This window comes from Mirounga leonina, unplaced genomic scaffold (assembly GCF_011800145.1).
Source record: "Mirounga leonina isolate KUSES-001 unplaced genomic scaffold, KU_Mleo_1.0 Mir_92, whole genome shotgun sequence".
Taxonomy (NCBI): Eukaryota; Metazoa; Chordata; class Mammalia; order Carnivora; family Phocidae; genus Mirounga; species Mirounga leonina.
The window spans coordinates 12,245,544-12,532,564 of record NW_023270852.1 but is presented as its reverse complement, the minus strand read 5'-3'; the positions used below and the strand labels follow the sequence as shown (position 1 = coordinate 12,532,564).

At 44.0% G+C, this 287,021-nt stretch overlaps 10 protein-coding genes and 1 pseudogene across 40 annotated transcripts in view; 5 read left to right on the top strand and 6 right to left on the bottom strand.

The window, feature by feature from the left end:
* RNF121 (ring finger protein 121) overlaps positions 1-35,618 on the bottom strand; it is an 82,269-nt gene extending 46,651 nt beyond the window's left edge. For 2 of the 3 annotated variants that reach the window (XM_034994995.1, XM_034994994.1), the window contains exons 1-3: positions 35,523-35,618; positions 5,499-5,536; positions 2,469-2,610 (exon numbers count right to left, since the gene is read on the bottom strand). In XM_034994995.1, coding sequence (XP_034850886.1) covers positions 2,469-2,610; positions 5,499-5,536; positions 35,523-35,585 — 243 coding nt within the window. In that variant the 5' untranslated portion in view covers positions 35,586-35,618. Of the gene's footprint in view, positions 1-2,468; positions 2,611-5,498; positions 5,537-8,953; positions 9,134-35,522 lie in introns of all 3 variants that reach the window. The other variant, XM_034994996.1, reaches the window with a different exon arrangement.
* Positions 12,058-13,728, bottom strand: LOC118003901 (annotated as a pseudogene).
* Positions 35,619-36,032: 414 nt separating the features above from the next.
* LOC118004075 (short transient receptor potential channel 2) lies at positions 36,033-76,003 on the top strand. The gene is given in 26 exon segments (XM_034995221.1): positions 36,033-36,295; positions 40,089-40,264; positions 42,466-42,607; positions 43,409-43,564; positions 45,606-45,784; positions 49,557-49,639; positions 49,876-50,034; positions 52,333-52,419; positions 54,175-54,302; positions 54,979-55,087; positions 56,009-56,029; positions 56,031-56,052; positions 58,098-58,817; positions 60,626-60,734; positions 60,737-60,837; positions 61,907-62,071; positions 63,086-63,260; positions 65,884-66,084; positions 66,170-66,332; positions 67,274-67,366; positions 70,859-71,051; positions 71,596-71,708; positions 71,822-71,900; positions 74,617-74,746; positions 75,613-75,774; positions 75,777-76,003. Coding segments are annotated over 25 exon segments (3,762 nt in total). The 5' UTR covers positions 36,033-36,295; positions 40,089-40,219.
* A 98-nt stretch (positions 76,004-76,101) lies between these two features.
* ART5 (ADP-ribosyltransferase 5) lies at positions 76,102-80,241 on the bottom strand. 2 transcript variants are annotated; one of them, XM_034995041.1, is made up of 5 exons: positions 79,854-80,241; positions 79,453-79,666; positions 77,760-78,489; positions 77,135-77,167; positions 76,102-77,046 (listed from the first exon to the last, which is right to left on the bottom strand). In XM_034995041.1, exons 2-5 carry the CDS (start codon positions 79,507-79,509, stop codon positions 76,943-76,945), a joined length of 924 nt encoding a protein of 307 aa, XP_034850932.1. In that variant the 5' UTR covers positions 79,510-79,666; positions 79,854-80,241; the 3' UTR covers positions 76,102-76,942. The 2 variants fall into 2 exon arrangements, with proteins under 2 accessions (XP_034850932.1, XP_034850931.1); XM_034995040.1 differs by having other exon boundaries at positions 76,102-77,049; positions 79,854-80,240.
* A 1,470-nt stretch (positions 80,242-81,711) lies between these two features.
* Positions 81,712-92,572, top strand: ART1 (ADP-ribosyltransferase 1). Of its 8 annotated transcripts, none has more exons than XM_034995037.1 (7): positions 81,712-81,792; positions 83,133-83,162; positions 84,067-84,126; positions 87,297-87,417; positions 87,666-88,446; positions 89,503-89,544; positions 91,092-92,572. In XM_034995037.1, the coding sequence occupies exons 4-7, from the start codon at positions 87,352-87,354 to the stop codon at positions 91,169-91,171; spliced, it is 969 nt and encodes a 322-aa protein (XP_034850928.1). In that variant the 5' UTR covers positions 81,712-81,792; positions 83,133-83,162; positions 84,067-84,126; positions 87,297-87,351; the 3' UTR covers positions 91,172-92,572. The 8 variants fall into 8 exon arrangements, with proteins under 8 accessions (XP_034850928.1, XP_034850922.1, XP_034850923.1 ...); XM_034995031.1 differs by having other exon boundaries at positions 87,642-88,446; XM_034995033.1 differs by lacking the exon at positions 84,067-84,126 and having other exon boundaries at positions 81,778-81,792; positions 87,642-88,446.
* Positions 92,488-97,923, bottom strand: CHRNA10 (cholinergic receptor nicotinic alpha 10 subunit). The gene is made up of 4 exons (XM_034995039.1): positions 95,569-97,923; positions 95,022-95,176; positions 93,764-94,296; positions 92,488-93,040 (listed from the first exon to the last, which is right to left on the bottom strand). The coding sequence occupies exons 1-4, from the start codon at positions 96,136-96,138 to the stop codon at positions 92,583-92,585; spliced, it is 1,716 nt and encodes a 571-aa protein (XP_034850930.1). The 5' UTR covers positions 96,139-97,923; the 3' UTR covers positions 92,488-92,582.
* A 7,684-nt stretch (positions 97,924-105,607) lies between these two features.
* NUP98 (nucleoporin 98 and 96 precursor) lies at positions 105,608-225,805 on the bottom strand. 5 transcript variants are annotated; one of them, XM_034995418.1, is made up of 33 exons: positions 225,592-225,805; positions 209,694-209,797; positions 208,036-208,137; positions 207,751-207,927; positions 204,689-204,828; positions 202,535-202,642; positions 200,459-200,639; positions 198,839-199,002; positions 195,027-195,164; positions 193,458-193,596; positions 186,325-186,417; positions 179,885-180,025; positions 174,007-174,140; positions 170,585-170,772; positions 159,883-159,999; positions 158,005-158,303; positions 154,380-154,493; positions 153,404-153,542; positions 146,494-146,671; positions 145,299-145,463; positions 138,717-138,899; positions 137,871-138,027; positions 135,840-136,269; positions 133,962-134,191; positions 132,107-132,373; positions 126,982-127,139; positions 125,913-126,056; positions 124,319-124,461; positions 119,255-119,476; positions 115,820-116,061; positions 111,480-111,634; positions 107,100-107,211; positions 105,608-106,970 (listed from the first exon to the last, which is right to left on the bottom strand). In XM_034995418.1, exons 2-33 carry the CDS (start codon positions 209,767-209,769, stop codon positions 106,753-106,755), a joined length of 5,454 nt encoding a protein of 1,817 aa, XP_034851309.1. In that variant the 5' UTR covers positions 209,770-209,797; positions 225,592-225,805; the 3' UTR covers positions 105,608-106,752. The 5 variants fall into 5 exon arrangements, with proteins under 5 accessions (XP_034851309.1, XP_034851310.1, XP_034851313.1 ...); XM_034995419.1 differs by lacking the exon at positions 225,592-225,805 and adding an exon at positions 212,869-213,402; XM_034995420.1 differs by having other exon boundaries at positions 106,546-106,970; positions 193,509-193,596.
* On the top strand, positions 215,848-216,442 carry LOC118004200 (40S ribosomal protein S10-like). Its single transcript, XM_034995423.1, has one exon. The coding sequence runs from the start codon at positions 215,896-215,898 to the stop codon at positions 216,385-216,387; it is 492 nt and encodes a 163-aa protein (XP_034851314.1). The 5' UTR covers positions 215,848-215,895; the 3' UTR covers positions 216,388-216,442.
* Positions 225,806-226,107: 302 nt separating the features above from the next.
* PGAP2 (post-GPI attachment to proteins 2) lies at positions 226,108-246,243 on the top strand. Of its 14 annotated transcripts, none has more exons than XM_034994938.1 (9): positions 226,108-226,195; positions 232,970-232,990; positions 235,849-236,023; positions 237,414-237,492; positions 240,021-240,095; positions 243,761-244,013; positions 244,155-244,261; positions 244,912-245,020; positions 245,230-246,243. In XM_034994938.1, exons 3-9 carry the CDS (start codon positions 235,890-235,892, stop codon positions 245,358-245,360), a joined length of 888 nt encoding a protein of 295 aa, XP_034850829.1. In that variant the 5' UTR covers positions 226,108-226,195; positions 232,970-232,990; positions 235,849-235,889; the 3' UTR covers positions 245,361-246,243. The 14 variants fall into 14 exon arrangements, with proteins under 14 accessions (XP_034850829.1, XP_034850824.1, XP_034850821.1 ...); XM_034994928.1 differs by having other exon boundaries at positions 226,134-226,195; positions 237,438-237,492; XM_034994927.1 differs by having other exon boundaries at positions 226,134-226,195; positions 244,155-244,249.
* Positions 246,244-246,873: 630 nt separating this feature from the next.
* On the bottom strand, positions 246,874-257,724 carry RHOG (ras homolog family member G). Its single transcript, XM_034994940.1, has 2 exons — positions 257,654-257,724; positions 246,874-248,113 (listed from the first exon to the last, which is right to left on the bottom strand). Exon 2 carries the CDS (start codon positions 248,042-248,044, stop codon positions 247,469-247,471), a length of 576 nt encoding a protein of 191 aa, XP_034850831.1. The 5' UTR covers positions 248,045-248,113; positions 257,654-257,724; the 3' UTR covers positions 246,874-247,468.
* Positions 257,725-266,653: 8,929 nt separating this feature from the next.
* Positions 266,654-287,021, top strand: part of STIM1 (stromal interaction molecule 1) — a 186,763-nt gene continuing 166,395 nt past the window's right edge. The window contains exon 1 of one of the 4 annotated variants that reach the window (XM_034995408.1): positions 266,654-267,425. In XM_034995408.1, the coding sequence (XP_034851299.1) occupies positions 267,287-267,425 (139 nt within the window). In that variant the 5' untranslated portion in view covers positions 266,654-267,286. The remainder of the gene's footprint in view (positions 267,426-287,021) is intronic. The other 3 variants (XM_034995409.1, XM_034995410.1, XM_034995411.1) reach the window with 3 other exon arrangements.

Sequence of the window (287,021 nt, the reverse complement as noted above, 5' to 3'; positions counted from 1 at the left end):
ATTTCCTATTAAGGATTAGCTAAGGAATGACATTATCAGTGGTTTTCTAACACTGATGACTCCTATATATGTTCCTGAGAAGCAGAGGAGTCAGGGTTATCCAACCCTCTATTAATCAGAGGGGCCTCTTAATTATTTTCCATACTGGGTTTTTCCTGAAGATATTATTTGAAGAAAGGATTCCACAGTTTTTTTAAAAAGTACTTATTGAAAACCACTATAGTACATACATGAATCCTCACTTCCTATAGATAAAGGTTTTTAAAAATCTTTGCAGATTAGCTAACATTATATAATTAAGATTATCTCTAAATACCAGCACAGAAATGCCAATGGGGCTCTCATTCTACACTTGGTATATGGGTGGTCTTATTTTTCCAGGCTCAATTCAATCATCTTGGTAATTCCCATTCTATAGAGTACACATTATAATCACACACTGACAAACAAGTGACTTATCTCAGATAACAGGGCAAAGCATGACCAGGGTCCAGACGTGAAGCCCCATCTCAGATGGCTTAGCCTGTTGGATGGTCTCCAGTTCAAAAAGTCTTGGTGTCATGTGGTCCTTCAGTGCAATGTGACCTGAAGGTACAGATGTCTCTATTTGTGGTGCATGCCAACACTTGAGCTGGCTATAAGCCAGTAATGTTCGGAACTTCTGTCTGCTCAAGGGCAAAGATTATCCTCTCTTCCTTCTATGCTCTAGGTTATCCCTTGTTCCCTTCATGGAAAACCTTTTCCAGGAGCAACATATGGTACAACAGAAATTATGAAATATGAAACAGAACACTTGGGTTCAAATCCTGGCTCTATCTATTAGTATTCCCTTCATGCCTCAACTCTCTGGGCCTCAGTTTGTTCACGGTACTTACCTCATGGGCTATTAGAAGGATTAAATGAGATAGTGCAGCAGTTCACATCATGTGGGCTACAGACCCCTGGGCATGTCTGACCATATCACCAGAGGTCTGAAAAAGCATATACTAGAGAAAAAGAACTATTCAGAGATTAAGATTAAAAACCCTGGAGTAAAACTGTCTGGGTTCAAATAATGGTTTTATCACTGGAGCAAATTACTTAGTCTTTTCTCTCTCAGTTCTCACTTGTAATTGGAGAAAACATTACCTTACTGAATTATTACAAGGATTAGCTGAGTCCACACTTGTGAAGTACTTACAACAGTGGCTGGCATAGTGAGAATTCAATAAATGTTAGCTATTGTTACTACTATATATGCACTTGTATATTCTATGCAAAGTATTATCACGTAGGTGTTTGCCAAGTTGATGTTAAAAAAGGGTTGTTACCCTTGTAAAGGTTAAAAACTTCTATGGTAACAGTCGTAAAAAAAATCCAGTACACTGCACCTGTCATGTCCTAATCCAGAGTGGTTGAATCTATGATTTCAATCTTCTCAAACTTATTGAGATTTGTTTTGTGGCCTAACACATGTTCTCTCCTGGAGAACGGTCCATGTGCACTTGAGAATGTATTCTGCTGTTGTTGGGTAGTGTGTGCCCTGTGTGTCTGTTAGGTCTAACTGGTTTATAATGCTGTTCAAGTCCTCTATTAACTACTGATATTCTATCTGGTTGCTCTATTCGTTAGTGAAAGTCAGGTACTGAACTCTGCAACCTATTGTAGAACTGTCTATCCCTCTTCAATTCTATCAGTTTCTGCTTCACATATATTGGGGCTCCTTTGTTAGTTATGTTTATAATTGTAGTATCTTCTTATTGGTTTAAACCTTTTATCAATATATAATATCCTTTGTCTCTTGTAAATTTTTTTGATTTAAAGTCTATTGGTCTGATATTTAATAGCCACCCCAGCTCTCTTTTGATTATCATGTACATGGAATATCTTTCTCCATCCTTTTACTTTTATTCTCTGTGTCTTTGTATCTAAAGTGAGTCTCTCATGGTTTGTTTGGTTTTTTTAACCAATCTGCCAATCTCTCCTTTTAATAGAAGAATTTAACCCATTTAAAGTAATTACCAATAAGGAAAGATTTACTTCTGCCATTCAGCTATATGTTTTCTGTATGTTTTATATGTTTTGTTCCTCATTTCCTCTATCATTGTCTTTTTTTTTTTTTTTTTTAATTAATCTAAATCCTACCTGTAAAATTCACTTAAGAGGCTTGGTCTTCCCAACAAGGCGACCACCTCTCCCTTTACTTGAATAGTTCCTGATGAGCATCTCCTTCATGGATCTGTCCCAAAATGTTTAAAAGGGAAGACCTGGCCATGAAAGTAGTCTCAGGTTCTATCCCTATTTTCACCATCTGAATCACTTGCCTCTTAAATGCATACCCACCATACACTATTCACCATTCTTACATAACGTTTACTATCATTGTCTATTCCCTGCCTGTATGCAGCCTGAGGTAGGCTGGACCCTAGAATACTTAGGAAGGGTCTTTTGACAACTGTCAGAAAAAGAAGTGAGAGGCAGTGGCTTACATTGTAGGAGCGGGGGTGCCTCTGTTTCCACTGCACCAGGAGCAGCTGGGCCACCACCAAAGTAGCGATGAGGATGAGGACCATTTCAGCGTGCATGGCTTCATGGCCGCGGTGCTTGGCATGCATGCGTGCGTGCTCAACCCTGAAAGTCAAACAGATGAGGTGAGGCAGATCAGGGAAGGTGTGCTGGTAAAAGGGCAGTGCTTTCCAGGGATATTCCACCAGTCTTTAGCTCAGAACACATTCTTGGGCTTTGCATCTGCAGGGTACTATACAAATTAGGGGCTAGAAAAACACACACCCTAGAGAATGGGCATTTTGGGATAGAACAGGGGCTCTACGGGCCTCAGTCAGAAGCTCAGCTATTGGAAATAAAGGTGGGTTGTTTGCTGCCCACCCCCAAGAGCAAAAGCAGCTGACACCTTTCCTGTGGGAAAGAGGACCCAGGAGAAGCCTGTTGTCACTGCCCATTTCAGTCCTATTTCAACCTGTCACTGGAAGGAGAAAGTAACCCAGAGAGAAGGATATAGCCATAAAATCTCATACTCTTAGTCAATGATATTTATAACACCAATAAAGAGTACTATTGCAGATGTGTACTAATTCCAGGGTTAAAGTCTTGCTTTATTTGTCCTATCCTCTCTGTCAGGACCAGGGATCCTAGTCTAAGACTAGCTAAAGCCTGAAAAATCTGGACTGCTTCAACTTTGTACGAATCCAACAGTGTCCTCACCATCAGCATCCACAGGTAAATAGCCTCCTCAAGAGCTTAAGGAAGAGTGCAACTGGAAACTCTTATTTAATCTAAGGCTGGCATTCTCTGGTCCAGAAGACTGGCAACAAGTGATTCCCTTGGCCAACACCTTCCTTTAAGAATAGAGTCAGAGTCAGCCAACAGAGAAATGAGGAAGGAGTTAGAAAAATAAATACAAATACAGCCTGTAGTCAGGAGCTTTTATGCCAATTCTCCATACCTGAGGCTATTAGGGAGAGAGGGAAAGGACAACATAAATGGTATCTTCATAGAGTTCCCAAGGGCAATGACAGACTATTCAAGAAGAACCCAATGGGATGAATTATAGACAGACAAACGATAAAGCAAATACAGTGAAAAGTTAACTGTAGAATCTAGGTGGTGGGCCTAAAGGTGTTTATTGTATAATCTTTCAACTTTTCTGAGATTTTTCACAATAAAATGTTAGGGAGGAAATATGGTAGGGGCAGTGGGCAGCTAAATGTCAGCAGCCAGCCACAGCACCTCAGGGTTCATCTTACATCAACTCATTCAGGGTGGGAGATTCTGACAAAAAAATAGTACGGGTGGGAGTCAGAAACTTAGGTTCAGACATCCATGTGGACTTGGCCAAGAAAATTCACATCTCTACATCACAATTTCTTCATCTGTCCAAGGAGTCCATATCTTTGCTGCTTCCCTCATAGGGTTGTTGTGAGGATAAGCTAAACTAAAAGGGCAAAGGACACTTTAAAAACCTAAGTACTGTGGGGAGTTATAAAGATAACAGATAAATTTCTTATTCTCAGACAGTATATGACTAAATGGATGTACACAACAAAAATACCAAATATGGAGAAAAGACCAGAGAACAACAACTCTGGTTCAGGTTCCCACGCAATGCAAACATTATCTTTACAATCTTTGTTTGAATACTTCCACTGGCTGAGAACATATGCCTCTTAAAGTAATTCGAGGACCATCTATCTGGCACATTGTAGGTACTCACATGTGCTAATAAAGGAATAAAACTCCAATACTTTAAGGGCAGGAGCTCACTACCTCTCAATATACCACGATTATTAAAAATGTCTGATGAGACAAAATCCATCTTTCTATAGCTTCAATCCACTGGACCTAATTTTATACTCTGGAACAACAAAGGACATAATCATTCTTCTTTCCCAATGCTGCTCTTTCAAAGATTTATATGATCTTATTTAAAAAACCAAAACAAAAACAATCCTCTTCCTACCACCACTTTTCTATGCCCTTTTACGCTAACAGTTCTAGATCTTTTAAATGCTATTCATATTACATAATGTGAAAACCATTAATCCTGGTTGCCTTCTTCTAGATGTTATCTAACTGAAGATCTTCTTAATATGCAGTGTTTACAACAAAATTAGCGTGGACTCAGTGAAGCATGGTGCAATTCATCTCCCTAAAGCAGACAGTATATTTCTATGAACATCTTCCAAATTTTGGAATGTTTTGGTAGCTGAGGTATACAACTGGTGCATATTAAGTTTAAAGCTTTCTAAAATCTTGCTGGGTTTGTCATGTAAGTTGGTATCTTTGTCGTTCTCTATTTTAATAATCTAAATGAAAGGGTTTTTTTGTATTATTAATCAAATTTACATAGTTGATTCCAGCTCACTGGTCAGCTACCTTGTGGGGCAAACACTCTGAAGGCTCTTTGATGAGTAATCATGATAATAAGGTATTTGTTGACTGTTGACTCACTCTGGTTACAAAGCAAGTTAGTGGCAGAGTTGAGATCAGAAGACACTATTCCCATTTTTCAGCCAGATCTCTCTGCTCTGTTTCATGGATAATGATGATGTTAATGATGATAGTCACCTGCAAAGCAGGTAACACTTACTGGAAGCTTACCACATGCCAGGCATTGTTCTAAGAATTTCACATATATTAATAGTCCTCACAACAACTCTATCAGGTGTAGGTACTGTTGCAACCTTCATTGTGCAAACTGAGGAAACTAAGGTAGTAAGAAATCAAGTTAACTTGCCTAAGATAGCATAGCTAGGAAATGGCAGAACTAGTAGTATTTAAACCCAGATAAATAGTTTGGTGCAATTACCTATTTACTCCCCAGGACTGAAGGAGCTACTCAGGAGTAACCCAAGTACTGGAGAAGATCACAAATGACCTCTCCTACTAGTCAAGAGTAATGGCTTCCCCACAGACAAGGAAGCAAAAGGGTAGATATACAACTCTATTAGTAGGATTAATTTACAGTTCCCAGCCTGAGGGGCCCACACTGTCACACTTACCTCCACTGCTCCTCTGGGGAGAGGTCTGACATATCAACCTATAGAAAAACAACACCAAAAAAATCCATTACTGTCTTAGAACTGTGCCTGCCCAAATAAGGTACTCATACATTCATCATTATCTTCAAGGAATTATGAGAAGCTTCAAGTGTCACAATCTTTATGAAGCCTTCCCCAATACTCTACTTCCCACTGATCTCTCCCTTCTCTAACCACTTACTTTTTTTTTTTAAGATTTTTTTTTTTTAATTTATTTGACAGAGAGAGGCACAGCGAGAGAGGGAACACAAGCAGGGGGAGTGGGAGAGGGAGAAGCAGGCTTCCCGCCGAGCAGGGAGCCCGATGTGGGACTCGATCCCAGGACCCCGGGATCATGACCTGAGCCGAAGGCAGACGCTTAACGACTGAGCCACCCAGGCGCCCTCTAACCACTTACTTTATCTCATGTCTATGACTGACAGTATATTGCATGTCTATGCTAGGCAATGAGGACAGGAGAGTAAACCTAGCTCCTAAGATGCTCACAGCCTAGTCAAGAAGTCACACATATATACAGAAAATTTCTTGACTATATGCTGAGGACTAGCTATGGAAGAATAAAGAAATGGCTTCTGATCCAATTTGCAGTGTTATAGACTGGCAAAGACCTCCTGGAGAAGACGTGAAATATCATCCAGATGAAGAAATGGGAGAAATACGTTCCAGGCAAAGGGACTAACTAACGTGAAGATGAAGGAATAAAGTTGCGTAGCATACAAATAAATGAGTATGGCTAGGGCAAAAAGTATGAATTAGGATTAGTGGGAGATGAAGCTAGATAAAATATTCTGTCATATGCCATCTGACTCTAACTGGCCCCATGGCAGCAGGCAGCACATCATTAGACTAGGGAGAATTAAGCTTTAGTCCCTGCTCTGCTATTAACTAGCAGTATGACCTTCCAACTTCAAAGTTCTGGTTCTATTTGTTAGTTCTTGTCCTTTAGAGCAGGGTTTCTCAACCTTGGCACTATGGATATTTTGGGACTGGATAATTCTTTGGTGAGGTAGGGAGCATTCCGTACATTGTAGGATGTTTTAGCAGCATCCCTGGCCTCTAGCCACTAGATGGCACAGAAGCAACAATGTTTACAGACATTGTAAAATGTCCCCCGTGGGATGAAAATTGCCTCCAGCTGAAAACCACTGCTCAAGAATAATACTAAACTCTTTGAGTTCATGACTCAAGTCTTCTACTTCCTTACAGCCATACAAAAGCATAACCAAGTGTCAGTACATAAGTCAAAAACATTGCATTCATACATTCTTACACTGACCTGAGCTGAAAACGTTTCTTGATATAGAGGAGAGAGACAAGGCCTCAAAGGACTCATTCAACAAATATTCCTTTAGTACTTATGAGGTTCAAGGCCCAATTTCTCACTGTTCCTATGATAACTTCAGAAAAGTACTTTACAAAGAATGTTTGAAATAAAATGGGCAGGACTCTCCTACTGAGTCAAATCAGCACGTATTTACCAGGCATCCTTTATGTGTGTGTACTGTGTATTCCCATCACTATTTAGGGAGGGCTTTCTGATTTGTACATGTCCCAGCTAAGTTTAAAAAAAAAAAAAAAACTCAAGGCTTTGCCAGGGTAATGAAGTCAACCACCTCCTCCCTTTTCCTACTTCACACAATGCCTCACAGAATGTATTCAGGTGTCAGGTCTTCATTTCCCTAGAATAACAGAGGTCCCATAATATCCCAGGACAAGTAGATATAAGAAATGGAAATGCCCATTTGGGTGGTACCTGAGCAGAAAATTAAGGACCACATTTCTATTTTTTAAAGATTTATTTGAGAGAGAGAGAGAAAGAAAGAGCATGCAAGCAGGGGAGAGGCAAAGAGAGAGGGAGACAAGCAGACTCCCCACTGAGCACGGTGCCCCGATGTGGGGCTTGATCCCAGAACCCCAAGATCATGACCTGAGCCAAAAGCAGACTCTTAACCGACTGAGCTACCCAGGCGCCCCGGACCACACTTCTAAATAAACAGTCCAATACAGGTTTCCTGCTACCTATCAAAACTCTTTTCCTTTTTTCCAACTTGGACCTGTGTCTTGCCAAGCCAGTCTGTTCACTGTCTCAAAACATATGGGACTCATTCCTATCTCTGGGCCTTTGCATATTCTTCCTTCTGCTTGCAATGTTTCCCTCTCTTTTATCCATCCAAATCCAACTTGTCCTTTGAGAGCCCAGCTGCAATTTCACCTTCCCTCAAGAAGCCTGCCCTGATTCCCTAGCTTAGTGAATATGGCCCTCTGCTTTTCTCAAGCACGGATTTTTCTCCTTACTCAAAGGGTGGCACAAAGACTAGTATCAGCATTGTCTGGGTGCTTGTTAGAAATGCAGAATCTCAGGCATCACTCCAGACCCACTGAATCAGAATCCTACTTTTAATAAGGTCTCCAGATGATTCATATGCATATTAAATCTATGAAGCACTGTTCCATACCAGTCATTCATAGTCTTATCTTAAATGTGATTTCCAAGTGATGTAACTGCTTTTTTTAAAAGATTTTATTTATTTATTTATTTGACAGAGAGAGAGAGAGTGTGTATAAGCAGTGAGAGGGGCAGGCAGAGGGAAAGGAAGAAGCAAGCTCCCCGCTGAGCAGGAGGCCGGATGCAGGGCTCAATCCCAGGACCCTGGGATCATGACCTAAGCCTAAAGCAGACGCTTGACTGAGTGAGCCACTCAGGTGCCCCGATGTAACTGCTTCTTAAGGCCAGAACCAGGACTAAGGAAGGTGGAGGTAAGCCAAGGGACCTAGGGCTCAAAATTTAAGGAGGCACTCATTGTCAGGTACTGACCCTCCATGCGCATGACCTTGAAAGTGAGTGCCTTGTTTGCTTCACCCTAGTCCTGGCCTGCTTATGTCTACCTTGCTTCCATCCCATAAACCTGGAAGATCCCACAGAGCCAAGGAGAATACACTGCTTTGTGTCTTTCAAGGAGAATAGAACAGAGCTGAGCATATACTAAGCACTCAGTGAGTACTAGGGGAATTGAACAGAATTCTCTCCAATACGATAATAAGTGTGCTGACAAACCAGCACCCCACCTGGAGATGCTTAAATGGGAGTATAAATAAACACATGAAAAATACTTAGTAGGTATCCGGGAAAGAAGTATTCATTTGATACCAGGAGGCACTCAGAAACTCATGTTTGTCAAAACAAAAAGAAACAACACAACTACATCTCCAAAGAAGCAAGACGACTCCACTGAAGGGTAAACTAAGGAAGATCCAAAGAACTGGGCCAGCCATGGGGTGTCTCTCCATGATGGTGGTCAAGCATGTTACTACCTATACCTTAGGCTCTCCGTCTAGAAAATAGAGAATAAGACTTCTGACTTCATTGTGGGGCTGTGAGGGTAAGAACATTCAAGGTGACCAAGTGATTTCCTTACCTTTCCTCCTGGGAGAGTGGAAGCACTTTATAAAGTATCAGGAGAGGCTGTGGAACCGAATGTTGATGAAGCACAGGACACTACTGCTTCCAGAGCCTCAGGGAAAATACCTCAGAAGGGCAAGCACTAAGGCTGAGACTAGACCTGGGCTTAGAGGACTGTTCAGCACTTCATGGAATACTATGAATGCAAAGAGTAGAGACATGATTTGGCTTTAGTAGTTGCCTCCTGAACCAAACAATTCTTTAAACTACATCCATATTGGTCTTCTAGCACAAGTGGAAAAACAGGGAAAGCTGTAAACCATAGCTATAATTAACCCGTACCATCTGGAAATACATCTTTATTTGCTCCCTCATTAATGAGTTTATTCATCTGGGTCCAAGCAGTAAGTCAGTCTGATTGTGCCCTGTCCAGAGCTCAGGTAGCTAATTGAGGAGGCTCTCCAGGCATGGTTACTGACTGATGGGTTCACATCCAACTCCCAAGACCCACACATAGAATGTTTTCTTGCCAACCAATCCCTCCCCTCCTAGAAGCTCACAAAGCCCTTAGTAGTATCAATCTACCTAAGTCCAGATTTGAAAGAAGTTAAATCAAAAATGTCAAGCAGAGAGCAAGAGAAAATTTCATAAAAACAGAAAATGCTCAGGTGCAAGATTCAGGGACCCACCCCTGTAACCCAACAGGCCTCTTGTACCCCACAAATATTGGATACTCTGTGGTCTGAGTTTTTACACAGGCTGGTTACTTTGTCCATTAAGCCCCTCTCTTCCACCAAACTACATTATGCCTTCCTACAAAATGCTGGCCAAATCCTCCTGGCTCGAAGGCTCTTCAGACTGACCCCATTCACTGAAGAAACAAACATCCTTTACTGCCTTCCTAAGCATGGGCCAGAGCCCAGTAGCATCAGCACCCTGAGAGCTTATTAAGAAACAGAGAATCTCAGACTCTACCCCAGACCTCCTGAATCAGAATTTACACTAAATAAGATAGACAGGTAATCCATATGCCCTTTAAAAGTTTGAGAAGCCCTGCTACTGCACACCAGCACTCACATTCACAACTTGTCCTACAATCATACACTTCTATGCACCTGATTCTTTTAATGACAGCTGTACTGAGATCTAATTCACATACCATAAAATCCACCCATTTAAAGTGTACTATTCAGTGCTTTTTAGTATATCGAGTTGTGCCACCACCACCACTTCTAAGTTTAGAACATTTTACCACCCCAAAAAGAAACCACATACCAGTTAGCAGTCCCTCTCCATCCTCCCCCCAGCCTAAGAAACCACTAATTTACTTTCTGTTGCTATCTACAGACTGCCTAGTCTAGATGTTTCATATAAATGGGATCATACAACATGTGGTCTTTTGTAATTGGCTTCTTTCACTTAGCATAACGTTTTCAATGTTCATCAGGTTGTAGCACGTATTGTGGTTCATTCCTTTCTTCACTGTATGGACATACCACATTATAGCTATCCACTCATCAGTCATTGGACATTTGAGTTGTTTATACTTTTTAACTATTACAAATAATGCTGTTATGAACATTTATCTACAAGTCTTTGTGTAGACAGGTTTTCATTTCTCAAGTATATATACCTAGGAGTGAAATTGTTGGGTCATATGGTAACTCTATGTTTAACCTTTTAAGGAACTGCCAAATTGTTTTCCACAGCAGCTGCACCATTTTACATTCCCACCAGCACTGCATCAAAGTTCCAGCTTCTCCACATCCTCAACAACACTTGTTACTCTCTTCTTGATAAAAGCATCCAAGCGGGCGGGAAATGGTATCGCAACATATTTTCAATTTTGCATTTCCCTGAAGGACAGTAATGCTGAGCACCTTTTCATAGGCTTATTGGCCATTTATATATTTTCTCTGGAGAAAAGTTTATTCAGATCCTTTGTCCATTTTTTAAAAATAGACTATTTTAGATCAGTTTTAGGCTCACAGCAAAACTGAATGGAAAATACAGAGATTACCCATATGTTCCCTGCACCCAAATATGCAGAGCCTCCCCCATTATCAACATCCCCCACCAGAGTAGTACATTTGTTCCAACTGATGAACCTACCCTGACACATCATTTCACCCAAAGTTCATAGTTTACCTTAAAGTTCATTATTGATGTTATATAGCCTACTGGTTTGGGCAAATGTATAATGTATACAGAGATGTATGCAACACTCAAGTATCATACAGAGTAGCTTCACTGTCCTAAAAATCCTCTGTGCTCTGCTTATTTATCCCTCTATCCCCCCAACCCCTATCAAACACTTATCTTTTTACTGTCTCTATGGTTTTGACTTCTCTAGAATGTCATATAGTTAAAATCAGATGTAGCCTCTTTACACTGGCTTCTTTGACTTAGTAATATGCATTTAAGATTCCTCTATGTCGGGCGCCTGGGTGGCTCAGTTGGTTAAGCAACTGCCTTCGGTTCAAGTCATGATCCTGGAGTCCCGGGATCGAGTTCCGCATCGGGCTCCCTGCTCAGCAGGGAGTCTGCTTCTCCCTCTGACCCTCCACCCTCTCATGCACTCTCTCTATGATTCTCTCTCATTCTCTCTCTCTCAATAAATAAATAAAAATCTTAAAAAAAAAAAGATTCCTCTATGTCTTTTCATGGTTTAATCACTCATTTCTTCTTAGTGAATAATATTCACAAAGATATTCCATTGTCTGGATGTACCACAGTTTATTTATCCACTCACCTACTGAAGGACATCTTGATTACTTCCAACATTTGGCAACTGTGAATAAAGCTGCTATAAACATCTGTGTGCAGGTCTCTGTGTGGACATAGATTTTCAACTCTTATGGGGAAATGCTAGAGAGCACAATTACTGGATTGTATGGTAATAGTGTGTTTAGTAAATTACTATTAGTAATTTGTGTCCTCTTTTTTTCTTAGTTAGCCTGGCTACAGACCTACCAGTTTTATCAATCTTTCAAAGGATCAGATTTTGATTTTGATTTTCTTTACTGATTTCTTACTTTTAATTCATTGATTTCTGCTGTTTTTCATTATTTCTTTTCTTCTGCTTAATCAGGTTTTAATTTGCTCTTTTTCTTTCCAAAGGTGGATCCTTAGGTGATTGATTTTATTTTATTTTCTTATTTTTTTCATGTCGTGGACTTGCTTCTTTAATTGGAGATGAACTCAGCAGCCAATGGCAAGGATCCACACTCTAACAAAAGAGCCAAATACAGAATGGTGGTCCTCTCAAAGAAACCAGTAACTTGCATTTGATTTATCCAGCTTGGCTCATTCCCAAATGTTTAAGATTTGGATTCCTAAAGTCTTCTTCAGCATTTAACTACTTCTCTGTGGGTGGAAGCAGCTGGGACTGTTTGTCCACACATAAACTGATCCTTGTCATAAATCACTTTTATAATGAGAAAGCAGCTAGGACACGCTGCCATGTCTTCCTCATTCTCCTAATCTTCCTTGGTGATGCACAAGCTATCCCCACACGGGAAGGGGTATAAATGTCTCCAAGTCTTCATCATATTGGAAGTCCTCAATCTCCACCTCATCATGAAACACAGCCATCGTCACTGGGGCCAGGTGAGGTCTGCCACCTCCACTTACCAACACTGCCCTGGGACAGTCTAACTTGGCAGGCTCAGGCCCCAGCCCCGGTGATTGATTTTAGATCTTTCGTCTCTTCCCTCTAAGCATGGTTTTTGCTGCATCCCACAAATTTTGGTAAGTTGTATTTCCACTTTCATTTAGTTCAAATGTATTTAAATTTCTCTTGAGATTTCTTCTTTGATCCATATTTAGAAGTATGTTGCTTGATCTTCAAGTATTTATGGATTTTCTAGCTGTCATTCTGTTACTGATTTCTAGCTGAATTCCATTATGCTCTGACAGGGGACAATGTATGATTCCTATTCTTTTAAATTTGTTGTGTTTTATGGCCCACTTTGTGGTCTATCTTGGTGAATGTTCCATGTAAACTTGAGAATGTCTCTATTCTGCTGTTGTCAGATGAAGCAGTCTATAGATGTCCATTATATCCAGTTGATTGACGGTGTTACTGAATTCAGTTATGTCTTTACTGACTTTCTGCCTGCTGAATCTGTTCATTTCTGACACAGGAATGTTGAACTCTCCAACTAGAAAAGTGGATTTGTCTATTTCTCTTTGCAATTCTATCAGTTTTTGCCTCACATATTTTGACACCCTTGTGTTAGGCACATACATATTACAGATTGTTATGTCTTCTTGAAGGCCTGACTCTTTCATTACTACATAATGCCCCCCTTGATCCCTAATAACTTTCCTTCTCTAAAATCTGCTCTTTCTGGGATGCATGGGTGGCTCAGTTTGTTAAGCACTCAACTCTTCATTTTGACTCAGGTAATGATCATGAGATCGAGCCCTGCATCAGGCTGCACACTCAGTGGGGAGTCTGCTTAAGATTTTCTCCCTCTCCCTTTGCCCCTCCTGCTCCCCCACCCGCTCGCATGCTCGTGCTCTCTCTAAAATAAATAAATAAATCTTTGAAGTCTGCTCTTTCTGAAATATAGCTAGTCTTGCTTTCTTTTGATTAATATTAGTATGGTATATCTTTCTCCATTCATTTACTTCTAATTTATATGTGTCCTTTTACTTAAAATGAGTTTCTTATTTTTTATCCACTCTGACCATCTTTTAATTGGTGCATTTAGACCACTGATGTTCAAAGTAACTACTGATATAGTTGGATTAATATCCACTATATCTGTTAATATTTTGTTTGTTGTCCTTGTTCTTGGCTCCTGTTTTTTTCTTCCAAGCTTTTGTGATTTTTTTTTTTTTTTTTAAAGTAGGCTCCATGCCCAGGGTGGAGTCCAACATGGGGCTTGAACTCACAACCCTGAGATCAAGACCTGAGCTGAAATCAAGAGTTGGAAGCTCAACCGACAGCCACCCAGACACCCCCAAGCTTTTGTGATTTTAATTGAGAATTTTATATATTATATTTTCTCCCCTTTCTCAGCCTATCACTTATATTTCTGTTTTTATTTGTTTTAGTGGTTGCCCTAGAGTTTGCAGTATACATTTACAACTAATTAAGTCCACTTTTTTTTTTTTTAAAGATTTTATTTATTTATTCATGAGAGACAGAGAGAGAGAGAGAGAGGCAGAGGGAGAAGCAGGCTCCCAAGGAGCAGGGAGCCCGATGCGGGACTCGATCCCAGGACACTGGGATCATGACCTGAGCCGAAGGCAGACGCTTAACCATCTGAGCCACCCAGGCGCCCTAATTAAGTCCACTTTCAAATAATACTATACCACTTCATGGGTAATGTAAGTACCTTATAACAAAATAATCCTAATTCCTCCCTCCCACCCTTTGTTTCATTGCTGTCATTCATTTAACTTTTTCATAAGCATATCTATACATGCACACACATACATAGACACATAAATGCATACATAATCAAATGCAGTGTTGTATAATTATTCTGAAAAAACTGCTATGCTAGATCAATTAAAAGTAAAAAAAAAAGGAGCATCTACAAAAATACTATAGCTTACATTATATTCAATGGTGAAAGACAAAATACTTTTCCATTAAGATCAGAAACAATGTCAGCATGTCTACCCTCACCACTACTATTCAACATGACACTGAAGTTTTTAGCCAGCACGATAAGGCAATAAAAGGAGATAAAAGGCACACAAATTGGAAAGAAATAAAACTGCCCCTATTTGCAGATGACATGATGTCCTATGTAGAAAATCCCAAAATCTACAAAAAGAAAAAAATCCTAGAATAAGAGAGTTCAGCAATATGGGAGAATACAATATAAACACACTCAAAAAATACACTTCTATATATTAGCAATGAACACATGAAAACTGAAATTAATACAAAATTTACAATCATTCATAAAAAAATAAGTAAAATAAATATTTCTATTCTATCTTCACTTATTCCTTTTCTGATACTTCCTTCCTTTATGTAAATCTGAGCTTCTGACCTCTATCATTTTCCTTCTCTCTAAAGAACTTCTTTTAACATTCCTCGCAAGGCAGGTCTACTGGGAACAAATTCTCTCATTTTTGCTTGTCTTTACTTCTCCTTCTCTCTTGAAGGGTAAAGAATTCTAGGCTGGTGGAGTTTTTTCTCAACTTTTTTTTTTTTTTTAAAGAGAGACAGCATGAGCAGGCATGGTGGGGGCGACAGAGGGAGAGAGAGAATCTTAAGCAAGCACCGTGCCTAGCACGGAGCCTAACATGGGGCTCAACCTCACGAGCCTGAGATCATCACTTGAGCTGAAATCAAGAGTCAGACACTTTGACTGAGTCACTCAGGCGCCCCTTTTCTCAACACTTTAAACATTTCATTCTACCTCTTCTTGATTGCATGGTTTCTGAGGAAAACTTGGATATAATTCTTATCTTTGCTTCTCTGTAGGTAAGGTGGTTTTTCCTCTGGTTTCCTTCAGGATTTTCTATTTTTGATTTTCTAGTTTGAAAAATGATATGTCTAGGTGTAGTTTTTTTGGCATGGAAGGTTTGTGTTTCATTGTTGTTGTTTTGGCATTTATCTTGCTTGGTATTTTCTGAGCTTCCTGGATCTGTTGTTTGCTGTCTGACATTAATTTGGGCAATTCTCAGTCATTATTGTTTCAAATATTTCTTCTGTTTCTCTCTCTTTTCTTCTTCTGGTATTCCCATGATGTGAATGTCTTAAGTCTGTTTGGGCTGCTGTTACAAAATGCAATAGATTGGGTGTGGCTTATAAACAACAAATATTTATTTCTCACATTTCTGGAGGGTGGGACGTCCAGGATGATGGCACCAGATTTTGTGTCTGGTAAGGGCTTCTGGGTTCATAGATGGCCATCTTTTTGCCATGTCCTCAAATGGTAGAAGGGGCTAGGGAGCTCTGTGGGGCCTCTTTTATAAGGGCACAAATCCCAATTATGAGGGCTCTGCCCTTATGACCTAATCACCTCCCAAAAGCTCCACCATCTTACACCATCACATTAGGAATTAAAATTTCAACCTATGAATTTGGGGGGAACACAAATATTCAGACTATAGCAATGTATATCACAACTTTTGTAGTTGTCCCATGGTTCTTAGATATTGTTTTTTCTAATGTCTTTTCTCTTTACTTTTCACTTTTATAGGTTCCTACTGAGATACCCTCAAGCTCAGAGATTCTTTCCTCAGCCATGTCCAATCTACTGATAAGCCCATCAAAGGCATTTTTCATTTCTGCTACAGTGTTTTTGATCTCTAGTGTTTCTTAGAATTTCCATCTCTCTTGTTCTTGCATGCTGTCTACTTTATCCATTAGAGCTACAAGCATATTAATCATAGTTGTTTCAAATTCCTGGTCTAATAATTCCAACATCCCTGCCATATATGAGTCTAATTCTGATGCTTGGTTTTTCTTTTCAAACTGTGCTTTTGGGGCATCTGGGTGGCTCAGTCAGTTAAGTGTCCAACTCTTGATCTCAGCTCTGGTCTTGATCCCAGGGTCGTGTGAGTTCAAGCCCCACAATGGGCTCCATGCTGGGCAGGGAGCCTACTTAAAAAAACAAAAAACTATGCTTTTTGTCTTTTGGTATGTCTTATAATTTTTTCTTGATAGCTGGGCAGGATACGCCCAGTAAAAGGCACTGCTATAAATAGGCCTTTACTAATGTGGTATAGTAAGGTGTGGAGGGAGGGGAAACATCCTATAGTCCAATGACTGAATTTCAGTCTTTTAGTGAGCCTATGCCTCTGGAGTATGAACTTCACAAGTGCTTCTCAGTTCTTCACTCACCCCTCTTAGGTGGGAGAGGATGGCTTGAGTGGGCTGGAGTTTGGCATTTCCCTTCTCCTACATGGAAGCCCAGAGCTGGCTAGAGTTGGGTATTTCCCTTCCCCTGGGTCAGTTAGCCTCTGGCTAACTAGTTTCTCCTGATGGCAGACCTTGTTAACAACAGAATGCTCTGCATAGTTCCTTTGTCCCCCGCCAGAAGCATGAGGGGATTTTTCTCAACACTCAGTTTAAGAACCTAATGGATATCCAGGAGGTAGAATTCACAAAATGGCGGGGGGGGGGGGGGGGGCCCTCAATGACTTGAGTCTCCCTGGAGCTTTTAACTCAGAGTTGTCCAAAGTGAGCCTCCAGCAATTCATCAACAATTACAGCCCAGGTTTCCCTACTCCAGGACTGGTTCCCACAGACGTCTGCCTCTGTAAGTTGTGATTCTCTGTATTCAACTATTGGTCTCTCCAATTTTCCAGGCAGCAGTTTGCCCTTATAAACTCACTTCTCTTACAAGAGAGAAGAGATTATTGATTTTATCAATAAGAATTATTGATTTTTCAGTTTGTTCGGCTTTTTACTTGTTGTTAGGACAAAGTGGTGACTTCCAAGCTTCTTACATGCCGTATCAGAAACTTTTGTCCATTTTTTAATGGCATTATTTACATTTTTATTGTTGAGTCATAGAAGTTCTGATATATGACTTGCAAATATTTTCTCCCATTCTGTGGGTTCTCTTTACTTTCTTGATGGTGTCCTTTCCAACACAAAGTTTTTCATTTTGGTAAGTCCAACTTATTTATTTTTTTCTTTAGTTCCTTGTGCTTTTGGTGTCATATCTAAGAAACGATAATGATTTGGCCATGATTTAGGACTATGTTTTCTTCTAAAAATTTTATAGTTTTAGTTATTATATTTAGGTCATTGGTCCATTCTGAGTTAATTTTTGTATATGGTATGAGGTAGGGATCAACTTCATTCTTTTGCATGTGGCTAACTAGTTGTCTCAGCCTCATTTGTTAAGAAGACCATTTATTCCCCATGTGCACCTGATTCTTCACACTGGCTCTTCTCTAAGATGGTACAATACCCTTGTTTCCCACATCATTTTCTCAAGTATCCTCACAGCTCTATAAACTTTGCTGACAGAACATCAGAAAAGACCAAGAGATAGTTGGAGAACTGTATATAATACCATAAATAAGTACATAAACAAGAAAACAAATAAATAAGGCCTCAAAGCTATCTGTGAAGTTTGATATATTTATTCATTTACTCAATTCTCATGTAAGGTACTCCTGTTCTAAATGTGCAGGTCCGGGGCTAGGTATGGGGATGCACAGATGAACAGACTTATTTCTTGCCCTTGAGAAGACAGATAAAAAATAAAATAATTCAAAAGTATGAATTTACTCAGCCCAGGGAGCACAAGTGTTTCCACTCTACAAAAGGCACAGATGAGATATAAAGGAAAGAAATGACTCGTTGAAGAGCACAGTTGCAAAGAGTGATGGGGAAAGGGTCACAGAACTTACAGGAGATATCAAAGACAGTGTTTAGGGCCTCAAATGACCAAATCAATGACCAGTCACAAAGTCCTCCTAGAGTCACAGTATGATTTTCATGAGGCCCAGGTACTTCTGCCTTTGTGTGCCCCTTTCTCCATTAAAAAAAAAAACCATACATACGTATATATTTTTAAATATAGTGCTCACTACTGGAGCAATACAGAGATGATTCTGTGCAAGGATGACATGCAAAAATATATTTTACAACTGCATTGCTATAAAGATGTATAATCCAAGCTGGACTGTATTCACTTTTTTCTTCTTAAAGGAAACTAAGACACTTTTGTGGGTTCCTGGGCACCTGTCTACTATGCCTAATGGATAAGTCAGCCCTAGGTTCTGCTGTCTCCCCACAGCTATGGAGCAAGTGTTCTCTCCCCAGCTGCCAAGTTACTTCGCTCTACTGCTTCTAAAAGTCTCTTCTCTCCTGGGCCTATCTGATCAAGCAGCATGAGGTTTAAGTTCACACTAAATTTCACTGCCTAAATCCACAATAAAAAGTAGCCTCACTCTAATCATATGAGCACTATAAAGTCATCAGAAAATCACTTGACAATAATGTGTATTCTGTGTTCAGGATAGGTTTAGATACATTCATGAATAACCACACACCCCCCCCAAAAAAGAAACAGACATATCATTGACCTGCAAACACCAAAGGCATGGGAAGCATGTACCTAGCATCTTGAAAGTACCCAATAAATATGTTTGTTCATTCAATCATAAGACAAGCATAAAACAAAGTCTATTCCCTTATAAAACTTAACTTCTAATAAGAAGACAGATAATAAACATTTAAATAAACATATATTTATACATATGAAATAAATTCTGGCAGTGTTACGAAGGAAAATAAAACATGATAAGAGAAGAAAGTGAAAAGGGAGACTATTTTGTTGCTACACTGTAGATACTCGTTTCCCCAAAAGGTTTCCAACAACATGAGAACCATGCTGGGTGAGACAGCCAGTAAAACTTACCCCATGTGGTATGTCTTAGTTCCTTGGGTTTTATCTCATTCCCACTTTTCACCCCAAGAAATGGCTTTAGGGCAACGACTACCTTTCTCAGCAAAGAGAAGAGCAGTTGAAGAGAAGAGCAGATGAGAAGAGCTAGTAATCCAGCATAGCTATTTAACTGCTCTATGTCAATAAACAGAGAACTTCCTCTATGCCTCAATTTCCCCATATATAAAATGACGGGGTTGGCTTAGGTGATTTTTGAGGTCCTTTAAAGCTAAAATGCTGTAATAATTCACACCAAATCTGTCTAACTCCCGAGCTTTGGAGTCAGCTGTAATACTCTGGCTTTCCGAACTACCACAGTTTCCTTAGTTACCACAGAACTAAAAACAAAATGCCTTCAGTGTGGTAAGGTGTGATTTAACAGGATGCTACCAAATTAAATCAATGAAACTTTACTACATGAGTACAATAGGCATGCATCAGAAATATCCATCAGGCAGGGGATGGCCTCTTGTCCTGGCTTCAAGTGCCTGCTAACTGCAAAGGGCCCTAAACTCTGGAACCCCATCCACCAGGGCAAACTGGCATTTCAGAGGTCCCAGGTGATCCTTCCAAGTTAGAGACTGATCAATCATGCAGCTAGAGACTTCATTCTTTCATAAAAATTAGAGATGAATAAACCCAACCTTTGCCCTTGAGGTATTCACAGTTGGTGGGGGGCAGGGGAGGGGAGGAGACAGGACACAACAGACTATTAACCATAATACAGTATGACCAGGATAACCACTGACATTTTAACAAAATGCTACGTAAGCACAGAGAAAGGAGAGATTAGCTATCTCCTGGACCTGGTAGGAATACAGCACACGAGGCTGGCTTCCTCCTCTATCCTGTGGGGACAGATGCTCTGGTCCGCTGGGTGATTAGGATAACAAGTACAAAGGTTCACAGGCTCTCCATATTTGTAGCTCTCCATTCTCCTTTCATTCACATTCTTCTTCAACCCCATAGCCTTGCCAACAATTCAAGGCCAATAAATCAAAGTGCAACCACTTCACTTTTAAAAAGGACCTCATGAATCAGCTGGGAATCACGCAGACGTTGAATCTGCTTAGGCAAACTTTAAGGCCTGATACGACAGCACACTTCGAGCAGGGAAGTGAAAGGAGATGCTGGCGGACACAACAGCTGTGGCTGCTGTCTGCCTGTCACCCCCACCTCTCTACCATCACCAGAAAGCCAGGCCAGCTGAGTTGGGAAGGCAAGCTCATCCTCTAGGTCAGTTGAGGGGGGAAGCTTTCTAATGTAAATTTTCAAATATATTAAAAGTAGAAGGAATAGTTTAATGACCTCTCTCCCATTCAACAATTATCAAATTTAGGGGCACCTACCATTCTTTGGTTCTTCAATTCCTTTCCCATCAAATTCCTACTTCTCAGATTAGCTTCCTCCCCACCTGGCCCTCCTCTCTCACCTTTTCCTACATGCCCTCCAACCTCCCATGTACTCTATACCTTTCTACCCATTCTTTTAGGACCCAATCCAGATGCCACCTCTTCCAGAAACCCTTCCAGAGCAAAACTATCCTTTCTATGAACTCCTAAAGCCTTCATAGTCTGTACTGTTCATCTGCTCATCATATCTACCCACCTATGGAATCTCCCTTGAATTTTTCATTGCCACACCTCAGACTTTATCCCTTGTTCTCTCCTAGACTATTGCAATGACCTCCAAGTGATCTCCCTGAATCTAATCTTGCCAGAACAGATTCACATATAAAAGCAGCCACAGTGATTTTTCTCAGATACAAAACTGACCCCACCAGCCCTCTACTTAGACAGACTGATAACTTTCTATTGCCTTCGGATTAAAGCCCGAACTTCTTTGTATGACACACAAGGTACTTCATAATCTGGTCCAACCAGCTACTTATCTCACCACTCTCCACCAAATACTCCAGCCACACTGAACCACCTACCATTCTAACATGCTCTTCCCTTTTATCACTCAGTGCTTTGGCCAGTGCCATCTTCTCTCCCTAGAATTCTTTCCTCACCTTCACTGTCTAGTTCATCTCTATTCACTCTTGAAGATGTAGCTCAAATATCACCTCCTCCATGAGACATTCTCCACTGTTATTCATTCACACATCCATTCAACAACTGTTAGATGAACATACGCTAAGTTTTAGACTGGGGATACAATGATAAATAACAGCTCTCACTCTCAAGATGCTTAGAGTGTATTAGATCTCCTCAGGTGGAGTGATTCCTATCCTCTTCTGAAGAGATTTGCAATTTATATATATCTCCAAGGTCATATTTACTAGTTTTTATACTTGTTTCTAAGTCTATTTCCATAACTAGACTCTAAGCATCTTGAGGTCAACGATATTTTTTTTTTTTAAGATTTTATTTGACAGTGAGAGATACAGTGAGAGAGGGAACACAAGCAGGGGGAGTGGGGAGAGGAAGAAGCAGGCTTCCCAAGGAGCAGGGAGCCCAATGTGGGGCGGGATCATGACCTGAGCCGAAGGCAGACGCTTAACGACTGAGCCACCCAGGCGCCCCGGTATTTTCTTTTTTTAAAAGCTTTGTTGAGGCAACCCCTTCAGGTCCCCTCCCTCCTTGGGAGCTTTGTACTATCACTTTTGCTATCGCTCAATAAACCTTACTTTGCTGCCCATCAAAAAAAAAAAAAAAAGCTTTGTTGAGGTACAGCATCCATTTTAGGTGGACAATTGAATGTTCATATATTTACAGGTTGTGCAACCATCTTATTTTATGAATCATTTCCATCACTTTAAAAACAAACCTCATGCTCATCTGCCAACTCCCCATTCACACTCCCAGACCTAATCAACCACTAATCTACTTTATATCTCTACAGATTTGCCTTGTCTGGACCTTTCATATAAATGAAATCATACAAAATGCAATTTTTGACTGGCTTCTTTCAGACAACATGTTTTTTTTTTTAAGATTTTATTTATTTATTTGAGAGAGGGAATGAGAGAGAGAGAGCGAGCATGAGAGGGGGGAGGGTCAGAGTGAGAAGCAGACTCCCTGCTGAGCAGGGAGCCCGATGCGGGACTCGATCCCGGGACTCCAGGATCATGACCTGAGCCGAAGGCAGTCGCCCAACCAACTGAGCCACCCAGGCACCCCAGACAACATGTTTTTTCAAGGATCATCCATGTTCTAGCATATATCAGTAGTTCACTCCTTTTTCTTGCCAAATAATATTCCACTGTGTGGATATATGTTTTATTTATCCATTTATTAGTTGATAGACATTTGTATTGTTTCTACTTTGGGGCTATTATGAATATTGCTATGAACATCTGTATATAAGCTTTTCTGTGGACACATGTTTTTATTTCTCGAGTTTATGTCTCAGGAGTGGAATTACTGGGTCATCTGGTATCTCTCTGCTTAACCTTTTGAGGAACCACCAAATCATTTCCCACATCAGCTGCATCGCTTTGCATTCCCACTAGCAGCATTCCAATTTCTCCACCTCCTTGGCAACGCTTGTTATTATGTCCTTGTTATTATAGTATCAGAGTGGGTATCTCATTATGGTTTTGATTTGCATTTCTCTGATAGCTAATGATGTTTAACATCTTTTCATACACTTACTGGCCATTTGCATATTTTCTTGGGAGAAAAGTCAATTCAGATCGTTTGTCCAGTTTTTATTGGGTTATTTATCTTCTATTGCCTTGTAAGTTTTTTATATATTCTGAATCCAAGTTCCTCATCAGATAGATGATTTGCAAATATCTTCTCCCATTTAGCAATCTTACTGGATGTGAAGTGGGTCTGAGGATCATTTGAATCTTATTCTGAATCTTATTCACCTTTGTATTTCATTCAAAGAACTAGCCTGGGGGTGCCTGGGTGGCTCAGTCAGTTGAGCGGTTGAGCATGTGACTCTTGACTTCGGCTCAGGTCATGATCTCAGAGTCGTGGGACTGAGCCTCACATCAGGCTCTGTGCTCTGCAAAGAGTCTGCTTGGGATTCTCCCTCTCCCTCTGCCCCCACCCCCCATCCGTACGTGCATTCTCTCTCTCAAATAAATAAAATCTTAAAAAAAAAAAAAAAAAAAAGAACTAGCCTATAATCTGGTACACTGTATATATTCAATAAATGTTAGATGGGGGCGCCTGGGTGGCTCAGTTGGTTAAGCGACTGCCTTCGGCTCAGGTCATGATCCTGGAGTCCCTGGATCGAGTCCCTGGATCGAGTCCCGCATCGGGCTCCCTGCTCGGCGGGGAGTCTGCTTCTCCCTCTGGCCCTCCTCCCTCTCATGTGCTCTCTCTCATTCTCTCTCTCTCAAATAAATAAATAAAATCTTTAAAAAAAAATAAAAAATAAAAAATAAATGTTAGATGGATGTTACTTAATGTTAACAGCTTTGACAACAAGGAATGGGCCTTACTCATTCAGCATCCCCCTCATAATTCACACCTAGCACTGCACACAAAGCACATGCTTTGGAAATACACAGAGACTGAGTAATTCTCCCTTGAACAAACAGTGGAAATGATGTCAAATAGAATGGCCAAACAGAATTTTTCACATTTCCTCTTTTCCCCCCGAAAACTTCTACCCTGGTCCCTCCTGTTTCAATACCTGGTACCGTCAACCATGGTGCTGCCAATTAGTCAAGTTAAAGCAAAACAAATCCCAAAAACCTCAAAGTCAAGCTTGATTTTTTCTCTTATACCTGATATCCAATCCACCAGCACGTCCTGTAGGCTCTACTTAAAACAAATTCTAAATTTATCCACCTTTCCCCATCATCTCTGCTATTCCACCTCCAATGCTATCATCTCTCACCTGAACTACTGCAGGTCTCCTAAGTACTCTCCTTGAATGCCCCTCTACAATTCATTCTCCTCAAAGCAGCCAGAAAGATCTTTTTTTTTTTTTTTTAAACGAAAACCAGCAGTGAACGTGGGTGGCTCAGTTGGTTAAGTGCCTTTGGCTCAGGTCAGGATCTCAGGGTCTTGAGATGCAGCCCCACCTCAGGCTCTGTTTGGGTTTCTCTTCCTCTCCCTTTCTCTGCTCCTCCCCCCATTTAATAGGGCGCTCTATGGTAAATAAATCTTTAAAAAAAATGCAAACCAGCTCATCTCACTCCCGTCTTTCAAACCATCCAAAATCTTTTCCCTGTACTCTCAATAAAATTCAACATGTTTAGCAGCATCTATGAGGCCTTACGGTTTCCGACTCTGCCAAACTCCCTGACCTCATTGGTACTTTTTTTCCTTGATTTGGACTATGATTCAGACACACTGGCTTTCACTTTGGCCCCACGACATGCCTAACTCATCCCACTGATTTGTACTTCTCCCTCCACTTGACATACGTTTGCTTCCAAATCTTCAAATTGCTAGGTCTTCTTCATTTGGGTGTTGGTTCAAATATCACTTCATAAGCTTTTCATAACCTCTCCTAGTTGTTCTCTATCACATCACCCTACTTTCCTCAGCAGACTTGTCACCATTTGGAGTTCTCTTTTTGTTATCTGCATGCCCCCATTAGAAAGTAAACTTCACAAGAGCGAGGACCTTGGTTGTCTTGTTCATTGCAGAATTACTGGGACCTAGAAAAATGCCTGTCATATTGAAGGCACAAATATTTGAAGAAGGAAAGATTGAATGAACAATGCAGATGACATATTTAATAAATGCTTGATGAATGTGTGAGTGAATGAATTAGGGAGGGGAATGGAAAGCACAAAAAAAATAAGTGGAAGCATTGCTATTTAATATTTTTATAGGTGCTCACTTTTCTCCACCTTCACTGCCTTTGCTTTTGCTCAGATCCTCATTATCTCTTAGCTACTGAAGTACTCCCAACTAATTTCTTCTTTCCCCAACCTGATCCCTCCAAAAATAACTTCTACATTTCTATCAGACTTGATTATTCTGAGACATAGATCTGAACATGTTACAAGCCCAAGCTTCTCAGCATGTTCTTATAAAGGCCTCTCCAACCTTATAGCTCACTGTTATCCCCCTACATTTAGCCTATATTTCAGTTATACAGAAATACTTTCAGTTCCCAGAATATTCCATGTTGTTTAATGCCTGCAAGCCTTTGCTTATCTTTTTTTTTTTTAAAGATTTTATTTTATTTATTTGACAGCGAGAGAGGGAACACAAGCAGGGGGAGTGGGAGAGGGAGAAGCAGGCCTCCCGCCAAGAAGGGAGCCCGATGTGGGGCTCGATCCCAGGACCCTGGGATCATGACCTGAGCCGAAGGCAGACGCTTAACGACTGAGCCACCCAGGCGCCCCAAGCCTTTGCTTATCTTTTCAATTTGCTGGACCATTCTTCCCTACCTCACAGACTCCACCTATTGAACTCAAATTTAATTCTTAAGAACAAACTCAAGCATCTTCTCTGTTAAGTCTTTAATGATTCCCCTAAGCAGAGTTAATCACTCCCTCCTTTGGGTCACCACAGTATATAACACCCACTTACACTATACACAATTATCTGTTTCCATGTCTGTCTTCCCCTACATGACTATCACCCCCCTGAGAGTAGGAGCCAGGTCTTCATCTTTGTTTCCTCTGCATAGTATTTGGCATATATAAGCATATATAATTGATGACCGAAGGAATGAATAGGCCTATCTTAACTCCTCAGCCTGGCATTCAAAATCAACCTTATGTTGGCCCCAATCTATTTTTCTAGATCTAGCACTTAGTCCTCACCTACTTGATGATCTCCAAATACATCCTTCTTTTTCACATTTACTTAGAGGCCTTTATTCCTGAAGTTCTCTCTCGAGTGACATTTAAATCATCCATTAAGGTCCAGCTCAGAAGGCTCCCTCTCCATGAAGTTTTCCCTAACATATCAATGAGAAGGGATTTACTTCCCCAATAGTACTTTGTTTTTTCTACTGATAAGGTAATTGGTACCTCCTAATTTTTTTTTTAAGATTTTATTTATTTGACAGAGAGAGACACAACGAGAGAGGGAACACAAGCAGGGGGAGTGGGAGAGGGAGAAGCTGGCTTCCCGCTGAGCAGGGAGCCCAATGTGGGATTCGATCCCAGGACCCCAGGACCCCAGGACCATGACCTGAACCAAAGGCAGATGCCTAATGACTGAGCCACCCAGGCACCCCTAGGACCTATTATTTTATAATTATAGCCACTATCTTTCCAACTGGATGGACTACATGTCCTATTTTCTAACAGAACTGTAAGCTCCTTGAAAGCCAGAAACATGATCTAGCATCTTTTCTCTCAACCCAAGTGCCTAACACAGCACTTTGCATGAAGCAGTTATCAACAAATGTCTTAGTAGTGAAGAACAGTATGCTTAAGGATTAGAGATTCCATGCCTCCATTCTTTCAAATATGTGATTTCACTTACCTCGGTATAAACTGGCCTCCTATTCATATGGTAAACTTTCACCCCTCCTTCAATATGATCAGCCCAATGCCATATCCTCTCTTAAGTCTTCCCTAACTCTCCCAAATACACATTAACACACTCCATCCATGTACCTGTGGTACCTTGTATATAACTCTACTCATTATACTATATTGTCATTATCACTTGATGGGTTTCTCCCCCACTAGACCATGAATTCTTTTGGAGCAGAGTTAGTCTCATTATCCATTTATGAATTCCCAAGACCAAATAGAGTATCTGGCATAATTAAATGCTCAATAAAGATGTGGTGAACTTTGAAAATAGTGAGTCCATGTAATAGAGTACACCAGCAATAGAGATCATGGAGTCCTATAGCCAAGTTCAAATCCTACCTCCACTTACAATCTAGGCAATCTTGCATAAATTAAAATTACTTAGCTGTGTCTCCATTTTTCTCATCTAGAAAATGAACATATTAATAGCATTATAATAGAATTAAAAGAGCTAATGCCATGTAAAATGCTTACTATAGTGCCTGGTACACAGTATGTACTAAAAAAGTTAGCTATTGTTATCGTTAGAACAGAAGAAAAGACTGTTTTGCAGGGTGCTAATTGACAGACTCAAGAAGAGGTTAGGCTCAATCCCATGGGCAATGCAGAATAGAATGTCACTGGAGTCCTCTTAAGTAACAGACATATTAAGTTATTGAGAACACCCTACTGGGAAAGGGGAAGGAGAATAGAGGGAACACAAACCTTGGCAGGCTTATGCTTATGCTCTCTGCCTCGTTCCCTGCTTCCTCCTTCCCCACTGTTTCTCCCTAGTTGTCCAGGGCCAAAAGCCCCATGGCCATACCTCAGCATTCCCTTAGGAAAGCTACACTTTAGAGAGAACTAATGAGTTTATGTTTACCTACAGATTTTCCTCTGAGGAGCAAAAAGATAACCTCAAGAAGGGAAAACACAAAGAAATAAAGTGGAGATAAGGCAGGACACCAGATGGATTATCTTGGGTTGGCTTTCAGGGCGTAGGCTTTCAGGACAAACAGCCCCATGTGGATTGAGCCTACACACCCCAGAGGCATCCTGTGGCAGTGCCTGTGCTTGCATGTGCTTCCATGGTTCAAAGAGGCAAAGAAGCAAGATCTAGGAAAAGGAACGACTACTAAAAAGCTGACGCTACAGAAATAAGAATTCTAGCCGAATCTGAAGAATACTGCAACAGAAGTATTCAAAGAGGGAATAAGCTGACCACAGAAAAAAAGCTCCCTACCATTAGAGGGATTTAAATATAGACTGGGGGGCGCCTAGGTGGCTCAGTTGGTTAAGCGACTGCCTTCAGCTCAGGTCATGATCCTGGAGTCCCTGGATCGAGTCCCGCATCGGGCTCCCTGCTCAGCAGGGAGTCTGCTTCGTCCTCTGACCCTATCCCCTCTCATGTGTTCTCTCTCTCTCATTCTCTCTCTCTCAAATAAATAAATAAAATCTTTAAAATAAATAAATAAATAAATAAATAAAGACTGGGAATGATCACTTGCTGGGGACGTTCGACATGGGTGATGGACTAGATTTAAGATTCAAGTGCAATAAACATTTGAATATCTACTCTATGCTCGCCACTGTGAGAGATGAGGTGCTAGGAACACAGAGATGAAAAATGATATGGTTGTCCCCTCCAGGAGTTCACTGCCTAATCGAGGAGACGAACAATATAACATGGTAAGTGCTGGCAGAAATCTACATAGGGTACTATGGGGCAGAGAGTAAGTCCTCTGATTCTGTGCCTATGACTCACTGGTAAGGAGCAATATGCCATTAATTACAAATGGAAATGCTTCGTAAGCAGTTTAAAAGCAAATGTTATCAGGTGCTATTGTGTTACTTCAAGAACAGACAGTTAAGCATGTCAGTTAACCTTTGCTATTGAGTCAATACTTCCCTCATCCTGAACAGTACCCACACCTATGAGCATTCTCATTTGTATCTCTTTTTTTTTTTTTTTTTTTTTAAGCAGGCTCTAGGCCCAGCATGGAGCCCAACATGGGGCTTGAACTCATAACCCTGAGATCAAGACCTGAGCTGAGATCAAGAGTCAGATGCTTAACTGACTGAGCCACCCAGGCGCCCCTCTCATTTATGCAATAAATATATTGATGTCTGCTATGTGCCAAGCACTGCATAACCTCTGAGGAATGTACAAAGAAAGACAGTCCCTGCATTCAAGGAGTTAGGACATTCCTCTTCATCTTTTCCTCCTCTTTCTCCTATCCCCCTTTATTGACCAGATGATACCTTAAATTCCTTCTGGAAGCAGATGAGTTATTAAGATACAAGCTTAATCAAAACATGACTTGCAGGGCGCCTGGGTGGCTCAGTTGGTTGGGCGACTGCCTTCGGCTCAGGTCATGATCCTGGAGTCCCTGGATCGAGTCCCGCATCGGGCTCCCTGCTCGGCAGGGAGTCTGCTTCTCCCTCTGACCTTCCCCCCTCTCATGCTCTCTCTATCTCATTGTCTCTCAAATGAATAAATAAAATCTTTAAAAAAAAAAAAAAAACATGACTTGCAAAAAGCAAGAGTGAGCTGGGGATAGGAGGTGTTATGGGAAACCAAATGGGAAACACTGTCTTCAGACAGGGTATCTGCCAAAGTATGAGACACTGCATTAAAAAGTCAAAGGTTATATGTAGGCCTTTTCATCTACAACTTCCCTATCACCATTTTCTTCTTCTCTCAACTTAATATTATTAGCAAAGATTATTAACAATAATTATACATTCATTCATTAAATCATTCACTAGTATTTACCTGATAGAAATAGTACCTGAGTACCTGACAGGAACTGTAGGAAACACAGACAGGGTAAAATACTGGGATCCAGGACTTGCAAAGCTGCAAAAGATCTCTAAAACATCATCTAAGTCCAAACCTATCATTCATTTCACAGATGGAGAAGTGAGGTACAGAGAGGCTGAAACCTTTCATGAATTCACATCTTCGTGCATTTATTGAATCATACTCTGCCAGGCACCAGGAATATAAGGATGGTTAGGGCTTTCAAGGAGAACCTAATCTCATGGGAGACAGACAAATGCACAACCCCAGTCAAATTACCTCTGTAAATGAAGTCACATACATACACAGACATGTCCAGTGTAGGACAATATTAGAAGTACACAGTACTCACACTGCCCAGAGTGGTTAAGAGCAAAGGTGCTGGCGTCGTCTTGGATTTGAACCCCAGCTCTGTCACTTACCCGGCTGTATAACACTGGGCAAGTCACTTAAATTCTCTATACCTCAGTTTCCACATCTTTAGAATGGGGATAACCACAATAGTACCTACTATAAGGTTTTCGTATTAAATTAGATAATGCATATAAAACACTTGGCACAGGACCTGGAACAGACTAAGTACTCTATCTTATTTCACCTTCAGCACTCACCTGCTGAGCCCTGGTCTCAGAATCCTCCTCAACACAGCCTTCTAAGCATCTATTATCATTTGGCTGTCTCCGAGATAAAACAAATCTGCTACTCCTAGTCTAGAACCTAAGTGTATTGTTTACTATTCTGTTTTTTTCCCCACTACACTATGCTATTACTCATTTTACATGCCTTAAAAATAATCCAAAGAAAAATGGCCAGATATTCAAACCTCAATCGCTCAATAAGACCGTGGCTTTGGCCAAAAATCTCTAGAAAAGAAAACCCCTGGAAACAAGGAACATTTATCAAACGTCTATAGGGAGAGACCCACAGGAAGAAAAACAAAAACAAAACAAAGCAAAGCAGTGATTACTACTTTGAGGAAGCAAGGGATTTCCACAGCCTCTCTGTTAGGGGTTTACCAGTCTAGCGGGGAAGAGGAGATAGGACATGAACTGCAACTTTCTCCTCGATGTACCCACCACATCTACTGCCTAGCACAGCACCTGTGACATGTTTTTGTACTTATTTATCAGTCCTTCTCTTGTCGTGCTAGTCCATAAACTCCATGAAGGCAATTATCACACCTTCTCCCTCCTGGTATCCTCAAGCATAGCACAGTGCCTGGCACAAAGAAGGTGCTTCAGAAAAGGTTGATGAATTATAAATGAACACAGAGAAAACCATCAAAGGCAGGGAAAGAAGACATCAGTGTAGATCAGAATAGTTCTAGAAGTCAAGACAGCCTTGGGCTAAAACCTTAAGTACAGGTATATTTAGAAACACACAGAGGGAAAGGATAGGCATTCTAGGCAGACAGGACATCACCAACAAAGACCTGGCAGTAACCAGAAACATGGTGCACAGTATGTTAGAACCAGAAAGAGTTTTAAACATGACTTAGTCCAATAGTTCAATTCTCATGGGGATGTTGTAAACATTCAATTAAAAAAAACTATGTACTACTAAGCAGAGGAGCTGGCATATCACAAACATTCACTAACTGGTAGCTAGTATTACTATTACTCAAAAATAATAATTGTCAAACACTTAGTAGGAACCTGTTGTATGCAAGGCAGCATGCTGAGGGAAGGAACTACAACAATAAGCAAGACAGATCTGGACTCTCTCATTTAGCTAAGAGTCTAGTGGGGAAGACAGACAAAATAATCCTTGGTAGGCCTGGGCTAGGAGAAGTATGGAGGGTGCGGGGGCTGAAGGAACAAAGAGTAGGGTCACCCAATCAGCGGGCAGTAAGAAAGAACTCCCTGATTATCAAAGTGTGTCTTGAGACACCCGAGGGGTTCTGAGTCCCCTCAAGGACCCCAAGGCTTCAACGCGAGATTTTGCTTGAATAAAAGGTATTGTGGCTAAATAAAGGTTTAAAAACCACCAATCTAGTTCAATCTCGTCTTTTAACAATAAAACAGGGCCCAGATGAGGTAAATTACACACTTGAGACAACAAATACTTCAAGTTAGTTGTAGACTGGGATACTTGCTTTGAACTTGAGCCGGAAACTACTCACTGATCTGCATGATATCACATCATTCTGGCAGATGAACAAGCACTGGGGGTAGACGCATCCAGAATTCACAGGCACTGGCCAGGCAGGCTGGCTGGCCCTGATTGGATGTTGACATGCTTTTTCTACCCTAGCTCCCAAGCCAGCTCTCTGTGCCAAAATGATGCCTCCAATTCCTCTCTGAGGTTGGCCAGCCTCACCTTCCAGGAGGAACTCACTGGCTCCAGGAGTAAGTCTGCTTCTGGGCCACCTATCTCGTAACCATGCTTTATCCTACTAACATCCTCCAGCACCACGTGGTTTGGCAAGTTGAGAACAAGAACTGAGTTTAACCAGTTATCACAGCCTGTTTAATACCTAGCCTGAGCTGGATAGACCCATCTCTCATCTCCCTAAATACCATTAAACTAATCACTCTTCCCATGGTGGGGGAGAAGGGGAGGGGTCCAGCAGAATCAAATTATCAGTAAATTAAAGGACCCGTATAGAAAAACCAATATTCCTTTGGTTAATCCTTACTTTTACACCTCTCGGGAATGAAATGCTACTTCGTGTTTTGGAGATGAAACTTCTGTATATAAAGAAAGGGGTAGTTGACTTGTTTAGATAAGTCTGCAGTTTAGGTCTTCAAACTGAGGGGAAACAAATACTTTGGAATCTGGAAAAAAAAAATGGGTTTAAATCTTATGATACCACTTAGTAGTTGCAAGATCCTTGGCATTCTCATAATACTCTGAACCTCAACTTTCTTGATCATAAATAGGGAAAACTAATGAAACTACTGTCACAAATCGGAGACTCAAAATAATACTCTTTGGAATCTCAGTCACTTATGAAATGTACTGTATCAACTTTCACATGATATCATAAGACCATACAGTTTTAAATTACCTATCCCCAGAGCATAAAGAATGGAGAAATGGAACCAAGGTGCTCTGTACAGCACGGGCTAAGCTCAGGATAGCACAGGCAGACCTGGGTTCAAATCTGCACCTCCCAGCTCACCAACTGTGGAATCCTAGGAAAGTTACACCAATCTCTTTAGCCTCAGTCTCCTCATGTATAAAATGCAATTAATACCACCTAACTCACAGATAATGTAAGTAAAGGACTTTAAACAGAGGCTGGTTTATGGTAAGGACTCAATAAACAGTAACTTTTTCCACCAGTAGCTCATTTCCTAAACCCTCTTTTCCATACACCTCTGCAACACCAGAGAAACACTTAGCAAAGCCTAAATTACCTCAATTACTAGAGAAACAAATAATGAAAAGACAAAAGAGGAAAGAAATGAATGAACTGCTGGCTGCTATTCCAGACAACTCATCATACTAATGGCATCTGATATTGGAAAACACAGGTACAATATCCTGAAGAACAAAACCACAGCATGTACAATCGTCCCAAAGAAGTGGCACAGAGCACAACTGCGGCTTAGTTAGGCTATCCATTATCATTATCTGGTCCCCACAGTAGTCTCTCTACCAAACAGAAAGGGCCACAGGGAGACAACTGTGACACCACATGCAAGTCACTACTTCTTTGTAAACCGAACCTTTATTTTTTCAGCTCAAAACCCATCTCTAACACAAAGATTTTACTGACTCCCCCTAGCAGACTCAACTGCTTGCCCCATTGAATTTTTTACACACTTCCATTATAACAATTATCTAGCACTAGAGAGCTATTTGCATGTCTCTTCCCTACACTCCAAGTTGGTAAAGATCCTGTCTTACCTTTGAATTGCCAGTGCATAACACACAGTAGAACTCCATAATTACAAATTATAAGGATGGATTTCACCTTTTTGTTCAGTAGTTAAGGCTGCTAAGAAACAGCTGGGTAGACTTTAGTATTACATAAACTAAGGTCTGCCAGACCAGACCTCCGGGTTTTTGTTTGTTTGTTTAGGGGAAGGGAGCTTGAAGGGATAACTGGCTGTTCCTACTTCTCAGAGTTATTTCCTTAAACACACAAAAGATACAACCAGTCCATATAGAATTTCCAGGCCACAGATTATATTCTTTCTCAGTAAATAAAACAAGTAACAGAAGCTTCTGGGACAGATGCTAGTGGGTTACATATAAAGCTGACCTCTAGGCATGACACTCTAAGTCTATAATATACTCATAATAAGTATATTATACAACTAGAAGCTCTTAAGTTCTTAAAACATAAGGAAAGAAAAGCTAAGAAGCAAAAATCAAAAACGTCTTACAATCAAAACTTTAAGTTTTCTTCTCTGCTAATACTTTTGCTCTTTATCTCAATGAACCCTGATACATGTAACTGAAATTAGCCTCCCTCAAAGGAGAGCTCATGACTAACAAACCATATGTAATAACTTCAATACTAAATTTACTTTTTCCAGGGCGCTTTCAAATATATCTCACTGAACCACAGCCAACTGTAATCATAGAAACTTAAAGCTGGAAGGGGCCTTGGAGGTCATTTCCACAATCACCCCATGTCACCAACCGAGTGGTATCCAAACACCTCTAGTGGTTGGAAGGTATGGGTCTAAAATGCTTCTTTAAAAATCTCCCCCTGCTCTAACCACCTGTCGGTTACTCAGTCTCCTGCCACCTTAATGATCCCAATCAGGTAAACCAAATCCACCAAGTCATCCCACCACCAAGCAACAGTCTTGACTTCTCAAGTCCACTTCTACTCCCTTTTCTCTGAGCCTCTCCCCGGTCTTCCCCACTCATCCACAAAAAACACAGCCAGGGCCTCTAAGATTCTGATCACTCAGAGATACCCTTGGTTCCATTCCTGACAATCAATCCCCTTCCTCTATATGGTCTATATGCTGTCCTGTGCAAGGCCACAAGCACCCCTTGTTCTGAATGTACCTTTGGCCTCCAGAATCATCTCCCTTTCCTTTCTCACCCTCTCTTTACTTCTCAGAGCTGTCCCTTCATTCCTTTCAAACTCAATGTCTCTTTCCTCCTAGTGATTCAAGGACCACTGGTAATTGAATACATCCCTTGTTAAATGCCTATTAAACAGGTAAAGGGGACATACATCCTCAAGGAACTCACTCTCAAAGAACTCATACGTTTAGAAGGAGCCAGAAATAGAGAATCATTTACCCCATAAGACTCAGTTCCTTTGGGAACCCTTCCCTAGCCCAAACTAAATTGGTCCCCTCTTTTCAGTGCCATCATTATACCTCTGATGCAGTGACTAGTCTTCCTTGTGTGTCTCCCACCACTAGGCTGTGGGCTCTTCAGTGGGAGGGCCCCTATGTCCCTAGCACTTAGCCCAGGACTCAGCACAAAGATGATATGTAATATTTGTTAAATGAGTGAACGGATGAATTCCGGTATATAATCATTCATTCATCCACTCAGTGCCCAAAATTTTACTGAGTACACATTATGTACAAAGTCCTAGAGTGTAAGTATAAATAAAATAGTTCTTACATAAAAATAACGCTATAATAGTAGTAGATTAGCACTCTTCCCCGGTCCGCGTCCCCAACCCCCACCCCAAACCTAGCCTCCCCTCTCCCACAGCGAAAGCCCGGCCTTTCCTTACAGAAGTCCACGCCCCTCCAACTCAAGCTACCTCTCAGCCCTTCAGTCCTACCCTAGGACCCCCAGCTAATAATCTCAGATCTTAACGCCCCCATCCTCTCTGGCTTCTCTCCCTATCTTCCATCTCCACCCTTGAGGTTACTGCAAGTCTTCTACCCCCATGTCCACCTCCGAGTCCCCGAGTCCAGGGTACCTCTGATTTCCCTCTCCGCGCACCCGCCCCCCAGTTCGCTCCTTCCCTCAGGGTCCCGCCTCCCCAAGGACCCTACTTCTGATACCTCTCCTCCCCTCCCTTCAGTTTCAGGCTGAGCCTCTCCCCTCCTTTACTCTGAACTCTTCTTACCTCATCTAGCTCCCGTTCCCCGCCGGCACCTCCTCCAACCTCCACCTCCACCACTGCCGCCATCTTCACAACTCTCCCCCTCCCCCGTCCCCGCGCGAGCCAGCTGCTTCCGCCGCTCAAGTGCTCCTAACCAATCGGCGGCTCGAGCTCCAGCAGGGGGGCGGGGCATCAAGACAGGCGGAGCTCCGAGAGAGACTAAGAGACCATCTACCTGCTACTCCTTAAAGGTCAGGGAGGGCCGGTTTCCATGCACTTCCAAGCTTCGGTGGAGGAGGGTTCTTGGAGAATGAGAAAGTAGACTTGTATTATTTTTAGTGAAAATATTTCACCAATTTTCCCCTTTGGACAGCCAAAGAGAAGAGTCTCTAAACCGTCAACTTTCGCGACGCTCCCTCACTCTGAGCTGCAAGGAGTGAAGCGTGGAGGCTGAGGACTACATTCCCCAGAATGCATTGACTCTGACCCGGAAGTTTAAGTTCCGCGCTCTGGACAGATTTGTAGTGAGTGTAAATTTGCATAAAATATACATTTAAAAATAGACATAAAACATACATAGATACACACGAATGTATTTTGCTGATTATAGCACATGTCTTCTTGCCTCGATGGGAGTCATCTTTCAGAAACAGTGGCTTCTTGAGGCCACAGAACAAATTCCCGGACTTGGGGAAGCGTAGAATCGTGCTCCGGGTCAGAAGGCGGAGGTCAGAGGGCAGAATTGGCGGGAGAATGGGTTTGTGGTCCACGAGCTGAGGCAGCGGTGGCTCTTCGAGGTCCGTTGTCCCGGGTGAGGGGCTTTGGGGGGTTGTTGATGGGGAGGGGAGCTGCCGAGAATGGGTGGCGGTCAAGGAATGCACAGAACAGAGCGTTCCGGGGCGCGGGGGAAGTGGCTGCGCCGCTTAGCCTCCTGAAGCTGAGAGAAGAGCCTTGCGGGACCTCCGCGGCCCCCAAACTGCTTCTTGCGCTCTCACGCCTTAGGGTTGCTTTACAATCTCGGTACTCTCTCCTACCCGACATCGTGCGTCCTCAGCTCCTATCTTTACCCCCACCCATACACCTTATTCTCTGTGCCGCACCCCAACTTAAAGCTTCCTAACTCATTTCCAATCCCTCGTTACCTGTATATCCGGACCCAACACCTTACAAACCTATGGCCCCTGCGCACTTACCCCCTGGGCGTCCCAGCTGGATCTGTGGGGTGAATAGTGCTAGGATGACCAGTGGACTCACAATAGAGTACATGTCAACTTTATTTTAGGACCAACAGGAAGTTACAGGGTAATATTTACACCATCTACAGGCATCTTATTTACTTAAAATGGGAATTATTTTTATTATGCAAAAGAATGCAGAGAATATTATAAATACCTTATAACCCAACCACCCCACATTGACTGTTGACATCATGATCTATTTGTGTCCTCATTTTTTAAAAAGATAAAGTAATACGGATAAAGGTTGAACTTATTTGTGTCTTCTTCTCTCAGACCCATTACTCTTAAATCTTTCCCAGACACAACTATTACCACAATTAACTGGGTATTCTCCCAGTCCATTGAGAAAAATTCTGGGTAGTCACAATGTAATTGTATTATTTCATTTTGTTTTTTGATGAAAATAAGTGCTACTTTCTATATCATTCTGTAACTTTTTCACTATATTTTTTGAGGACTGTCCATGTTTATGTATATTTACATCTAATCCATTTCTTTTAACTCTTAGGTAGTGTTCCATTATATAATATATATAGTATTTTACTATTCCATTTATCCATTCTTCAACTAATGGACATTAGAATTTTATGTTTTTTGCTATTAGAAATACTGTATGTGTCTGTACACATATAAGTCCCTCTAGAGCTGGACTGTTCAAATAAGTTAACTACAAGCCACACATATGTGGCTATTCTTGAAATGTAGCTAGTCAGAATTAAGATGGGCTGGAAGTGTTTATGAGAGGGCCAATCCTTTACATTGTAGACTTTTTAATTTTTTAATTTTTTCTGGTCTTAGAGGAAAAGTATACGCAATTTCCTTATTACCAGGAAGTATGAGGATTTTTGGTCATTCGGGTCTTATGTGAATTGTATTTCTATCTTATTTCCAGTTTTCTATTGGACTGTTTGGCTTTTTTTTACTGATTTGTAATACTTAAAAATATATATTCTGAATACTATCCAAGTTTTTATGTGTTGCAGATACCTTCTTCCAGTCAGTCATTTTTATTTTAACTTTGTTTTTGTTACCTTAAAGTATTTTTCATGTTTCCATCTTTGATCCATTTGAGTATAATTTTTTAAATATGTTATGAGATAGGGATCTACTTTTATTTTTCTTCACAAGTGGGCCAATTTTTTGAACACCACGTATTCCTTCATCTTTTTTTGACAGACTCATGCTTCTGTTCTATCTTACAATCAAAAGACGGTAAATTCCCATTTATTTGAGTCTGTTTCTGGAATCTGTTTGATCTGTCTTTTTAGAATTGTTATAGCAATTTGTGGCCCTTTATTGGTTGATGAGTTTGTCATGTTTGCCAGAAACTTCTGCAGAAATCTGATTGGAATTATACTGACTTAATAAACTACTCTTTTCAATGGCTCTTTATGCCTGCTGTGTTTCAGCACCTCCCATAGGTAGTGCCAAAAGTGGGAGATGATGAGCATAACAAAAATTCACATCCTCAAAGTGCTCACTACTTATTGGGGAGACACACAGAGTAAACATGCCATTGGCAAAAAAAAGAACGACAGTATATACAAGCGCAAGGAGGTTGGAAACTTAATCTTGGAGAACTGCAAGCAATTTGATAGACTATGATCTTCATGAAAATGATTGTATATATCTTATTCATCGTTGTGTATCCAGTACCAGTACGGGGCCTGGTACCTACTAGACACCCCCAAAATATTAACTAAATAAAATATCCAAGATTGACAGCTTCAGGGTCTCCAAGCCTAGAGTATAGTTTGGGACTGGCCAAGTCAGTCATCTGTATGTTAGTGATGAGAAATGGTGGAGTTTTCACATCAGATCACAAATGGGATACTGGGAGTTTCTCCAAAACGGAGACCATATCATTTATTTTTATAAATCCAATGTATCTCTGTATGCAGAGAGTAGGAAAAATTGCTAAAGTTCAGTGAGTTCCTATTGTGGGAATAATCAACTCTAATTAATCTGAAGGCCTGGAGAGGTGACTCAGGATTCATCTTGCATTCTTCTCTCCTCGAAGCCATGGCACCATATTGAATGTGACCTGTGAGGAGTGCTTGACCTTTGGATGACCTTTACTAACTGTTACCACTGTCATAGCAGTCTGCCCCACTATGAGCACTCTGTGACTGCTAGCCCATTGGAGCTCAATTTTTATGGTCATTCATTCAGCAGACATTTGCTAATCTGTTTCTCCCTCTTACATTGAGGATACAGAATTGAATTAGACATGAAGCCTGTCTTCCAAGAGCCTACAGTTGGTCAAGGAACATAGACATATACCCAGATAATTGTAACACAGAATCAAGAGGATGGAGCTATCACTTGAGCTGGTTGAGGTGGAAGTGATAGTTTGAGCATCAAAGATGCATTCGATTTGACAAGTGCAAAAGGGAAAGAGCATTCCAACCAGAGGTGATGGCATGAAGAAAGGCTTGGAGATGGGGGGAGGGGGGAATTGGGGGTTGAGGGAGCGGGGAAAGAGGCAAGAAGACCAAACATTATGGCCAAGAATTTTTCAGGGGTCATGGACTCATTCTCAGGGGCCAGATGGGTAACGAACATGGGTAAAAAAGGGCAGGGTATAAATATTTGGAGAGAGATCCTACCTAAAGGCATTCAGACAACTTTAAAACACCTCTAGCCAAGGAATTGTTGAAGCTAGGTGATGGATGGGTAAGAAGAGTCCATTATACTAACATGTTTTAAAGTGTTCCATAAAAAGTTTGGCAAAAGACAAAGTACAAATATCCATAATGAACTTTAATATAAAATAAAACAGTGAGAGGTAAAACACATCCTCTGATGAAAGGAATAGGAGCAGATGAAGCAGAAAATGTAGAGCTCTACATTGTAGATGCTTTGAGGGGCCAAGCTGCATTAATATTTATCAAGTACCTACCATGTAAAAAGGGATTTGAATACATCAAACCATTGAAGATTCCTAATAGGGGAGTAACAATGAAAAACAAGTTTAAGAAGATTGATTTTAAAGGGAAGACAAAAATTGATAGACCTGTATATATAGTTGAACATTCGTTGCATCTTTGCTATGTGCTAGGTTCTAAGGGTATAAAGGTGAATGATTGAAGGCATAATTCATGCCCTTGGGAGCTTACCTACATATAAACAAAACATTACCATGCTAACATATTTTGTACTTGCCGCTCTGTTGCCCTGTGGTTGCATTCCAGTCATTTCACATTTATTGGACTCACCCCCTGGTCCAGATCTGTTCCCTGCCCACTGCCCCCACAAGCCCATCATGGGCACCAGAAACAGTCTGACTGCTGCCAAAATTACCAGAGAACCAGCCATGGCTAGTTTGTTTTTCTTTTGTTTTCTTCTTCAGGAGTAACATGAGGGTTCTTTCTCTTCTGGAACTGACGAGACCAAAACATAGGTAGTGCCAAAAGTGGTGACAGAAGAAATCCTGGGAGAAAGTATTTTTGCCTTGTACTTGGGACAACTGCTGGGCCCACCATGGCTCCTGTAAAGATTAGCCACGTGGTATCATTTTCCTCTCAGGTACGTTAATTAGCAGGCATGATTTTTTTTCTTGGTGACTGAGAGGAGTGACAAAAATAGGAGACTTGGCTGCACTTTCAGGAAACTCCCAGTTTAATAGAAGAGACATATCCCTTTGGGGATCCAAAGTCAAAGGAGGACACACAGCTCTTGCCCTCAGGTTATTCCCAGAGCAATGCAGGATGCATAAAAGTAGTATTTCCAGGAATTAAAGGTAAAGAAGAAAACAACCTCAGGATTCCATCCTTAGTTTGAAGGGAACTATCAAAACCATAGGCCCAAAGTCTGTACCAGGGTCCCTAGAAGGGCAATTTAGTTACTCTGTCATTGAGGGCAGACCAGGACACTCAAGGTCATCCCTGACGTGTGAGAATATCACCTCCACCATCAAAGGTGATCTCAGGGACGCCTGGGTGGCTCAGTCGGTTAAGCATCTGCCATCAGCTCAGGTCACAATCCCAGGGTCCTGGGATCGAGTCCCGTATCAGGCTCCCTACTCACCAGGGAGCCTGCTTCTCCCTCTGCCTGCTACTCCCCCTGCTTGTGCGTGCATGCTCTCTCTTTCTCTTTTGCTCTCTCTCTCTTCCCTCATAAATAAATAAATAAATAAATAAATAAATAAATAAATAAATAAAATCTTTAAAAAAAATAAAGTGACTCAGCCTCCTCCCTAAAAGTTCACTTTTCAGGAAATCCCAATTATCCCAATTAGGTCTAGATGCCGGGCCCTGGGCCCAGGATTGATCCGGTGTGGTGATTCTTAGGAACTTCCTCTCCTGTCATTTCTATCCATTTATCCTTTCTTCCCACTCCTCCCCTTCTGTTACCCTAGTCTTTCTCAAAGAGTACCTTGGCATTTTGGGTGGGATAAGTCTGCATTTATAGCAGGGTCATTTGCCTGATGGGATATTTAGCATCCATGGACTCCAGACCCTAATGACAGTGATGCTTCCTGGTCATTATGACAGTCAAAGACCTCCCCACTCATTTGGGAAGACCCTTAAGAGAGCTAGGAACTACTATATCAACTCCTAAGTGAAATAAAAATTACACATATCCTTCTTACCTACATAGTCAGCCTAAATGGTTTTCTTCATATACTGAGCCCTATAGAGATCATTACTGATCACCTAATAATGAGGTTTTCAAACGGTACTCTGTGGGCACCCACTTCTGGAAATTGAAGGCAGGGGGTCATATATGTCTCTAGGCCCCCAACTTGTTTTTTAACCAGAGCTCTGTTTTTATTTGTTGAAAATACACACACAGGGCGCCTGGGTGGCTCAGTTGGTTGAGCGACTGCCTTCTGCTCAGGTCATGATCCTGGAGTCCCGGGATGGAGTCCCGCATCGGGCTCCCTGCTCAGCAGGGGGTCTGCTTCTCCCTCTGCCCTCTGCCCTCTCGTGCTCTCTGTCTCTCATTCTCTCTCTCTCAAATAAATAAATAAAATCTTTAAAAAAAAAAAAAAGAAAAGAAAATACACACACACATTAGTATAAGATCTCAGTTAAGAGGATGGATTTTATTGCTAAAACAAAATTGAAAACCAGGAACATAGTCTCCCTCCCCTTTACTTATAGATGAAGAAATTTAGATCCAGAGAAAGTAGTTTGCTCAGGGCCTTTCCACAAAAAAAAAAAAAAAATCTAACTTTGGATTTGAACTGAGAATGTCTCTTGGTACCGCTATTGTTGCCTTTGAACAAATCACTTTATTTCTAACCATCAGTTGTAAACTTAGAATAAAAATCCTTGCCTTTCTTTTCTCATAGGGTTACTTTGAAGGTAAATAGATGTCTGTGAAAACACCTTATAAATGAAAGGAAATAGTCTAGTGTGGTGGTTAAGAGCTCAGAATTCAGAGACCTAGGTGTTCTGACTTTGGTTGGTTATTTAGCTTTTGTAGCCTTGAAACTAGGCTTCAGTTTATTGATCAGTTAACAAATTAAGAAGCAATAATGTTAGGTAAACTAAAGAGTAAACTAAAGTGTTAAGAGGATGAAATGAGGTAGTTTGGTAAATGAAGGAGAGGTAAGCGGTCTGTAGATCCCCTGGCACATGATAACTCCCATCTAGTGCTCTTTCTATCATGTTAAAATTCCTGGAAAGGTTTGGGAATGTAGGGAGCCCTCCTTCCTGGGCATCCTCTTTAGCTTTCAACTCAGTGAGGGTCCTGATGTTCTCCTTCTCTTTCTGACTTAGGATCCTAAGTATCCTGTGGAGAACTTGCTGAACCCACACAGTCAGAGGGGACCTTGGCTCAGCTGCCCTCAGGACAAGAGTGGGCAACTGAAAGTAGAACTCCAGCTGGAGAGGGCAGTGCCCATTGGCTACATTGACGTGGGTGAGTGAGTTCTCGGAGCTCCGGGAACCTCTGCGGGAGACACAGGAGTAACATTGCCTTCCAGATGCTCCACCAAAGTGGAGCTTTGGAACTGGATGCTCTCAGTTTGGTCTAGCTGAGCACCTTTCATGGAGTAAACCCTTCCTGGTGTGAAGGTGAGGTGTGGCCCTTGCCCTTGGGAGAGGTGTATGGTGTTGGCAGACTGAGGGTTCTGTTCACATAAAATGAAATGGGGATAGCATTCCCTGAATTAGGCAATGTACCTGCCCTGCTTTGATCTGAGCAGTCTGGGTGAAGCCTTAGGACACTGACATAATTATAAATGCCAACAAATAGAACCTGTATACACCTCTAAATATCATTGTCAAGAGCATGTTGGGGGATGAGCTCTGCACACTAATCTGGGAAGGCTCCATAGGAATTTATGGGTTGAGAAGGTTGGCCTTAGAATTCTCTGGAGTAGAGAACTGACAAAGACCATTGGTCTCAGCTCTGTCAGGATGGAGAGATGTCAGGCTCCGTACCAGGGGTTAACAGAGACAGAGATTAGCACTGCCTGCCAGAGCCAGAGGACAGAGAAACAGCAAGTCTACCGAGTCAGGGATGAACCTTCATCTTGTCATTCTGTGGACTAAGGTCTCATCCACTTCAGTTGCTGGCTCAGTGTGTTCCTTGACCTTTCCGGGCCTCCAACTAGCTCTAGAAGGGAAGAATGTCCTCTTCCCACCCAATTCCTTGTGCGCAGTTAGGGCAGCATCTTCCCATCACCCTTAAATTCTTCTCTCAACCTTTTGTCCCCAGGTAACTGTGGCTCTGCTTTCCTGCAGATTGATGTGGGCCGTTCTTCCTGGTCCCTGGACAGACCTTTTGTCACCCTGCTCCCTGCAACCATGCTAATGTCCCCAGCTGACTCAAAGCAAGGGAAAAATCGCTCAGGCGTCCGCATGTTTAAAGATGGTAAGGAGGGACGCTTGGGTGGCTCAGTCGGTTAAGCATCTGCCTTCAGCTCAGGTCATAATCCCAGGGTCCTGGGATCGAGCCCCAGGTCGGGCTCCACATTCAGTCTGCTTCTCCCTCTCCTTCTGCTCCCCCTGCTCATGCTCGCTCACTCTCTCTCTCAAATAAATTAATAAAATCTTTAAAAGTAAAGATGGTAAGGGAGGCAAAAGCAGAAATGGGAGAGAGACTGAGTGAGAGAGATTATGAGAAAGAGATACAGTGATGCAGAGCTAGATAACCCACTATAGAGGGCCATGGAGCTGGGCTGGTAGGTGGGCTTGTGGGAGGGGCCTATGCAGGGGCTCGGTTACATCTGTGGGACATGGGGTAGATAGTGAGTGAACAGCTGTGTGGTAGGTTTGTGTATGAGTTTTCTGTGGTGGGAATAGGTGATAGCCGGGAATATCTACGAGCTATGATTCATATTGACACATGACGTGATTTGGTGGAGGCTGATGTAGAACTCTTCTTTGTGAGTAGTGTTTTTATTTGTATAAATGGACTTTAGTGTGAGTACACTAGTCCCCCCTCCCCCGCACCTCATCCATGGTTTCGCTTTCCACGGTTTCGGTTACCTACCATCAACCACAGCCCAGAAGCAGATGATGCTCCTTCTGACGTAGTGTCAGAAGGTCAAGTAGTAGCCTAACTGTCACAGTGCCTTCCTGCATCAGTCACCTCATGTCATCTCACCACGTAGGCATTTTATCATCTCACATCATCGCAAGAAAAAGGGAAGGTAGGGGCGCCTGGGTGGCTCAGTCGGTTAAGCGACTGCCTTCGGCTCAGGTCATGATCCCGGAGTCCTGGGATCGAGTCCCGCATCGGGCTCCCGGCTCGGCGGGGAGCCTGCTTCTCCCTCTGACCCTCCCCCCCTCATGCTGTTTCTCTCTCGCTCGCTCTCTAATAAATAAATAAATAAAATCTTAAAAAAAAAAAAAAAGAAAAAGGGAAGGTAGAGTACAGTAAGATATTTTGAGAGAGAGAGACCACATTCACATAACTTTTATTAAAGTACATTGTTATAATTGCTCTATTTTATTATTAGTCATTGTTGTTAATCTCTTCCTGTGCCTAATTTATAAATTCAACTTTATCATAGGTATGTATGTATAGGAAAAAAACAGTATATACAGGGTTTGGTTACTCTGTGGTTTCAGGCATCCACTGGAGGTCTTGGAACATGTGCCCCGCAGATAAGGATGGACCATTGTATAAGTGTTAGTATAGAATAATGTTTATGTAAGTGATGGAAAGCTATATAATGGATATAATGAGGCAGTATCCAGTGTTTCCTGAGCTCCAGTCTATGCAGATCTCTGTGTTCACGAGGCACTGCAGAAGAAACATGAGACCTGATTCCTGGTCTCTGGGGATTTACAGTCTAGTAAGGATTTGTCCCTGTTGACACAGAGGTGTTTGTAATATGAAGGAAGAGTGATATGGGAGGGTCACAGGAGGTGCAGGAGATGAGGTACTACCAGATAGTGCTGGGAATTAAAGGTGAGAAGGGTTTGCAGTATTGGTATGTCATACTGGGAGTGACTTTGAAGGCCATGGAGTGCTGTGGGGAGGCTGGGCTCTCATGGTCCTGGAGGGGTAGATGCAGCTCAGCTAACTCACCGGGTAAGGGGTCAGCTCAGACCCCAACACTGCAGGTACCTCCTATCAAAATGAGACATTGAGAAGGTCCCTGGAGAGGTGTAGAATGAGGATGTGCTCATGCTGGGCACAGTGTGGAACCCTGACAGAAGAGCAAATGTGGGAAGGCGAAGCACTGGGTCTGAGTGCACCTTGACTGGCCTGCTTGGGACTGCCAGACGCCGAGCACCAAGGCCTAAGGGGCCAGTTACTGATGACCTCCATTCTTCCTTTTGTTGGAGTTTACCCTATACAGTCCCGTCTTTTCTTTCCTCTCCTCAGTATTGACCTTCTCTTCCTTTCTCCCCTTCGTTTATGCATTTCCTTTCCCTTTCATTTTCTTTCTTTTTCCCTTGAGATGATTTCCTGGTGCCAGCCTCAGGTGAGTCATGGGATCGACTTCGCCTGACCTGCTCCCAACCCTTCACACGTCAGCAGTCTTTTGGCCTGGCCTTCCTCCGGGTGTGTTCCTCCCTGGACTCCTTAGATGACCCTGTGGGGGGTCCCTTGGCCCCCGAGAGCTCTAGGCTGAGCCAGGTATGTACAATGGTGGAACAAGGACTTCATATTTTCCCACCTTTTTTTCAGTTTCTGGTTAGAAAGCTGGTGCTTGATTGAGGGATAGACACACACACACACTCAAATAAAAGCATAAATGGGCCTGCTACACTTCCTTACAAGTAAGAGGGAACGCCCCTCCTCCCCTCTCACCCGTGGGCGAGTCAAGGGAGCGAGGCTTCAGTACAGTGTACCCAAAGCTATTGGACCACTCGTTCTTTAGCATGAATGAAGTCTCTTTTGGATCCAAACTTAATTTCATAGTTTAGGTGTAGGTTCCTGTGGGCTCTAGCTTTCATCAGACTTTTCCTTCTGGCACCTGCCAGACTCAGGGCTCACTTACTGTCTCTCTGTGGGTCTCTGTCGCCTGACCCACCTGCCAGGAGAGCCAGTTAGAATCTTAGATACGTGCTCTGCGATTTCATCTGTTTTCCTGCTTTCTTTCCCTGGACAGCACACTCATACTGCTAAGACAAGGTAGATAGGTAGCTGGTCAGTTTACCTCCCCTCTTCTCAGCCAGTTTTCTAGTTATTTTTTCCTCCTAAGCCTATTCAGACTCCTGCTTTCTCGTCCCTGGTGTCTTCATTTAACTTTCCAGTACCCTCCATCATAATTCCCTCCAAACAAGTACAAAGACAGAATCACACAAAGCTAGAGTCATAGAATTCTAGAGGTGAAAAAATACATGGAGTTCATCAAGCCCCATTCTGCACCTCTTCTACATCTCAGCTAGGGAAACTTCCATAGTCAAATTCACACAGTGAATCAGAGCAGAGGAGGGACTAGAAATCCGAGTCTCCTATCATCATACCACAGCGCTTCCTATGCACACGATGCGTCTTTAGAAGCTCCAAACATCTGACCTAACCAAAAGTTCAGCCCCAGGAGTGAATGTCACAGGTGTCATTCCTGTCACGGTTACTGAGAAAAACAAGAGACTGGGCATTGGGAAGAGAAAAGGGAGGAGGAGGAGGAGATGCTTCTGTCATACAGCCTCAGGAGAGACCCAGAGAACTGAGACAAAGTAAAGCCTGGTCTGAGATTTCCTCCTTCACAGGAAAAGCTCAAAACCAGTGGAAGCAGTTTGGGTACTCTGCCGAATTCGGCTCTGCAGCGGCCTGGGGCTCAGTGAGTGGCGCAGTAAAATGCAAGCTCTGCGAGATTAGGGACCTGTCTGTCTTGTTCCACACGGATTCCTGGCAGCTAGCACAGAGCGCAGAACAAAGTAGGCTTCTAGATAACTCACCGCTCAGGGGCAAGTTGTAGATAGGAACACCATAAAATTTACCATCCAAACCCAGAGACACTTGGAGCGCAAAAAAAAAAAAAGGGGCTGTGAATTTTATCAAGACAACAGTATTGTCCCAGGCAAACCAGGAGATGTGGTCTCCCCAACTATGGGCTAAATAAGGGCTTCTTAGAGCCTTTTCCGTGTGGGTCATCTCAGTTACTCTGAACCTTTAAGACCCTGGTGGGATGGAAGAGGGAGTCAGCAGCTCCAGAGCCATAATGTCAGAAGGGCGTTGAACATCAGCAGCAGAGTGAAACATACTGCACACATCTCAGTGGAAACCACAGGGAAAGAGATCCTGAAACGTTTCTACAAGAGAGGGTTGGTACATGGAAACAGATAGCTAGCATTCAGTTTTGTAATTTAAGATGTCTAAAATTCCATAGGCTTTTTTCCTCCTGTGTTGTAGTAATGGTATATTGTGGTGATAGCAGAACACAAGGGCTTTTAGGCCTGTGAAATAGGGTATTTCGTGGCACTGGTTTTCCAGTTAGGAAACAGAAGCACAGAGAAGTTTAGTGAGATGCCCCAGGTCACGTGGCTAAGGAGGTCTTGGAGTGGATTTGAACTCAGGCCTCCTGACTCCACTTAACCTGTGCTCGGGAGCCCAGTTCCTAATCTCACTTAGAGTTAAAGTTAAATAAACCATCTCTCCACACCCATCAGTTGTCCTTTCTAGTAGCATTCGATCTAAAATTTATGAGACAAGGTAAAGAAAAAATAAACACCCTGGAAAATTAAAATATTTCAAAATTACTGCTAGGTCCAAGATGAGACTGTGATGGCACTTATAAAATATTAAACAGTGAATGTGATTACTTAAATAAATAAAAACAAGCTGTGAATATGAATAAAAATACTACTTCTCATACTTGCAGAATGAGGTCAAGGTCATGCTTTACAAGAAAGATGTTTACTTTTTTTTTTTTAAGAAAGATGTTTACTTTTATTATTTTTTTTTTATTTGAGAGAGAGAGAATGAGAGACAGAGAGCATGAGAGGGAGGAGGGTCAGAGGGAGAAGCAGACCCCCTGCTGAGCGGGGAGCCCGATGTGGGACTCAATCCCGGGACTCCAGGATCATGACCTGAGCCGAAGGCAGTCACTTAACCAACTGAGCCACCCAGGCGTCCCGAAAGATGTTTACTTTTAAAAGAACCTGTGATAGGGGTGCCTGGGTGGCTCAGTTAGTTAAGCGTTGGACTCCTGATTTCAGCTCAGGTCTTGATCTCAAGGTCATGAGCTCAAGCCCCACACTGGGCTCCACGCTAGGCATGGAGCCTACTTAAAAAATTTAAAAAGAATCTGATAGAAGAATCAGAGCTGCAGATTAAAGACAAAATTTTTTAGTTCTTTTAAATCCAAGGGAAAAAAGTAAATTTGGAAAAATAAAAAAGGAAATAGGTACAGATGAATTGACACAGATAAATTGAATTTTGACAAGATAGAAACTGTGGCACATACCACATAAAGAAAAGCTATTTAGAAATGATCTATTGTGTGATTATCACATGTAGACATTTCTGAAGTTAGAAGTAGAGAGATTTATAAAATTCCTGTAATAGTTATATATAGTGGCTAGGCTAATACTTATGGTATCTATGTACGCATACGTACATACACATCTCTTTCTATCAGTGGCTAAAATTGGTAGGTTTGTAGTTGCAGGTGAACAAAATAGTTCACAGAAGAAATCATACTGGAAATTAGACAATATTATTAAATAATATTTCGAGGGCGCCTGGGTGGCTCAGTTGGTTAAGCAACTGCCTTCGGCTCAGGTCATGATCCTGGAGTCCCGGGATCGAGTCCCGCATCGGGCTCCCTGCTCGGCAGGGAGTCTGCTTCTCCCTCTGACCCTCCCCCCTCTCATGCTCTCTCTCTCAAATAAATAAAATCTTAAAAAAATAATAATAATAATAATAATATTTCGAAGAGAAAAATGATGAGAATGTCCCCAAATAGTTCAAAATAGAACTATTTTTAAATATAGAGAAACATGGGTATACTTAGTTTCTCTCACTTAGGTATATAAAGAGAGATAAGTGATTTGAGTTTTGTACCTACACGAATCAATTTTATATACGCACAGATTGAAACCACACACACACACACACACAACCACACACATATATATGCTTTCCAAAAGTTTGCTCGTGATTATCAGTCTCATGGCCCCATTTTTCCCGACAGCATATATTCTTTGATCTTTCAGGATCATGACAAAACCCTTAGCATTGGGAAACTAAGTATACAAAATTACTGAATCTCTGAATCTCGTATCTTACAGCTGGGAGAGAGTGTGCCCACAAGCAAAGGTACCACATAAAGTTATAGCAAATATCCATACGTACTCTCATTGAGGCGAAGCCCTCAGGTTTGGGACTATCCCTGGTACTAGGTGGCAGTGCCCCCTGGTGGTGGATATCTGTAGTTCATATTTCTCCATTTTCTTCTCAGGGCTCTGATGCTCCGGAGTCTGGTCCCAGACCCTGGCTGGCTAATCCTTCCATTCGGAGGACATTCTTCCCAGATCCCCAAACGTACGTAGCTACCAGAATGGAGGTCTCTTGTCCACTTTTCAGTTCTTTCTCCTGAAAAAAGAAAGGCTACCAAGTCACTCACAGGCACTCACTGCCTGGTTTCCCCCCACTTAACCACATCTCTCGATCTAACCCTATCTGTAGATCAGACTTTCTTGGTTAGATGCCACTGAGCAGGGTGAGCAGAATGGAGTCTCTGTTCTGAATGAAACCGAGTGCTGTCTGTCTCCCTGCAGGAGCACCAAGGAAGTTTCAGAGCTTAAGAATATCCTAAAACAGCTCCAGCCAGGGGCTTTGGGCCGTTCAGCCCACATGGTACTTTCGGCTGCCCGGAGGGTGCCCCCCACGAGCATGGCAAGCACAAAAACCAGCCATGAGGAACCAGGTCCTAGTCAGCCAGCCCGTGCAGGTGAGTCCCCATCACCTACCTGTGGCTCCTCACTCTCCCTAGCACCATGCTTTCTCCCTGAATCCACCGTTTTGCTATACAAGGAAGCCTCGCTAATGGGACTTCATGTGGGAGAAAAGGCAATTGTCAGTGTCTTGTTACCAGAAGAGAAATCCAATATTGTATAGTAGTAATTGAAAGAACACTGGCCTAGAAATCAGGAATCCTTATCTCTTTGGGCCTCAATTCCCTTATCTTCAAAGTGAAGGAATTAAACCACATAGCATATAGGCCTCTCCCAGTATTAATGTTTTGTGATCACTTCAGTAGGACAGTTAAGTCAGGGTGGTGGTGTATGGAGCTTATTGGAGAAATAAAGTAATGGAATAGCATGGTTTTATCACAGAGGAAGAAAGGATTAAACAAGTTGGAGCTCCTTCTTTGCACCAGACATGGCTAAGGCACTTTTACTAACTTAACTGTTTAATGCTCATAACAAACTTATGAAGTAGATCCTGTTACTGTTACATTTTACAAAAGAATCTGAGGTTCAGAAAAGTTAAATATTCTGAGTCACACAGCTAATAAATGTGTGTGCCACTAATAAGTGCCACTAATAAGTGGCAAATCCAGGATTTGAACCCCGGGGTTCTTGGTTTTAACTGGTCTAGACAGCAAAAGAGAGAACACGTAGAGTTCTCATTGAAAACCTTTGGTTTCACTCATTGCTTCATTGGGAAAATTTTTAAAAAGAAACAGTTTATCTGTCATTTTAAAGAACTGAACAAATTACCGAAATAATAAGTATGTTATCTCATTGCAGAAATAGGGTACATTGCTCATCTATGTTTGCATAAACAAATTTCTCCAAAACTTGGTAACTTACAACAATATTTATGATTTCACAGTTTCTCATAGTTGGGAATCTGGGCCTGGCTTAACAGCATTCTTAAGGCTCCAGATCTGACACAAAGCTACAGTCATTGCAAGGCTCCACTGGAAATGATCTGCTCCCCAGCTCACTCCCATGGTTGTTGGTAGGAATCAGTTCCTCATGGGCTGTTGGATTGAGGCTTCCCTCACTTTCTTCGCCCTGAGAGCCTCTCCCTGGAGCATGTCATAATGTGGAAGCTTGCTTCATCAGAGTGAGCAAGCGAGAGAGCGAGAGAGAGTGCTAGCAAGAAAGAAGTCCATCTGGGGCGCCTGGCTGGCTCAGTCAGAAGAGCATGAAGCTCTTAATCTCGGGGTTTTGAGTTCGAGCCCCATGCTGGGCATAGAGATTACTAAAAAATAAATATATAAGCTTAAAAAGAAAAGTAAAAAGAAAGAAGTCAGTCTCTTATAACCTAATCACAGGAGTGGCACCCCATCACTTTTGCTGTATTCTATCCATTCAACACAAGTCATTAGATTCTGCCTAAATTCAGTGGGAGTCATGAATACCAGGAGGCAGGAATCAGTAGGATTCATTTCAGGGCGCCTGGGTGGCTCAGTTGGTTAAGCGACTGCCTTCGGCTCAGGTCATGATCCTGGAGTCCCGGGATCGAGTCCCGCATCGGGCTCCCTGCTCGGCAGGGAGTCTGCTTCTCCCTCTCCCGCTCCCCCCTCTTGTGCTCTTTCTCTCTCTCACTCTCTCTCTCAAATAAATAAATAAAATCTTTAAAAAAAAAAAATAGGATTCATTTCAGAAGCTGTCTACCACATGAGGAAGGATGTAGTTTATAATTTTAAGAGACAGAAAATGGGAAAGAACTAACCTTTTGGGGACACCCAATCAGCTGGGCACTGGAGCTGTGAAAGCACCTTCAGAAATATTAAATACTATATAAAGTGTTTTGGAAGTTCTGAATAGCTAGACAAATGGTTGTTGCTGGGTTTTGTTGCCACTCATTTGATAGATATTTATTGAACATCTCTATGTGCAAGGCTCCGTGCTAGGTGTCAAGGATACCACAGTAAATAAAAGAGCAGTGCTCCTACCCTAACAGAGAGACTTCTCCATGTCATACAAGTAAGTCTAAAACTTCAGACTGTGATAAGTACTTCAGAAGCAAAGCATAGGGATGCCCGGTGGCTCAGTCAGTTAAGTGTCTGCCTTCGGCTCAGGTCATGATCCCAGGGTCCTGGGATCGAGCCCCTCATCAGGCTCCCTGCTCAGTGAGGAGCCTGCTTCTCCCTCTCCCTCTGCCCCTTTCCCCCTGCTTGTGCTCTCTCTCCTTCTCTCAAATAAATAAAGTCTTAAAAGAAAAAAAAGAAAGAACATCATATGTGAAGGCCTTTTTGTTAATGCGCTAGATGTAATGAGTGTTTCTAACACAGAGCTCACACCAGAGGAGCAGAACTCAGAGAATGATGTGAGCAGGACAAAGAGACGGAAAGTGCAAGCCCGCCGGTGAGTAGGTCAGCCTGAAAGATCCATATCACCTCCCCAAACCTTATTGCCCTTCTGTGCACCTGTCCTTCCCCAACCTGTGTCTTAGTCGAGTCAGAGAGTACCCTCGTGTCTGCATCTTGATCTCAGGGTCTGGACCTAGAGGGTAAGTAGAGAAAAGATGTCCTTGTCCACATGTTGCCGGTTAGGCAAAGAGGGAGCTCTGTAGGGAATTAGAACCTGGAGATGAGTACACTGTATCTCATGGACTTCATTAAAACTGAAATCTTTTTCTGTTTTAGGGAACACTGTCAAGACAATAAAAAGAACACACAGATTATGTGAGAAAATATTTGCATATCATATTCAATAAGGGACTTGTTTCTAGAATACATAGAGAATGCTTACAACTCAACAATAAAAAGATAACCTAATTCTTAATGGACAAAAGACTGAATAGACTTTTCTCCAGAGAAGATATACAAATGGCCAATAAGCACATGAAAGGAATGCCTAATATCATTAGCCATCGGAGAAGAGCACATCAAAACCACAGTGATTACACCCAGTAGGATAGCTGTAATCAAAAAGACAGTAGCAGGGGCACCTGCCTGGCTCAGTCGGGAGAGCAGGCAACTCTTGATCTCAGGGTCATGAGTTCGAGCCCCTGTGGGGTATAGAGCTTACTTTAAAAATAAATTTAAAAAAAAAAGACAATAACAAATGTTGGCAAAGATGTGGAGAAATTGGAACTCTCATACACCGCTGGTGAAAATGTAAAATGGTGCAGTCACCCTAATAAACAGTCTGACAGTTCTTCAAAAAGCTAAACATAGAGTTACCATATGACCCGACAATTCCATTTCTAAAAATAGACCCCAAAGAACTGATAACAGGGGTGCCTGGGTGGCTCAGTCAGTTCAGTGTCTGCCTTCGGCTCAGGTCATGATCTCAAGATCTGGGATCGAGCCCCACATGGGGCTCCCTGCTCAGCAGGGAGCCTGCTTCTCCCTCTCCCTCTGCCTCTCCCCCAAGCACTTGTGCTTCTCTCTCTCTGTCTCAGTTAAATAAATAAGTAAATAAAATCTTTAAAAAAAAGAACTGATAACTGATAGCCAAAAAGTGGAAACAGCCCAAATGTCCATCAACTGATGATCAGATAAACAAGATGTGGTATATTCATACCATAGAATATTGTTCAACCATGAAAAAAGAATGAAGCACTGATGTAAGCTACAATATGGATGAACCTTGAAACATGCTAAGTGACAGAAGTTAGTCAGAAAAGACCACACAGTATATGATTGCATGTATATGAAATGTCCAGAATAGACCAGTCCACAGAGACAGAAAGTACATTAGTGGTTGTCAGGGTCTGAGGCGGAGAGGAGTTAGGGGTAGTGACTACTAATGGGTTTAGGGTTTCCTTTCGGGGTGATAAAAATGTTCTGGAATTAGATAGTCATACACAACCTTGTGAATATCCTAAAACTGTTGAATAGTTACTTTAATAGGATGAATTTTATCATATGTGCATTTTATCTCAATAAAAGAATAATTTTAAAAACCTGAAAGCAATAACAGAACTTCTGTTCTCAGATGTTCAAGGCTAAATGACTTCCCTCAGGTTGGATACATCAAGTGGGAAAACCAGGACTCCAACCACGGCTTCTGGCTCCACATCAATGAGTCCACACTCTTTTATCCTAACTCGAGGCTCCTTCAGCCCTTGTAGCCTCTTACTAATAGCTGGTCTTTAACTACTCTTTCTCACAGGCCTTTATCCAGCTCGAACTCGCGGCCCAACCAGAGGGGGATGGCAAAGGCAGGGCAGAGAGAACACCACCGACCCCAGGCCCAAAGCAGTGGGGTCCAGGACAGTTCACTGTGCCCCATTTGTGCAGGTGAGCTGCTGGGGCCCAGGGCTTATTGTGGGACTACCAGGCATCACTTGCGGGAGGACTAGGAGACCTGGGAACGCTGCCAGGGAATATTCGAGCTTGGACTCCCAGTCTTCTCCGCAGTTACATACAAGTCTGTTTGGAACACATGCTTACATTGTGTTGGCCAAGCTGAGGAAGGGACACGGGCCCTGTCCCCAGGGGAAATATGAAACAAAGCAATAGGAAATACTATCAGAGAGGGCCTAGCATTTCCTTCCCAACTGTTTCCTCCATGTCCCAATTCTCTAAGTCCCTATTCAAATGATACTTATTTGCCAGGTCTTCTCTGATCTTCTCAGCTCATCTTTCCGAGCCGAGCCCCTGCACTGTTCTCAGATTCCCTTGCACTTGGCACTTCTCACTTCTGCTTTGTATCACAGTTGCCTGTGGCCATAGCTCATCTTTACCCCTGAACTCTACAGTCCAGAAGGACGGGCCTCAGTTTCCGCCCCTCGGCTCCGGACACAGTGAAAGGCCTACAGTAAACCCTTGATAAATGTTTGGCGCATTCACGACCGGACAGTGTCAGGCGTAGAATATCCAGCCAGAGTAAATTTCCCGCAAAAACAGCCACACTGGGGTGGCATCGTGCCTGGGAGCGCGCCCAACTTTGCTAACCTCCTTCTCTCCCCCTTAGGCTCCTTCAGCACTGAGGTTCTTCCCCGGCACGCGGCCACCTGCGGAGAGATCTCCCCACCTCGGCAAGCCTCTCCCTCCTCATCACCATCTTCATCACAGTCCGTACTGTGGGTGTCCTCCCCGGAAAGCTCACCACCCACATCCTGGGTCCAGTGCCCTCTCTGCCAGTTGTACTTCTCAGCAGGAGAAGTAGAAGAACATGCCAGCATGTGTGGGGAGGTCCCGCAGACATGAGCCCTGAGGTGCCATGGTTTTGGCCCCGTGCCCTCTGTGACTAAAACTGGGGAGTGGGTCTTGCGACAGCTAAGAGCTGATAAGGCCCAGCTGCCTTCCTCCTTTCTTTCCACTCATTCCCTTAGGACTCTGCCTGAGGGCACCTCTGGGCCCAGCCTGCTCTCCACTCCCGGTTGTCAAGGCTTCTGTCACCATGGCCCCCACTTCCCCCAAGACAGCTCCATCCTTTTCCCCTTTAGAACTTCTTGGGTAGAACTGGTGATTTCTCTAGGGCTTTGGGACATAATCCAGAATGTCTTCCTTTCAGTGAGTGATGCGCATCCTCATGCCCATTTTCCTAAAAGGAAAACTGAGACCAAATGAAACAAAAGCACTGCCTGGCAGATAAGATCTTGTGATATACTGGGAAGTTGAGAGTGATTTTTGAGCACGAGACTAACTTCCAACATCCCATGACCTTAACTCCCAGTATCCTTTGTGGGTTCCCTCCCTAGGTACGATCAGGTAACGGTGTTACTGTGTGACTTGAAGCAAGTTCTTCATCCTGGACCCAGAATTAACCCTCAGTAACAGAAAACCGCCGTCCTCCTGCTTGCAGAGCTATTCTAGGGATCAGATGGGTTGATGACTAAGGAATGGGTCTAGGCTCGGCTGTGGAACCTTGGGCAAATCCCAGTCCCCATCTGTACAATGTGACAGTTGGACCAGAGGGTCTCTAAGGTCCCCTCCACCTGTGATATTCTCAATTCTATTCCCACCTTTCTTGAGCAACTATGTCCTCTCCCCTTTCCCAGAAGTTTCCACTGTGTGGTACTTACCAGTTCCTCTGGTCTCCAGGGTACAGGGCAGAGGGGGAGCAGCTGGTCCTGGCAAAGGGAGGGCCCAGGGCGGGGTTTTGAACTCAAGGGTAGGAAAGAGGAAGCGGCACAGTCAGGGGAGCAGACAGAGCAGGAATTAAGTCCTTTGGTCCCTACCAGCATAGGCGGGTGCAGCCATGGACCTCCTCACGGTAAGAGGCCTGCTCTCCTACTTTCCCTCATCCTGCTCCCATTTCTGGCCATAATTAAAACAATAGATTGAGCCACAGGGGCAGAGAGGACATTCCAGTCACCGTGCAGGTGATGGATATTGCCATGTTGGTGGAGGAGAGCCCCTGGAGCCCCAAGCCTGGGCCCAGAGAGAAGAGCAGTGAGGGGGGCTAGGCCCGGTACAAGAGAGTGACGAGGCAGCACTGAGAGAGAAATGCTACCCAAAGTAGGAGAGGACAAAGCCAGGAAAGGTTGGTGGGAGGAGCATTAGGATCTGCTAGGAGTCCTGGACAGAGCTAAGGGACTGTGAGAAAGCCCAGGTCAAAGACCCTCTGCGTGGACCTGTCCTTCGGAGGCTCTGGGACTCTCAGAGGGATGGGCAGCTGGGAGAGGAAATCAACAAAATGGGAGCTGGGTCCTGGGCAGATCCTGTGTTAGACTCCCCGTGCAGCCCATCCACCTGCTTTAACCCACCCCTTCTCAGAGTACCTATGTTGGCCCACTGTGTGTGGGTTCCTGTTGAGGGTGGCAGCTGTGCTGAGGAAGGGGGACCCTGGCAGGACCCAGTCCTGGCCCTTCCTCACCTAAGAATCTACACAATAAAATGGTGACGAAGGAAATGTTTGTAATCTTCAGTGCTGCTGGCTTTTAAGATGAAGGAGGTGGCCGTAAACTAAGGAATGCAAGGAACATAGCTCTAGAAGCTGGATTGGATTCTCCCTTAGAGCCACCCTGTCCTGCCAACACCTTGACTTTTTAGCCCAATGATACAGATTTCTGAATTCTAACCTCTAGAACTGTAAAAATAAATTTGTAGAGTTTTTGTACAGCCAACTTTTTTTAAAAGAAAAGGATGCTTTTTGGGCGCCTGGGTGGCTCAGTTGGTTAAGCGACTGCCTTCGGCTCAGGTCATGATCCTGGAGTCCCTGGATCGAGTCCCGCATCGGGCTCCCTGCTCGATGGGGAGTCTGCTTCTCCCTCTGACCCTCCTCCCTCTCATGCTCTCTGTCTCTCATTCTCTCTGTCTCAAATAAATAAATAAAATCTTTAAAAAAAAGAAAAGGATGCTTTTTTTCAACCAAGACCAATTCTCTAAATATCAGTATTTCAATAAAAGGGGTATTTGTTAACAACAAATCTATACAAGAAACTATTATTATGGTATGAAAGGGTGTTTCCAAAATGATTGATTCCTAGAAAATGTGGAAATGAAATTTATCCCCTATACAGACATAATCTTTTGGGGAACATTCATATTTTCATTATGTAAGATGATTACATTAGATAAACCATAATATACTAGAGTATAGCATGTATATTTGATATAGAAATTAATTTCAGAGTAATACATAGATAAAGGTGGTAGCATTCTTATTTTCCTTAAAAGAAAAAAAATGGAATCATTTATTTGTTTACATTATTATATCCCACATTTTGGGTGTTTTGAATGAGTAAAGATTCCAGAAGTCCAAAACTAGTAACAATAATTCCTATTTGAGTTGAGAAGTAGCATAAAGGGGAGTTAAGAACACCAGCTCCTCAGCCAGACTGCTGGGTCCCCATCTCATCTGAGTGGCTTAGCATATCTGTACCTCAGTTTCCTCTCCTGCTGAAGGGGGCGTGATCGCTCCTACCTCACAGGGTTATTGTAAAGAGTGAGTTGCTGTATTTGGGAAGTGCTCAGAAAAGAAGCATATATAAGCACTACATTAAGTGTACTTCGAAAACGACATTGTTAGTATGCTTTTGGGCGAAAGCAAACTCGTATGGTGTCTGGGCCGAGGGCTTAAAGGTGGAAGGGTGAGGGAGGCCCCACAGCAAAGGAGGTCCTTTGCTCTCTCCGTCCTTCATCCAGCCACAGCCCACCTGGACGGAGATCGCGAACAAGAAGCTGAGGTTCCCACCTCCACTCCTGGCCGCCATCCAGGAGGGGCACCTGGGCCTAGTGCAGCAGCTGCTGGAGTCGGGGGTCGAGGCGTCGGGCAGTGGGCCAGGCGGGCCCCTGAGGAACGTGGAGGAGGCCGAGGACCGCTGCTGGAGGGAAGCTCTCAATCTGGCCATCCGGCTGGGCCACGAAGCCATCACTGATGTGCTGTTGGCCAATGTCAAGTTTGACGTCTGGCAGATCCACGAGGCCCTGCTGGTGGCGGTGGACACAAACCAGCCGGCCGCAGTGCGGCGCCTGCTGGCCCGGCTGGAACGGGAGAAGGGCCGCAAAGTGGACACGAGGTCTTTCTCACTGGCCTTCTTTGACTCGTCGATCGATGGCTCGCGCTTTGCCCCTGGCGTCACTCCGCTCACCCTGGCCTGCCAGAAGGACTTGTATGAGATCGCCCAGCTGCTCATGGCCCAGGGCCACACCATCGCCCGCCCCCACCTGGTCTCCTGCGCCTGCCTCGAGTGCAGCAACGCCCGCCGCTAGGACCTGCTGAAGTTCTCCCTGTCCCGCATCAACACCTACCGCGGCATGGCCAGCAGGGCCCACCTGTCGCTGGCCAGTGAGGACGCTATGCTGGTCGCCTTCCAGCTCAGCCGGGAGCTCAGGCGTCTTGCGCGCAAGGAGCCTGAGTTTAAGGTCGGAGTCTCATACTTCCCCCCCTGCCTGTGGTCACCCATATCTGTCCTTTCACATGGGCAGGGGTGGGCCTGGGGCGGGGGTCCTGGGGCGTGGAAAACAACAGAAAGATGATGAGGCCTTGTTCTGTTCTCAGTAACCCTCCATTTTGTTGTTGTTTTAAGATTTTATCCATTTATTTGAGACAGAGAGAGAGAGCACAAGCGGGGAGGAGGGGCAGAGGGAGAGGGAGAAGCAGGCTCCCTGCTGAGCAGGGAGCCCGATTCGGGGCTGGATCCCAGAACCCCGAGATCATGACCTGTGTACCCCTCCATTTTCATGGGTAGTTACAGAATCCCACCCTGAAGGGAGAATCTCATTCTAATGGCAGAGAGCCATCACTCTAGGGGCACCTAGTTTTATGGGGGCAGCACAGACCCCATGCTAGGGATACCCTTGGTCTAAGGGAGGAGGGAGGACACAGATAGAAAAGCAGCGAGAGAGAGATGACATTCAGTGGAACCCGTCCTTTCTGAATACCTCCTGTGAGGTCCCACATTGAGCATTGTGTGTTGGGGCCCCAAGCTTGTGATCCCAAGCAGGGAAGGGCAGAGTGAGGTGGACAAGCCACTCCTAGGATGCTCAGCTTCCCTTTGTGCCTCTATGGAGAATGCTACATGGCTTCTAAAACCCAGAAAAGAGAGGTCGGGGGCTACAGCTATTGTGCTCAGGACAGACTCCTTTGAAGAAGCAGAATTAATCTTGGCTGCACAGCCAGGCGGTTTAAAGTGAAGAGGAGTCGGGAGGATATTTGCAGTAGGGGTGCAGTGTAAGCAAAGGCTGTTGGGTAGAAAAACTCGACATGGCGATGAGTGCGGGGGCCCATGCAGGACAGAGAACGTGTGAAGGGGAGGTGGGGAGGCCCAGTGGCAGGGACTTGTCAGGAGCCTTGATTACCACCAGCCCCATTCCGTCCCTCACTCATCCACCAACATCCCCTCTGTGCCAGGCAGACTTGGTCCCCATGCTCAAGATCACCATTAGGCAGGGACACAGACAAGGCTATTGAAACAGAGGCCGAAGGCAGGACGCGGTCCATGCCAGGTGAGCCGGGGAAAGAGCATGCTGCTTCACCAGAGTTGTGGAAGACTCAGAGCTCCCACTTCACAAGTAGCAGGAAAGAGGGGTCCTTCCGAAGGACTCTCCCTCCGTGCTCGCAGCAGCCCCACAGAAGGAGGCAGCAGAGATTCTCCAGGCCTGGCAAGGGGAAGCCCCGTGCCCCATGCGACACCACCTGAGGGACCTTGCTGGGCTCGGGCCTCACCTCCTGGAATTCTTGCCTGGATTCTCCCTGGGATTGGGGCCCTGAGTAAAATCAAGGCCAGGCTGGGTAAGTGGAGGCAAGAACTGTCCTACCCGTGTCTGCTGCTAAAACTGACAGCTTCTCAGGTAAGGTAGGCGCTCAAAAAAAAAAAAAACGAACGAAATGAACCCACAAGAGGCACGCAGAGCAGGACGAGAAGTGGGCCGGGAAACGGACTGGAGGGGGGAGGTACAAAGATGGCAGCGGGGTTTGGGCTGTAATGACCTAGGGATGAGGTAGACGGAGCACCAGAAAAGCAAAGCTGACACAAGAGGCACCTCAGAGCAAGGAGGAGAGCTTTGGGGTGGCAGAGGACAAAGGAACAGACGACTCAGGGTGACACCACATGTGGGGAAGTGAGGGCCCGCAGCAGGACAGAGGGGGCCCAGGCCCGCTGCTGGGAAGGTGGGGCTGACTTAACGGGGCTGGGGCCTCAGGGTGGCCACACACACCGGCTCCCCTGCAGCCCGAGTACATTGCTCTGGAGGCGCTGAGCCAGGACTACGGCTTTGAACTGCTGGACATGTGCCAGAACCAGAGCGAGGTCACTGCGGTGCTCAATGACCAGCGCGAGGATGCGAGACTGAACCCGAGGCTGAGGGCCTAGGCCAGGCCTTTGAGGAAGGCATCCCCAACCTGGCGAGGCTGCAACTGACCGTCAACTACAACCAGAAGCGGGTCAGCTGGGCCCTACCTACCTCCCCCACCCCTGCCCCGATCCCCGCCCAGGCAAGGCTGGGTATGCCCTGGTGCAGCCCAAATAAGTCCTCTCCCTGCCTTCCAAGACTCTAATCCCAAGCACTCTTCCATCTAGGCCCTTGGCCCTCTGGGTCTCCTCACCTCCCTTCTTAACCTTTAGTCTAAGCCCCTAACCTCTCCCCAACCCTTGGAAGTCCCATGACCCACCAGGACCCTACCTTCAGCCCAGACATCTGGGTTTTACTCAGCTCTGTCTCTGGCCTATGCAGTAAGTTTGGTCCAGTCTTCTGTTGTTAGACTTCAGTATCTCTCTCTATTCAGCAAGATTAGCTCTCTGAGGGCTTAGATATAAAGTGATTCCATTATTCCCCACCTCATTAGATGCCTGTCTCTGTAAGCTAAAGACATGCTCCTTTTCTAGCCTCCCCACCCTTTACTCCTCCCTCTCACCCACTCTCAGATATCCTGTCCCACCAGGAGCTAAACCAAAAACCTTCCTTCATAACAGCTTCCCTGGCCCTGCCCTCCAAGACACCACCCTATTTTCCCTGCTCCTCCCCTCCTCAGGACTGGTGCCCCACATCTCTAACAAGACAGGGCCCCTGAGGGTTCTGGGCCTTGGGTACCTAGTTCCACCCATCACTGCCTTAAGTTCAAGAATGTGGGATCTGGAGGTGCCTGGCTGGCTCAGCCAGTAGAACATTGGACTCTTGATCTCTGGGTTGTGAGTTTGAGTCCCATGTTGGGTACAGAGATTACTTAGAAAAAAGAAAAAAATGTGGGATCCGGAGAGTGCAGAAAAATCTTTGAGTTCAGCTTCTCTTTCATAGACTAGGAAACCAAGACCCAAAGAGGGGTGGGGTCTGGGGTCTGCCCAAGGTCACACGGCAAATGAGTTGCCTTTCTTCTGAGCTAGGTGGCCTGAGAAGAAAAGAAATATGACTCAATCTTTGTGGCAGGGAAGGAAGGACTACGTACCCAGCTGGCTCCCTCCCTCTCTTCCCTGCCTGGTAACCACCCACTCTGCTCATGCGCCCTCTCTGCTTAGTTTGTAGCACACCCCACCTGCCAGCAAGTCCTGTCCTCCATCTGGTGTGGGAACCTGGCTGGCTGGCGTGGAAGCACCACCATCTGGAAGCTCTTTGTCGCCTTCCTCATCTTCCTCACCACGCCCTTCCTCTGCCTTGGCTACTGACTGGCACCCAAGTCCCGGGTACTGGGAATAAAGTTAATGATAACTGCCATTTATTGAGCGCTTGGCGAATATGCTCTTTGAGTCACCTGAAGTGGCCCTGGGAAGTCGGTCTGACGCTGATTTATAGAGGAGGCACGGAGAACAGAAGTGCTCTTTTTGTCCGGGGTACACAGGAACAGCACAGCCAGGATTTAAACTGAGGTCTCTCAGCCTCCAAAGCCTAATCTTCATATACAAGCCCATACTCTCCTAAAGAGACTCCCGCCCCAGCCTACAGGTTCTTTGAGAGCCTTTACGGACTCAGATGTTTTTATTCCTTCATCTCAACAAGTATCTCCTTGAAACCCTGCTGTGAGCCGGGCATTATGCCTGGCCCTAGGGATTTAATGAAGAGCAAGTGATGTCAGCCAGATGAGGACCAGGGAAAGCCGTCCTCCAGAGAGCAGGAGCAGGGTATTGGAAGGTCCAGGGGAGGGAGAACATAAAGGATTAGTGAAACTGAAAGAATGTCTGTGTTGCTAAAGCATAAGTAGAAATAGCAAGTGGTGGGAAGCAGGCAGGGGCCAGATCTAGCAGAGCCTTATAAGCAGTGATGGAAGCCAGTGTAGGATTTTAATCAAGGGAGTGATCCCATTAGTTGTGTATTTTAGAAAGTTCTCTCTACTAGAGGCATGAGGATTGAGGGGATGGGGCAGGAGTTAGGAAGATGGGGACACAGGAGGACAAGAAGGAAGAAGTTTGGGATAGAAGATGATGAATTTATTTTTTAACTTGGTTGAGCTTGAACTCAAGGAGGCTGTGGGACCTCCAAGGGGAAGTTCCTTCACTTCTATGATCCTCAGTTTCTTAGCTGAGAAAACGGAGAATAGTAATACTCATACAGTTGTGAAGGAAATAGATATGAAATGTAGTACATTCTCAATAAATGCCTGAATACGTGCATGTGTGAAAGGAGGAGTCTGGAAGTTCTCCCAGGAAGGGGGGAGATGTGAACGGTCTCTGAGAACCACGCTTTCCCTCCTTGCCCCCAAGCTGGGCCGCCTACTGAAGATCCCAGTGCTGAAGTTCTTGCTGCACTTGGCCTCCTATCTGTGGTTCCTCATCTTCCTGCTGGGCGAGTCCCTGGCCATGGAGACACAGCTGAGTACCTTCCGAGGCTGCAGCCAGAGCATCTGGGAGACTTCCCTACACATGGTTTGGGTCACAGGTACATGTGTGGGGCCTTTTTTTTTTTTTTTTTTGTAGCTGTTCCCTTGGTGGGCTGCCTCGCTGTTCTTCAAAATAAGTATTCCAATGAGGGGGCCCTCTCCCTGTGGATGTGCCCTGAACATATAACCAAACCCCCCTGGGCTCTCCCACACCAAAGGACCTTTTCCGTTCACCCCTAGTTAGGGGATCTATCCCTGTGATAACACTCTGGACCTCCCTATCCTCTCACAAATAAGACACGGGTCCATAGTGTCAGGTGGGAAGTCACCCTGGTTGTCATGGTAGCCTACCAGTACACCATCAGGCAATCTGGTCCCAAAAGTCATGGAACAGAATGGCTCATGGACCAAATTGAGATGCCTAATTCATACAGTTTATTAAATCCCTAAATGGTATGCTTAGGATGGTGTGGTTAGGGGGAGCAGAGTTGAGGTCCAAGCAGGGGCTACAACAGCGAGAGGTTGCCTGGCCCCAACACTTCATCTATGGGAGAGACGTGGGGGCAAATACGTTTGGCCACAGCTGAAGCTTGCTAATCATCCTGATGGGCAGCTCTGTGTTTCCTTTGCAATCCTTGTGCAGAGGACACAGAGGGCCAGAATGGGTATTACCAGTGGGTAGCTGACTTAAAAGCTGGTGAGTCCTAAGAGCTTCTTCTGCCGCATGTATATTCAGTATATCGTGAATATTTAGAGTCTACCCATCCCTTTCTATGTATGTTCACACACATATGCTCTACTCATTTTATTTGTTCAATATGTCACCCAAATAACTAACTTATCTATGCTCAGTGTATAAGTTTCATTCATTCCATTAGTTTTCTTCTAGAGCAGAATCAAGTATTCTTAAACAATTCAGCAAAGGCAATTACGAGAATCCCCAGAGCCTTACCTAGCCTCTGGCGGGTCAGCTCGGCGGGCTGGGCTGTTGGCCGCTTCCTCAGCTGTCCTCCCCTCATTCTGCTCTAGCTTAGTTAGCAAATCTCCCCAAGCTACCACCACCAAATCCACTGCTCCACCTTGTACCAAGGCCTTGATGACCAAAAGGAAACCTGGCCAAGAAACTCTGGGGAAGAAAACAAGAGCAGTCCAAGAGGAAAAGTTTCCCATCCAATGATTTACTAAACATGATGGACCTATGCTAAGTGGAAATAAAGCCAATTCTGTTCCTGCCCATGGGGGAAGAAACGTCTTAAGAAACCAAACTCTGCATTTCTTCATGCACGAAGTGCTTGTTGCTACCCTACTGTGAGTGAAGCCAGGATCGATTAAATTTGGTTCCATCCACCCATGCAACATCTACCCCAGGCTCCCGAGATAGTCTCCCAGCCCCGGCCCCTGCCCACACAGCCCTGTCACCTGGCCGGCTCTCCCCGCCCCTCCTTCCAAACTCAGCTTAAAGGTCACTTTCTTTGAGAAGCTTTCCCTGGCCCCCAAATCAGGGTGAGGATCCGTTTCTAACCACTCCCGTAACAGCCTCTCTATTCCTCTGCTGCTCAATCTGAGCATTTACCACACTGGATTGTAACCACTAGGTTACTTGTCTGTCTCCCTCGCTGGCATCCTGGGAGGCCAGGGGCTGTATTTGTCTTATTCACCACCGAGCCCCACTGGCACATGGTAGCAGCTTAATGAATGTTGGTTTAATAGTGACTCCTAGGCCTTGCGCTGTGCACTGTGGACAAGGAGATGAATCAGACACAGTCCCTGCCCTTAAGGGCTGCAAAGTTCAGGGGAAGTGAGGGGAGGCAGACCCAGGAAGAGATATCCCGCAGTGCCCCGTGGTTGATGGCATCACAGAGATCTAAAAGAAGCTGTGAGAGCCGAGTGCAAGGGGCAACTCACCCCACCTGCTTAGAGAAGGCTTCGCAGAGGAGGTAGTATTTGACCTGGGCCATAAAGGTGAGCCCAGCTTCAAACCGGTGTGGAAGGGCCTTCTAGGCAGACGGAAACAGCACACACTTGTATCTAGGGAATGGAGAAGGGTACAATACAGCAGGATTACCTGGCTAATAGGGTCCAGCTCCCATAACCACCCCCATCCCCAGGTCTGGCTCTCAGAGCAGGCAGATAATCTGGAGCCCCTTCAAATCAATATTCTCGAAATATTTGTCCAGTATTTGTTCGGTGGAAGGCAGGGAGAAACAGATTTAAATCATTCCCTCCCAGCCCCAGCCTCTCCCAGGTATAGTTTATACATATCAGCTGCCTGGGGTCATCGATGCAGGCCACACCATAGATGAGTCTGCATCAGCCAGGAAGCTTTTATTTGTTTGTTTGTTTGAGAGAGAGCACAGGAGCGAGGTGGGGAGGGGCAGAGGGAGAGGGAGAGAGACGATTTTAAGCAGGCTCCACACCCAGCACAGAGCCTGTCACGGGGCTCCATCTCACGACCCTGAGACCATGACCTGAGCCGAAATCAAGAGTCCGAGGCTCAACCCACTGAGCCACTGAGGCGCCCCAGGAGTGTTTTTTATTTTCACGGAGGATCATTTTGTCCTTACGTAGATTGCATGTTTATGTTTTATCAACTCTGTCCCCGTGATAGTTTAGCTCTCTGCCCCCGCCGTGGGTAGGTGCCCCCACACCATAACCTAGCTCTCCCCCTACCACCTCCTTCAGGCTTCCTGTGGTTTGAGTGCAAGGAGGTGTGGATCGAGGGCCTGCGCAGTTACGTCCTGGACTGGTGGAACTTCCTGGACATGGTCATCCTGTCCCTGTACCTGGCGGCCTTCGCACTGTGCCTCCTTCTGGCCGGACTTGCCCACGCGCACTGCCAGGATGCCCCGGATGGCGCTGCCTGCCACTATTTCACCGCGGCTGGTGAGTGCCCCCCGACTCAGCTTGAATCCCCCGATCCCTTCTGTCCCCTGGCTCTCAGCCTCAGCCCCCATTCCACCCCGCACAGAGCGAAGTGAGTGGCACACCGAGGACCCCCAGTTCTTGGCAGAGGTGCTTTTTGCTGTCACCAGCATGCTCAGCTTCACCCGTCTGGCCTACATTCTGCTGGCCCATGAGTCACTGGGCACTCTGCAGATTTCCATTGGCAAGATGATTGACGACATGATCCGGTGCACACTATCCCTGCTCAGAGCATCCTCCCCTGTCATAGACTCCACTGGATCTCCTTGTAAAATTCCCTAGCCCTCTGCCACCCAGCTCCCCCTCCCCCACCCCACCCCTGTTGTAGCCTAACCCATGCTCACCTCTGGCTCTAACTCTGCTGATGGTAAATCCTGTGCAATCGGACTCAAGGTTCACTCATCCTTGAACCACATCTCAGCATTTCAGTCCCTGCCTGGGAGACTGGCCCATCCCCAGATTTGATTGCTTCAATTCAATACCCTTCATTCTCAAGGAAGAGCTCCTGCTTTGGCACCATTTTAATTTATTTTTTTAAGATTTATTCATTTATTTTAGAGAGAGCGTGTGCATATGAGTGGGGGTAGGGGGGGAGGTAGGCAGAGGGAGAGGGAGAGAGGGAGAGAATCCTTAGGCAGACTCCCTGCTGAGCACAGAACCCGAGGAGCTCAATCCCAGGACCCTGAGATCATGACCTGAGCCGAAATCAGGAGCCAGATTCTCAACCAACTGAGCCACCTAGGTGCCCCTGGCACCATTTTAAATGACTTCTCCTTTCCCATCCCTACTTTCTCTATTCTTTTTTTTTTTTTTTTAAGATTTTATTTATTTATTTGACAGAGAGAAACACAGCGAGAGAGGGAACACAAGCAGGGGGAGTGGGAGAGGGAGAAGCAGGCTTCCCGCGGAGCAGGGAGCCCGATGCGGGGCTCGATCCCAGGACCCCGGGATCATGACCCGAGCCGAAGGCAGACGCTTACCGACTGAGCCACCCAGGCGCCCCGACTTTCTCTATTCTTCATAGTCCAAACGGAATACTTGTCAAGAGATACTGAGCTTGGGAGGGCATCGCCCGATCCCTCTTCCCAGAACCTGACTTCTCCCAAGGTGAAGACTTTCTCTGACCCCTCCTCTTCCCCTCCCTTGCCAGGTTCATGTTCATCCTCATGATCATCCTGACCGCCTTCCTTTGTGGTCTCAACAGCATCTATGTGCCCTACCAGGAGACAGAGCGGCTGGGCAAGTATGCTGGGGCAGAAGCAAGATGGGCAGGTGGGAGTCTGGGACGGAGAAGCCTGGAGCTTAGTGATCACCTCTGCCTTCCCCTCCTTCCTCATCTATTCACTCATAATTAATCTCTTGTTTGGGCAATAATTAATTCACTCTCTCACTGATTCACACTTATTCATTTGTTTGTTAACTCATTCATTTACTCACTTTCTTCCCAAACTTATTATTTTGAAAACTGTCAATCCTATGAAACAGTTAAAAGCACAGTGGACACCCATAATCCCTTTACCTAGCTCCATCAATTGATGATATTTTGTCACATTTTGCTCCATCTATTGTTCTCCTTACTCTTTTTTTTTTCCCTCGAAACATTTAAAAGTAAGTTGCAAACATCATGACATTTCATCCCTAAATATTTCAGGAGATTTCCTAAGAGCATAACCAAAAAACCATTATCACACTCAAAAAATTAATTTATTTTGGGGCGCCTGGGTGGTTCAGTTGGTTAAGTTTCAGTCGGTTAAGTGTCTGCCTTCACCTCAGGTCATGATCTCAGGGTCCTGGGATCAAGCCCCATGTCAGGCTCCCTGATCAGCTGGGGGCCTGCTTCTCCCTCTCCCCCTGCCCCTCCCCCGCTCATGTGCTCGCACGTGCTTTCTTTCTCTCTCTCTCTCAAATAAATAAAATCTTAAATTTATTTATTTATTTTTCTTTCTTTCTTTCTTTTTAAAGTAGGCTCTACATCCCACGTGATTCTTTCTCCCAGGGTCATGAGTTCAAACCCCACATTGGGCATAGAGCTTACTTTCAAAAAAAATTTAAAAATAAACAAATAATTTGATATTGATCCCAAATTATTATTTACTGTACAGTTCTTACTCAGATTTTCCCAGTTGCGCCCCCATATCCCCCTGCCAGGAAAAAGTCTTTCTAGCTTTTTAAAAATCTGAAATCCGATCTGGAGCCATGTGTTACATTTTGTTGTCATTACCTCTTTAGTCTCCTTTAATCTGCAACATACCCTCTACCTTTTCTTTGTCTTTCATGACAAATGAACTTTTTTTAAGAACAGATCAAGGTATATTGTAGCAAGTGTTCCATAGTTGGGATTTATCAGACTAGTTCCTGTGGTAAGATTCAAGTTAAGCAATTTTGACAGAATACAACCTAGTTGATGATGTGGGTTTTCCACTGCATCACATCAGGAGACAGAAGATGTCAGTGTAGCTAGGCCTACTGGCCTAGCAAACCTCTTCACTGCAAAGTTACTAAGGATGCTCTTTTAGCAACGGAAAGATATGTGGAGACCGTGTGACTAACCTGTTCCCTCGCAACTTTGACTGTGGCTTTAGCATCCCTAGATGAATCTTGGTGATCTTCTACTGCTGTTCTTTCTACATTTATTTGTGGCGTCCTTCTATAAAGAAGTGCTCTCTTCTTTTCTGAAAGTCACTAAGGACACAAAGACTTTTTTTTAAGAATTCATTACAGTTCATTATTCTTTTTGATGCTCAGTTCTTCCCAAATATGGCCAATTATTCTTGTATTTGTTTATTCACTCACTCACTGTCCATTCGTTCATTTGCCCACATTTTATGCCCATTCACTTTGTCATTCAGTTGTGGTGGGCTTTTTGTTATTGTTGTTGAGTTCACACCCATTTACTGACGCCTTCTTCATAGTAAGTCCTGTCCCCAGCACTGAAAGCAGAGACAGAGGCAGTGAACCAGACCCAGTCTCATGACGAAGATAACCAGTGTGCACAAATAAGCTCAATCTGGGGCACTAAGTGCTGTGAGGAAGGAGGGCTTATGTTGAGGATCCCCAGAGGGGAAAGCCCCTTCCTCTGCCTTGGGTAATCAGGAAAGATTTCATAGAAAAGGGAGTATCTGGACTCCACCTCTAAGGATTATGGGCTTCAGAGAAGGTGCAGGGCATCCTGGGCAGAAAGGGAAAAGCTGGGGCGTCTGGTTGAAGAATTGCAAGATGTCTTCCACGGTTGGCATGTGGAGGCAATCCTGAGAGAGAGGAAGCTGGAGAGGGTAGAGCCCCAGGTCACAGAGCTCATGAATGTCCTCCTGAGAAGCTTGGGCTTTCTCAGGCCGGCCAGGTTGCTCCCGGTGGCCTTTCAAGCAATGATTCCATTATAAATTCTTCATGAGTGCAATTATGGGATGGTTTTATTGATGATGCCGAAGGAGCCACGCTAGGGCCTGTGGATATTGGTCAAGGCTTTGTCATTGGTTCCAGTGTAAATGGAGGCTTTATTCAGACCAGTTCTCTTACTAAGAACCTTTGTTCACATCCCACGTTCAGGATGCTAGCTTAAAGGAACTGACCTTGCACAGTTTCAACTATGAATCTTAACACCAGGGGCAGCAACCATTCATGCCAGTCTGCTTCGTGGGTCCTGGTGCCACCGGTCACTGCACGGTGGCACAGACAGCATGAGCCCTCCCATGCTGTTTATTCATGGGTGACACCTAATTCAGTCAAAGACATTTCTGCTAACCGTCTCAGGGAGGTTGCATGGTAGGCATCTGGACTGAGAGCAATTAGGAACGTTTAAAGTTTGACAAGCAGAAGTACAATACCTCCGATCAGCTATTAGAAAGAACACCTTGGATGCCACATGGAGGATGGAATAACAAGAGACTGAAGCCGAGACCAGCCACAGGGGCGGTTGCAGTAATCAAGGCCTGAACTGGCACTGAGATGGACGGAGTAAGACAGATTCACAAATTAATGCAAGAGGAGGGAGAATGTAGTCGGGTCTGTGAGGGACTAAAAGATATGCACATTCCACTGGGGGTAGAGAAGGGAGTTCAGAGGGGCTTCCTGGAAGAGGCGGCACTGGAGTTGCCACTGCTGTGGTCCAAATCACCATCCCATCTCACCCAGACCATGACAAGTTTCTTTTCTTTGTTCCTTTGTTTCTTTTCTTTCTTTCTTTTCTTTCTTCTCTTTTTCTTCCTTCCTTCCTTCCTTCCTTCTTTCTTTCTTTCTTTCTTTTTCTTTCTTTCTTCTTTTTTACAGAGAAAGAGACAGCATGCACAAGCTGGGGGAGGGTGCAGAGAGAGAGGGAGAGAGAGAATCCCAAGCAGGCTCCATGCTCAGCGCAGAGCCCCGCACAGGGCTTGATCCCACAACTCCGAGATCATGACCTGAGCTGAAATCAAGAGTCAGACGCCCAACTGCCTGAGCCACCCAGGCACCCCAACCATGACAAGTTTCTTAACTGGTCTTCATGCCCCCACTCCCTCAAGGCTACCATCCTTAGCACCTTTGGCTCTACTATATGCTCAGTAAATATTGGTTTACTGAAAAAATGAGTGTGAGCTCAGAAATAACAAGAGTCAGTACGGGCCAGGATGGTCCAAAGGGCTTCATGGAATCAGAACGCCCTTGGCTGAGTCCTGGAGGGTGAGGAGGAGCGTGTCTGGGTGGCACTCAGGCTCTCCTCCCGCCCCTCACATCCTATCCTTTGCTCGGCCCTGCACGCCAGTTTCAACGAGACATTCCAATTTCTGTTCTAGACCATGTTTGGCATGGAGGAGCACAGCGTCATAGACATGCCTCAGTTTCTGGTGCCTGAATTCGTGGGCCGGGCCCTCTACGGCATCTTTACCATCGTCATGGTCATTGTGCTGCTCAACATGCTCATTGCCATGATAACCAACTCCTTCCAGAAGACTGAGGTGAGCCGGGGCCAGCTGAGGCCAGGGAGAAGAAGGGACCCAGGGATGGAGAGGAAAAGAATGCAAGAAGTCGAAACACTTGGGTTCCCACTCGGCCTCCGCTCTTGTTTTGTGGTTTGGGGCAAGGGTTCCTTTCCAGGCCTCATTTTCTTCATCTTCAAAATGAGGTCTTAGTAATGGCTACTCGTTTCTCCAGACCCAAGTCTGGTGCTCTTTCTCCTTCTTGGTTGGGAGGAAGGGTGCATTGTGGAAAAGTAGATGGGAACACGAGAAGGGACAGGGAAGATGGAGGGGCTAGGGTTTGTGGCTGGAGAAGAGCCTGGGCAGGAATTGGATGTCAGAGGATGAAAGACAATGGGGAGGAAGAGAGGGAACGGGGAGCCAGGCAGGAGAATGTGGTGATAGATGGGAATGGGGAGAAGACAGCGGTGGGCACACTGCAGAAGAAGAGGCGTGGAGACCGGGGGAGCTGGGGGCAGATGGGGCGGGCAGGAGGGCTGAGTATCAGAGTGGCCCTTGCAGAGCCCCTGCCTCCTGGCCGCAGGATGACACAGATGTGGAGGTCCGATCGCTCCACGCTCACCTGTCCTACTTCCGGGAGCGCCTGACGCTGCCTGTGCCCTTCAACATCCTGCCCTCCCCCTGCTACCTGCTCAGGTGATACCCTCAGAGCTCTCACTCCCTGCCTCCCAAGCACCCAGCTGCCCCCGCCCAGTTCCCTAGACCCCTCCCCTGCCTAACCGCTTTCCAGCCCCCTCCGAATCCCTCAGGAGAATTTTCCGCTTCATCTGCTGTTGCTGTTCCTGCTGCCAAACCAAGAAGCCAGACTATCGGCCAGTCCCTACCTACGTGAGTATGTCCTCTGCTTGTCGTTGGGCTTTGTCACGCCGGGCCTCCAACTGTATTGTCTACACCGCCTGTTTGTCTGCACACCCTTTGTCTTTCTGGTACATTCCCCACAAAGCTATTTCCCACATCCTCCTCTCGCACCTGGCTGCCCTTCCCTGTTCCTGGCTCTGGATGTTTCCTAGATTTCCAACCGTGGGTCACCCGGCTTAAACAGAAATCCATACCGCCCTGCTCCCAAGCCACGGGCACCCTATTTGGCTCAGACCTGTCCTGCAGCCTTACGTAGCCGCTCCAGCCCCCGCTGAGCCATAGAAGCATCAGGAAACCCCTACTCCCCCAAGCAATCCTTTTCAGTATTATTTTTTAAAGCTTTTTTTAAGATTTTTATTTATTTATTTGAGAGAAAGAGAGAGCACAGTGGGGAGGAGAGGGAGAAGCTGGTTTCCCGCTGAGCAGGGAGCCCAATGTGGGCTCGATCCCAGGACCCCAGGATCATGACCTGAGCCGAAGGCAGACGCTTAACTGACTGAGCCACCCAGGTGCCCCTCAGTATTATATTTTTATCACTATTATTACACAAATTTTTTATACAATAAAAAAGAAAAATAAAATAAATTTTATAAATTTTTTTATAAAAAAAAAAAAAAGCTCCAGACTTCAGACAAACTTCTTTGCCCTAAACTGAGCCAAGAAAGAGTTGAACATTAAAAAAAAAAAAAAAATTAAGAAACCAAGGGAAAATGCCCCACAAACTGGGAAATTAAACAGCTGATAGAGGCCTAAGAGAGGAGGCCGAGCCTCTAAAGGGCTGGCTCCCTTATCTCTCGCTATCTGTTCCCTGACCCAGGCTTGGAGTGGGAGCCCCAGCCTATTTCAGACCAGCGTTAAGGCCAGGTCCATAGGGGGTCCTATCTGTTCCCTTTAAAATATGTTACCTGAGGATCTCTCTAAGCCAGGGACTCCGGGCCAGCTCTTTGGGGGCCATAGGCCAACTCTGGAGCTCTGAGGTCCCTGGATCCCCTGATTGGTCCATAGTTTGTTCAACAAACACTTACCAACACCTCTACTGGAAATAAAGATCTGCAGAACGGTGGTCCCTCTGGGTGCTGCCAGTCTAGCGTAGCAGAAGGAAACGGACGGTAATTGCCCAGGACAAGCCCACAGTAGAGAGAAGCACAGCGCGCTCCTGGAGCACAGAGGACAGGCCCCGGATCCAGACTCAGGAACCAGGGAGCTTCCCAGAGCCCTTGAGAGCAGAACAGAACCCTGAAGGGTAAACAGGAGGTTGGTGGGCAGATAGTGGAGAGGGGAGTTCTCGGCACAGGAAACTGCATGTGCTCAGCATGGGGAAAACAGAACGCTTACCAGACACTAAAACGCCCGGGATTCCCCCCACTCCCTGGCTCTGGGCGATCCCACGTGGACACCTCCTTCACCCTAATGGACCTCTGCCTCCAAATTCTGGAATTACCACCCTTTTCCCCCAGTCACTTCCTGTTCCTGTCCAGGCTGCCGGATGCCTATGTGCAGACCGTCTGTCAGGGCTGCTCTACCCTAGGATGAGACTCCGCTTCTTCAACTGAGGTTGTGCCCAATTCTCGGGGCCTGTGCCCAGTCCTGGATGGGCAGAGCCACTGTGTCCAGCCGGATCCCCCCACACTAGCTGGCTGGGATCTTGCCCACTGGAGTCCCACCCTTCTCCCAGCTGCCCCCACCTCGCTAGTGTCTTCTGATCCAATTAGATGTCCCTTCCCCCCTGTCCTGCATCCTCAGGAAACGGCCTCCCTAAGTTCTTATTCCTTATTTTATACAAGGAAAATGCTTTATATACTCTGTAGCTGTAAAAGGCCTATCATTCTCTCTCATACTTCTGCCTGCCCCAGCTTGGTCAATCCCATCTTTCCCCTGAGAATATTTAATAAAATGCTTTGCTTTTTTTTTTATGAGTAAATATGCTAACTATAAAATATTTAGAGAGAAGATAAAACTAGATAAAAATAATTCTTTCCTAAGCATTTAGAGAGCCCCTACTCTCTGCCAGGGAAGTATTGACCTGAGACGTAGGCATTACTACCACTTCTGTCTTCAATTTGGAGACCCTCAGGCCTGAAGAAATTGAATAACTTGCCTGAGGCGCAGAGCTGCTAAGTGACTGAGCTGGGATTTGGGCCAAAGCTTCTCAGTCTAGCCCTTTGCCTGCTACACCTCTGTACTCTCTCCACTGTCTGCCCCATCCGTATGTCCTGCTTGCCCTCTTGGTACTGTTGCGGGGCCTATACCTGGACCCCAAACCAATCATTCCAATTCACATGATGATTTCCATGCAGATGCCTCCCCACATCCCCTACTTTCCCCCTCTGCAGCGTTTGAAGGTCAGGCTTAACCTGGACTAACTCAAGAAAACCAAGGTACGGTTGGTGGCAGGAGAGAGAACTCAACTGTGCCTGACTCAACATTTTTGTCTCTGCCCCCCACCCCCCTCTGCACCACCCTCCACCCCTCACCCGCCCACCCCAGCTCTCTTCCACTCAGCCTTTGCTCAGCTTCGGCCTCCTTCTGCCTTCCAGGACTGCACCAGGGTCTAGCTATGTGGCCTCCAGGACAGAAACGTCTGCAGACTTGGCCTCCATCCTTTATCATCTGGGAGAGGACACAATGATTACAGAATGGCCGGGGTGGGTAGAGTCTCTCTCACCCTCTGGTCTTCCCATCCCAGGCCAATCCCGGGACAGGGGCAGGGCCTGGGGAAGGAGAGAACGGATCCTACCGCCTCCGAGTCATCAAGGCCCTGGTACAGCGCTACATAGAGACAGCCCAGCGGGAGTTTGAGGAGACCAGGCAGAAAGGTTAGTGGCTCACCCCCAAGCCTTCCCCGTTGCATTGTGGGAATAAATACCAAACACCAGGCTTGCACCCTGCAGTGTGGCCTTCCTCCTCAATGACTCTGAGCCATTCAGATATTTATTCCACTCATTTCATTCAATCCTTCATCCCTGTGTTCGTTGACTCATTCACTCTCTTACCCATTGGCTCACTCACTTAACTCATTTTTCGTTCATTCACTCAGTCTCTAATTCACTCATTCAATCAACATTCATCACCACGTCCCCTTTGTTCCAGCCTTATCTTTGAGAGAGGGGGAATGTGTAGAGCAGAGACACGGGGCGGGGAGGGGGAAGCTTTCTGTCTGGTGAGACAGAGAAACCATCTTTGTAGGCAGATAGGGCTTAGTTAGGAGAGAACCAAATTGCAATGGGAGCCCAAGGGAGATAGAGAACCTATTATTTTGAGACGCTGGTGGAAAGGTAGAAGGATAGAGGACCAGAAATTGGAGAAAGCAGAGGTGTAATTCAAACTGGGCCCTGAGGATGGGTAGACGGGAACAGGGCTGACAAGGGCAGAGACCAAATCTCTACCCACTAAAAACTTGCCCATCCCTGTGACTCCTGATCCCTTCTCTGGCCCACAAAACTTTCCTTCTTTCTACCTTCTAAACCCATGACCATCTGAGTCCCATTCAGATTTATCTGCCCCAGACTCTGCCTGCTCCTGACCCCCAGCCTGTGAACCAGTCTCTCACTGTCTCCAGTTCTACTCCCTCAGGACCCATAGGCATGATGTCCCCTGGGGTTCTGTTGTGAGGGGAGAAGTGGTTCAGGGCAGGCTCATCTTCTGAGAGACCTCCCCATCAACAACTTCCCCCAAACCCCAGACCTGGGCAACAGACTGACGGAGCTGACCAAGACTGTGTCTCGCCTACAAAGCGAGGTGGCTGGTGTGCGGAGGACTCTGGCAGAGGGAGGGACACCCCGAACACCCGAAGGTGCCCGCATCCTCAGTCGCTATATCACCCGAGTGCATAACAGCTTCCAGAATCTGGGCCCCCCATCCCTGAAACCCCAGAGCTGACAGTGCCAGGGATTGTGGGGACCCAGATACCTTCAGAAACTGGGCTTAAGGATGCTGGAGGGTCTAGGACTCCAGCTTCTGGAGAGTCTGGCCCTTCCTCCCCAGCTCACGTGTTAGTGCACAGGGAGCAAGAATCAGAGACAGCAGGGGACTTGCCCCAGGAGAAAGATTTGGGGATCAAGGGGGGGTCCTGATGCAGTGGGAGGGTCCCTTCTTCTGTTGCTAGGTAGAGCCACCTAGATGGGTGAGGGTAAGTGTCATTTAGAAGACTCTGCTGCTTTACTTGCCTCAATAAAGTTTCTGTTCTGGATGTCAGATGCCTCCAGAGTGTGTAAGAACCTCTGTCTCTTCAGGTTTCGAGATTTCCCTCCCCTCACCCTTGAAATGGACTCTTGTGGGAGCAGGACAGAGAGAAATGTCTTGCTGTGGGGTCCCAGGTGTCTGGGGCTTAGGCTCCTACTTTGAGTTCTTTCAAATCTTTCAAGGAAAGAGTTCTGGACTGGGAAGAAGGGAGCCTGGTTTCAATACTAACTCTTTGACCTTGAGCAAGTTGCTTCCTTCCTTGTCTTTGCATTCCTCATCTGACAAATGGGCCAGTGAATCCATCTGTCCCCCTTCCTTCCTTCTTTCCTTCCTTCCTTCCTTCCTTCAGGGAGGTTGTGAGGAATCTCTGGCTGTTAAAGCTCCTGGGTTTGCAAGTTCTGGTTTATGACAGGGGTCTGCACAGGGGACCATGTCTAGGAGTGATCAAGAAGTCATCCTTTTAGTCCCTCAGTCTTTGAGTCTCACAAGGCCAGAGCAGGGTAGATGGTCTAGTCTCATGGAATAAACCAGTCAGGAAATGTGATGTCACCACACTGCAATACTGTTTAATTGAGTGGCCATCATAGTACCACCCTTGCTTGTCCCGGGGAATCCCTACCACATAGCAGCACTCCCTCCATCCTGCCAGGGCCTCAGATCCCCCCACATCCTGGTTGGGAGGGGAGATGGCTGGGTAGGTCCCCATCCCTGGGGAAATGGCTGCTAGGGCTGGGTCCGAAACCACATTCTCGCTTTGAGGCCATTCGAAGCCCCCTTCTTCAATGGAAGATCATGAGTTCCTAGGACTCCTAGTGGCAGACAGTGGGCTTTCAGGGCCCAGCTCCTGAGAGCTGGAAGCCCCCAGGGGCAAAGAGCAGGGTCTTCCAGGAAAGCAGAGAGAAGTCCCCCTTGGGGGTAGAATCTGGCTGCCCTCCTGCTGGAGAGAGAAGAGAAGAAGGCGAGGGGTCAGCAGGGCTGGGGGGCGTTGAAGCAGCTGAGGGAGGGGGCAGCGGGCTACTCACCTTGTACAGACACACAGCCGCGTCTCTTCTCCCCTGCAACAGACGGCACGGTGAGCCTTCCGCGTGGATAGGTCCTCACACCCCAAGCTTCCCTTCCCACCAGGCCCTGGTGTGGGCCATTCCCCTTCTCAATCCAACTTCCCTTCTAAACGCTGACTTCTGGCTTTCTTTCCTCTTCCTGCCCCTGGGAAATCTCCCCAGATTGCTGATCCATCACCGCTCCCGGCCTGGCCCCTGCTGCTCCTCCATCTGTCCCTGCCTCAGCACTTAGGAACACCATATACACGGCCTGTCAACCCCATTAAGCCCAGGGCCTCCTGAGATCTGAAGCAGCACCCCTGTCACTTTCCTCTGCTTATCAACCTCAACCAGGTTCTTGTGGTCAATTAGACTGTACAGCGGATAGAACATTTTGAGAGCATTCACAGAATCACTTGAGAATGTTCATAGATCCAGAAAACACTTCTAAGACCTTCTAAAAGCTGGCTGAACCTGTCACATAGAACAGCAACTCCAGCTGACTTCTAGCCCTCAACTCCCCCATGAACCAAGCCGGTGTCCCGAAGGGGCGTCCTAGCTTATTTCCCCCACCCTGCCGGTCCTGCTTCCCTCATGCATGGCTCACCACCCAGATAGGCGCAGTTAAAGTGGCTGCAGGTCTGATTATAGCTCCAGAGAGTCACCAGGCTCTGGGCTCCATCCTGGGAGAACCTGGTGACCAAGAAGACTTCATGGGGGGGGATCAGCACCTCACGCTCCTCAGGAAAGACAGACAAGGCCTGGATAGGGGCCCCGAAGCAAGTCCTTAGAGAGAAGAAGGTGACATTCCCAAATCTGCGGGCCACTGCCTCATCCAGGGAGCTGGAAGCAAACTGGCCCAAGCGGACAGAGTCCCCCAGTCTCTTGGGTTCAAAGTGGAGGGTGCCCACGCCTCGGAACACCACCTCTCCAGGTCCCTTGCTGCAGCCCCCACTGCCCTGCAGCAGCTGCAGGGCCCGGGTGAGGTAGAAATGCAGGGCCTTGAAGGGGAAGTGCTTCATGTAGAACTCCTGGGAGCTGCCACCGGTCCGCACCGCCTGGTTCAGCTCCCAGTACAAAGTGTTAGATGAGTTGGTGTAGACCATGACGGCGATTCCGTGCTGCGCTTTGAAGCCAGGGGGCAGGGGGAGCCCTCGGTGCTTGTGCTCCCAGGCCTCCCGGGCTGCCTCCCAGGACTCCCGCAGCAGGGCGTGGCGGGCCATCTCCTCCTTCAGCAGAGGGACCGCCTTCTCTTCCATCTCCTCGGCACAGCCCACATAAGCATCGTCGAAGGTGTCTGGAGCCAGGCCCAGGGGCAGGATGGGAACAGCCTGAGCCTACAAATGTAGGAAAGAGAGGAGCCGCATAGGAAAGGGGAGACGTTCAGAGCACTGGACAGGGCCCTGGTGGCAGATCAGTCCAGAAACATCAGTATCTCGTTTCTAGGAGCAACTATCTAGTGTATGCAACTTGGCAAGAGCTCAAGGGCTTAAATAGCACAGCACTGGAGACAGACGTGGGTTCAAATTGTGACTTCCCTGCCTACTAGCTGTGGGATCTTGGGCTAGTCTCTTAACTTTTCTGAGTTTCAGGTTCTCCACGTATAAACTGAGGATACTTCCAACCTCACAGGGATATTGTGAGGACAGCATATAGATCTTCACTTCCGTACAGTGTGAAGGGGTCATTTTGTCATTAGAGAAGTTCTGCACCTGGTAGGAAATGGCGCTAGATGACTTCCAAGCGCTGTTCTGGCTCTAAGACTCAGGATACAGGTGATATACAAATATACAGCCAATGTCTGATGACCTGACCCAGTCCCCATCCTTAGATTCTCTTCCCCCTTCATGCCAGCACACCAAGACATTGTAATCTCTGAGACTCCTGAGTCCTCTCCTGCTTTAGAAGCCCATATTCCAAAACATGCGGTGGGGGGGGGGGGGGGGGGGGGGGGAGGTCAAGCCCTGGTCTGGGAGGGGTTGCAGGAGGGCAGCACACAGGTGGCCCAAGCCAGTTTGCCTGGGCTGAGCCTGCGGGGGCAGACAGGACGTGGGGAGGAACGATATGAAGGAAGATCCTAAGAGGACCAGTGTATGGAGGTGGAGGTTCTGGGAGAGATAGTAAGAACCTGGGGCTCCCTCTAGGGATGGAGGTTCCTGAGAAGAAGAGGATTAAGAGGACTGGGATCCTAGAGAAGAGTACGTGGGGAAGATTTTTGAGGAGTCAGCCTCCCAGTCCACCTCTTCCGGGTCTGCCCCTGACCTGTTCCCTTTGTAGCAGTAGTAGGTTCTCCCAGTTACCTGCCAGAGGGCATGGAGGCCGAGGTAGCTGAGAGCCATCAGCAAAGCCGCCAGCATCCTTCCTGGGGGCGACTCAAGGGTGGGCGAGGTCCAGATGAAGAGGGCAGCACTAGCGATGGGCTGGGAGACAAAGACCAGGGTCCCTTCCTCTCGGGTGTGAAGGGTCTCGTCCAGGATCCGGCCCAAGCGGGTGTGGGCGGGGCCAAGGGCGGGCCTAAGGGAGTGGGCGGGGCCTTAGATTTCATTGTGTACCCCGCACAACCCCAGGGCTCCGCTCCCCAGATTCCCACTAGCCCCCATGCTCCGCGTCTTCTGCTCGGGGGCTTTCTTGCGATGGTAAAGGCGGAGCCATCATTTGGCTCCGCCCGGAGAGGGGAGGGGGCGGAGAGCCAGGGACCCACCTGGAAGTTTCAGGGACGACGGCGGGAAGGAACACTGACCGCTCGGGCCGGCGGGGGGCTTAAGTCCCGGCGGGTGCTGCGCTGTCCCGGGACTCTAGCCGATCAACAAAGTCCCGCGGCTAACTATAGCCCCCGCGGCGGTAACCCGACACCTCTCTTCTGCAACAACGGACACGGGGTGGGGAAGCGGGAGTGGCGCGGGAAGGGGCCGAGGGGCGTACCTCCCCTTCCCTAGGATTGCGAGTTCTTTCTCCAGAATTCGCTTTGGCTCCGAACGAGACCAGGGTTGGGGGGAGGGACTTGTGAGACTTGGCCTCTCCCTCCGGTGGGCCCCGACGGGGCGGACCCCCAGCTCTCAGACCACTAGACCCGGGAGGCCCACGAGAGTCCCGCCCACCAAGAACTCTCTGCTGGTGCACTCGCTGATTTGCATGCAATTTGCATATGGCCCACGCATTGGGGCACGCGTGATCCAGCATCTGAGTGCACCCACCCGCCCCCTTCCCTTCAGTAGGGTTGGACCAGCTCTCTGTCTCCCATCCTCAGGGGCAAGCCCGTCTCCCTCCACAGCCCCTCTCTCTCTGGACCTCTTAGACCCAGGTGACCCCATGTTTATAAACACTAGCTTTCCCCCTCCCCTGCTGTGGGCCTGTCTATAAATAACCTGGCTCTGAGTTTTGGATGCCCAATCAGAAGTAATGGGAGAAGGGACCAGTTGAGAAATCAGTAAGCAGCTCTGGGGACAGCTTTCTGGCAGCCTGAGCCCTGGGGGTTGGAGGGTTACTTCCAAAGTGGTCAGGGGAGTTGGGGGTCCCAAATGTCAGGATTTAAGAGATGCTTCCTGCTGCTTGCTGGAGCTGAGGTGGGCATAGAAGGTTAGACTTACCTCAGGGCCTCCATCCTGGTTTGGCTCATTCATTTAGCCCCATCCCCATTGCCCCATTCCCGCAGGCTGCCAGCCCAAATAAAGAATTTCCTTCTTCTAGAATCCTGCTTTCTCCAAAAATCCTTCCTACAGACCAAAAAAGACAAACTGTGTGCCTGGGCTTGGAGAAATGTGGGGAGGGAGATGGGACAAGTGTCATCCCAAAAAACCAGAGCACTTATCAGGCAAACACAGCCTCTATACAAGTACTCTAGTCCCCTTCCAATGAGATGGACCATCCCGAAGCTCACCTAGATTAGAAAATCCATTTCTCTACTGTTTACCATTACTGTGAAAAACCACATCTTGCCTGTTTATCCTGACTGCCTCTCACCCTGGAGGACCCTGAGCACCTGCAGTTGTTGGAACAGAAGATAGGGTCTGGGAGAGCCAGGCCTGCTAAAACAAGTCCCCGGTACCAGATCCACTGGGATCAGGGCTTTGTCCTCTCCTCACATGGAAGTGCTTCTCCCATCCCCAAATGTGGAACTCCAAGAAAGTCCCCAAGAGATGGAGTCAAATTTCGTCACTGAGCCGGGGAGCCCTGAGTGAGGCAGAAAATCCTCCAAGATCACAGAGCAAATCAGGGCTGGCCAGACCCAGCCTCCTGAATCTGGGAAAATTTCTCCTTGCACGTTAGGTGAGTCTCCATGCTCAAATAAAAGGAACACAAAGTAAAAAGATACTGAGGACAGGGGTGCTGTGCACAGGACCAAACCCAGTGCGGAGACAGTTGTTCTAGCCTGGATCCTCGATGCCTCAGCCCACCTTCTCTCTGGCCTCAGAGGTTCCCTTCTTTATGGGAGGTACACTGGCCCAGGGCAGACTGGGCAGAGGCTAGTGTTCCCAAGCCTTCAGGAGACATCCAGAAATAGATGGGGGAGTGTCACATTTCTGAGCAGCTGTGTGGGTACAAGGGGTGGGGGACTGACAGTATAAAGGAGAAACCTGCCTTCCCCCTCCCCCGGTGGCCATCACTGGAGACCGACACCAGCTTCCCTGGAGAAGGCCTAGGTAAGGGGCACACCACCCTCCTCCTGGGTACAGGGCAGGGAAAGACTTTTTTTTAAGGGGAAATTTGGGGTACTGATGGTGGAGTTCTAGGAGTCGTTAGGAACAGCTTCAGGGCACCTTTTGTCTTAGTCTGTTCAGGCTGCTATGAAATACCACAGACAGTTAACTTATAAACAACAGACATTTATTTCTCATAGTTCTGGAGGCTGAAAATCTGAGATCGGGGTGCCAGCATGGTCAGGTGAAGGCCTTCTTTCTGGCTCATAGCGGACACCTTCTCACTACGTCCTCACATGGTGGAAGGGGCTAGGGAGCTCTGCAGGGTCTCTTTTACGAGAACAGTAATCCCAGGGCCCTCATGAACTAATTATATCCTAAAGGCCCCACCTTCTAAAGCCATCACAGCAGACATTAGGATTTCAACATATGAACTTTGGAGGGACATAAACATTCAGACCATAGCACCTCTGATGGAGAGGTTCAGGATACCTGGAGGGTTTGGGGACATTGGGAAATTGGGGGGTTCCTGGGGAAGAGATCTGGAGTCACATCCCCAGAAGGGAATGTTCCGTGAGGGTCTGGATGAGGAGAAACTGACAAGTGCCCTGAGCAGGATGAGAGGAAAAACAGAAGAGCAGGTAAGATATAAGGGGTTGCCCAGTGCCTCCATTTCCTCGCCTCCCATAACCACACCATCACTCTGGCCCCACCCCATCCCCCCCAACACTGCTCACCAAAGTCATCAATCTACCTGCTCTTGCAGTGGTCTACACTGTTAGCTGCACCCAGAAAGCTCTCAGACTCAGCAGACATTCCAGGAGGCCTCATCTGTGCCTGGCTTGTGCTGAGCTCTGGGGACACAGCATGGGTCATGCCTGGTCCCTGCCCTCAAGGAACTCACAGGACAGCAGGGGAGCCAGACACATAAGGGCAGCACAGTATGATTAGGACAGTGACCGAGGAAAGCACAGGGTGACTGAAGATCACAGAGAAGTCGGAGGGCTCCCTGGAGAAGGTGACCCCTGAGCTAAGTCTTGAAAAGTGGATAGCAGGATGGCAATGTGTGCAGGGCCACAGGGAGGGAAGAATGGAGCCTGCAGCTTTGTTCTGTTCTGTAGAAGCCACACACGGTGCGGGGGGGAACGGCAGGGCACAAGGCTGAAGATGTTGTGGAGGGCTAGGTCACAGAGCACCTCAAATGCCAGCATGAGGAGGGCTCTGTCCTGAGGGCGTAGAGGGAAATTGTATTTTGCTGGGTTTTTTTCCTTGTAGATGTGTTCTCATCTCTTCCCTCATAATTTTCATCTCTGCATTTTTACTCTGTATGTTATTTCTTCCAGTCAGGTTTGGCACAGAGGGTTCTTAAGCAGGTAAGCAACCTGAGCAGTTGTGCTTGAGAAACACTGGTCTCCCTGCTCTGTGGAGGGTGGATCAGCAGGGGTGACAGTGGAGATCAAGGGAGAGGCAGGGGCAGATTGAGCCATGGAAGGGACGGGGAAATGGAAGGAGCTTCTAGGATGGACCCATATTGTGATTAACATTTAGCTGGCAACTAATTTAGTGTTTGATGAATGATCAAATGTGTTTGATGAAGTGACCATCTTGGGTGACTTGGTGAATAATGGGGATAGATATTACATGAGACTCGTCTGATGGCAAGTTAACAGGAATCACCACAAGCTAGATGAAGCCTAAAGAGGAATTATCACAAGGATACTGGGGTACTTCATGGGACCCAAGTGAAGAGCTTCTAGAAACCCAAGGTGTCTTGGTCCACCGGTGCTTTGGCTTCAAGCAGCTTTCTTTGCTGCTCAGTCCTCTTTTTCCTCTCTCCCTGGGGATCTCATGTCTTTTCTGACTTCAACACACATATCACTCAAATGTCTCATCTTATTGTCCATTCTTTTATCTCTTGGACATTTGCCCCTTAAGAGTCCACACGTGCCAAACTGAACTCACTGTTTCCCCTCCAAAGATGATGGTTCATTCATTTTTTATTGAGCACCTACCATGTGCTGGGATGGGCAAGATGAGCTTTTGAAGTCCACTCTGCTCCTCCTCTGTGTTGGCAACCTAGAGCATGGAAGCCTGCATGTCATCCTTGGTTTTTCCCTCTGACACATCTCCTATATCCCATCAGACACCAAGTCTAGTAAATTACACCTAGTAATTCTGGGTCCATCCTCACGGCCAGTATCTTAGGCCACATGCGTCAATGTCCTCAGTCTGATTTCTCAAGCCCCCAGTCTCTCTCTCACTGCCTTGTCTTTGCAGGACAGAGATGGGGAAAGAAACAAAGGCCAGAGAGAGGCAGCAAGAGCCAGAGTCGGCCTAGTGAGTTTCTGCTGAATCACCATTTTGCTACGTTCCACAATCTCAGTGGCATGCAAAGATTTATTCTCACGCTCATGAGTCCTCAAGTTGGCTACCGAGTGGCTGAAGTGGGTTTGATCAGGGTCCTCTGCTTCAGGCTGCCAGTCTGCTGGCTGGGCTCAGGTCTGCTCCTTATGTGGGTCATTCTGGGGTCCAGGCTAAAGGGACAGTTCTGGGCCACATTCTGACGGTATGTGATCCAAAAAGACCCTCTCTCGGTTTAGATCCCCCCCAAAGCAGATCCAGAGACAAGGACTTGGGTGTAGTGAGCTTATTTGTAAGTTAATCCCAGAAAGTACAAGTGAAAGAGTGGCAAAGTGGGATGGAGAAGAGAGGAAAGCCCCCCCGCCCAAAAAGTGTGTTAATGAACACACTGTGACCACTGTGGTCAACTGGGGCTTAGTCCTCTGGCACCCTCGGTAGCAAAGAGAATCTACCACCCCTCCTTGGTTAAGGGTTGTCCCTGGGAACATTAAATCCCCTGCACTTTGGGGCTGCTCTGAGCAAGCTTACAGGGTGATGGAGAAAGCCCTGGACACAAAAATAATATAGAGCACTAGAGGTAGGAAGCTCGGCATGAGGTGAGGTGTCAGCATGTACCAGAACTCTCCACTGCACCTGTGTGTGGATGTGTGTGTGTGGGGGGGGGGGTGCTGAACCATCAACATTTACCTCCAAGAACCAGAGGGGATTATGAAGCAGGGATGCTTAACCTGAGATGGGGGCAGAGACATAAGCACTGGAAATTCATGTAATACTGTGTGAGGGTACGTGTATCCATTTTCAGCTTTCATCAGATTCCCAAAGATAAAGAACCACTGACTGTCTTGCCATTTTAAAAGGAGGAAAACAGGAATACCTGTGAATCTGCTTATATGTGCATAGCCTATCTTTAGAAAGACACACAGAAGATGGGAATGTTGGTTGCCTCTGGAGAGATGGGGTGAGGAATTAGTGAGAGAAAGGTGTTTCACTGTGTGCCTTTTGGACTATTTAAATTTTGAACAATGAAAATGTATTACCTTTAGAAAATTAAAACTTTAAAACAGTAAAAATTAAAGTTAAGATTGATCTTATTAGTGAGCAGAGATGTGAATTAAAAAGTAGATACCAGGGGCGCCTGGGTGGGTCAGTTGGTTAAGCGTCTGCCTTCAACTCAGGTCATGATCCCAGGGTCCTGGGATCGAGCCCCGCATCGGGCTCCCTGCTTGGCGGGGAGCCTGCTTCTCCCTCACCCTCTGCCTGCCACTCTGCCTACTTGTGATCCCTCTCTCTGTCAAATAAATAAATAAAATCTTAAAAAAAAAAAGTAGATACCATCTGTGGCCACCAGTTAAGTGAAAGTTCAAAAGAGATCATGGTAACCAGCACTAGCAAAGATGTAGAGGAAAGGGCACTTCTTCGTTGTTGTGGACAGGCAGACCAGTGCCTCTGGCAATTTGGCAGTGCCAAATAAACAATTCTTATCCTTTAAACATCAAATAACTTCTTGATATCTTTTCTATAAAAATATGTGCACAAGGGGCACCTGGGTGGCTCAGTCGTTAAGCATCTGCCTTCGGCTCAGGTCATGATCCCAGGGTCCCGGGATCGAGCCTCACATCGGGCTCCCTGCTTGGCGGGGAGCCTGCTTCTCCCTCTGCCTCTGCCTCTCTCTCTCTGACCCTCCTGAATAAATAAATAAAACATTAAAAAAAATATGCACACAAGTAGGCAAAGATTTCTACACAGGGATGTTCACTGAAGTACTATGTGTAATGTCAAAAATGTCAAAAAATTAGGGAAAAAATCTATGTCCATCAATAAGAAAATGGTTGAACAAATTATGGTTTAACTACATTACGAAATTCCATGCTGCCATTATAATGAATAGGTAGATATGTATATATGATGTAGAAGGAAGTCCCTGATATAGTGTTTCCTGGAGAAAAGCTTACAGGATATGTATGTGAAAGCATGTTCCTTTTTCTTTTTGGAAAAAAAAAAAAAAAAGACAAACCAGCCTGTGTACAGAAAACGATGTGTGTCTGCATATTTAAGTATTAAATTATTTGCACATGCATCAAAAATGGTCCTACAGGACACTACGATCACGGTAACAGCAGGCACAGGTACGAGTGAGAGATGACATGGAGAGAGAGAGAAAACCGGGGCTTGGACTCATTCATACTTTTTTCTTTTCACTACAAGCGGGCATTACTTTGTAAAGAAAGAAACAAAGCAGCGGCAGGACTGATTTAGAAACCGCTGGGACTCTGCCTTCTTGGAGCCTCACTCCCCACCCCATCCTCTTCCCATCTCCCAGACCCCCTCCCTCACCCCTTGGGGGTCTACACCTGTCCCTGCCCTGGAAGCAGTTGAGAGCCTAGGGGAGGAGGGTTCAGTGTGCAGCAGGACTGCGGGGCGGGGCGGGGTGCGGGGAGAGGGTGGCTGGATCCTGTCCCTGGAGTACTGCCATGGCCCCACCAGCTGGCCAGTCCTGGACCTGTTCCAGCCTCACATCCCCCATGGGGTGAAGCCCAGACCTCTTACCGTGGCCGTCAAGACCTTTCACGACGGGGCCCAGTCTTTCCAACATTCCCTCACTGCAAGCTCTGCCACGCTGGACAAAATGTCTTTCACTTTTTACATCCAATACCTTTGCTCTTCTCATTTCTGCTGCCCTGGATGTCTTCTCCACCCCAAGTCCCTCTCCTATCCTAGTTTCCACTGATTGAAACCTTCTTCTCCTATTCTTCCTGTAAGACCCTGTTCAGATAACACCTCCTCCAGGAAGTCTTCCGTGTTCCCTCCAGCAAGAAGGGTCCTCTCTTTCTCTTCCGAGCCTTTGTTTCTTTCCCTTTTTTTAGGATTATTAGTTTATTTGATAGAGAGAGAGAGCACGAGCAGCGGGGTGAGGAGCAGAGGGAGAAGCAGGCTCCCTGCTAAGCAGGGAGCCCGATGCGGGGCTCGATCCCAGGACCCCGGGATCACGACCTGAGCCAAAGGCAGACGCTTGACTAACCGAGCCACCCAGGGGCCCTGAGCCTTCATTTCTATGTTGTGACTCTGTGCCGAGCACTGGGAGTGACACAAACTAGGTGTCTGTTAATGTTTATTAAACTGTACAGATTAACATTCCCATTTTCTAGATGAAGAAACTGAGACCCAAAGAGAGACAGTAACTTGTCCAGGGCTGCCGCGAACATGCAGACGCCCGCCGTGCTCTCTCTGCTGCTTGTGTGCACGGGCCTCATGGAAGCACTACCGCAGGTACGGGGCTCCCCACTGGGCCCAGGCCCGCAGGGAGCTGCACTGTTGGCTTGCTCGGAAGTCTGGGAGGAGGGGCCGCGGGAGGAGAGAAGGACTGATATTTCCGGTGGGGCTCGCCCGGCCTGGGGGACAGCCCCTGACCCGGTCTCTGAGAGCGCGGCTACTTTGGCGCCTTCAGTGTCCTTCTCCATAGGCTCCCATTCTCCTGAGGCTCATCCTCTCAGGCCTCACTGCTCCGCCTCCGCCAGGCCCAGGGCCACCCCGTCACTCGACGAGACCTCTTCTCTCAAGAACTGCCCCTGGACATGGCCCCGGCCTCCTTCGATGACCAGTATGCTGGCTGTGCAGCCGCCATGATGGCCGCTCTCCCAGACCTCAACGAAACCGAGTTCCAGGCCAACAAGGTGTACGCTGATGGCTGGGCGCTGGCGAGCAGCCGGTGGCAGGACCGCCAGGCCTGGGGACCAGAGTGGGGCCCCAGGCCTACCCGGCTGCCCCCGCCGCCCCCTGGCTTCCGCGATGAGCACGGCGTGGCCCTCCTGGCCTACACCGCCAACAGCCCCCTGCACAAGCAGTTCAACGCCGCCGTGCGCGAGGCGGGCCGCTCCAGAGCCCACTACCTCCACCACTTCTCCTTCAAGACACTCCATTTCCTGCTGACCGAGGCCCTACAGCTGCTGGGCAGGGGCCAGAATTCTCCCCAGTGCCGCCAGGTGTTCCGAGGGGTGCACGGCCTGCGCTTCCGGCCGGCGGGGCCCGGGGCCACTATCAGGCTGGGGGGGTTTGCCTCCGCGTCCCTGCAGAATGTTGCAGCCCAGCAGTTTGGGGAGGACACCTTCTTTGGCATCTGGACTTGCCTTGGGGCACCTATCAAGGGCTACTCCTTCTTCCCTGGGGAGGAGGAGGTGCTGATCCCCCCCTTCGAGACCTTCCAGGTGATCAATGCCAGCAGACCCGCCCAGGGCCCTGCCCGCATCTACCTCCGGGCCCTGGGCAAGCGTAGCACGTACAACTGCGAGTACATTAAAGGTAGGTAGGGCGCACGCTGGGTAGCACCTGTGCTCAAGACGGGCTCCCCCTTGGTCTCAGGGGACGCGTACATCAATATCACAATCAAATGAACAGTGAGGGGAACCCAGTCCTGTCCCTCTGCCCCTCCACCCTGTGCATCTAAGGGGAGACAACCTTCTGAGGGAGTATGCCACTTGTCCTTGGAGGTACCTAAGCCGGAGCTGGCCACCTGCCTGCTGGGAGGCTGCAGAGGGTTTCCTGACTGAGGCAGGTGGCCATTTGAGGGCCAAACAGGCTCTTCTTCCAGCTGGAAGCTGGAAGGCAATTAATTTCTGGCCACAGCGCTGACACCCAGACCATTGCTGCCAGGTATGAGTAAGAGGCCCAAACTCAGTTTCCAGGAGGGGCACGTGTATTTGACTGAATGGAAACCCTGTGCTGTCATGTGGACCGGGTGGGGGTGCAGGTGGGGTGCTGAGACAGCAGTTGGGTGCCATGCCCCATAGTCCTAGCTCAGACTGTCTATCCCCCAGGACCAGCCAGAGGTGGAATCATGAGGACAGGCCCAGGTTCTTTATCTCTGAAGGGGCCGCAGGTCCTGGCTGAGTGAGGCCCACTTTGCATAATTAGAGGCAGGTTGTTGGCTGGAGCTGTGGACCACATCTAAAATGGGAGAAGGTCCAGTGCAGCTTCCATTTCCACCTTGGTCAGCATCGTGGGTGTGCATGAGTTGACAGAAGGTGAGGAAGACATGCAAAGTACATGAACCAGTACCTCCTTGCCTGGGACAAGGTGTGGGAGAGGTGGTTACACTGGGAGGCAAAGTTATAGGCCAAGGAAGCAGGAGGAGCACCCAGAAGAGACCCTGGCTTTGAAGGCTGGCTCCCTTCTAGCTCTGCTGCTCACGGGTCAAGTCAAAGGCCGGCAAGGGAGGTCCCACCAGAAGGAAGCTGAGTTAGGGGAAAATGTACTAGCTTCTCTGAGAACAAGCTGGGATGGACCACAGGGTTCTGGGGTTCTTTCCTGTCCTGAGAGCTACTGAACCTTTGATTCTTTATTCTTTCTTCCCTACAGACAAGCAGTGCAAGTCTAGGCCTTGCCGCCTGGGTAACTCAGGTAAGAGCTGCAAGCTTCTATGGGGCTCAGCTCAAGGATGAGCAGGCTGCCCTGGGGTTGGACTCCTCTCCTGGATGCACATCTGTCTTGAAAGGAAAACAACCCCCTTTTCATCAAAACAAGTAAACCCTCTTAAGCAGACCCCTGTGGGGGTGGTGAACCTCTCTTAGAGGACATATATGTGTGTATGGGGCAGTGGTCATGCAAGCTGACACACCTGCCCCCCAGTCTGGTGCTGCCCCTTTCCCTCACAGGAGGCTACTGATTGGGCCCCAGAGAGATCCGGGCTGCACTGAGGGGATGGAGGGAAGGGCCACTCCCACAGTCCTCCCTGGGCCTTCTCCTTCAGCCGCAGGACCCACTGTCTCTATTACTGCCCCCAGGGCTCCCTTAGACCATCTTCCAAGGTCGAGGTCAGGCCCTGGGTGCTGGAGACCTGGACTCTCATCCAGGCTCTGCCCTAACTCTCTCTCTGACCAATCAATCCCTTTCTGGGCCTCAGTTTTCCTATCTGTATAATAAGCATATAGACTAGATGATCCCCAGGTCCCTTTCAGCTGTGATTCTTTTCTTCCCTTGAATACCTGCTGCACCCGGGCCTGCCTGGGCCTCACTTCCCCAGGTGGGAAGGGGCTTTTCCAGGGAAACCAACTGGAATAGGCCGGGAAACTACAGCCACTACTCCCCCTTGGGCCCCACCTCCCTCCTCCAGGGCTCTGTGAACAGTGGGCAGGAAGGAGCCCCAGCCTCCTCTTTGTCCCCACCATTCTCCATGACACAGTACCACTCAGAGTCCAGGCATCCTCACCACGACCCAGTGGTGTACGCACTGTCATTGCCCCTGTTCTACACATGAGGTTAACTAAGATCCAGAGAGGTGAAGCAACCAGCCCTACACGCACAGCTAGTAAGGGGTGGGGTCCAGACAGCCAAACTCTGAACCACCACACTACCTGGCCCCCACCTCTCCCCAGACACCATCTCATTTTATCCTTACTGTGTAATAAAATATTGGAAGGGGGAAGAACAGGGAGTATTGCCCTCATTATATAGTAAAGGGAGACCCAGAGACAGAAGTGACCTGCCCAAGGGGACAGAATCAGTCAGTGGCAGAGCCAGGGTCAGAATCCAGATCTCCAGCCTCCAACCAGCTTGAGTGCCGGTAATGTCATCTCAAGCACTGGACAAGGTTAGAATCCCCCCGCCCCCACCGCCCAGTCCACCAGTAATCAGGGGTTGGGCAGAGGGGCAAAGATGAGCGTCACTAGAACCCACTCACATGGCTTCCCCTTGTTCATCCCACCCAGCAATGGCTCATTTGTGTCAGTAGGAGGCAGGGGCACAGACCCTCCTAGGGACCTCTGCAAGGGGACCAAGGGCTCTTTCATCTGCCTGCCGTCCTCCCTGAATTCTTGCTCTCCATCTCTGGCTCCCACTGCACCTTGTGGGTCAGTGTTTCCAGCCCACTCTGCTCATTTCTCATCATGTTTCTTTGTGTACCTCATTTTGCCCCGAAACCTCTCTCTCTGCCTCTGTTTTTCCTACAGCCATCGGTCAAGGACCCCCTTCTGCAGTCTGGTCCCTCCTACTGCCGCTCTGGTTCCTTGTCGGGGGAACTTTTCCATAGAGTCCAGGCCTGCCATGATCCATCCAACGCTGAACAGCCCCACCTGCCCAATGTGCTGCCTCGACCTGACATGGGGATATCGGCCTCGCGTGTGTTTTAAGAGCAGCCAGGATCCATGGTGACTCCCTCTGCAGGAAACTCTGGGACTTTCTCTGGCAGCTGCCAGGTTTGCTGATGGAGAATTAAGGGAATCTGGGGACTGAGCCTTCCCCAAGGCTTTAAGAGTGAGTCACTGAATGGGGGTGGGGGTCTCTACAGCAGGCAACCACTCATTTGGAGATTGAAGATTAAACTAGTTTGGGAAAGATTGGGGAGGAAAGCACTTGGCCACGGTATTTGCTGATGTTGCTCAAATGGCTCACATGTGCACCTGGAAAGCTCCTTTTCACTCTTCCAGGAAGCCTTCTCGGACCTCTCCCAGCTGGCTGGGTTAGGGGCCCTGCCTCTTTGCTCCCACAGGTCCCTGGCTGCTTCCCTACACCACGTGTCAATGTTTGTCTTCCATGTCAGACTGTGAGCTTCCTGAGGGCAGGGACTGGGTCTAAAGCACAGATGTAGTGCCAGACAGCGTGGGAAGTCAGAAAGGAACAAACACCTTGTGAATGGCTCATCTCTGCATTGCCCCACCTTGGCCACTTTCAAGCTCTCTGAATGTCAGTGTGTGGGAATGATGTGGACTGACTCCAGCTCCAGAGGGCAGAGAGCAGGGACAGCATTAGGTCCTCTGCCAGGGTCTCAACTGAATGCTCAGTTGAATTCTTGTCAGCAAAGACATAATTTCCCCCCTGATTTATGCATCCTAAGGCTCCTGTCTCTAGAGAGACAAACCTGGATCCCCAACTTCCACTACCATAGGCCCCAAGGGACATTAAAGAGGTGCTAGGCACACACTTTCTTTATTATGACTTGGGGCTTTGGGGCCAAATCCTCATGTGGCCTCCTGTTCTGGAAATGAGAGAATGAATCCTTAATCCCCTTCCCTGAGTCCCTAGGCAGGGACAGGCACGATCAAGTCCCTAACACAACAGCCACCGAGGAAGGAAGAGAAGACAAGGAAACACGGTCGTTCTGTTTCTCCGGTAGCTTGCACTCTTGCCACCAAAATCTCTAACAAGCAGCATCAAAATTCAATTCAGTCCTTCCAGACTGCGTTTCGACCTTGGCCCTTCTCAGAATTCCTCTTCTGTAGGAATTAGGGGAGTGGCAAGCTCTGGATTTCCCTTAAAGTTTAAGGCATATAGACAAGTGATCCCTGTGGTTTGTGAAGTCAGCAGTGCTGATCCTGGAGAGAGGGCGTCCCCGGCTCTCAGGCACAGTGGGGAGAGACTGGGTGGCCTATCCGAGAGCCAACCACCACCTGGCCTTTCCATCCCAGTCTGGAGGGGCTGTGGCTGCACCAGACCCCTGAGACTCACAGGGCCCGCACCAGCACCAGGAGGCTCATGACCAGGGCCATGGAGAAGAAGATGCCCAGGAAGAAGCGATCCATGACACGGGCCAGCCGCTTCCAGTCCTCATGGCGGCGCTGGGCAGCCCGGTGGCTGTGAAAGGTGTTCGCGATGGTAGCTACGTGGCGCAGTAGGGCTTCCTGACGGCACAGACACCGTGGCTCGCGGCAAGGAACTGCCAGAGGGCGAGCACCTCCGTCAGGAGGCTGGGGACTGGGGGGTGACTCAAGTGGCCTAGACTGCCCACAGGGCTCCCCTCGTTCCCGCACGCACAAGCCCCTTGCCAGGTGTCCCAGCAGGAGGGCCCGAGCCCAGGATGGCACTGGTCGGGCACTGGGACCACAGTAGTGCAGGTTCATGATAAGGATGGTGAGCGCCGTGGAGAATGTGACCATGGTCATGGTGGCCATGTAGTACTTCCCTGCAAGAGAGAGAGTGAGCTGGGGCCCAAAACAAGAACTCAGGGAGCCTGAGCTTGCCCACCGCCTCAACACAAACAGGCACCAGCTCACCCGCCGTGAGGCTCTCAGGACCCTCCAAACCCAATGGATGGATCCAGGAAGGAGGTTAAGGGCCAAGATCTCCTCATCCCCTATTCTTACAAGTGAGTTCTCAGAAGCTACCTGCTTCCTAATTGTTCTCCTCACTGCTGGACGCTGCACTCCCCCACAGTCCGTGAAAAGTCACACTCTCAGATGGTACACGCACAATCTGGGGCAAGTTACTGATCCTTCTGGCACAACTGGGATAACAGAACCTACCTCACAGGTTTGTGGTGGTGCCTCTCTGAGTTAATAAAAAAATGTCAAGTGCTTAGGAGAGGGCCTGGCACACAGCCAGAACTCAAGGCGTTTTGCCTGTTATGACAGGTGAGGGGTGGGGTGTCCTTCCTGGAAGGGGCCTACTCCTCTCCCCTCAATCTCTGAATGAGGCATGCACCCAGGACGCGCCCGCCTCCCGCACGGAATCGGCGCTGCTCTGCTAGGCCGTCCAGCTCCCGCTCCCCCGCCGCGCCCCGGTGGAGGGTGGAGACCGGTGAGCAGCGGCCGGGGTGGGGGACAGTCTCCGGGCGGGGACGGCTCTCTCCGCACCCCCTCACTCTCCCCACCCCGCCACCGCCCAGCCCCGCGCCCTCGCGGCTCACCGATGAGTGGCACGCTCTCGGCCGGCGGCATGCTCTCGGCCAGCAGCAGCTGAAAGACGGTGAGCGCCAGCAGCACGGTGACGCCGAGCGACACCTTCTCGCCCGAGTCGGCGGGCAGGTGGAAGGCGAGCGGCGCGAGCAGCGAGATGAGCACGCAGGGCAGCAGCAGGTTGCACACGTAGGCGGCGGCGCGGCGGCGCAGCAGCAGCGTGAAGGTCACGTCGGGGTAGGGCTCGGAGCAGCAGCCGTAGGTGAGCACGCGCCGCCGCGCCGGCATGCCCAGCACGCGCCACTCCACGTTCTCCACGAAGTCGGCCAGGCTGGCGGCGGCGCCGCGCGGTCGCACGTCCAGCTGGTGCCCGCCGTGCGTCCACGAGCCGAACGTCAGGCCGCAGCGCTGCGCGTCGAACGGGAAGGCCGACACGTCCACGCGGCACGAGCTGCGCGTGATGGCCGGCGCGTCCCAGCGCACGGCGCCGTCGTGCCGCAGAACCACGTTGGTGCTGGCGGAGGCCGGCGGCTGTGCGTCCGCCCTGCGGGGCAGGCGGGGCGGGGCTCCCTGAGGCGGAGGCCGGGCGGACCCCTGCAGGGACCCTCTGACCCCAGGGGTCCTGTGGCTACCAGGGGCCGCGCAGAGGAGAGAGGGGGTGGCAGAGAGGGACCTTTGTGCCTTCAGAGGCTTAGAAGGGGTGGCGCCTGCTGGGCCCAAAGAGACAGATCTAGGCCAGGGCAGTGTGAAAACACAACTGTAAAAGTTGGCACCGGGGTGCTTAGTGTGATCTGCGAATCTCCTAGAGGGCCCCCGGGGAGAATATGCAGAGCCGTATGTTGTCTGGGAAACACAGAACTGGTTTAGGTCATAAAGGAATGCTCCAGAGGGTTAGGTCCTGGAGGAAGTTACCCTAGGCAGGCCCTCGGGGAGTCCTCAGAGACTTGGAGCCCGCCTGCAAGGGAGGAGTTTGCCATCGAGAGGCACTTGTGCCCCAGATCCCTCTCTGTGAGAGATACGGAACTGGCCCTGGACCACACAGTGGGTTCCCAGGAGGCATTCAGCCTGGGTTGGCTTGGGACAGGTTGAAGAGGGGGTGTCATGGAGGGGCTGTGAGCTCCTGGCAGCTTAGGAGCGTCTGGGGGAAAAGCTTCCAGGGCAGCGGGCTAACCAGGTTGGGTTGGGGGGTTGGGGAATCAGTGCATACCTAGAGCCCAGGGCAACCGTAGGGAGGGGCTCGGAGAAGGGAGGGGCCAAGGCAGGCCGTACTTGTTGTAGAGTACGATGTCCGGCCGCCACACGAGGCTGCTGGGGATGCGGATAGCATCCAGGCCACCATAGGCGTCGGGGTCCCATCGTAGGTAGGCATCTGTCCACTCCTGTCGGATCCACAGGTACAGGGTCAGCACCTGGTTCCGCTCATCCTAGTCGGGGGCAGGGAGTGGGCACAGATGTGGACGCATGTATATGCACACCCTTCCCTGTGTGTACACACTCACCTACAGAGCTCGAGACGGCACCCACAAACCCAGCTGGCTCACAGGCCAGTTCCTACCCCGGCCTGACCTTACTATGTGACTTTGGCAGTTTCTTTTCTTCTTTAGGCCTCAGTTTCCTTAGTAGTTACATGGGTGATAATCCCTGCTAGGCAGGAGCGTCAGTGTGCAAAGTGGTGGGCACACTGTGGGCACCCAGCAGTTAGTATCTGCTGTTATTGTTGTTAATATTAACATTTATAGAAATGCTTGGAGAATAATCCCAGTCTCTCATTACCCCCACCCCCACCCCGTTCCTCGACACTACCACCACAACACACCATGTCGATGATCTGGGACAATGTCACCTCCAGGGTCACGTTCAGAGCCTGGTCTGTGTCTGCCACAGGTCTCAGGGCATTTGTATAGTTGGTGAAGAGGTCATGGAAGAGCTTTCGAGCCAGCCTGCCCTCGGCTCCCAAGCACTCTGGGGGACCAGGAAGAAGGGTTGTCCGTCTGAGACCCTTGGCCAGGGGCCTCTGCTCACACCCTCCACCCGCGCAAGGCTGGGGCCCTGTCACCTGCTCTGCTATCTCACGGCCACCTGACTGGTCCTCCTGAGGTCTGCTCTGTCCATCTAGCTGTGGCTCTCGTTCCTCCCTGGACTGCCTCCGCGGAAGAGTGATGTGGAGGCCGAGGAGGGAATTGCTGCTGTCTTCTGGAGCAAGGCTGACAGATTTCTTCCCCACCCTTTCCCTTCCTAAGGACATGGGTTCTGCCTGCCCTACTGCAAATGTCAGAGGGGCCCAAACAGGGGACAAGAGTCCCGCCTCTCCCCCAGGTATTGTGAACCCCATTGCCACCAGCCCCTGCTGTCTCTCAAACCTGTTTCCACTTATCCAGCTGCACATCTATGGATTTCTTCAAAGCTTCTGATGCTCTGGGCCATTCCGTCCTGAAAACACTCTCTTCCCTAGGCTTCTGTGACACACCACATTGTCTTCAGCCCCTGACTCAAGTATTGTTCCCCAGAATCCTGTCATTGGCTTTTTTTTTTTGTAGCCCAGATTTTTCTCCTGAGCTCCAGACCCATAAATACAACAGTTCACTCCTGAATGTCCTATTGGCACCTTAAACTCTGTAGGTCCAAAATATGAACTCATTTCCTGCCCCCCTGAAACCTGTTTTTGGTTCTGTGTTCCCCCTCTCAGCAAAGCACCCATCCCCCCCACCGTGACCTCTGCCAGAAATCTGGGAATTATCCTTCCTTTCTGCCCCCTCCCCCTGCAACCCAACTGGTACCCAGGTCCTGTCAGCCATGCTGCTGGGCATCCTTTGAATGTCTAGTCGCCCCCGCAGCTTGAGTGGACCCAGCAGCAGCCTCCTCATGGCTCCTGCTGCGGGTGCAGCCTCTCTAAGCATCCCCCACATTTCTGAGATCAGGCCTTTAAACACTCAAGTCTGACCAGGCCGGTAGCTGCTTAAAACTATTCAGTGGCTCCTCATTGCCTGCTGGATAAAGTCCAAACTCAGCCTGGCATTCAACGTCCTTCATGATCTGCCCCACCCCTACCCCCTGGCTTTTCTATCACTGCTGTCACTCCAGGCAGGCAGGTCCCCTGTCATCCTCCTCAGCACCTCCATCCTCCGTGCTACCCAGATAGAGCGCTTGTGCCCAGAACAGTAGTAAAGAGAAATCGGATGTGGAGAGAGATTTGGGGGGAAGGGAACAGCCGCAGGGCCCAGAGAGACAGGGCTGGTTTACTGCACGTCACACCTGGAAGCGGTAAGAACAGAAACAGAAGGCCCAGGCTGGAGACAGAGAGACCGAGGCTGAGGCGGTGGCTCCTGGGTCCCATGGTCCTGCCACAGCAAGAGGTAGGGCAGGTCTCTGGGTGTGAGCCTCGGGACCGGACTGAGAGCAGCATCAGCCTTGCTGGCAAGGATGGTGTGGATGATACCTGGAAGTAAGAAGTAAGACTGAGATCTCTGCTGGGCCCTGCGGCCCTTCCAGTTCTCTGACCCTCCTATTTGTACCTGCCCTTGGATTTTAGTACTTGATCTTGGCATCTGCTCATTCTCCTCCGCTGGTCCTTGCCTCTTCTGGCCTCTGTCCCTGCCCTTGTCTCTATCCCCCTCCCCCCTTTCCTCTCACTCAGCCCCTCTGTCTCCATTTCCTTGTGTCGTTTCCTCTGGAACTCTTTCTTGCTCTTTGCCTCTTTGACTTGGGTCTTCCTTCCACTCTCTTCCTTTCTCCTTCTATTTCAGCCCCCTAACTTCCTTTCTCTGTCCCCCATACCTGGACTCCGGATGAGCCTGGCACATTCTCAGCAGGACAGGGGCAGGGACTCTCCATCAGCCCTGAGCCCTCTGAGGCACAGAGCTGCAGGCCCCTCCCCTTTGCCCTTTTCATTAGCTTATTTACAGGGTTGGGACACCTGTGCCCATGGGAACAGAGCAACTGAAGCTGACACCTCAGGTTACTGGGACCTGAATTATTCAAATTGTAATGCAGCACCCAGGCTCAGCTCAAGGCCAGCGTGGGGCGTTGGAGGGCAGAGATCCTGGGGTCAGGATCTGCAAAAGACTGGGTGTGAGGGTGTGAGGGGCCAGAGCCGTGGATGGTGTTTCCTCCTAGCTCTGCCACCATTGCTGGATTCTTTTTTTTTTTTTTTAAGATTTCATTTATTTATTTGTCAGAGAGAGAGGGCACAAGCAGGCTCCCAGCTGAGCAGGGAGCCCGATGCGGGACTCGATTCCAGGACCCTGGGATCGTGAGCAGAGCTGAAGGCAGACGCCTAACCGACTGAGCCACCCAGGTGTCCCCATTGCTGAATTCTTGAGGCTCCCTGTATTTTTTAAAAATTTAGTTAAATTCCGTTAATTAACATATAGCATATCATTAGTTTCAGAGGTAAAGTTCAGTGATTCATCAGTTGCATATAACACCCAGTGCTCATTACATCACGTGCCCTCCTTAATGCCCATCACCCAGTTACCCCATCCCCCCACCTGCTTTGAGGCTCCCTTTAGATTGTCACCTCTGCCTTCAGTGAGAGATGGAGCACATCTGTCCAGGCTAGGCACTTTGTGCCAAGCAAAGCACTCCTGTCCTGGTGGGAATGGGGATAAGCCTTAGCTGAGCTTGTGGCTCCAGGTGGCCCCACAGAGCGGGAGATGCAGCTCACATCCTCATCTCCAACTCCCTACAGCCATCCTGGTCTGAGTCTCAGTGTTCTCCCCACTGTTCTTTGTTCTGTGTTCTCCCTCTCAGCAAAGCACCCATCCCGCCCCCCCCTCCCCGCCGTGACCTCAGCCAGAAATCTGGGAATTATCCTTCCTTTCTGCCCTCTCCCCCTGCAACCCAACCAGTACCCAGGTCCTGTCAGCCATGCTGCTGGGCATCCTTTGAATGTCTCACCCATGCCCAAACACCATAGGTGACATTGGGTAGCAGGGAAAACACAGGCTTTACAGGCACTTTCAGCTCTGTCTTATGAGCTGTTTGACCTGGGCAAGATACTGAAACTCTCTGGGTTTGTTTTCTCACACAGGATAATGGAATTAACAGTCCTCACTTCAGAAGGTATAAAGATTAAAGGAGACAAGCAGTAACACAAGGCAAGTGCCTAGCATATTGCCTGATGCACAGTAGTCAACCAAAGGTATTTATACTATAATCCCAGTGAGTTAGTTCGAATATTCTATCTTCAGGAACACACACTTAGATTCACAAGCCCCCAGCCCCTGGCAACCACTATTCTAGTTTCTATCTCCATGATTTTGACTTAATAACTCATGTGAGTGGAATCATGTATTTGTCATTTTTTAAAAAGATTTTATTTATTAGAGAGAGAGAAAGTGTGTGAGCAAGAGAGAGAGCACAAGCAGGGGGAGGGGAAGAGGGAGAGGGAGAAGCAGACTCCCTGACGAGCAGGGAGCCCGATGTTGGACTCGATCCCAGGACCTTGGGATCATGACCTGAGCCAAAGGCCGACGCTTAACTAACTGAGCTACCCAGTCACCTCTAAATCACATATTTGTTTTTTTCAGGTCAGCTGATTTCACTTTGCATAATATCTTCAAGATTCATCCATTTGGGGGTGCCTGGGTGGCCAGTTGGTTAAGCGTCTGCCTTCAGCTCAGGTCATGATCCCAGGGTCCTAGGATTGAGCCCCACATCGGGCTCCCTGCTCCGTGGGAAGCCTGCTTCTCCCTCTCCCACTCCCCCTGCTTGTGTTCCCTCTCTAGCTGTCTCTCTGTCAAATAAATAAAATCTTAAAAAAAAAAGATTCATCCATTTTGTTACATGTCAGAACTTCCTTATTTTAAGGCTGTATATATTTTATTGGATGTATATACCACATTTTCCTTATCCATTCATTCCCTGAGGAATACTTAGGTTGCTTCCACATTTTAGCTAGTGTGAATAATGCTGCTCCGTATGGAAGTAGAAATATTTCTTCAAGACTTTGCTTCAGTTCTTTTGGATTATATACCCAGAAATGGAATGCAGCACCAGGTCATATGATAATTCTATTTTTTATATTTTGAGGAATTGCTATACTACTTTCTACAGTGACTATAATATTTTTTTCCCCCACCAACAGGGTACAAAGATTCCCATTTCTCCACATCCTTACCAGGAGCTGTTATTTTATTTTGTTTGTTTTTATACTAGCCATCCTAACGGGTATAAGGTGGTATGTCACTGTATTTGATTTACATTTCCATAATAACTAGTGGTTGAGCATCGTATCATGTGCTTATTGGCCATTTGTATGTCTTCTTTGGAGAAATGTCTATTCAAGTCCTTTGTCCATTTATTAAATTGGGTTTTGTTGTTGTGTTCTAGGAGTTCTCTCTGTATTCTGGATATTAATTCCTTATTGAGGTATATAATTTGCAGATGTTTTCTTCCATTCTATGGGTTGCTTTTTACTCAGTTGATTTATTTTTTTGGTGAACAAAATTTTAAATATTTTTTAAAGTCCAATTTGTCTATATATTATTTTTTTTGCCTGCACTTTGAAGTCATATCCAACAAATAATTGCCATATCCAATGTTGTGAAGCTTTTACCCTATGTTTTCTTCTAAGAGTTTTATAGTTTTAGTTCTTACGTTTAAGTCTTTGACCCATCCTTAATTTTTGTGAATGGTGTTTAGATAAAGGTTCAACTTCATTTCTTTGCATGTGGATATCCAGTTTTCCTAGCATCATTTGTTGAAAAGACTGTCTTTTCTCCCATTGAATGGTCTTGGCACCCTTATCAAAAATCATTTGACCATATATGTAAGGGTTTATTCCTGGGCTCTCTGTTCTAGTCCATTAGCCTATATGTCTGTTTTTATGCCCATACCACACTCTTTTGATTACTATGGCTTTGTAGTAAGCTTTAAAGTCAGGAAATGTGAGTCCTCCAGCTTTGTTCTTTCTCAAGACTGTTTTGGTAGGGTATGACTATAAAAGGATAGGAAGAGGGAGTTTTTTGGGTGACAGAACATTTTATTTTATTTTTTTAAAGATTTTATTTATTTATTTGAGACAGAGAGAATGAGAGACAGAGAGCATGAGAGGGAGGAGGGTCAGAGGGAGAAGCAGACTCCCTGCCAAGCAGGGAGCCCGATGCGGGACTCGATCCCAGGACTCCAGGATCATGACCTGAGCCGAAGGCAGTCGCTTAACCAACTGAGCCACCCAGGCGCCCCGACAGAACATTTTATATTATGACTATGGAGTGGTTATACAAATCTGTATGTGTTAAAATTAACAGAAATGCATACCAAAAGAAAAGTGAATTTTCCTATATAATAACATAAAATATAGAATTAAAATCAATTTAGTTGGTTCATAACTAATGTCATGCAGGTTTACTGTACCTGCCAAAGAAGAAAGATAAGACTTAAGAGTGAGTGGTTGGTATTTGGTGTGAGGGTGAAATATATATTCTTTTTTCCTGTACCATTTTCCTCAATAATTATTCAGTCTTTTGGGGGCACAAGAAATTACACTTAAAAATAATGTTTTGCAGGGGCACTGGCTGGATCATTTGGTAGAGCATGCAACTCTTGATCTCGGGGTCATAAGCCCCACGTTTGGGGTAGAGTTTACTTAAAAAAAAAGTTTTGCAGAATACCTCAAGGGCAAAATAAAGGCTAACTTCAAGAGTGCCTCAAAACAGCAAGGAAGTAGTGCACATACAGGAGACCCAAGAGTTAAACATGCTTTTTATCTGTTTAGCTTCAATTTGCAAAATAACACATTTGGGATTCATTTACATATGACACACAATTCAAATTCTTGGGGCACCTGGGTGGCTGAGTTGGTTAAGCGTCTGCTCAGGTCATGATCCCAGGTTCTGGGATTGAGCTCTGTGTTGGCGTTGGGCTCCTTGCTCAGCAGGGAGTTTGCTTCTCCCTCTCCCTCTGCCCCTCCCCCTCACTTGTGTGCTCTCTCTCAAATGCCAGTCAAGAGGGTTCTTGGTTTCACACGGGATAAAAATCAAATTTGAGCCAGCAGGTGGTGAAAGCAATTTATTAAAGATATATACATAGGGAGAGAGAGAGAGTATCTGGGAGACTTAGAAAGAAAAAGTAAATGAATTTCATCTTTGTTCAGGGCCTGGGGGTTTTATTGGGGATGGTGGTCTAGTGTATGTGTCCTCTCAGGCATTCAGGAACTGGTTAGAACAAAGACGAGGGCCCAGGTGTTATTGCTTGGAGCCAGGAGGTCTTGGTGTTGGGATGTCTGGCTCCCGTGGTGTGGAATGCACATGATAGCTTCCTCTGGTCATTCTCACCTGGTCCTTCCTTAGATGTTATTTATTCTAGAGAATCATTAACTCTCCGTCCCTTACAAGGAGGATATAGGCTATTTGCATTACAAAGCATGTGTAAAGTGCATTGGTGGTGCAGGTCCAGCAAGAATAGAAGCCAGAAAAGTAGCAAAAGAAAAAAACCCAGCTCTTTCTCTCCTGGGGTCCCTTCAGTTTCCCTGTCTCATTTCCGTAGTATAGTCTCTGACTAAAGACTGATGTGTAAATTGGTGTTTACCTGAAAAAAAAAAGCTAAAATATTTCTTATAACATATTTACTGTATTTTGGGGTGAAAATGTTATATTGAAAAAAAATCCAAAAGTTTGTGGGTAACTTTTAAGAAGCAGTGGGGGTGGTGGGGGTGGGAACACAAAGTAAAAAAAAATTAACTGCACAGTAACTATATGATTTAAGTCTCTATTTTGAAAATAATGAATCAACACATACAAAAAGACAAGGGATATACAATAATGAAATAATGACTCTTAGCCCTGATTATCATTAGGTGGAAGGTTGATGGGAAGTTATATAAAGGGTGAATAAGACTGACAACACCTAAATCAATAATCTTTTTTTTTTTTTTTTAGATTTTATTTATTTGACAGAGAGAGACACAGCGAGAGAGGGAACACAAGCAGGGGGAGTGGGAGAGGAAGAAGCAGGCTTCCCGCGGAGCTGGGAGCCCGATGCAGGGCTCGATCCCAGGACCTGGAATCATGACCTGAGCCGAAGGCAGATGCCCAACGACTGAGCCACCCACGCGCCCCCTGGTTCTCGAATCTAAAGGACAAATGACCCAGTTACTTTAACAAAGGGCATTAAAAAAAGGGGGGGGAAGAACATTGGTAATAGATTAAGATACTTGAGACTTAAAAAAAAAAAATCAAATGTAAAGTGTGGACCACGTTGAGATCCTAATTCAAACAATTCAACCATGGGGTGCCTGGGTGGCTCAGTTGTGTCTGACTCTTAATTTCAGCTCAGGCCATGATCTCAGGGTTGTTGGTTCGAGCCCGGCATTGGGCTCCACACTCAGCATGGAGTCTGCTTGAGATTTTCTCTCTCCCTCTGCCCTTCCACACCATGCTCATGCAGGTTCTCTCTCTCTCAAAAATAAATAAATCTCAAACAATTCAACCATAAAAATATAGTTTGAGACAAGTGGGGAAATTTGGAAATGCAGAGGGCATTAGTTGCTATCTAGGAATTATTGTTAATTTTGTTGGTAGGACAAGGGTGCTGTGACTGTGTTTAAAAAAATTTACCTGTTAGTGGGGTGGCCGGGTGGCTCAGTCGGTTAAGTCTCTGACCCTTGATTTCAGCTCAGGTCATGATCTCAGGGTCATCAGATTGAGCCCCACATCAGGCTCTGCCCTGGGTGTAGAGCCTGCTTAAGATTCTCCCTCTCCTTCTGCCCCTCCCCCCATTCACACATGCCGTCTCTAAAAAAAACAAACAAAAAAAATCACCTGTTAGAAATGCTTAGGTATTGATGAAATGATCTGCCTTAGAAATACCATTGTGGGGTGGGTAGAATAACAATGGAGGTAAAGATTAAGTAATATTGGAGGATTGTCACAAATGTTCATTGTGGATTCATTATACCATTTTACTTTTTCATAGGTGAAAATCCCTACAGTAAAAGGTTAAAAAAAACCCTTAGGAAAACATAAGAAATGAATGCAGAAATCAATACATTACAATACAGAACTCTGGTAAAATTGGGTCAATAAGAGGAAGAGCTGATTCTTTAAAACGGAACAAAAAATCTAGAGTAATTTTCTGTTAATACAAAGTAGCAACTGAGTCAAAGAGTAAAACATCTGAAAAGCGCAGCTACTCTGCAGGCCTTGGTTTGGCTAATCCAACATTTAATCTCCAAAATTTTCCTGACTTTGATTTTGGCATTACTCCAGCACTCTGCCAAGGAAATACACTTATTTTGGATGTTGTATGATTCTACAAGTCTGTTGAGTTTTGAGAAAATGGATTCCTGCTTTTAGATTATTTAGAAACTTAAAATTTTTTAATTTTTTTTTAGAGAAATACTATTTTTTTTAAAGATTTTATTTATTTGACAGAGAGAGCGAGAGAGGGAACACAAGCAGGGGGAGTGGGAGAGGGAGAAGCAGGCTCCCCACTGAGCAGGGAGCCCGACGTGGGGCTCGATCCCAATCTTTATCATTAACTTTGGTGGGTTTTTTTGTTTTTTTTTAAGATTTTATTTATTTGACAGAGACACAGTGAGAACGGGAACACAAGCAGGGGGAGAGGGAGAGGGAGAAGCAGGGCTTCCCGCAGAGCAGGGAGCCCGACGCGGGGCTCAATCCCAGGACCCTAGGATCATGACCTGAGCCAAAGGCAGAGGCTTAACGACTGAGCCACCCAGGCGCCCCTATCATTAACTTTGAACTGTAACTTGTCTCTGATGTAACACAGCTGCTATGATAAACATTTGACTTAGAGCCATATATATATATATGAAATACTAGTTTTAAGAGTAAATACTGCCCATATTCACAATTCTTAACACTTCTAAAGGCTAACCATTTCTATAGCACACTCTCTTTTCACAAAACACCTCTCACAAGGAAACCACAACAGGACTTCTTTGCCAGAAGCCCAGCAATGCTCTGTGACTCAGGTTCACAGTCAGTAATGGAGGGAGATTCCCAGGAGTTACCCTTGTCCTTGGGGTTCTAAATTAAAGGGAAGCCCCAGATCCACTCTGCTTTATCTCCAAATTCCTCCATGTCCCAGTATCTTTGGCCTAATCTTAACTGGAATTTGCTCACACCTTCAGTTTAACAGAAAAAAAAAAAAAAAAAAATCCAAATAGTACACATCAGACTTAATCATTCCCTCTGGAAAACAGCTGTGTTTAGCAGCAACATTCATGATCATCATCCCCTTTACACAATGGAAAATGAAATTAAGAGTGAAGTGTGACCCGAGATTTAAAAACAAACAAAACCCCCAGAATAAAGAGCCAGGCTTTGAATCCTAAGTATATTCCTAAGGGCAATGAGACTCTTCCCCTATCCCCCACTGGGAAGCCAAGCACATAAATATATGCTTATAAATGTATTTATATAAATATAAGCAGTCAGGGGCACCTGGGTGGCTCAGATGGTTAAGCGTTTGCCTCTGGCTCAGGTCATGATCCCAGGGTCCTGGGAATTGTGAATATGGGCAGTATTTACTCTTAAAACTAGTATTTCATATATATATATATATGGCTCTAAAACTCATCAGGCTCCCTGCTTAGCGAGGAATCTACTTCTCCCTCTCCCTCTGCTGCTCCCCCTTCCCCCTCCTCAAGCTCTCTCACTCTCTCAAATGAATGGATAAAATCTTTATATATGTATAAGTAGTCAGGATTAATTAATAGTCTCGACCCCCTCACCCTAAATTTGCCCTAATAAATTTAGCCTTTGACTGTTCTTTCTTTAACCCATGACCCATCTCCCTTTAGACTGCAAATCAACTGAGGCCACTGTAAAGATCCTTGGAGTAAGAAGGCTCAAAAAACACAAAGGGAAAGCCAAGAGCAGGAATGCTATAAACATTTTATTTTTTTAAGAAAGTAGCTTCAGAAAAAGAGGAAAATAATCTAGATCATTTATTTATATATATATATACTTTTTAATAAAAACCTTTACATAATCTTCATGCATAAAGACCCAGAGGTGGCCATGTTGTCCATGACAGCCCTAATACCAGCTGTCGCAGGCCTTTACCTGGGACTCCCCACAGCTGAGAGCAGTGTAGCAAAGGCCCTCCTCTTGCCCGTAAAGTCCAGCTCCTTGCCTGCCTCAGTAATGGTTCTATGTTCTGGGACTGGAGACAATGGGTAGGAAATGCTTTGGGCTAGAATAGGAAGGACAGGGAGGGCTACCCAACCTGCCATGTTTTATCCAAACTCTTCAGGCAAATCCAGACACGAAGCCTGGCAAGATGACTGAAAACCAGGGACCAAACTGAATTCTGGAGCTTCCCAGGGACATGGAGTCTGTGACCAAGAGTTCCTGCACATAGTAGGAAAGGTCTGATGTTCATGGAACATTCAAGGCAGGAAGAAACAAGCCTTGAAGATTCATCCCTCCATGGCAGGCACTCACTTCTACCCTATATGAGTCAGAAATGACTATGTTCTGCTTCCTAACTCAGTCCAACCCTCTTTTGACTCTAAACAGTGTTAACTCATAAACCTACTTAAGAGACAAATTCTCCTTCCTTCTGTGGATAGTTTATCTGTTAAGGAAGGACAGTCCTTGATCAACACATTTGTCCTAGTATAAAAGGGCTGAGGTAGGAGTAGGGTAGCAGGTTGGCACAGAGGGTCACAAGATCCAGAACAGCTGAGGGGGGGAAAGGATTCCCTGGTTCTCTGGAGGGAATTCTGCGAAAGGTATTTTATTGACCATGTTTTAGAAAGGCGAGGGGGGGGGGGCGGGGAGAAGAATGGTCTTAAAGATGGTAAAAAAGAGACTTGGCTCATTTTTTGGGTTCTAAAAGCCCTTAGTCTTTGTTCAGTATTAAGAAAAGCCCTGAACAAATGGAGGATGCTGCTTGGGGCAGCAGGAAAAGAGGATGGATTCCATAGCCAACCAAGAGAATGGCAAACAGTGCCAATCAACTCAATGCAGGGGATCTCTGTGTGGTGAGTGTGAATGAGCATGTGAGTGTGGCGGGAAGAACTTGGGGTTCACTGGCTCCCAACAGTCAATTCTCGCAGGTAGGACTGTGTGAGGCCGCGCAGTTCCTCCAAGGCATAGTCCTCAGGCATGGGGAGCTGGCCAACGTGGGGAGCCAAGAGGCCCAAAGGGACTCGCTGAGGGTCTGGTGTTGAGTCGGAGGTTGTTTCAGGGGCACGCTGAAGGCTCCATACCACCCGCAGCAGGTTGGCTGCACGTTTGGCCATGTCTGGAGAGAAAAAAAATGAAGTGGGCATCAAGGATGCGGGGTGGCAAGGGTGGGCATCGGGGCAGAGGTATAATAATTGTAAAGACAGGAAGCAAGCAGGCAGGAAGCAGGGAGAGTCTGGAGGCTTACCTGACTGGGCCAGGAGATCCTTGGCATTGTAACACTGCATCTGCTGTATGCGACTGCACAGTGAGATCACTTTGGCATGTAACTGCTCCAGCTCATAAACTGAGCAATCCACCTACAAAGGAGCAGAGAAACCAATTAGGTCAAGAAGAGCTCCCATCACCCCAATTCCATCCACAGAATGACTATGCAAAACTCTGAAACAACAGGAAAAAACCCAGGAGGCTGGCAGGCAGTGTCATGTCACCACTCTCCAGCCTAATCACTGAGGACAAAACACAACCTCAGCAGTAATCCACAAGAGGCAAGTAACACAGTATACAAAGCCTTGAACTGGGCAAGCTTTGAGACCAGCATATCTTAAGAGCTTGACCACTATCTTCAGTGTCATCCCCATTACATCCTTTTCCCTACCACATGGTAGCCAGAGTGAGGTTTCTAAAAAGCAAGTCTGTATTTTTTTTTTAAGTCTATTTTTTTCTTTTTTTTTTTTAAGATTTTATTTATTTATTTGAGACAGAGAGAATGAGAGAGAGAGAGAGCACATGAGAGGGGGGAGGGTCAGAGGGAGAAGCAGGCTCCCCGCCGAGCAGGGACCCAGATGTGGGACTCGATCCAGGGACTCCAGGATCATGACCTGAGCCGAAGGCAGTCACTTAACCAACTGAGCCACCCAGGCGCCCAAGTCTATTTTTTTAAGTAATCTCTACCCCCACCATGAGGCTTGAACTCACAACCCCAAGATCGAGTCACATGCTCTTCTGAGTCAGCCAGGAACCCTGTTTTATTCTTTACTTACATTTTGAATATTTTCAGCAGCATCTTATTCCTGTTTGTCTCACATATGACTCTTGGTTGGCCCCCCCTCTCAAACTCTTACATTAAACCACCCTACTTGCTAAGTGTCCTATCATCTCCTCCTTCTCTAAATGCTCACCCAACCCTTCCACGAAGCATCTCTCTCATTGAATCTACTTTTGGGGGGCTTTGCAGAATCTACCATTTAATGCCTCTGCAAGAATTTTTTCTTTAAAGATTTATTTATTTATTTATTTGAAGTGGGCGGGGGGTGCACAAGCAAGGGAAGCAGGAGGGGCAGAAGCAGGCTCCCCACTGAGTAGGGAGCCTGATCATGACCTGAGCCAAAGACAGATGCTTAATTGACTGAGACACCAAGGCACCCCAGCCTCTGCAAGTATTCTTTTATCCACAAGAATCAAGTCTTTAACTGGACTTTTAAAGGTGGTAAATACGATGAGGTCTTTGCTCTCAAGAAACTCATAAAAAATAAACTGTGAGAGATAAACCTTGAAGAATCACAAGCTATGCAGATCATTCAAGCAGGGTGATATGGCAGAAAAACTGGATGGTACTTCAGATTGGGAGATCAGAAAAGGCTTCCCTGGGGAGGGTCATATCCTCGTGGAGACCTGAACAACAAGGAGAGGGGCAAGCTTTCTAGGCAAAGAGAACAGCTAAAACTACAAGATGCAAATGCAAAGAAAACTTAGGTGGGTAAAATGCAGAGTTTAAAGAGGAGAAGAAAAAAAAAAAAAAAAGAGGAGAAGAGAAGAAGATAAAACTGGAGAAGTTTTATAGACTAGAGGATCATAACTGGAGGTCCTCAGTATTGGGAGTCTGTGACCTTGGACTGAGAAACGTAACATTTATTTTTACTAACTTTTTACTAAACATTAGCATTTACTTACTAATGTAGATGTCAAGCAATAACTGAGACTTTGTCATCAACAGACATCACGGCTATTTTCATATTACATTACAGTTGTTAGTGATTTTTAAATATAGTACTTCAAAATTAGAGTAGTTAGGAGATCCACTGCTAGGCTTGTTAAATTTAAGATGTTAAATAAACCACTTATTACCTTAAGTTCTTAATATTTTGATAACTGTATTTTAACATATTGGTTTCCTTTGTAATCCCATGAATTTAAATTTTATGCATTAAAACACATTAGACAGCCATCCATGAGCTTCACCAGACTGTCAAGGAGGTCCATAGCAAAAAAAGGTAAGAATTATTGATGCAGAGCTTTGTAAGACTTGCTAAGGAGCACTTTATTCTAAGTGAAATGAGAATCCACTGGAAGGTTTTAGACGAGAGTGAGATGATACGTCTTGTGTATTAGAAAAATAACTCTGGTTGCTGCATGGTGTCTACTATAGCAAGCCAGGTGAGAGATTCTGTGGCTTTACTACACCTACACGCTCCCCTCTCCACTCCAAACCACCTTATTCAAAGTTCCCTGGACAGTTGCCTGGGTGGCTTAGTCAATTGAGTGGCTGACTCCCGATTTAGGTTTAGGTCATGATCTCAGGGTTTTGGGACTGAGCCCCATGTCGGCATGGAGTCTGCTGGAGACTGTCTCTCTCCCTCTGCACCTCCCCCACTCATTCACGCTTTAAATAAATAAATAAATAAATAAATAAATAAATAAATAAATAAATAAATAAATAAATAAATAAATAAATAAAATGGACAAAATGAATGACTGAATATCTTACAAAACAAAAACCAAGTCCCCTGGAAGCACTATCATCTCTCTGATCTCTAGACTCATACTCATGCTATTCCCTCTGTTGAAATGTTCTGTCCCACCCATCCTCCTTTTTCATCCTTAGGGAGCTTAGGTGCCACTTCTAGAAAGTCTTATTGACTCCCTCAGACTGGGTTAGGTACTCCGTTTATGTGCTGCTACAAAACATTCTTTGCTTAATCCCTACACTTTCCATTCTACAGTAACTGCTGGCTTACCCATATATATATCTTCCTCACCAAAATTATTACTTTGGTAAGGGCAAAACATATACTGCTGCTTACCTTTATATCCCCCAAATCCACCAGTGCTTGGGACATAGTAAGTTCTCAAAAACTAGGTTATATAAATGTATTAATATTCAACTAGGAAAGAGTTTTCTTCAGTGATAATAGAGGTGATGCTCTTAATTTTTAAAAGTATAGCAAATAATATTAATTTATCCTAAAAGTGTAACAAATAATAAATTATGCATATTATATGCCCAGCGCTGTGTTAGTAGGGATTTTGATAAGGATAACAGATAACAATTACTAAGCACTTAATATATATAGTCTGCTAAAACACTTTAAGTATATTTTAATCGTTATGACAACTGTCAGATATCTACGATAATCTGTGCTCCACCTGCCCCCCCCACCCCCACTTTTCAGAGGAGACAAAGAGAGGCTAATTTATTTGCTTAAGGTCACATAGCTAGTGAGGGAGGGAACCATGAATTGAACCTAACCGTTTGGCTACAGAACTTGATTCTTACCCTCTATACTCTATTGCCTTTAATTTTAAAGATGATCTCCCCAAAAGGAGCTCATGATAACCTAAAGACAGATGTGGATAAGTAATTAATAAGAGTCAGTAAACAAATGTACCAAGTGCTTTGACAGTAAAAAAGAAAGTGCGATTAACATTTCTTAGGGAAAAGGAGAACAAAGTAGAGTTTACAGCAATGTAGATCTTAAAGGATGTGTGTGTGTGCTAAAGAGTGAAATAAAACAAGCTTTGCTGGAAACACCATGAGTAATTTAGTGTGATGAGAGCAGAGCAGGTTGGCAACTGGAATGCGGGTTAACACTATTAGAAGGCAGGAGTGACAGGTAAAAACCTCTATGTGGGCTTGAATTCTATGTTTGAGCGTCTGGTCTTTGTGCTATAAGCAATTGAGGCCTATCTTATGACTACTGAGACTGACCCCAATATATTTTGATGAAGATTAAAAAAAAACCTGTAATACTTGGAATGTTAAAACATGCCAAATGGGAAGCCTGGGTGGCTCAGTCGGTTAGGCGACTGCCTTCGGCTCAGGTCATGATCCCAGGGTCCTGGAATCGAGTCCCGCATCGGGCTCCCTGCTCTGCAGGGAGCCTGCTTCTCCCTCTCCCACTCCCCCTGCTTGTGTTCCCTCTCTCGCTGTGTCTCTCTCTGTCAAATAAATAAATAAAATCTTTAAAAAACAACAACAAAAAAAAATCCATGCCAAACGATGTGTGAAACAATTACTACCCTCACCAAATCTCTGACCTTACTCTCTCTCTCATCCCTGAGCCTTTCACTCAAAGGAGGGCTGGACAAGGGGAGGAGACTATAAGTGGACAAGCCGCAGGAATGTCTACTGTACATACTACTTGGTAATAAGCTCAAAAGTTTTTTTAAGTTTTGATATAGCTGTCATAGTGACTACAGCAAATTAGCCTCATCAAAACGTTCCTCCTGCACTGACAGTTCTCTGCCAATGAGTTTTTCAAGTGGTTGCTCAGACCTTCTGAGGTCTCTGTGGCTTTAAGGGCCAGGGAAAAGGAAAACCAAGTAGTAGTTTAAGGAATTCAGGTACCTGCTGTATCCGGTGAAGCATCTCAATGATCCGAATATAGTCCAAGTAAACAAGCCCAGATGTTTCCCAGTCCTGGATTAGGCTGCTGCGCTCTGGAGGTGCCAGGTCTTCCAAGAACCCCTTCAGGTAGTCATAGTTCTCATTAATGATGGCATCTGAAGAAACAAAATATTAAACACTCTGTCTACACAACTATATGATTCTCAAAAGTACAGAGAGAACATGGCAGAAATCTAAAACAGGAAGGAAGGGGAAATAATGTTGGGTCAGACTAGAGAATTACAAGTAGGTATCTTGAAATTCTCCAAAGAAAATGTGAAAAATTTCTTGCTTCAGTTCCCCAAACAGAGATTTCTGGTGGGTTTTTTTTTTCTGTTTTCTCTTTTTAAAATTTGAGACAGAATTGACCTATAATATTATGTTAATTTCAGGTACACAAAATAATGATTCAATACTTGTTTATATTGCAAATGATCACCACAATGTATAGTTAGTATCTGTTACCACAGAGAGTTACAGAATTCTTTTTCTTGCGATGAGAACTTTTAAGATTTACTCTATTAGCAACTTTCTGTTTTTTTAAAGATTTTATTTTTAAGCAATCTCTATATCCAGCATGGGGCTTGAACTCACAACCTGAGAACAAGAGTTGCATGCTTTTGTTACAATACATTATTAGTATGGTTAATGTATATTTGTATATACATACACATACACATGTATATATGTGTAACGTATATTTCATCCTCATGACTTAAATATTTCATAACTGGAAGCTTGTACCTTTTGACTCCCTTCACTCATTTTGCCAACCACCAATCTGTTTTCTGTATCTATAAGCCATTTTCTTTTTTAAAGATTCCACATACAAGTGAGATCATACAGTATTTGTCTTTCTCTGACTTATTTCACTTAGTGTAATGCCTTGAGGTCCATGCATATTGTTGCAAATGGTAAGATTTCATTCTTCTTTATGGCTGAGTAATATTCCATTGTATATATATACAATGTATATATACACACATGCACACACACCACATTTCCCTTATCCATTCATCTACTGATTTCATTTCCCTATCTTGGCTATTGTAAATAATGTTGCAATGAACATGGGGCTGCATATTTCTTTTCGAGTTGTGTTTTTGTTTTCTTTGGATAATTATGGAATAATTTGGATAATTATGGAATGGCTAGATCATATGGTAATTCTACTTTCAATTTTTTGAGGAACCTCCATGTTGTTTTCCATAGTGGCCACACCAATTTACATGCCCACCAACAGTGCACAAGGACTCCCTTTTCTCCACATCTTCACGAACCTTGTTATTTCTTATCTTTATGACAATAGCAATTCTAACAGGGATGAGGTGGTATCTCATTATGGCTTTGATTTGAATTTCTGATTAGTGATGTAGAGCATCATTTCATTGTAACTGCTGGCCATCTGTATATGTTTTCTTTAGAAAAATGTCCACTCAGGGGCGCCTGGGTGGCTTAGTTGTTGAGCGTCTGCCTTCGGCTCAGGTCATGATCCTAGGGTCCTGGGATCGAGCCCCATATCGGGCTCCCTGCTCCACGGGAAGCCTGCTTCTCCCTCTCCCACTCCCCCTGCTTGTGTTCCCTCTCTCGCTGTGTCTCTGTCAAATAAATAAATAAAATCTTAAAAAAAAAAAAAAGAAAAATGTCCACTCAGATCCTCTAATTTTTTAAAGATTTTTTTTTGTTATTTTTACGAGTTCTTTAAATATTTTGGAGGTTAACCCTTTATCAGATAAATGATTTACACTTTCTCCCATTCCTAGGTTGCCTTTTCATTTTGTTGATGGTTTCCTTTGAAGCTATGCAGAAACTTCTTTAAGTTTGATGTAGTCCCATTTATTTCTCCTTTTGTTGCCTTGGATTTTGGTGTCCCATCCAAAAAAAAAAAAAAATCATCACCAAGATGGGTGTCAAGGAGCTTACTGCCTATGCCTATGTTTTCTTCTAGTTTTATGCTTTTGGGTCTTACAGTTTAAGTCTTTTTTTTAGATTTTATTTATTTGACAGAGAGAGCACAAGCAAGGGGAGCGGCAGGCAGAGGGAGAAGGAGAAGCAGGCTCCCCACTGAGCAGGGTGCCCAATGCAGGGCTTGATCTCAGGACCCTGGAATCATGACCTAAGCCAAAGGCAGACACTCAACCGACTGAGCCACCCAGGTGCCCTGTAGTTTAAGCCTTTACCCATTTTTTTTTTTTAAGATTTTATTTATTTGACGAGAGACACAGCGAGAGAGGGAACACAAACAGGGGGAGTGGGAGAGGGAGAAGCAGGCTTCCTGTGGAGCAGGGAGCCCAAAGCGGGGCTTGATCCCAGGACCCTGGGATCATGACCTGCGCCGAAGGCAGACGCTTAATCACTGAGCTACTCAGATGCCCTAAGCCTTTACCCATTTTGAGTTAATTTTTGTACATGGAATTAGATAGTGGTCCGGCTTAATTCTTTTGCATGTGGCTGTCCAGTCTTCCCAACACCATTTATTGAAAAAACTGTATATTCTTGGTTCCTCTGTCATAAATTAATTGACCACATATGTGGGTTTATTTCAGGTCTCTCTATTCTATTCCAATGATCTATGTGTCTGTTTTCAGGCCTATACCATACTGTTTTAATTATGCTTTGTAATTGAGTTTGAAATCAGAGAATGTGATGTCTCCAGTTTTGTTCTTCTTTCTCAAGATCACTTTGGCTACTGGAGGTCTTTTGTGGTTCCACACAAATTTTAGTTATTTGCTCTAACTCTGTGAAAAATGCCATTGGAATTTTGACAGGAATTACAGTGAATCTGTAGACTGTTTTAGGTAGTAAGGACATTTTAGCAACATTAATTCTTCCAGATCACAAGCATGGGTATCTTTCCATTTCTTTGTGTCTTTATTTGATCAGTGCCATAGTTTTCAGGATACAGGTCTTTGACCTCCTTGGTTAAATTTATTCCTAAGTACTTTTATTCTTTTTGATGCAATTGAAAATGGGATTGCTTTCCTTTTAAATATTTTATTTTATTTGTGAGAGAGAGCGAGTGAGTGCACAAGTAGGGGGAATGGCAGGCAGAGGGAGAAGTAGGCTCCCCGCTAAGGAAGGAGCCCAATGCAGGACTTGATCCCAGGACCCTGGGACCATGACCTGAGCTGAAGGCAGATGCTTACCTGACTGAGCCACCCAGGTGTCCCTGGGATTGTTTTCTTAATTCCTCTTTCTCATAATTCATTATTAGTGTATAGGAATGCAACAGAAGTGGTAACAGTGGGAACCCTTCCTTGTCTTCTTCCTGATCTTAGAGGAAAAGCTAAAAGCTTTTCACCATTGAGCATGTTAGCTATGGGCTTGTCATATATGGACTTTATTATTGAGGTATGTTCCTTCTATACCAACTAGTTTTTATTACAAATGGATGTTGAATTTACCAAATGCTTTTTCTGCATCTATTGAGATGATCATATGATTTTTATCCTTCATTTTGTTAATGTGGTGTGTCACACTGATTGATTTGTAAATGTTAAACCATCCCTGTTATAAATCTCATTTGATCATGGTGTATAATCCTTTTAATGTATTGCTGAATTTGGTTTGCTAATAATTTGCTGAGAATTTCTGCATCTATCCCTGGTGAACCATCAGCTTCACCAGTGATATTGGTCTGTACTTTCCTTTTCTTATGGTATCCTTGTCTGGTTTTGATATCAGGGTAATGCTGGCCTTATAAAGTAAGTTTGGAAATGTTCTCCCCTCTATTTTTTGGAAGAGTTTGAGAAGGATTGGTATTAATTCTTTGAATGTTTGGTAGAATTCATTAGTGAAGCCATCTGGTCCTGGACTTTTACTTGTAGGGCGTTTTTTGATTACTGATTCAATCTGCTTTACTACTAATTGGTCTGTTCAGATTTTCTATTTCTTCCTGATTCAGTCTTGGAAGGCTATGTTTCTAGGAATTTATCCAATTCTTCTAGGTTGTCCAATTTGTTGGTATATAACTGTTCATAGTAGTCTCTAATGATCCTTTGTATTTCTATGGTATCAGTTACAATGTCTCCTTTTTCATTCTGGTAGATAAAATTCCCTAAACACACAAGGAGTTCAACATAATTCATGTATATCAATCATAACCTTGCAAATGGTAAAGTAAACAACCTGTCAACCCCTGCCCAAGTTTATTCTGCACAGAGAACTTTTGCAAAGTGTAATCTGATTCAAGACTGCAAAGTTCCAGAACATCATCTCTGGCCTGACTAATCATGGGGTTCTGGGGTTGGAAGAATTTGGGGTGATTCCAGGAGACACAGGCCCTAGTCTGAAGCACTCACCAGAAGCTAAGTGCTTGATGATGAATTTGTGGCAGCGGTTCCAGTGTCCAGCTTTAAATAAATAGAGGGCCTCCAAGTGCTTGTCAGATTCCATGTGTGCTCGAACTGCTTTGGCCTCATTAATCCACTCAGCAGGCACACAAAGCTTCTGGGTCAGGAAAGTCTCCTTAGCCCAAGATTCTGGGGTCTCTAATAGCTGGCAGTGCCGGGTAAGCAGCTCTCGAACCGCCTTCTCACGCATGCTGTAGGAAGAAAGACAATGCTGAATACATCCTATCCTCACTGATGGAGAAGGCTGCCTCAGCCAGGGCAGAGTGACCCCTGAGATAGTCTCTCAAACTGTAGGTCTTAACAATGAGTAAACCACTTCAAACTTCACTTAAAAAAAAAAAAAAAAAGCCATATCACCATTTATTTTTTAAATAAAATAGAAGTATCTAAGCACATTATAGTTTCATGATCAAAAAACAGTGAAAACTAATACTCTAGGGAAGATTGTCCAGTGCTAAGAAAAGGCTTTCCCTCTTTTTTATTTTATTCCTAGTAACTGGAGATCAAGGACTAGGATAGGAGAATCCTATTCTCCACAGAGTAGTTCTTTGTAGTTCATTTCCAACCTTCTCCCTTCCTCTTCTCCCATATGGTCAGTACAAGTAAATGAATTAGTTTTGAAAGGTAAGGTCTCTTCCAGGTCCTTGTTTGCTTTTTTCCCTTCAAAGCCATCAGCTTTCCTAATTCATTTTCTCTCTGCCTCTAGATTTAGGCTACCCTCTTTTTGGTCTCAAGGCCCCTTAAGGAGAGTCCTTTCCTACCTGGGCCAAAGGACCAGCCATTTATTTATTTTTCTTTTAAAAGATGTTATTTAGGACGCCTGGGTGGCTCAGTTGGTTAAGCGACTGCCTTCGGCTCAGGTCATGATCCTGGAGTCCTGGGATCGAGTCCCGCATCGGGCTCCCTGCTCAGCGGGGGGTCTGCTTCTCCCTCTGACCCTCTTCCCTCTCGTGCTGTCTCTCATTCTCTCTCTCTCAAATAAATAAATAACATCTTTTAAAAAAATAAAAGATGTTATTTATTTCAGAGGGCGAGAGAGTGGGAGAGAGCTGGGGGGGGGATGGGCAGAGGGAGAGGGAGAATCTCAAGCAGCACAGAGCCCAATGCGGGGTTTGACCCCACTACTCTGAGATCATGATCTGAGCCGAAATCAAGAGTCGGACGCTCAACAGACTCAGCCACTCAGGTGCCACAAAGGACCATAATTATTTTTTTGAGGGAGAGCAAGAGAACACAAACACGGAGATTGGGAGAGGGAGAGGGAGGAGCAGGCTCCCTGCTGAGCAGGCTCGATCCCACGACCCTCGGATCATGTTCCAACGACCCTGGGATCATGACCTGAGCTAAAGGCAGACGCTTAACTGACTGAGCCACCCAGGCGCTCCCCAAAGGACCAGATTTAAATATCAAATCAAAACTAGTTTCCTCGTCTTAGAATCTTTTCTGAACACCTTTTCAAGGATCTTCTCAAGGCTTTCCACGGACCCCCAATCTCAACTGCTTCATTTCTAAAATTCTTTATCAGGTGGCACCTGGCTGGGTCAGTCAGAAGAGCAGGGTCCTGAGTTTGAACCCCATGTTGAGTGTAGAGATAACATACATACATACATACATAAAAAAACAAAATAAATTGAAAAATTCATTTAAAAAAATCCTTTATCAGAAAATAGGCTTCCCTAGAGCCTACTCTTAAACCATCAGTTATCTTATAGCCAGCCTTTTACCATGTGAAATTCCCCATGAATTTAAATAAACTCAAAGGGAAGTATAAAGTCATTTTGCTTCCTGGTAAGGGAGAAGAGGAGAAATTCCTTAAACGGAAGGCTGTGCTAGATGCTTTATACTTTTACTCCCTTTAAAAAAAAATTTTTTTTTTTTTAAGATTTCATTGATTTTAGAGAGAGAGAGAAAGAGAGAGCTGCGAGAGGCGCAAAGTGGGAGGGAAAAGGTAGAGAATCTCAAGCAGACTGTGCTAAGCACAGAGACCCACATGGGGCTTGATCTCACGATCCTGAGATCATGACCTGAGCTGAAACCAAGAGTCGGATGCTTAACTTACTGAGCCACCCAGGAGCCCCTTAAAAATTTTTTATTAAGTAATCTCTGCCCAATGTGGGGCTCGAACTCACGACCCCAAGATCAAGAGTCACATACTCCACCAACTGAGCCAGCCAGGCACTCCTACTTTTCCTCCTTTAATCCCACAACCACCTTTGACTAGGTAGGCATTAATATTATGATTTTACTGATAAAAAGAAAGTATCTTTAACCAAAAATCAAAGTGAGTAAGCTTTACTCCAGGTCAAAGTGAGTACATGATGGATCTAGAATTAAGGGAGGTCTGACTACAAAACTCAACTTCTTTCCACACTATGTAACATGACAGAGAGTGCAGCATAATGATTAAGAGCACAGACTCTGGGTGTCTTGAGTTGGAAGACTGCCATTTACTAGCCATGTGACCTTGAGCAAAAATTACTTAATCTCTCTGTGTCTTAGGCTGCGCATCTATAAAACAGATTGTAAGAGCACTTATAGGTTCATTATGAGCATTGAGTTGATCAATTACAATTGAGTTGTAAAGTATTTACAACAGTATAAATATATGTAAAAATACTATACGACAAAGTACTACACAAATGTTTTTGTTATTAGTGTAATGCCATGCTACTACCATTAACAAAAAAGGAAGTCTCCAACTTTATCTCATTCACACCATGGAGAAAAGGCTCTTTTAGGATAGAGAGCGAAAACATTAGGCATCTAAGCAAGGATATACTGGTAAATACGATACTATCAAACTTGAGGGGTAGGTGTGGGTGGATGGCAAGGGAAAGCCAGAGAGGGAGAAAGCCAGCAGACAGAAAAAGCAGGGGTCCTCCTTGCCAACTCATTACATCACTCCCTCCACAGATCCACTGAGGCAGCTCAGCAAACATTGTTTCTGCGTAATTCCTAACCATGCAACATTCAAGTGAATCTGTTAATGTTGTTAATGCTAATTAACAGTGCATCTGTTAATGTTAATTAATGCTAAGTTAATGGGGTAGCCCCATGTGGACATACCCTTCCCTTTCCTGTTAATTATTTCCTGTTCCTGTCTAGGGTATTCCCTGATCACTGCAGAGATCGCTTCTCACTTCTTAGACTACTGAGAGGTCTTATAATAAATAGCATAATTTGGCACTTAAGGCAGTCTCACTTCCAACTTGTTCACATGAATAAAGAGATAGCTGCGAGTTGAACTGTCCTAAGGTTTATCACAAGGCTGGACCAAAAATACATTCTAGATGCTTACTTACTCAATTAAACCCTAGGAGACTGATGTCATTGGCACTGCCCTGTAGCACTAAATGTATAGTGGGTTGATAGCTTCTTACTCACCTTGAGTTGTCAATGTGCAAGAGGACAAAGATGGCCCACTCCCAGAGCCCCTCACTTTCCAGTTGGCCAGCATAACTGGTCTGTAGCACACCCTCACACTGTTCTGAGAGATGGGTATAGTTAAGAGCCCGCAGCACCTCCCACAAGTGCCAGCTTAGGCGATAGTCCAAAGGATCGGCTGTTATGCTTCGAGGCTCCAGCAGCTGGTTGAGATCATAATGTCTGCAAAGGAAAAAGTGCTGAGAGTTACCATATCAAGGCAGCAGACCACCTGCACTGGACAGGTCAACTGTTCTGGATATGGTTTAGAAGATAATAAAGGCAGGCACCCGAGAAAAGGGGCATTATAGACCACATGGTCTCCCTCTGAGACTGTGCTCTATCAGTCTACTTCTAGGTTCAGCCAGATTACAGATCCTACTAAATATGAAGGCACCTCCTCTTCTGTGGTTGTGTGATCTGATAGGTTTGCTGGTATTTGTTTGGCTTAGATATTTACCATCCTGGTGTACATGGAGTCTTCACAACTCTTAGTCTTCATTCCTTCACTTAACCATTTATTTATTTTTAAAATTTTATTTATTTGAAAGAGAGTGTATGAGAGCGCATGAGTTAGGGAGGAGTGAGGGGGAGGGAGAAGTAGACCTTTTGCTGAGTGCAGCCTTGATCCCAGGATCCCAGGACCCTGAGATCATGACCTGAGCCGAAGTTCAGATGGTTAGCCGACTGAACCACCCAGGTACCCCGATACTTTTCTTAACCATTAAAAACATGCAGTTATATTAGGATTTTCCAGACTGTTCTATTACATGAAGTTGTTGGAGTGCTAAGTCTCCTGTTTGTTTGAACAGCTTGTCTTCATGAAGGTTACTTCCTTCTATGGCTTGTAATCTCTACCGCTGATTTTGTCTACAGTGGGGATTATTCTCTATAGAAGGAAATTCAGGTGCCCAGCAAACGTCTGAAAAAATTCAGACTTTTGCTCTTTCTTCTGCTGGCATCCCAAAGATTTTAATGGTCCTGGACCAGTTTATGTGTAAAGTTCTTAGCTTGCAATTCCCTATTAAACTAAGATCTCACACCTGCAAGTTTTAAGGCTTAGATCACCATCCAATAACTTTACCTTTTTACCTAAGATCCCAGACATTTTATTTCCTAATACTTGCCCAAGTAATGAACAGAAGTTTTCTTGACCAGTGCTGTCAAACTGAACTTTGTGGGATGATGGAAATGTTCTATAACCTGCCCTGACCAATGATAGCCAATAGCCAGCCACATGTGGCTATTAGACACTTGAAATGTGACTATGAATGTGTAACTAAATTTAAAAGTTTACTTAAAATAGTCATATCTGAATAGCAGTTATTATGTTGGACAGTGCAGTTCTAGTCTATTTATTTGTATGGGACAGAGTGTGGACTTTATTTAAGGATTTAGTCACAGCAATTCTACCTTTCATGAGAACAAGGTTCACTATCTCCTTGTGGCTCCAGTTTCTCTATTACTGGCACTTTGAGATATTCCTTTCTTTTTCTGTTTTTTGACATTAAAAAAACCTGATATACAGTAAACAGAACATATTTAGAATGTACAATTTTCATTAAGTCTTAACATATGTACACACCTGTGAAATTACCACCAAGGTCAAGATAACAAACACACTCATCACATCCAAAAGTTTCCTTATGACTCTTTGTAATCCCCCTCTTCCTGCCCCTCCTTATACCCACTCTTCCCAGGCAACCACTGATCTGTTTTCTGGGATTAATCAGTTTGCATGTTCCAGAATTTTAGGTAAATTGGAATCATACAATATGTATGTTTCTGGGTACTTTTTTGTCTCACCTCTTTCAAAACCAAGTAAAATTATCTTGTGATTCACTCTGTTATCTTGTGTATCAACAGTTCATTCCCTTTTATTGCTGAGTAGCATTCCATTATATAGATATACCACAATTTGTTTATCTATTCACCTGTTGATAGAAATTTGGCTTGTTTCCAGTTTTGGATCATTACAAACAGCTGTTACAAACATTTGCATATAGATATATGTTTTCATTCTTTTGGGTAAATACCTAGGAGTGGCATGACTGGATCATATGCAGGCAGGTGTATGTCTAACTTTCTAAGCTGCCAAACTGTTTACGAAAGTGCCAATACCATTTTACATTTTTCACCACCAGTGTATGAGAATTCAAGTTGCTTCCACATCTATCACAACACTTGGTACAGGTTTTTTTTTTTAAAGTAGGTTCCATGCTGGGAGACTCTTGCACTCATGACCCTAAGACCTGAGGTGAGATCAAGAGTCGGAGGCTTAACTGACTGAGCCACACAGGCGCCCTAGGTCTTTTTAATTTCTAATCATATTCTAATAGGTGGACAGTGGTACCCCATGATGGTTTTAATTTGCATTTCCCTGTTGTCTATTGATGCTGAACACTTTTTCATGTGCTTGACATCTAGGTCTTCTTTGGTAAAGCAAATGTTTAAATATTTTGCCCATTTTTTTTTTTAAGATTTAATTTATTTATTTGACAGAGAGAGACACAGCGAGAGAGGGAACACAAGCAGGGGGAGTGGGAGAGGGAGAAGCAGGCTTCCCGCCGAGCAGGGAGCCCGATGCAGGGCTCGATTCCAGGACCTTGGGATCATGACCCGAGCCGAAGGCAGCCACTTAACCGACTAAGCCACCCAAGTGCCCCTAAATATTTTGCCCACTTTTAAAATTGGATTGTTTAATTATTATTGAGTTTTAAGAGTTCTTTAAATGTTCTGGGGACACCTGGGTGGCTCTGTCAGTTAAGCATCCAACTCTTGATTTCAGCTTAGGTCATGATCTCAGGGTTGAGAGATCGAGCCCCGTGTCAGGCTCCACGCTTAGCACGGAGTCTGCTTCTTCCTCTCCCACTCCACCTGCCTGCACACTCTCTCTCTCAAATAAATAAAATCTTTTTTTTTTTTTTTTTAAAAGGAGTTCTTTATATGTTCTGGATACAAGGTCTTTATCAGATATATGAATTGCAAGTATCTTCCCCCGATCTGTGGCTTGTCTTTTCATTCTCCTAACAGTTTTTCATGACCAATAGTTTTTAATTTTTCTGAAGTCCAGTGCACCAATTTTTTCTTCTACAGGTTATTTATTTGGTATCAAAAAAATCTTTGCCTAACTCACAGTTGCAAAGATCTTCCTGTTTGGTTTCTTCTGTTTGTTTTCTGGTTTAAGTTTGAAATTAGGTTTCTGATCCATCTTGAACTGGACAAATAATAGAGATAAGCAATAAAACTAAAAGCTGTAGGTAAAACAATCAAGAAAAAAAAGATACAGGACACACATTACCAATATCAAGGAGACAGACAGTTACAGATCATATAGATATTTAAAAAGGATAAGGAAAATGTTATGAATAACTTTATGCCAATAAATTTGATGACTTCAGGGAAACAAATTCCTTAGTAGAAGCAAATGATCAAAAGTGACTCAAGAATAAATAGAAAACCTCAACAGACTAGTAAAGAAATTGACTTTATAATTAAAAAACTTTAATTGAACTTAAAATGTAAAAGTTCTCATTTTCTTTATTAAGACATTGAAAAAAACAAGCCCTTATACTAGGATAATTGCAAAAACATATTTATAATAAAAAAAATATATATAATATAGATCCAGAATATATAAAGAATTATTGCAACACAAGACAACTCTATTAAAAAATAGGCAAAAAAGTATGAACAGTTTTGAAAGGAAGATATAGAAACCATGGTAAATAAGCACATGAAAAAAGGCTCAACATCATTAGTCATTAAGGAGTGCAAATTAAAGCACTACTTTATTTATTTTAAGATTTTATTTATTTGACAGAGAGAAACACAGCGAGAGAGGGAACACAAGCAGGGGGAGTGGGAGAGGGAGAAGCAGGCTTCCTTCCCTCAGAGCAGGGAGCCCGATGTGGGGCTCAATCCCAGGACCCTGGGATCATGACCTGAGCTGAAGGCAGACGCTTAACGACTGAGCCACCCAGGCGCCCTACTTTAGTTATTTATAGTTTACCACAATACAAAACTGTATTATCTGGGAGTGCCTGGGTGGCTCACTCGGTTGAGATCGAGGCCCCGTGTCCCTCTCCCTCTGCCCCCATCCCCGTCCCCCCCACCGCTTGTGCGCATTCTAATAAATAAAATCTTAAAACAAAAACTATATCATATTCTAACATAGTTACATACTTAATACTTAAAAGTATTTAAATGAGATAGGAGTGATTAGTTACGACTGGAAAAAATCCCTCAGTGTTTCTGATAATATGTGCAATAGTTCCGCTGAGATAGTTTTAATTAACTGATTATCTGTAATAATAGAATGGGTTCATATACTCCTGCAGGATAAATAAACCAGTTTCTTGTTTAACAACAACACACACACAATGAGATGCCACTATATGCCCATTAAAATGGCAAAATTTGAAAAACTGACAGTACCAAATTTTGAAGAGGATATGGAACACCTAGAGTTCTAGTGTGAATGTAAAATGATATGAACACTTTTGCACATAAATGTTCATGGCATCTTTATTCATAACTTTCCATCAATAAATGAAATTATGCAATAAAAAAACCTTCTAATACACATATTAATATGGATAAATCTCAAAACCATTATGTGAACGAAAGAAGCTAGGCACAAAATTTAACAGAATGATCCCAATAGAGCACAAAATTAATCTATAGTAACAAAAAGTCAGTTAGTTACTTATTTGGGGGTGGGGACTGATTGTAAAGGGGCATGAGGGAACTTCTGGGGGGTAATGTAATTGATATGTTGATGATGACAGTTACACTATATTATAATGCACACTTCCCTATTTGTAAATTGTATCTTATTAATCACTTTTTAGATTTCTAACCCTAGTTCCAATGTTCTTTGCATTCAACTACTATAAATTATACTTTGTTAATTTATACAAACTTACGGCAATTTGGCTTCACATTAAAGGGAAAAAACTCAGGAAAGGACTCCCTAGGGCTGATTAAGTCCTCAAGTGACTATCATGCATGGCTTTGACTTACCTATCACTGTAGAGTTTTAGAAGATGAAAGCAGACATCTTGAAGTGGTCTCTGTGAGTTTTCTTCCTCCTTTATCACACAGCCAGAGCCCTCCAGGTATGCAGGAAGTGGGGAGCAGGCATACCTGTCAGCCTCAGAGGAATTCTGAAGGGAAGAATTTGATAAAACAGTACACCACCTGCGAGTGTGTTTCACTAGATGTGATCATGTATCAGTGACTTAGACACATATATTAAGAATGATGACACCCTAATGGAATGTGTCAAGGATCTTAAGCTTATTTTGTGGTGACATGGCCCACCTGTCTTCAAGGACTATCAAAGACTTTGGATAGCTGTCATTAATCCTCATACCTTTCTTGTCACATTCTTTTTTATTTCTTGTCACAATTCTTATTACACTCAGTTTCTTTAGTGTTCTCTTTCTCCTGAGAATTCTGACAAGTGATATCAAAGAGAGTAACTGTGGACAGTAAGGAAAGAACTGAAGAAATGAGGGCTTTAAAAACATTAATAGTGGCGCCTGGGTGGCTCAGTTGGTTAAGCGTCCGACTCTTGGTTTTGGCTCGTTATGGTCTTAGGGTTGTGAAACTGAGGCGTGGAGCCTGCTTGGGATTCTCTCTATCCTTCTGACCCTCCCACTACCTCTCGTACTCTCTCTCTCCCTAAAGAAAATAATAAATTAAAAAACCCCACATTAATAATATTTTTAAAAAAGAGATCTTACTTGGGGCACCTGAGTGGCTCAGTCGGTTAAGCGTCTGCCTTCAGCTCAGGTCATGATCCCAGAGTCCTGGGATCAAGCCCCGCATTGGGCTCCCTGCTTAGTGGGGAGCCTGCTTCTCCCTCTCCCTCTGCCTGCCACTCCCCCTGCTTGTGCTCTCTCTGTCAAATAAATAAATAAAAATATTTTTAAAAAATAAAAATAAAAAAGATTTTATTTATTTATTAGAGAGAGAGAGGGAGAGTGTGAGTGTGAGGCAGGGGGAGCAGAGCGAGAGGGAGAAAGAATCTCAAGCAGACTTCTTGTTGAGTACAGAGCCTGATGCGTGGCTCGATCTCACGACCCTTAGACCATGACCTGAGCCGAAACCAAGAGTCAGATGCTCAACCAACTGAGCCACCCAGGCACCCCTCACATTAATGAATACTTTAATCTCAACACCGTCGAGGCATATGAAATATGATATTTAGAGGCAAAATTTTCAGGCCTGCTAATTTGGGGCTATTACCAAACTTGAGGTTGGGCTGTATCTCAGGGAATTCCCAAAAGGATAAAACAGCATTAGGAATAAAGAAAACCCCTCTCATTTGGGGGCAGGAAAACAGCTTTAAGAAGGTCAACTGTGGAAACATCATACTAAATAAAATAGAAGCAGACACTTGGAGAAGTTTAAGAGTAACCCTGTCCACAGGCAGGAGAAAAGTTTCCCATCAGATTTCCTTGGTCCATTTCAATTTTATGGTACTTCCAAAAAAAGCAGTCAGGAAAAAGTATTATGAAGTGTGCCTTGATGTTTTTTTCTCTGCAGTACTTTTCTGGCAAAAACAGAACTCCCCCCATGACTCTTGGTTGGCTCTACTGGATATAAATACCTGAAATGCTTCTTCATACATGCTGAGTGCCCTGGAAATGGAGGCTGTTGGTGGAAGCAAATACCAAAGATGAACAGCCAGGGCGCGTTTCCAATCCAAATATGAGCACACATTGATTTGCCTGTGCTCTGTGAGCTGCCATACCTGCAGGAGACAAAATCATCATCACAGCTATGTGTTATACATTCTCTTGTTACTGCCCAGATCTGCAAGTTACTCACTCATTCAAGTAACATTTTATTTCTTTTTTTAAAGTAATCTCTATGATGCCCAACATGGGCCTCAAACTCCCGATCTTCAAGATCAAGAGTTGCATGCTCTACCAAGTGAGCCAGCCAGGTGCCCCTATTCAAATAACATTTTAAATGAACTAGACTGGCAGTGTTAATGATCCAAATATAAAATACATAATTCCTTGGTGGCAGGTGAGAGGGCGGATTTAGACTATCGGTACTCTGAGAAGAGATGAGAACCAGAGAGTGAAGAGGAGGTCTTCTTACTGCCTACAGCTGCCATCTTATAAAACTTTAATTTGTGCATAAATTCTGACCAGCTATTTCATTTTTGGAAAGTGACATCAAGATGTCAATCAGGCGGGCAGCAAAAGAAAACTGGCTTAAAATAATTATGTTATATCACCCATAAAATGAACAGAAGTGGCTACTAAAAAGAGTGATGCTACACGACATGAAAAAATGTCCATATACAGTTAACTTGCAGAACTATTTATACTGATTTTATTGGAATATACACACATGTAAATATGCACACATATATGTTGATATAGACTTACAATATGTCTGGAAAGAGACTACAAATTATGTTGTTTACCACTAGGATAAGGGATACTGTGAATTTTAATGTTTTAATTTCTATATAGCCAGTTTTCTTTTACAATGTACATGTTGTACCTCTGTAATTTCAAAATACTTCCACTAAAATTTAAAAACAAGTTGTTTAGTTATGTGTCACAGTATACAATTTACAAAGATAGCTCTTTCCCTTTACCTCAAGCCATCTTGAATTTATCAGAAAATTTATGCAAGTTTATGAGAAAAGAGGAAAGTACCGGTTTTCCAGCCAATAAGGCAAAGATGCGCAATCTCTCATCCTGGATGAAACAGTTAGCCTGGAGCTGTTGCCAATCCACCAGCTGCATAGTAAGCAGCTCCCGGATTGACTGGCTACCCACCAGCTGGGATAAAAGAAGGGCAAGACGATGATCACCTACAAGAGAAACAGTTCCCTGGTGATCACGAGGATTAACAGACTTCGGGAAACACTTGGGGGTATTATCTTATTTCTTCTAGCCCTCAGGAGGGGGAACTTCACACTGTGATTACTTTCTGCAGTAGTGCCAAAATACTGACCAAGAACTTACCATTTTCTGCTTGGGAAGAAAATATTCAAAGTAGTTTAACCTAAATTACGCATAGACTGTATAGTGTACAGAGTTCAATGACAGATCTACTATTACTTCTGCGATCCTAGATAAGGTACTTCATCTGTAAAATGGAGCAAAGTATCATCTGATTCAAAGGTCTGTAGTGAAAACTGAGATCACATAATTGAAAACATGCCCATCTAGAATGGCACTGACAAATGGCAAACTGGAATGTAGACGAAACGTGCATGTGTGGTATAGAGGATCACTGACTTTCACTCTCACAGGTCTAATTGCAGTTTATGAATTTGTCAATTTTATCTAAGTTGTTGAATTTGATGACACAGAATTTCTTATAGTTGTCCCTTTTCTGTAGGGTTAGTAGTGATGTTCTTTCTTTCATGCTTGCTTTTTGGTAATTTGGGCCTTTCCTTTTTTTTTTTTCTTTTTCATAATCAGTGTAGTTAAGGGTTTGTAAACTTTCTTACTCTTTTCAAGAGTAAGAGGATTTTAAGTTTTTTTAAAACTTAAAAAAAGTTTTAATTTTTAAACTTAAAAAATTTTAAGTACCAAGGGCTGAGGCAATAAAAAGATTTTTATTAACCAGAATGTGAGGGGACAGAAATTGCAGTTTATGAAAACTTCCAGTTAAGTTGTAAGTTAAGAGAAAAATGCTTTGTTTCAGCCCTTACTACAAAGCCCTTACTACATCTAAAAGTCAATAGTCCTTCTCCTTTTTTGTATATGGGTCAATGCTTACATGTCTACATAAAGTACCATCCTGCCAAAACTGAGGCTCTCATCGCAAAAGTTTCCTCCACAAACTAGAGAGGCCTAGACGAAAGAAATGATGCATCAGGAGCACATCTGGAAATGTGCAGGATAAATGGTCTCTCTGTATACAGGTAATCAAAGCATGATTGGACTATGATTCATTCAGTTATGTAGCCCACTTGACCATGAGCTGCTAGTATTCTAGGTGAGTGATACTAAAAGGAAAAAAGAAAAGATTATTTCAGTGTATCCAGAGAACCAAAAGAGAGGATTTATTGGCCAAGATGTATAAATATCCTGGTCATTAGAGATGGTTGAGTTCAGAGCTTGATACAATACATTCATGAAGATCCTCTCTTTGCTTTGATTACACTGTCAACCAACCAACTGGCTTCTGCCAATCCTTGACTTTTCACAAAGACTTTCCCATTGATGAGGACATATACTGAACAAATGGCAGGATTCTAGGGTACTACCTCAAGTTAATTTTACTGTATGGTGCAAGGTAAGAATATAAATTAATCTTCTGCATATGAATATTCATAACTCAGCATTATCTGTTAAAAAGACTATCCTTTCCATATTTAAATTATCTTGGCACCTTTGTCCAAAATCAACTGACTATAAGTGGGAGGGTTTTATATTTGAAGTCTCATTTCTCTTCTATTTTTCTATGTTCACCCTGATGTCAGTACCACATTGTCCTGACTGCTGCAGCTTTCCAGAAGTTTTGAAATCAGACAAGTATTGAGTTCCCTGATTTTGTTCTTCTTTTCCAAAATTGTTTAGGTTTTTTACATTTCCAAATAAGGATCAGCCTATTAATTTCTGCAAAAATGCCTGTTGTAGGCATTTTGATAGAAAACGCACTGAAAGGGCGCTTGGGTGGCTCAGTCATTGGGTATCTGCCTTTGGCTTAGGTCATGATCCCACCGTCCTGGGATTGAGCCCCGCGTCGGGCTCCCTGGTCAGTGGGAAGCTTGCTTCTCCCTCTCCCACTCCCCCTGCTTGTGTTCCTGCTCTTGCTAACTCTGTCAAATAAATAAATAAAAAATCTTAAAAAAATAAAAACAAATGCACTGAATGTACAAATCAATTAACAACACGGAGGTTCCCAATCTATTAGTGGTTCTCAATCTGAGTGGTTTTTTTTTTTTTTTAATTTTTTTTTATTTATTCATGAGAGAGAGAGAGAGAGAGAGAGAGAGAGAGGCAGAGGGAGAAGCAGGCTCCCAAGGAGCAGGGAGCCCAATGCGGGACTCAATCATTTGGCAATGCCTAGAGGTATTTTTTTGGTTGTCACAACTGAAGGTAAAGGACTCTTATGGGCAGAGGGCAGGGATGCTATTAAATGCCCAGGACAGCCTTCACAACAAAAAATTACCAGCCAAAAATGACAATAGTGCTGAAACTGAGATGTACTCCATGAACGGGAAATGTGTTTCTTTGTTTATGTAGATCTTTATTTCCTCACTACTGTTTTATAGTTATAGTACAAGTCTCATTTTTGTTACATTTATTCGTAAGTATTTTATTCTTTCTGATGTTATTGTGAATGCAATTGTTTTTCTAATTTCATTTTTGGATTGTCTGTGCTAATACATAGAAACACAACTTAATTTTGTATACTAATCTTGAATCCTGAGAACTTGCTCAACTAGTTTATTTAGTCTCACTGCCTTTTCTGTGGATTCCTTAGGACTGTCGACATACAGAATCATGCCATTTTTGCTTCTTTTCCTTTCCTGATTACACTGGCTACAACATCCATTACAATGCTGTATAGAAACGGTGTTCCCAATCTTAGGGTGAAATCATTCAGTCTCAACATTATGACGTTAGCTGTAGGTTTTTTGTATATTTGCTTTGACACCAGGGTAATAATGTCATCATAGAACAAAATGGGAAGTGCTCCCTCTATTTTCTGAAAGAGTTGTAAAGGATTGGTATTACTTCTGTAAAAACAGTGTTGGTTACCAGTGAAGACATCTGGACCTTGGCTTTTCTGAGTGAAGATTTTTTAGTTACTAATTCAACCTCTTTACTTGTTACAGATCTATTTAGATTTTCTACTTTTTCTTGAGTTCGTTTTGGTAATTTATATTTTCCTAGGAATTTGTCAATTTTATCTAAGTTGTTGAATTTGATGACACACAATTTCTTATAGTAGTCCCTTTTCTGTAGGGTTAATAGTGATGTTCTTTCTTTAATGCTTGCTTTTTGGTAATTTGGGCCTTTCCTTTTTTTTTTTTTCTTTTTCATAATCAATGTAGTTAAGGGTTTGTAAACTTTCTTACTCTTTTCAAAGAATGAATGTTCGGTGCTACTGATTACTGTTTTTTTACACTATCATTTTCATTGATTTTTGTTCTAGTCTTTACTATTTCTTCTCTTCTACCTTTTGGTTTAGTTCTTATTTTACTAGTTTCTTAAGGCAGAAGCTTAGGTTATTGATTTGAGGTCTTTCTTCTTGTTGGTAGATATAAAGTAACACTGATAGTGTTCAAGTATTTTACATTCTTTAAATTTTTTTTAAAGATTTTTATTTATTTATTTGTCAGAGAGAGGACACACAAACTGGGGGAGCAGCAGAGGGAGAAGCAGACTCCCTGCTGAGCAAGGAGCCCGATGTGGGACTCGATCCCAGGACCCTGGGATCATGGCTAGAGCGGAAGGCAGAAGCTTAACCAACTGAGCCACCCAGGCGTCTCAAGTGTTTTACATTCTTGATATTGTTTAGTTGTTCTATCAATTATTAAAAGCGGAGATAGTGAAGCAAAAGTTTTTAGTAAGCTGAAAGGTAATGCCTTGCCAAAAGTTTAACCTTAAAGAAAAGAAAAAAGGGGGAGGGGGGAGGAAAAAGTAGAATTTGTGAACAAATAAATCTAAGGACCTGACTTTTGGCACTCCTTAAGATTTTCTTCTGCTATACATATATGTGTTGGTGAGCATAACTTTACCTCTTTAATGATTCATAATCTTTTTAACTTTATAAAAGGCCAATCCTAAAGACAAATTCTCACTGTACAAAAATATATGAAGATCACAAAAGGCTAAACATGTAGTGACCATGGAATGCAACTGTCCATGTAGAAAAGTTCTTGATTCTAGCCTTTCCTATGATTTGCTCCTTACAATCCAAACTGGCCAAGTCCTCCAAAAAATAAATCCAATTAATGGATCCAATTATTTGGTTTCAGATAAGTTAGTAACAAGGTTTGATCAGGGATCTTATTATACACAGATTATATTGGACTACGCCATCTTTTATTCTTATCAAGATTTGTGTCCGGACAGTTATTAAGTACTTGCTGAATGCCTCTCATTAGTGGAAGGGGAACTAAAAAAAGCACAAATATAAAATGGGAAGTCCTTAAAAAAAAAAAAAAAAGTAAATATCTCAACCCGGAAATTAAATTTACATAATGCAAAAAACCTATGTTTAAAAGGTTCAGAGTACTGCTTATAGTGGGAGGAAAAAAAGTCTAAATATCAAAAAAGGAATTCGCTAACATGGTACATTTGTAGATAAAAGAATACTGAAAAGCATTTGACTATAATATCTGTATTAGAGAACATGAAAAGAACACTACATATACATATATATGTAGCAGGGTACCATCTTTGAAAAGTTTACACGCATATGTTGCTTTGTGTACACAAATTTTAATATACCTTATATATTACAAAGTAAACAGTCCAGGTACAAGCTGTACATTGAAATGTATATAGTAAATACTAAAGGATTTATGTGATTTGGGTTTATTGCTTTTTGCTTATCTGTACCTTCTAGTTTTACTACAAATGCATATGTAGCATACAAAATTAAAATAATTTTAATTAAATAAACTTAATGCTTACGGTTCTAAAGAGAAAACTAGAAAACACAGTCCCTATTCTGGAGGAACCAGCAATCTTCCTGGGAAGTTTATACTTACTTCAGGTTAGAAGACAAAGGCAAATCTATAGTTAAGGGGTAGGGACCACTGGTGAGTAGGATGTAGATAAAGGTGCAGAGAAGGACCATATGCCCTACCTGACTGCTGGGCCAGAGAGCAGGCTTCACTGATCCTCTTGCCCGTGAGGTAGCTGAAGACAGCCTCCACGGGCCTGTCTTTTCTGGTTAAGGAGACTTCCTCCTCAATTTGAAGTGCAGCAGTTTGGGATAGCCAGCGAGAAAAAGTTCTTCTTCGCTCCAGAATCTGAATGTATTCACTAGGCTCATCCAGCTGGCTGTCAGGCTCCTTCAGGTGGCCCCATAAGGCTTCACATAATGTCCATGTTAGGCTCCAGTGCTTCACAACTAAAGAAGGGACAGGAAAACAATGCTATGACATGAAGTCAAAGTACCTACAAAGAGGACATCATTCTAACTGTGCATTAAAATACATAAATTAATAAATACCCCAAACAACCACTCAAGCTGATTTCCCTTACTCTGTCTCCAGCTCACTCTGCTGTGTCTTACAAGTTCCAGAGGTGTGTAGTATAACTGCTTATTCATTCCATATTCCTGTGGTACTTATGTAACAAATGTTAGCCCTATGCTCCTTTAAACAGGTTCTTATAGCTGCATTATGGCTAATATAATCTCAAATGACAGAGAAAAGTCTTCCAATTTGATTAAATTCTGTTTGCAAAATGCTTTAAGAAATATTAAGTGCTCTAAAAACTTGTGAGGGAGTCTTCTCTCCTGTAGTAGGCATGGCCTAACATTTAATGAGCCTAAATGACACTGCTGAAAGCACTTAAGAGTAAAGCCAACTCTAAACTACACGAGGTAACTATACAGGAGTTACCATCTTCATTTTACAGATGAGGAAACTGAAGTACAGAGCATTAAGTAACTTGCTCAAAGTTACAGGCAACATGTAGCAGAGCCAAGATTTGAAACCAAGTAATCTGAGTCCTACTCTACGTTCTTAACTACTATTCATATTGCTCCTCAGGAAGGAAAACAAAATGGAAGCACTGCTTACCACTAAGCCAAATACAAGTATACATTGGGAAGATGACACACATGCTTGAAAAGAAGATTAGACAACTGAAGCAAACACAAAGAAATGAATATATACAATTCTCAAAATGTGTGGCATGGAACAGTTTAAAAGAGTGGCCATTCTTTGGGCGCCTGGGTGGCTCAATTGGTTAGGCGACTGCCTTTGGCTCAGGTCATGATCCTGGAGTCCCTGGATCGAGTCCCACATCGGGCTCCCTGCTCAGCAGGAGTCTCCTTCTCCCTCTGACCCTCCCCCCTCTCATGTGCTCTCTCTCTCTCAAATAAATAAATAAAATATTAAAAAAAAATAATAATAATGATAAAATAAAATAAAAGAGTGGCCATTCTTCAATAATGGTGAAATATTATGAAAGGTAAAATATAATTTTTCTACGATTTGAAATAGTAAATTCCCAAATTAGAAAAGCCCTTTATCAAAGTATTGGTTTAGAAAACCATGGTCACAATGGTAATAGAAAGGTAATGGAGAGGTTAGGAAGGGAAGTTATGAACATTAAATTGTTGGGAAAACCAAGTGGTACTTAAGCTGGACATGGAAGAATGGGTAGGATTTAGAAAAGCAAGAAGGAATGGCTTTTTCTCCCTATGTTCTCTGGGTGGAAGAAGGAATGCAATTTCAAAAATCCAAGGAATTTGGCTATAGTTCCTATAAACAAGGACTTGTATGTTAAAAGCCATACGAGTAATTGCAAAAATGTTATCATTTCTCCTTCCTTGAGATTTTGCTCATTCCAACTCAACTGCAGAAAAGTGTGAGCTCAGGCATCTGCTCACTACATTGGCTTAAAGAAACTTGTCCTCCTATGAACACATGCTTCTATGGCAGTTCCTGAAACATCAAAGGTTAGAATAGAAAACAGTCCATACTCACTTTGTGCTTCCAGAAAGTGTCCTGATGCTTTCTTAACCCAATTTGCATAGTCATGAATGACAGCAACTCCTGGATTAGGGACAATGAGAGGACACAGCTCATCCACATGGACAGTGCTATGTTTTAATTTGAGCTCCAGAGGTATCTGGTATAATTGCAGGTCTTCATCTGGCTTCTTTTGTCTCAAACTGAGTTTTTCCAAATGAACTTTGAATGGAGACTCAGTAAGGCTACAAGGGCAAATGACAAACAAGACAGAAAATGAAGATAAGACAGATGCTAGAATTTTCCTACAAACCTTCGTTTCTTTTTATGGTTACAAAGGGAATGACAAACATTTCCCTGTTTTTACAGAAATTGTTTCTTTTTTTTTTTTTTTTAAAGATTTTATTTATTTATTTGAGCCAGAGAGAATGAGAGAGAGAGAGAGAGCACATGAGAGGGGGGAGGGTCAGAGGCAGAAGCAGGCTCCCTGCCGAGCAGGGAGCCCGATGCGGGACTCGATCCAGGGACTCCAGGATCATGACCTGAGCCGAAGGCAGTTGCTTAACCAACTGAGCCACCCAGGCGCCCCAGAAATTGTGTTTCTTAATGTCAAACTATAATCAACTTATTTGCTATATAATAAGTAAACAAATTACCTGGCCCACGCATTCAGAATCCAAAGGCTTCTTAAAGCCAGGTTATAACAAGCATGCGAATCAATACAATTCGACTTGGAACTGGCTTCAACACGTATCTAGATACTATGAAATCCAAGGGCCAAAAGCCACTGTGGGATACTGATTTCTCAAATTACACTTAGTAAGGTATCAAAGTCATGAGGCTAAGCTCATAAATACTGTAGAACTGACTCTAAATTAAGACGAGTATATAATCAATCTGGCCTTGATTTGATTTTAACAACTTTCAAAATATGATGTCATGCATAAACTAGGTTTAGGATCAACATTACTAATTGTGAGGTTCAAGAGATGCTGTTGTTTTGTATTTCTTCAAAATCAACTTTAAAAACTAAGCATAACAGGTAATCACAGTCATTTAATCTGTAATAAAGATAGCACAATGTGTTATACAAAGTAAATAGGAAAATGTTATATATTTTGCACAAAAAAAACTGTATGCATACTAATAACTACCAGGAACTATACATATATCATCTGCCTGAGATATACATATATACACACACACATGCACACTCATACATATACACATATACAAAGTATATAGAACTGTAAGCACACACATATAAATGTTAACGGTGGGGATTATGTAGTAATATGTAACATAATACAGTTACCAGATGTCATCTTTTTCTTTTTTTTTAAAGTAAGCTCTACACCCAATGTGGGGCCTGAACTCACAAAGCTAAGATCAAGCATATGCTCTACTGACTGAGCCAGCCAGGAGCCCCTATCAGATGTCATCTTACTTCCAAATATTTTATGCATGGATTATACACAATTTATACATTCACCTTACAAGGCCCAAAATACAGGAAATGTGCTTATTTGAGAATATACCTTATATATGAAAAAAACATAAATATCTAAGTGAGAAAATAGGAAAAAAAGACTAATGTAATAAAAAGGATGAAAAAAAAAAAACCCATCAGCTTTGAGTCTGTTACATTTCCAAATAAAGTTTAACCATTAAGTATTATATACTCTTCACACCTTGATGATACAAATGGAGTTATCTTATTAATCAGTTTAGTTTTTAATTATACAAAGATCTTCTGCTGTCTAAAGTTGTACTAAAAACATTTCTAGAAAGATCACAAAGCAGGGCCTTGACTTTGGGTCTCCTGACAATGAAAAGGTTTTTCTTACCTACCAAGTTGTCTTTCTCAAAAAGCATAAGGAAATTGTGACTCACGATTTAACAGCTACTGGATTAGGCAGGAATCCATATTCCATAGAATCGGCAATCTGATGATTTTCCAGTTCATGAGAGCCACTCAGCTGTTCTCCACTATTAGCAAGAGTCCAGTTGGGGCCCCAACCAACTCGAAATGAGCGTCCCATAAATAGGGCCATGTCCATCAAGAGTTTCCCCTTGCCATAGGTGACAGACTTTTCAAGAGGGACTAGGCCTGGTTGTCTGCGTGTACCCACAGTTTTCAACTGAACTTCAGGGGCTGGGCTGGGCACTGTAAACACAGAGGTCAGGGGTGGAGGGACAGACCAAGGAGATGTGGATGGGATAGTCATCAAAGATGCTGCTCTGGGAGTACGACATTCTTGTACAGAGGCACTTGGTGAAAGAAAAGTTCCACTAGTAAACTTTGATTGTAGTAACCCACCAACTGAAATAGGGGAAAAAAAGACTATTAGAAAATACAGTCTCTATTGCTTCTTGAACAACAATAATCAGTGAGGCTGAAATTAGAGTTTTACCAAACCAATTAAATCAGATATAGATGCCAAGAAGCAAGTCAGAGTCTGTGGAATATTCTTTCAACCAGGAAATCAAGGCAGGAATTTTAGTGATGATGATGCCAACAACAATATTAACATTAATAACAAACACTGCCACTACTGTTTTAAAAAATTATTAAGCTCTTAACTGTGATTCTGTATAAGCCATTTGTATACACTGTTTCATTTCACCCTTCAATAACTTCAGATGAACAACACTTTTACCCTCATTTTATAGGTGGGAAAAGTGGGCTCAGAAAAGTGTTCAGTACAAATCCACAAAGCTACTAAGTGGCAGGATTGAGAGATAAGCCCAGGGAAGTCTGACACCAATGTTCATGCCCTTATCAGAATGCTAAATGTAACCATTTCTTAGTCCACAGAAAAAACTTAGTAAGATCAAAATTCAAATTGCTACCACTCTAATGATCAATGCTAGACTCAATGAAACAAAAACCCACTGTGGCATCTTGCACCCTTCAGAAAGACAGTTCTTATTACTATTGCCTGTTTTCTAATTCTGTTTAAAACAAGGAGTCAGTTACTGAAGTATGAGATTTTCATGTAGTGCTCATTATGGAAAAGGTTGTAGTGAATGTTTAATTGATGGTTTATTAGTTAAAATATATATATTTTAAAGATTTTATTTATTTATTTATTTGAGAGAGAGAGAGAGAAACAGCATGAGAGGGGATAGGGTCAGAGGGAGAAGCAGGCTCCCCGCCGAGCCCGGAGCCTGATGCGGGACTCGATCCCAGGAATCTGGGATCATGACCTGAGCCGAAGGCAGTCGCTTAACCAACTGAGCCACCCAGGCGCCCTAGTTAAAATATTTTTTAAAAGGAAGTTAATAAGGGCACCTGAAAGAATTGAAAACGAAACACTTAGTTTTTAAGGCAACATAAACAAATCTCTTCCTGATAGTTCCTCTGGCTTTGTTTTGAGATTTGTTAACATCAATACTCTATCCCTAATCCCACACAGTTACAAGCCCACAAGAAAAAAGGGAAAGCTTTAAAATCAAATATTACTTCCCTAAGAATTTGAGGAGGTTTAGGAAAAGGCAGAAATCTGACAAGTTCTGTGCGTTTTAAGAAGCAACATTTGCCCCCAGAAGGCTATAAAATAAGGATAGCATGAGGATTGCACAAAAAGAGTACAGTGCAGGACAACTCGCTCATTCCTCTAAGGTGTGATAAAAATTAGAAAATCTGAGCTTACTATCTAATCCATTTACAAGCAAATAAAAACATAACCTGAACAAAACACAAATGCTTTGTTCTCCATACAACTTCTGCATCTGCACCAATAAAGCTGACTGTGGTTTTTAAAAACTGGCCCACCTAACATATTTATAAGAGTACATTTCCTCTTGGCATCCTTATGTCATATGCCTTTAGGGGGATATTCGCTAGAGAAGTTGACTCATCTTAAAAGGCGAAAAGCAGGACTTAACAGCTTTCTCATAAAATAGCATCAGTTACAGTACCTAAAGAACGGGATTTTGATGAGTGGGATGCTGAAATGGGGAGTCTGGGAGAACAGATTTCTTGAGAAGTATCTGCTTTAGAAGGAAGATGATTGAAGCGTTGATCCAGAACCATATCTACATCTTCTTCATCAGCAAGCAATGATGCTTTCATGATCTAAAAAGGCAATATCTACAGAATGAATGTGCTCCCCCAAATCCAAAGGCCATAAAAGAAAAATGCAGTTTCCAATAACCAATAAATCGCTTTGTCTGAAGGCTGTGTCCAGAGCTAGTATAATATCTGTGTGGCTGACTCTATTACACTGCATGTGCCCGAAGGGTAGAAATTATAGAATACTCTTTAGACGAGTCTCGCCAAAACGTGGCACACAGCAACTGCTCACCTGTTTGCTGAATGATTAACTCCAAATAATAAGACAAAGGCTCAACTTATGACATGCCAAAAGGCATAGGTAGGGGGAAGTTGAGACAGAGTTTAAAGAAACCTGTATCTACTAGGCTATTAAAAAACTTTTATGGAGCACTTTTCTAGAGCCTCAAAACCACCCTATGAAGGAAACAAAGTATATTTTATAGAGAAAAATCTGCTCACAGATGTTAAACGACTTTCCTAAAGTCACACAGTAATAGTTATAAAACCAGGATTAGAATCCAGGTCTAATGAATCTCAATATAGCCTTCCCCTTCCCTCCCAGAATATGGGCCATATTCTTGTTTTTTTCCTCACCCCAATGACCACTCAATGCTCTTCAGTGAATAATCAAGGAAGAAGCCCAAGGTTATGAAAGGGAGATAAAGATTAGTTTGGCTTCCTATTATAGTAAGGGTGGGTTAGGACTTCACCTGTAAGACATGTGGATTAATTCCCAGTGAAGATGCAATGTGTGTTGAGGCAGACACAGGTTCCTGATCCTCAGGCACGCTCTCTTCTAACATGGAATCCAAAACTGGCTCCTGGGTGATATCTACCATGTCACTGTCCAGTTCCACAACCCTCCCTAACTGCTCCACCTCTGGACTCTGGCTCTGTAGATAGCAGAAAGATCAGGGAAGCAGCATTAAATTACACCAAATAGACACAGAGCTTTTAGACCATAGTTTTCAGAATATGATACAGCAATACTAGATTCTGCCAATTCTATGAGGTAGCATATTTGTTAAAAAGGGTTTAACAATAATTACCCCAAATACCCCCTATATGTAATTGGGGTCCAAATACAGATTCATGAAATCACCCTTTGGTAGTATCTTAAGGTCTGGTGTCTGGAACCTAAGCCCCATACTGAACAAATGGTGGTCTTCAGACAAAGATAATGCCTTACCTGATTTAACTAGCAAATATAATTTCCTGATATACACAGCGTGACCCTGTCCCCTCACACTGTCTTGTAGCCAGAAGCCATTGGGAAAAGAGAATAAAAGGTACAAATACCAAAGTCTCCAGTAACTTTGCATTTCTTTTAAACAAAAACAATTAGAAATAAATTTCCAGATAACAATTTGGGGCCTGGAATTTATCTTTTGGGTGACTGAATCCTAAAGGCTAGCTGGGCTCTACATGTGCAGTATCATGTAAGATATGAGGAATGTCTAATTTCGAAAAGGAAAAACAAAGTAATACTAGAGACAAAAAAATTTTTTTTTTTTAAAATAAGCTCCACACCCAACATGGGGCTTGAACTCATGACCCTGAGATCAAGAGTTGCAGGCTTTACTGATTGAGCCAAACAGGTGTTCCCTAGGAACAATTTTAATCTAGGAATAATTCCTTTATGTTCAAGTGCCAAGAGTTGGCTTTACATTTTTTTTTTTCAAGATTTTATTTATTTATTTGACAGAGAGAGAGATAGCGAGTGAGGGAACACAAGCAGGGGGAGCGGGAGAGGGAGAAGCAGGCTTCCTGCAGAGCAGGGAGCCCGATGCGGGGCTCGATCCCAGGACCCTGGGATCACGACCTGAGCCAGGACCCTGGGATCACGACCTGAGCCGAAGGCAGACGCTTAACGACTGAGCCACCCAGGTGCCCCTGGCTTTACATTTATTAAGCAGTTTTCAAGATATACCCATGCGTAACAGTTTATGATTTGAAAAGGTAATATTATGATACCTCATAATAAAGTTATGAGGTATCATCAACCTGAAGCACACTGTAAAGTAACTGGTTCATTACAAATTCATTAAGTATGTCCTAAACTTGCATATTACCTGGTAAAATGCTAAAAAGTGGCTAAACTAATTTATGAAACATTCTCAAAATCAGAAAGTTTTACTTATTTTTCTTATCATGGTATCATCTGTAGATTATTAATCTTCCAAAGTTTGGGGCTTATCTTCCTAAGTGGCCTATTTCATGCTGACCCTCAAATGGATGCTATTATGTAACAGGTAGTTTTAAAAATAATTTCATGATTACTTTGGGCGAAGAAACATCCATTAGTGTAACTTTTCCAACTTTATTTTTAATGGTATATTAGCTATTATTCCCTTGCATTCCTTTAACAAATATTCTTACTAAAAGATACCATTTAGTAAGATATTAATACTCCTCCCATTTGTAAATATAGAAAAATTGAGCTGTTGGATACATAATAAATTGCCCCTTAAGACAAGAAAAATCCCCAAGGACAACTGCAACAAAACTGAAGGCCAAATAATGGTGAAAGGCAAACATGATACTATTTTTTACCTATTGAAGAGGCTACCCTTATGCTCTCTAATTCTGGAAAAAAATAAAATAATAAGTAGCTGTGGTCACAATGCTCCCATTTTAATTACAAGAATTACGGGAACACTAACTCCAAAAGTTCCCTCATAAGTTAGTTTTTAACCAATTCACTTCTAGGAAAAGTTATTAAACTGCTCCATATCCTCTGTGTCAACCTATCAGTTTGGATACCCTCCCTCTGTTGGGCTCCTATAACACCCTGTCTAAACCTGTTTTTTAAGATTCATCATGATATATTGTGATTTCTTGCATATGCAGTATGTATATGTCCCACCACATTGTCAAGGCTTGAAAACATTATAACCTACTATTCTCTGTATCTACCACCAAGCACATTGTTAAAGTTAACATTCATCAGACATTTTCTTCATCAATTCTATTGCCTAGTGTAGTGCCTGGCACACACACAAGAGGGCAATTAATATGAAAGAACAAGGAGTGAGGATGGGTGAAAGGAAAGGAAAAAAGGGGAGGATGGTTTCAACTTACACTACTCAACAAAGAAATAACAGCAGCAAGAGATGTTCACTTAGAACATTTAGATGAAATCCTCCCATTTTGCCTTAAACAACTCAAGTACAGACCCAGTGGACTCAGCATATTTTTAAGAAGGGTGCTAGGTAGGGATCAAGGTTTTATTCGCTCTACCCTCATGCACAGACTTTAAAGTTATGAGGTCTCATGTAATAAGTGGATAAGGGGGAAGTGAATGACTATGAAACTATGAGGAGCTGGTAGGCTCCTAAGATCCCCATTAGTGAATTTTGTTAAAGTATATCTAAGCAATTGCAATAAACTCCCCCAAAAGATGTCTGTGTACTTATTTTCAGAGAAATCTTGGGAGATCAGGTGCTCCTTCAAAGCCAGTCCTGGAAAGAAAAATAGACTAACAATAACAATAATAATATTAATAGAAAGATGGCTCAGAAGGAATGGAGGAAGTTTAAAAAAAAAAAAGGAAACCCTTGGGAAATCTATGGAAAAGTAAGGCAAATACTCAGAAAAACAGCTAAACAGAATATCCCTTTCATATACTATGATCTCTTGAAAGTAGATCTTATTTGGGCGCCTGGGTGGCTCAGTTGGTTGAGGGACTGCCTTCGGCTCGGGTCATGATCCTGGAGTCCCTGGATAGAGTCCCGCATTGGGCTTCCTGCTCAGCGGGGAGTCTGCTTCTCCCTCTGACCCTCCCCCCTTTCATGCTCTATCTCATTCTCTCTCAAATAAATAAAATCTTAAAAAAAAAAAAGTAGATCTTATTTATGTTTAAAACCAGCACAGTACATTACAAATCCTAAGTACATATATAATATCTGTAAAATGACTATCTCTTCATATATAGGAGGGTGAGGTTTCATGAGTGAAACCTTCAATGATTTTAGAAACCTTCACTTTCCATCTCAAGAGAATCTTCCTCATACAAACAAAGCTGCCAATACCCTAAAGATGAAGCATCTCTTAATCTAGTACATAAAGTAATTCAAGTAGGTAAAGTAAATCATGACACCTTTATTCAACAAAGGGTGAGCAACCAATCCACGGTCAAACAGGTATTTAAATAATTCATACTGTTATTCCCTCTAAAATAATTTAATCCAGTATAACTATTACTGTTGTCTGCTTCCAAAGTAACTTGTTTTCTAACTATAAAGAATGTTTTATATTCATTGGGCTAGAAAATTAGCCCTGTCAACATTACTGTGTTCTCCGGAGAAAGTTCATCTCAGGGTTTCAAGGACCCATCAAAGTAAGTGTGTATGTTTCTACACATACATTCAGGGATATTACAAGAAGTATAGGACATTGCAACATTAATATCTGAAGCAAAAAGGCCTATAGTATACATTTTATATATATGTAATATATTTTAATTACATAAAAATACAAACTATATATTCAACATATATATAGACTTACTGAATAATCTTAGATGGCTACTGTTTTTACTTTTATTTATTTAAAGATTTTTTTTTATTTATTTGACAGAGAGAGCAAAACAGCAAGAGAGGGAACACAAGCAGGGGGAGTGGGAGAGGGAGAAGCAGGCTTCCCGCGGAGGAGGGAGCCCGATGCGGGGCTCGATCCCAGGACCCTGGGATCATGACCTGAGCCGAAGGCAGACGCTTAATGACTGAGCCACCCAGGCGCCCCTAAATCCTAACCACTTTTTTCCTTTAAAAAAAATCTCTAACTCATTTGAATGTACTCACCTAGTGATGATAAGTTTCTGAGCAAGCCAACTAGTCTGTCTCAGTGATACTGAACACAAGTTACAGTTCACTAAGAGGTGGAGGTAAAAAGCTATAGAAAGGTCTCTCTGCCTGAATGCCATCTGAGGTCTTTCAAGTGGTTCTGAAGCCTGGCTGGGTATTTCAATCACCCGGGCGAAAGCATTTAAAATATAAATATGCCTGAGCCCGATGCTGTATCTATGGAATCAAAGGTCACCATAGTAGTGTTGCAGTCAGCTGAAAACTGGATCTCAGATCAGCATTTTGGAAATAATGTTCTAACTACCAAATGTTTCTGCAACTGCCCTGATTCACTGGTGTGATGAAGGTTTTTCTGCCAACATTTTCTCTAACTTAAACGGCATAGAAGAGATTATGTGAAGATTTAGTTACATTAATGTTTTCTGTTTTCTTAGATTTACCTCTTTAGGGGCAAATCAAATCTTAAGAACAAACTACAGAGGGAATGAAGATATTACATAAAAGGCAATGTGATAAAGCACCGTTAAACAAAAATACAAATCTTCCTAATACCTAAAAAACTCTCAACTCTCAACTCTGAGAACCTGAGATTGTGCACAGGAAAAAAAAAATGCTAGAGCAGACTGAAGGAACACCGTGTTCCAAAATCAAGCTCCCCAGGGGGCCAGGTGACAATGTGAAGATAGTCATCTTGACACTAAGATGAAAAGACTGCTGTCTGTTCCTAGTTCATTCTGATGGCTCAAGTATTTTCCTCATGCCAAGTAAAATGTAGGTCTTTGGTGCTAATAACTAAAACTATGCAACCATTAGCATTTCCTACCTGTCTCACTCAGGTCACTGGGCAATATGAAGGAAGAGTCCTTCATTACTGTTCTAATATGTTAGGCTAATACCTAAACAACTAACCCATTTCTCCCATTTCTGCTTTCCCCAGCCAAAGACCACCCGCTTCTTAAATCAAAGGATGTATCTGAAAAAGATCCCACTCACTGTATTCTCTTTGCCCATTTTGATCCTTACCACATCTCTTCTTCCTAAAACCTGGTTCTTCTGAAATTTTCTGGTGCTCTTCAAAAAGTTTTTTAAAGTTCTCACCTACTCAAGTGTCATCACAGAAATGTATAGTTATCCCTTACTATCTGTATTCTGGAAATTAAATAGCCTAAAAAAAATCACTGATTGTCAAGACATATTACATAAATTTGCTCTATCCACAGATGAAGCTTTTCTTTCACAGCTGCATCTTTAGGATCTAACAATTACTTTTATTAGCAAAAATGAAGGCTATCTGACTCTTATCCCAGGAAATACACATAATATAAAGATCAAAAAACATTTGTAGAGAAAGGGATTATACAAAGTATATGATTCAGGAAAAAAAAAAAAACATGGAAAACCAAATCCATTTACAGCATTTCTTTAGTTTAGATTTCTTAGGGGTTTTGTGCTATAAAGATTATGAACATAGAAGTCAATGTATATCCCAGTTCCCACTTTTATCATGCCCTCCCTCACCTTGTACGCGCAAATATGAACATACATACACAACAATCTCCAGAAAATGCCTCCCAAGAAATTATTTAATAAATCATAAAAATCGCACATTTCAGCAGCCATTAAGAATTGTAGCACAAAAAATTCCAAAGGTCCTGCTTTTAGCAGCTGAGAGGTAGAGGATGCTTTACAAAGAAATTCGGTGTTAAGTTCTCTTCTTTGAGGGAGTATGGCAGCAAAGAAAAAAACTTTTTGTAACTTGATTGAATATAAACAACATCCAAAGGAAAGTAAAACTCTTTGAGTTCGCAAAGAAACTACCTGATATTTAAATTGCAAACCTTTCCCTACATGGACAAAAGGTTTATACTGGCTTAACAATACTGAAAGAGTATGACACAAGTAATTGCAATAAACAATACAGCCCCTCTTTCCCCACACCAAATAATTCATTTATATTCTAAGACCTGATCTATTTTCAGAAAGATTATGTATTGTTAAAATACAAATATCAAGAGGTTACCTGAAGTATAAGCAAACAACTTGAGAAAATGGGAGTTAAAAAGCCCTTGCAGAAAGCTAACTGAACTTTTAAAAAACCACGGAGGTAAAGAACAAGATTAAACTGCACATCAGGTAGTCAAGGAAAATAAGATTTACTTTGTATCAACCCACACAAACAAAATGCTATCTTAAGTTGATCACTGAGCAGAGAATTCAGCAAGTCCAAATGAAAGAGAGGGAGGTGTTTAAGAATGACAATCTGTAGAAGGAATGATCCAAACAGCATGAGAATTCTTTAAATCTCTCAATTTAAGAACAGATGCCAGGACCACCTCATGCCCTCCCTGGTACTTGTCTCAACGTGATTGCCAATACATTTGTACTCTTCAAAGTTCCAGGGGTCATAAACAGCTTTGTACTAGCTGAATGACTTCCTTTCAACTTCTGTATCATGGATTCCATTCAAATTCACTGTCCTGTCTCTACCTGGGGTGGAGGTGCTGGCTTGCCATTAAGAGCCATCTGGAATGGGGTGGCCTGGCCTGCAGGAGGCAAAGGGGCAGTCTTCAACTTCTTTGTACTAGTTTTAGATGGCCGTTCCTCCTCCTCTTCATCAGAATCCTGAAGGCCATACTTAGAAAAATGGGAGACCTAAGGAAAAGAAGAATACAACAAAATCAATTTTTTTTTAAGATTTTATTTTTAAGTAAACTCTACACCCAATGTGGGCCTCAAACTTACAACCCTGAGATCAAGAGTTGCATGCTCTACCAACTGAGCCAGCCAGGCATCCCAGATCCAACAAAATCAATTTTAACACTTATATTCCTAAAAGCTTCCATAATACTTGCCCTTGCAATCATGCAGAATTAGCTTTAAAAAAAAAAGAGAACTATCAAAATATTTAAGGCAGAATGATACGTCATCTATCACATGTAATTTACTGCTACCCTTAGATTTGATGTTTCGTACAAGTTGCTTATATACAAATACTAACTTATTAATATAGGAAACCAAATCTAGAAAAGTCATTACTATTTTCACATCTATATCCTGCCTAGTTTTTCGCTATTAACTTGTGTCGGGCCTTCAACTAGTTAAATAATCCAAGTGGCTTAGAAGAGAAAGAAACCATTAGGTTAAACTATCAAGGAAGGAAGTCAACATCTTCATCCCCAGAAATCTTTAAATGAATGACAACTGAGGAAGAGTTAATATCAAGAGACAAATTCTGCCTCATGCCTCTAATGATGCCACACATTGAAAAAACACTCCTTAGAAGTGTATCTAAATGCTCATAGGATGAGGTAGAGGATGTGAATCATGAGCATAAAGTTTTTAATAGCGTATTATTGTTCTGGGGTGGCTCAGTCAGTTAAGTGGCTGCCTTCAGCTCAGGTCATGATCCCAGGGTCCTGGGATCAAGCCCCACATGGGGCTCCTTGCTCCACAGGGAACCTGCTTCTCCCTCTCCCTCTGCTGTTCCCCCTGCTGTGTGCTGTCATATAAATAAATAAAATCTTAAAAAAAAAAAAAAATCTGGAGCAAATCATGATGCATCTCTGTATCTGTTTCCTAATTTGTAAAAAAAAAAAAAAAAAAATTTAAGAGAGGACCACTTATAACACATTTTGTCACTCTAACCACAATTTTTAAGAACTAGGTTAAGTGACTATTATACCTTAAACACCCAAGAACCCGTTTCAGGACGGTACTCTTTGAATTGAGCTCCCTGTTTCCTTGAAACTGCTTCCAATCTGCCCTCATAGTTGATATCAGCAAGTCGATCTGGGCTCTTTATTAAACAACGAGATGTTTTATCTGTTGGCCAAACTCCATCCAGTGTAACTTCAGCCTTCCTGCAATGTACAACCACATAAAGTATAAATGTTCCATATTTAAGACCAGACACCCAAGTAGCATCTATATAAATAGCAAATAAAGGTACCTGTGTTACTTTGGAATTTGCAGATATTTCATAAACTTGACTCTTGCTTCCCAGGGTAGATAAGCTCAAAAGCAAGGAATTACCCCCACCATCAACTAGCTCAATATCTGGTTCAAGAGTCAAACTCCATTCATTTTGAACTACCATACCACATCAATTATTTCCAATGAAATTTTAGTTAACACTTACACTATGCAGCCTTGACGAAATCCAGTCCTAATAGTCAAATACTAAAACCTAAGTCTTAGTGAAGGTCTTAAAGCGCTACTGTACTTAAAAACATTAATAAAGCAGCAACTACCACTGATTAATAACAAATGCTTGCAGAATGAGACATCAGGAACACCATAATATTAACCATTAAGTAAAAGTAATGAGTGTGAAGATGACTATAACAGCAGTAATGTACACCTTCTAATATCAATATGTGAGATCAAGGACGGTAATCTATTCATTCTATATGCCTTGCACCTAGTAGAGTGATTAGCACTTAGTAATAGATGACTTTTTTCCTAACTTTTATTTATTTATTTTTAAGATTTTATTTATTTATTTGAGAGAGTGAGAATGAGAGAGAGAGAGAGCACATGGGAGGGGGGAGGGTCAAGGGAGCAGCAGACTCCCTGCTGAGCAGGGAGCCCGATGTGGGACTCGATCCTGGGACTCCAGGATCATGACCTGAGCCGAAGGCAGTCACTTAGCCAACTGAGCCACCCAGGCGCCCCCCTAACTTTTATTTATTAAGTAATCTCTATCCCCAATGTGGGGCTTGAACTAATGATCCCAAGATCAAGAGTCACATGATCCACCAACTGAGTCAGCCAGGTGCCCCTAGGTCACTTTTAAAAAAAAGACTGACTATAATTAAAACACAACGTTTAACAGTGACTTTTTTTTTTTTTAAGATTTTATTTATTTGTGAGAAAGTGAGAGAGCATGAGCAGAGGGGGAGGGGCAGAGGGAAAGGGAGAAGCAGACTCCCATCCTGGGACCCTGGCACCATGACCTGAGCCGAAGGCAGATGCTTAACTGTCTGAGCCACCCAGGCGTCCCTAATAGTGACTTTTTTAAACATTATTTTTTTATTGTGATAAAAGGTATACCAGAAAACTTACCATCTTAACCACTTCTAACTATACCATTCAGTAGTGTTAAATATGTTCACACTGTTGTACAACCAACCTCCAAAACTTACTCATCTTTCCAAAATTAAAACTCTATACCCATTAAAAAAACAACTCCCCGGGCGCCTGGGTGGCTCAGTTGGTTAAGCAACTGCCTTCGGCTCAGGTCATGATCCTGGAGTCCCGGGATCGAGTCCCGCATCGGGCTCCCTGCTCAGCGGGGAGTCTGCTTCTCCCTCTGACCCTCCTCCCTCTCCTGCTCTCTGTCTCTCATTCTCTCTCTCTCAAATAAATAAAAACAAAAACAAAAACAAAAACAACTCCCCAACTTCCTGCCACTGGCAACCACTATTCTGTTTGTTTCTGTGAATCTGACTCTACAAAAGGCCTTAAATAAGTGGAATCATATAGTATTTGACTTTTTATGATTAGCTTATTTCACTTAGCATGTCCTCAAGGTTCACCCATGCTTTGCTAGTCAAGACTTCCTTTTTAAGGCTACATAATATTCCACTGCATATAAAAACATATTTTGTTTATCCATTCATCTGTCAATGGATAGATATCTGGGTTGCTTCTCCCTCTTGGCTATTATGAACAGTGGTGTGTACGTATTTCTTTGAGACCCTGCTTCCAATTCCTTTGGATATATACCCAGGATATATATCTATATATACAGATATCGATATATATCCCCTGCTTTCTATTCTTTTGGAATGATGGATCATTTTTAATTTCCTGAGGAATCACCATACTCTTTTCCATAGTAACTGCATCATTTTACATTCCCACCAACAATATATACAAAGGTTCCAATTTCCCCACAGTCTTGCAAAAACTTTTTTCCTTTTTGAAATTCAGTAACCATTCTAATGGGTGTGATAGCTCACTGTGGTTTTGATTTGCATTTCCCTAATTATTAGTGATGTTGAGTATCTTTTCTCTCTCTCTCTTTTTGAAGATTTACTTGAGAGAGAAAGAGAAAGAGAGAACGAGCACCAGCGAGGGGAGGGACAATGGGAGAGAGACTATCACAAGCAGACTTCCTGCTTAGTGCGGAGACAGCTGGGGGCTTGATCCCAGGGATCCTGATCATGACCTGAGCCAAAACAAAGAGTTGGCCACTTAAATGACTGAGCCACCCAGGTGCCACGATTGTCTTTTCATCTGCTTGTTGGCCATCTGCATATTATCTCTGGAGAAATGTGTACTGAAGTCCTTTGCCCATTTTTAATTGGGTTTTTTGTATTTTTGTTGTTGAGCTGCAGTTCTTCATTAACCCCATTATCAGAAATATGATTTGTAAATATTTTCTCCCATTCTGTAGGCTGGCTTTTCATTCTGTGTTCTTAGATGTCTTAGATTTTAACGTACTCTAATTTGTTCACTTTTACTACTGTTGCCTATGCTTTTAGTGCTGCATCCAGGAAATCCTCATCAAAATATAATGACATGGGAAAAAGAATGTCTCTTCAACAAATGGTGTTGGGAAAACTGCATAGCTACATGGAAAAGAATGAAACTGGACCACTTACACCATACACAAAAATAAATTCAGAATAAAGAACTAAATGTGAGAACTGAAACCATAAAAATCCTAGAAGAGAACACAGGCAGTAACTTCTTTGACATTAGCTGTAGCAACTTCTTTCTAGATATGTCTCCAGACACAAGAGAAACAAAATAAAAAATAAACTATTGGGACTACATCAAAATAAAAAGCTTCTCCACAACAAAGGAAACAATCAACAAAACTAAAGGCAACCTATGGAATGGGAGAAGGTATTTGCAAAAGTTCTATCTGATCAGGGGTTAGCATCCCGAAAATCTATAAAGAACTTACTAATACCCCCCAAAACAAATAATCCAGTTAGGGAATGGGCAGAAGACATGAATAGACATTTTTCCAGAGAAGACATACAAATGGCTAACAGACATGTGAAAAGATGCTCAACATCACTGATCATCAGGGAAATGCAAATCAAAACTACAATGAGGTATCACCTTATACCTGTCAGAATATGGCTAAAATCAACAACACAAGAAACAACAGGTATTGGCGAGGATGTGGAGAAAATGGAAACCTCATGCACTGTTGGTGGGAATGCAAACTGGTGCAGCCACTATGGAAAACAGCAGAGGTTTCTCAAAGTTAAAAACAGAACTACCCTATGATTCAGCAATCACAATACTAGGTATTTACCCAAAGAATACAAAAATACTAATTCAAAGGGATACATGGACCCCAATGTTTACAGCAGCATTATCTACAATAATCAAATTATGAAAACTGCCCAAGCATCCACTGATTGATGAATGGATAAAGATGATGTGGTGTACACACCCATACACTATGGATTATTACTCAGCCATAAAAAAGAATGAAATCGGGCGCCTGGGTGGCTCAGTCGTTAAGCGTCTGCCTTCGGCTCAGGTCATGATCCCGGGGTCCTGGGATCGAGTCCCACATCGGGCTCCCTGCTCGGCGGGAAGCCTGCTTCTCCCTCTCCCATTCCCCCTGCTTGTGTTACTGCTCTCGCTATCTCTCTCTCTGTCAAATAAATGAATAAAATCTTAAAAAAAAAAAAAGAAAGAAAAAGAAAAAGAAATGAAATCCTACCATTTGCAATGATATGGATGGAGCTAGAGAGTATACTGCTAAGCAATATCAGTCAGTCAGAGAAAGACAAATACTGTATGATTTCACTCATATGTGGAATTTAAGAAACCAAACAAGCAAAGGGGGGTGGTGGGAAGGGGAAAACCAAGAAACAGACTCTTAACTGAAGAGGACAAACTGATGGTTACCAGAAGGGAGGTGGGTCGGGGGATGGGTGAAATAGGTGATAGTGATTAAGGAATGCACTTGTGATGAACACTGAGTGATGTATGAAGTGATGCATCACTATACTGTACACCTGAAACTAAAATTACATTGTAATTCATGACATCTCTAATGTCATGAACCTTCCCCTCCCTATGTTTTATTCTAAGAATTTTGTAAGTTTTAGGTGTTATGTTTAGTGCTTGGTCCATTTTGAGTTCATTGTTCTATAACATAATACAACTTCATTCTTCTCTACCTGGATATCAAGGTTTCCCCAGAATCATTTGATAAAGAGATTATCCTCTCCCCCATTGTATGGTCTTGATAGCCTTGTCAAAAATCATTTAACTATGTATGTGAGGTCCCTTGAGATTCTGGATGGATTTTTCTATTTCTGCAAAAAAATGCAGATTGCATCGTGATAGGGATTACATTAAATCTGTAGATTGTTTTGGGTAGTATGGACATTTTAGTAATTTAAAGTCTTCCAATCCATGAACATGGGATAACTTTCCATATATTTGTCTTTTTTCACTTCTTCCAGCTATTGCCTACCCGGCTGAATTTATTCCTAAGTATTTTATTCTTTCTGATGCTATTGAAAATGGAATTTTTTTTAACTTCCCTTTCAGATTGCTCATTGTTAGTATATAAAAACCCACTGATTGTGTGTGTTGATTTTGTATCCTGCTACCTTGCTGAATTTATAACTGTTTTCAGTGAAATCTTTAGGTTTTCTGCACAAGATCATTTCATCTCTGAACAGAGATATTTTACTTCTTCCATTCCAATCTGAATGATGCCTTTTATTTCTTTTCCTTGCTTAATTGCTCTGACTAGTGCTTCTAGTATTATACTGAATAAAAGTGGCCAAGTGGGCATCCTTGTCTTATTCCTGATCTTAGAGGAAAAGCGTTCATTCTTTCACCACTGAGTCTGACATTCTTTTGAAAATATGGCCCTATTAAGTTGAGGTAGTTTCCTTCTTTTTATTTTATTATTATTTTTAAGTAATCTCCACACCCAACATGTGGGGCTTGAATTTACAACCATGAGATCAAGAGTCATGCACTCTACTGACTGAGCCAATCAGGCACCCTGAGGTAGTTTCCTTCTATCTCTAGAAAGGGTGCTGTATTTTGGCAAATGCTTTTCTGCATCAGTTGAGATGACAGGTGATTTTCGTCTTTAATTCTATAAATGTGATGTATTACACTTATCAATTTTCATATATTAAATCATCCTTGTGTTCCTGGAATAAGTAATACTTGGCCATGGTGTATAATCCTTTCAATGTACTGTTGAAGTCTGTTTGCTAATACAGTTGGCCTTTGAACAACACAGGGGTTAGGGGAACCAACCCCTGTGCAGCTGAATATCTCTGTACCTTGGACTCCCACAAAACTTAACTACTAATAGCCTACTGTTGACTGGAAGCCTTACTGATAACATAAGTCAACTAACTCATAGTGGTATGTTGAATGTATTATATAGTTGAATGTATTATATACTGTATTTACAATATAGTAATCTAGAAAAAAAGAAAATGTTAAGAAAATTCTAAGGAAATACACTTATAGTATCATACTGTAAAAAACCCATTTATGTGGACCACACAGTTCAAACCTTTGTGGTTTGAGGATCAAATGTATTTTGAAGATATTTACATCAGTATTCACCAAGGATATTGGTCTATAGTTTTATTTTCTTGTAGTTTCTTTTTCTAGCTTTGGAGTCAGGGTAATGCTTGCCTTATAGTTAGAAAGTGTTCCCTTCCTTTCCAGTTTTTTGAAAGAGTTTAAGAACTGACATTAATTCTATAAATGTTTGGTAGAATTTACCACTGAAGTCATCTGGTCAAAGGCTTTTGGTTGGGGGCGGTTTATTATAATTCAATTTCCTTATTATAGGGCTATTCTGAATTTCTATTTTTTCATGATTCAATCTTGGTAGGTTGTGAACATAAATTACTTTAACTATGGCCCTTTCATCTGTCCAAAGAAGTATTAGGAGCTAGTTTTTTTTTTTAAGATTTTATTTATTTATTTGACAGAGCGAGAAGGAACACAAGCAGGGGGAATGTGAGAGGGAGAAGCAGGCCTCCCGCAGAGCAGGGAGCCTGAGGACCCTGGGATCACTGAAGGCAGACGCTTAACGACTGAGCCACTCAGGCGCCCCCAGAAGCTAGTTTCTCAAACTAAAATATAGAGAAAGAATTAAAAATGGTCACAGCAGACACAAGAGAAAAAAGGTACTATTAAAGTACATTTTTGGAAAGTAACAGTTGGACCTGATAATATTAGGGAAAAGGAGTCAAAAAAGTCCTAGTGTAGCATTTATCATTTATACTTTCAAATTAGAGCAACAATAATCACGTACTGTACAGTAAGTCAAAAAAACAAGTTGCAGAAAAATGTATATAATGTGAGAAGAATTCTGTGATTTAGCAGATTAATTTTTTTTTTTAAAAGATTTTATTATTTTATTTATTTATTTGACAGAGAAAGACACAGCGAGAGAGGGAACACAAACGGGGAGTGGGAGAGGGAGAAGCAGACTCCCTGCCGAGCAGGGAGCCCGATGCGGGACTCGATGCCAGGACTCCAGGATCATGACCTGAGCCGAAGGCAGTCGCTTAACCAACTGAGCCACCCAGGCGCCCTAATTTCTAAATATGTAAATAAATACATACCTATTTAGACCTTCACCCACAGGTGGTTTCTGGTTATCATCTAAGTAGACAATCACTTCTTTCCTTCGAATATGCACAATATCATCCAAATTTAGATTTGTCAAATTCACATCTCCTTCAAAATAGATTGAACCATAACCTGTAAGTCAAAGCAAATAGTTAAAAACTCATCCTGTACAGAGGGCAAATAATCTATTTTATTTTCCAGTGACTAAATAATAATTAAAAAAACTTAAAACATTAATCAATATTTTTTAATTGTTTTAAAGATTTCATTTTTAAGTGATCACTACACATTGAACATGGGGCTCGAACTCACAATCCCAAAATCAAGAGTTACATGTCCCACCAAGGAGCCAGCCAGGCTGCCCTAAACATTAATCAAATCACCCAGCAATACCATCAATGGGTTATTTCGTCCATAATATGTATCACAGGATGACATCAAAGCCAGTTATCTTGTTTAATATCTACATTTCTACTGCACTTATCTTCAAAACAGTTTTCTTAAATCTCTTCCAAGTATCTGTACTACTGCTACATAAACAACCCTTACTTAGTACCTAGCTTGGAGAATGAGCTAAAATGCTGGAGAGCCCTCTCTAAAATACAATATAGCAAGGTAAGATTTTTTTTTCCCCAAGAAAACTGCATCTGTATTAAATTATTAATAATATGAAGCTGAATCTAAATATTATTCATCTCTTATTACTCAGTTTTCTCACTTAGTATTTTCTTGCTGTTTATAGTATTTTCTTTAACTGCAGAAAGCTGCAATGAGCCAAATAGTTACCAAAGAATGTTATATGGTTCTAGTCTTTTGTTACTTGTCAATCAAAGGGTCTTCTATGCAGGTCAAGGTGGGTCCAAAAAGGAAAAAAATGGATTCAGCTATCAAGAACTTCTTTCACTTAATTACAAAAATAAGATGCAGATCTTTGGCTTAAATACTACAAACTCCTAAGCTCATACTCACCTTTACGACCAATAGTGAAGTCAGAGACAATGCACTCTCCTTTTTCATTGGTAATTTTAGCAAGGTCATCCATAGATGGAATAGTATAGTAACCAACCTTAGTGAGAACAATACCTATGACAAAAGAAACAGAAAATATAATATTAATTGTAATTGTCCTTACGTAGATGAATTTTCGTATTTATTTTACTTTTTCCATTTTAAAAAGAATAATTTTTAAAATAATCTGAAATAATCCATAACTAAATTATTAAGAGAAAATATATAGGAATAAAAGCATCTTTACAAACTATTATTTAAGATTTTATTTATTTGAGAGAGAGCACATGAGCAGGGTAGAAGGGGGCAGAGGGAGAGGGAGGAGACAACTCCCTCCTAAGCAGGGAGCCAGACACAGGGCTCGATCCCAGGACCCTGAGATCATGACCTGGGCCAAAGGCAGACACTTAACCAACTGAGCCCACCAAACTGGTTTTCTGAGAAACACTATTCCTAGGAGAAACTGTGCTTTTTAGAAAAAGGTTCCTAGTCAAGTAAGTTTGGGGAAACATGAACATGATAGTATGTTACAGGCTCTGAGAACTTGAAAAATAATTAAATCTAATAATCAAGCCTTAACCCAGTGTTTTCCATACTTAATTAATCACAGAATGTTTTCATATGGCACTCATAAACATACTGCACTATGAAAGGCATTCCATATGAAGAATTCTGAGAAAAGCCTATTTAATCCATTTTTCTTTTATTCCAAAAAAACCCAATGTGGAAAAAACCTGCCTTGACTCAGCGGTAGAGGCAGAACTATAACTCCAAACTCAGTATTAAAAAAAAAAAAAATTTACTTAGAGAGAGAGAGAGAGCCAGCATGTATTTAGGAGGGAGGGAGCACCAAGGTAGAGAGAGAATCCCAAGCAGACTCCTCACTGAGCACAGACCCTGACACAGGGCTCGATCCCACGACCTTGAGATCATAACCTGAGCTGAAATCAAGAGCTGGACACTTAACTGGCTAAGCCACCCAGGTGCCCCAGGAAGGGAATTTTTTTTTTTTTTTTAAAGATTTTATTTAGGGCACCTGGGTGGCTCAGTTGGTTAAGCGACTGCCTTCAGCTCAGGTCATGATCCCAGGGTCCTGGGATCGAGTCCCGCATCGGGCTCCCTGCTCTGCGGGGAGCCTGCTTCTCCCTCTCCCACTCCCCCTGCTTGTGTTCCCTCTCTCGCTGTGTCTCTCTCTGTCAAATAAATAAATAAAATCTTTAAAAAACAAAAAAAGATTTTATTTATTTATTTGTGTGAGAGAGAGAGAGCACATGAGAGGGGGGAGGGTCAGAGGGAGAAGCAGACTACCCGCTGAGCAGGGAGCCCAATGTGGGACTCAATCCCGGGACTCCAGGATCATGACCTGAGCCGAAGACAGCCGCTTAACCAACTGAGCCACCCAGGCGCCCCCCAGGAAGGGAATTTTAAATTGTAAGGTGACAAACAAGGTCAATGAGAAAAATAAGAATAAAAAAGTCTAGACTGGGTATTTGAAAAACAGATGTAGTATCAAAATAATTTCATGCAGATATACACATATATAGATACTTGGATTCTTAATGTGAAAATATAGAGTTGTTTCCTCAGGGCACCAAGTGACAGGAAGATCTATATGAAGGCAATAAGATAATTAGATGCAGAAAAATTTCACAGACACTTCAAGAGTAACTATAAAACAATCCAAATGTTCACTAACAGAGAATAGATAAACCAAGTGTAGCATATATATAATAATGTAATATCACTCAGCAATAAAAAAGAATGAACTGTTGATATATCATGGATAGAATCTCAAAAATGTAGAGTGAAAAAGAGTAGAGACAGTATGATTCCATTTATAGAAAGTTCAAGAATAAGCAAAACTAGTCTATGTGAAAGAAACTAGACTGTAGTTGACTTCTGGGGATGGGGACATGAAAAAACTTTCCACTTTCCATTATATATACCAAGTATGTATGTCAAAATTCATTGAAATAAACACTTAAGATCTGTTTACTTCACTACATATAAATTGTATCTCAGTAAAAAAAAGGAATGAGATTACGTTCATCAAAGCCCAAATGTGATGTTATGTCAACACAGAAAAAATGGCAAGCTGGGTGCCCGGCTGGCTCAGTCAGTGGAGCATGTGACTCTTGATATTGGGTTGTAAGTTTGAGCCCCAAGCTGAATGCAGAGATTACTTAAAAATAAAGTCTTTAGGGGCATGTGGGTGGCTCAGCCATTAAGCGTCTGCCTTCAGCTCAGGTCATGATCCCAGGGTCTTGGGACCGAGCCCTGCATCGGGCTCCCTGCTCAGCAGGAAGCCTGCTTCTCCCTCTCCCACTCCCCTTGCTTGTGTTCCCTCTCTCACTGTCTCTCTGTCAAATAAATAAATAAAATCTTTTAAAAAAATAAAGTAGGAAAAAAGGCAAGCTTAATTTAAGTAACCAATAGAGACACTATAATCTTATAGTTTGTATTATTTGTTTCACGGATTCATTGGGGGAAAAATGATCAATCAGTTCACTGCTGGGGGGAGGGGGAAGCACAGAACTGAGGTGATAATAATTAACCACAGCACCTATACCATTTGAATGCCAATACATTTCAGGCATTATGGTTTCTATACTAATCTAATTCAACCTCAAAAGTTTTATATGATAACTATCACTATTATTTTATTTTATTTATTTTTTATTTATTTTTATTTTTTTATTTGAGAGAGAGAATGAGAGAGAGCGAGCATGAGAGGGGGGAGGGTCAGAGGGAGAAGCAGACTCCCTGCCGAGCAGGGAGCCCGATGCGGGGACTCGATCCTGAGACTCCAGATCATCACCTGAGCCGAAGGCAGTCGCTTCACCAACTGAGCCACCCAGGCGCCCCTATCACTATTATTTTAATTAAAAAACTAACAAGTGGGGCGCCTGGGTGGCTCGGTCGGTTAAGTGGCTGCCTTTGGCTCAGGTCGTGATCCCAGGGTCCTGGGATCGAGTCCCACGTCGGGCTCTCTGCTCAGCAGGAAGCTTGCTTCTCCCCTCTCCCTGCCGCTCTGCCTACATGTGGTCTCTACCTCACTGTCAAATAAATATCTTTAGGAAAAAAAAACACCTAATAAGCAATCTGAGTTTATAAAGCCAGGAAAAGTATGAAGATAGTCTCTGGCTATAAAATTTGGGATCTTTAAACTATACCTGGATAATTAACGACATGAATTTTAACTACTCCAAAGGTACAAAAAGTAAGTGAATTAATAAGAATCAAACAAAACAGGGGCGCCTGGGTGGCTCAGTTGGTTAAGTATCTGCATTCAGCTCAGGTCATGATCCCAGGGTCCTGCGATCGAGCCCTGTGTTGGGCTCTCTGCTCAGCGGGGAGCCTGCTTCTCCCTCTCCCCCTGCTTGTGCTCTCTCTGTCAAAGAAATAAATAAAATCTTAAAAAAAAAAAAAATAAGTGAAAAGTGTTTAAACATTAACGTCTATAAAATGTAATAAAGACATTTAATTAAAAGTTCAGGTAGCTGACTTCCAGTAAATTGAAAATCTGTGAAAAGTAAGGTCTCAAATGACTGGTAAAACATTACCCATGTATCAATTTGTATCTAACCTGCTGGATGCATATGGTAAGTATTATTTTCTATTTCTTCTCGGTCATCCTGCAGTGACTCCTCATGAAAAGAGGTCTCTTCACTGCTTCCTTCCAGCCCATTTCGCAAAGCAGCACGCATGTTTAATGCAACAATGGTATCATCCACACTGCTGCTGCTGTTGTGTTTATTTCCAGCACTCTCCGGGGTTTGAGGAATGGGTTTGGCAATAGGGTTAGTATAAAAACGTGACACAAGAGAATCATCATCTCCATCCTGCTGATGGTTCTCATCAACAGGTTTGCTCAGGAAACTGAATCTGAAAAGTAGAAAAGAAACAAATGGTATCTTAGCCCTTTATAACAATGATAACAGCCAACCCTCACTAAACCTTTACTGAGTAATTCTACATATTAAAAATTTATTTAAACTGACAGAGAAAATAAAATAACTTGCCCAAATTAAAAAACTCTAAGTGCTAGAGTTGGGATTTTAACACAGGAAATCTGGCTGTAGATTACACGACCTATTTTCACGATAAGATTACAACTGATCTACTTTCATGAATGAATGAATCTGAGCATCCCAAATATTAGTTAAAAAAAAAAAAAGAAAAAGAAAAAAGGCATTCTACTATATAAGGACAAAGAGTGGTGAATTTCAAACTAAAAATTTTAGGTTTTTAGTATGATCATCAGCAAGGTATTATGCTTCATTAAGGAAACATCAACTTAGAATTTTATCCAAGGAAGAAAAAAAAAAACCCAGGAGTGCAAGGATGTATATAGAATTTTTCACTGAGGCATTATTTTGAATATAAGAATACCAAAATAGGGGCTCCTGGGTGGCTCTGTCGTTAAGCATCTGCCTTCAGCTCAGGTCATGATCCCAGGGTCCTGGGGTCGAGCGCCGCACTGGGCTCCCTGCTCAGCAGGAGGCCTGCTTCTCCCTCTCCCACTCCCCCTGCTTGTGCTCCCTCTCTCACTGTGTCTGTCTCTGTCAAATAAATAAATAAAATCTTAAAAAAAAAAAAAGTTTACCAAAATAATCTAAATGTCCTCCAATGGGGAACTGATTATCATATATTCACCAAGATGGCTATTAAAGTCATTAAAAAAAGAGAAGGCAGAGGGGCGCCTGGGTAGCTCAGTCATTAAGTGTCTGCCTTCGGCTCAGGTCATGATCCCAGGGTCCTGGGATCGAGCCCCACATCAGGCTTCCTGCTCCACGGAAAGCCTGCTTCTCCCTCTCCCACTCCCCCTGCTTGTGTTCCCTCTCTCACTGTGTCTCTCTCTGTCAAATAAATAAATAAAATCTTAAAAAAATAAAAATTTAAAAAGAGGCAAATATATTCATAGATATAGAAAGGCATTTATAATAAAATAAGTGGAAATAAGCAGGCTAAAAATATTCTATCAGTCATGCCTAGTCTCTACAATGTATCTATATAAATAAATTTCTAAACTGTAAGAATATACATCAAACTATTAAGGATTATTGTGTATATTTCTACTTCCTCCTTTATACACTTATATACTTATTTTTTTGGTGTAGTTACAATGACTATGCATCACTTTGATAATTATCACAAATAAGACATCCCTTATTTTAAAGGGGGGAAAGGGGTGTCAAATGTATGAGAACCCTGTCCAAAATGACACATGGATATCAAAATAATTACGTAGAACTGAATCAGAAGATCTCCAATAATTTTAAGGTCTAAAATACTCAAAAAGCAAAAACATGATCAATTTCTAGGTGCTCATATCTGTAATACCATGCCACATTCACCAAACTTCATAAATTTTCACAGAATGAATAAATTCCAAGCTCAGAATCTCTTCAAAATGAGAACAGGGTGCTCTACTAGAAACAACCCAAAACAAAATTCGGTTTACCTCTCCCCATTTTCTGGATAATCAGATGGTGAAGCTAGATCTTCTGAATCACGATTAACAGGAGAGAAGAGATTGCTATTGTTAAGGTTTTTCAAAACCAACTTCTTAATGCTCTTCCTATAAAGAGACCAAAAGGGGAAAACAAAAAAACCTCAGGCACACATAATTACATAACTAACATTATCTTAAAAACTAGTCGAAAAGAGCATTCTTGTTCAGCCCTTACATATCTAAAAATGACCTAACAAGTTCAACTCACAATGTTTAATACATAACCAGAATATAAGGTCTCAAATATATTACTCTCTGGTGTTTGGAAGAATAAGCTAAGTACATTCAAAACAAAGTGGGAAATCTCCTTGAAAAGTCCTTCTCCTCTGAACCCTGAGCATTCTACCCAGACACTTAGTTAACCCATCATACTATGTCTTATATTTCAGTTACTACTCTAAATAACTTCTTCTTCTTTAAACATTTTCTTCCTTTCTTGACAGGATTCATGACTGTCTCCTCACAGAACCTGGCGTGCTGCCTTGAAGAAAATAGGAAAGAGGCATTTGCTGATTAAGATTTCTTTTTTAAAGATGATGAGAAAGAAAAAGGAGAAAAACCCTGACATCCAATGATGCAAATTTCAGGTGTACATACAGTAGGTTTACTTAAGGCAAGAACCTCTATCATATATAAGCTTCGTAGAGGAGATCTCTTATTCAACCTCCACTTAAAAACTTGCTGGATTGGGGTGCCTGGGTGGCTCAGTCAGTTAAGCATCCACCTTCGGCTCAGGTTATGATCCCAGGATCCTGGGACTGAGCCCAGCATGAGGCTCTCTGCTCAACTGGGAGTCTGCTTCTCCCTCTCCCTTTGCCCCCCACCCCACTCCATTTCTCTCTCTGTCAAATAAATAAATAAAATCTTAAAAAAACAAACAAACAAACAAACTACATGAGGCACCTAGATGACGAAGTCGGTTAAGTGTCTGACTCTTGGTTTCAGCTTGGGTCGTTATCTCAGGGTCTTGAGTCCACTTGGGACTCCCTCTCCCTCTGCCCCTCCCTCCTGCACATGTGCTCTCTCTCTCTCAAATAAATTGTTAAAAAAATAATTAAAAAAACAAACTACAAGTAGCAGACCACTCTTGTTTATTTCTAATCTCAACAACTGAGTTATATGGTTAACAATCATCAATAGCATTTGTTCCAAACGCATGTATGCTAGTTATACTTATTATAATGACATAAATATATATTAAATAAGCCAATGAAATAAGCACTTGACAATAAAGAATTGTTATTTCCATGAAAATTAAAACTTGCCTTCCTATTAAATGACAACCTGGGTGACGCCAGAGAGGATAACTAGAAAACCCAGAGCTCTCTTAGGTGTCAAGAGCCAACAAGATAGTAAAAAAGGACCGAGCCAGCACTCAGGGCCATTAGCACAGCAAGGTGTCTGTTATTTAGGGTTGCTTTTTTCCTGGCACCTTTTCTGATTCCAAGAGGAAGGTTAAAAGGCAGATGGTCTGTTTGACAGTCTTAAAGGACTAGAGAGACAGAGACTGGAGTCTAGAGCCACCAAGAGGTTGGGGGCAAGAGTGAATGGTGCTTGTTCTGTGTTGGGACCTGGAAAATCCCTACCCCAGGAGTTAAGAGAGAACTAAAAGTAAAAAACATAAAATCACAAGTTCAACCTTCACTCATCTCAATAAGCACCTATCATAAAAAAGCAAAAATTCTCTGAAAGTCAGGGATGCCTGAGTGGCTCACAGTCAGTTAAGTGTCTGCCTTCGGCTCAGGTCATGATCCTAGGGTGCTGGGATTGAGCCCCGCGTCGGGCTCCCTGCTCAGAGGGGAATCTGCTTCTCTCTCTCTCTCTCTGCCCCTCACCCCAGCTCATGCTCTCTCTCTCTCTCAAATAAATAAAATATAAAAAGAAAAAAAAAATCTCTGAAAGTCAGTATCATCATCTTTGAACTCTAATTACTGCCATAAACAATTTTGAAAATATAGTAACTAAAATAAAGTAATTTTTTAAAAAGACACAAAACAAGACAAGGTATTTCTTCAAAGATAAATGGCCAATAAGCAAATGGTAAGATATTGAACATTATTAGTCATAAAGGTAATGCAAATTATAAGCATGAAATACCACTTCACACTCACTAGGATGGCTATAATAAACAAAAGAGATAATACTAAGTGCTGACAAGAAAATGGGAGAAAATGGAAACCTGCATTGCTGTTGGGAATGTAAAATGGTGCAGATGTTGTAGAAAACAGTTGATAGCTCCTCAAAAAGTTAAATATAGAATTAATGTATGACCAAACAATTCCAATTCTAAATATATACTCAAAATAACTGAAAACGGGGAGTCAAACAGATATTTGTACGCCAATGTTCATAACAGCACTATTCACAGAGCTAAAAGATGGAAACAACCCAAATGTCCATCAACAGATGAATGGATAAACAAAATGTGGTATATCCAAAGAATGGAATATTATTCAGCCTTAAAAAGAAATGAAGTTTTAAAAAATATTTTATTTATTTGAGAGAGAGAGAAGAGCGTGTTTGAGAGAGCACCAGCAGGGGAGGGGCAAAGGGAGAGGGAGAAGCTGACTCCCTGCTGAGCAGGGAGCCTGACGCAGGGCTCAATCCCAGGATCCCGGGTTCATGACCTGAGCCAAAGGCAGACAGATGCTTAACCAACTGAGCCATCCAGGTGCCCCAAGAAATAAAGTTTTGACACATGCTACAACATCATAAATATTAAGAACATTATGCCAAGTAAAAGATCCAGACATGAATGGAATAAATACTGTATGACTTCCCTTGTATTCTCTAAAATAGACAAATTCATGCAGACAGAAAGTAATAAAGAGGTTAACGGGGACTGGAAGGAGAAAACAGAATTATTGCATGTGCATTTTTTTTTTTAAAGATTTTATTTATTTATTTGACAGAGAGAGAGATAGCGAGAGCAGGAATACAAGCAGGGGCTGGGGGAGTGGGAGAGGGAAAAGCAGGTTTCCTGCCAAGCAGGGAGCCCAATGTGGGACTCGATCCCAGGACCCTGGGATCATGACCTGAGCTGAAGGCAGACGCTTAACGACTGAGCCACCCAGGCACCCTGCATGTGCATTTTTAACATAAAATTGATCACTTTAACCATGGTTTTTTTTTTTTTTTTTTAAGATTTTATTTATTTGACAGAGAGCGAGAAAGCCAGAGAGGGAACACAAACAGGGGGAGTGGGAGAGGGAGAAGCAGGCTTCCCGTGGAGCAGGGAGCCCGATGCAGGGCTCGATCCCAGGACCCTGGGATCATGACCCGAGCCGAAGGCAGACGCTTAACGACTGAGCCACCCAGGCGCCCCAACTTTAACCATTTTTATATGCATTTTACCACAATAAGAATTAGTAATTTTTAAAAAACCTTAAGTAAAATACAAGTGATTCAGACACACATTTGTAAAGGCTGTTAAATATTAAAATGGTTAAAATAAGGGGCGCCTTGAGCTGTTGGTTAAGCATCTGCCTTCAGCTCAGGTCATGATCCCAGAGTCCCAGGATCAAGCCTGGAGTCAGGCTCCCAGCTCAGCAGGGAGTCTGCTTCTCCCTCTGACCCTCCCCCCTCTCATGCTCTCTCTCAAATAAATAAGTAAAATCTTTTTTAAAAATGGATAAATTTACGAAAACTGTAAATGTGTTCATTTTTTATGATATTAGAATTTAAGGAAATAAAGTAACCAAAATATTCAAACAAAAAAAGGGGAAAAAATCAGTATGAATATAAAAGACCTAAATGATTAGCAAGTTTGGTCTAATTCAAGATCACCATACCCAACAACTATAAAATACATATTCTTTTCAAGTGCAAATGGAGTATTTATGAAAACTAGCCATATGTTGGACCATTAAAGCAAGCCACAAATTCCAAAGACTCAAAATCACCTGGAATACCGTTTTTGCACATAAGCTAGAAATTAACAAAATGATCACTTAAAAATCTCGTGTTAAGGGGCGCCTGGGTGGCTCAGTTGGTTAAGCAACTGCCTCCGGCTCAGGTCATGATCCTGGAGTCCCGGGATCGAGTCCTACATCAGGCTCCCTGCTCAGCAGGGAGTCTGCTTCTCCCTCTGATCCTTCCCCTTCTCATGATCTCTCTCATTCTCTCTCTCAAATAAATAAATCAAATCTTAAAAAAAAAAAAAAAAAAATCTCCTGTTAGGAATTTACACTCGTATATAACCCAAGGCTCAACACCCCTGGCCATAAAAATCAGAAAGAATTTTATTAGCATGTATAATCATTATCTGAATGGTAAGAGTACTCCATATCAAAACTTAGAGAATACAAATACAGCTGAACTAAAGGAAAATTTTTATCTTTAAATGCATATATCTGGGAAGAAGGAAAGCTGAAAATCAAAGAGCTACGTATCCACTTAGAAAAAGGACAAAAAATTAAATACCAAAAAAAGGGAGGGGGAAAGGAAGGAACTAAAGACAAAATGAAATGAAATGTTGGTGAAAATATAAATAAAATTAAAAATGAATAAAACAGAAAACAATCAGAAATGGGAGCATCAATAAAAGCCAAATGTTAGTTCTTTGAAATCACCATGAGAAAAAGAGAAGGCATAAAAAAAACCCTTGTCAGAAATGAAAATGCGGATAACTCCACAGATTCTACTGAAATGAAAAAGACAGTAAGGATATTTTTTTTTTTTTAAGATTTTATTTATTTATTTGAGAGAGAGAGACATAGTGAGAGCAGGAACACAAGCAGGGGGAGTGGGAGAGGGAGAAGCAGGCTTCCTGCCGAGCAGGGAGCCCGATGTGGGACTTGATCCCAGGACCCTGGGATCATGACCTGAGCTGAAGGCAGACGCTTAACGACTGAGCCACCCAGGCTCCCATAAGGATACTTTTTAACAACTTTATTCCAATAAATTCAAAATTTTAGTTAGTTGAACAATATAAAAATATAACTTGCCAAAAGTTAATGCAAAAAATTAAAAGCTTAATAGCCCTATAACTTTCATATAAATTAATAATTAAAAGAAAACCCAAAACCAAGAACAAACCTTACTAATAAATATGACTTCAGGACCCTATGTCTTCACTGGTACCCTACATTTATTGAAAACAAAAACCAAAAAAAAGGGCCTATCTTACATAAACTCCAGAAAAATAGAAAGAGAAAATACTCCCTAATTTGTTTATAAGGTCAGCATAAACTTTATACCAAAACCAGGTAAGAAAGGAACATTCACGCCAATCTAAGTGATGAACACAATGGCAAAAAAACTCCTGAACAAAATTTTACACAGTGAATCCTAACAAGCAAGGAAGTTACCAAACACTCTCAGAGCCTGTGTGGGAAGAACTTAGGAGAAACCTAAAAAAAGGGCCTCCACCTGCCAGAGATGGGACAACTTGGCAATCATAAAAAACACCAGATCCAGCAGACTGAAGCACAGGAACCAGGGTGGGGGATTGATTAAATATTTGACAAGGGGCAATCCCTTCAGGTCCCCTCCCTCCTTAGGAGCTTTGTACCATCACTTTTGCTATTGCTCAATAAATTGCTCAACAAACCTTGCTTTGCTGCCCCCCAACAAAAAAATTCTCATGAAGAATATACTTACAACTAGAAGACAAGGAATCAACAAAAAACGTAAGAATAGTGCCAGGCAAAAGTGAAGAGGACCAGATCAGGAATATCAAGTTAGACAGGTACAAAGAACGTAAGTATAGAAACACTATTGTGGGGCGCCTGGGTGGCTCAGTTGGTTAAGCAACTGCCTTCGGCTCAGGTCATGATCCTGGAGTCCCTGGATCGAGTCCCGCATCGGGCTCCCTGCTCGGCGGGGAGTCTGCTTCTCCCTCTGACCCTCCCCCCTCTCATGTACTCGCTCTCTCTCATTCTCTCTCTTTCAAATAAATAAAATCTTAAAAAAAAAAAAAAAAAAGAAACACTATTGTGGTAAAGCAAACCTATGTGACTTCAAAGACTAGATTTATTTCAACAATGAAATACTTCATAAGTAAAAATAAGTAGCAGATTCATGTATTTTGCCATAGTTATGTCACTGCCCTCAACTGGCGTATAGGAATATAGCTATAAAGGTACATAGGAATAAAATTGACTTTTATGTATTGAACTTGTATCCCACAAACCTTGCTACATTTACTAGTTCATAACTGACGTAAACTGCACATACTATATTATACAATTTGATAAGCTCTGTCCTCTGTATCACCAGTGAAACCATTATCACAAACCAGAAAAACAACATAGTCATCATACCGAAAAGTTTCCTCATACTCCTTGTTATGAACCTTCCAAAATCTCTCCTTTCTACCATCGCCAATGACTTGTATTTTCTAGTATTTTAAGTAAATGGAAAAGAGCTCTAATTTGGTAAATGCATGATAGAATACCATTTGGTCAAGTTAAGTCGTGTCTGAAACAATCATTCAAAAGAATACTGGAGGGGCGCCTGGGTGGCTCAGTTGGTTAAGCGACAGCCTTCGGCTCAGGTCATGATCCTGGAGTCCCGGGATCGAGTCCCACATTGGGCTCCCTGCTCAGCGGGGAGTTTGCTTCTCCCTCTGACCCTCCCCCGTCTCGTGCTCTCTCTTATTCTCTCTCTCAAATAAATAAATAAAAATCTTAAAAAAAAAAAAAAAAAAGGAATACTGGAAAATAACATTATATCCACTTGAAAAAAAAAACAGGCATATTTAAAACCAGAAACATAGCAAAATATTCCCTCTGCCCAACAGTCCTCCCTAGCCCTCTTTTTTATTTTTATTTTTTTAAAGTAATCTCTATGCTCGGGGTGCCTGGGTGGCTCAGTTGTTAAGCATCTGCCTTTGGCTCAGGTCAGGATCCAAGGGTCCTGGGATCGAGCCCCGCATCGGGCTCCCTGCTCAGTGGGAAGCCTGCTTCTCCCTCTCCCACTCCCACTGCTTGTGTTTCCGCTCTTGCTGTCTCTCTCTGTCAAATAAATAAATAAAATCTTTAAAATAATAATAATAAAAAAATAATAAAGTAATCTCTATGCTCAACGTGGGGCTCGGAACTCACAACCCTGAGATCAAAAGTCACATGCTTGACCGACTGAGCCAGCCAGGTGCCCCTCCCTCTTCAGTTTATTTTTATTTATTTTTTTAAAAGATTTTATTTATTTTACAGAGAGAGAGATAGCGAGAGCAGGAACACAAGCAAGGGGAGTGGGAGAGGGAGAAGCAGGCTTCCTGCCGAGCAGGGAGCCCGATGTGGGACTCGATCCCAGGACCCTGGGATCATGACCTGAGCCGAAGGCAGACGCTTAACGACTGAGCCACCCAGGCGCCCTCCCTCTTCAGTTTAAATAACACATCCTCAGAGCAGCTTTCCTTCATCATTCTCCTATTAGTCTCCCCTACAGTGGCAATCTCTACCACTGCTCTCTGTCACTTGTGCTTAGTGTCAACATCTCTCTCCCCTCACAGACTGTGAATTCAGTAATGGAGGAATGTGTCTTGTTCGTAGCTGCATTCGTAATGCCTACCACACTTGGGACTTAGTAGTTACTTGATAAATGTTTGTTGAATGAAGGAAGGAACAGATGAATCAAATATTTTCAAATTTACCATTCAGAATAAGTAAAATACTAGCTTGCTCTATAGTAACTTTCCTCTGACTAGTATGAAAAGGCAAAAGGAAAAAGACACGGCACTGATAAGGTTCTCACACTGTCAATCTACCAAATTCATCTTTCAGAGCAAACAGAATACTGTTTCTAGGGGTAGCCATACTCCTAAAGTCCTTCATGAATCCTTTACCCTCTGTGGTATTATATGACAACTGTTTACAGAGTATAAAGTGATAGCCCAAGGCTTGGTTAGGAAGTGAATAGGGGCATATGCCATTTCCTTTAGATAGTTAAATACAGTTAAGATTAAATTCTAGATTCTAACAAGGTGAGAGCATAAACTCAAAAGACTTTTACAATCTCCATCCCCTCTTATCCGCTGGCTTAGATGATCTCCATATCCTATAGGGAGGGAGCCCCTCGATCCTATAACCGGGATTCTATACTCTTATTTAGCTCCTTTTATGCCTCCTAAGATGCATTCTTTTTCTTTCTTTCCCCAAGACTTATTTTTAAATAATCCCTATACCCAACATGGAGCAAAGGTACCTACCTATATAGAGCTTATGTTCTAGAGGGAAAAAACAGACGAAAAACAAATATTTAAAAAAATAAATATTAGAAGGTATGAGGAAAAAAGAGAAAAGAAAGATGATAAGAATGTGGGAAATGCTGACAAGAGAAAAGATGGGTGCAATTTTAAACAGATGGGTCAGAATAGTCTTCGTTGAGGGGATATGTGAGTAAACAGTGAGGGTTAATATATGGACTTACAGGGAGAAGTGTTTCAGGCAAAGAGAACAAGTATGGCAAAGATTGAAAGGCAACGGCATGCCTTTCCTGTCCTAACAGTGGCAAAGAAGCACTAAAATTAGAGTGGAGTAAACAACAGAGAGTAGTAGACGTCTTCACAAGAAAGTTACCAAACAAGATCAGATCTTACAGCACCTTACACACCACTGTAAGGAATTTGGCTTTTACTCTGAGTAAAATATGAACCACCACAGAGTTTTGGACAGAAAAGTGACATGATATGACTTACACTTCAAAGAGACCACTGTGCTGGCTATATTTAGGACAGAATGCAAAGGGGTAAGGGTAAAGCTGGAAAGATCAGGAGAATATTGTAGTAATTCAGTCAAGAGATGATGATGGCTTTGAGGGATGCCTGGCTGGCTCAACTGGTGGAGTATGTGACTCTTGATCTCAGGGTTGAATTCAAGCCCCACATTGTGTACAGAGATTACTTAAAAATAAATCTTGGGGAAAAAAAAGAAAAAGATGATGAAAGCTTGGATCAGGGTAGTGAGTAGCAGTGAAAGAGGTAAATTGGTCAGATACTAGGTAATTTTTGAAGGTTCAACAAAGAAGATTTGCTGATGCTTCAGATGTGGGATATATGAAAGAAGTTAAGGATGATTCCAAAGTTTCTGGCCTGAACAACTAGAATGATGGAAACACAGTTATCTGAGATAGGGTAGGCTATGGATGGAACAGGTTTGAGGTAGAAGATTAGGAGTTCAGTGTTGGCCATGTTGATTTTGAAATAAATGTCTTTTAGACATCCAAGTGGAGATGTTGGGTGGGGCTGGATATAAAAATCTGTGGAGTTTGGGAGAAAAGTCTGGGGTGGAGATTAAAGGTTAGAAATCATCAGACTAGGGGCGCCTGGGTGGCTCAGTCGTTAAGCGTCTGCCTTTGGCTCAGGTCATGATCCCAGGGTCCTGGGATCGAGCCCCACATTGGGCTCCCTACTCTGCGGGAAGCCTGCTTCTCCCTCTCCCATTCCCCCTGCTTGTATTCCCTCTTTCGCTGTGTCTCTCTCTGTCAAATAAATAAATAAAATCTTTAAAAAAAAAAAAAAAAAAAAGAAAAGAAATCATCAGACTATAAATAACTATAAATGACATATAAAGCTATGAAACTAAATTAAATCACTCTGGGAGACAGTAAAGAAAATGTGATCAAGAACTAAGCTCAGAGGCATTCCAATTTTAAAAGGCTGAGAAGAGGAACCAGCAAAGGAGACAGAAGGAGCAACCAATACAGTAGGAAGAAAACCAGGGGGCTATGGGGTTCCTGCAAGCCAAGTGAAGAATCAAGGAAAGAGAGACGAACTCTCTAAAATAGTTCTGATCTATTAAGCAAAGACTGTTGAGAGGAAGAACGCAGAAGTGGAAGCCAGGAAGGAGATAGAGGTGGTACTATTAGCAAAATGTATACCTTCCCACCCTAATCCTTTCTGTGCCAAAAAAATTCCTAAATACTGGGACATAAACATGAATAATACACTGTCCCTGACTTCAAAATAGTCCAATTATGTGCTAAGAAATGTATAAAATTGGACTTTCCATTTTTTCTGAAGTACCAGCCCACTATATATATATATACATATTTTTTTTTTTTAAGATTTTATTTATTTATTTGAGAGAGTGAGTGAGCGTGAGCTGGAGGGAGAGGGAGAGGAAAACAGGCTCCACACATAAAATTACGTAGAGATATTCTGAATTGGTTTGGCCAATGTAAGTTTTAAGAAAAAAGTGTCTTCTGCTTAAAATTATGTAAGCACTAAAATCTCAAAATAAAACAAAAAAACCTGCATATTAGTAGAACAGTAAAAATATTTTTATGTTAACCATGGTTATCCTTGAAGAACGATCAGGCCACTTTTATTATTTGTGATATTCTCTATTTTTAAAATTAAAAACAGGGGCGCCTGGGTGGCTCAGCCGGTTAAGTGTCTGACTCTTGGTTTTGGCTCAGGTCACTATCTCCTGGGTCACAGGACAGAGCCCCGGGTCAAGCTTCCGGGGTTTGGGCTCCGTGCTCAGTGGGGAGTCTGCTTGAAGATTCTCTCCCTCTACCCCCTTCCCCTACTCGAGCATGTCCATGCTCTCTTTCTCTCTCTAAAATAAATAGATAAACAGATAAATCCTTAAGCAAACAAAAACCTAAACTTACAACATTTGTACTACATTTAGGTAAATACATATTATTTTGTACTTAGTTTAAATTAATATTTACTTTTAATTTATGTTAACAAAAATAAACTCACTTGGGCATGAATGCTCCATTGGCTAATGATGGCTCATCATCATCCAGCCCATCGAAGAGATGTGACTTGGCTGTGCCTGTTGTTTGTAAAGCCTTTGGTCGAACTCTGGTGGCAGGGCGGGGTGTTAGTTTATAATGAGTAGGTGTAGTGAGAGCCTTCTGGGCTGCTGGATTTGTTGGTTTCAATCTCTGAAAAACAAAAGCATCAAGGAAAATTCCAGTTTAACTCAAATGCATTATTTGGCCTTAAAAAAAAATCTTAACATAATTCAAATGTCTTTGCCATTTATCCAACTAGATACCTCTGTGTATTTTTCAACTAAACCAAAAATCTTTAACTTCAAAATAAACTGAGATGCACCATGAATACTCAACTGTGCAATCCAAATCACTCTTTAAAAAATGGTTATTAGCTGGCATTTATTCAGTATTTAGTAAACATTGGTAGTTGCCATGAGTCAAACGCTAAGTACTGGCAATAAAAATAATGAAATCACTTTCCCTGATTTTTGAGGAAATTACAAGTTAGTAGAAGAGACATACAACTAAAATAAGACTTTAGGTTGATTTTGATGGCACCTTTATTATTTTCTGTAACATCTGCTGGATGTTATACATTTGTTTTCCTACTAAACATTATACATGGGATTATATAACCACTTGAAACAACAATGTCTAACATATAAAACCCTGTCACAGTTTATGTTTCTCTTTACAATGCAAACTGTTTATACTTCAGCAACAATGAACATTCCTAGATCTTTTTTGTGATCTCTCACAATTGTGTGTCATTGCTTGGAATGTCTTAACCTAGATCTACCAACTTCTCCATATATACTCAAAAAAAGTTAAATGTTACCTCTTTTGCAAAGCCTTATCAAACTCACCCAAAAGTCTACGCTCTTCCTTAACATAATATTCACCATTTTAACGCAAACTCTTCAGGGGGGTTTAGTATATCTACTAAGTTATGCAAGAATCACCACTATGATCGGGCTCCCTGCTCGGCGGGGAGTCTGCTTCTCCCTCTGACCCTCCCCCCTCTCATGTGCTTTCTCTCTCTCTCTCTCTCAAATAAATAAATAAAATCTTAAAAAAAAAAAAAAAAAAAAGAATCACCACTATGTAAGTCCAGAACATTCCCCTCACTCCAAAAAGAAATGTTGTGCCTCCCAATTCCAGTTTCCCTAGGCAAACATGAATCTACTGTGTCTCAATAAATTTGCCTATTCTAAGCATTTTATATGAATGGAATCATGTGGCCTCTTGTGTCTGCCTTCTTTCACCCAGCATGTTTTCAAGGTTCACCCATGTTGTATGTAGCACGTTATCAGTACTTCATTCCTTTTTATGGCTGAATGACATTTCATCATATATATGTGTGTATATATACACACACACACATTTTGTTTATCCATTCACCCGCTAATGGGCTATTTTATTACTGTATTTACTATATTGAGCTTGAGTGAATTTAAACACATTAACAGGGGCGCCTGGGTGGCTCAGTCGTTAAGCCGTCTGCCTTCGGCTTGGGTGATGATCCCAGGGTCCTGGGATCGAGCCCCTGCATCGGGCTCCCTGCTCCACGGAAAGCCTGCTTCTCCCTCTCCCACTCCCCCTGCTTGTGTTCCCTCTCTCGCTTTGTCTCTGTCAAATAAATAAATAAAATCTTAAAAAAAACCCCAAAAACACACATTAACAGATCCAATCTTTTTTTTTTTTTTTAAAGATTTTATTTATTTATTTGACAGAGAGAGACACAGCGAGAGAGGACCACAAGCAGGGGGAGTGAAAGTGGGAGAAGCAGGCTTCCCGCCGAGCAGGGAGCCCGATGCGGGGCTCGATCCCAGGACGCTGGGATCATGACCTGAGCGGAAGGCAGGCGCTTAACGACTGAGCCACCCAGGCACCCCGTCAGATCCAATCTTCTGACTAAATAAATAGCAAGCTCTTAGAAGATAAGTTCTTGTTTTCATTTTGTATCCTCAGTACTGAACACAGTGACTAGCACATATTTAGGCCTATAATTATGCTGCACAAATAACACATAATTTTCTTTTCTTTTTTAAAGTAGGCTCCATGCCCAGCATGGAGCCCAATGCAGGGCTTGAACTCATAACCCTGAGATCAAGACCTGAGCTGAGATCAAGAGTCAGACACTTAACTGACCAAGCCACCTAGATGTCCCACACAAACTTTTCATCTAAGCAAAACTTGTATTTATGCAGCATGTTAAAAAGCACTTTAGATTCCTATCTTATCTTTATATCTAGTTATAGGGTTAATTCAAAAAACCAGTGAGGGAGAAACGAGATGACATAAATAACTGAGCAATAGTACCTGTAGACTAACCAACTTATTATAAATAAGCCAGGTATGCATTATCTCACTTAATTCTCAAGATTAAAGAGTATTACTATCCCCATTTTACAGATGAAGAAACACATTCAGAAGCAGAAAGACATGCTCATTATACATGGTAACACAAGGATTAAACAGACCAAAGCCTACTTTTAACCCACACCACAGTGAGCAGAAGATCATTTCTTTGACACTAGAGCATAAAAAATTAAGACAAAGTTAACTGTAGAAACCAGGAGAAAAGATACTGATATGCCACTTAAGAATATTATGATTTTCAGGGGCGCGTGGGTGGCTCAGTCGTTAAGCGTCTGCCTTCAGCTCAGGTCATGATCCCAGGGTCCTGGGATCGAGTCCCGCATCGGGCTCCCTGCTCTGCAGGAAGCCTGCTTCTCCCTCTCCCCTCCCCCTGCTTGTGTTCCCTCTCTCACTCTGTCTCTCTCTGTCAAATAAATAAAATCTTTAAAAAAAAAAAAAAAAGAATATTATGATTTTCAGAAAATCAGCCTCTCTGAGCCTTAGTTTGCTCAACTATAAAATGGGAATAATAAGATATGCCTTATTTCAGGGTTACTGAAAAGTCTCAGCCCTCACCTTCAGTCCAGTGTTCATTTCACTATTTTAGTCATGCTGCCTTCCAGATACAGCAAACATAATGTATCTCCTGGCTCAGTGAAAAGCACAAATAATGTGTCTTAAAAACTTAATTACATCTAACTCTGCTTAAGCTATATATTAAGAAATTATATTCTCCACATTTAGTTTCTCTTGATCTGAGAATAAACTTTACAAAAGCATCCTTAAAATCGGAGGGGTAGACGAACCATGAGAGACGATGGACTCTGAAAAACAAACAGGGTTCTAGAGGGGAAGGGGGTGGGAGGATGGGTTAGCCTGGTGGTGGGTATTGAGGAGGGCACATTCTGCATGGAGCACTGGGTGTTATGCACAAACAATGAATCACGGAACACTTCATCTAAAACTAATGATGTAATGTATGGGAATTAACATAAGAATAAAAAAAATAAATATAAAAAAAAAAAGCATCCTTAAATTTACCTCTTCTTTCTTCTTAGGGTCTGACATGGGATTCCGGAAGAGAGGAGAGTCTCCAAAAGGTGAGTACGTTAAACTATTGATGTGCTGTTGGAGAACAGCTTGCTGGGCAGCAGAAGCATTGGGATCTGTCAAAGCTTTTTGGAAAAAAAGAAAAGAGAAAGGAAGATGTCAGTCCAGGGATCCAATGCAATTAGAGCAAGAGAACACAGAATCATTTTGGAGACGTCTTCAAAATGTTCAGACTCACTCAATGGCATTATTGGTGGAGAGCAGAGGAGCAAACTGTGAAGAAAATCAACAACCAAATAAACTAATGGGTAAAAGATACGAAGAGGCATTTCATAAAAGACAACACACAAAAAATTTTACTTAGGTGTTTGTTGTCACTAATAATCAATGAAATGCAATTTAAACAACCTTGAAGAAATATTTTATATCTACCTCATTATCTATTAGTTGTATATGTATCAGCTGTATCAAAAGAATTATAGTCTTTGACTTCCAGACACATTATAAATTGACTTACTCTGTCTAAAAGAAACAACAACAGTACATAAAGCAAATACTGTTTTTATATTTTTTAACCTACTCATATCAATCATGGAAATTTAACCCAAGGGTTTAAACAAACTAGAAACAAAGAAATGTTTATAAATATTCAATAAATATTATCTATAATTGTTAGGACTTGAAAACAACCTATACCCAACATTAATAGTTGTAAAAATCATGATACATCAACATGGTGGGTTAAATAGTTATTAAAAATAATGACAATGTGTTTCACGGTGGAAATAAGGAAGTATCTTTGATTTAATTTAGTAAGTAAAAATTCCAGAATAAAAAATATTAAGTATACTAAGACTATTGAGGAAGAAAGTGGAATACAAAAAATGAAAATGGCTGTAAAGGTGTCCTTATATGTTTATTATTTACATTTAATATTCATATTCAAGTAAAAATTGAAAGAAAAAATATCACTCCAATTAGTCTAATTTTCTTTTAAAGTGTAAAAACATGTCATTAGTCACAGAGAATTTAGGGAACAGAAAAGGAATGATGATCTATATCACACACAGTAAAAAATAAACAAGAAAACCCCCACAACTATCTGCATTATACCCTGATTGATGAAGAAACCTCTTTGCAAAATAGTTCCAAATGATTAAAAAAAATAATAATAAAATCACACCTAAATAATTTTAGAGATTAAAACACTTTTTTCCTTTGTAAGTGTTTAAAACAAGGCTAATGCCAAAACATAATAAGATAATCCACAATGAAGGAATCCCTCAATCAAAACATTTGGAAAATTTTAATACAACAGGGAGAAAAAAAGCACAACAGCAACAGCAGCAACAACAAACCCAGAACAGAGCTAAAGCTTAAGTAACGAAAAAGGGGTAAATCCACCTTAGTCAAATTAAGCTTTCTTAAAATCAGATGTATTAATTAAATACTAAAACTGTGGGCGCCTGGGTGGCTCAGATGGTTAAGCGTCTGCCTTCGGCTCAGGTCATGATCCCAGAGTCCTGGGATTGAGTCCCGCATCAGGCTCCCTGCTCTGTGGGAAGTCTGCTTCTCCCTCTGCCTCTCTCTCTCTCTCTCTCATGAATAAATAAATAAAATCTTTAAAAAAAAAAAAAAACCAACTAAAACTGTATGCTAATATGTAAGGGGAAAGTACAAGTTTGCTCAAGACTGTGAAACCCAGAGGAGATGTCAATTTAAAGAGCATATAGCAAATCATCTGTATGATGTTCCTAAATCCAATTTAAGTATCAGTGAGGAAAAAAAATATAAAAAAGTAGCTTCAGTACAGAGTGCCACACAACAATAGCATAAATGTTATTCTATGGACTATTCAAGGAGACTCAAGAAAACCTGGAAGTTTTTGTAAGAATTCTAATATTCACTAGTCAGTCTATTACTTGACAGGCAATTATGCATTAAAAATAACACTGACATGTACCAGCTGATCCCATCATTAACAAGTATAATAGGTCACCCCATCTGGGCTTACTCAAAAGAATAAGAACTCCTTTAACAAATCCGAACGTAATTAGGAAAGTGTGTGAACAGGATGTTTTTATTTTTGTATGCTTAAATATGAAATATTCTCTAAGTTAACTGTATTATTTAAAAATACAGATAAGAGAGCTGGTATGTTAGCAAAAATAAGAGAACAATCAAGCATAAGCACTAGTTAAGCTACCATTTGTGTTACAGTCAATTCCGGTCACAATAATTTGAAAACATACTGAAAAGCCACATCATGACCAAATGATTAAAGGCACAGGAAAAAGTATAAAAAATAAAGTCTGAGAATAGAAAAACCTGATGATATTTTATCTGGAAGAAGGACAATAGGGTTACTGCAAAGAAACTGTACCAGACTGGTTTGCTTAGCTTAGGAGGTAAAAGTAGAACCACTGAGTGGAAATTCTAGGGAGGCATGTTTTGGTTTCTAAACAACCTGAACAAAACAATGGACCAGAATGACTTGGAAAACTGTAACTGAGAACTCCCACAGTAAGAGAGGACTCACATAAGCACTAAAGCACCTTCCAACTAACATCCTATGATACAAAGATGTACATTCTAAAAGGCAATACGGCTACTTTTAAATGTGTGGTAACAGTACCATATGTAACTGTAGTATTAAATGCTTATATCAGGAACTTTTAATTGACTTCAGAAAAAGATGCATTATCAAAAACCATTCAAAGGGTGCCTGGCTGGCTCAGTCAGAAGATCATGCTACTCCTAATCTCGGCGTTGAGTTCAAATCCCACGCTGGGTGTAGAAATTACTTAAATAAATAAATAAAAAATTTTTAAAAACCCAAACTATTCAAAACACTATCCAGGTAAAAATGGCAGGTTACAATATTTATGGTATGTCCTCCTACTGAAAACAACTAAAACTAAAGAAAAGAAATAAAAGTGAAAATATCACTTTTAATGATAAAGCTTATTCTAATGTTCACACAAATTAGAATTCTAATTCACCTCCAAACCAAAGATCTAAGTAAAATCTGTTTTTTAAAAAAGATTTTATTTATTTATTTGAGAGGAGAGTGAGTGAGTGAGAGGGAGAAAGAGAGAGCGTGCGAGTGTGCACGCACGAACGGGAAGGAGGAGCAGAGGGAGAGGGAGAAGGAGACTCCCCGATGAGCAAGGAGCCGGATGCAGGGCTCAATCCCAGGACCCCGGGATCATGACCTGAGCCAAAGGCAGATGCTTAACCAACTGAGCCACCCAGGTGCCCCTATGTTAAATCTATGTTTAAAACAAATTAAAATATATCTATATAACCCACAATGACAAAGAATGGGACATAACAAACGAACAGAAGAGAAAATATAACAAATTTCTAGGGGAAAGAAGTGGACAGAGGAGTGACAAAGCAGGATACAGCAAAGGATAGCTTAGAGTACATTCATAGGGGATTACAGCCCAAAGTGGAGCATATCTGCCCTGTAGAATCCCAGAAAGATTAGGGATTCAATGATACCAAGTTTGATGAAGTGAGACTGAAAGCAGGAGAGATGAACCAATGCAAAGTACATATACAAACACCCATACCTTCATCCTTCCTAATCCCTGATCCTCAAGAGATAAGCCAAACATCAGAGAGTGTGCCTCTGATGAAACCAAATTAACATATGGAAAGAACAAGGACAACTTGTTTCAGTACTTGCATCATCCCAGAGCTAAGAATATAACAATCAGAGGACCCTTAGATAATAGCTGGTTCCTGGACTACTTACCTTAAAGTGAAACTTACTGGTAAACAAGCTCTACGCATACACAAACTGCCAGTGAGCTTTTTATTATTTTATTCTTGAATATGAATGGTAAAGATCACAGAGCATTAAAGAGTAGGACCAAAGCAAAAATAATCCTGAAGATTTAAGGCACAGAAAAGTCCTAAAAAAATTTTTTTAATGCCAATTAACAAAGTTTCAAGAAAAAATTGCATCTAAGAACCAGATGCTTGAGAAAAGGAACTGTCAGAGAATGAGAAAGAATTCTTGCTAAGTTGAAAATAAAAATCCAAAACGATGATGATTTAGAAGACATTCAGAAATCTCCTAAAAAGTAGAAACACAGCTTAAAAATCAAGCATTTAGAAAGGGGGCACCTGAGTGGCTCAGCTGGTTAACTGTCTGACTCTTGATTTTGGCTCAGGTCATGATCAGGGTTGTGAGACAGAGCCCCATGTCGGGCTCTGGGCTGGGTGTGGAGTCTGCTTAAGATTCTCTCTCCTTCTCCCTTTGCCCCTCCCCCACTCTAAAAAACAAACAAACAAAAAAGATAGGGTATAAGCAATTCAGTGAAATTTCAGGACAAAGGGACAATCCTAAATGCCTGTGGGGGTAGTAGCTGAACACATCTCAAGAATCAGAAAAGCATTAGACTTCACAGCACATAATGGTTAATGCAAGGAATATAGTCCAAGTTCTGAGGATAAATTATTTTCACACTAGAATTCCATAACATTAAAGCATGAGGAACAAAAAAAGGTATTTTCAGACCTATAAGTGATCGAAGTTTACCCTTCATATACACTTTACTTAAAAACACATTCCAGACAATTCAGGAAATAAATAAAAGGGAAAAACCTACACCTAGGACAGAGGAGTTCCCACTGAGTAGCCCTGAAGGGAATACTGAGAGCAATGCTGAAGGCCTAGGGAATAATCAGAGTTCATACTGCTGCAGGAGGAAGGACAGAGGGATCAATGAGTGACATATTCAGGGTAAAAGAATTCTGATACCATCCTTAAGAATTTGGACCAGTTCAGGAAGGTGATAAGGACTGGTAATCCAAGGGGAAAAAAGAATTAGAAATTCTAGAATGAAAAAGCTGTATAAAAAAGGTATATGTGGCTGGGCAGCAACGTTTTCATAGTTGTAATAATACGCTGTGTTCACCTTTACAACTTTTAAATTATTCTTTAATCAGAGAAAAGATGACGGTAATAATTATAGGACAGAATACATTATCATCACTTTCAATATGAAAATATAAAGATGGCAAAAGAAGAAATGAGGAAAAAAGAAGGGTAAGAAAGGGCACTAATACCCTTACTTGATCAAGAGGACTCAAGAAATACTCTCAGTTGACAGAACAAGAAAAAGTATGTAGGGACACGGCTTAAATTTGCAAAAAGCTTATCCAAATGTGGTACACGGATCATGATAGTATGGGAGATGAACTTCATGGTACATCTTTCTCTTGCTCTCTCTCATTCACTCAGTTACTCTTATTTATGCCAGGTGGTAACAGTTTTTTATCTCCAACAGAACAGATTTCTTTTAAAAAGGTATTTAAGCTAAAAAGTTAATTTTAATTTAAAAATAATGACAGACGTAGGAGGCAGAGAGGGCAAAAACTACGAAAGGGTATTCAAATGAACGAAGTATGAAAAACACTCCAGTAGATAAAACTAAACTTAGGGTATTTAGTAACATAGCTATATTAGGAGAAGTGAATAAAGAACACAGAAGTAGGTGATAAGTGAGCTCTATTTCTCATCTACCATTAACAAGTTAAATTTATTTAAGACTTAATAAATAAAGCAAAACAAAGCAACATAAGCACATCATTTAGAGATAGGAACTTAACTACGTATCAGGAAACAAAGTGGCCATAACAAAGCAGTCTCTTTAGGGGACAAGGCATGGGAGTGGGGAAGTGGAAAAGGCCAGGATCCATCACAAGCCCTTCTGCACCACATGACTGTTTAATGATGTGCGTCTGTGTACTGCTTTGGTAGGGGTGGGATAGACTGGGAGGAAAATCAGGTCACCAAGTCAAGTATTAGCAAGAAATAAACTGAGTAAAGCCTTCTAAAGTGACTGACACTTACCTACTGGGGCCTGGGGGGCTCCAAAGCCCAAAGTGGCTGTCGTAGTATTAAATCCAGGGGCCCCAAAGGCTCCTGTACCAAGAGGCCCTCCGATCTTAGGTTGGTTGTTCCCAAACAAAGATGCCTGTCCAGCACCAAGAGCTATGGAGACAAGAGGAAAGAAAAAGCGCCACAGGAGATCCTTTGAATGTTATGCCAGAGGTCAGTTACTTAAAAATATAATACATTTGGAAACTTCATAATGACCACTCATTTCAACAAGAGTATGTAATACAGTAAATGCTAATTATTGCCAGGTACTGTGCTGAGTACATTATATACATCAGAGGCAAAATACTTAACCTCACTGTGCTTCAGTTTCCTCAACTATAACATGAGATAGTAATACACAGATATCTATCCTAAGGTTAAAATGAATAAACACACATATTAAGTATTTACAAGAGGACTGGTAGATACTAATACTCATTAAATATTAGCTAGTATCTCACTTAATCTTCATAAGCCTGAAGCAGGAAATATCCACATTTAACAGATGAGAAAACTGAGGGTTTAGTAATCAGTTCAATGTCACAAATGTAGTAAATGGTGAAAATGAGGTTCAAACACTGGTGCATCTGACAATACAATCAGGGTTCTTAATTGCTACACTATAGAAATAGAGTTTGAAAGAATTAAAAAATAATCAAGTCTCCTTAAATCTCAGTATTTGCAAGTCAAAATATGAAGATGAACCAAACACAATGTCATCTTTTTGACTAACTTATAGGCTAAACTATAGAAAACCAAACCCAAGACATCTCTGAACAGCAAAAGTAATACTTTCAAATATACCATCTCATGCAAACTACACCAAGACAAATATTTTGTTTTATAAAAAGCTAAATGGGGGCACCTGGTTGGCTTAGTTAGAAGAGTGTGCAATTCTTGATCTTGTGGTCATGAGTTAGAGTCCCACTTGGAGTACAGAGATTACTTAAATAATAAAACTTAAAAAAAAAAGAAAAGAAAAGCTAAATGCCTTGTGATGTGCTTACCGAGCAGACTCAAGTTTCATTATGAATCAGACCGGATGGAATAAAAACTTATTTTTTCACCAAGGGGAAACCCACTGCAGAAACTTATGTTTTAAAGCCTAATGAATCTTGCTTATGGATCTTGTTGTGGCAGTGAAAATGGGACAAATTTATTTAGAATAAATTACTGGCATAAAAATTTTTTTAAAATTTCCATCACCTCCTCCTCAAAAAGTTACTGGCAATTTAGAAGATCTAAAGTTCCTTTTAACGCCAACAATGAATCTTGAGCGATAAAATCATTTCAAAGATATAATACTTAGAGGTCAAAAATATCGAGGGACACCTGGGTGGCTCAGTCAGTTAAGCTTCCGAGACTTGATTTCACAGCTCAGGTCATGATCTCAGAGTTGTGAAATCGAGCCCCCCCACTGGGCTCTGCACTCAGTGTGGAGCCTGCTTGAGATTCTCTCTCCCTCTCCCTCTGCACCTGCTTGCACTCTCTTTCTAAAATAAGTAAAATCTTAAAAAAAAAAAAAAAAAAATCGAATACGAACTGCTTTATGATAAAAAAAAAAAAAAAGACAGGAAGTCTATACTCCGAGAATCCATACAATATAAATTAGTGAGGGTAACATTCCTTAACTGTATAACCTCATTAATAACAAGAAGACAACAATGTAGCGAAGGGATTATTTCTCCCAAAGCCCAGCTTTAGAATAGGAAATAAGACTCCTTTTAAAGTTGCAAACCAGGGGCACCTGGGTGGCTCAGTCGTTAAGCATCTGCCTTCGGCTCAGGTCATGATCCCAGGGTCCTGGGATCGAGCCCCACATCGGGCTCCCCGCTCTGCAGGAAGCCTGCTTCTCCCTCTCCCGCTATCCCTGCTTGTGTTCCCTCTCTCGCTGTGTCTCTCTCTGTCATACAAATAAATAAAATCTTTAATAAATAAATAAATAAATAAAATAAAGTTGCAAACCATTAGAAATTGGTGAAAATTCCAAGAAAAACTGAAATTACTTCCTTGAAGGACATAGTTTACAGCACAAATTTCAGAATTCTTTATTTTTCCAGGTAACAAATACCTCTTTACCCCCTGAACAAAAACTTAGAAGAAACCCAAATATATAAAACAGACAGGGACGCCTGAGTAGCTCAGTCAGTTAAGCATCTGCCTTTGGCTCAGGTCATGATCCCAGGTGGGATCAAGTCCAGCATCAGGATCCTTGCTCAGTGGAGAGCCCGCTTCTCTCTCTGCCTGCTCCCCCTGTTGTGCACACTCTCTCTCTCTGACAAACAAATAAATGAAATCTTTTTAAAAAAATAAAATGGACAAAAATTTCTCATCTGGGTGGGTGTGTATTTCCCTCACCTTTGTAGCAGTCCTTGATGAAGAACCATGAAACAGTCTAAAAACCACTGTTACTTCAATAAGCCAAAAAAGAATAAAAAAGGCATTGGGAGGTTCAGGTGACCTGGAAAGAGACTGTCATAAAGTGACCTGTCTGCATACTGTTGCAATTTATTAACGGAAAAATACGCATTTTATCCAGAGCTATCTCCTATTATGTAAATGGATTTTTATGTTTAATGAAAAGACCTACTAATAGTCCACAAGTTAAGGGACACTCTGATGAAAGATAATGTCAATTTATAAAATGTGGTGTATTTATAATTAGTTGTAGGAATCATAAAGCAGATATATGGGGAGCACCATGGTAATAGTGGCCCTAGAAACTCCAAGGATACTCAAGAGAAAAGCGAAAATGGTTATATTCCTTTTGAGATCTTCCAACATTAAAATTTAATTTTATTTATGGTATCTATTACTTTGGGTAAATTTTTCTGCGTATACCTTAGCAACAATGAACTTTACTAGATGCACCCTTAAACTTATTACTTCATGGAAAATTTTTAAGAACTAAAATTTCTTAATATTACCAAGTAACTACCAAGAAAATGCCATACTATTGATAGTGCCAATGACAGTTAATATCACTGTCAAATCAGAAACTTATACTCCCATGATTTAATGAATGTTCCTTAGTCCGAGCACATCAGGTGGGAAAATATCACACACCAAAGAATAACATAAAATGTTTTATAGGAAAATTTCTTATAGGAAATTTTACCTTTGCTGAGGTAGGAGTCTGAATCTCTATCACTCAAAATAAAAGGAGTATGAATCTCCATCACTCAAAAAAAAGGTGCAAAGAATACCCACTTAGCTAGTGCCCCCAAAAAGACATCACCCAAAGCTACAGTGCTATTCTCCTTGTGATACCATGAAATGCAGAGTTCATGAACGTGGGTATTTACATATAACATCTCAAGACACCCTGCTCTCAAAGCCTAAAGTCTACTTTAGCAGAGGTGACCATCAAAGAATTCCACCAGTGTATGCATGGTGGTTCACAGAACTTTCATTTCCCTACATGATCTATTGCTGCTAAGGTTGGAGGTGTAAAATTCTTTACTGATTGTATTTGGGTTTTAGTTTATACAAACAAAGCATGAATGAGGGATATATTACAGCAGTAAAAATGTTATCTGTTGTCTCTGAAGTAGAACTACTTAAGGAAAACTGAACATATTCAAATAAACAAAAAGGCTGAGAAATTACATTATCGTGGAAGAGATGATGATAGCATTAGAAAAAACTATACGACATTATATAACTTGGGACTATAGGAGAAGGCACTGCTAATAACCTGCAAGACCTAGAAGCCAAAAAGGAAAGAATGACAACTTTAACCACATAAAAATAAAACATGTGGAGCGCCTGGGTGGCTCAGTTGTTAAGCGTCTGCCTTCGGCTCAGGTCATGATCCCAGGATCCTCAGGTCAAGCCCCACATCGGGCTCCCTGCTCCGCGGGAAGCCTGCTTCTCCCTCTCCCACTTCCCCTGCTTGTGTTCCCTCTCTCACTGTGTCTCTCTCTGTCAAATAAATAAATAAAATCTTAAAAAAAAGTAAAATAAAAATAAAATAAAACTTGAACATGACGATACCATAAAATTAAATGGTAAACTTAAACACTTGGTGGAAATATCTGTAACAGACATTAAAGTAGCATCTTACCTGAGCTTTAGGTTTATGGTTCACAAACTGTCTAGGGTCAAAACTACCCTTGAAAAAGCTTGTAATTTACCCACGCCAAAGCTAATTTTACCTCCAGGATTAGAAAAGAACACTGATGTCAGATGACATATTCTGCTTAAGTTTAGGGTTCACACTACACAAAAAACTACAGCTTTTTAATTTTTATTTCTTGTAAAATATATATGATAGAATTTGGATAAGTTAAAAAGTTCAAATAAAACTCTACCATACAACCCAAAAGAGTTAATATCCACAATATATAAAGCTGTCTCAAAAATAGATGAAACAATGATCAAATATTATGAATAAGGAATTAAGATTCAAATGGCCAGTAAACATACATAGGAGTATCCTTCATCAGTAATGAGTGAAGTGCAAATCAGAATACACCAATTTCCACTATCATGCATTTAAAGATGAAAAAGTCCAACAATATGGAAAAGTATGGGGAAAATGAGCACTTTAATACAATGAGAGCAAAAATTCATATTGGCATTCTTTTTGGAAGGCAAATTAGCAAGACTGACCAAAATTCAAAACGTGTGTATCTTCTGACCCAATTCCAACTATCAATCCCACAGTAATACTAACATATACAAAATTATGTAACAAAGATCTTCACTATTGCATTGCTAATATCAAATAACTCAAACATCTACTAAAAGGGGAAAACTGAATTATGTTATGTGTATGTACTTATGTCATGTGTATATACGCACATATATACACAATGGAATACCGAACAGTTATTTTTAAAGAATAAGTCAGATCTATATATATACTGACCAAAGAAAAAACTATATGCCCAAAATGTCATGGGAAATGAAAAAATGAAATACAGAATACCATGTAAGGCAGTTGCTTTCAGTTTGAAACATTTTTGACTGTAGCACACAATATGAAATACACGGAGACCCATAACACACACACACACACACACATATAACTAAAACAAAAATTAAATGATAGTTAACCTTACTTTGTAAATGAGTTTCCCATTCTATTATTTTTTTCCTTAAATGCTGTTTGCAGCCCACTATATAACTATTACATCCAACTAACGTACCTCAGCCTTTGGTTTAAAAAAACCACTCATGTAGGATATGGTTTCTATTTAAGAAGATAATAGAAAATACATAAAACACACATGTACAACTGTATGTGTTTGTACACATTTGAAAAACGTATAAAATGAAAAAAATGTATAAAATGTAAAGGAGTCTGACAAGAACACGCCAAACTTTAAATAGCTGTTACTTCACAACTGATATACGTTGACTTATCATACTTCTGTATTGTTGAATTTTTTTTAAAACACTTATATCTTTTATTTAAAAAAGAAAATGGAAGGAAATAGTTCATAGAGTATAAAATGAGGTTCTATTAAAAAGGAAAGGACAGGGGCGCCTGGCTGGCTGAGTTGGTGGAGCATACAACTCTTGATCTCAGGGTTGTGGTTTCAAGCCCCACATTGGGTATAGAGATTGCTGAGTAGTAAAATCTTAAAAAAAAAAAAAAAAAAGAGAGAGAGAGAGATGAAAGATAAGTGATCAGAGCATAGTAGCAAAGACAACAGATAACTGGATAGTGGAAGCAGAGACCATGGAAATAAATGGTTTGCAACTAAATGACCACACACCCATGGTCAGATGACTTGGGAAATAGACAAAACTATATGCTTTAACAACCTTGTTGGAACTGTACATGCTGTTATTCATTTATGACCACTACCACTCTCATATTGCTTAAAACAGTTTGGTAGGCAGAAGGGTCAATATCTTCAAAGGCACTAAAAAATAAATTATCAATAGTAGGAACAGAGACAAAGGTATGACAGCTCTACATCAAGGTGGAAAGAATTGAGAAGTATGCACAGACCTTACTAAAACCTCAGAGTATTTGCTAATTACTTCAACTAATGCTCTTACTGCTCTCTCTTACTATAAGGGTAATAAAGCTTACTTGATTAACAGTTCAAAGTCTCAAATGCCTTCCTGTTACAAAGGCAGCACAAGGGAACTGAAAGTTAATAATGCCATCATATTGACAAGTCTCACATTAAATACTAAAAATCCCAGATAGACTAGGACTATCAGAAGAAAAACATTTTATAGAAAGGAAGCATATAACTTTTAAGATAAAACGTCCAAATGTTTTAAAACCTGGTAAAGCAAAACTGCTGGGAATGTTTTATAAGTCCATTTGTGAAAATGCAAATCTAGTCCTCTTATTCCCCAGCATATGATCAAACAGAGGTCCTAAGTTCCAGCAATTAGAAAGCCAAGCTGTGTCACTTCCTAAATCTCATGGTACAGTTCCTTACCTGTTCCAAATCCTGCACCAAGCCCAGTTCCCAGAGTCCCAGGTCCTGGTTTACTTCCAAAAATACTACTCCCACTGGTGTTTGTGCCAAAACCTAGAAGGACAAAAGATGAGTGGACTGTACTGTTAACACAACTCTCAATTTCCTATACAAGGGAATTTTTAAAAAGGCAGTCTGACTCTAAGCTTTGCATCCTGTCAGTTATTAATATTTAGAAATTGTAAATGGTAAGCTAACTTAACCTTTTTAAAGAATTTTAATTTTGATGCCTATAAACAGACCCCAAAATCTTCCTATTTCATTATGTTTCAGACTTGAAATATTCAATACCGGATAACATCCATTAAAGTGATTGTGCTTGAGCATATACAATCCCTTTGTAAGACTCAGAGGCTCAAACCTATTTTTCATGTCTAATTAATGGAAGAAAAATGCATTCCCTCAAACTTTCACTAAAAATAAGATAGTCGGGGTGCCTAACTGGCTCAGTCAGTAGAGCACATGGCTCTTGATCTCAGCGTCGTGAATTTGAGCCCCACAATGGGTAGAGATTACTTAAATAAATAAACCTTATTATATATATATTAAAAATAAGACAATCTCAAAGACACTTTACTGAAGCTAAAGGTTCTTGCTAATAGAAATTTACCTATAAAAATCCCTACAGTAGGGCGCCTGGGTGGCTCAGTCGTTAGGCGTCTGCCTTCAGCTCGGGTCACGCTCCCAGGGTCCTGGGATCAAGTCCCACATCGGGCTCCCTGCTCTCAGCAGAAAGCCTGCTTCTCCCTCTCCCACTCCCCCTGCTTGTGTTCCTCCTCTAGCTCTCTCTCTCTGTGTCAAATGAATGGATAAAATCTTAAAAAAAAAAAAAATCTCCACAGTAGCTTTGGTTTTGAACAGATGAACCTTGTATGGGCAGTAATGTGTGGCTGGCTGATCACACATTGGAACTTTAATGGTGTCATACTCAATCAACTCATAGGAGCACTCAAGGACTTAACTAGCTGATATTAGGAGAGAAAATAATCTATAAATAACTTTTCTTGGGTTGAACTGTTTTATTATCAGAGATGATGGAGAGTTAAAGAAATCACCCTCCTTCACTATGACCTCCCATCTAGAGAAAATCCTATGATTCCCCTTGAAAATCCACAGGTTTCACCAAAAGACACCTCTACTGCATTATTGCTATTATTTCCCTTTTGTTCAGATATGTCCACGAAGTTTCTGCACTCCTTTTGTAGCTAAATATCAACAAAACATCCAATCAGCATATCATTAATCTTTTTTTTTTTTTATTCATTAAAGAATCTCTACACCCAACACTGGGCTCGAACTCAAGACCCCGAGATCAAGAGTTGCATGCTCCAGGGGCACCTGGGTGGCTCAGTCAGTTGAGCATCTGACTCTTCGTTTCGGCTCAGGTCATCTCATGGGTTGTGGGATCAAGCCCTGCATTGGGCTCCGCACTTGGAGGGGAGTTTGCTTGAGGATTCTCTCCCTCTGCTCCTCCCCCAACTCACTGGAGTGCACATGCGCGCACGCACTCTCTCTCTAAAATAAATAAATAAATCTTTATAAAAGAAAAAGAGTTGCATGCTCTACTGACTGAGCCAGCCAGGCGTCCCATCATTAATCTCTTGATAGGAGGGGGAAAAAAAAAAAATCAATCACTGGCCAGCAAACCTTGTTCATGGAACACTCAGAAGTCTTTTTAAAAGGTATCATGGAGGGGGATCAAGTACGAAAGATAACAGAGTAAAGAGAGTATCCTGAAATATAGGACATTATCACCAACTAAGAATGTTATAGTTAGTCATGCCAATATCTGGATTATCTCAATGAAAGCAAAGAATTTAAACAGTTTGAAAATATATTTCTAATCTCACTTAAAAATGCATGGGATCTGACATAATCTGACACATTTTAAATCATACATTCACTAAAAATTTTCTTCAATTGTGCTAATTAATAGCTATGCCACAAAATGGGAGTACTGCTACTCAAGCACAGTTTTTTTTAAAGAAGGAAAAAAAACCAGGAAAAAATGTACTTGGAGATACTCTTTTTCTTTTTGAGTTAAAATTTAACCAGAAAGGATCTTCCAGCCCAGTAAACAGCAGAAAATATTTGTGAGCTACCTCAAACCCACATGAGGGAAATAAGTCCCAACTTACACTGTTTATACCACACATTTCCTCCGATTCTAACTGACAAAAGTTGATTAACTCTGTTATTTCAAAACAATTTTTAAATGAAAATTAAGGACGATTAATTAATGGTCAATTAATTTACAACAAAGGAGTTAAGCATATACAATAGGGAAGGACAGTCTCTCCAATTAATGGTGCTGGGAAAACTGGACAGCAAAAGAATGAAACTGGACCACCATCTTACACCATAAACAAAAATTAAAGACTTGAACTCTAAGACGTGAAAGTATAAAACCCCTAGAAGAAAACATGGGCATTAAGCTCCTTAATATCTGTCTTGGCCGAAACAGAGAGGGAGGCAAACCATAAGAGACTCTTAATCTCAGGAAACAAACTGAGGGTTGCTGGAGTGGAGAGGGGTGGGAGGGATGGGGTGGCTGGGTGATGGACACTGGGGAGGGTATGTACTATGGTGAGCGCTGTGAATTGTGTAAGACTGATGAATCACAGACCTGTACCCCTGAAACAAATAATACATTGTATGTTAATTTAAAAAAAAAAATCTGTCTTGGCAATGATTTTTTGGATGTGACACCAAAAGCAAAGGCAACAAAAGCAGAAAGAAACAACTGGGACTACATCAAACTAAAAAGCTTCTGTACAGCAAAGGAAACCATCAACAAAATGAAAAGGTAACCTACTGAATAAGGGAAAATATTTGCAAATCATAGATCTGATAAGAGGTTAATATCCACAATACATAAAGAACTCAATCCAGTGGCAAAAACACAATCTAATTAAAAATGGGCAGAGGATCTGAGTTGTTCTCTTTACAAAGAAGACATACAGATGGCCAAAGGACATATGCAAAGATACTCCACATCATTAATCATCAGGGAAATGCAAATCAAAACCACAACGAGGTATCACCTCATACCTATTAGAATGGCTATTATCAAAAAGACAAAAAATAACAAGTGTTGGTAAAAATGTGGAGAAAAGGGAACCCTTGGTGCACCATTGGTGAGCATGTAAATTGGTGTAGACACTGTGGGAAACAGTATGGAGGGTCCTCAAAAAAATTAAAAATATAGATTCCATATGATCTAACAATCCCACTTCTGGGTATTTATCCAAAGAAAACTAAAAAACTAACCCAGGAAGACATGCACCCCCATATTCACTGCAGCATTATTTACAACAGCCAAAATACAGGAAATAACCTAAATAGCCACTGATGGATAAATGGATAAAGATGTGATATATACATATAATGGATTATTATTCAGCTGTAAAGGACAATGAAATCTTGCCATTTGTGACAACAGGGATGGAATTTGAAAGCATTATGCTAAGTGAAACAAGCCATATAGAGAAAGACAAATACCGCAGGATCTCACTTGTATGTGTAATCTTATAAAACACACACAAAAAAACAGCTTATAGATACAGACAATAGATTGGTGGCTGCCAGAAGAAGGTGATGAGGGGATGGGTGAAATGGGTGAAAGGGGATCTAAAGGTACAAACTTCCAGTTATAAAATAAGTAAGTCATGGGGATGTAATGTACAGCATGGTGACGATAGTTAATACCGTCTTGCATATTTGAAAGTTGCTAAAATAGCAATCCTAAAAGTTCTCATCATACACACACAAAAAACATATAACTACGTTTGGTAACATGTTAACTAGTCTTACTGTTAACATGTTAACATGTTAGTAACATGTTAACTAGTCTATTATATGATTCGGCAGAAATACCAAATCATATGTCCTACGCCGGAAACTACTGTTATATTTCAATTATATCGCAATTCAGAAAAATGAGCTTTTAAAATAAAAAAGATGTTTAAGTATACAAATAGCTCCTTAACTGTCCACTTAACATACAGTATGGAAGAATCACTGATTTATTGCCCAGCACCATCTTATCAATACCCAAAGAATCAATCTATTTTTATTTTTTTTTAAAGATTTTATTTATTTGTCAGAGAGAGAGAGAGCACAAGCAGGGGGAGCGGCAGGCAGAGGGAGAGGAAGAAGCAGGCTCCCCACTGAGCAGGTAGCCTGATGTGGGCTGGGATCATGACCTGAGCGGGAGGCAGACGCTTAACCATCTGAGCCACCCAGGCGTCCCAGAAGCAATCTTTTTAAACTGTTGCTCACAAGTGTTGACATACTGTCTGTAATTCCTCTCCTGAAACAATTCTACTCCTCCATTCATTCGGAAATTCAGACACTATCTTATACTCATTTAATCTTAAACCCGTCCCTCCCAGGAATAATCATTTACTAAGAAAATAAGCTGATGACTCTAAAGAATGACTTAAGGATCTCACAACACCAACTGTAGCAGCAGGTACCCCAACCTTTAACTCTGTGAATTAATCAGCAGCCAAATGAAACAAAATCCCATAATGGATGTGTGACTAACAATAATATAATGATGCTCTAAATCTTTGTATAATCTTATCCCATTTCCAGATTTGTTATATGGCTTATTTCCAAATCAGAAGACTCTGTCCACAAACTCAAAGTTGATAGCTTCCCAAGAAAACAAGAATATCAAAGAAAGCCTTACTTAGGATCCCTCAAGGGTAGTAATGGGATGTTAAATTCACCCAAGAGTAGAACAAAACTTGCTACTATGCAACCCCCATCTGACTTAGAAGGAATCCTTACTCTTAGGGCCCCATTTATTCACTCATTAATTCATTTAACCAAGTTTTAGTGAGTACCTATTCTATGCCAGGCATTAGGTCAAAACTGGGGATTAAAAAAGGAAAAAAAATTAGGACAATTAAGATTCATCACATAAGCTAGTGAGGCATATTGGATAAAAATGAACTCTTTCACTTTCAAAACATCAAACATGAATATAAATGTATTTACACAACAACAACAAAATCTCCAAACAAATCAGAAATTCGCAATGATGAAGAACATCAAGTATATTTCAGAAGTCTAGCCCATTTTATCACTTTAGCCTATATAAGCACCCACCTAAAAACAATGTTTGGTTTTTTTCTGAGCATGAAGAATGCACCAAAAAACACGCATTTTCAAAGGAAGGGAAAATTGGTTCTTGAGGGGCTAAATGAATCACAGCTATACAATGGCTTATGGCCCTCCAAAGGGCCACAGTACATAAACAGATATAACAGAACACATGTGGTATTAAAATCTCACAGGGTAAGATGATGATTACAAAGCTTTTGGGGGAAGGAGTGACAGTGATGAAAAAAGATTGAAAAACTCTAATTTAACCTTTAAGTATCTTTCCCATCTTAATTTTATAAAATAAACAAGTACTCAAAATAGATACCCATGCTAACCAAGCCCAATGCCTCAAAACCATTCTTTCATAATCAAAAAGAATTAATCGTTGAAATGATAATCACTACTAAGAGTGAGCGAGCAACACAACAAAAAAGGTTAAAAAAATCAAATTAAAGGGGCAGCTGGGTGGTGCAGTTGGTTAAGCGTGAACTCTTGGTTTCACTTCAGGTCATGATCTCTGGGTCGCTCAGCACAGAGTCTGCTTGGGGACTCTCTCTCCCTCTCCCTCAACCCCCTTCTCCCCGCGCTCGTGCTCTCTCTCTCAAATAAATACATAAATCTTTTAAAAAATCAAATCGGGGACGCCTGGGTGGCTCAGTCGATTAAGCGTCTGCCTTCGACTCAGGTCATGATCCTAGGGTCCTGGGATAGAGCTGCACATCAGGCTCCATGCTCAGTGGGGAGCTTCCTTCTCCCTCTCTCTCTCAAATAAATACATAAATAAATAAAATCTTCATTAAAAAAATAAATAAGGGCGCCTGGGTGGCTTGGTTGGTTAAGTGTCTACCTTCAGCTCAGGTCATGATCCCAGGGTCCTGGGATCGAGTCCCACATCAGGCTCCCTGCTCAGCAGGGAGTCTGCTTCTCCCTCTGCCCTTTCCCCTGCTCGTGATCTCTATCAAATAAATAAAATCTTTTAAAAATAATAATAAAATTAAGTGCAAAAATTTAGGAATTGGTACCTATTTCTTTCACATATGCATTTCTGTAAAAACGTATCACCTTCTAACAGATTCTTAATGTAGTCTCTTTCTCTAGTACACTATAAGACCATTTAAAAACACTGAAAAACTATAAAACTCTGTAACTGAGCCAGCCAGGCACTCCAATAACCATCTTTTCATTCATTTCACACTAAATACCCCCTGTGCCTAATAATATATCTGGCACATAAAATGAACTTTCGTTATCTAACACAAATTATTAAAGACATTTAGAATAATATAATGTTTCTATTAAACAAGTTTAATTTTTCCAACATATCTCTGAATAGTGGTTTAGGGTTATTTTTTAATTATTATTCAATCTAATCTGTATTTTCCAAATTTTTAAAAATGAACATGCAATCAAAAATATACTTTTGCAGCTTGAGGGAAAACTCCAATTTTCAGTTAAGAATCACGCAATCTCAAAAAAAATTATGAAATCTCAAAAAACAACTAAGAATCAAAACAAAAATGACAACAAAAAACATTTAAAAAAATCATCAAATCTCATTTGTACACTACTTCCCTGTTTGAAACCTGGCCTAAAACAATGTGTTCTTTCAACCGAATGGGTTTCATTTCTGGTTTCTCAACTACCAGTGAGGTAATCTAAAGAAAATCTATTTCCTTATTTTGGAAAAAATCTATCTCCATTAGAGAAGCAATTTTCTACAAGGTACCACTGCATGTGCTGAATGGCCCATTTTATCCAAAGCAGGCAATTAAGAGACTAATAATGAGGTAAGGCAATTTACAACTTTTCTAAGTATGTCAACCCAAGTCCATGATTTTAAATCTTTCCCTCCGGTACCTCACATCAAGCCACAGCTTACCTGAGAATTTTTAAAAATTCCCAATCATATGAATCAGGAGAATGATGTGTGGTATAGTCAGTGTAACTTTAAGAGAGCCAAACCTGCTTTTTATATGTACCAAAATTGGAAGTGTTTGTATTGGTTCCTAAAGTCAGGGTTGGTTTGTTACCAAAGAGCCCGCCACTGGTTGTACCAAATGAAGGAGCACTGGTTGTGCTGGTTCCAAATGTAGTAAGCTTGTTATTGCCAAACAGGGTCTAAAAAGAATAAAACACAGGAAAATTTTAAGTAGTATAAAGATACACTCCAAACAACAAATAGAGGTTACCTCAGGTAAACTGGATTGAGGATGAGGTAAGCAAGAGGAGAGGTCATAACTTTTATGAAAAAATAGGCATAATGTGAATAAAGACTATCAGAAAAGTATACTAATCTGAGCAAGATTAACTTTATAGAGCATGCTCCTAGCCTAAGAAGTTAATGGCAACCCTTCAGCAAACACAGTATTACAGTGGAGCAAAGAAAACAATAAAGTAATCAAATATTTCTTTACCTGGTAACAGAAAAGTATCATGTATTTAATTTGCCAGTATAAACAGTTATAATAAAAAATTAAAACATGTTAGAACATGGATGAGCCTTCAAAACATTATGCTAAGTAAAAGAAATCAGTCACAAAAGACTACACATTATGTGATTCCATTTATATGAAATGTCCAGAATAGATAAATCTGTAGACAGTAAGCCTGAGGTAACTGGGGAGAAATGAAAAGTGACTACTAATGAGTATGAGGTTTCTTTTTATTAAGGTGATGAGTATGTTCTAAAATTGACTATGGTGATAGTTCCAGTCTGTTGGTAAACTAAAAACCACTGAATTATAAGCCTTGAAAGGGTGAATTGTATGGCATACGGATTATATCTCAATAAAGTGGTTATTAAAAAGAACTTTTTGAAGCATTATATAATTTTCTCAATTTCTCATCTCAATTAGCTGCCCAAAGAAAAATTAGGAAATAACAGATTTTAATTTCCATGAAATTCACATTTTGGAATTTTTCTTTTCTTTTCTTTTTTTTTAATTAGCCACAACAGCATGTTCAAAGCTTTTTTTAATGGGTACATAATACAGATTGGCTGTTTCATACTAATTCTCACATAGTTAAGTGGCCATACAGAATTTACTATTATTTTTAGGTCAAGTGCACTCCTAAATAGTTTACTTAAATAACTTAACAAGGAACACAATTCAGTTAAGCCTCCATTGCATGAAAACCATGAGACTGCCAACAATTTTAGCAACTTAGAATGTTTACTTCTCAAGTATCATACCAACTTATCACCCCAAAAAGAGGTTAGATATAGGAATTAAAAGTCACCCGATTTTAAGAATGAAAGCACTTCAATTTAGACTCAATTTAACCAACTGGAGTGATATTTTGCTATCAGAAGTAAACTGTACATAAGCACTGAGGCAAAGAAGTTTAAAAAAGAACTTACTACTTGAAAATTAACCTACTGAAGTTACCTGGTTATTCTTTTTTGCACCAAATAGCTTTAGTTATATCAGTATCAAGTCATATAATGTATCCAGTAAAAACACTTGAAAGATAATTAAATCTTTCTTAGAAATTCCTTTAACCAATGTATACACATCTTCAAATTAGAGTCAACTGTAAAAACCTACCGAACCAACAGCACCAAATCCAGTGTTGGGCTGCCCAAAGAGACCCGTTCCTGTTCCAAATGCTGTCCCAGTGCTGGTGTTTGTAGCTGTCCCAAAAAGACCTCCAGGCTGTGAGGCTTGGGTCACTCCAAATAAACCCTGCAAAAAGTAATCTACATTAAAAGATATCCTACAACAGTCTGTTTTCTTTAAGAGTCTTAGATTAATAATTGTTGCCATTTTAAAAAAGTTTATTTGATATACATTATGCTAAATACATAGAGCATTTCTTTTCTTCACAACAACCCTGATGAGGAGGGCCATTTAAAAAAACAAAACAGGGGCGCCTGGGTGGCTCAGTCGTTAAGCGTCTGCCTTCGGCTCAGGTCATGATCCCAGGGTCCTGGGATCGAGCCCCGCGTCGGGCTCCCTGCTCCGCGGGGAGCCTGCTTCTCCCTCTGCCACTCCCCCTGCTTGTGTTCCCTCTCTCGCTGTGTCTCTCTGTCAAATAAATAAAATCTTTAAAAACAAAACAAAACAAAACAAAAATCCCACCTCGGGGCAGTTAAAAACTTGCCCAAGATGTCACAGCTCCTGAGTGACAGGACCAGAAATTCATACCTACATCTAAGCCCGATGAGTTCCAAGGTCCTGGGCAGCTAATAAGACTTTATACTAACTCCTATGCTCTAAGAAACAGCAGGGTTGCAACACTGAAAACAAAACAATATGACAGAATGCTTCATTTTCAGATAGTTATGCTGAAAGAACTAATCAACACTGAGCTGTGGAATGGATTTTGAATCAAGTAACTGAAAACAATCAGAAGAAATAATCAATCTGGACAGAGGCAGGAGTGTAAAGTTAAAGTCTTTTTTTTTTTTTAAAGATTTTATTTATTTGTCAGAGAGAGAGAGAGCACACAAGCAGGGGGAGCAGCAGGCAGAGGGAGAAGCAGGCTCCCCGCTGAGCAAGGAGCCTGATGAGGGACTTGATCCCAGGGCCCTGGGATCACGACCTGAGCTAAAGGTGGATGTTTAACCCAGCAACCCAGCAACGCAGGCATCCCAAAGTCGTCTTAATTTGAGATAAGAAACTACACTCATGGGGCGCCTGGGTGGCTCAGTCGTTAAGCGGCTGCCTTCAGCTCAGGTCATGATTCCAGGTCCTGGGATCAAGCCCCGCATCGGGCTCCCTGCTCGGCGGGAGGCCTGCTTCTCCCTCTCCCACTCCCACTGCTTGTATTCCCTCTCTCGCTGTGTCTCTGTCAAATAAAAATATAATCTTAAAAAAAAAAAAAAAAAAAACTACACTCATTTCAAATAAGCAAAATTCATATCCAATGTTTAAGAAGGTATTTTATTTTTGCATTAGTTAACGACAACAAAAAAATACTGCACTAATGGACTATTATTACTGAACTGAGAATTCAACAGTGCTGGGTTTTTTGTTTGTTTTTAAAGATTTATTTATTTGAGACCGAGAGAGAGAGAGAGAGGACATGCGAGCCCATGTGGGGGGTAGGGAGGTGGGGAGAAGAGGGAGAGGGAAGAGAGTCTCAAGCAGACTCCCCACTGAGCACGAAGTCTGATGTGGGGCTCGATCTGACATACCTGAGCTCATGACCTGAGCCCAAACCAAGAGTCAGATGCTTGACTGAGCCCACCCAAGTGCCCCAAACACAGTGTTTTTAAACAGCTTTACTAAGACATAATTCACATACCATAAAATTTACCCATTTAAAGTTCACTATTTAGGTTTTTTTCCCTATGTTCAGACTTATGCAATTACCCCTACTCTCTAAATTTAGAACAGTTTAATCACTCCAAAAAGAAACCCCAGGCCCGTTAAGAATCACTCCCTATTCCTAGGCAATCAATCACGAATCTACTTTTTGTTTCCATGGATTTGTCCATTCTGATTATTTTGTATGAATGGAATCCTATAAAATGTGGTCCTTTGTGGATGGCTTAACTTGTTTAAACTTGGCATGTTTAAAAGGTCCCAACCACGTTGTAACATTTATCATTCCATTTATGGCCGAGTAATATTCCACTGTATGAATACACATTTTTTTTTTTTTAAAGATTTTATTTATTTATTTGACAGAGAGAGGGAACACAAGCAGGGGGAGTGGGAGAGGGAGAAGCAGGCTTCCCGCGCAGCAGGGAGCCCGATGCGGGGCTCGATCCCAGGACCCTGAGATCATGACCTGAGCCGAAGGCAGACGCTTAACGACTGAGCCACCCAGGCGCCCTGAATACACATTTTTTTAAATTCATTCATTAATGGACATTTGAGATGTTTCTACATTCTGGCTATGTTATAATCATTTGTGTACAAATTTTTGTGTTTTCATTTCTGTTGGTGAAATACCAAGGTGTGCAATTACTGGGTTAAATGGTAACTCTGTGTGTAACATTTTGAGGAACCACCAAACTGTTTTCCAAAGTGGTTGTATTACCTTACATTCCCACCAGTAATGTGTAAGGTTTCCAATTTCGCCAAATTTTTGAAAATACTACTATCTAGTTTTTTATGCCACAATACCCATTAAAAATTACAATGAAAGGGCGCCTGGGTGGCTCAGGCAGTGAGTGTCTGCCTTCAGCTCAGGTCATGATCCCAGGGTCCTGGGATCGAGCCCCGCATCGGGCTCCCTGCTTGGCCGGGGGCCTGCTTCTCCCTCTCCCACTCCCCCGCTTGTGTTCCCTCTCTTGCTGTGTCTCTGTCAAATAAATAAATAAAATCTTTAAAAATAAAATAAAATAAAATTGAAACAATGCGAGTCTTCTAGCTTTCTTCTTTCTCAGGATTATTTTGGCTATTCTGAGTTCCTTTCTATTTTTTGTTTAGTGTTTTTATCATGAAAGGGTATCAAACGCTTTCTCTGTACCTACTGAAGTCATGTGGTTTCTGTTTTTTATTGTTTTTCTTTTATCCTTTTTTTTTTTTTTAAATGGGCTCCACGCTCCCCGCCGCCCCATGTGGGCTGGAACTCATGACCCTGAGATCAAGACCTAAGCTGAGATCAAGAATCAGAAGCTTAACCAACTGAGCCACCGAGGCATCCCTTTTTTATTTCTCTGGTTTATTAATTTTTCTATGTTGAACCAACATTCTGGGATGAATCCCACATGGTATGGTTATAATCCTTTTAATGTTACTGAATTTTGTTTGCCAGTATTTCTAAGATTTTGGGGTCTGGCTGTAATTGTTTTTTAATCAGATAAAATATCTTTAACTTAAAGGCCAGTTAAATTCCAAGAATTCGAATCAATAAATCATACCTCTTATTAATCTTAATTTTATTCTTCCCTAGAAGAGTCCTTAGAAATAAACTGGTAGTGACTCTAGTACTTCCTTTTTTGCTTTTTGCACAGAAGTATCAATTATCCAATATAGCTCTGAGTTTTAATGCTCCCTTATTTATTTTAATGAATTACACACCTTTGCCTGACCCCACTTAAGGGAACAAGATGAAAGAATACTCTGAAATACAGCCAGTAATTTATAAGTATTTTCTCCTATTACTCTACAGAATGGATACAGCCAATGTCCTAAGGTGTAGCCTTCAGGATGGCCAATTCTAGCACACTAAGCAGCTCAGAAAGAAGAGGTAACTTGCTCAACAGCCTCTCAATGAGTAAAGAGTAGAGCTTGTACTAGAATCTAGGTTTTAATTTTTTACATTTTGCTCTTTCCTTTACTACATACCATCAACCCTTAAGAACTACTAGAGGTAGAACTGGCTAGTTTGACATGATTAGAAGCCTCATTACTTAGCTCTATGAATGTACGATGTGGTGTTAACGAAGGGCCTGGTTGCTTACTATGGTGCTGGTGCTTGGCTGTCCTAGTGTGCTGGTATTACCGAAAGAAAAGCCAGTGTTCTGGGTGGTTGTGGCCTGGCCGAATGGTTTGCTGAAGAGGCTGGTGGTCTGCTGATTCTGTTGTCCAAAGAGACCACCCGGATTTGTTCCAAATCCAGTGGTACCTTTCAGAAAGAAAAAAATAAAAATAAATGGAGGAAAAAACCCTCAAACCTTACGTTACTCAGTTACTGCAACAGCCTTAATATTCTTGAATACATATCTAAATTACCCTACATTAATTCACTACTCAAACTAAATAAACATTTCACTTCCCATCCTTTTTCACCTAACTTGGATTTCGTTCAGACTTTAATTCCTACAATAATATTCTGACCCCAAGAACCCTGGCTGGGCTAAGTAATTTTCCTCTTGTGAGTCCAAAACTTTCCATTTTACAAGATACCACACTACACTCAAAATCTGTATGTGTATTTTAACCCTGTTAGACTAAGTTTTTCTTGAAAACAGGGGCTTTCTCTTTATAATTCCAGCATAGAATACATTGTACTTGATAATGAATATATGGCTAAGCTACATCACAGAACACCAGGATTGAAATGAATGTTAAATGCCACTTAAACATATATTTATCTGTGTATTTGTGGGTGTATATAAATCTCTCTAAAAGATCACGAAAAGGTCTAACTTTAGCTTGTTTCTATGGGGGAAAAATGGTAGCTAGGGGAGAGAAAGAAGATAACTTTGGTTACAGACTTTTTTGTGTCTCATGAACTTTTTATCATATATATGTACTACCTGTACAAAAGTAGTGTTTGTATTAAAGGAATTTAGTCCTCATCCTAGACTTCCCTCTTTCACATTCCACATCAAAGCAATCTATTAGCAAATCCCATCAGTTCTATGTTCACACTGGGTCCAGAATCTGACATTTTTACCACCTCCATCTCCTTAGCCAACCCACCATCATCTCTCATGTGAATGAAGCAACAGCTTTCCTAACGGATCTGTTTTCACCCTCGCCCCTTACAACCTACTTTTTCTTTTTCTTGAGTTTCTGAAGTTGATACAACACAGTGATTCCCCAAGTCTCTAGGTTATGCTATGCTCATAAATGTAGCTACCACAATTTACTCTATTTAATAGAGCAGGTTTCAGATGATCCTTCACTCATAATCACATGACTTCTCTTTCTACAACTTCTAATGGCTTCCCAACTCAAATAAAAATTCAGATCTTGACATTGGCCCACAAAGTCCTATAAAATATAGTCCCTATATCCCTCAATACTTCCCCTTAGTCCTTATCTCTTTGGAAAAAAACTCAGGGTTTTAGACTTATAGCTTCCTCTGGCTGGAATGTTCTTCCCCAGCAATTTGTACAGCTTTATCCTTTGCCTTCTTCAGAGGGGTCACTGTTCAAATGCTACCTTATCAAAGTGAGGCCCTTTTTAACCTTCTTCATTTAAAACTCTGTTTCTCTCCATCCCCACATACATATCACTCTATTCCTCCAACATCACTGCATTATTTTTCTCCATAGCATTTATCACAAAATGACAATTATGTTTCAGTTGTCTGTCCCTCCTCAATATGGCTCAATATGGTGCCAAGTGCTTACTAGTTCCAAAGGCTGTTTTGTTCTGACCATATGCAAAGCCTGAATTAGTGGTAGAGGAGCTGAAGAGTCCTGTCGCACTGGAGGTGGCTGGAGAAGACCCAAACAAGCCAGCTGTGGTACCTGCTCCCACTTGGTTCTGCGGGCCTTTCCGGTTAGCCTGATAATCCTCTAAACGAAGTTCCTAGAGGAAGGGAAAGCATATTTCCTATCTTTACATGCAGCCAAAAAAATTATTTAGGAAACAATACTTAAATTTAGAATTCAATTTCCATGTTCACATAAGAACCATGACTAAAAAACAGAAAACTACAGAACATTAACTTAATATCGTTACAGAAAAACACTTTCAATAGTGTAGAATGGACATTAAGATCCATACCGTAATCACTAACACTACAGGCCAAAGGACTAACCTATCTTAATTTTAATTTTCTTTTGTAAACAGTAGTACTTTCTTTTAGTAGAATGCTATGTAATTTTATCTACTCCCACCCCAAATGTAAAAATTAGCTAAAAAGATCAAGGATTCTGGGATGGGGTGAGGGGGTCTTGGAAAATTAGGGAAAGAAGGGATGAAATTTAACATTAACAGTTTTGCCTCACAGTCAGGGTGTTTCCAATAAAGCAAGTATAGTTTGGGATGCAGAGGAAGCAACAGTTACAATCAGGGTTGACACTCAAAATATACAAGACACTATCACACACCAATAAGAATGAACAAACTGGGGCGCCTGGGTGGCTCAGTCGGTTAAGCGACTGCCTTTGGCTCAGGTCATGATCCCGGAGTGCCGGGATCGAGTTCCATGTCTGGCTCCCTGCTCAGCGGGAAGCCTGCCTCTCCCTCTGACGCTTCCCCCTTCTCAGGCCCTCCTGTCTCTCTCTCTCTCAAATAAATAAAATCTTTAAAAAAAAAAAAAAAAAAAGAATGAACAAATTTTAACTTCATGAAACACCATGGATAAATCCCACAATGTGGAAAAACAGACTTAAAAACACATAATGCAAGATTTCACCTATATAAAGTCTGAAATGAGGAAAATATGGACAATCATGATAGTGGTTACCTTTAGAAGGGGGTGGAAATCGTGACTAGGGAGGCAGGGCATATGGGGGATATCAGGAATGCTGGTAATGCTCTGTGACTTAATCTGGATCCTGGTTACATGGGTATGTTCACTTGGTGAAAACTTACTATGTGGTACACTTATGATTTTTCATGAGTTTATTAGAAACATGTGCATGGGGTGTGCCTAGGTAGCTTAGTGGTTGAGCATCTGCCTTCAGCTCAGGTCATGATCCCAAGGTCCTGGGATTGAGCCCCACATCGGGCTCCCTCCTCAGTGGGGAGTCTGCTTCTCCCTCTGTATGTGCACCCTCTCTCAAATAAATAAATCTTTAAAAAAAAAAAAAAAAAAAAAAGAGTTGTGGAATATTCCCCAAAAAAGCAATCATTAAAAAAAAACAAAAAAAACATGCATGCCATGTACACACACACTGCCCAGTGTAATGTGAGCAACATAAAATCTATTATAATAGACTACCTAGTAGAACTATAGTTCTACTTACAAGCTGAATATTGCCCTGCCTAAAATATGTATGATTACTACATTAATTTAAAAAAATAATTTGGGGGGGGGCACCTGGGTGGCTCAGTTGGTTAGGCGTCTGCCTTCAGCTTGAGTCATGACCTCAGGGTCCTGGGATTGACCCCTGCATCAGTTTCCCTGTTCGGCCAGGAATCTGCTTCTCCCTCTCCCTTTGCTCCTCCCCTTCCCCTGCTCACTTGTGCTTGCATGCTCTAATAAGTAAATAAAATTTTTTAAAAAATAATAATTTGGCTGTGGGGCGCCTGGCTGACTCAATCAGTACAGCATGTGGCTCTTATTCTCGGTTGGGATCGTGAGTTCAAGCCCCACACTGGGCATAGAGCTTACTTAAAAAAAATGTGGTTGTTAGTTTTTTACATAAACCCAACGTGAACCACTTGATCCTAAAAATAATCAAAACATTTTTAAAACCTGCTTTCCAATAGAATCAAAAGGTTAGGCTGATATTTCTGTATTGCATTTTACTGACCTCTAGTGACTTGCTTTCATATTCTTTCATAGCAGTAATACACTGGTGCTTGGTACTGATGTTAGTGCTAACTCCAGCTTTAACCATAGTATCTGTACCAGTTGGAGGCTGCAAAAGAAGATAAAGGCAAATTTGAAAGTCTGAAGCAAATGTTTAAGTCCAAACTCTAAATCCCTACTCTCACAGACACAATTCTTCAACCACTGAACTCTATAGTAACTAGTCCTGTAGGTCTTCAGCTAAATGAGACAGTTTCAAGGGTACTTAATTAAATATACTGCATTTCTGATCTCTCCTCTCCTTACATCAAGGTTATCTAAATAAATCAGTATCAGTAATAGTTATCAGATATTAAGCCCATAACCAAGCCATCTAATTATCTACTAAAATATACTTAAGGGGCACCTGGGTGGCTCAGTTGGTTGGGCATCTACCTTTGGCTCAGGTCATGATCCCAAGGTCCTGGGATTGAGCCCTGCATTGGCTCCCTGCTCAGCAGGAAGCCTGCTTCTCCCTCTCCCTCTGCCCCTTCCCCCTGCTCGTGCTCTTTCTCTAATAAATAAAATCTTTAAAAAAAATAAAAGAAAGAAATAAAATACACTTAAGATTACCTGCATAAGAAAAACTATCCAATTTACCCAACATGTACATTTAAACCTGTATTACTCAGGCTTAATTGCCCCCTACCCTGCTCTAAAATGTCTGCTTTATTTTATTTAATTTTTTGAAGTGTCTGTCTGCTTTATAAGTTGTTGCATTTAAGAAATACAGAAGCCTGGCTTTTTCCCTATAACTTTATAAGGAAAAAGGCACAATATGTAACTAAAGATTTCTACATGTATTGTCGTTTTCTCAATTATTGTACTTTCCAAGAGATAACACACAGTATTTTTCACTATCATTTATATTTAAGTTTATATTAAATTTAGGGTTCTAAATTCAGTATGTTTCTAAATTCTAAAGTTCAGTTTTGAGGCATCTGGGTGGCTCAGTCAGTTAAGCATCTGTCTTTGGCTCAGGTCATGATCTCTGAGTCCTGGGACTGAGCCCCACATCGGGCTCCCTGCTCAGTAGGGAGTTTGCTTCTCCTTCTCCCTCTGTCCCTCCACCCTGCTTATGTTCTCTCTCTCTCTCAAATAAATAAAATCTTAAAAATAAATAAATAAAATAAAGTTCAGTTTCTAAATTATGACTTCGCCACCTTGCCTAAGAAATTCTTCATTTCCTAGAATAAATTTTAACAAGAAGTTAAGCCAAGACCTTTTTGTGCCAGATTTTCTTTAGGCTAACTGTACCTCCAGCCTATTCTAAGTATCTCCCAACCAATCACATCAAGTGGTATCTTATATCAAGTAGTATTCCATACATTTTCATTAATAAATCTTCCACTCTAATCCTCTATCAAGTTCTCTCAAAATAGCCAAGAAAACATCTAACTCTATTGCCCTATTTTGCCATTTCATCAAGAGAAGTTTTATTTTTCATTGGAACACAGAATATTGATGAGTTATTCCATATATCTCTTTAAAGAGGCCCTGTTCTTTTTAAAGACTATTTTTTTAATTTAAATTCAATTAATTAACATATAGTGTATTATTAGTTTCAGATGGTAGAGTTCAGTGATTCATCAGTCTTATATAATACCCAGTGCTCATTACATCATGTGCCCTCCTTACTGTCCATCACCCAGTTACCCCATCCTCTCATCCCCCTCCCCTCCAGCAACCCTCAGTATGATTAAGAGTCTCTTATAGTTTGTCTCCCTCTCTGATTTTGTCTTGAAAGAGACCCTATTTTCAATAATTTTTTTTAGTTTGCCCCCTCATTCCTTTATATAAGGAATGCTGATCATTCAGAGCCAAGTTATGAATGCAGTAAATACAAGTTCAACCTCATACTACCTACTGTAATCAACCTTGTGAATATAAATTTGGGTGGACTGAGCATGATTCACACATAATCAAGATTTATGTTTCATGACTTTCCCACCTACTATATAAATATTTACAGATTTTGTTCTTAACACATCTTTCAAGAAGAGTGAGACTAAACTGTGCATAACTGGAAAAAGGAGAAATTTTACCATTCATCCTGCAAAGAGATATACAAATGGAAGAGTAATATATTCCACAAAGACTGGAAGGAAAGACTTACATTAAACTTAATAGTGGTCCCAGTAGGAGCAGCTGTAAAACTACTCGGCCCAAAGAGGGAGCCAGATGTGCTACCAAAAGGATTGGAGGTTGTATTTGTAGTACCAAAAAGTCCCCCACTGCTAGTACTTGTTCCAAAATCTGTAAATTAGGAAGAAAAATGAGATGGCAACAGTTAAGAATTTAAGAATCTGTAAGATATTTTGGAGTTGGGCTTTCGCACCATAGGAGCATTACTTTCACATCCTCAAATTTTCTATCTTTCATATCTCCCGACCAAGTTCCTTCAAACCTGCTTCATACAGACACATACATAATTCTAGGCTTCCAACTTTGAAGTGAAACAAAATCTGAATCCCTTTGTCAGCTAAGCATCTATAAAGTTCTTATTGGGCAAACCTGGAAGACAAGTGAAAAGAAATAGTACTCTATTTCATCATAAATTTTATCTCATTTCTCCTTTCTTGATAAGACTCCATGCTGAGGGGCGCCTGGGTGGCTCAGTTGGTTAAGCGACTGCCTTCGGCTCAGGTCATGATCCTGGAGTCCCTGGATCGAGTCCCGCATCGGGCTCCCTGCTCGGCGGGGAGTCTGCTTCTCCCTCTGACCCTCCTCCCTCTCATGCTCTCTGTCTCTCATTCTCTCTGTCTCAAATAAATAAAAATAAAAAAAAAAAAATCTTTAAAAAAAAAAAAAAGACTCCATGCTGAATGAACCTTTCTGAAAACATCATAACAGACTTCAAAAGGGGTCACAGTATATTTTATTTACATACATTAAGACAAACACCTACACAACACCAAAAAGTTCAAAACATACAAATGATCCTATTAGAGCAACCAAACAGATTATTATAAAATTTTGCCCAGTAATTTAGAAAAATTAGTAGGCATGTTGATTATTTTTTAGAATAAATCCCGATTGCCTTACTTTTCCAAAAAGCTGAATTTCAAAAAACTTACATAAAAGTGAATTTAACTGGGGCCGCCTGCATGGCTCAGTTGGTAAAGCGACTGCCTTCAGCTCAGGTTATCATCCTGGAGTCCCGGGAATGAGTCCCGCATCAGGCTCCCTGCTCGCTCAGCAGGGAGTCTGTTTCTCCCTCTGACCCTCCCCCCTTTCTCATGTGCTCTCTCCCTCTCATTTTCTCTCTCTCAAATAAATATATAAATAAAAACTTAAAAAAAAAGTGAATTTAACTGTTATCTAAAGAATATATTTTTCAAAGAGAGATATTACTTCTCAAGAAGTTATACATAGGGTGCAGAAATGTCAGTAAGCAATAAAGTTATCTGCCAATATTTAATAGTAAGGGACATCCTAATCACCAATTTAAGAGGAATCAGATTTCACACTGGCCAACTATGTCTTTTCTAAAAACATGTCCTGGGGCGCCTGGGTGGCTCAGCTGGTTAAGCGAATGCCTTCAGCTCGGGTCATGATCCTGGAGTCCCGTGATCGAGTCCCCATCAGGCTCCCTGCTCAGCAGGGAGTCTGCTTCTCCCTCTGACCCTCCCTCCTCTCATGTGCTCTCTCTCTCTCATTCTCGCTCTCTCAAATAAAATCTTTAAAAAAAAACCATCCTAATGTATGGTTTCAAGTAAACAGTCACATCTCTTTTGAATTAGCATGTTAGATTGCATTTTACATTGTTATGGTTAAATATTTCAATACCCCCCAACTTCCCCCCCCCTTTTTTAAAGGTTTTATTTATTTATTTGACACAGAGAGACACAGTGAGAGAGGGAACACAAGCAGGGGGAGTGGGAGAGGGAGAAGCAGGCTTCCCACGGAGCAGGGAGCCTGATGCGGGGCTGGATCCCAGGACCCTGGGATCATGACCCGAACTGCAGGCAGACACATAACAACTGAGCCACCCAGCTGCCCCCCCACAACTTTCCCTTTGTGAAATACTGATAGCTGGCTAACTTATTCATTCTGCTAAGCTTTTGCACTGTGAATGTATCAACTCACAGGGCACACCTGTTCAACTAGTAGTGGCTACCTCAAAGTACTGTGTGGAGAAGTATCCCCAGGCCACATTTAGACTTAAAAGAGAAAGAAACCACCTATTAAAAACATCTGCTGGGGCGCCTGGGTGGCTCAGTCGTTAAGCGTCTGCCTTCGGCTCAGGTCATGATCCCACGGTCCTAGGATCAAGCCCCGCGTCAGGCTCCTCGCTCAGTGGGAGGCCTGCTTCTCCCTCTCCCACTTCCCCTGCTTGTGTTCCCTCTCTTGCTGTGTCTCTCTCTGTCAAATAAATAAATAAAATCTTAAAAAAAAAAAATCTGCTATGCGGCACCTGGGGTAGCTCAGTCAGTTAAGTGTCCAACTCTTGACTTCAGCTCAGGTCTTGATCTCGAGGGTCGTGAGTTCAAGCCCTATGTTGGGCTCCACGAGCCCACTTAAATAAAACAACAAAACATCTGCCACGGATAAGGAATGGAAGAGTAACCATGTCACATCTAGTATCTGTTATTCCTCCTTTAGTCTCTTATACCCAATGTGAAACAGAGGCAAGAAGAAGGTGCCCCTGCAGTACAATATGGCTGACTACATGCATTCCTCCTTGAAATTCTCCTCTCTTAACACCTATGACATTACTCTGGCCTGGCTTTTCATCCACTCTCTGGTCATTCTATGTCAGGAGCCTCTTCCTCTGCATATCCTTTGAATACTAGTGCTTCTTAGATTTCCAATCTTGGAGCGATATAGCCCCTTCCTTTCTAGCCTATTGCCACCTGGTGGAGAAAGGAGGTAAATGAACACAGGAAAAAGAAAAAGAGGGAGGGCGCCTGGGTGGCTCAGCTGGTTAAGCGACTGCCTTCGGCTCAGGTCATGATCCTGGAGTCCTGGGATCGAGTCCCACGTCGGGCTCCCTGCTCAGCAGGGAGTCTGCTTCTCTCTCTGACCCTCCCCCCTCTCATGCTCTCTATCTCATTCTCTCTCTCAAATAAATAAATAAAAACTTAAAAAAAAAAAAAAAAAGAAAGAAAAAGAGGGAGTACATTCAATAAGCAAACCAAACTATTAGACGCAAAAGTCCAATGATGTCCTACTTACTTCCAAAGCCAGTTGGTTTATTTTGCGCAAAGGCATTGTTTTGGGATGAGAAGAGACTGGTCCCTGTACTTGCAGTTCCAAACAAGCTATTTGATGTTCCTGTTGATGTGCCAAACCCAAAGCCAGTGCTTGTGGAAGTAGCTGGCTGACTAAATGAATTAGTACCAAATAATCCTCCTGGATAGATGGAGAGGAAAAAAACAGTTAAATAGATGGACTGGAACCACTAAAGGAAGTCCTATACCAGCTATAAATAAACCACTGTATTCCAAATAAAACCCCTACCTGGTTTGGTCTGTGAATTTCCAAACAGGCCTCCAGTATTGTTGCTAGAACCAAATGCAGATGTTCCAAATGCTCCTCCACTAGTAGTGCCAAAGCCAGTGTCTGAAAAAGCAAAATCCAGGGTCAAAATAAAATCTAAATCAGGTGACCTAATGAAAAGGATTTTAATATTTCTTAACATTTTGTGTTTGAATAGGATCACTGGTCTAATCTGAAAATAATTTTTTCAAAGTTCCATCAGGCTACAAATTACAGAGTTAAAATTAAGCCAGACCTTTTATTCACTGTCCCAGGAGAAAAAAACAAAGTGAAGAGGTGTGACTTTTCAATAAAGTTATAGATGTCGACAGGTTAAAAAAGAGTACCAAGGTAACTAGTGATTGTGAGCTACAGACAAAAGTCAAGTCATCAAAATTAAAGTGTTAAATTCTCTCTAGGCATCATACATTCCAGAGTCACTGGGATGAATGATCCTTCTTTAGGGGAGCACATCAGAATGACCTGGGAAGGTTTTTCAGAATACACATGTTCAGGTTCCAACCAAGATTCTAATTCCATAGTTCTATGACAGGAAATATGTTCAACAACAACAAAAGGAAGGGGCGCCTGGGTGGCTCAGGCTGTTAAGTGCCTGCCTTCGGCTCAGGTCATGATCTCAGGGTCCTGGGATCGAGCCCCTTGTCGGGACTCCCTGCTCAGCAAGGAATCTACTTCTCCCTCTCCCTCTGCCCCCACCCCCGCATCTTGTGCCCTCTCTCTCTCTCAAATAAAATCTTAAAAAAAAAAAATTTTTTTTTTCTCTCTCTGCCCCTCTCCCCCCCACCCCCCGGGCTCATGTGTATGCTCTCTCTAAAAAAATAAAAACGTATTTCAAATACCTTCTATGAATGATCAAAAAAACATGAAAACTCCAAACTTATTTCTATTTTCTTAGAAAATTCTAACAAGATCTTATCCGGTCATTGATCAAAGAGAATTTGTTATAAGACCAAAGTATGAATAAAATTCCTATCTGAAGCTATCAGAATGATGTTTTTTTTTTTTAATTTATTTATTCAAGTATAATTAACACACAGTGTTACATTAGTTTCAGAATCTGTATTTAAGAGTGTTTTTTGGTCTCTTTTTTCTTCATCTGTTTTGTTTCTTAAGTTCCACATATGAGTGGAATCATGGTATTTGTCTTTCTCTGACTTATTTCACTTAGCACTATACCCTCTAGGTTCAACCATGTTGCTACAAATGGCAAGATCTCACTCTTTATGAGTAATATTCCTTTGTATATATACCACATCTTTATCCATTCATCAGTCTATGGACACTCGGGTTGTTCCTATATCTTGGCTCTTGCAAATAATGCTGCAATAAACATAGGGGTGCATATATCTTTTTGAATTAGCATTTTGGTTTTCTTTGGGTAAATAAGCAGTAGTGGAATTACTGGATTGTACGCTAATTCTATTTCTTAATTTCTGAGGAACCTCCACACTGTTTTCCACAGTGGCTGTACATTTCCACCAACAGTGGGAAAGGAAGTTCCTTTTTCTCCACATCCTCCCAGCACTTGTATTTGGGTTATTTCAGCCATCAGATTGGATTTGTTCTTAATAAGAATAGCTTAAGTTTTTCCCCTTCTTTTGTTCTTTTGTAAAACTTACTCTGCCCAAATGTTGAAGTTGTGCCAAAGCCACCAGTGCCACCCCCAAAGGGTGTTCCAAATGACTTATTAAACATCTTCAAAATGAGTCTTTGCTTCAGCAAGCTGAAAGAAGAAAAAATTATCACCTTTTTAAGGACCACAGAATACAATGTAAATTAAAATACAATTTCAAAAATTGTCATTGTACAAGTTTAGTCCCATCCAAACTATAGCATAATGTTCACTCTCATTCAATATCCTAAAACTCTATATAATAAAAGACCTTCTAAAATTGAGCTGAATTATTAGTACCATAATTTAAGGTTAAACTTCATATCCCACCAACAATCATCCCTTATTTAAAACAATGTTTTGTTTTGTTTTTTTAAGTTCCCTTTTAATGAAGATTTTGGGTCCACTATGCCAGATCTAGGAGGTTATCCACAATACCCATTAAAAATTACAATGAAAGGGCAGCTGGGTGGCTCAGGCAGTGAGTGTCTGCCTTCGGTTCGGGTCATGGTCCCAGGGTCCTAGGATCGTGCCCCGCATCGGGCTCCCTGCTCAGCAGGGAACCTGCTTCTCCCTCTCCCACTCCCCCTGCTTGTGTTCCCTCTCTCGCTGTGTCTCTCTCTGTCAAATAAATAAATTTTAAAAATCTTTAAAAAAAAAATTACAATGATATTCTGTTGTCACAACCACCTGAGAAGTTAAAATTTTTGTCAGGCTTTCTTTTCTGTATTTTACATTATAAAAACTTTTTTGCCCTATTTGGGGGGGTATATAAAATGTTGTAATATTAAATGTTCTTTAAACTATGCATGTCCCTCCTACCATCTCCAAATCTGAGATTCTGGTGCCCTGACATTCTCTTTGAGATTACTTCTTAAGACCATTCTTTATGGTCCCCTACTTACCTATCTTTGTCTGGGAACATTACAGAAAATCTTTGGTGAAAATCCCCCACCTCATATGAATGATTCCTCTCCAGTATCTAAACCAGGCACTTAATGAGTTGGACCAAAGTGTTCCAACAAGTACAAAAGTTTGGTTTCCGCCCCTCCCCAGATTTGCATAAAAAAAGTTAATCTATTCAAAAGTAAACACTGTCCCTCTGATAAATTTTCCTTAAACTTAAGGTATCTGCTACCACTTAGCTAGCAGACCACTGAGTAAACTATGTACTTTTTTTTTTTTTTTTTTTAAACTATGTACTTTTAATAAAAATCTCAGGGGGCGCCTGGGTGGCTCAGTCGTTGAGCGTCTGCCTTTGGCTCAGGTCATGATCCCGGGGTCCTGGGACCAAGCCCCACATCGGGCTCTCTGCTCAGCGGGAAGCCTGCTTCTCCCTCTCCCACTCCCCCTGCTTGTGTTCCCTCTCCCTGTGTGTCTCTCTGTGTCAAATAAATAAAATCTTAAAAATAAATAAATAAAGATAGATAAAAAATCTCAGAAAATAGCCAATCATACTTATCTGGATTTTGTGACAGGATGATTTTTCTATTATATACACATTGATGGAACAGTTTTTTCTTCTAGTAAATCATACCTCATTCATATAATAGAATCAAACACTTAGAGGTGCTCCCCACAATGTTCTAGTGTTCCTTCAGTACTTCCAGTTATTCTAATAACCAAAACATTTTGTGCAACACTGGAAAAGATGAAGCTGTCCCTAAATACCTAATGGTTTTACAAAAATCAACATTCTGTCCCCTAAACTCCCCCCAGGAAAAAATTCCAACACTTAGTTCTTTATCCCAACATCCAGGAATTTAATAATTCCAATTAAACAAAGCTCACTGAAACCAGTGGTTCAAGAGAGCCATATCAGAATTAGCTAGCAAGCTTTTCAAAAATAAAACCCCCCAGGCCCCATTCTAGAAATGAGGACCAAAATGTCCAGGGTTGGGATGTAGACATTTGTATTTTGAAAGGCTCTTAAAATGATTCTAATGCATTCTCTTGGAACCAGAGGCTATATTTCACATAAACATCATTTCTCTTTTAGTAATGAGATCTGCTTGAAGTTTCCTGCCTTCTCAATTTAACAGGTGTCACGAAGTGTACAGATTGAGCCTTTACCCTATTAACTGGTGACTCTCCTTTCCAGGGAAAATATTCTTGGAAGTACTTAACAGAAGTCTAGACCTTTGTGGCTCTATCTATGTATTTGTTTTTCAACAGTTCATTTGGAATGACAGTTGTGCTAGGGGTTAGATGTCTAGACCATTTCATTTTGACTGCAATCTCTCTCATACTGCTGTCTTGAGTCACAGCCCCATCACATCCACTTCACTCTGTTGACTACATTTTTTGACCCATCATCAGCACAGCAAAAACTGAGTAATAGTTATTACACTAAATTTGCCATCCATTTTCTTATTCATCCCCACAACCAGCCATCTGTTCATGTACATCTGACATCTATACAGCAGATGTATCAGGATTCAGAAGCTAAGTAATAGTTTTTTCTCTGTGACAGTCATCCTCCTATTGAAGATTTTAGAGTTAATTTGGGCACTAGGTTCTACAGACCAAATCCATAGCTCCTAACAATCAAAATTTGCTTCTTAATATTCTTATCCTAATAGGGGCGCTTGGGTGGCTCAGTCAATTGAGCGTCCAACTATTGATCTCGGCTCAGGTAATGATCTCATGGGTCATGAGATGGAGCCCCACGCTGGGCTCCCCAGTTACCGGGAAGTTAGCTTGAAATTCCCTCTCTCCCTCTGCCCCTCCCCCTGTTCTCTCTGGGGTGCACACTAAGATACATAAATAATCTTTTTTTTTTTTTAAATCTTATCCTGGAGTGCCTGGGTGGCTCAGTCGGTTAAGTATCTGACTCTTGATTTCGGCTCAGGTCATGATCTCAGAGTCATGAGATCAAGCCCCCCATCGGGCTCCGTGCTCATCAGAGTCTGCTTGTCCCTCTCCCTATGCTCCTCCCCTGCTCGTGCTCTCTCTTTCTCTCTCAAATAAAATCTTAAGAAACATAAAAATGTAAAAAATTTAAAAATCTTATCCTAACATAAAAACCTAACATCACACATATTTCACAAAGGGATTTTAAGTAGTAATAAAATATCCTAGGAAACACCTGTTTATAAGCTCTTATACATTATCCCACAATCCTAAAATGATATTATGCATCACTGTATTTTAAGGATGAGAAAACAGGATCAAGTGTTTACCGAGTTTCCCAAGGTCAAAGAAGTAATAAGTGGTAGAGCCCCAGTTTAATCTATCTTCTGACTTCCCATGGACACCCTCAATCCTAGGAGGGAACATACTAAGCAACAAACAAGAACATGTTTAGTATTAAGGAAATTCATTTCATCTGTTCCAGACCCAAGAACAAGGGACAACGCAGGGACCAAATCCAATTTGGACTCCTGGAAAAAAAGCTTCTCACTCAAGCTCAGCCTATCTTTTCGAGGATCTGGCCATGATGAGCTTGGCTTAGTCTTAAGCCTGAGCATACTGGGATTTAAGTGTTTAAAAAAAAAATTATCACCATGGAAATAAACTAGGATTTTGGAAACAGCCTCATGATTTTTATCATAATTGCTAGAAATTAAAGAATGGCTAATACAGTTAACCTTTTGTCCTTCAAACAAATCATTTTGACTATGCTATGAAATGTCAGTGACTCAATGAAAAATGTCCCATTCACTAGACTTTCCCTTTCTAAACCTACTAATTCATTCTTCAAAACCTAGCTCAGTGGGTGCCTGGATGGCTCAGTCAGTTGACAGCCCTCTTGGTTTTGGTTCAGGTCCTAATCTCAGGGTCATGAGATTGAGCACTGCCTCAGGTTCCACACTCAGCGTGGAGTCTGCTTGAGATTCTCTCCCTCTCCCTCTGCTCCTTCCACTGCTCATGTGTGCACATGTGCTTTCTCTCTCAAATAAAATCTTAAAAAACAAAAAACCTAGCTCAAGCGTCATCCCTTCCATAAGCTTTCATAGCTCCTTCTAGCAATTAGTCAGTCATTCCTCTGAGCTTACACAACACATGATTCATTTATAAGTATTAATCTTGACTCTGACTCTTTATGGTGGACACTGTGATAATACCAAATACCTGGGATTTGTAGTCCCAGCTGCTGAGCAGTACTACCAAAAGTTAACACTCAGCTGTTGATCCTCTTCAGAACTGCCTCCACTGTAAGAGTTGCCTTACTCAGTGTCATATCCTCTTCCTAGGGTAGTCCATATGCAAAATCAGGGCCTTTCACCCCAACTTAATCTAATTCTGAAGGGTGTTCCCAGCTTCACATTCTCCACAGGATTGGCTGAGGCCTTCATTAAGATAGTATCACAACTCAATTTCTCCCTCAGCCCATTCCTCTTCTCTCCCAAGGTGGTGATCCCAAAGCACTCTGTAACAAAACTCATGCAACACTCTCTCTAATTCAGAGTCTACTTTCCAAGGAGCTCAACCTTTGAAACCTCCAACCCTCCCCAATACACAATAAACTTCTCCAGGATAGAGACAGTATCATTGGTTTACTATCCCAGAAACTAACAAAGGGTCTGAAACATATACAGTTGACCTTTATTTTTTTTTTATTTTTATTTTTTAAGATTATTTATTTATTTATTCATTAGAGACAGAGAGAGAGAGGCAGAGGGAGAAGCAGGCTCCCAAGGAGCAGGGAGCCCGATGCGGGACTCGATCCCAGGACCCTGAGATCATGACCTGAGCCGAAGGCAGACGCTTAGCCATCTGAGCCACCCAGGCGCCCGGTACAGTTGACCTTTAAACAATGCAGGTTTTAGAACTTCTGGTGCCCCCAAAACTTAAGTACCTAATAACCCACTGTTGACTAGAAGCCTTACCAATAACATAAATAGTTGATTAACACATATTTTGTATGTTATGTACATTATATACTGCATTACAGTAAAGTAAGTTACAGAAAAGAAATATTAAGAAGGTCATAAAGAAGAGAAAATACATTTATAGTGCTGTACCATATTTATTGAAACAATTCCATGTGTAAGTGGACATGTGCAGTTCAAACCCTTGTTGTTGGAGGGTCAAGTGTACTCATTTTCTAAACTAATGACAATAACCACTAATGTGTTTTTTAAACAAAGGCTGTATGATCAACGTATTTTAGAAGTAACTTCTAACTTAAAATCAAGTGTGATGAATTCTCAGAACAAAAGGAAACCATGAAAGGGAAGATTCTTGGTAGAATTTGTCATTTAAGAGGTTGCAAAAAGGAAGAGATCACAAAATGGCTGGATACAACCAGCAAACAGTTGTTTGGTTTGTTATATATATGGTCTATTTCACATATATATGTATGCATGTATGCAGAAATGTTTATGTATGCATTTATATTATCTCAAACTAGCTGATAACATTTAAAATAGGGCTAGGTCAGAAAAACATTTTGAGTTTGAGTTTGTAACTTCTGATATAATCAGAGGAAGGACCCATACATTTAAAACTGGAAGAGCAGTAAGTGCCAGGAAGCACAACAGGAAGTCAAATGTAGGTCAGAATGTGAATAGGAAATATGAGGAAAAATTTGTGGGGAATTAGAATGTGAACTGGACCTTGGGGGACTAGAAAGACAAGAGAGGAAATAAGCATCAGGATAAATAAGGTACACAGATAAGAATGGGTATTTGTGTACTTATCCTATCTGGCCTTGTGTTTTAACACCAAAGCTCAGCTTCCCTCATATGATAAGGATATAATAAATGAACTTATTAGTTCATTAGGTAGATGTCATTAACCTTAAATTATCCAACTACAGAAGTAAACCAGAGCACTCTGCTACATATGTAGCCAGGATACGGTATCAAGAATAGGACACCACCAGAATATTTGGACAAAGTTATCCTAGAGAGTTATTTCAAGTAAAAGATGTTTAATGAAAAAAAGCAAACTGCAAAAAGATACATTTGGCAGATTATGTAAAATAGAAAAGACAATACACTCTTATTCATAGTAAGAGTAAAAAGGAAGACTAGAAGAAATACATGAAAGTGGTGGCCTCTAGAGAAAGGCAGGTAAATGGTATCTGGGACAAAGAATTCAGAGGACCCAAACTTTTCCATCATGTTTATTTCTTCTATTACCAGCAACAACAACAAAAAAGATCTAGAGGATGCAGATAATCTGCACTATTTTTCTATTAAAGAAAAAAAAAAAAAAGCTTTCCAGCCCCGGCCCCAGACGTAGCAGCCGCCGAGGTGTTGATGCCCAAGAAGAACCAAATTGCCATTTATGAACTCCTTTTCAAGGAGGGAGTGATGGTGGCCAAGAAGGATGTCCACATGCCCAAACACCCTGAGCTGGCAGACAAGAATGTGCCCAACCTTCACGTCATGAAGGCCATGCAGTCTCTCAAATCACGAGGCTATGTAAAGGAACAGTTTGCCTGGAGACATTTCTACTGGTACCTTACCAACGAGGGCATCCAGTATCTCCGTTATTACCTCCACCTGCCCCCCGAGATTGTGCCTGCCACTCTGCGTCGCAGCCACCCTGAGACTGGCCAACCACGGCCCAAAGGTCTGGAGGGAGAGCGACCTGCAAGACTCACACGAGGGGAAACTGACAGAGACACCTACAGACGAAGCGCTGTGCCCCCTGGTGCCGACAAGAAAGCTGAGGCCGGGGCTGGGTCAGCAACTGAGTTCCAGTTTAGAGGCGGATTTGGTCGTGGACATGGTCAGCCACCTCAGTAAAGTTGGAGATGTTTTGTGTTGAATAAATTTGTAGCCAGAAAAAAAAAAAAAAAAAGGTAGGGGTGCCTGGCTAGCTCAGTTGGTAGAGCATGTGACTCTTGATTTTGGCTCAGTCATGATTTGGGGTTGTGAGATTGAGCCCTGTGTCTGGCTCTGTGTTGGGCATGGAGCCTGCTTAAGATTCTCTCTCTCTCAGGGCGCCTGGGTGGCTCAGTCGTTAAGCGACTGCCTTCGGCTCAGTCATGATTCCAGGGTTCTGGGATTGAGCCCTACATCGAGCTCCCCGCTCCGTGGGAAGCCTGCTTCTCCCTCTCCCACTCTCCCTGCTTGTGTTCCCTCTCTGTGTGTCTCTGTCAAATAAATAAATAAAATCTTAGAAAAAAAAAAAAAAAAGAGGCGCGCCTGGGTGGCTCAGTCGCTGGGCATCTGCCTTCGGCTCAGGTCATGATCCCGGGGTCCTGGGATCGAGCCCCGCGTCGGCCTCCCTGCTCCACGGGAGGCCTGCTTGTGTTCCTGCTCTCGCTGTGTCTTTCTCTGTCAAATAAATAAATAATCTTAAAAAAAAAAAAAATTCTCTCCCTCTGCCCCATCCCCCTCACGCTAGTGATCTCCCCCCCCTTAAAAAAAAGGGGGGGGAGTAATCCTAGAGATTGCTATGTGTGGAACTTCTAAATCTATTCAAGTTCAAAGGCATATCAAAAAAAAAAACTTTAGGGCGCCTGAGTGGCTCAGTTGGTTCAGCCACCGCCTTCGGCTCAGGTCATGATCCTGGAGTCCCGGGATTGAGTCCCTCATCGGACTCCCTGCTCGGCGGGGAGTCTGCTTCTCCCCCTGACCCTCCCCCTTCTCATGCTGTCTCACTCTATCTCATTCTCTCTCTCATATAAATAAATAAAATCTTAAAAAAAAAAAAGTTTAAAGGCATATCATACATTCAAGTCTTTATCCTTTTAAATATATTAACCTGGCCCAAACGGAAATACTAGCTAACATTTGAATTCTTACTATGTCCCAGGCACTGGCCTAAGTACATTTTACAAATTATCTTATATAAACCTCCCAAGAATCCAAAGAGGTAGGTATTTTGATCCCTATTATACAAATGGTGAAATTGAGCATGATCACAAAGCTACTTTTGACTATTAGCTGTGCGTAGAGAGCCCAGAACTCCTAGAGAAAGAACACTGACAACTAAAAGGAAAAATGACTTTACATTCACTATAAATAAGAAAGCTATAGGGACCCCTGGGTGGCTCAGTCGGTTAAGCTGCTGCCTTAGGCCTGGGTCATGATCCCAGGGTCCTGGGATTAATTCCCGCATCGGGCTCCTTGCTCAGCAGGGAGCCTGCTTCTCCCGCTCTCTCCCCCGCTGCTTGTGCTCTGTCAAATAAATAAAATCTTTAAAAAAAAAAATAAGAAGGCTATAAAACCAAAATTTGGCAGTATTAATCCAGCACTATCAGGGGAAAGAGACATTTCTCTGGCAAACATGACAGTTCTAATCATCAGAAAGGTAACTGCTCACTCTTATGGAATGACAATTTATGTGGCCTAGATGAATTTTTCTGAAAAGATTAACCACTTTCTTTATGGATGGATGTACTTATACTCACTGCAAAAAAAATTTTTTTTGTAAGACATATTAAGAAAGAAAAAATTGGGCGCCTGGGTGGCTCAGTTGGTTAAGCGACTGCCTTCGGCTCAGGTCATGGTCCCGGAGTCCTGGGATCGAGTCCCACATCGGGCTCCAAGCTCAGCAGGGAGCCTGCTTCTCCCTCTGACCCTCTCTCCTCTCATGCTATTTCTCTCTCTCTCTCTCTCAAATAAATAAATAAATAAAATCTTTAAAAAAAAAAAAAAAGGAAAAGAAAAATTGCTGGGGCACCTGGGTAGAGCATGCGACTCTTGATCTCGAGGTTGTAAATTTAAGCCCCACACTGGGTGCAGAGATTACTTAAAAATAAAAAAATAAACAAACATAAAAAATAAGGGGCATCTGGGTGGCTCAGCTGGTTAAGCAAATGCCTTCAGCTCAGGTCATGATCCTGGAGTCCCAGGGTTGAGTCCCACATCCGGCTCCTGCTCAGCAGGGAGTCTGCTTCTCCCTCTGACCCTCTCCCCTCTCATGCTCTCTACCCCAAATAGATAGATAAAATCTTAAAAAAATAAAAAATAAAAATTGCCGTTCAAGCCTCACTATTCCACAACTGTCCCAGATTAGACCCTTCAGACTCTTTATCAGTATAAAAACACATCCCCTTCCCCTCCCCCTTTCCAAACCCAATTACGTAAACTAATGCCTCCCAGCTGCTTTTAGTTATGCAATATATTTGTTGTCATACCTGCCACTTGAGTATATGAACTGTTTGCTGCTCTGGTAAAAAGCACCTGGATTTTGCTCAATTTCTTCCATTAGGGTGTAAATTAATTTAAAATAATCTATATTATTTAATAGAGCTCCTTTCCTCACAGTGCTGAGCAATATTTTCATTCCCTTAACATAATCTTCATTTGACAAACAGAAGTAGTGAAAAGAATACATCAACTTTGGAGTAAGACAAATCTGTATTTAAAACTCTCCACCACTTACTATCTTTGCAATTCTCTGTAAATCTAAAATTAACTCAAAATAAAAAGTTAAAAAGGAATTTAAGAAACCCTGCCATTTGCTACTGTGTAACTGTACTTGTCATGATATTCAACCTCTTAGACCTCTGTCTACACTTGAACAGGGATTTTCCAGCCTACACTGAAGGACAAAGATGCCTCAAACTACAGCTCCTCAAAAGCTTTGTTTGTTTTTAAAGATTTTTAAATTTTTTAAAGTAATCTCTACACCCAAAAGCAGGTTTTTCTTTAGCTTTTCAACAAATATTTTTACAATATTTTTAGTTAGAAAAATGCACATTAATTTTCCCTTGCTCTAAGCCTTGACTGCTCAATGCCTAGCTAGAACACCATACATAAAATGATTTCCCAATACTTCAATGTCCTCTACTGACCATTTAATACAACCATAAAATACCACTGTAAACAACAAAAACAAACACCCACTCCATACACACACTGAGGTCACTTTGATCATTCATTCTCTTCCACTCATCTCACATCCCTAGTCTCATTCCCAGCAAGTCACCTTTAATCTACAAATCCATTCACCTATTTCTTAAGAAGCTTAGTCCACCAAGAAAGCTTAGGTGTGGGGGCACCTGTGTGGCTCAGATGGTTAAGCGTCTGCCTTCTGGCTCAGGTCATGATCCCAGGGTCCTGGGATCGAGTCCCACATCGGGCTCCCAGCTCAGCGGGGAGCCTGCTTCCCCCTCTCCCTTTGCTGCTCCCCCTGCTTGTGTTCTCTCTCTCTGTCTCAAATGAATAAATAAAATCTTAAAAAAAAAAAGCTTAGGTGTGTAGATACCACAGGTCAAAGGAGCATGTGGAAATAAATAAGGTATGAAGTGATGAGTGAGTGCAACATGCATTCATGAAGGATTGAACTGTTCCCTTCCTGAACAAGAGTCCTAATTCAGTCAATTCTTTCTTCCCTTAATTAGTGGTTTTCAAATATTTTTAGCTACGGAACCCAACACATAAAACAGACATAAGCAGAAGCTGCTCTCGCTGAAGTAAAGAGGAATAGGTGAAGTAGTGCTTTCAAAGAACCAATGTGAAAAATCATTGTCCTTCCTAGTGATTCTGAAAGTGAGGTCTGAAGGCCCCTAAAAGTCCTTGAATCCTCTTCCAGGGTGTCCATGAAGTCAAAACTATTTTCATAATAATACTAAGACATTATTTACCTTTTTTTTTTTTTAACTGTACTAACCTCAGCACTGGGGTGCAAAAGCAATGGTGTATAAAACTGCTGGACCCTGAGCATGAATCAGGACAATGACCCAAACTATAAAACAGTCACTGAATTCTTCACTGCCACACACAACACACACAAAAAATACACTTTCACTTGAATGCCTTTGATGAAGTTGTAAAAATTAGTGATTGTATTAATTCTTGACATTTCAGTACACATTTTTTAAATATTCTGTGGTTATTGTTTGAGATGAAATGGGAACTACTCAAAAGCACTTCTGTGTATGGAAATACAAGGGCTATCTCAAAGAATAACACCTGTGTGATTACCTTAGAAGGCTGAACCAGCTGATTTTTCATGGAACACCATTTTTACTTCAGAGAATAAATGACAAAACTATGGTTATTCAGATTTGAAATGAAAATTAGAATTATGTCTGCCACTATGAGCTTATCAGCTCATTCTTTTTTAAAGGATTTTATTTATTTGACAGATAGAGACATAGCGAGAGAGGGAACACAAGCAGGGGGAGTGGGAGCACGAGAAGCAGGCTCCCCGCCGAGCAGGGAGTCCGATGTGGGGCCTGATCCCAGGACCCTGGGATCATGACCTGAGCCGAAGGCAGATGCTTAACGACTGAGCCACCCAGGCGCCCCTTGTCAGCTCATTCTCAAAGGACTTATCTGATGAGATGGGTGAAAATGTTAACTGTATAATTAAATCTGTCAACATTGGGAAGAGCTACATAACCCAGTGAACCAATGATTTCTAAACAACCAATGTATGATGTCATAAAATCATGCATGAGTAAATATCCATTCAAAGTGCAAGACAAACCAATGAATTTTAATGTAACACCGGACTAAGTTCAAGAATATGGCTTCAGGGCGCCTGGGTAGCTCATTCAGTTAAGCCTCTGCTTCAGCTTGGGTCTTGATCCCAGAGTCCTGGGATCCCCTGAGTTTCGCATGGAGTTCTGCATCGGGCTCCCTGCTCAGCGGGGAATCTGCTTCTCCCTCTCTCCCTCCCTCCTGCTCTGTGTGTGCGTGCGCTCTCTCTCAAATAAATAAAATCTTTAATAATATGGCTTCAGATTCCACACTGCAACAAATTTTTAGAAACATCTGAGTGTAGGGGCACCTGGGTGGCTCAGTTGTTAAGCGCCTACCTTCGGCTCAGGTCATGATCCCAGGGTCCTGGGATCGAGCCCTGGATCGGGCTCCTTGCTCCACGGGAAGCCTGCTTCTCCCTCTCCTACTCCCCCTGCTTGTGTTCCTGCTCTGGCTATCTCTCTGTCAAATAAATAAATAAAATCTTAAAAAAAAAAATTCCTCTTTTCCATCTACTTATCTGTATGAGGCTGGGATTTTCTTCCCATACTTCAACCGAAACAACTTATCAACTGTGAATGCAAAAGATCTGCAAGTCCAGTGATCTCCTACTAAGCCAGACATCAAAGAGATTTACAAACACGTAAAACGCCACCACCCTTGTCACTAAATTTTTTAGCAATTTTTCACAAAATTGTTATATTAACAAATGAGTTTATTATTTTTTAAGTCAATATTATCTTTTAAAACTTTAATTTCTAGTATAGTAAATATGAGTAGATATAACCCACATAACAAAAGCTGTCTGGAATCTTCAATAATTTTTAAAAGTATAAAGGAGTCCAAAGACCTCAAATTTTGACAACTGCTATACTAGACTATTGTTATAGTCTTCTAATTCATCTGCCAGACTCGAGTTTCACATCTTCCAATTTACCCTACTACCCACCAGCTTAAACTCACTGTATCAGACTTAGCTAATTAGAGCTGTATTTTAATAATTTTTATTTCTCTACTACAAAACTGCAATTACGCTGAATTAAGTACAAACTCTTCAATATGACAATTCGCAGTGTCACTACAATGGGACAAGACTCCAATCAATGCATGTAACTGTATCAGTGAAATGGAAAGATAATGGAATCCCACAGCACCACATTTAATTACATCAATTCAACTACAAACTCTTTTTGCCCTCTTCCACAAAAAGAGAAATAAATATTGCTTTATTTTCCCAATGGCCTATCCCCTTTCAAACAAGACCTTGATTTCTATCCCAGAGAAAGGGAGGCTACCACAAAAATAAAAGAGACTCTAGGACTCTTAGCTTTTCAGCTTCCTGAAACAATTCCAGATTTTAATAACTTTAAAGGACACTCTATCAAGATGCAATTTATTAGGGGCACCTGGGTGACTCAGACGGTTAAGCGGCTGCCTTCAGCTTGGGTCGTGATCCCAGGGTCCTGGAATCGAGCCCCACAGGCCCACATCGGGCTCCCTGCTCAGCAGGGAGCCTGCTTCTCCCTCGGCTTGCCGCTCCCCCGCTTGTGCTTGCTCTCCTCCCCCCTCTGTCAAATAAATAAAATCTTGAAAAAAAAGAAAAAGATGCAATTTATTAGCTGACTTTACAAGCACACACCAGGCAAGATAAAGTTATGGCATTACTGAAATATTGGTAATGTTTTCTCAAAAGCAGTGATCTCTCAATCAGGGCAATTTTGCCTCCCAGTGGACATGTGACAATATTTGGAGACCTTCCTAATTGTTACAACTCGGGGGGGGGGTGTTATGGATATCTAATGGGTAGATGTGGGGAACGCTGCTGAACACCCTACAATAAGCTCCCAGACAAAAAGAATTATCTGGCCCAAAACGTCAACAGTGCAGAGGCTGAAAAATCTTCTCTAGAGACATGCTATGCCAAATACTTAGGCATAATACCAAACCCAAAGAAATGCACCAAATTCTCAAGAAACACTGTATACATACCTTACCTCTACTACCTATGTTGTTAAATCTCCTAAAATTTCTTAGTCCCCTAACCTTACGACAAATTGCATAATTACAGATGTGCACTGTCAGAAATTAAACATCACAACTTGTATCCCTTAATTCTTAGGTTAATTGCTACAATAAAAATATCACAATAAAATAATATACCCAATTTCTTCCAAGCTGTGAATTTGGTTCCCTAAAAGTTCTATCTGTTCTTAGCTATCTAGGAGCTAGTAGACACGAATAAAGTCAGGTACCAAAGTACCATGTAATGTATGAACGGTATGAGTCCTCTTATCTAGGCTCCGTTTTTCCGGAGCACACATATACCCAGTCTCTTTACAGACTATTTTTAGGTTTAGCTGTTCCGTATTTGTTTATCCCTTCAAGTAAACACTGAATGCCTACTATGTGCCAAGCAACCTGAATACAAAGATAAGACAGGGGCGCCTGGGAGGCTAGTCGGTTAAGCATCCAACTCTTGATTTCGGCTAAGGTCATCATCTCAGGATTGTGATTCTGAGCCCCACATGGCTCCGCACCAGCAGGGAGTCGGCTTGGATTCTCTTTCTCTCTCTCCCTCTCCCTCCTTCCCTCTCTCTCTTTCCCTCTTTCTAAAATAAATAAATAGGGTGCCTGGGTGGTTCAGTTGGTTGGGCAACTGCCTTCGGCTCAGGTCATGATCCTGGAGTCCCGGGATCGAGTCCCGCATCGGGCTCCCTGCTCGGCGGGGAGTCTGCTTCGCCCTCTGACCCTACCCCCTCTCATGTGCTCTCTTCTCTCTCTCAAATAAATAAAATCTTTAAAAAAAAAATTAAATAAATAAATCTTAAAAAAAGATAAGACAAATATATTTTACCACAGTCTAGTAAGATAAACAGCTAAAATACAAAATGATCTGTGCTATAAATAGAAGTATCAAATAAGTGTTATGGAAGCTTGCAGGAGACAGAATGCCAGGAAAGGCTTCCCAGAAGAGGGTGATGCTTGAACTGAGAAAATGTCACAGAAAATATACTCTGTTCACATCTATGTGTTTAGACTACTGTACTCTTCTGCTCTTACACACTAGTTTTCAGTTTTTGCTTTGTCATCTAAACAAGAACAAAGTGACGATCTCACCAGTGTGAACAGACCAAAGTGGCGACTTTTTAATTCAATTTCCTCAAATCTTAATGAAGAGTGAAAAAAATAATTCTATCAAAGTATTTCCCAGTACCTCCAATTTGTCCAAGTTCTGGTTTTGTTTTTTAATGTCCTAACTTCTTCCACCAAGTAAACATATCATCTGTCACCCAGTTAACAAGCACTTCCCTTTATAAGACTGTCACAGGGAATGATCACTGCTCTTTTCTTTCTTCCAGTTAGTTTCTTCTTCCATAGTTTCACTTTCTCACCTTATCCTACTACAATACTTTGAATTCAGTACCAAAGGAGCCATGAGTGTAAGAACCACAAAATTACCACTGCCTATCTAAGTTTTGTCTGTACTTCCTGCTTCCTATTCCAATACTGTTATGAGTCACGAATTGGATTCTTTCTTCTGAATCCCCAGCAGCTGACACAAATAAAAATTTCAGATTTGGAATAGGAAATTAGCCAGACATGTAGTCTTATGGATTCGTTTCCAATACATTTACATCACTGACATTCTTCCGCCAACTTTTTAGTTCTCACGGTTTAGGTTACGGTACCGCAAAGGAAGCTTCTGCCTTTACACAAACAGAAGTGGTACCAACCAGATCGGAAACGCTATCAAAGACTGCTTCTAACTACCGAATGCTCCCCGCCCCCAACCTCCAGAGGGAACCTTCAAATAATGGGAGGCTGGAACACCCAGGAAGAGTGATACAGGAGAAAAATTTCTAGACTGAGTCACATCTGGTATTGGCTAATCCCGTCCGTTCTCTGGACCTCAGTTTCTCCATCTGTAAAACTTGCACGTGATGTACGGTAGGGGGATTGGCTTAATTTCTAAGGTCTCTATGGCCATAGTAATCCAGAAATCCCATCTTTCTCCTCATCTAGTTTTACATGGAACACGTGGGAGGACAGAAAATAACCTTTTACTCCACTAAACCGACCTTAACTCTCAGATATTATTTTAAAAAGCTAACAAACTCCCGACCCACCCACCCTAAACCTCGGGCTACAAATTTCCCCCGTGGAGACGCCAAAGGCAAATTAAAGCCCATCCAGCACGATGGTCAAGGAAGTGCTAGGGAGACCCTACTCAGGGTACTAAGACGCTGCCCCCGCAAAGGGCCCGCCCACCTAATCACCGTCGGGCAAACGAAGGAGTACCACCAGATACATGGACGCTCCCTCCGCGTAGGCTGCCACGGGAGACCCCGGGGCACAGACTCCACGAATCTCGATTCTCTCCTAGCGCCCAAGAGCCCAGCCTCGGGGCCGCAGGGTAGCGCGCCCCGCCCCCTCCCTCAGGGCAGAAGGTGCGCGCCGGGGCGCGAGACTTCCGCGCGGAGGGCCTGGGACGCCCCGCGCACCCGCCCGCCCTGAGGGGAGGAGGAGCCTGTCGGTCCGGGGCCGCCACCGCCTGGGTTCCCGACTTACCGCGGTGCGGCAGGAGAAGGAAGTGTCAGGAGTGAAGGCCTCGGCCCGTCCGCCACCCGCCGCTCAGAGAGCAGCGCGCGGCCGCCACGAAACCGTCGCCGCCGCTACCACCACCGCCACCGACCGCCGCTTCGGGCGCAGCGCGCAGAGGGCCCGACTGCGTCACACGCCGCCCGCCGTCAGAGGCTCGCTCCGGGCGCTCCGCCCTCGCTGTCTGCGCATTGGCAGACGCTTCCGCCACTCTAAGCCCGCCCTGTTATTCATTGGGCAACGAGTCTTTTGAAACCTAACGTGAGGGCGATCTTTGGGAGAAGGGGAGAGGGGGAAGAGGAGGGACATAAGGAGTTACGGAGAGGAAAGGGGAGGGGCGGTGGGAGGGACATGAAGTCTCGCCCCTCTCTGCCGCGATTGGCTGGGGGAGAGTCGTGATGTCATACAGGGCCCCCTCGAAGTGGGCTTGTGAGTGGCTGCGTTGGGGAGCACTGGGCGGGGTGTGGGGGAAAGGTGGTGACGCTATACCCAGGCTCCGCCCCCTGCCTTGGAGCCGAGACAGTCGGGCTGCTGAAACTCGGGCCAATCAGAAGGGAGGCTCCAGGATGGCATGGTAACTATTCTACCCTTTCCTAGCCCCAGTCCGCGGGCGGTGATGGGAACGCTTCCCCGTAGTCCTGCCCGCACTTCCTGGCCAGACCACGTGCGGAGCTGGAGGGCTCTCCCGGGAGGTCTGTCTCTTTGAGTAGCTTGCCTGCCCCTGCTCTGAGGCCCCAAAACCTGGCCTCCTGGTTTCCCAACCCATGCCGGCCCCATCACAACCTTTCCCTCTCTGAATCCCTAGAATAGGCGCTATAAGCATGCCCTAAGGAAATGGCTCAGTGTAGGCTGTGTTACAAATGAGGATTCTTGGAACTTCTTAACGACCTGCACTTTAGGAACTCCTATTTATTCTTAAAGGCCTGGTTCAAATATTCCCACCTTCTCTGGGATGCATTCCCGGATCTCTCTCAGAGAGTTGGGCTAATGCTTGGGCAGGCTTCTGTTACAGCCTTGTCACTTTGTATCCTATTATTTACTTTTCTGTCTTCTGTGCCCAGGCTCTTAGAGGTCAGAGCTGCATCTTAGTCATTTGGGTTTCTTCCGCCTACCCCACTTGATATTACAGGGCGGGAAGGTTAAGCATGTTCTAGAAAACAGACCTAGTGACTGAGGGTCCCACACAGAATAGCAGGGACTGTGCTCAGAAAGCAAAACCTATTCAGGCTACCTCTCCACCACCACCACCTTCTCCTAGAACATAAGTACAAAACTGAAATGGGCTCTGCCCAAACGTAGATGAACTTAAATCCCTCTGAGTGTTGGACGGTAGCAAGGGATTAGAAATAATTGACTAATTTGTCAAAAAGTGGAATGGTTGTAAAGATGAAATAAGATAGGGGCCCCTGGGTGGCTCAGTCGTTGGGCGTCTGCCTTCAGCTCAGGTCATGATCCCAGGGTCCTGGGATCGAGCCCCGCATCGGGCTCCCTGCTTGGCCGGGGGCCTGCTTCTCCCTCTCCCACTCCCCTGCTTGTGTTCCCTCTCTCGCTGTCTCTCTCTGTGTCAAATAAATAAATAAATAATCTAAAAAAAAAAAAAAAAGATGAACTAAGATAATGGATAGGAGAAATCTGGTACATTGTAGGTGCTCAGTAGATGCTCAAAGGAAAAAATAAATAAATATATGGATGGTCAAATAGTAAAGCTAGTTTAAACATCTTACTCCAGCCACTTTCCCCCCCACTTCTGCATCCAAACATCCCTTCCTTTCCTCCACTTACCTGTGTTTTACATTAAAAGTCATTAGCTCTCCCTGGATAGTTTCCTGTAGCTTCCTCACTGCCCTACTGAAACTGATTTCTCACCCTCCAGTCCTGAAACCCAACTGTGATTAAACCTCTCTGCTACTTATTTATTCTAGTGTACCTAAGGCCAGGCAAACAGTATAGGTCCACATTAAATGTTTGACCATGAATGAGTGAATTATTGTCTTAAGTAGAATAATAGTACAAGTGTGAGACTTTTGAGTCAGTGAACCCTGGGTTTAAATCTGAGCCCAACCATTTATTAGCTGTGTGAACTTGGGCAAATTTCTTAACACCTGAATTCAGTTTCCTTGTCTGTAAAATGAGGGTAACAACTGTAATTTTAGGGTTGTTGAGAGAATTAAATGAGATAAAGCATTTAGCATGGTACCCAGTATACAGTGAGCCCTCAATAAATGATAATTTTTCCTATTCTTTAAAAATGTCAAGGAATTCCTGGGGCACCTGGGTGGCTCAGTCAGTTAAACGTCCAACTCTTGATTTCAGCTCAGGTCATGATCTCAGGGTCGTTAGATCGAGTCCTGAGTCGGGCTCCACACTGAACATACAACCTGCTTAACATTCTCTCTCTCCCTCTGCCCCTCCTCCGCCCCCCCTCGCGCATGCATGTACACTGTCTCAAAAATTAAATAAATAAATAAATAAATAAAATATCAAGGAGTTCCCATTCGTAATATTCTGACATTGATTCTGACATAGAAATGGGGCTCAGAAGTACGTTATGAATGAGTAAGTAAATACATTCAGTCCAAAGTACTAGCGGGTATATAGAGCTGGGATCCTTAAATAGTGCACACTTGTGGGAAGACTGGAGGGAGAGACATTGGATGAGGGGTACCACAGGGAGAAATTTCCTATAACTCTGATGATTTCTATATAGGAGGACCTCTCGTTAGGTTCTCTGGTAGGCATGTGGCCCACAAGCTCGTCATTCCCAGGTACTTCTGCCCTAGGAAGGACTTTGTGGACCACATACTCTTACTCTGCCTAATTCGCATAACACCCCTTTGTGGTTTTTTTTTTTTTAACATTTTATTTATTAGAGAGAGAGAGAGCACAAGAGGGGAAGTGGCAGGCAGAGGGAAAGGGAGAAGCAGGCTCCCCAAGGAGCAGGGAGCCCGATGTGGGGCTCGATCCCAGGACCCTGGGATCATGACCTGAGCCAAAGGCTGTTGCTTAACCAACTGAGCCACCCAGGCACCCCTGAACCCCTTTGATTATCATCACCTTCCTTCTTCCCCTCTAAAGAAAAGGAGTTTGGTGCATGCTCACAAAAGCTTGCTGAGCCAAGCCCTCTCCTGGGCATCAGGAGCCCAGAGAGGTCCACAGCTCAACACTCTGCTCTGGCCAAGAGAGACAAAGCAAAGGAAAGTCTGTCCTAGGAACCCCCAGTCTCTCACAAACATACTCTGAGAACTCACCTTATGCAGCTTGGAAGCATTGGTGCTCAGGGAGGAGACAGGACCCTTATGGACCACAGAATCAAGGAAGGGCAAGAGACTTCCTTTCAGAATGATGGTCTAGATTTCTTATGTGGTACATTGGAAAGAGTGGCAGAATTGGAGTCAAACAGCTAAGTTCAAATACCAGTCTCACTACTTTTTAGACCTTGCACAAATTATTGAACTGTTCTGTGACCCAGCTTTCTTGTCTATAAAATGGGCACAAAAATTCCCATGTTGTAAGGCTGTTGTAAAGGTCAAATAAGGGAATTTGCAAAGGACTGTGCACATGTTTGACACATAGTAAGCACCCAGTAAATGTTGATTTCCTTCCTCTTTTCCTACCACTTGATAAGGAAGGATGATGTTTATAAATAGCATATAATTGGGTAGGTCCACTTATAAGAGATTTTTTTCAATAAATACAGTACAGTACTGTAAATGTATTTTCTCTCCTTTATGACTTTCTTAGTAATGTATTCTTTTCTCCAGCTTATTTTATTGTAAGACTACAGTATATAATACATATGACATACAAAATATGTGTTAAGGCTTCTGGTCAACAGTAGGCTCTTAGTAGTTAAGGTTTTGGGGAGTCAAAAGTTATACTTGGATTTTGGACTGTGGGGGGGTTAGCACCCCTAACACCTGTATTGTTCAAGGGTCAACTATATTCACAAAGTTGGGCAACTATCACTACTATCTAATTCCAGAAGATTTTCATAAGCCCAAAAAAGAAACCCCAGACCATTAGCAGTCATTCCGCATCTCTCCCTTCCCCCAGCCCCTGGCAACCACTATTCTACTTTCTGTCTCAATGAATTTGCCTATCTGGACATTTCCTATAAATGGAATCATACAACACGTGGCCTTTGTGTCTGACTTCTTTCACTTAACATAATGTTTTCAAGGTTCATCCATGTTGTAGCACTTATCAGAACTTCATTCCATTTTATGGTAGAATAACATTCCATTTTATGGATAAGCCATATTTCATTTATATATCCAAAAGTTGAATGACATTTGAATTTCTACCTTGTGGCTACTATGAATCATGCTATTATGGACACTTGTGTACGAGTTTTTGTGTGGACTCGGACGATGGGCAAATGCCCATTTGGCAAACACTGAGTGCCCGCTGAATGAAGGCGAGACTGGAGGCTTAGATGCTTGTTCAACTTCTTTATCGGTACGATAGATTCCATCAAATTTACCTCACCAGATTATTAAGAGGATCAAATTAGAAAGTGTACAGAAAGTTCCTGGCACCTAGTAAGAACTCATTCTTCTCCTCTATTTTTTCTCACATAAATCAAGGTAGGTGATAGGCTTTTGAACTGGCAGTGGAAGAAACGGATTCGGGGAGTGTCCATGACAGCTGTGGTCACACAGTTCAGAAAAGGCTCAGTCAGGAGAGTTCAGGCTGTAGCTTCCACACTGGGTCCTAAGAGCCATGAGTATCTTCCGTGAGTATCTTCCACATGCCTGGCACACTGCTCTTTTACTTCATTTAATTCTCACAGCAACCCTGTGCTGTGGATATTCCTAAAACCATCTTACAGATGAAGAAACCGAGATTCAGGACTGTGTGGTGAATTGCCCCAGTCATCAAAGAATTAAAGGCAAGATTAATGCACCTCGAGTTTCAGGCCTTGGGGGTAGTCTAGAGGCAGAGAGAGGGGACCCAGCCTCAGGGAATGGTATTTAGAGCCAAAGGAACAGACCAGGTGTCAAGACAGGGAATAAAGGCCAGGAGCAGGCATCTGTGGGTTGGAGCTAGACAAAAACAGATGACACAAAACCCTAAGATAGGAAACCTACATCTAGTTAATGAAACTAAAAAGAGGTGGTTTTTTCAGTAAAGTTTTACTAATTGTTCATTTGTCCTGGGGCCTTAAAGGACAGGGTGAAGGAGAGTTCAAGTTCAACAAAAGAAGTTTTTAGAATAAGGCTTTGTCCCTCCAGGGATGCCTGGTGGCTGGTTCAGGCGGTTAAGCGTCTGCCTTTGGCTCGGGTCATGATCCCAGGGTCCTGGGATTGAGTCCCTCATCGGGCTCCTTGTTCAGCGGGGAGCCTGCTTCTCGCTCTGTGTGCCGCTCCCCCTGCTTGTGCTCCCCGCCCCACAAATAAATAAGTAAAATCTAAAAAAAAAAAAGAAAAGACATCACCCCTCCAGACTTGGAGCCCCCAGGAGTGAGATATCTCTGGGTCCCCACCATTGCCCAGCTAGGGCCAGCCACAGAGAGGGCCTAGGCTGAGTGAATGAAGAAGAGTGAATGCATGAAAAAGAGCTCTGGTAAGTTCATCAAATCTGAGCCTCTGTATCCCCACGGTGGTGATTATAGCTACCTTATGGGGTTAACATTATAAGTTGACTCCTTTTTTTAAGATTTTATTCATTTATTTGAGAGAGAGAGAGAGGGAGAGGTGGACTTCCCGCTGAGCAGAGAGCCTGATGCAGGCCGGATCCCAGGACCCCAAGACCACAACCTGAGCTGAAGGCCGATGCCCAACCGACTGAGCCACCCAGGAGCGCCTATATAGTTGACTCTTGAACAACACAGGGGTGAGGAGTGCTGAACCCTGGCACAATCAAAAATCCATGTATAACTTTTGACTCCTCCAGAACTTAACTATAAATAGCCTACTGTTGACCGAAGCCTTACCGATAACAAACTGTCGATTAACACATATTTTGTATGTTATATGTTTCATATACTGTATTCTTACAATAAAGTAAGCTAGAGAAAAGAACATGTTATTAAGAAAATCATAAGGAAGGGCACGTTCTGCATGGAGCACTGGGTGTTATACGCAAACAATGAATCATGGAACACTACATCAAAAACTAATGATGTAATGTATGGTGATTTATATAACATAATAATAATTTAAAAAGAGAAAAAAAATCATAAGGAAGAAAGGGTGCCTAGCTGGCTCAGTCAGTAGAGCATGTGACTTTTGATCTTGGGGCCTTGAGTTTGAGCCCCACGTTGCGTGTGGAGCCTACTTTAAAAAAATAAATGTTTTTTTTAGAGAAAGTCATAAGGAAGAGAAAATACATTTACAATACTGTGCTGTATCAAAAAAAAAAAAATCCACATATAAGGTGGACCTGTGATGTTCAAACTCCTGTTGTTCCAGGGTCAACCGTATAGGGATTAAGAGAATGGCTTCAGGTGCCAGACCCCCATCCTGGTTCTGACATTTAGAACTGTGTGAATAGGTAACATACCTTTTCTGTTTTCCATTGGTAAAGTGGGGATATTAATAGTATCTCCCTCATGAGTTTTTTTTTTGTAAGATTTTATTTATTTATTTGACAGAGAGAGACACAGTGAGAGAGGGAACACAAGCAGGGGGAGTGGGAGAGGGAGAAGCAGGCTTCCCAGGGAGCAGGGAGCCCATGCGGGGCTCGTTGTGAGGCTCCATCGCAGGACCCTGGAATCATGACCTGAGCCGAAGGCAGACGCTTAACGAATGGACCACCCAGGCGCCCCTACCTCATGGGGTTTTTATGAGGATTAAATGGGATAATGCATAAAAAGTAAAAAAAGTCCCTGGAAGACAGAGGGTGCTCAAAATGTGCTAATTATTACCGTAGGGATTTAAATAGGAAAATGTGATGGTGATCATGTCTAGCTCAGAAGTCCTTCACCCCCTGCAGGTGCTCTGACAACCCCAAGAGCCCTCGTCGGGTTCCTGGGGATCAATCCTCTCTTGGCAGGGAGAGACCCCGGGGGAGTGGGAAGGGGGGTGGAGGAGATCCTTGCTCTGTTATATCGGACAGGACAGGGCGCCCTCTCCTGATCAAAGGTGGGAACAGCTCTGGCCCAGAGCTTTTGGGGTGGGCCTCACTGATCTCTCTACCCGTAAGGTGCTCTTCCCTTTGCTCGAATCGGCTCTGGGGAGCAAAGTTAGGGGGGACGGGCGCTGAGGCTGGGGCAAAACTGTTGTAATGTTTCAGAAGGGCGAGGCTGGATAATTCGGCTAGAATGGGGGCGTGGGCAGGAGGGACTGAGGTTAGGATATGAGAGAATTCGGGGCCCTGTTGAATTAATTTTATGTTCTTCCAACAGGTGATGGAACACAGCTGAGAGGTAAGGTGACAAGGTGGCTTATCCAACGTGTCAAACCCAGGGGTCCAGGGCTCTTCCGGCTGCCCCCACGCAGCGGGAATTAGTGGGGCAAACTAAGAGAGCTGGAGAGACAGGGCACCAGGGGACGCCGGAGCAAGGGGGAGAGCCAAGGGTCTAGGTCCGCAGAGGTGGGGAGGGGCCAACGGAGGATCTGGGCGCAGTTTCCTCCCCAAGCGCGCTGGCCCCGCCCCCGCCATTCCCGCTCCGGCCCGCCCTCCCCCCTCCCCCCACCCCCCCCCGCCGCTTGCCCCGGGCTGGGCCTGGGCTCCCCTCGGGTTCCCCCAGGGCCCGGTCTGCGCTGGCGCGGCCTCCTCGCCGCCACATCCTGGGTGAGTATGGGGATGGGTGTGCCGGACTGCCGGGCAACCCCACTTGGGGGAGCTCCGCCACGCGGTCCGGCCTCCTCAAGGCCCAGCCCCACGTTCTGGCGGTGCTGGTGCCTGCCCAGGATCTTCTGCTGTGCCGACTTCTGAACTAACCCTTCCCCCACCCCCTGCTCCCCCACATGGTGGCTGGGTGTGCATTGGTTGAGCTCTCCCTTCCCTTCACAGGGACTGCTGGTTGGGATTTCTCTTGAGGTGTTGGGGAGCCCTGGAACCCCATAAAGTAATTTCAAATCCCACCTCTGCCAATTATTGGCCTGTGACCTTGGGCAAGTCTTTTAAACCTCCCTCAGCCTCAATTTCCTCTACTGTAAAATGGAAATACACAGGCTATAGGGCCTACCTCATAGAATTATAGTCAGGGTTACAAGAAACAATGTATAACAAGTGTATCAAGTGCTATTCAGGGTGCCTCAGACTCAGAAGGTGCTGGAGGCTAAGATCTCTGGGACCTTTGGAGACCAGGTAGGGGTACTCCTGAGAAAGTGGTAGCCAGCTAAGTAGTCCCTATGAAGAAGTTAAGAGCTGACTGGGACTGAACAGCTGCCCTTCAGGTAGTGAGCTCCCTGTCCTGAGGCCCAGAGAAGTAAAATGGCCACGTTGGAATGGCCTTATTAGTAATCTAAACCACATGATCTTCATGTTGCACAGCTGTGGGAAAAGCCCCAGAGTGGTTAGATGACTTGTCCAAGGTCACACAGCTAAAAGAGAAGCCAGGCATACCTCCAAGCTGTGGAACAGACCATTCCTCCAGCCTCTTTACCCACCCTCTGCCTTGGGCAGTGCCTATTCATTCCTGGAGGATCTGGTCTTCAGTTTGGGCATCCCAGTGGTTCCTGAGGGATCTAGAGCTGCTGGCTTCAGGAGGGGGCTGGTGATGCTATAAGCACAGAATCAGGGTTTGGACTGGGTGGGGAAGTTGCTCCCCTTCTGGGGCCTCTGGGGATTACAATCCATTTGGGGATGATCCAAGAAACGTGTTTGATTTGGCTGTCACTAGGGCCCCTTCCAACTCCCCTGGGAGATCCCTGACCCCCTGAAGAGAGAAAGGAGCTTGGGCCACTGGAGCAGGCAGCCTAATCGGGCCTGGCAGAGAGGCGGGTGGGGGAAGATGGAGGAGAACACAGAGGCTTGTTCACCTGGTTCTGGAATGCCAGGAGGTGCTTCCTGAGGGTGGGACCAGGAAGAGTTGGGGCTTGATCTGGCAAGACCTTTGAGCCCAGAAGGGCAGGTTCTTTATGAATCTGGAACCAGTCCTAGTTTGGCCACAAGAAGCCTAAGTTCCAAGGATGGCTGTCCATCAGGCTCAGCATCAGGCTTTGAGGAAGGACCTTTCTCTGTCTTCATCTTGGTTTCTCTGTCTTTGCAGTGGGGACAGGGCTCCCTGACTGATCTATATAGGATTTGATTTACCTTTCTTTCTCTTACGGACAGGCACCCCTTCTCTCTCCCCTCCTAATCTGACCTAACCTGACCTTTCTGCCTAGACCTCTGGCCCAGAGAGGAAGGAGTCAAAGAAGGCTGGGGTTGTAGTTTGTGACCCTGTGGGCCCCACATCTCCCCACTGCTGGCTCTTCCTTCAAGTTGTTGTGTGACCTGGAGCAGGTTCCTGCTCCTCTCTTGGCCTCAATTTCACCTTCTGTGCACTGAGGGAGCCTGGGATTGTTGGTGTGTACTTGGTTATTATAGTTGCTGACCCTCCTATCCTCATCTGAGGGGGGAGTCACAATCCTCAGGAGCCTTTACTTCATCCCTGGAGGGGGATGGACAGGCCCCATGGGTACTGGGAAGACTCCAGAAGCTGACAAGGCAGCTCTTTCCAGCAAACAGCAAGCCCAGGCTAGCACTAGGCCTGATTCTGCAAAGCCTTTCACCCTCAGAGCACGTGAGGCAGCAGGCGGGGTCGAGCAGGGGCTCCGGGCTCTATTGGCTTCCATGGAGTCCTTGCTGCTGTGCGCTAGGGTGCAGGCACACAGAGCCTGGGAAGGGACTGAAGGTACAGAAAGCCCTGGGCCAGTGGGTGAAGCAGGGAGAGCTGATGGAGGCCCTGAAGCCTGGAGGCTCAAAGGCCGGTGGGAGATGGGCCATTCTGTCCACGGGGAAGTTGTAGGGTTGGTTCCTGAAACAAGAGAGACCAGTTAAACCAGCTGTTGTTGTAAAGCCAGCTACAAGGGAGAAGAAGTTCTCCCAATCTGTTCAAGCTTCCTTTTAGCACAGATTGGGTTTGTTGTCTTTACTCTGAAATTGAGGATGAATATTCTCTTGGGATTCTCATTCTTCAGGGCGGGAGCTGTCCAAACTTAGGGGCTAGATGGCTTTCTTAGACCCTTCACCCCATAGCACAGCTAAGCTGAGGACTGAGCACAAGGGCTAGATTTGCCACCGAGGCCCGGCCTGGCTGCCTTGGGTCTTGACAGCACATTACTTCATCCCCAGGTCTGACAAGATGTACCAGGTCCCACTGCCGCTGGACCGGGATGGGACCCTGGTCCGGCTCCGCTTCACCCTGGTGGCCCTGGTCACGGTCTGCTGTCCACTTGTCGCCTTCCTCTTCTGCATCCTCTGGTCCCTGCTCTTCCACTTCAAGGAGACTACGGCCACACACTGTGGGGTAGGGCTTGCACAGGGGTGGTCGGGGAACAATATCTCATCTTCAGGCCCATTTGGATCTCTTTTGGATCCTGATTCTATTGTTACAGGATTAGTGAGCCCTCCAGTGAGGTCCGTCAAACAAATTCGGCTGCTGGGGGTTAAGGTGCCTGCAAATTGAGGTCTCAGGAATTAGCCTTCTGCCACTTTCCATGGAGGTCACTAGGGCCTGCAGTCACTGAAGTTGGGCAGCCCCAGGACCCAGAACCCAATCCTTACTTCATAGCAGGCAGATTCAGGAGCCCCAGGGTTTTGTGAGGGATGGAGAGAGAACTGGCCTGAGCTAGAAGGTGCTGGAGCCTCTTAGTGCGGCACTGTGGGCTGTGCCTGTCTCTGTGGGAATGTGATTATGTGTGCGTGTGTGTAGGGACACGACTGTATGTGTGTGGGAGAGACTGTGTCTGTGCGGGTCTGGATGGGGGCCTGATGATGTGTGTGTGTATGTGTTCCATATGTGTGTATGGGCTACGTTCCCATAGGCAGCCATGCACCCTCTAGACTGGGTATGGCGTGCTGGGCAAGGAGGAAAAACGTGAGTTTTCTCTGTAGTATACCAGAGTAAAGAGGGCGAGGCCTGTGCTGACCTCTGTTACCCTCCAGGCTCATCCACTGACTCTATATTACCTGAGACACAGAGACTGAGCCTCAGCTTCCCCATGTCTAAAATGGGGTTGATAATTCCCATCCTCATTCTCAGGGCCAGTGTAGAGCTCCAGATAGAGGAAGAATAGGAAGGTGGTTTGGGAAATGTGAAGGATGAGGAGCAGAAGGAAGAGGAGGAAAAGGAGTTTGTCAGGTTGGAAGGCAGGGCAGGAGAGGAAGAGCTTAGGGGCTGGAGGTGGAAAAGAGGCAGGGCCTGGACATGGACCCTTGGAGTAGCATCAGAGAGAGCTCTGAAGGCCCCCACTCAGCTCAGCTTCCTGCCTCCCTATAAAGAGCATCTGCTCCAGAAATAGGGCTATGACTAGGACTGGGGTCTGGCTGGCAGTATGGAGTGGGGCCTACTTCCTTTGTTCATATGACTTGAAGTTTTCCCTCTCCTTGATTTGTCAATGGGTAGGTGTTGGCCTTGAGCTCTGGGCAGCCAGTGTGATGAGACCCAGGGCTGGGAGCTATCAGAAAGAACAGAACTGGAAGACAAGGGGGGTGAGCAGGTGATCTGGGGGGGATCAGAAAGGGCCCAACCAATGGCCTTTTCTGAGCTAGTTTTCACCTTAGATAATGCTTCAAATGTTTCTCTCACCCTGGTCAACTCCTTTGTATCCTGCAAAACCCTTCTCAAGTGTCTCCTCCTTTGAAAAGCCTTCCCTAGCCTCCTTGGGGGCCAACTTAATCTCTCCCTCCTCCGGGAGTTCCCTGTTTTATCTTTCCTACAGTTCTATCACATCGTGTTTGTGTCCTGTTCCCCACCAGACCTGGAGCTCCTTCAAGGTGGGCACTACATTTGAATCAGAAAGAATTTGTTGAAAAATAAATAGGATCCCCCCCCCCTCCAGCCCAATGCCCTGGGAAAAAGAAGGCCTGATACCATGTAGTCCATACAGAAAATTTTAATACTTGTACAGCATATGGAGTTAAATGGAGTAGGCTGTTTGCTCTGCCCCTCATGGCTGGCTTCTGAGGGCTAATGGGATCAGTAACTCAGCACACCTGACGTACCTATACTCCATTCTTGGCATACTAGTTAGGGAACTAAGGCATAGGCGTGGCAGAGGTACCTGGCCCCTCTAGGGCAGGACTGAGCTTAGTGACCCAGGGGGTGATTTTGTCCCTGCTCCCTGGGATGACCATGCTGGAGCCTCCTAGGGGCAGTCCAGGTGGGATGTCTGCTCTGAATTTCTCACCTAGAGCATTCCAGGAATGGCTAACCCTAGGAATAAAAGAAGTAACCTTAGCCTACTGCATCTATAAATAGATGACTTTGCCTTTGCTTGCACATCCCCAGTGATGGGGAGCTTCCCCTCCAGGCAGCCTATTCCAAGGAGGCCTAGTAACTAACAATTAGCAAGCTTTTCCTTGTAGTGAGCATACATTCTCTTTCTGGTGAATCTCTGCTTTTGCACTGACTCTGCTTTGGGAGCCTGAGAGCTACTTTCTCCTCCTGGCATCAAGCCAGTCCTACAGAGATGGAACGGCAGTAATTGGGGGGGGGGTCCCTGAGTTTACCCTTATTGGGTAGCATAGCTCCAGTTCTTTCGGGCAACCCTCACAGGACAGGCGCCCCTAGACTTGTTCCAGTTGGTCACTGTTCTCTCCATACAAGGCCCTGATGTGGGCAGAGGACTTCAAGCAGGCTGGGCAGTAGAGGCAAAAGCAGGCCCGTTGCAGTCCCATTACTGGCTCTTAGGCCCCTGTTCAGGCATCTCGAGCTGATGTTAGCTGTGTGTGCACAGCAGGCTGGATGCTGATAACCGCATATCCAGGCCCATCTAGATCTCTTTTGGATCCTGAATCTGTTGTCTTAAGATTAGCCAGCTCTCCAGTGAGGCCCAGCAGACCTACTCTGGCTCCAACAAAAAGGGGTGAAATCCTATTCTGCTTTCTCCCTTTCCCTTCCCAGAAACCCACCTGTATCCCAGGACACAGCCCTCAGAAAGGTCCCTACACCCATCCCTGGCAAGGAAGCTACCCTAGGCTGACCTTAGCCACTATCACTCTGATCTTTGCAGAGTGTTCCAGGGTTTATGATACGGCCTTGTTGGTCCTGGGAGGGCTGTGTGCTTGGGCAGGCGTGGAGATCTGGGCTCTGTGGGCGGGAGGACAGGCCCTGGCGAGCTAGGGGTGGGACCCTCCAGTCTTAGAAGAGTCTCAGTCTCGCTAGAGCCCTCAACCCAAGCCCCGGATCCATCTGTCAGCACCCAGTGTGAGTGTTGCCCAGTGCGAGCCCCCTCCCCCATTTCCCTGATGCTGAGCTGGACTAGTGGACTGGGGTTCTCTTAACGGAGGGAGGTATGTGTCCCAAGGGGGGTTTGATTCCTAGGTCTTTTAATACAAAGCCATTTTTGTCTGTCCCACAAAAGGGAACCCAGCTTGCAAGTCATGGTGGTTGGGGCAGTGGGAGGTGGGAGGAGGGAGTTCTCTGCCTAGCGGGAGAAGAGAGTGGAAGAAAGTCAGTTCCCTTGGTCTGGGTCTGGCCCAGCAGACAGGCTCAAGGTGAGTGGAGGAGATTCCTGTGACCCTCAGATTCCTATAACCTTTGGATTGGGTGACATGGTCTTTTCAGAGAGGAAGGAGATGGAGGTCTGGGCCTCTGCAGGGACCCTGGTATCTTGAGATGACACTACTGCTGGCCTGAGGCTTGGATCATTCTGAGCCTGGGGGTGGGCTGGTTGGCAGCCTGTGGCCCCAGTGAAATGTTCTGGGTACCCCCACTGTTCCTAGTTGAACTTGGGTGAAGAGCAGGAATGTGGTCAGACGGGGTCAGTGGGAGGGCTGAGTCTGAGCCAAGGGTCCTTTATTTAGGTTATTTGGCCTGAAGAAAACCTTGACTTGGGAGCTTTAGGCTATCAGGTGGCTGAGATCTTAGTTCGAATGTTTGATCCTGGCATAGTTCTCCCCTTCTGTGGAACAGAAATAGCAATCTTTCTACCTCTGACCCTTCCGAGTGGGTATGAGAGTCTTGAGAATGAGGTGGCCCATCAGAACTCCCCGTGTCCAGGCCACTGGGAGCGTCTATTCTCCAGACTTGTCAAGAGGTGGACCTACAGGACCATTGTGCCAAAGGGATTCCTAAGCGCTGATGCTGCCTGACTCAGCTGCCCCTGCCCCATCTCTCTCTGCACCTCCTGATCTTTTGCACCGCTTTCCTTTTCCCCTTACGTTCTTTCTACCTTTCTACTCTGGCTCTTCCCTCTACCCAGAGGAGCCAGCTCTGGAAAAGGCCTCACTTCCCGAGGCCCACGTGTCCCACCAGGCCCCAAGTTGTGTCCCTCGCCCTGCTTGGGCATCACTCCCTACAGGATGTTCTCTGCGGCCTCACAGCCCTTGGACCCAGACGGGACTGTGTTCCGGCTCCGCTTCACGGCCATGATCTGGTGGGTCATCACTTTCCCCATGTTCGGCTTCTTCTTCTGCATCATCTGGTCCCTGGTGTTCCACTTTGAGTACACGGTGGCCACTGACTGTGGGGTGAGTGCCACGCTCCCCCGCACCTGGGTCAGGGCCAGGTCAGGGCCAGGTGGGGAGATGGCCTTAAGAGTGGAATCAGAGAGTAGGAGAGAAGGCGGAGGGTCAGAGAGAGGGGAAAGGGATGAAGGGATGGTGGGGGGCAAGTCAGAGTTGGGGGAATTTGTGGGGAGAGACTCAGTGAGAGTAGATTACAGAGAGTGCCAGGGAGCAGAGGGGAGGAGGAGGGGGGAGTAGGCAAGAGAGGCCATGAGAGGGAGGAGGAGGCTGAAGAAAGACCAGACTGGGAAGGAAGCCAGGACTGGGGAGTTAGATGCAGCCAGGAGCCAGAAGTCATAGGTGGCTTTAGTCCAGACTGGGGGCCTGGCCTGAGAGGACCCCCCCAGCCCTGCCCTGGAATCTTCTAGTTTGGTTTCTCCCTCTGGCAGCCTCGGGCCCCACAGCTTGTCCACTCAGGGCTCTGCTAGCTAGAAGAAACCTGCCTCCATGAGCAGTCCACCAGGCCTTTCTGAGGGCCCAGGGGTAGAGGTTCTGGGTCAGGGGCATGGAACTGAACATGCACTTGCCCTTAGCCTCTCATCCTACAAGAGACAGTCCTAGACACAGATGGTCAGGCCGAGTGAGATGGGAGGCACTGTGATAAAGGGGAGCACAGGGGTCACGGGGCCCAGAGCAAGCACTTAATCTAGCGTGGATGTTGGGGAAGACTTCCTTCCTGAAGCAGGGGGCATTGCAGCTATGCGGGTAAAGAAGGATTTTGTGAATGCCAGGCTGACAACTTTTGATTTTATCCAGAGGGCAGTGGTGAGCTTTGGAACGATTTGAGGCAGGAAAGGGACATGATCAGATTTATGCTTTAGAAGACCATTCTGGCTCCTGGGTAGAGAACAGTTGTAAGGTCAGGGGGCAAGAATAGGGAGATCAGTGAAGAGGCTGGTGTAGTAGTTCACGCTACTGGGGAGACCAGAGCTAAAATAGGGACTATGAGGATAGAGAGGTAGGGATGGAGTCCAGAGAAAGGTAGCAGGTTGAATTGATAGGGATGAGAGTTTGTGTCCATTTGGCAAAGGATGAGGGCAGTAGACAGAAAAGTCATCCATAACTTTGGGGGACTTTATCAAAGGAATGAATCTCTAATGGTGAAATCCGAGGTGCTATGGTAGGAAAGTTTTTGGACCCTCACCCTTTATACCATGTGAATTTCTGATCTACTGCCCTGCCACAGATCCACTGAGCCACGTCTTCCATGCCAGTGGAGGGTTTCTGTTCTTGGGGAAAAGGGGTTATGTTCCCACCTCAGTACCCTTAGCTCTGAGCTCATGGGGAGACTTGGGGTGAACTGGGTACCTGGTCTCTGATAAGCTCCTGATGTTGCTGGCATAGTTGGTGAGTGGGGAACTTGTGTGCTTGGGATGGGGGGGCATATATGAATATCTATACCTGATTATGCATGTGTGTGTGTGCGTGTATGTGTGCGCGCGCACGCATTGGGGGGGAGAGATAAGAGAAAATGCCTGCTCTAAGCATCCTACCTCCACCCCTAATCTGCAAGGAGCTTACGAGGATGGCACGAGTAGCCACAGTGCCCTGAATCTCCCTCCCTCCTGAGGCGTCACCCCAGCTCTTTGCCATCTCTACACTTTACCTGTTTCCCAGCATCAGTTAGGGCTCTGGGCTCTCCCAGCCAAGCTTTAAAAGCTCATGCTGGAAAAAACAAACAAACAAACAAACAAACAAACTCATGCTGGTTCTGCTCCCCTTAAAGTAGCTGGGGTTGGGGCAGGAGTTTTCAGAATGAATATTCTAGGAAGTGGAGGCCACACTCTTACTAACCTTACTTAGGGGACCTAACTCAGAGTGGCAGAACAGTTAGGAGGCTTGGAGGTGTCAGAAGTCTCTGGCGAAGATATGATTCTCACCTCTCGCTCATATGCAGTCTTCCCATGTTCAAGAACCACATAGCTCACCAGCTAGTTGTAGGCTTTTCATGGAAGTTGGTCTTGGGAAAGCCATCACCATAGCCACTGTGTGCCGAAGGCTGCAGATGCTCTGCATACGTTATATTTAATATTCGTAATCATCCTGCGAGGTAGGTGGTAGTATCCCTATTTTGCCGACGAGGCAATTGAAGCTCTGAGAGGTGAAGTGACCGGCTCAAGGCCGCTCAGCTAATAAAGGCAGAGATGGGATGCAGACCCGGGTTTGTGTGGCTCCAGAGCCTCCATGCTGCCTCTTTACTGACAACTCAGGGTGAGTATCTAAGCCTCGTCTCCAGCTATAGTATCTCAAGCCGTCGCCTTGACAGCAGCACCCTCTCTCCAAGAGCGCTGCACATCGCTTCCTCTGATAGTGCTGAGGGGAAATCTATCTCCTTTTCTGGGAAGGCTTCGAAGCCCCTGGCTGGTGATCCCCCAGGCCGACCCCTGCTCTGTGAGCTGCCTCCATCACTGCCTCCCTTCCCAGCCTTGATGGAGCCCCAGTCAGCATCCCCATGAAGCGTAAGGAAGGGATCTTCCAGAACTGCGTCTCTGAAGACTGGCCCTGCTCCAGTCACTGGGCTCTGGCACTGCTCCGGCTCTTGTTGAAAGTCTAAAAAATGTCCACAGAAAGTGTGTGCAACAGACCGGTAGCTTCCAGTCCTGGAATCCTTTAGGAATGCAGATTCCCATATTCCAGACTGGCTACATTCTCACACAATCCCCGGTGAGTTACATGCACGTTAAAGGTAGAGGCCCTGCTCTAGGCCCTGGACTCTGAGAGGTCGTCCTCCTAGCCCTGGCTCTCCTGTCAGCATCTACACTGTTGTTCATTCATCCCTCCTCCTCTCACCCTCTCATGCAAACAACACACCAATCCTCATGGCTGTGTGTGTGACCTCCTCCTCCTTCCTCAACTTTAAAGAATAGTGCTCCAATTCCTTGAGGAAGGAGGAATTCCAGGCTTTGAGAAAGATGAATGGGAGAGAGGAACCAGAATAGGGTCATTTTCTTAGGCTATCCCAGGTTAAGAGCACCCACTTTCTTACGCATGATCAGGGTGGGGGTACCCTTCTGACCCAGCCCCCGCCCCCAGGATCTCACAGTACCCTCTAGCACCTTGGCGTATCTACCCAGAAGAATAAGGGAAGCTGGGAGGAGTCAGAAGAACATCTTGGCTGCCCAGTGAATCCAGCACTGTCCCAAGGAAGCTCAGGTGGTCGGTCCTCAAGACTGTATCTAGGGCCCTGGGCTCATGGAACCTCCCACAAGGCCTTATCGAAGGCGCCGCTCTGTTCTATGGGCTCAGAGAGCATCTGAATCTGTCTCCAGCTTCCGCAGCCATGTATAGGTTCCATCAAGTCCCTGCACACACCCCAGGCTGCCTGGGGAATGAGAACAAGCACCCTGGGGCCTGGACCTGGCAGGGGACATCTCCCAGGAGAGCCTTGGGGGTGCGTGAAGGAGGACTTCCTGGAAGGGAAGGGGCTGGAGTGGAGCCTCCTGAGAGCCAGGGTGATTCTGAGAGAGGGAGAGAAGGCTCTCCAGGTGGGTGGGGCCAGTGGAGGCCTGCCACCAGACGGGTCCCCACTCTCTAGGTGCCCAATTACCTGCCTTCGGTGAGCTCGGCCATCGGTGGGGAGGTGCCCCAGCGCTACGTGTGGCGCTTCTGCATCGGCCTGCACTCGGCGCCTCGCTTCCTGGTGGCCTTCGCCTACTGGAACCACTACCTCAGCTGCGCATGCCCGTGTCCCGGCTACCGCCCGCTTTGCCGCCTCAACTTTGGCCTCAACATTGTGGAGAACCTCGCGCTGCTAGTGCTCACCTACGTCTCCTCTTCCGAGGACTTCAGTGGGTGCCCGGATGAGGGAAGGAGGAGCAGGGAAGGGTTGGGGAGGGTCGCCCCCGCACCCTCCCGCACTCGGACCTTCAGACGGAGGGGTTCAGACGCTCCCTGCGGTGCGTGCTCCCAACCCTCCTCTCTCCCTCCAGCCATCCACGAAAATGCTTTCATTGTGTTCATCGCCTCATCCCTCAGTCACATGCTCCTCACCTGCATTCTCTGGCGGCTGACCAAGAAGCACACAGTAAGTCAGGAGGTACGGTCTACCCCTAGTGGGGCTCCAGGTGGCCCAGAGGAAAATCAAGGACACGTGTCCTCAGGATTCGGGTAATGGTGAGGTGGGAACCGGAGTTCTAATGGGAATCCGGGCCGGGGCTGGGACTTGGGGACAAGTGGAGGGTGATCGATGGGTCAGAATCTAGGACTGTGTTCGGATAGTATGGGAGATTGGAAAATAGAAGAGATGGAGGCGCCGAGTGGGGGTAGAACGAGGGACAGCACCCAGGCTGCTGTGGGTTAGAAACAGTGTCAGGGGTCTGTGGTCTGTATTACCTCCAGTGCCCCTCCCGCAACACACACACACACACACACACACACGCGCGCGCGCGCGCACGCCTTTCTTCTCCCCACAGTATGTGGAGGCGTCATGTTGGTGGGTGACTCCAGGTAACTTTCATATTCCATCCGGCTGAAGTGGGAGGGGCAGGGACACCTCTGCTCCTTGGCCTCATTATCCTCCCAAATGCAGGGATATGAACATGCCCATCATTCCCGCTGCCCTTGCCTGTGCCCCCTTCCATAACCAAGGGAGGTAAGAGACACAGCCCTTAGGAACCAGGGCCAAGAGGGGAGGCTGTCCACACACATCCAGCAGGCTACAGAGTGATCAGATAGCCCATCCCCTAGGACCGCAAGTCCTACAACTGGAAGCAGCGGCTTTTCATCATCAACTTCATCTCCTTCTTCACGGCTCTGGCTGTCTACTTCCGGCACAACATGTATTGTGAGGCTGGAGGTGAGGCCAGGCTGGGATCCATAGGTGGTCACGGTGGCTATGGGACAGATGTCATGTTTTCTGTAGTGTGCGCTATGGCAGTGGTCTTGGGGGCTTGCTGCCACTGTGTCCCCTGTGTAGGGATGTGGTGGTGGTGATTCAGCAAGAGGCCCCGGGGTTGGGGTGGGGAAGAAGGCTCACCATGCTCTGTTCTTGTGTCCTCACAACAGTGTACACCATTTTTGCCATCCTGGAGTACACTGTTGTCCTAACCAACATGGCGTTCCACATGACGGCCTGGTGGGACTTCGGGAACAAGGAGCTGCTCATTACTTCCCAGCCTGAGGAAAAGCGATTCTAAACCCTTTCTCTTCGGCTAGGAAGGAGGTGGTCCACTGCCCAGAAACTAGAAACAAGACACTGCACTCTGGCCTTCCCCACACCGTGTCCTCTGTGGGCCCTGCTGAAGCGGGGGGAGGGCGGAAGAAAGGAGGAAGGGCACAGGACAGGGCTTCAGGCAGCCCTGCGGGCTTCTCCTTTCCCTCACCCCACCTGAAGGCCTAGGAACCTTCAAGCAGCATCACCCTTATCTGAGAGGCCCCAGGAGGCTGAGCTGGAAGTAGAGCTCCACCATCTGGTGCTAAAAAAAGTCCTGAGGTTCATAACCACCACCCGTTCTTGACCTTTACATAGCCGCCTCTTGCGGAGGTCAGGGACCACTGAGCAGTGGCTGCTACCTGAAAACCACAGCCATTTCTCTCCACCGGGTCGTTCGCTTGACTGTGTCTAATCATCTCCTGTGCACACCCAGGCCTAGGGCCACCATCCCCTGCTAAGTTTGCTCAGGTGTTCTAGCCCTGACTTCACCTCCCATTTAGTGTGTATGCTTCCCTATCTAAGCCTCGGTGTGTCCGGGTGGGTGATGGGGGGCGGGAGGGCTGTAGGATTTGCACGGGCCCTGCCAGTGGTTCTGACACCACCTTGTGGAGGTGGTGTTCTGTACCTGAAGGCTGATGTGCTCCAGAAAAAGCACTGGTACGGCACCTATTTTCCTTCCCTTCTGAAATCTCTGGCTTACAGACTCTTCTTCCGTGACAGAGGTGTGGGGTGGAGTCAGGGGCAGATTCCTGCCCTAAAATGGGCTCTCTGGTGTCCCCGTATCTCCCTACTGCCCCATGCCCTGACCTTTTTGGGTTGTACATTTTATTTCAAATAATAAAAATTTTTTTTTTTTTTTTTTTTTTCCCCAACAGCCTGGGCTAGGCTTGCTTGTCTTTGTTTCATGGAACTGAAATGAGGGACAGGCTCCAGGATGGAGGGAATAAGTCCATGGCAGGGTATGGTTCCAAGTGGCTTCCCACCTCAGGCCTGGAGTCTCCTAAGGCTGGTCTAAGACCCAATTTTGGTGAGTAGGAGTGACTGAGCCATCCCTGTAATGACTCTAGGCTTGGAGGCTGGGATAACTGGAGGTCTTGGGTTGAGGCACAGGCTTTTCCAGCCCCAGTTCTATCTGGTAAAGACCCGTCCCCTTGGGGGTGTAAGGGAACAGCTCTCAAATGCATGACTGTGAGCACCTGCCTGTAGGCTTGTGGCTCTCAGCTTCTCCCTTTCTGAGCCTTAGATGCGTTTTTTCCTTAGGCTTTGCATCCCAGTCCACTACAGAATCAGTGGCTGGGCCCCAGTGCAAGACTGGCCCCTCCAAGGGAGCCCAGAGCTTTGTTAGGGAAATTGGGGGGTAGGGGGACCACAATGAAGCCTATTGTCTCCTGTCCCCTTTTACAGGAAACAAAAGGCTCCCAGTCTCTGGGGAGCCCTAGCCCATGCCCATCCCCTGCCCAACCCCCAATGCCTAGCACACAGGGAGGAGCCAGGGCCACTGGAGACAGGAGGTTTTATTGATACTGATGGGGGTAGGAAAGGCCCCCAGGAGCCTGGGGAAGAGGGGGCTGAGTCAGTCAGCAGATGCATAAGGCCTGGGCACATGGGGGTAGGTTAGGGCACATTCATCTTCTCAGGATTTGTGGCTCCTCCTTTGGGGAAGGGAGAGAGCATCTTGAGGGGGAAGCAATTCAAAGAGCAGCGAGGGAGAGGTTAGGGACAGCTGAGAGCTCCTAACCTGAGAGAAGGCACCACAACAGGCAGCAACATCTGTGTGGGAAGCTGGATCAACTGGTCAGTAGGGGCGATGGGGGAGGAGCACTTGGGTTGGCTTCTTGGGGAGGGGTCCAACCCTGGCCTGGGGGAGCTCTCAGGAATACCTGGTGTTCCCAAGCAGAGCGGGGCAGAGCCCAAAGCCCCTTTTCCCGTGGGCCTCATTAAGGAGAACTGGGCATTCAGAGCAAAGGGCATTCAGGGAGCCCCCTGGCAAGGGGTGCCAGAGTTAGTCCTTAAGGCACAGCTGGGGGCAGACAAGGCGCCAAGGCACAACTGGTGGGGGGGCAGGGGCAGCCTCCAAGCCGAGTGCCAGGGTCACAAGAGGACACAGGACCGCCCACGCTTGACGGGCGTGGGGTTGAGCACAGCCCGGACAGCCTCAGCAAACACTTCCTTGACGCCGTCCTGCTGCAGGGCCGAGCACTCGAGGTAGCGCACAGCGTGGATCTGCTTGGCCAGGGCCTGGCCCTGCTGCGGTGTGATGGGGGCCTGGCCCTGCTCCTTAAGGCGCCGCAGGGTGTCCGGCTGGGCTCTCAGGTCCTTCTTGGTGCCTACCAGGAGGATGGGCACGTCGGGGCAGTGGTGGCACACCTCCGGATGCCACTTGTGCCGCACATTCTCGTAGGAGGGCGGGCTGGCGATGGAGAAGCAGATGACAAAGACGTTGGTCTGAGGGTAGGAGAGCGTGCGCAGTCGGTCGTACTCCTCCTGGCCCGCTGTGTCCCACAGGTTCAGGTTCACGGTGCGCCCATCCACTGCGCTCTGCGCGCTGTAATTGTCGAACACTGTGGGGATGTACTCCTTGGGGAAGGCGTTGGTTGTGTAGCAGATGAGCAGGCACGTCTTGCCCACAGCCCCGTCGCCCACTACCACACACTTGATGCTCTGCATCGTGAGTGCAGCTGCGGCAGTGGAGGCAAAGGCCTCCTTCCCCGTCTGGGCCCCTCCGGGTGCAGTGACCTGTGGACAGATCGAAGGGACACGCATGGTTAGGGAGGCCTCTACCTGCTGGGGAGAAAGAATGGGAGCACACGGGGGGAAACCCGCTCCTGTTCTCTTAACCTGACACCATCCTGCAATCCCATGAAGACAGATCTCCGAGACAGCGAGACACACGATGAGAGAGGGGCCCTGAGACCAAGCCAAGTTGCTCAGGTGTAGGGAGGACGGCAGTACAACGTGTAATGTGTTATGTGAGGCAAGTAAGTGCTGGTACCAGACTGAATAAGGTCAAATCCTGGTTCTTCTATTTCCTACCCGGGTGACCCTGGACAAATTACTTAACCTCTGTATGCCTCAGTATTCTTATCTGTAATATGAGAGTAAAATGCTCCCTACCTCACTGAGCTGTTGCAAGGATTATGTAAATTAACACATCCAAGGCATTTAGAACAGTCCCTTGGGTCATAATAAGTATTCGGTAAGTATTAGCTACTTTCTTTTTCCCTCCAGGCAGTACAGACACAAAAAGTGAGGTATGTAAGTAGGGGGTCTACCAGATCCTCTACCAGATAGGGACCCCTCCCACTGCGTAGACTGGAGACGGGTTCTGGCACACAGCAGCTGTCCCAGGTCACTCTGAGATGTAACCATGGTAGGGCTTCTACCAACTCAGGGCCCACCCTGCCCAGTGCACTGATGTTTTAACTCCAAACCTGACCTCTTGGCTACTAAGTACAAACCAAAAGGCACAAAGAGAAACCTGCTAAGGAGCAAAATTCTCTAGATAGCTGCCCTATCTCAATCCAGGGTGCTTGAGGGATGGGGAGAAGGCGGGAGAGCTGACCTCATAACTCTTATAAGCACAGTAAACCCTATCTCACAACTCAGTGCAGGAGAATACTGGAGATTGAGCCAGGGCTGGGATTTGGTCTGGAGTCTGGTATATAATGATGAAAGAGGCAAAGGCTATGGCTCCCAGACATTAGCATCTTCTCTCAAAGCCCTTGGTGGGGTAGGCTAGATCCTCCAAGCCCAGCCAAGAGGGATGGGCAGAAGAGGAAAACAAACATTTGATTTGCCCCTTCATGTTCCATCCTTTCACATCCATGTGCCTCTGAAAAATTTCGGAAGCTTCCAGACTCTTGGATAGAGAACATAGTGCCATTAAAGCACCATCACTGAGAATCCATGCTGAAGTCAGACTGGCCAGGGATTCTAATCCTAGTCCCACCAACCAGTTATGTTTGATCTTGGGCAACATATTTAAATTTCCTGAGTCTCAAGTTTCTCATCTGTATAATGGGAATAATCTTGTCTATTGTGCTAGAATTGCCAAGAGTATGAAATGAGCAAACATGAAGAAAGTGTTTGGCATGAGGTGTGGCACACAGGAAGTGCCAAATAAATAGGCTGCTGTAATTATTAGTGGGGTAAGTATAAGAGAAGTCCCAGCTCCAGCCATCACCCTGATCCCCTCTGCAGTTCACAGCACTTTGGGGTGAGGAACTGCTCTTCTGAGTTCTGGAACAGAGCAGAGCTTCCGGAAACCCTGTGATTATTTATACTGCTGTGGCAAGATTCCTCCTCTCCTTGGCTACTTCCTCTCAGCCATGGGGGACTTTTTCTGGCCAGTATGTGACTTCCTTTCCCTGACTCTCTCCCACAACCAGGTCCCTACTCCCTGGGAGGAGACAGCCCTGTTTTAGACACATGGGATCTCTAAGCATCCCTTGTTCCACCAAGCACCATCACCGCTGGCCCATTTTCCCCATTTCACTTTATACAAACTATACCCTCGTCTGAGAACCCCATACCCGCCCCCCCACAGTTGGACCTTTCAATCATTGGTTCAGAAGCCTCAAAAATCAAACGGAGGGAGGGGGAAGGAATCCCCCATTGGAAACAGAAACAGAATTCTGGGGGTTTGGGATTTGCACAGGACCCAGGGATGGCCACAGCTCCCTCCCAGGTCCCCACTTCCCCTGGGACCAGCTTGGAGGGAAATGGTTTCACTCTCTTAAGGTTGCCTCTCTGGGCATTAAAAATATTTCCATCTTATTTGCATGAAAAAGTATATGTTCAATCTCAGGAAAGATAGAGAACCTTGGGAACAGGCTGGGAAGGAAATAAGGGTCCCCTAGGGCAGTGGAGGGAACCTCAGACTGGAAGTCAAGAGACCTAACCTAAGTCTTTGCCCCAGCTCTGCTCTGCTGCTGATTCACTGCAACCAAGCATGAGGCACTTATCCTCTCTGGGCCTCAGTTTCCCGATCCATGAAATGGGGAGAAAAATGCCTGTGACAACGGCACTAGGTAGATGAAATGAGACATCAAGAGCCCTGGGAGCAGGGGATAGGATGATGGGGGCAGGAAAGGCCCCCAGGTTGGGGTGGGAGGGCGGAGTCAGGAAATGCATACGGCCTGGGCACACTGGGGCAAGTTGCAGCACATTCATTCTCAGGATTCTGTGACTCCTTCCCTGGGAAAAGAGCAACCAGTTTTTTGGGGGTGGGGGAAAAGAGCCATTGCTTGTGTCCAAGGGTTATCTGGGAGACACCGGCATTTTGAGAGGACTCCTGGACTTGTAAATCTTCAGTTCCACACAGAGCAGGGGAGTGGGTATGGCAGTGTGAGTGGGAACTCTTCCCCTGCAAGCCCAACCCTGGGCTGGCCCTGGCAGGAAGGCGAGGAGGGAACTCTCTGGCCAGCAGTCACAAGGCCCAAGAGACTGGAAGTATAGCAGGCTCCAGGCAGCTCTCTAGGGGGGGTTATCAACCAGCAATCAGTAAATCAGCCCTCAAAGAAGCTGGGAGGGACGGGGTAGCTTCCGGGCTGGCAAGGGAACAGGGACTGATACCGGAAAAGGATCATGAGTGAGGTAGTGTCCAGAAACAGGGCAAAGCAGAAGCAGTGTAGATTGAGCCAGGAGCACTAGATACCTGAATCTGACCTCTGGGGCTCACCTGCTGACTCTGCCCCTTGATCAAAAACCCTCACAAGGTACAACTTTTCCTAGGTCACGTGATGTTATGACTACCTACTGGTAATATTCCTAATTTACTGATTAGCAAACAAACTCAGGGCAGTTAAAGTAACCCATCACACAGCTAGTTAGTCTGGAAGTCAGGACATAAACCCCGGTTTTGTGATCCAAAATCCCATGTTTTCCTCAAGGTGTCACACAGCCTCCAAGTCCTTCCCCCCGCCCCAGCTGTCTTAGAGACCATAAGCAAGTAAGCCACTTCCCTCCCTGGAGCCTCAGTTTCTTCATCTGTACAATAGGAATGGTAACACTTGCCCTCCCTGCCTCAAAGGGCAGCAGTGAGGATCCCTGAGCATGGGAATGAATGCACTTTGTAAACTGGGAAGTGCTGTCCACACGAGAGGTTACAAAAGCAATGCCTTTCATCCCAAGAGGCAGAAAGCACTGAGTATGCAGGTGTCTGAGTGGCGGCATCAGCCCAATTCTCCCCACTCAGGTCTAGCTCAGACTTTTATCCCCTCTCCCAGGACAACTCTTTTCTCTGAAATCCTATGGCCTGAGCCGGGTCAGTTAAGTTCCCACAGCTCCTTTAAGGAGGGCACATGCTAGAAGGTGAGGTCTAACCTGTACCACATAAGGGACACTACCAGCTTGACGTGGCTCCCACAAGGAGCACAACTCATGCGGGGCTAATGTCTGAGTGTCGTTTCTGGAGCCCAGCTTGCACCCTGTGGGACCTGGTCTTGGGGTGGGGCCCAGGCAGGCCCAGAATGGGGGAGGGAAAGGAAGCAGCAGATTGCCTGATTGCCAGATCTTGGTGGCCGTTAGAGCAGGGGAAGTGTCCCAACTGGGAGTGGGGGAGGGGAGGAATGGGCTGTAAGAAATGGGGGAGTGTGTTGGGCGCCTGGGTGGCTCAGTTGGTTAAGCGACTGCCTTTGGCTCAGGTCATGATCCTGGAGACCTGGGATCAAGTCCCACTCGGGCTCCCTGCTCAGCGGGGAGTCTGCTTCTCCCTCTGACCCTCCCCCCTCTCATGCTCTCTCTATCTCATTCTCTCTCTCAAATAAATAAATAAAATCTTTAAAAAAAAAAAAAAAGAAATGCGGGAGTGTGGGGGCAATGGGAACTTACTGCAGCCTTCTAACCTGCCTCCCTGGCACGGTGCTCCCCTTCTACAGCCCTACCTGAAACTCATTCGAACTACAATCTGTCTGTGGGCATTCTGTTCCTGAGCTCTGGCCACACCACCCTGATCCTCTACACACAGCCTCCACATACTCTTCCCCAAAACACATCAAGCAGCAATATTTCCTGTCCCTATGGGAATCCAGCATTTCTTCCCCATTTCCATCCTCCAACCTGTCCTTAGTCCTGTGTATACCCCTAACCTTGGTCCTCCAGAGCCAGGCACTCTTGCCACTTCCTCCAGGAAAGTTTCTGTAAATCACCCAAATCCAAATGACTTATCCCATCCCAGGTCTGGTCTCAGTTTCCCTCACAGGTACGTTCTAACTTGCATCATATGGAGGCTGACCTGAACCTTATCTCTTGTCACTAGACTGGGAGGGTCTAGAGGGCAAGGTCCTCGCAGATCTATCTCCCTAGGCTGAGCACAGCACACAGTGCCTGTCAGTAAATAACTGAATGAACTCAATCCATCCCTCGGGTCTTTGCACATGGGAGTTCCTCTTCCTAGAATTCTGTTTCCTCGCCTCAGAGCCTCCCAGTCCTGCAGGGTCCAGTTCTGTTCCCCAGCTTCCCTAGGACACCAAAGCAACCCCCTCTCCTGCCCTACCTTCCCCAGCACTGTCTGAACTATTTATTCACTGCACTGAACTGGATGCCTCATGAGGAGGGAAGTCTGTCCCGCTTACTTCCAGAAGCCCAGCAGAGGGCTGGGCAAAAGCTGCAGACTGACACACATCTCCTCCCCCATTAATCCAGACTTTGATTCTGGGAACAAGGAAGAGCCTCCATGCCCAGGAGACGTAAGACAAGGGTAACCAACTTCCTCCTTCCTCTGTGGAGTACAATTTAGAGTAATGAACACACAGGCTAGATTGTCCTGTCCTCAGATGGAAGGGTGAGAGGAGGGGAATGCAGGCATAGCTAGCCCAGAGGTGATGAGAAAGATGGGTAGGAAAAGTCATCCTGATAAGGCTAAGAACTGGTAACATCAGAAGACCGTTAGTCAAGGATGAGGTGAGGGTCAGGGTTTGTATTGGAAATGGCTTCAGAAGCTCTGCAAGTCTGTTTGTTTTGAAGGAGAGGTGGAGAGGTGACATGAAAAGGCTCAAAGGGGCTGCAGCTGGCTGCAGCTGGGCTAGGAGGAGGAAGCTGGGGGAGACATGAGGTCAGTGTGGGGCTGGGACCAGGCCAAGGGCTGAGTCTCTCTCATTCTTCCCCTTCTCCCCATCAGCAGGGACAGAACCCAAGACAGCCTAGTTCCCAGCCTTAAAAAAAAAAAAAAAATGAATGCTGAAGAACCTCCACTTCTTGCTATTCTCCACCCTTCACCCCCTGCAGAGGATCCTGCACTGCAGCAGGTAGGGTAAGAGGCAAAGAGAGTTGACTCCACCTGGTAGGGACTGGAAGGAGGACAGGTGTAGCTGGGAAGGCACTGGAGGTGCTGGGACCCTTTCACTAAAGTCCCAGTCCCTTCCTTCTCTCACCATCCCAGGACCTTGGGTGCTCCACAAAGGGTGAGCCCCAGGGCCAGGGCTGCTCTGGCTGGGGGAGCTAAGGAGGCTGCCCCTCCCCCACCAGGCAGCACAGAGGAAGGCTCCAACACTTGCTTCCTCCTCCCTTCCTCCTCCCCGCCTAACAGCAGCTCAGCAGTCCCCGGGCCCCATGAAAGGCCTGTGAAGTGGCACTTCCTTTGCCTTTGCTCATTTCACACGATGCTCTACAGAAATGCCATCCTCCCAATCCTGCCTCCCCCACCTGAAAATACCCACAGAGAGACCCAGGGCCGCCCTATCCCTTCAGCCCCGCCCCAGCTCTGAGGGGGTTTCCACAAGGGAAAAATACATCAGGGAGGAAACTCCGGCACCAATTTTCCACTGTCAGTGGGGCAGAGCTGGAACAGGGCAGAGGGTACTCCCCCATATTGCTGCCCCCCTCCATGGGATAATCCCCAATACTCTGCCTAATTCTCTTCTCTCAACCTGTAAGAATCCTTGTGCTTTGGGGGAAAGGAGCCACTGGTCCCATCCCTGGACAGATACGCAGAGACTACTGAGGCCTGTCAGATCAAGGCTGACATGAGACAGCAGGGCCCAGGGTGGGGGGTACTGCTATAAGGAGCTTCTTAGGGGAAGGAGAGTTAGAGTTCCCAGTATTCTCTATGTTCACTGGGGGTATTAACAGGCAACTCCCTAATGTTGGAAGTAAGCGACAAGAGACAAAGTTGACCAAGGTTATACAGATTTGGGAGCAAATCCAGGACAAGGACCTGGGGCTCCTAACCTCCAGCCTGATGTCACTTCCACAAAGGAAAAGGTGAAGACTGTTACTCTGGCCTGGGAATGGGCCCATGTTTCTGGCCTCATTTAGGATGACCCAATAATGGTTTTATTCCTTCAGGAAATGGGCCAAAGGGATCAGGTTGATGCCTGAACCCTTTTTGCTTCCAAGTTCCCTGGCTCTCATGTCTAGCCAACACTAGGCTAGCCATGATCTAGAACTGACATTACTGGGCAGACAGCCACCCTCACCGGCCCCAACTGAGGAGCTCCTCCTGTAAGCTCTAGCTCCTGGGGAGATGTCCTCCGCCCATGACATGAGGACAAAAGAGGAAGCTAGACCCTAGACAGGAAAACCAATCTGTTCTGGGGAGGTGGCCCAGGCTTTGTCTTTGGTTTCCCTCCTCACAGACCCCTACAAGCCTCACCACTAATGGGTCTATACTGTATATGGAGGGAGAGGTCTTCATTCTGGGCCCAGGCCCTTCTTCCCAGCTGTCTCATTACAGCAACAACTTCTGGTATCTTCCTGCTATGACCTCCTAAAAGCTCACATCAGCCACCTCATCCGACCTAACACATTTGGCCAGAAACAACTCTCCATATCCTAGATTCCCAACCAGGATCTGTGACAATCTCACATCAGCCATTTCTTCCTAAAATAAGTACTAGTTTAGCAGGTAGGGAGTCAGAACTCCTGGATGGTTTTTTAATGAGCCATGATACTGAAAAAGCGTCTTGCATGCACATCCTTCTCTGAGCTGGAATTTTTTGCAGGTTCCAGAATTTCCTCCTGGAGTAGAACCCCCTATACCTCCCAGAATGACAGTTGGAGATATGGGTGGGTGGAAGAAGGGACAATTCATGGGAGAAGGACAACTGTGACGGGGGAAGGATAGAATGAGGAACCAGATTAGCTCTTAAATCTAGTTGTGCTTGGGAATCCCAAAAGTTTCCCTCCACTTCTCTCTCTTTTTTTTTTTTCTAATGGAGAGAAATGACTACAGTAGCCTTGAGGAGGTGGAGAGGCAGGATCTCTCAGTGTGCTTCCCAAAGACTTGAGGAAGGAGCTTTAGAACGGGGACAGGAGCTTATAGAACCAGGCCAGGCTGGGCTGAAGTTAAACTCCAGAGAGAAATTCCTGAAACGGAGGGAGTTAGGCTCCTGGATGAGAGGGGGAATATTAATGATGCCTGGAGGCAGAGGGGTCAGCAGGGGGCTTCCTGGTCAACAAGGCCCTGATGCAGCCCAGGGCACGTGGGTTCCCAGCCTGGGCAGGTCCTGTTGGGGAGCAGGGAAGAGGGAGCACACACCTTTGCCTCACACCCCTCCTCTTTTCCTGAACTGGAACTAAACAGTTAAGACCTAAGTTAGACCAGCGATATAGTCTTCCCTCCAGAACCCTGCCTTTCCTTCCACCACACCTAGCTGACCTGGTCCCATTCTCCCTTACATGTGGTGTTGGAACGAGTAAGCACTGGAGTCAGGGGCCTTCAGGCTCTCCCCCAGCCTCCAGACCTGGCCTCTTGGTTAAGCATCCAATGGTTTGGGTGATTCTGATTTCCCATGGCCTCTCTCACCAGTCTTATTCCTGTGTCGCTCTACCCTGACTGCTACAGACTGCTTCCTCCTGCCTAACCACAACCTCACCCACTGCAGGTTCCCATCATTTGGCTGGCTTCCCCTGCTCTGGGCCCTCTCAAGGCTGAGGGCCGTTATTTTGTCTCCAAGAGATAAGGATATAGACACATGGACAATACCATGCAAATACACATAGAGAAAGGTTTTCAGCCCTTTAATCATCTCTTATCACTGGGAGGTTGTAGCCTGTCTCTCTGAGGTAGGGAGATTTGAAAAGGCTCTCAAACTCACCAAAGATCTGGACCCCAAAGCTGGAGATAAATGGCTGAAAGGGAAGGAGACAGAGAAAGAGATCGAGAGGAGCGAGCGAAAGTGGAAGAAGCAAGAGGGTGGATATGTGTTTGGGAGTGAGAAGCTGGCGGCGGGGGGGAAGCTGCAGGGAACAGACGTGGACAGAGGGGCAGAGCAGGTGACAAGACAGGGCCTAGGCATGACCGTGTTTGGGTGAAAGACTCAGAGGATGCAAGAAGAGGGTGATGGAGAGTTTGTGGACAGGGGCTGAAGAAGGAATGGAGGAAGAGAAATTAGAATTCAGGGACTAACGATGGGGCGGGGAGAGGGGAATAGGAGATGCTCCCAATCATTTCCCAAGGCCAGAGCCCCTGCTGCCTCCCAGAAGCTCTTTTCTATCTCCTCAAAATAGTCCTACTCTCAGTGATGCCATCTTGTCAGGGACCACCACTATCTCTGAATGAGAGTCATTCCATCTCTAGTCACGGGACAAGACCAGGTCCTCTCCTTCCTCAGTTTACCCCCAAAAGAGCAAGGCCAGGCTCCGGTCAGCTAGGCACAGAGATGTTTGCTAACTAAATACCTGTTGCTTCATTCCAGGGATGAAGAGGTTGGGCGTCAGAAAAACAGGCATACAGAGAGCGGGATTGGGGCTGGCGGGGCTCCCCCCTCCCTGCCCTCCTCTGAGTGCACAGGACCTTGGACTGCAGCCTGCGAATGTGGGTCCGGATTGGCACCGATCTTCCAGGGAGGGAGCTCTTTTTCTGCAGTCTAGGGCTTCCCAGGCCACAGACACCGTCCCCCTCCAACCTCCCAAATGTCACAACTGCCGGAGTGTAGGGAGAGCGCCTTTTCCAGCCCAGAGGGCCCCCTTCCTTCACACACTTCGGAACCCCCCCAACTTCTGAGGTCACCCCACCCCTGAGTCCCATCTCCCCCCTCTGAGCTCTTCCACTTCGGAGACTTTTCTCTCGGAGCGGGAGACCCTCCCACCTCAGCGGTCCCTCGCGGCTCCCTCCCTCGGTACAGAAACCCACCCTCCCAGAACTGCCGCCGGCTCGCAGTGGCCGGCTCCCCGCCCCGCCCGCCCGGCCGCGCCCGCCCAACTTGCCCTGAGCAGAGAAGCTCCCGCCCGCGGCCTCCCGCAAGCAAACTTCCCCGGCCCGCGCCGGCGCGCAGTCCCCGCCGGCCGGGCTCCCCTCCCCCGGACCCCCGGCCGCCGGCAGGCGTCGGGCCTCACCTGGTGCCCTCCCCGCCGCGGGGGAGCTGGGGGCGGCGGCAGCAGCTCGGGGCTCGAGAAGGAAGTGAGAGCGGGAGGCCGGAGGAAGTGGGGGGGGCGGGCCGGCCGGGGCGGGGCGCGGGGGCGGGGCGGGGCGGGGCCCGACCAGGAAGTGCGAGGGGCCTGGGCCCCCCGCCCGGGTCTCTGCTCCCCACCCCTCCCGCCTGCCCAGCCCCGGGCCGGGACTTGGGCTCCCCTACCCCAGCCCTCTGCCTCCGAGGCCCTTAAGTCAGGCCTCCTAAGGTCAGTTCTCCTCGTCTTCTGCTTGCCACCCCAACCCCAGTAGAGGCCCTAGCCTGGGCGCTAGGCTTTTGTCCCCCTCCCCGTATCTCGCCCCCACCAACCCGCGCGGGAAGATGCTGAGAACAGGCGCCCCAAGACTGGGTGCCTCCAGCAAGCCCAGGGATCGAGCGCTGGCCAAGGCTGGGGGTTGGCCAGAGTGGGTCCGACTGGGGCAGTCCCCACCCCTGCCCCGAGCCCCAGGGGAGTGCGGAGTGGTGGTGATTCAGCAGTGGGAAGGCCCCAGACCCCTGGGGAGGGTGCGGAGACTGGGGGAAGGGGAGGTGGCGTCAGCACCCGGGGAAAGACAAGATCAGCAGAGGCGCCGGCGGAGCCGCGGGCCCCAAAAACAGGATGTCGTGTCGTCGTTCCGCAACCGGCTGCTCGGTGCGCCCGGGCTCTGGGGAGGGGGCGGGGCGGGCGCAGGACGTATGGCTCCCCTCGCCTGCTCTTCTCGTCGGGGCGCGCAACTGCTTAGAGCTGCAGGGCCGCACCCAGGCCCGAGATCCTGCCGGCGCCCTGGGGACCAAGGGGTGGGCGGGCTCGTGGGCGCCCTCTGGTGCTTCTGCACCCGGGTCTTCGCGTGGAGCTCTGACTCCAGAATGGATATGCTTCCTTCCTTCAACACAAACTTTCTGAGCGCCTACTACGTGCACAGCTCCGTGCTGGGTGCTGTGGAGGAAAACTGAGAGGCGTTTTAAGACAGGCTCCCTGTCTCCAAGAGGCTTTCTAGATAAAGAAGACGAACAACTCCGAGAATAAATAGCTTAACCTTTCAGAGCCTCAGTTCTATCTTTGGTAAAATAGGATAACCTCTCCTTCATCCTATAGTTGTGGAGATAACATGAGAATGGATGTAAAAGGCGTGCTGTCAATGCCTGGCTCAAAATAAACATTCAACAAATGCCTTTAAAGAACAATCATGCTATAAGAACGAGTTTCCTAAACACAACATGCCTGCCCACGGACCTTTGGGTCTTTGCTGATTCTATTTTCTCGGCCTTGCCTTCTTTCCTGTATTGATTGCCCAGCGAAATCCACTCAGACTTTCACAATTTGGCCCGAATGGATACGCCCTCCCTGGCTGCCATCATCCCTCCTCCTACAACACAGGTGCACACACACCCCACCTCTGCCAAGCAGTTGATAGTCTCTCCCAGTGCTGTCTAGTGCAAATAATGTAAGCCACATATGTAACTTAAAATCTTCTAGTGATGACATTTTTAAAAAAGTAAAAAGAAGGGGCGCCTGGGTGGCTCAGATGGTTAAGCGTCTGCGCTCAGCTCAGGTCATGATCCCAGGGTCCTGGAATCGAGTCCCAAATCGGGCTCCCTGCTCGGAGGGAAGCCTGCTTCTCCCTCTCCCGCTGCCCCTGCTTGTGTTCCTGCTCTTGCTATCTCTCTCTCTCTCTGTCAAATAAATAAATAAAAAATCTTAAGAAAAAAAAAAAAAGGAAAAAGAAATAGGTAAAAATAATTTTAATGATATGTTTTACTTAGCCCAATATATCAAAAATAGTATCATTCAACCTATAACCAATATAAAAATTATTGACTATACAAATGAATAGGATATTTTACATTCTTTTTTTGTACTAAGGCTTTGAAATCTGGTATGTGTTTTACACTCACAGTAAGTCTAAATTTTGGCTAGACATATTTCCTATGTGCTCAACAGGACATACAGCTGGGGGGTAAGATATAGGACAACGAAGGAGAGCCTCTGTCAGATTCAGGCTGGTAGATGACTGAGTAGGTGAATTCAATCTCTATAAGCCTTCTGGGGAAGCTTGTCCTGATCCTCCTAGGTGGAGTTTGGGTCTGTCTCCTCCCTCCCCGTAGCACTTGGGATAGATAGACTCCTCTGTGTGGAGAAGAGGAGAGCAGGAAAGACAAAAGGAAAATCTGATTCCCCTCTGTACCTTACTGGGAGCACATGGCTGGTGCTTGGTGTTTGCTGATGAAGAAAGGATTGTGAGTTTCCATAAAAGACAGGGTTCAGTGGAGGACTACATACTAAAGCAGCTTCTATGAAGCCACTAAAAATTATGTCCCAGAACAAAGATTTTTGAGCTGAGTTCCTAGAGTTCCCTTCCCAGGACTTGAAGGTGGGAAAATAGTGGGGCTCTGGCCTCCCTTCCCTTCAACCAGAGTTAGTTTACTTTTATCTGATTTATATACTAGTGTTCTGGATAAAGAGTTTTTTTTTTTTTTTTAAGATTTATTTATTTATTTGAGAGAGAGAGAAAGCGAGCATGAGGGGAAGGGACAGAAGGAGAGGGACAGACAATCCCAAGCAAACTCTGCACTGAGCACAGAGCCTGAGATCATGACTCTAGCCAAGAGTCGGGGCCTCAACTGACTGCGCCCCCCAGGTGCCCCAAGAGCTTATTTTTTAAAAGTTTCCTGCAAAAAATATTTGAAAATCAAATTTAGAAGCATGGTGGTAAGAAGAGGGTACACATAACACGCAGTAAACCAAAAGGCTGGATTGGCAGCCTAGGGTCAGACTGAATTTCCCCTTCTTTTTGGTCATCAGCATACCTGGCCCTGGTTCAGCTTGCTTAAGTGGGAGAGCCTGACTTGACCTTGAGGATTTCATGATCTGGTGGGATATGGGGCTGCTGCATATGAAAATACCGGAGGAAGAAGAAAGAGCCCTGCGCTGCACTTCAGAGGGCCTGAAGTAGACTGGCTACTGAGACCTTAGGCTAGGCCTCACCCTTCTCTGGGTCTCAGACTCCTCCAGTGGAAAACAAGGGGTTAAATCAGATGATGCTTTTGAGCTCTGACTTTCTATGATACACTCTTTAGAATAATAATTAAGTAATTAAGGCTTATGCGTGTAGCTTATTGCTCATAGTTCTTTAATACTATTTAGGTCATCTTGCTTTGTGTTCTAGTTAATTGTATCTGTGCCTAATGTCTGTCTCCCCCACTGACTATAAGTCCTTTGAGGTTGTGTCTGATTCATCTTTGTGTTCACCCACTGGGCCTGGCACAGCAGGCCTGAGCACCCCTTTGTCTTCAGTATACATCTCTGGAATAAAATTGCAGTAATAAAGCACTGATCTGGGTAGAACCATTAGAGGCCAGATGACTTAGAGCCACGTTTAGGGCACAGATATGGATGGGCCAATAAGGCCACAGGAGTGGGAGACAGGTAATGGGGTGGGAGTGTCTGCAAAGGTTTCTTGGAGGAGGAGGATGCTTATCTGAAGAGTATAGGAAGAGGGCACAGGCCCCATAGGGCTGTTTCTTCTTCCTACTCTCTCACTTGCTTTCCCTGAATAGGTGAGCTCTTGGTAGGTGGTGTATGTTTGTGCTCACAAGCAGCTGAGAAGCAAGCACACGGGCTGGGACATTCAGAAGAGAGACAATATATGAAAGTACCCAGTGGAGGGTAAAACAGAGAAATCATAGACAGTTCTGAAGCCAGACAGTCCAGGATTCAAATCCTAGTTGTACCACTTTTGTAGTGGCCTTTGACAAGTCACATGAACTCTCTCATTCATTCCTTGAACCTCCTATTTATTGAAAACCTTCTCTGGGCTAGGTATAATGTCACATGTTAATGATGCAGTAGTGAAAACATAGGTAAGTCCCTATTCTGATGTAACTAGCAAGGGAGATAGATCTTAAAGAGGTGATTATGTGCTGTAAGAGCATAGAACAGAGCTATTTATTTCCATTTTTAAATGGGAATGACAATACTACATGCTTTGTGGGATTGTGAGGATTAAATGAGAGAATGCAAGTAGAATGCCTAGCAGATTGCCCAGGGTACAACAAACATTAATTTCTCTATATGTCCATGACTTGGTTCCCCTAAAAGAGCAGGGCGGAGACAGAAAGGAGGAGGAAAAAAAGCCTTGAAATGATTTCAACTCTGCCCTGGTGTCTTCCAAACAGGTCTTCCCAGCCTAGTCTGTATGAGCTCCGTCCCCTATAGCTCACCAGTGGCTCACAAGGGTCTTCTGCTCAGTCTCAGTCTCAGCCTCTTCAGACTAACCCTAAATCTGAGTTTTCCTTTGTCTCTGATGGGGCTTCTCTTGATTCCCTGGTGTTCTCTCTCTCAGCCTGCCTTAGGAGAAGTAGGAGTCTCCCCTTCGTTACTGTTCTTCATTGCTACCCCCAAAGACAAGCCTGATGTCCCATTTCATGACATGGGAAGATGATGAGCAAGACAGGAGATAGCAAAAAGAACAAACGGGAAGTGACAAATGAAACAGAGTTCTAGAGTTGCGTCCTCTGATCCATCGTTCCTGATTCCCTCTGAGGAACTAACTAGATGGGGGGAGGAAGGGCTAGGGCCTGGCCTTATCTTCTAGGAGGGTCCCTCCTCCCAGGCTGGTGGAACAATAGTTGCCCTGTTTGCCTCCAGGGCACCTTTGCATCTTTGAGGTTTTCCAAACTGGATGGTACCTACCTCATTTGGCATAATCCCCTCTGGGAATTCCTCCTTCTTCAGCCCTGGTGTGACCCAGGAACAATTCAGTTTGTGTGGTCAGACCACAGTGCCAAGATGTGAATCTAGGCAATCTAATTCCAGAACCCCTCCCCCTCACCCCAGTAGTGTGCCTCTGCACACCCTCTGATTGCTTTAGGTGGTTACTTGCTCCTCCTCTGTTTTCCCGCACCTGACCCTGTACCAATTCCTCTAGAGACATTATCAACAAGTGCTAATTACTGTTCATATGGAGATTTCCCTTCAAAACTGAGCTCTTTGAGGATAGGAACTGGGTTGTTATGAACAGGTGCTCAGTATGTTAAATCAATAAATGAACATTGGTACTAAGATCCTAGACCTGATTTTGGAAGAGGAGGTGATTTTCTTTGTGAAACTAGTATGGGAAGAATTGCTAGAAGCCAAAATCTCTTTACTCACTCCTACCCAGCCAGACCCTGGGCAGTTTCTCAGTGATAGCGGTACTTGCCATTTTTGGACACCAGGGGGCGCCACTGATAACACAAATCCCCAAACCCGGGGATTCTAAACTAAACTTTTGTGAGCAGATGTAGGACTCTTTATGGCACTTCTACTGAAGATACTGTCATTTTCCAAATGAAAGCTATGGGTAACCAGAAACCCTGTGGTGTCGATGAATGACAGCTAGAGACATGACAGCCAGTTCATAGAGAACACACATCATTCATTCACACACTTTTATTGAGTACCAGTTTTGTACCTGGTCAAGTCCTAGCCTGGAAGAGTATGAAGATGAATGAAGTTCAATCCCTGATGAACCCAGAAGCTAATGCGGAAGACAGATACTTATGAGATAATCATAATCCAGTTGTATAAGTACTCTAAGATATAGCAGAAGACTGGAGACACAGGGCAAGTTGGGCAAGTCAGGCAAGGTGGTAAAGGAAGGAAGGGGTAAGTTTTGAGCTGGATCTTTTTTTTTTTTTTTTTTTTTTTACTAATCACAACTTTTGGTTCATGCTATGCTGTCATCATTGGTCAAGGCATGGATGCTTTTCTTTCACTGGAGCTGAGATTTACAGGATAGAGAGAAAATTCCAAAGGAGAGAGCTTGGTGTGGTGGCCTTAGCCTTAGTTTCTTTATCTATAATGAGTATAGCCTCTGTCTTACCTAGCAGAGCTCTTGTGAATGAGAGAGAAGATGTTTGATGTGAAAGCTTGGGCAAAGAGTGGAACAGAGGCACGAGAATTGTTAGTCCAATTTGATTTAACCAACATCTGCAGAATATCAGGAGCAAGGCCCTGAGAGCAATTCAAGGGAGATACACCTGGTGTACGGTAAAGGCTTGGTGTATAGGTTTAAAAAAGACAGATGGGGAAAAAAAAAGCTCTCTGTTTCCTCTTGAGACTCATAATGTGATGAGGGGTTCTTGCAGAGGCTACACTCACATGAGGACCCAACATAGTGACTGTTGAAGTGAGACTCATAGCTTCAGATCCAGGAAGATTCATGAGGTCTCAGGATTTTCCTGTTTTGTAGAATATTAAAGCCAAACTGAATTTAATAATCTGGTACTTATACATCCTATAGTTGGGGAGACTGAGATCCAGAGGGGAACTGGCTTTTTTTTCCTAAAGATTTTATTTATTTATTTGAGAGAGAGAGTGCATGAGCAAAGGGGAGAGTCAGAGAGAGAGGGAAAAGCAGGCTTCCCTGCTGAGCAGGGAGCCCACTGGGGGCTCATTCCCAGGTTCCTGGGATCAGGACCTGAGCCGAAGGCAGACACTTAACCCACTGAGCCACCCAGGTGCCCTGGGAACTAGTTTTTCTGATGTTAATCATGATTTTGGAGGCAGAGAGAGGAAACCAAAATGTTCCTCCTGGGCACACTTTTACTGAGTACCAGCTTTTTATCCCCTCTCATGCTGTTTCTCTCTCTCTCTCTCTCTCTCAAATAAATAAATAAATAAATAAAATCTTCAAAATGTTCCTCCTGTTATCTAGGCCATGGCTTTGGTTCCCAGATACTGTTTATTTTTATTTTTGTTTTAATTGTGGTAAAATACACAGAACATAAAGTTTATCTTCTTCACCATTTTTAAAAAAGATTTTATTTATTTATTTTGAGAGAGAGGAAGAGAGTGAGCATAAACTGGGAGGAGGGGCAGAGGCAGAGGGAGAAGCTGACTCCCCACTGAGCAGGAACCAGACATGGGGCTCATCCCAGGACCCCGGGATCATGACCTGAGCCAAAGCAGACACTTAACCAACTGAGCCACCCAGGCGCCCCTTCTTCGCCATTTTTAAGTGTCCCAGGGCTTTTTACTTTTAATTAATTGCTAGTACTAAAAAAGGGGATATGTCATGCAAAAGTCCAGCTTTCCAACTTTTCTTAAAGATGATCCAGCAATACTGAGTCCACCTTCCTGCCTTTTCTCCATTGTGCTATAGTCCCCACCACTCCCTATATTATTCACCTACTTCTCTCAATTGTGTTATCTGTCTACCAACTTTGCCATTTGAGCTTAAGGCCCCTGACTCAGAGCATATGTCTAGTAGAACCTAGGTCGGGTACTCATCTTCTCAGTCTTGAGATTTGAGACCCTTTCTCAAAGATGAATAAGACACAACCCCCTGACCTTTGAAAACTCAATCTTATGGGGTGGAGGGAGGCGGACATCTATATGGTCTAATTCTGGACCTGAGGCGCTGGTCAGAAATGGGAGTTTCTGAGGAGGAGACCTTGAATTGTATCTGGAAGAAGGAAAGAGCAGCTACACGGGGAGCTGGAGGTAAAGGGGAGAGTGTTTCAGGCAGAAGCAACAGCAGATACAAAGGTGGGGTGATGAAGGTTCAATGTGTTTGAGGAACTTAAAGAAGGCCAGTGTGCTTGGAGCTTGAGAGTGGGGAAGAGTGGTAGTAGATGACGTTAGAAGTGTATTTTTATATCAACAGCCTAACCCCTAAGCCAGGCAGCTGTTGAGCAAATCCATGTTCCTGGTCTTCAGAGGGCTCGCTCAGAACAGGTAGCTGGCTTAGCACTGTCAGTCAGAGGAGAGACTGCGCGTAATTCCTTCCCCTGCCTCCGGTGCCAAGGGCAGGGTAGGGCACAGAGCAGGTTTTAGTAAAGATCTGCTGACAGCATGCTCGAGAGAGAACAGGAAATGCAGGCTCTGTTGAAGGAGGCCCAGGTGCGGCTCTCTCTTCATTGGGGCACTCATTCTAAGTCGCCAACACCTCCTCCAAGCGACACAGAGCTGGGCGAGTGAGAGGCCGAGAGGAACCAGCCACAGGCCCTACCCACAAAAACCTCAAAGGGGAGGGGATTTGAGGGGCAGGTGGGAAAACGGGTTGTGACAGTTAAAGGAGGGCATCCGACTTTGCTTGAATGAGGCGGGGAGTCAGCAGATGGGCAGATGGGGTCCTTTAGCCGAGACTTAAGGGATGTGTAGGGCAATTTTAACTGTAGTGTTTTGGACGTTTCATTTTGTTACCTGGCATCATTTCCTCTGAAAACACTCGCAGTCCCGAATGGGTTGCCCCGGGGCGGATCCTTGCTTCACTCCCCAACCCCTCTGCAAAGGGGCAGGGCCTCCCAGGAGCTCGAGTCCTGTCTGCAGCACCCAGATTTGCCCGCCAGGGGCCACTGCGCGCGGGTGACTAAGCGCGCAGGTTCCTAAACTGCAGAGAGGAGGAAGCTGATTGGCTGCGCGGCGCGGCGGGAGGGCGGAGCCTGAAAGCCGGCCCGAAGTAGGGGGGCTGGGAGCGTGCCCCCGGCCCCGGCCAGGCCGTTGTCGCTTCAGGCATCCCGGGACAGCAATCGTTGTGCCGGGGGCCTCTCTGTCCAGCCCGGCTCTAGAGCTGAGGCGAGTGGAGCAGCACCGAGGCCCGGAGATCCGGGCAGGGCAGTTACTGCCGCCGTCGCCGCAGGCCTGGGTTACCTGAGCTACTGCGTGTCCGGGGCGCGCCCGCCCATACGCGGGCGGTTAGAGCGGGAGAGACTCCCGTGGGGGAAGGGGAGGCCGGGACCCGACCCTTGGCGCGGGAGGGGGGTCCTGGCAGACACGAGTGCGGACCCGGGCCGGGGAGAGCCCACCGCGGGCTGGGGGCACCCGGCGGCTGCCTCTAACAGGTTATTCCGGGATAAGCCCGGCTCTGGGGCGGGCCGGGCTTCGCTGGGGGCCGGGCGGCGCGGGGCGGGCCTGCAGGAGAGCACGCCCCCGCCCGCCCCGGGCCCGCCCCGCGCCGCCCGCCAGCCTGCGGGGGAGCCGCTGTCCCGGGCCTGGCCAGTGCGCGTCCGCCTGCTGAACCTGGGCACCGCCGGCCGCCTGGGCACGGGACTGGGCGGGGGCGCTGACTTCAGCCTAGGAGGCCTGGGATCCCGGAGCCGCCCGCGCCCGCGGGGACCTGCGAGTTGCACGCCCTCCCCGAGCCTGTGCTGCTCGCGGCTACTCGGCGGGGAGAGGCCAGGTGCCCCCCTCTTCCCTTCTCTTCCCTTCCTCCCCCACTCCGGTGCCCGCGGGAGATCCCGCCCGTCCGCCTCCTCCCGCAGAGGTGTAGCCCGCTGCGGAGCTGACAGCGGCCCCGCAGCCACCCTGTCCAAACTCTCCGGAAGCGGCTGGAGCAGACTCGGCGCTCAGGCCGCCGCAGCTCCAGCGGACCCACTGTTGGACCGGAGGAACCCGCCCTCCTCCCGCGCCCAAACTTGGAGCACTTGACCTTTGGCTTTGGTAGGAGGCAGGCCGGCGGGTGGCTGGACAGCTGCAGCGCCTCGAGGGCCTCTTGCCTGGGGTTCCAGGACTGTCGGCTACACTTCTGGGCTCCCGGCTTTGCTCTGGGATCCTGAGGTGTCCACATCAGGCGCATGTTGACTGAGACCTGGAGTCATGGATGTGTGCGCCCGTGTTGCCCTGTGGCTCCTTTGGGGGCTCCTCCTGCATCACGGCCAGAGCTTCAGCCATAGCCACAGCGAGAAGGCGACAGGAGCTGGCTCGGGGGCTGGTTCTGAGGAGTCCACTGCGGCAGGTAAGGCCTTGCCACGGGCTGGACTGAGGTGCCTGAGTGGGCAAGTTGAACCTTAGGTTTCTACATGTGCGGCTGATGGCACTGCCTGTTCTCAGTAGTCCAAGAAGTTCTTTCTGTTCAGGAGCCATGGCTAATGTCTGTCCCTGACGAACAACTTTCCTCCTCTCTCCCCAGGATGTCTTTTGTTGGCAGTGAGAAGGGGTTGGCCTTTCGGGCACCTTGGCCTTTCAGATCAGCAAGCCAGGACCTCTTCTCAGGACTACTTGTCTGGAAGAATGGCTTAGGCAAATGATGTCTATTGGCCATGATAAGTCTATTGCTTTTGGCCAGTTTCAGCACTTGGCAGCACAGGGGAGGTTGAGGCTACTTGGGTTGGGCAGGGAAAGTCAGGGCTGGGCCAACTCTGTTGCCCTATAGCTTGGTGTTGAGGTGTGCCTTTCTGTTCCAACAAGCGTGGGAAACTTAGTCCCTCCCTTCCCTTAGGTAATCCGCTGTCTTTTAGCTATCCCATTTGAAATATCAAGGCAGTTCTTTAGATCGAATACTATTTACCACTAGGGAGTTAAATGGCTTTTTCTTAGGTGGGTATGGTATAATTTCTGGGGCCACTTGTTGATTTATTCCATTTCTTCTGACTGATGAGGGTAGGAATTCTATGATATTTTTGATCTGTCCTGTTTTTCCTTATGCACTCATGGAGCCTTGTCAGGTATCAGGAGCCCTGGAGTTCTGTTGCAGAATGCAAAAGAAAAGAATACTTTTAAAATTCAGTTGTTTTACACAAGACTTAGAAGGAATTCAGTTTTCTTTCCCCATTTCTCTCACCCTGTCACCGTGATCTATCCAAAGCAGTGGGTTGCAGATTAGGGAGTGTTTATAGCTGAGTTCTTTATGAGGGGACTGCTCAGTGGATACCCATTGATATAGGAGGAAAAGGAAACATAGGTCATAGTGGCTGGGAGGTTTCATGGACGGATCCAGATGCTGGCTTTGATGATAGACCCTTTCTCCGAAAACCCTCTCTTTTAACTTCTTTGATTGGGCTGGGTGTACCTGAAGGGCTGAGTTGCAAGTAGGGTTGCCCTACGTACAAGCATAGCACCTAGGCTGTTATTTTGTTTTTTAATTTTTAATTTAATTTTATTTTTTTAAAAGATTTTATTTATTTATTTGACAGAGGGAGACACAGCGAGAGAGAGAGCACAAGCAGGGGGAGTGGGAGAGGGAGAAGCAGGCTTCCCGCAGAGCAGGGAGCCCGATTCAGGGCTGCATCCCAGGAGCCTGGGATCATGACCTGAGCTGAAGGCAGATGCTTAACGACTGAGCCACCCAGGCGCCCCGTAGGCTGTTATTTTGAAGATTGGTCTTTCTTGCAGATTAATCTTGTTCCTCCATATGGTATCTCCTTGGCCCCTGAAATGTAGCTCAAAGCTTGATTTTCATTGGGCTGTGAAGGGAAAGTCTACTAGGCAGATGTAGATCAAACTGTGAAGTAGACCCTAGGAACCCTAGGAACATCTCTGCTGTCTCAGTGACATTCCTGTTTATAACAGATAAAATGTCCTTTTCTCCCCCTAAAATATGAGTGCCTGACATAAAATGAATATCTTTTTGGGGGGGGAGGAGGTGTTTTATATTTTAGACATGAGCTAAAGGGATGAAATTCTGAACTTTAGGCATTAGCTTGCTATCGAGAAGATTGTGTGTGTGTGTGTGTGTGTTTGTGTGGACACACCTGCCTAAGGTAAGAGGCATTCCAGCATCCCTCAGAACCACCCCATGACTTGAGCTTGTGGGGACAGCCCTCCTCACAACATATCTCAGAGACCTGGCTATGCTGACTCTATCACTTAGGCCTTGATTCCTCTCAGTTCAGAAAGTAGTTTCTGTTGTCATAATAATACTGAATCCCAGGGAGGGAAGTCTCAGAGAGAGACCCTAGGTGCTAGGCATGATTGTAGTTTGTGGGAACCTGGGGACCCCAGAACTGTTGTTCTAGGTTGTCCCCTTGGGCCTGTCTGGGACTTTGACTCAGACAGGGACTCATTTTTTTTGCAAAGAGGTGGCTTACGGACTGGGCTCTGCTAAAGGATTTGGGGAGAAGCTTCTTATGAAGCCAGGAACTCTCGTAGGCCTTACAGTCCCCATGTAGTCTTAGAACACAGGAGTTTTACTTGCCCTTAAAGCTGCCATTTCTCTAATCAGATTTGGCATACCCGGTCAATTTATATGTTCTCTATAGTTTATACTTTACAATTATACAGCTATTTTTCCTATAAAAGGCTCATAATAGCCTAGTAGAATGGCAGGTGGTATTATTCCCCTTTTTATAGGTGAAGAAACTGGGTTCTGTCTTATAGGCAGGTCTTAGGTTTCTCCCATCTTCTCTGGCCCTGCCCCATTAAAGGAGTGGTAGGCAGGGCCAAGAGAATGTTACTTTCTTCCCAGTCGTTATTTAGGCAGGCCCTTGTAACTGAGCTGATGAGATCCAAGGAAAGAGCTGTCTTTTTCTTCCCTGGAGAGTCTTCTGCAGGGGCCAGAGAATTGGATTTTTTCTCTCGTTGGATGTATCTGTCCATCTTAGAGCCCTGTCCCTGCAGTGAAGGCAGGTGCTCCACTAAGAGGCCCCCTCAGTTGGGCAGTGGAGAGGCCATTCCTGTCACCTTCTGGCTCTTTGATGCCCGCACACCCAACTGTGCTAAGTCACTTTCTCAGTAAAGATCTGAGCCTGGGTGTGCTACCCTGGGGGCTGCATTTCTGAAGCTGGCCTGGAACCGATGCTTGGAACCTCCCGTAGACTCTGGGCTCATTGCTTCCAGAAACTCAAAAGGTTTTCTGCAGAATGTTTGTGGGGGATCCCAGGTGAGTCAGGTTGTGACTGCCAGTGTTGGAGATACTGAGGGCCTCTGATCAGGAACTGTGGTGTGACTCAGTATAGCCAGAACAGGGTGGAGGATAGGCATCTAGGCAGTCTGTGCACTGCAGGCTGGCTTCTCAATCAACCCCTGGTGGGAGTGGGAGGCCAGAGCCCTGTCTGCCCACCCAGCTAGTTGCTGCTGCCTCCAAGGCTATAAATGGCCTGGCCATCTTGGTGGCTATGCTAATTTTAGCTGAGGGTAGCTCCCGGAACTGGACCAGGGCCAAGGGCAGGTGGGTGGGGCTTGGCTGAGGCTAATATTGGGGCCGGGAGAGGGTCACACTAATCCTGGAGCAGCTAGGACATCATCTGCACCCAGCTTTGACAGTCACCCCTTAGCTAGGTTAATTTATTCAGCAAACCTCGAACAGTGCAGTTCATGTGCTATTTATTCAACAAATATTTGGGTGTCTGCTCTGTGGCACACACAGTATGTTTGATGGTGGGAATTTAAGGATGAATAGAACAGATAGGTTCTCTGCCCTCAAGGAGGTGACAATCTCGGGGCGCCTGGGTGGCTCGGTCGTTAGGCGTCTGCCTTCGGCTCAGGTCATGATCCCGGGGTCCTGGGGTCGAGCCCCGCATCGGGCTCCTGCTCAGTGGGAAGTCTGCTTCTCCCTCTCCCACTCCCCCAGCTTGTGTTCCTTCTCTCGCTGCGTCTCTCTCTGTCAAATAAGTAAATAAAATCTTTGAAAAAAAAAAAAAGGGGGCGCCTGGGTGGCTCAGTTGGTTAAGCGACTGCCTTCAGCTCAGGTCATGATCCTGGAGTCCCTGGATCGAGTCCCGCATCGGGCTCCCTGTTTGGCGGAGAGCCTGCTTCTCCCTCTGACCCTCCCCCCTCTTATGTGCTCTCTCTCTCTCATTCTCTCTGTCTCAAATAAATAATAAAAAATAAAATCTTTAAAAAAAAAAAAGGAGGTTACAGTCTAGTGGAGAACTAGGAAATAAATACATAAATAAATATATTATCATGTGGTGGTGCTGCGGAAGAAAGCGTGACCAGAGCACTGTTTGGAGAATGGGAGGAGGACAGAGATCCAGCTGAAGGAGCAACTCAGTGCCTAGGAAGACATTAATTAACAGCAGCAATAATAGCAACTAACATTTGTTAGTGCTTAGTGTGTGGCAGGCACTGTTCCAAACATTTTATTTCACTTAATTCTTACAATCATCCGGTGTGCTGAGTATTAGTCCTGTTTTATATTGGAGGAAATGGAATCAGAGAGAGGTTAAGAAACTTGCCCAAGGTTGTACAGCAAGTAGGGAGTAGAGTTAGAATTTGAACCCAGGCAGCCTGACTCTTCTCCCTGCATCCACCTCAGCCCTTAGGGTATAGACTCACTCACAGCTTTGGGATCCACGCTGTGATAGAGGTATTGTATACACACACACAAGGCTGTGGGCAGCCCAGAGGAGCAAGTGACTAACACTGCCTGGGAGAGCTGGGGGAGGCATTTCAGTTTCCCCCATAATTTTTTTCTCAGATCTTGGGAGGTAGAAAGTGGTTGCCTAATTCAGAAGTTAAGAGGTGGAAACATCAGTTAGTTCAACCCACTTATTTTTACAAATGAGGAAACTGACATCCAGAGAAGCATCAAATACAAGTTCCACAGTGGGTTATTGGTGGAGCTAGACAAAGACAATTGAGTTAAGGACCCTGACTTAATTGGTTATTCAATCCACAATGAGTGCTTACTGCTTGCTTTGTGCTATGGAAGAGACTTAGGGCTACCAAAGAAGTCTAAGTCTAGGGGCAGGGGGTATGCTACTATTAAATGTAGCATAATGCACAGGCTTAATGAAGCATAAAACCAGGCAGTGTAGACAGTGTAGCCTGAGGATTAAGAGAGCTGTGTGTGGGTTGGGCTCAGCTGAGGTGGCTAGGGAGGACTTCCTGGAAGGAGGAGTTGGGTAGAGGCAGAGGGGAACCAGGAGGGAGTGGTGGTCTGACTTGGGGAAGGCTGCAGGAACGGGCATTGTAGATGCCTGGGTCTCCAGTGTGAGTACATGGAGTCTCACTGTTTGGTGGCTGAACAATAACTGGGCAGAGTTGCTTCATACTTGGCCGGCTACCTCGCATGAGAGCCTGTAGACAGGAAGATTGCAGTCATATGTGATCTAGGGGCAGGTCTAAGAACTACCAGAATCTTGAAGTAATGATAAATGTAAATAATATTTTGAGATATGTGCAAGTGTAATGTGGTGTGAAAATATCATTTCTTTTGGTGACAAAATCATAGGTACGCTACTAATACTGTGGTTGGTTGCCCATAAGATATAATTGAAGGAAATGTTACCTTTCAGTAAAAGAATATTGGAAATAGGGATGTAATTTCTTTCCCATCCAAACTCACAGGCCCTTCTGAATTCTATCTATGGGCTCCTCCGGAATGTGGGGCCTTCATGTTAAGAACTCCTGTTCTTTGGCAAGGAAGGGATGAGGTCTTGTTGAGGGAAATGGTTTCCTCGGGCGCCCTAGGACTTGGGTTTGAGCACCAAGGGGCCTCTCATTTCCTGCTGAGTAACTTTGAGATACATTGCTTAATGACTTCATGGGCATGCTGTGGTACAGTTCCCTTTGTGGGAAATGATACTCCAGGAAACAAGCAGCTCTGGCTATCAGACTTTTAGGGAGAGAAGTCTGGGCTTCCAACAGAGCTTTTCTTTTCTTTTCCTTTTTTTTTTTTTTTTTGTTGTTTTTTTGTTACTGCTGATAAAATATATGAAATATTTAAGATATACAGCCAGGTATAAAAAATAATGCATTGAATACCATGTGCCCAGGACACAGTTTAAGAAATAAAATAATAACAATACAGAGCTTTCTTTATTACCCCAGGACACTTTGTATAAATTTCTAATGTAACACATAACAACACATTGTGTATATGTTTGCTCTCTTCCAAGTGTAAGCTCTGTGGAAGAAGGGAGGAGGGGTTGTACTTTATTTATCTCTGTTTTTATTGTGCCTAGCCTAAAACCTATGTTAAAGTTTGTTGGAAAAGGTGGAATCAGGGCCTATTTGGATGGATCATATTTTTTCTCTTCTTTTCAAACCATCTCATATGTTTTGCTACACATTCTGGGCTTTTCCTCAACCCGTGGATGTGCTGCTCATACAGGGTACTTGATATTTTCATCCACGCTCAGAACTGTTTATTCTTTTTCTTTTTTAAAAAAGATTTTATTTACTCATTTGAGAGAGAGAGACAGAGAGAGAGAGAGTACAAGCTGGGGGCAGAGGGAGAGGGAGAAGCAGGCCCCCCGCTGAGCAGTGAGCCCAGTGCTGGGGTGGAGGGGGCTGCGTCCCAGGACCCTGGGACCATGACCTGAGCCGAAGGTGGACGCTCAACTGACTGAGCCACCCAGGTGCCCCTGTTTATTCTTTTTCAGTCTATTTTATTTTATCCCCAACTTTGGAATTAGGTGGGACTGTTTTTATTATTATGGCCTTTTTCAAAGTGACAAATTTGCAGCTGAGAAATTTGTGTTTTTGCTCCCATAGCTAAAAAGTGGCAGGATCAGAACTATGCCTCTGGGGATCTGTGTTCCAAGCCATAGCTGTTTTTATCAGAACATATTACCTGTTGATGTGTTCCTCACGGATCTGGCACTCAGAGCCTTTAGCCTCAGTGGTCTGGTGATAGCTGTGTTAACAGGTTGTTTGACTAGTCTAGCAATATATAACCAAGTGTGGCTGCAGAATATGGTAGAGTCCATAATCTTAGGAACCATGCTGTGCTAGTGGAGTTATCTGTGTATGTGCTTGCCTTCCTCAGCATACCATAAACTCCTCGGAGGGTAGGACAGCAAGCTCCTAGCACAAGGCTTGGCATGTACTATACTTTGTATATAATAAAGTTTGTAGAACTAAACCGAAGGGGATTTATTTTCTGATTCTGATTCTCCTGTAATTCACTAAGCACTTGGTTAGAAGTTGAAAAAATTTTCCTCCGAGAGGGTTAGGTAGTGTTGAAGAATAAACTTCACTTATTTAGAAAGTTCAGTTTTAGGGGTGCCTGGGTGGCTCAGTCGTTAAGCGTCTGCCTTCGGCTCAGGTCATGATCCCAGGGTCCTGGAATTGAGCCTCACGTTGGGCTCCCTGCTCTGTGGGAAGCCTGCTTCTCCCTCTCCCCCTCCCCCTGCTTGTGTTCCCTCTCTCGCTGTCTCTCTCTCTCTGTCAAAATAAATAAATAAATAAAATCTTAAAAAAAAATTTCACTGTTTTAGAATTTCTCACTCTTTGTCTCTGTTCAAAAAAAAAAAAAATCATCTAGATCAGTTTGGGTCCAATAGCTTCACTTCACTTGGAAAAACTTTGTGTAGGATTTTAAAGAAACCAGACTCTTACCTTTGCAATCCTTACCAAGAGAATGCAGTTAAGAGTAGCTGGAAGACTGTCTAATTCCACCAAGGACCCATGTGGAGCGGGGAGGAGAGGGTTGGGAAGTGAGTGGATGGGGCTGGATAGAAGCCTTGATGTAGAGTGAGATGACTGGCTTGGCTTTGCTGAAGGGTCTGAGTTGGCCACAGCCATCAGAAGTAAATATCTGGATTTAGGGGGACTTGAGAATTCCAGTTCCTTTCCTTACTAACTATGGATCTAGTGGAGGGTAAGTCACTTCATCTTTTTCAGGCTTAGTTTTTTTTTATTTGTAGAAAGGGAATCAGTAACCTTAATGGATAGGTTTGTAGTGAGGATCACATGAGATAACTTACATGGTGAGAAGGCTTTATAAACTCTCAAGTACTGCATGATTAGGGATAGTTGGGTCCTCTCAACCTTAGCTTTTGTGGGCCTGAAAAACCTCAGTCAGAATCCGAGTGTCTGCTTGTGGTACCACCTCTCTAAAGCACCTCTGAACCTGCTACAGTCCCATTGTTTAACTTGAGGTATACCCATCAAATGTGTATAGACTCTGGGTATGGTCGAGCTAGGCTTTTATTCAGGCCTTACTCTAGCCTGTAGGGAAGCTATTGATAAAATGTGGGTGCTTGTATTTGACCTTATTTCCGGTCCTTTCTCCCTTCCTTTTATTGGGTGTAACCACTTCCCTAGCCCCAGCTGCAGGCTTGAAATGGCTGACCAGATGGGCCTGGTCCCTACCTGTAATGGTGCATAACAAATTATCCCCAAACTTAGAGGCTTAAAATAATAAACATTTATTATCTTACAGTTTCTGTGGGTTAGGAATCTGGGTGCTCACTTAGCTAGGTGCCTCTGGCTCAAGGTCTCTCATGAGGTTGCATCAAGCTCTTGGGCTGGGGCTGACGGCTCGATTGCGGGGGTGCGGGGGAGAGCATCTTCAAGTTAATTTATGTGGTTGTTGGCAGGCCTTGGTCCCTTGCCACCTGGGACTCTCCATTGGGCTGCCTCATGACATGGTAGTTGGCTTCCCCCAGGACAAGTGATCCAAGAGGGAGTGCCCAAGCTATAGTCTTTTTATTGCTTAATCTCACAATTGATACGCCACAACTTCTGCCATATTCTGTTTGTTAGAAGCAAGTCAGTAAGTCTGGCCCATACTCAAGGTGAAGGCCTTAAACAAGGGCATGAACACCAGCAGGGTGGGGATCACTGGGGGCCTTGGTATCACCCTGTGGTATCACCCTAGGGCCATGATACATTTACCCTGCCTGTGGTAAAAAGAAGATGCCTATGGTGTCACCCTAGGGCCATGATCTTGGGAACAATGGCTTCTAGGTGCTGTGCCCTCTCAGCTTTTCTTTAACTTCCTTTACTTGCCTCCTAGAGTTTTGTGGAGTCTCTCTGTACTCCCTTTGGTATCATGCCCTCTTGGTTCATGCATGACTTCATTGCTTTGACATGTAGATTGGCATGGCCCCTCCCTCTATATTCCTCCTGTATCTTAGGCCCAATCCTAAAGTAGCTTTTTATCCTACGTTCTAGTGTTGTCTTGCAACTGCTCAGCTTGGTACCTTCAGTTCTGAAGCCCATTGTGCATCTACTGACCTTGGCGTCTTTAGTGCCCCAACTTGGCCTAGAGAGCTAGACTTATAAGTGGCACTGAATTGGGACTTATACATTGACAGATGAAAAACTTACTACGACCTTTTAGGTCATTGGTGTTAGGTGCTAGGACTTAATGTCTTAGTATGTCAAAGCTCAAGGGCTTTTAAGGACCATCTCTTCCAAACTCCTCATTTTACATATCAGAGTATCGAAATTTGCCCAGTGTTTTAGCTAGAATCTCATTTTGTCTGATTCTCATTCACATGCTATTTCCGCTCTGTTGTGGAGTCTTTCTACCCTAACACAGCCAGTGTAGATTGTTAGGGGATATGAGACCTATACAGAGGAGAACTAGAAAGTGGCTCACAATACTGTATCATGTTCACAGAAATTGGACTGGGCAGAATTGGGAGTACACAAAGTCAGCATCAAGCACTGCTTCTGAGGAGTTTCCCGCACAGCTGGAGAGCTTTCATATCAGGCACAGTAAAGGGAGCCCAGTGGTGTCTGTGGCTTATGGTGACTAATACGTATCTGCAGTCTGTACCACTCCCTTGGCATTTCAGTTCAGAGCACGGAGGGATCTCTGTCTCTTGGGATGTGCGGAGCAGGCTCCCTGAAGGAGGAGTGTCCCAGCGCCGTACTGCGTCTCTCACTGTTGTTTGGCTCAGCTGCTTGCATTATGTATGGACTTCGGGCTACATGTGTCTAAAACTTCTCGCCCCCTGGAAAGTGCCAAGGGGAAGAAGCTCTTTGGGCCCCGAGAATTTGACAAAGCCTCGCCTGTGTTGGCATAGCTTGATGGGGCAGGTGGATCTGCAGAAGGAAGGCTACGGCCCAGTCGTGTTTGTCAGAGTGGAACAGATTTATGTCATGACAGACCTGCAAAGAGAAACCTGAAATGAGCCAGCAGCCTCGTACTTTTGTCTTCCGCTGGGGAGCTTGGGACAAAGATGGTACAGCCTCTAAAATCCCTCGATGGGTGGTGGTTTCCTTCCCGACCCAAGCTTCTGGTCCCGGACCACTTTGCCTACTTTATCTTCCTGTGTTCCTCTCTCTGGATCTTGGCCCAGCCACACTTTTTTCTTTATCCTGGTCTGCAGAACATACCTCACACTGCTTCTCTTTTGCCTTTACTTACGTCATTGTACTCTCCTCCCAGAATGCCCTCCCTTCTCCTCCTTTCTTCCTACCTAACCCCTCAGTCCTCTGGGAAGTGTTCCCTGACATCAATACTAGCCACGAGTTCCCTCTCATCTCTGATCAAGCTCTGGTGGCACTTGCTGTCTGCACTACTCTATGCACTTCACACCCTGCTCATACCTCTTAAAGCAAGAGATAGCCTGCTCTAGAATCAAGAGCCCTGGGCCCTGGCTGAAGTCTTTACCGGCTGTCGGGCCCAAACTACGGTGTTCTCACTTGAAAAATGGGGTTAAAAGAGTTAATTTATATGAAAGTGTTGTATAGATTTTAAAGCCATTTTTGTTGTTGTTGTTGTTTCCGATTTTGTTTTGTTTCATTTGTTTTGTTGACGATAGTACGTATCCTTGGTGTGTCTCACAGTGCTGGTCAGAAAGTATGTGCTCAGTAGATATTTGTTGAATGAATGAATGGATAGCAAAGAGTGGATCTTTGGCTTGAGTAGGCATGAAGGGAGAGTGCCGGGTAAATCGGCACCAGTTCCTGTGAAAAGCTTAGACAAGAGTGCTCCGAGATTAGGGGTAGGATTCACGTGGTGGGTTTTCTGAGGAGCTCTGTGAGCGTTATTTTTCTGCTGACTCTACTTCGTCCCTATTTGTTTTTTTTTTATAAAGATTTTATTTATTTATTTGAGAGAGAGAGCACAAGAGGGGGGAGCGGGAGAGGGAGAAGCAGACTCCCCGCCGAGCAGGGAGCCCGATGCGGGACTCGATCCCGGGACTCCAGGATCATGACCTGAGCCGAAGGCAGTCGCTCAACCAACTGAGCCACGCAGGCGCCCCTACTTCGTCCCTATTTGTTGAGGACCTACCAAAGCTGTGCTCGACGACAGTTATTAGTTACACCGGGGGATGCTTTGGCCCTGCCTCTGGCCAACAGTTTCTGTTTGCCTCAGCAACGGCTACCTGAGCAGGTGGCCGCAGCTGGACTATGCTCCGAGGGGCCCGACATGAGACCTGCGGACAAGCCTTCCTTGGGTCCCGCTGTCCCTGTCTTTGGTTCCGTGGTCCACGGGGGTTTACCTCAGGTCAAACTTGAGGCAGCCAAATGAACACAATACACTTTAACTGCTTTTCTTAGCCTGGCTTGTGGGATGGAGGAGGGAGTCTTCTTTCCTGCTGGGCTGGTTGTGCAGCAGGGAGGTAGGATAGGCTGGTGAAGATCACTGGCTTTTAAAATGTTATCTCTGATCCTGGAACTCCCTGGACCTCAGAGAACTCCAGCCTGAGCGGACATCACAGCAGCTTTCTTCCTCCAGGGCACTGGGGAAAGGGCCCCTAGGGAGCCTTGGTGGAGGAGGCAGAGGTTTGAGAGAGTCAGCCGTGTGGCCGGCAAGGCCCAGCGAGGACAGGTCTGTCCCTTTCCTCTGTTGGCCACATCTCCAGAGCTCCTGGCTGCCTTGTATGGAGTTCTGGCCTAGGTAATGACCAGAAATCTCTCTGGCAGGCAGGCTTCCAAATCTCATATGCTTCTAATTCTCTCCAGGGTGATTTCAGTAGCTCTGCTCCTGTTTGGCCTCTCTGGGTTATCTCAGGCCTCTCAGGAAGCTCTCAGAACTCTCATCACTACAGTGTATGTTAAAACAAATGTGTCCATGTTTGCCAAGTTCCCAGAGCCAGCATCTAAAATGTAGTGGCCAGGGGAGACGGGTGCCCTGTATGATACATGCACAGGTTAGAAAGCAGTGTGTGCGTGTGTGTGCACGTGTGTGTGTGTCCGTGTGTGTGTGTGTGTGCGCGCGTGCTTGTACGTTGCTGGGTAGCCAAACTCCTGGAGGTCTTGTTTCAAGTAATTTCTGCTGAAAAGGGCGAAGTTCACGGGAACTCACCCTTCCTATCGCTAAAGAGATAAATACGTAATTAAGACAACTCAAATAACTTCAAAGATAAGAATGATGATGGTAGCTACTATTCATTGAGGACCTGTTATGTTCTAGGCACTGGGCTAGGTGCTTTACATCTGTATAATAACGCCTAAGGGTGAATATTTTTTTCATTTTGTAGACGGGGATACTGTAATTCTGAGAATTTAAGTGATTTTCCCAAGGTTATTAAGCCAGGATTTGAATTTAGGTTTATCTGACCCAAAGGCCAGTGATGTTTCTATTTTAGTTTAATAATTTGTGGGGAGGGGAAGAAACAGCTATATGAATTTAGGTAGAGATGTGCATTTGGTTTAAAAAGTGTACAGCTTATCAGACTGTTAGTGGTATTAGTTTTTTGTGTCACCTAAGTGGCTTGGAAGAACCGGGATTAGGAATTTGGGATGGGGGAGGGAATGAGAGGGTGTATTTCAGTTATAAATTCTGAATGGGACTATCACAGTGGTGGAGTATATAGCTACAGAGTGGTGTGTATTCAGTTTATGTCTTCCAAAACTAGCATTATGGTTGAACTCTTTTGGATATAAGCTTTGGGACAGAGTCTGTATCTTTGTAGTGTTCTTTACTTCTTCGGTCAACATTTAACATGTATATTATATGACAGTTCCTGCCCAGTAGAAGTACTGTGTATAATAACTGGGAACCAGTGCAGATGTGCACTGACTTTTTTCTTTATTATAATAAGAGCTCCTATTTATTGAGTACCTACTCTAAACTAGGACTGGGCTAGTTTACTGTTACTACTACTCTGTACTACTTTCATGTACATGATCTTGTATAATCCTCAACAGTGGGTCTCCCATTTGCTAGTTTATTGTGCAAGGTGATCTAGGTTTAGTGCCCTATGAATGATACTGATGGTCCTTTTGGAAAATGAGATCAGGGAAGCTTTGTGGAAGAGGTGGCAGCTTAGTGGCTCTTCAGGTACTTCAGGCAGAAATGTAAGGTAGGTTGAGGCAAGCATTCCAGCCAGAGGAAATGTCGTGAGTGAAGGCATGGAGTGGAAAAAAGTAGTCTCTAGGAGACATCAGTTAGTCCAGATTGGCTGGAGAGTAGCATCTATGAAGGAGAGTACTATAAAATAAGGCAGAAAAGATTGAGGAAGGATCAGGGAAGGCCTCAATGCCAGGCTAGAGAATTTAGACTTGAGTTTGTAGGCAATAAGTCATTTGTGCCTCCAAGGAAGGGTCATGACCTGAGTTTTGCTTTAGGGAGATTTAGGGAGATTAATCTCAGAGTGTATATACAATGCATTGGTTGGGGTGAGGGTGGAGGTAGGGAGCCAAGGTAGGAGACTTTGCAGTTGTTCACGAGCAGAGATTAGGGTCTTCATTGTGGCTGTAGAATCAATAGGACTTATAGTTTAAGGGTAGGAAGTAAAGAGAAGAGTCAGAGGTACGCCCATGTTTTGAGTATGGGTAATGAGGAGCCTGGTGGTGCCATTAACAGAAAATATATGACAGTTAGAAGGAGGGTCAGTGCTAGGCAGTGATGCGTGGAGGGGTAGTTGACTTTATTTGAAGTGCTGGGCAAGGGGCTACATTTCACAGTACTCCAGGAACCAAAGACTTCTCTTCTCCACACTTCTTTCAGATCTCTCCATTTTATAGATGAGCTTTCAGGTGCCTAAAGAAATGAAATGATTTGTGCAATGGATGGATTCCAAGTCTGAGACTCCAAGTTTCTTGTTTTTTAGCTATTAAGCTTTCTAACAAAGCTGGGTCTTCATTGTAGGAAAATCAGTCTTGGAGATGGAAAAACCTGGGTTCAACTCCAGCCTTTGCCGTTTTCTGTTTGTAAAATCTTTTTTTTTTTTTTAAAGATTTTATTTATTTATTTGAGAGCGAGCAAGAGAGAGGATGAGAGAGAGAACACGAGAGGGGGTAGGGTCAGAGGGAGAAGCAGACTCCCTGCTGAGCAGGGAGCCCGATGTGGGACTCGATCCTGGGACTCCGGGATCATGACCTGAGCCGAAGGCAGTTGCTTAACCAACTGAGCCACCCAGGCGCCCTGTTTATAAAACCTTGAACGGGCTCCCTTTTCTCTCTGAGCCCTAGTTTCCAAGTTTGAAAAAAAAAAAAAAAAGGAATATTAATCTCTACCTTATGAAGGCAATGGAAGATAATATACTTTGTAAAACTCTTAAGTGCTGTGTGAGGGTATTATCTCAGGATTACGGCTTGAGGTAGAGCCAATATATATAGTGAGTATTTTGGCCAAATAAGAGCAGACTTAAACTTACAGTTTTTCATGGGAGGTCTTCTTTCACTTTAGGCTGTCCTAGACTACTCACCTGCATTTGGGGCTTTCTGGTCTGGGAACATGCCAAGTTTTTCATGGTTACACATCTCTACTTTTCCAGTGGGAAATGGGGTTACTGAAGGAACACCAAGCGATCCTATCCTATCAGCTGTTCTTGGCCTGAGAGATGAGTACTATCCCCTTCCCCCCAGGGTCTTCTGCCAACCTTCTGCAGGCTCAAGGTGTTGGGGCAGAGTGATAGCTGAATTTTAGGCTATGCTTTGGAGGAGACTCCTGCTAGACCAGGTGAGCCCTGGCTTGGAGCAGAGGTACCTACTAGGGTGTAGCTGCTGGTCAAAGCTGGTGCTTGGAGTCCTCTTGAGGGCATCTCTTCGGTTTAGTACACAAGTTCCCGAGTCCTCTTGAGAAGTGGGAGTAGGCTGCTTGTGTTTTGTCAGGTCTGTGGTTACACAGCTGCCTGTCATGGAAGTGGGCCTGAAACTGGCCATCTTGTCGGATGTCTTGTCACACACCCTCCGAGACAGTAGAGGGGGATTGCAAGATTTTCTAATAAAACAGCTACTGCTTGTTTTGTAGCTTTTGTCTTAAAGCATTTTCCTTTCACTTATTTCCCTTGAACCTTTATTTCTTTTTTTCCTCTCTTCCTAGCTTGGTTCTCTTGAGTCTTCATAGTTTTCTTTATGGAATAGGTACTTTAATAAAAAAGAACACTAGGCTAGGAATTGAGTAGACGTAGTTAACATGGGTGGTGATACTCTTGACGTTTCTGGGCCTTTGTTTCCCCCATTCCAGGTATTTTGGGGATAATAGAACTTACCTCACAAGGTTGATATGTACAGATCTTATGAAATAATGTGACAGGTGTTTAGTCTTATACACATATGAGTAATTTATGATTAGTTTTCCTTTAAATTGTCTGGTCCTCTATATAATTCCCTGGTTCATCCCTTCTCCTTACTACCCTTTGTCCCCTGGGTTCTCACTTTTCTTTATAACCTTGCTTTTTCACTTTCAGTGACAACAAGTTGCAAGGGAGAGGGCCTGAGCCTTTGGGAAATATAAAGGTTGTTGGCTTTCGAGTGTAGTAGCTTATCATTAACTTGGACAAGACACTTTACCCCTTCGTGCCTCAATTTTCATATTTGCCTGCTGGTTTACCATGTAGCTCTATTCTTTTGAGTTTTGAAGTTATTTCCATTTTGGAGCATCTCCCTTTAAAATACAAGCATTACTGGGGTGAGGTTACCCCAGAACTGAGAATCAAAACTAGCCTTTGCTAGCTTTTCGGGTGTGGATCAGCTAGGGGATAGCCACTGGGAAAATGGTTCACAGTGGGACACTGGGGTGGAGGAATGGAGCCTGGCAAGGCAAGGCTTAGTTTACTGATGCTGGAAGGGTGTCAGGGCCTCAGGGCATACTTGATAGGCCTCTCTCACAGCCCACATCCAACGGTTCTTCCTGAGCTGAGCTAGGGCCTGTACTCTCCACCAGGAGTTAGAGCTTGGTGAGGCCTGATTCCCCCAAGAATTCAGTGATGAAAATTAGGGCACTTGAGCAGATCTAATTGGCTGAACTGTGTGAAGGGCAGAGGCTTTCCCCGGGGGCTCCTTTTAATCTCCTGTGGTTATAGACTTTTGAGGTTGGACTAATTAAAATGTTGGCACCTGGACTCAATACCTTTCTTTGCACTAGGTCCTGCTCCCGCCTCCTGTAGTACCAGAAGTTGGCACAGGGCTGTCTTTGCGGGGAGCTGAGGAGTGGGTTTCTATCTCCTCATCTAACTAAATGCACAATGATGTGGTATTTGTCCAGAATGGGTTGCCACATGTCTCATGGTGGAGAGAGATAGAGGCTGAGACCTGGGTCTGGATATGCCTGGATTTGCTACTCTCTAGACTCCTGAGATGCCCTTTCAGGTTGATTCTCTGTTCTATTAACCCCCAAAGGGCTTTGCTCTGTTAGCTGGAAAGTAATTTCCCCTGCTTTGGAGCATTCCTCCCTGGTGTGTGTTTCGGTTCTAACCAGAAAAAGGGAGAAGGAAAGGGTGTTTATTAATTCCTACCATGTTCCAAGTTGGGGCTAGTGTTTTACACAGCTGTCTTTTGAGATGTGTATCATGCCCATTTTACAGATGAGGAAATACTTGTGAAAGGAAAATAATTCGCCTGATTGTCATTATAGCCTTAAGCAACCGAACCAGAATTCAAATGCGGGTCTCTCCCAAAGCCTCTTGTTACCTTCCTGAAGTAGTACAATGATTTCATATCCTCCTATCCTTCCACGCTGAGATAATTTCCTACCTCTTCTTCAGTTTCTACAGCCAGAATTATTTTCTTGGCCTGCATTTCCAGAGCCTTCTGCCCGTCTCTCTAATCTGGCTGATATTCATGAGGCATGGATCTGCACTCCCCCTCGCCCCCCTTCCCATTTGACTACTACCACTCCTGCAAGGGGTGGCACTCAGGATGTGTTTGTTAAAGAACCAAATGAAGTTATAGTGTTAGAATTTCAGGCATCATGACACACTGGTAAAGGGAAGGGTGTTGGGCAGTATTGGCTAGCTCTCTGAATCAAGCCAAGCCTGGGTCTTGATTTGCTCAGAGTGTGCTGTGTTATACCAGAGGCAATAGGGTCTTTTTTATAGGATGCCTTTTGGGTTCCTGGGGAGCAGGCCTCTGTTCCTCTAGGTCTTTTGCTTTGGCATCTGGCTTTAGAGTCTGTTTCTTTCTTGAAGTTTCCTTGTAATTAGTAAAGTTAGAACAATGCTACCTGGAGTAAGAATGGTGGTGACAGAGCCCTCAGCCTGGCCTTGGTTGCTGGAATATACCTGTTGACTGTGGGGAGGTGGGAGTGGGGGATAGAGATGCGGGGTTGGGCTTTTTTTTTGCAAAGAACATGCTGAGTCATTAACCTGGAATTGAAGCTTAAACTTTCTGCAACCTTTACCTAATGGTGTGTGCCACTTCAGAAGCTAAAATCTTTCCTGAAGAAGGCAAGTCTGTAAATGGATTTTCATAAGTTGAATTATTTTTCTCACTGACTTGAAAAAATTATAAAAGTATTTTCAGGCCCTTTTCTATACATATAGCATATATGCTTAGTGTTACACATCAAAAGTTCTTTTGGGGGGCGCCTGGGTGGCTCGGTCGTTAAGCGTCTGCCTTCAGCTCAGGTCATGATCCCAGGGTCCTGGGATCGAGCCCCGCATCGGGCGGGCTCCCTGCTTGGTGGGAAACCTGCTTCTCCCTCCCCCACTCCCCCTGCTTGTGTTCCCTCTCTTGCTATGTCTCTCCCTCTCTGTCAAATAAATAAAATCTTTAAAAAAAAAAGTTCTTTTCTTTTGGGAATAAATGGCAAATTAGAATATGAAAAATACAGTTAAAACACCTTTAAGGGGAAAAGTAACAATATTAATAACAATCAAAGTAAATACCACATTAAGGATAAAACACAGTGGTTTTGTTTATTTGTTCTGTTTTGATGCTATGGGAAACCTGAAAAGCTTATTCAAACAGAATGGTCTAGATAGTGACATGATACCCTTTTGGTTTGTCTAATATTGAGAATAGATTATGAGATGTTCTTAGGAGAAGGGGAGGAGAATGCACTCAGGACCAGGAAGAACTGTGCTTTAGCTCAGATGCAGTACTCAATTGTGTAGAAGGACACAAGAAACTAGTAACTAAACTTTCTGGTGTCTGTTTCCGTGTTAAATGGGAACAATACCTACCTTATTAAAATTTATGAGGACTAAAGAAGATCACGTATGGAAAGTGTTTTGTAAACTCTGAAGTATACTGGCGTCATGCTCACTGGGTGACTGGAGCCATTTTATCAGTACGACAAGGAAGCTTTGCTGTAAGGTACGGCTTACCATAGGTGGGAAGAAGGATGCAGACTCGATGAGTAAATGGTTGAATGCTGTCTGGGCAGCCTCTGAGAGAAATTCTTGTGAGGTTAGGGAAAGGACTGCATTCAGTCCTTCCATACGTACTTGTCAAGTCCTGCCTGCGAGCCCAGAAAGAAATGCGCGTATCTGCTTATTAGATGTGTGGTGTGCTGTATGTGGAGACAACTGTGTTTGGGAAGAAAGCTCCATAACGACAGGGGTTTTTGCCTTACACACTGCTGTATATTCACCCAGGGCTAGTGCTTGACATAGAGTAGGCTCTCAATAAATAATTGTGGAAAGAAAAGTTTTGGAATCAGGCAGGCTAGGCTCAGATTTGGGCTCTGCCGTTAGCAGCCCCTTTCCTGAGCAAGTTGCCTGATCTTTCTGGGGCTCCATTTCCTCATTTTTAATGGGACTAGGAGGGGTGCCTGGGTGGCTCAGTCAGTTAAGCATCTGCCTTGGGCTCTGGTCGTGATCCCAGGGTCTTGGGATCGAGTTCCATGTCGGACTCCCTGCTCAGCGGGGAGTCTGCTTCTCCCTCTGCCCCTCCCCCTGCTCGTGCTCTCTCTCTCTCTGACAAATAAATGAAATCTTAATAAATAAATAAATAAATAAATAAATAAATAAATAAATAAATGGGACTAGGATTAGCTATCATACAGGATTATTGGGAGGATTAAAAGCATTTAAAAGTTTGGGGTGCCTGGGTGGCTCAGTCGGTTGAGCTTCTGACTCTTGATTTCCGCTTGGGTTGTGATCTCAGGGTCCTGGGATTGAGCCCTGTCTTTGCAAGGGCAGGCTCTGGGCTCAGCAGGGAGTCTGCTTGAGGATTCTCTCAATTCTCCCTCTGCCTCCCCCCCATAAATAAATCTTAAAAAAAAAACAAACCATTTAAATGTTTAACAACTTTTGTAGGAGTCCTAATAAGTGTTTTATGAAATATCGTTTCCCCTTTCTTTTTTCCTTCCCGATTTGCAAAATGGGATGGAAGCAGAGGGAAAAGCACATCGGTGCAGGCTTGGGCAAGCCTAGCTAGTGGTTTCACGGGTTTGATCTGACCATGTCTTCCTTAGGTATAAGATTAGAGTTATCGGTATTATTTCTTCACAAAAAGAATTCCCTGCAAGGGTGTCGTCATTACTATGCTTTGCTTCTCTGCATCTCCCATGGTCTTGGTGGAAGGGCTGGCTCTTGTCTTTCAAGGCAAGGTAGCTTTTGCACTGCAGGTTTGTGCAGAGGTTGTTTCCAGAAAAAGCAGCTTCCACTGGAGAGTCTGGACTCACCTGATTTGGATTAGGCTTTTATAGCCAGCCATCACTTCCTCCACCAGGCCCTCCCTTAGTAATTGTTAGTTATAGCTTTGAAAACGTGTACTCAGCTTGACTTCTGTTCTGGATCAGTTGTAAATTCTCCCTGGACTTGAAGCAGAATGTGTTTGCTCGGGTTAATCAGGTATTTATGAGTTGACC

Excerpts from the sequence above, each read along its gene's own strand:
- ART5 (XM_034995040.1), bottom strand. The coding sequence starts at position 79,509 with ATGCTGGCGGCTTTGCTGATGGCTCTCAGCTACCTCGGCCTCCATGCC. Across the intron at positions 77,168-77,759 it reads TAACTGCGCCTATCTGGGTG|GGGAGAAGAGACGCGGCTGT; the intron begins GTGAGCCATGCA and ends CGTCTGTTGCAG. Across the intron at positions 77,050-77,134 it reads CGGCTGTGTGTCTGTACAAG|CAGGAGGGCAGCCAGATTCT; the intron begins GTGAGTAGCCCG and ends TTCTCTCTCCAG.
- ART1 (XM_034995031.1), top strand. The coding sequence starts at position 87,352 with ATGCAGACGCCCGCCGTGCTCTCTCTGCTGCTTGTGTGCACGGGCCTC. Across the intron at positions 87,418-87,641 it reads TCATGGAAGCACTACCGCAG|GCCTCACTGCTCCGCCTCCG; the intron begins GTACGGGGCTCC and ends TCATCCTCTCAG. Across the intron at positions 89,545-91,091 it reads TTGCCGCCTGGGTAACTCAG|CCATCGGTCAAGGACCCCCT; the intron begins GTAAGAGCTGCA and ends TTTTTCCTACAG.
- CHRNA10 (XM_034995039.1), bottom strand. The coding sequence starts at position 96,138 with ATGTGCAGCTGGATAAGTGGAAACAGGTTTGAGAGACAGCAGGGGCTG. Across the intron at positions 95,177-95,568 it reads TGTCCCAGATCATCGACATG|GATGAGCGGAACCAGGTGCT; the intron begins GTGTGTTGTGGT and ends GCCCCCGACTAG. Across the intron at positions 93,041-93,763 it reads CGAGAGCGTGCCACTCATCG|GGAAGTACTACATGGCCACC; the intron begins GTGAGCCGCGAG and ends TCTCTCTTGCAG.
- NUP98 (XM_034995418.1), bottom strand. The coding sequence starts at position 209,769 with ATGTTTAATAAGTCATTTGGAACACCCTTTGGGGGTGGCACTGGTGGC. Across the intron at positions 153,543-154,379 it reads CTTCACTATTGGTCGTAAAG|GTTATGGTTCAATCTATTTT; the intron begins GTGAGTATGAGC and ends TTTGACTTACAG. Across the intron at positions 107,212-111,479 it reads TGCTTCACCGGATACAGCAG|GTGGATTGCTCAGTTTATGA; the intron begins GTACCTGAATTC and ends GCTCCTTTGTAG.
- LOC118004200 (XM_034995423.1), top strand. The coding sequence starts at position 215,896 with ATGCCCAAGAAGAACCAAATTGCCATTTATGAACTCCTTTTCAAGGAG.
- PGAP2 (XM_034994939.1), top strand. The coding sequence starts at position 235,859 with ATGTACCAGGTCCCACTGCCGCTGGACCGGGATGGGACCCTGGTCCGG. Across the intron at positions 244,014-244,154 it reads CTCCTCTTCCGAGGACTTCA|CCATCCACGAAAATGCTTTC; the intron begins GTGGGTGCCCGG and ends CTCTCCCTCCAG. Across the intron at positions 245,021-245,229 it reads CATGTATTGTGAGGCTGGAG|TGTACACCATTTTTGCCATC; the intron begins GTGAGGCCAGGC and ends TCCTCACAACAG.
- RHOG (XM_034994940.1), bottom strand. The coding sequence starts at position 248,044 with ATGCAGAGCATCAAGTGTGTGGTAGTGGGCGACGGGGCTGTGGGCAAG.